General features: G+C 47.4%; 2 protein-coding genes across 4 annotated transcripts; one reads left to right on the top strand and one right to left on the bottom strand.

Moving 5' to 3' along the window:
• Positions 1-17,417: 17,417 nt before the first annotated feature.
• On the bottom strand, positions 17,418-41,756 carry LOC143815001 (uncharacterized). Its single transcript, XM_077293772.1, has 7 exons — positions 41,660-41,756; positions 26,015-26,161; positions 25,755-25,907; positions 23,084-23,222; positions 22,892-22,998; positions 22,498-22,549; positions 17,418-19,351 (listed from the first exon to the last, which is right to left on the bottom strand). Exons 2-7 carry the CDS (start codon positions 26,120-26,122, stop codon positions 18,645-18,647), a joined length of 1,266 nt encoding a protein of 421 aa, XP_077149887.1. The 5' UTR covers positions 26,123-26,161; positions 41,660-41,756; the 3' UTR covers positions 17,418-18,644.
• A 3,125-nt stretch (positions 41,757-44,881) lies between these two features.
• On the top strand, positions 44,882-210,511 carry LOC143817901 (apovitellenin-1-like). 3 transcript variants are annotated; one of them, XM_077299369.1, is made up of 5 exons: positions 44,882-44,955; positions 209,181-209,192; positions 209,231-209,310; positions 209,398-209,560; positions 209,762-210,511. In XM_077299369.1, the coding sequence occupies exons 1-5, from the start codon at positions 44,924-44,926 to the stop codon at positions 209,856-209,858; spliced, it is 384 nt and encodes a 127-aa protein (XP_077155484.1). In that variant the 5' UTR covers positions 44,882-44,923; the 3' UTR covers positions 209,859-210,511. The 3 variants fall into 3 exon arrangements, with proteins under 3 accessions (XP_077155484.1, XP_077155485.1, XP_077155483.1); XM_077299370.1 differs by having other exon boundaries at positions 44,883-44,995; XM_077299368.1 differs by lacking the exon at positions 44,882-44,955 and adding an exon at positions 67,754-67,942 and having other exon boundaries at positions 209,229-209,310.
• Positions 210,512-288,358: the final 77,847 nt, after the last annotated feature.

The following is a 288,358-nucleotide window of genomic DNA, read 5'->3' on the forward strand; positions in this document are numbered from 1 at the left end:
CACGTTTGAGGTTTTGCTGCACCCAGGAGAACCTGCTTTAAAAACTGCAGGATCTGGGTGATAAATACTGGCTTTTGTTATCACCTGTTGTGTTATAAAAGAATGACGGATACATTTAAATATTTGCAAAAAAAAAATACAAGTTTTAATTTTTATCTTTACGGTGTCTATATTCTGCGGTGTTATAGAAGACAGAATAAACAGGCTGTGCTTCACTGGAGAACAAAGTCAGCAGTCATTGGGGGCTTCACCAGGTCCGGCTACTGGGAGGAAATGAACTTTATTCTTCCCAGCACCATCCGGCCTTCAGTCATAGGGGTGAACCGCTGCTGCTTCAGTCACCTCTCAGTATACACTGAGTAGTGACCCTGGCACTGACTGACACGCAGCTTTTTGGGACCTTATCTACCTAAAAAAATACAATAAAATACTATTAGAACATCATGTCTACCCCAAATTGGTACATTAAAAGCATCAGCCCGCCGTGCAAAAAAAACAAAACCCTCACGCAACTCCATGGAAGGTAAAAATAAAAATGTTAAAAATGGCATCACAAATCAAAAATGTATGAAAAAAAATCTATAAAAGTTTGCTATGGCCGTAATCGCATTGACCTGGAGAATCAGGTTCACTGGCCATTTTTACCGTAATAACTGAATTGTGCTTATTCACTGCAGATTTAGGCCTTGTTCACACGATCCTTTTTTTGCTGCGGATTTTTCAGGTCCTGATTTTGAGAACCCGCAGTGCAAATCCGCGGTGGTTTTCCACTGCGTTTTTTTGTCCTGTTTCTACTGCGGATTCCACTGCGGGTTTCCAACTGCAGTTTCCTATTGGGGCAGGTGGAAACCCGCTGCGGAATCCGCAGAAAGAAGTGACATGCTACTTTTTTTTTTTCCGCAGAAAATCAGCGCGGATTTTCGAGCGGAAAAAAGAATCGTGGGCACAACGGATTTTGTTTTCCATAGGGTAACATTGTACTGTACCCTGCATGGAAAACGTCTGCGGATCCGCAGCAAAAACCGCAGCGTGTGAACATAGCCTAACACTGCGGGGATGAGAGTCATTTCAATTTTCACTTCAGGCAGTAGGAAGACTAGAATTGGCTCTAGCTGCTGTGATAACCAACTGGCGATCCCATAGCAGGAGGCCGGTGAAATCCAGTGCATGTGTGCATCGGCATTATCATTATTTACGATTGACAACAGCATTTCAATGCTTAATTAGTAGCAATCAGAGGAAGTCCTGCTAGCTGCAAAAAGGCAGATTACGGCTGCCGGTTATGGTGCAGGCTCAGCTCCTTAGCCCACTTCATAACATGCAGCTGCGAGGACGCTATCATATTTTTTGAGCACAACGAAGACACTTGGTTAGCACCCGAGCATGCTCAGATAACACCTTCTCCGAGCACGCTCACTCATCACTAGTTGGCACTTATTGTTATAGGGGAACTCAGGTTACTGTGACTATCAAAGGGGCACACAGACCATTATTACTTTCTAGGGGGCAAAATGTGGGCACTGTTTTCTAGGGCACTTGCACCCGGCATTACTATATTATAGAAGGGTGCTTTAAAATTTAGAAGGCACAGAGAACCACACAGCAGGTGCAGTAATAGGGGCACATATGGCAGCAGCGGCTCAGTATTGGGGTATCAGGTGCAGTAATAGGGACACATACGGCAGCAGCAGCTCAGTATTGGGGTATCAGGGGCAGTAATAGGGACACATATGGCAGCTGCGGCTCAGTATTGGGGTATCAGGTGCAGTAATAGGGACACATATGGCAGCAGCGGCTCAGTATTGGGGTATCAGGTGCAGTAATACGGACACATATGGCAGCAGCTCAGTATTGGGGTATCAGGGGCAGTAATAGGGACACATACGGCAGCAGCTGCTCAGTATTGGGGTATCAAGTGCAGTAATAGGGACACATAGGGCAGCAGTGGCTCAGTATTGGGGTATCAGGTGCAGTCCTGTTCCGCAGGACTGGCGCATAGCAAATGTGGTGCCAATATTCAAAAAGGGCTCTAAAAGTGAACCTGGAAATTATAGGCCAGTAAGTCTAACCTCTACTGTTGGTAAAATATTTGAAGGGTTTCTGAAGGATGTTATTCTGGATTATCTCAATGAGAATAACTGTTTAACTCCATACCAGCATGGGTTTATGAGAAATCGCTCCTGTCAAACCAATCTAATCAGTTTTTACGAAGAGGTAAGCTATAGGCTGGACCACGGCGAGTCATTGGACGTGGTATGTCTCGATTTTTCCAAAGCGTTTGATACCGTGCCGCACAAGAGGTTGGTACACAAAATGAGAATGCAGGGTCTGGGGGAAAATGTGTGTAAATGGGTTAGTAACTGGCTTAGTGATAGAAAGCAGAGGGTGGTTATAAATGGTATAGTCTCTAACTGGGTCGCTGTGACCAGTGGGGTACCGCAGGGGTCGGTATTGGGACCTGTTCTCTTCAACATATTCATTAATGATCTGGTAGAAGGTTTACACAGTAAAATATTGATATTTGCAGATGATACAAAACTATGTAAAGCAGTTAATACAAGAGAAGATAGTATTCTGCTACAGATGGATCTGGATAAGTTGGAAACTTGGCCTGAAAGGTGGCAGATGACGTTTAACAATGATAAATGTAAGGTTATACACATGGGAAGAAGGAATCAATATCACCATTACACACTGAACGGGAAACCGCTGGGTAAATCTGACAGGGAGAAGGACTTGGGGATCCTAGTTAATGATAAACTTACCTGGAGCAGCCAGTGCCAGGCTGCAGCTGCCAAGGCAAACAGGATCATGGGGTGCATTAAAAGAGGTCTGGATACACATGATGAGAGCATTATACTGCCTCTGTACAAATCCCTAGTTAGACCGCACATGGAGTACTGTGTCCAGTTTTGGGCACCGGTGCTCAGGAAGGATATAATGGAACTAGAGAGAGTACAAAGGAGGGCAACAAAGTTAATAAAGGGGATGGGAGAACTACAATACCCAGATAGATTAGCGAAATTAGGATTATTTAGTCTAGAAAAAAGACGACTGAGGGGCGATCTAATAACCATGTATAAGTATATAAGGGGACAATACAAATATCTCGCTGAGGATCTGTTTATACCAAGGAAGGTGACGGGCACAAGGGGGCATTCTTTGCGTCTGGAGGAGAGAAGGTTTTTCCACCAACATAGAAGAGGATTCTTTACTGTTAGGGCAGTGAGAATCTGGAATTGCTTGCCTGAGGAGGTGGTGATGGCGAACTCAGTCGAGGGGTTCAAGAGAGGCCCGGATGTCTTCCTGGAGCAGAACAATATTGTATCATACAATTATTAGGTTCTGTAGAATGACGTAGATCTGGGGATTTATTATGATGGAATATAGGCTGAACTGGATGGACAAATGTCTTTTTTCGGCCTTACTAGCTATGTTACTATGTTACTATGTAATAGGGACACATATGGCAGCAGCGGCTCAGTATTGGGGTATCAGGTGCAGTAATAGGGACACATACGGCAGCAGCGGCTCAATATTGAGGTATCAGGTATCATGATTAAGGGTGCTCAGTCACCGGAAACGCGTTGATCTTGGTTTTAATGTGCTGATGTTTTGTCCTCACACGCTATTTTGAAGTGAAATAAAGCTACGGATCTTTCACTGCATCGTTGAGCTGGATTCTTTTCCTTTTAAGTAATAGGGACACATACGGCAGCAGCGGCTCAGTATTGGGGTATCAGGGGCAGTAATAGGGACACATACGGCAGCAGCGGCTCAGTATTGGGGTATCAGGTGCAGTAATAGGGACACATACGGCAGCAGAGGCTCAGTATTGGGGTATCAGGGGCAGTAATAGGGACACATACGGCAGCAGTGGCTCAGTATTGGGGTATCAGGGGCAGTAATAGGGACACATACGGCAGCAGTGGCTCAGTATTGGGGTATCAGGTGCAGTAATAGGGACACATATGGCAGCAGAGGCTCAGTATTGGGGTATCAGGGGCAGTAATAGGGACACATACGGCAGCAGTGGCTCAGTATTGGGGTATCAGGTGCAGTAATAGGGACACATACGGCAGCAGAGGCTCAGTATTGGGGTATCAGGGGCAGTAATAGGGACACATACGGCAGCAGTGGCTCAGTATTGGGGTATCAGGTGCAGTAATAGGGACACATACGGCAGCAGCGGCTCAGTATTGGGGTATCAGGGGCAGTAATAGGGACACATACGGCAGCAGCGGCTCAGTATTGGGGTATCAGGTGCAGTAATAGGGACACATACGGCAGCAGCGGCTCAGTATTAGGCCGGCGTCACACTCGGCGTAAGACAATACGGTCCGTTTTTTACGGCTGTAATGCGGCCATAATACGGAGAAATGTTCCCAAAATATTGATCCGTAGTCAGGGTGTGTCAGCGTATTTTGCGCATGGCATCCTCCGTATGTAATCCGTATGGCATCCGTACTGCGAGATTTTCTCGCAGGCTTGCAAAACCGACATCTAATGGATTTATGTGCTCAAATGTTCGGTAAAACATATATACAGTATATATATATATATATATATATATATATATATATATATATATATATATATATATATATTTATGTCATTGAGACACATATATATATATTCTGTATTTAGATTTAATTCAGCGCGATATCTGTGAAAAGTCGGTAATTCAATTGCCGGCTTTTCATTTCTCCTTCCCAAACCCGACATGATATGAGACATGATTACATACAGTAAACCATCTCATATCCCCTTTTTTTTTGCATATTCCACACTACTAATGTCTGGTGGATGAACTCATATGAACTCGAGCGTGGGAACTTTTCCAAGGCTGCAGTTCATGAGTTCATACATCCTGACGAAGGCAATAGCGCCGAAACGCGCGTTGGGGTAGACGCTGTTTTTTGGAGCACTGGGCCACATACTTTATCTAGTAAGTTCAACTACTTGTTATGAAATATCTGAACCACTACTTTTGTGTACACCCAGCGCATTCTACTTGGCACTGACGGTTATAATACCGATTTTGATATATATCAGCACATTCTATATGCCCCCTCCTTTCTGCATACTTGCACGTTTTTTTACTTATATTCACTAGTATATTACTAAAAAATATTTTTGCTTCTTTTTAGTTATAATATTTTTTATTTATAACATTTTATGATATTGCACATTATTATTACACATTTTTTTGGGCAATTGTCTGTGTATGTCTTTTAAAGTATATTTCTATATATTTTTTTAGTCAGTGCTATGTAATCAATTATTTTTAACAGCGTCCTTTATGTTTGAAACCTGTAATTTTCTCTTTACCATGGCTTTTAAAATCTTACAATTATAATTAAATAAATTTGATTTTAGTGGATTTATGGTCGTTTTCTCTCTTTTTTTTGTCACTATTCTGCTGGTGCAGTCACTGTGTACATACATTACAATACTGATCCTGAATTACATCATGTATTATACCTCAGAGCTGGACTCACCATTCTGCTGGTGCAGTCACTGTGTACTGACATTACATTACTGATCCTGAGTTACCTCCTGTATTATACTCCAGAGCTGCACTCACTATTCTGCTGGTGCAGTCACTGTGTACATACATTACATTACTGATCCTGAGTTACATCCTGTATTATACCCCAGAGCTGCACTCACTATTCTGCTGGTGCAGTCACTGTGTACAAACATTACATTGCTGATCCCGAGTTACAGCCTGTATTATACTCCAGAGCTGCACTCACTATTCTGCTGGTGCAGTCACTGTGTACATACATTACATTACTGATCCTGATATACATCCTGTACTATACTCCAGAGCTGCACTCACTATTCTGCTGGTGCAGTCACTGTGTACTGATATTACATTACTGATCCTGAGTTACCTCCTGTATTATACTCCAGAGCTGCACTCACTATTCTGCTGGTGCAGTCACTGTGTACATACATTACATTACTGACCCTGAGTTACGTCCTGTATTATACTCCAGAGCTGCACTCACTATTCTGCTGGTGCAGTCACTGTGTACTGACATTACATTACTGATCCTGAGTTACCTCCTGTATTATACCCCACAGCTGCACGCACTATTCTGCTGGTGCAGTCACTGTGTACTGACATTACAATACTGATCCTGAGTTACATCATGTATTATACCCCAGAGCTGGACTCACTATTCTGCTGGTGCAGTCACTGTGTATATACATTACATTACTGATCCTGATATACATCCTGTATTATACTCTAGAGCTGCACTCACTATTCTGCTGGTGCAGTCACTGTGTACTGACATCACATTACTGATCCTGAGTTACATCCTGTATTATACTCCAGAGCTGCACTCACTATTCTGCTGGTGCAGTCACTGTGTACTGACATTACAATACTGATCCTGAGTTACATCCTGTATTATACCCCAGAGCTGCACTCACTATTCTGCTGGTGCAGTCACTGTGTACATACATTACAATACTGATCCTGAATTACATCATGTATTATACCTCAGAGCTGGACTCACTATTCTGCTGGTGCAGTCACTGTGTACTGACATTACATTACTGATCCTGAGTTACCTCCTGTATTATACTCAAGAGCTGCACTCACTATTCTGCTGGTGCAGTCACTGTGTACATACATTACATTACTGATCCTGAGTTACATCCTGTATTATACTCCAGAGCTGCACTCACTATTCTGCTGGTGCAGTCACTGTGTACATACATTACATTACTGATCCTGAGTTACATCCTGTATTATTCTCCAGAGCTGCACTCACTATTCTGCTGGTGCAGTCACTGTGTACATACATTACATTACTGATCCTGAGTTACATCCTGTATTATACCCCAGAGCTGCACTCACTATTCTGCTGGTGCAGTCACTGTGTACATACATTACATTACTGATCCTGAGTTACATCCTGTATTATACTCCAGAGCTGCACTCACTATTCTGCTGGTGCAGTCACTGTGTACATACATTACATTACTGATCCTGAGTTACATTCTGTATTATACTCCAGAGCTGCACTCACTATTCTGCTGGTGCAGTCACTGTGTACTGACATTACATTACTGATCCTGAGTTACCTCCTGTATTATACTCCAGAGCTGCACTCACTATTCTGCTGGTGCAGTCACTGTGTACATACATTACATTACTGACCCTGAGTTACCTCCTGTATTATACCCCAGAGCTGCACTCACTATTCTGTTGGTGCAGCCATTATGTACATATTGTCACATAATGACAAGGGTTTGTGGGTACCTACCCAATCTCTCTAAGGTCAGCTAGGCTTTTTCTGTCCCCAGGATGACTCCAAATGATGGAGAAGCTGAGGTCTTGCACCTTGCTATCCTGCAATCTTACTTTTATCTGTTCCCTCCCCCACTCAGGGAGGTGTGAGGCGTAAGCCTATAGGCAAACACTAACCAGGCAGACAGGGGTTAACAGTCTGGGATGAAAGAAAACTACAATTATATAAATACACTCACAAAACAACAGTGGCAAAGAGGTGAGTAATAGGGGGCACAAACCAACTGGGAGAGGATGAGGATACACACGCAAACCACCCACAAACTGAAATGTATTTTATTTGGATTTTATGTCACACCAACACAAAGTAGCAAGTATTTGTGAAGTGTAAAGGAAACACGGCAGGGTTTTCTAATTATTTTAAAAATATAAATTGTAGAAGCTCAGGTGTTGCAGCCATGTTTCTGAAAAGTCTTTTTTACCTGCTGTATGATTTTATAGCTTCAAAAATTCAGCTGGAAGATAAACCTTCTTCTGGAATCTTCATACGTGCCTCCTACAGTCGAGTTAAAACTATCTGAGGACATCAGGGTGAGTCCAAATTTAAACCTTATTTTATGTATATACAGAATTGCAGTATCACCTACATAATGTGTGTACAGCAGTCTATATACATTATAGGTGATACTAGATTGTGAGCCTTCATGGGCAGGGTCCGATCTCCTCCTGTACCAGTCATGACTATGTATGCCCCTTTTCACACACATATGCATATATACATTTATTTATATACCGTGTATACAGTACAGTTGTGCTTAAAAGTTTACATACCCCGGCAACAAAACTTTTCCTCCACTCATGGTTAGTGGTTGGGTGAAGCCATTTATTATCAGACTACTGTGTTTTCTCTATTTAAATCATAATGCCAACCCAAAACATCCAAATGACCCTGATCAAAAGTGCACAGACCCTGGTGATTTTGCCTGATAACATGCACAGAAGTTGACACAAATGGGTGTGAATAAAGGTACTAAAGCTACTAAAGGTAACATCCTCCCCTGTGACCTGTTTGAATCAGTGTGTGTACATAAGGCCGGTTTCACACGTCAGTGGCTCCGGTAAGTGTGGTGACAGTTTTCTCACGTACCGGAGACACTGACTCACGTAGACACATTAAAATCAATGTGTCTCTGCAGATGTCATTGATTTTTTGCGGACCGTGTGTCCGTGTGCAAAACACGGAGACATGTCAATGTTCGTGGGAGCACACGGATCACACAGACCCATTAAAGTCAATGGGTCCGTGTAAAACATGTACCGTACACGGATGCTGTCCGTGTGCAGTCCGTGTGCCGTGCAGGAGACAGCGCTACAGTAAGCGCTGTCCCCCCAGCGTGGTGCTGAAGCCGCCATTCATTTATTCTCTCCAGCAGCGTTCGCTGGAGAGAAGGAATGAAAAATCATTGTTTTTTTATTTTTTTGTGTTTAAAATAAAGATCCTTGTCACCCCCCCTCACCACCACCTGTGCGCCCGCCCGCTGGAAATAAAATACTCACCCGGCTCCCTCGATGCTTCCTCTCAGCGCCGCAGCTTCTTCCTCTATGAGCGGTCACGTGGTGCCGCTTATTACAGTGATGAATATGCGGCTCCACCTCCCATAGGGGTAGGAATTATCTGGACGTGTGGGACAGGCCTAAAACTGAGAGTGGGATTCAGACAGACTCTTGCATCTTTCATCCAGCCACAGATGTTTCTGGATTGTGATTCATGGGGAAAGCAAGTACCACTCCTCCTGTCCTGTATATACACACTGCACAGTACCACTCCTCCTGTCCTGTATATATACACTGCACAGTACCACTCCTCCTGTCCTGTATATACACACTGCACAGTACCAGTCCTGTATATACACACTGCACAGTACCAGTCCTCCTGTCCTGTATATATACACTGCACAGTACCACTCCTCCTGTCCTGTATGTACACACTGCACAGTACCACTCCTCCTGTCTTGTATATACACACTGCACAGTACCACTCCTCCTGTCCTGTATACACTGCACAGTACCGCTCCTCCTGTCCTGTATATACACACTGCACAGTACCACTCCTGTCCTGTATATACACACTGCACAGTACCGCTCCTCCTGTCCTGTATATACACACTGCACAGTACCGCTCCTCCTGTCCTGTATACACACACTGCACAGTACCACTCCTGTCCTGTATATACACACTGCACAGTACCACTCCTCCTGTCCTGTATATACACACTGCACAGTACCGCTCCTCCTGTCCTGTATATACACACTGCACAATACCACTCCTCCTGTCTTGTATATACACACTGCACAGTATCACTCCTCCTGTCTTGTATATACACACTGCACAGTACCACTCCTCCTGTCCTGTATATATACACTGCACAGTACCACTCCTCCTGTCCTGTATATACACACTGCACAGTACCACTCCTCCTGTCCTGTATATACACACTGCACAGTACCAGTCCTGTATATATACACTGCACAGTACCAGTCCTCCTGTCCTGTATATATACACTGCACAGTACCACTCCTCCTGTCCTGTATATACACACTGCACAGTACCACTCCTCCTGTCTTGTATATACACACTGCACAGTACCACTCCTCCTGTCCTGTATATACACACTGCACAGTACCACTCCTCCTGTCCTGTATATATACACACTGCACAGTACCACTCCTCCTGCCCTGTATATATACACTGCACAGTACCACTCCTCCTGTCCTGTATATATACACTGCACAGTACCACTCCTCCTGTCCTGTATATATACACTGCACAGTACCACTCCTCCTGTCCTGTATATACACACTGCACAGTACCACTCCTCCTGTCCTGTATATATACACTGCACAGTACCACTCCTCCTGTCCTGTATATACACACTGCACAGTACCATTCCTCCTGTCTTGTATATACACACTGCACAGTACCACTCCTCCTGCCCTGTATATATACACTGCACAGTACCACTCCTCCTGTCCTGTATATATACACTGCACAGTACCTCTCCTCCTGTCCTGTATATATACACTGCACAGTACCACTCCTCCTGTCCTGTATATATACACTGCACAGTACCACTCCTCCTGTCCTGTATATATACACTGCACAGTACCACTCCTCCTGTCCTGTATATACACACTGCACAGTACCACTCCTCCTGTCCTGTATATATACACTGTACAGTACCACTCCTCCTGTATATACACTGCACAGTACCCTCCACCTGTCCTGTATATACACACTGCACAGTACCACTCCTCCTGTCCTGTATATACACACTGCACAGTACCACTCCTCCTGTCCTGTATATACACACTGCACAGTACCGCTCCTCCTGTCCTGTATATACACACTGCACAGTACCTCTCCTCCTGTCCTGTATATATACACTGCACAGTACCACTCCTCCTGTATATACACTGCACAGTACCCTCCACCTGTCCTGTATATACACACTGCACAGTACCACTCCTCCTGTCCTGTATATACACACTGCACAGTACCACTCCTCCTGTCCTGTATATACACACTGCACAGTACCGCTCCTCCTGTCCTGTATATACACACTGCACAGTACCTCTCCTCCTGTCCTGTATATATACACTGCACAGTACCACTCCTCCTGTCCTGTGTATATACACTGTACAGTACCACTCCTCCTGTCCTGTATATATACACTGCACAGTACCTCTCCTCCTGTCCTGTATATATACACTGCACAGTACCACTCCTCCTGTCCTGTATATATACACTGCACAGTACCACTCCTCCTGTATATACACTGCACAGTACCCTCCACCTGTCCTGTATATACACACTGCACAGTACCACTCCTCCTGTCCTGTATATACACACTGCACAGTACCACTCCTCCTGTCCTGTGTATATACACTGCACAGTACCACTTCTCCTGTCCTGTATATACACACTGCACAGTACCTCTCCTCCTGTCCTGTATATATACACTGCACAGTACCACTCCTCCTGTCCAGTGTATATACACTGTACAGTACCACTCCTCCTGTCCTGTATATACACACTGCACAGTACCGCTCCTCCTGTCCTGTATATACACACTGCACAGTACCTCTCCTCCTGTCCTGTATATACACACTGCACAGTACCACTCCTCCTGTCTTGTATATGTACATTACACAGTACCACTCCTCCTGTCCTGTATATACTGTGGTATAGCAACCCCTGTGGCAGCTAGGGGGCGCTGTGTGTGCTCCTTGAGATATGCATTGAGGCATGTATATGGTGTGCAAGGACCTGTGGTGATGTCACGCTCACCTGACTAGCCATGTGACAGGTACCTGGGTGTGGTTACACCTATGTAAAGGAGGTGTGTGGAGCACATGGTGGAATGTGAGTGTTAGGGCTCATTTCCACTTGCGAGGAAAACGGACGAGTGCAATCCGATAAAAAATCGGATTGCACTCGGACCAATGTTATTCAATAGGTGTCTTTTCATTTGCGATTTTTTTCTCAGCCGAAATCGGACTGAGAAAAAAATCGCAGCATGCTGCGATTTGGGGCTCATTTCCACATGCGAGTCACACGTCCGTATCTCGCATGTGGAAACCAAGCTGTGGAGCCGGCACTCAGGAGCGGAGCTGTGCAGCTCCATGTGTTCCTATGCGGCCGCACGCTCCGCTCCTGAGTGCCGGCTCCACAGCTTGGTTTCCACATGCGAGATACGGACGTGTGACTCGCATGTGGAAATGAGCCCTTGCTGTGAGTCTCGGACGAGACTCGCCAATGCAATCAATGGGTGCGAGAAAAAAAACGGACGGAATACGGACCATCCGTATTCCGTCCGTTTTTTACGGATACATCACCATTCTGTGGCCTAGAACACTGTCCATGGTCCTGTAAATGACTGTAGAAAAATAGTTGCAGAGAAATAAAACGGATTGCATACGGATGTAAAACGGATGGTGCGATTAAAAATCGCATTGCACTCGCATTACACTTGCATGACAATCCCATACGCTACATCCCTTTTTTCGGTCCAGATTACGGACCAATTTGTCTCTCGCCAGTGGAAATGAGCCCTTAGTGGGTAAGTGTCCGTCAGGGTGGACACACTTCCGTGTGTCCTGGCAGGACACTGCAAAGTGGCCTGTGTGCTGGACGGTCCCAGGTGGGGACAGACGTCCTGGAAGCACACAGTGACCATTCCAGGCTGGAGAGCCTGCGTGCTGGACATAGCATGGACGGTTGGTGTTGGAGGCTCCGGCGAGTGGAGTCGTCCTGGAAGCACCTGGAGACCGTAGACCTGGGAGGTCTGTGTTGAGGACCTGGGACTCACCTGAAGTCAGTGTGAGTGAGAAACGTCTGATGGATACCTCTGTGGAGAAGAGGTATCCGGGAATCCTGTGCGGCACCAACAGGTAACGGGAAGGAACCGTGTGACACTGACCGGGGTCAGAGTGATAGACACTGTGTATGGGCACCTCGGAGGCCAAGGGGTGTCCAGGAACCCGTAAAGGTTGCCAACGGGTAACGGTCTGAAAACCGTGTATAATGCTGACCGGGGTAAGAGACGAAGTGTGGTAAAGATGAATATATGCAGACGGTGTTCAAACTGTTACCAAGTTCCTGTGGATGTGGTTTACATTATGTGAAATAAACCGAAAAGACTGTTTTTGATAGAAAACCGTGCCCGAGTGCTTTGATTCTGCTGCCAAGCGAGTGTTCCCCAAGACACGTAGTAGGCGCTATGCTACAATACACACTGCACAGTGCCACTCCTCCTGTCCTGTATATACACACTGCACAGTACCACTCCTCCTGTCTTGTATATATACACTGCACAGTACCACTCCTCCTGTCCTGTATATATACACCGCACAGTACCACTCCTCCTGTCCTGTATATATACACTGCACAGTACCACTCCTCCAGTCCTGTATATACACACTGCACAGTACCACTCCTCCTGTCCTGTATGTACACACTGCACAGTACCACTCCTCCTGTCCTGTATATATACACCGCACAGTACCACTCCTCCTGTCCTGTATATATACACTGCACAGTACCACTCCTCCAGTCCTGAATATACACATTGCACAGCACCACTCCTCCTGTCCTGTATATATACACTGCACAGTACCACTCCTCCTGTCCTGTATATATACACTGCACAGTACCACTCCTCCAGTCCTGTATATACACACTGCACAGTACCAATCCTCCTGTCCTGTATATACACACTGCACAGTACCACTCCTCCAGTCCTGTATATACACTGCACAGTACCAATCCTTCTGTCCTGTATATATACACCGCACAGTACCACTCCTCCAGTCCTGTATATATACACTGCTCAAAAAATAAAGGGAACACTAAAATCCCACATCCTAGATATCTCTGAATGAAATATTTCAGTTGCAAATTTTTATTAATTGCATAGTGGAATGTGTTCAGAACAATAAAACATAACAATTATAATTGTAAATCAAAATGAATATCCCATGGAGGTCTGGATTTGGAATGATGCTCACAATCAAAGTGGAAAATCAAATTACAGGCTGATCCAACTTCAGTGGAAATGCCTCATGACAAGGAAAAGATGCTCAGTATTGTGTGTGGCCTCCACATGCCTGTATGATCTCCCTACAACGCCTGGGCATGCTCCTGATGAGGCAGCAGATGGTCTCCTGAGGGAGACCCTCGCAGACCTGCACTAAAGCATCCGCCAACTCCTGGACAGTCTGTGGTGCAACGTGACGTTAGTGGAAGGAGCGAGACATGATGTCCCAGATGTGTTCAATCGGATTCAAGTCTGGGAAACGGGCGGGCCAGTCCATAGCTTCAATGCCTTCATCTTGCAGGAACTGCTGACACACTCCAGCCACATGAGGTCTGGCATTGTCCTGCATTAGGAGGAACCCAGGGCCAACCGCACCAGCATATGGTCTCACAAGGGGTCTGAGGATCTCATCTCGGTACCTAATGGCAGTCAGGCTACCTCTGGCGAGCACATGGAGGGTTGTGCAGCCCTCCAAAGAAATACCACCCCACACCATTACTGACCCACTGCCAAACCTGTCATGGTGAAGGATGTTTCAGGCAGCAGATTGCTCTCCACGGCGCCTCCATACTGTCACGTGCTCAGTGTGAAACTGCTTTCATCTGTGAAGAGCACATTGCACCAGTGGTGATTTTGCCAATTCTGGTGTTCTGTGGCAAATGCCAAGTGTCCAGCAGGGTGTTGGGCTGTGAGCACAGCCCCCATCTGTGGACGTCGGGCACTCAGACCATCCTCATTGAGTCAGTTTCTAACCATTTGTGCAGACACTTGCACATTTGTGGCCTGCTGGAGGTCATTTTGCAGGGCTCTGGCAGTGCTCCCCCTTGCACAAAGGCTGAGGTCGCGGTCCTGCTGCTGGGTTGTTGCCCTCCTACGGCCCCCTCCATGTCTCCTGCTGTACTGGCCTATCTCCTGGTAGTGCCTCCAGTCTCTGGACACTACGCTGACAGACACAGCAAACCTTCTTGCCACAGCTTGCATTGATGTGCCATCCTGGATGAGCTGCACTACCTGAGCCACTTGTGTGGGTTGTAGAGCCCGTCTCATGCTACCACGAGTGTGAAAGCACAACCAACATTCAAAAGTGACCAAAACATCAGCCAGAAAGCATTGGTACTGAGATGTGGTCTGAGGTCCCCACCTGCAGAACCACTCCTTTATTGAGGGGGTCTTGATAATTGCCAATAATTTCCATCTGTTGTCTATTCCATTTGCACAACAGCATGCGAAATTGATTGTCAATCAGTGTTGCTTCCTAAGTGGACAGTTTGATTTCACAGAAGTTTGATTTACTTGGAGTTAGATTCTGTTGTTTAAATGTTCTCTTTATTTTTTTGAGCAGTGTACATACTGCACAGTACCACTCCTCCTGTCCTGTATATATACACTGCACAGTACCACTCCTTCTGTCCTGTATATACACACTGCACAGTACTAATGATGAGCGAGTGTGCTCGTTACTTGAGTTTTCCGAGCATTCTTGGGTGTTCTCCGAGTATCTTGGGAGTGCTCATAGATTATGTTTGTGCATGATTTGCGATTTTAGATACCGTAACCTGAACACATGCAGGGTCTGCATATTTATTATGGAATTCCCCACATGTATTCAGGCTGTCTAGCAGCTGCAAATCATGCAGCTGCAGAGACACAAACATAATCTAAGAGCACGCCCAAGATACTCGGAGAACACCCAAGCATGCTCAGAAACCTCGAGTAACGAGCACACTCGCTCATCACTACACAGTACCACTTCTCGTGTCCTGTTGTCGGAAAGGCGACATTGGACTTTGGGAAGATCAATATTGGTTTATTATTTTCAGTATTCCTATGAGAAAATTAAACAATATATTGGAAAACCCATTTAAATCGATTATCCCAAGTATTTCCCTATCCCGAGAACTTTCCAATTGCTGGGACCCCCCATGATCCCGAGAGCCGGGTCTCTAAAGAGCCCTATGTAAAAGGAGCTTTGGTCGATCTTGCGCACTGCGGCGCCATTCACATGTGGCTCTTCAAATAACTCCTTTAAGAGGAATGTTGGGGGCATGACAAAGTATAGCAAAAATTCACTGATCGGGGGTGGGTAGTGTTATAGTGTGTGGGCCGATGGGGTTTGTGTGGCAGGGCTGCTCTTTTTTGTCCCAGTCTGACCCTGCTAGAATTGGTGTCTAACGGCGCCCTAAGCTTGCAGCTTAGCCATGGAGTCAGAATAAGGATTTTTATCTCTTCTTTATTGACCAAATGTTCTAGTTTTCTTTTATTTTTAAGTAAAAACATCTAATACATGATAAAAGGAAATACAAAATATACAGGTATTACAGATCTTGGAAACTTGTCAGTGACGCCACATAACGTACTGTACCTTACAGAGGACTTGCCATAAATATGGAATTCTCTTATGGGGAATCCTCTGTTTGCCTCCTGATTAACTCCTTCCCGATCCAGCAATTAGCCATTTTTAGCACTTTACTTTTTTTTTTCTCTTTTGTTCTTCCAAAAGCCATAACTTTTTTTTTTAATCTTTTTTCGTGTCCACATATCCAGTATGAGTGCTTGAAGTTTTTGCAGGACGAGTTGTATTTCTATACAAGGTAATGAATAATGGGATCCAAGCGGGGTGACATGGTGAAAAAAGAAAGATAAAAAAAATTTGTAATTGTTTTTTGGGTTTTGTTTATAAGGCATTCATTGTATGGTAAAAAAAAAATGACCTGAAGATATGATCTTTCAGGTCAGTTCGTTGATGGCAACACAAAGCTTCCAATGATTTTTATTATATAGCTGAAAAAAAAATTCTGCAGTTTACAAAAAAAAAAAAAATTCCTTTTTCCAAGGCATGTAAGATTTACGCTTCTTTATTGAGTGGCATCCTGGCGGGTTTATTGATACCAATTTTGGATACATACGACGTTATGTTAGCTTTTATTGTATTTTAGGGAGAACAAAAAACCCACAATACTAGTGTTTACAATATATTTTTACATTATTTTTCTGTAAGGGTTAATTTATTTCATAGATCAAAATTGTGTTTAAGGGGCGTTACATCATTTATTTTTTTTTAACCCCTGAACGACTAGGGGTATTTCAGTTTTTGAATTTCCGTTTTTTTGCTCCCCTTCTTCCCAGAGCCATAACTTTTTTTTTTTCGGTCATATGGCAATGTGATGGCTTGTTTTTTTGCAGGACGAGTTGCACTTTTGAACGACACCATTGGTTTTAGCATGTCGTGTACTGGAAAACGGGAAAGAAAATTCCAAGTGTGTTGAAATTGCAAAACAAGTGCAATTTCACAGTGTTTTTTTTTTTTAACCATGTTTACTAATTGATAAAACTAACCTGCCATTATGATTCTCCAGGTCATTACAAGTTCACAGACACCAAACATGTCTAGGTTCTTTTTTATTTAAGTGGTAAAAAAAATTCCCAAATTTGTTTAGAAAAAAAAATGGCGCCATTTTCCAAGACTTATAGCGTCTCCGTTTTTTGTGATTTTTTTTCTGCTGGGTGAGGGCTTTTTTTTTGTTTACTTTTTTGCATGCTTCAATAGTCTCCATGGGCTACACACCCCTGATCACCTGTGTGTAGCAGAAATGCTCATTTGCAATGAGCGCCGACCACTAAGTGGCACTCATTTGGCAATGACAACCATAGAGGTCTGCAGCAGACCTCTGGTTGTCATGCCCACCCATCTGTGACCCACGATCATATGACGGGGTCACTGATGGCCGGGATTAGTGACGCGCCTCCTGTGAGAGCAAGTTAAATGCCGCTGTCAGAGATTTACATTTAACTACTTAACAGCCGCGGGTGGATCGCGATTCCACCCGTGGCTGTTGCGGGCACATGTCAGCTGTATAGAGCAGCTGTCATGTGCCCGGAAAGATGCAGGCTAAATGCTGAAGCCTACACCAAACGGGGAGTCCGACAAAGTCATACCATTACGCCACATGTCGGAAAGGTGTCAAAGGGGAAAAAGTTGATTGATTTGAACTTTTTAATGTTTTATTTATCACCTTACTTTTTAGTCCCCTTGATCGTCTGATCGCTGTATATATTACAGTATATAGTGAAAATGGAGGTCTCCTATGAAGCCTGTGACTGACCTCTACAGGACTGTCAAGCCAGGAGCCTTAGCAACTCATCAGTAGCCCATGATTGAGTAGTGGTGCCGGTGGGAACTGGTGTGCATGCGAGCAACAAGCGCTCTGTTGTCAGAAATTGACGGCATCATCTAACTCCAAGCGTTGCGGTTTGAGTCAGATCCCGGCTGTGTAACCCACCTTTTTGTTTTCCTCTCCGTTCCAAAGTTATCCCACCCTACCCCTGGAAATAAAGATGCCAATTTTCCCTTCCGCCAACTGGGCATGGACCAATTTCGCTACATTATTATTATACACTGCACATGTGCAGTATATGATACAATATCAGGCAGTCCCATATGTGACGTAGCCTAATTTTAATAATAATTTGTACATTTGACCTTATCCTATGTTGCCTGGACTTTTTCACCAGTGCTCTTAGAACTGTCCATATATTTTTTTTTTTTTTAGAATTGCTACATATTGACTGACCAGAAGTTTGCCACCAAATCTGAATCAAAAACAACCTCACTACAAAATACACATCAAGCTATTATACTAGTAATGTTTCTACAGCTATAATATACTGTATTTTGAACCTCTCAGAAAAAACCTTTTACACAATTTTTTTCAGGTCCTACACTGGTGATCTTCACCTGCCACCGTTCCTACAAAACCACATTTGGTACTATATGAACATTAAATTGGTTTATCTTGCATTATGTGAGTCTTTCGATGTACAATAAGACCTGATTTCTGGCTAAAACTTTTCCCACATATTTTACACGAGTACGGCTTCTCCCCTGTGTGGACTCTCAGATGATCCACAAGACTCGATTTACGGTTAAAACATTTCTCGCATTCTGTACATGCAAACGGCTTCTCTCCCGTGTGAGTTGTCAGATGTTCCATGAGACTCGATTTGTGATTATAACACTTGCCGCATTCGGAACACGAGAATGGCCTCTCCCCTGTGTGAATTCTCTGATGGGCGATGAGATATCCTTTACTTTTAAAAGCTTTCCCACATTCCAGGCATGAAAATGGCTTTTCTCCAGTGTGCATTCTCTGATGTCCGACAAGCTGTGATTTCCTAAAAAAACATTTCCCGCATTCGGGGCACGCAACCGGCCTCTCTCCTGTGTGCTTTTTCCGATGCTCCACAAGACTTGATTTCTGCCTAAAACATTTCGAACATTCGGAGCATGCAAACGGCTTTTCTGTTCCATGAGTTTTCTCGTGCATGGTAAGATGAGATTTCTTTTTAAAATGTTTCCCGCATTCAGGGCATACAAAAATTTTAAGAATCCCTAATCCTTTTTTGCTAATCAGTGACCTATAATATTCTAATTCATAGAAGGGAGATAAGAAAAAATGTCCTTGGGTGCCTTTGATCCAGTCTTCATCTGAAAAAAAAAACAAATAGAGTTTTTGAGGGAAAAATATTGTGGTTTCTTTTTTTAAAAATATTTTCTAGGTAATAAACTCTTACCGTGAGCAACATATGAGAATACTGTCAGGTCCTGTCAGAATACAGTAAACGCAAATTTGCTCTGTCCCAAAACTACTAGTGCCACATATTTGAGATACAGTACTGTGCAGAAGTTTTAGGCAGTTGTGGAAAAATGCTGCAAAGTTAGAAGGTTTCAAACATAAAAGTGTTAATAGTTTATCTTTATTAATTACGGTAATACAATGACGTAATTAAGGCTATTTCACCTAGTCAGGGCAGAGAAGTACGTCTGCGCAGGAGCATGATGCCGGTGGAGACTGTGTGGATGACGTAGGTTCACGTCATCCACACAAAGCAAGAAGAAGGGAACCGGACCAAGACCAGTGACGCCCCTCGGGCCTGGACCGCCCCGCAAGTGAATATAATAAGTCTTTTTCTTGTCTTGCAGGTCGAGTTGGGGGAAGATATACAGCGTTATAGAATGGTCTATATCAGTCTTGAAAGATGGTGGCCATGTCTCATATCGGCCAAACCTGGGAAAGGTTCCCTTTAAGTGTGTAGACAAGTAAAGATTGCTTTGTTTTTTATGAATGTCCTTGTCTTGAAGTCTAATGAACCTAGCGAGGAGTGGAATGGGACCGTTCTGAAGGTGAAGACACCCACAGCAACGCTGCCAGCATACACACACATCCAGAACTCTAGTTTTTCTGTAACGTGCCAGTATGTTGAACACATGACGCGCCTACGGGCACCATTCCCGAACCCTGATTTCATATCATCCAGTCTGTCTGGGATCACATGAAAGGCGGAAGGATTTTCACAAGCGACAGAAGATTTGTTGTTAGTTGTCCAAGATGTTTGGAACAATCTCCTGGCCAAGTTCCTTCAAAAATGGTGTGCAAGTGAAAAGTGACTGAGAAGAGTTGATGGTTTAAACACATTAAATTTTGATGTGATTAATTTTAATTAGATTTCTCTTTTTTGTTTATTCACTTTGCTATTTGACCTATATAAACTATTAACAATTCTATTTTTGAAATCTTCTTACTTTGCAGCATTTTTTCATAAACCTGCCTAAAACTTTTTCATGGTAAAGGAGCTACTATATAAGTCAGACCTGACTCGTGGTCCACATCAAGTCCCTTGGTTGTTCCTGTCCAGCCTATGGACATGGAACGTCAAAGAGCTAGAGACGGTGGTGCACCGCTCATGAGCTGAGGGAGCCCGGTGCTAAATGGAATGATGATCCCCTGCCTGGCATATGGATTTCAACAATGGTGGAACAGGGAGCTGTGGGCTCACAGTGCCACCATTCAGACTGTGCACCTTAGCGTGGCAGGTGTAACAACGCCACTAGATTGTACCTTCTATGTGGAGCCTCAGCCAGAACACAGCAGAGATCGGAGAGTAATCAGTACTTGTGGAGGAGTCATACTGTACGTGGGGGCTTCTGCAGACCATCATAATATGTATGTGGTAGGGCTGAGGGTCATCGTACTGTGCAGGAGGTCTGTGAGGGCTATCACACTACATGGAGGACTCTGATGGCCATAATACTGTGAAGGGCATCATACTATGTTGGGGGCCTGTGTCCGGAAGATGGAGAACATCATACTGTGTAGGTGGCTGTTTGGCCATTAAACTGTGTTGGGATATCATAAGGTGTAGAGGACTGTGGGGTTGATCATACTGTGTGCAGAAGGGTTCTGGATACTACTGATGAAGAGCTGCAGCCAGTCTGACTATTGTGGTCCATACTTGGATGTGTGAAACCGGCCTAATACCGCTCCTTCAAATTTTTTCATTATCTTCAATACTTAACTCACTAGCTATGTCTCTGTAAATCCTTTGTCTTGTCACATACAGTTTGTATTCTACTTAAACTACCTTTATAAAATTACGTAATAGTCTCTTAACTACAAAAAGTGAATCTTGCCATGCTTCTTTTGGAGAATCTCATGGCTTTATTTGCTTTGGCAGAAGCTGTCTGACATTGATTGCTAATGTTAAACAGGAGGTCCGAAATACAACTTAATTTTCATCCTAAACCTTTATTTAATGCGATAATCAAATCTATTTTCTAATATACTTTGATTAAAAATTCCCTCACCTTCCCTAACTACAATATCAAACTGCATTTCTTATTTTTTAGCACTTCCTTTTTAATGACTCGAAAATCCCACTGGGATACTAAAACAAAGCGTTATCAGGGGGAAGTCAGTGCCGCAGGTATTGTCCCCTCCCTGAAACAAAGCATCATCAGTGACGCTCGTTTTATGGGCTGGATTACTCCCTGCTCTGTCACTGTGTGATATGCAAAATGACAGTGCACTCTCTCGCCAGTTCACATCAGTAGTAACTTTTCAGCAACTGAGCGTACTGTCAGTGTGTGTTGTAAAAATAGCTGGTGTGCAGAGACACAAGCGCCACCCCCACAAGTGATGTCACATGCAGGGTCTCTGAAAACCAGGTATTTATTTTACAACACACGCTGACAGTGGGTTCTGTTACCAACTTGTTGCTACTGATCTGAGCCGACGGAAGAGCGCACTGTCATTGTACACATCGCACAGAGACAGAGCAGAGACTAGCCCAGCCCCTAAAACAAGCTTCACTGATGATTCATGATAACAATTTGTTTGAGTATCTCAGCATGCACTGGGATTCTCAAACGAAGCGCAATCAAAAAGAGAGTTGCACAAAAAAGCAGTTAGAGAGTGTAGTTAGGGAAGGACAGAGAGAATTTTTAATTAAAGTATATTAGAAAATAGATTAAATTAAGGCATTAAATACAGAGACATTTAGGATGAAAATTAAGTTGTAGTTCTGTTCAACTGTTTAAGATTATTGTTATCCACATTTTATTAATTTAAATGCCTATTTTTTCTATACTTAAGAGTCCAGTGGGCGGTCCTGTTCAGCAAATTACCTAGATAAATGTCAATCACTGACTAAGATCATCCACTACTGGACTGAAAAGGCAGGGATTTACAGGTATAAAATGTTTTATTCATTGTTGTCCTGCGGAAGGTCCAATGTCTTCCAATCCTCAGCTTTATCACAAAAAGCATCAACATTAGATTTTTAAAAGGCTCTTACCTTTCAAAGCGATGAGCTTCTCAAGTCCACTCGTCGCTTCCCCATAACTTTTCTGCAAGGATCACACAAAAAAGAAATGAGAAAAAAAAAATGAGGAGCATGCCACTCATCAGACACTCCCGATTCATTAGCAGATGTGTGTCTTATAAAATATATCAGGAGCTTCTGACTCCAACATGGCCTCTCGACAAGGAAATCGTCGGTCTTGATGAATCGGGGGCCCACAGTCTCTTCGCAAAACTAAATAAACTTCATTGCTTTTCTCACAATAGTTTTTGATGTTCCTCTTAACTAACGTTTTACAAAACTTAATTCATGAGTCAATGGCTCTTTTCAGACGCGACAGTATTACGTTAACCTCAGAAGCAGCTGATTGACATTGTTCTCAACTTACCTGATCATCCACTTGGACAATTTGTATGTTTTCTGGAAAATCATTTGAAAATATAGGATAGGGACAGATCTCTGTGGGATCCTTCATAGCTGATCCATCTATAGGTTCTAAAACACAAACCCCCCAGAGTGATTGAATACATCAGTTATATAGGATGATCAGATGATTGATTATGATAAGTGATCTACAAACCTGTTCTCTCTTCTTTAATCAGGGATATGAGGGACTGCTGGTCATTCATGACATCCTTATACAGATCCTTGTGTCCTTCCACATACTCCCACTCCTCCATGGAGAAATATACCGTGACATCTTCACACCTTAAAGGAACCTAACACACACAATGATACCGTCATCCTCTGTCATAATACAACCCCAAGTCCCCAAAAGTCGGAATGCTGAGTAAATTGTAAAGAAAACAAGAATGCAATGGTTTGGAAATCCCTTACAGCCAGATCATTTGAACGTTGGCCATTTTTCCAATTTATCTGAAAAAAATTAGATAATTTAGAAATTGTTGACAGTAAAAAAAAACCTTCTCAAAGAAGTTAGGCCAGGACCATGCCCACCATTGCTCAGCATCCCCTCTTGTTTTTACAAAAGTCTGTAAACTTTTGAGTAGTGAGGAGACAATTTCTGGGTGAAAGGTCCACACTGCATCACTCAAACTCCCCCTCTGTAAAGTCATGCTGTTGTGATGGATGTAGTATCTACCACCAGAAGCATCAGAAATGCAGGCTTCAGAACTGTGCACTGATAACAAGCTGGATGGTCCCTCTCGTCGATAACAAGCTGGATGGTTCCTCTCGTCGATAACAAGCTGGATTTGTCCCTCTCCTCGATAACAAGCTGGATGGTCCCTCTGCTCGATAACAAGCTGGATTTGTCCCTCTCCTCGATAACAAGCTGGATTTGTCCCTTTCCTCGATAACAAGCTGGATGGTCCCTCTCCTCGATAACAAGCTGGATGGTCCCTTTCCTCCTGAGTCCACAGAACACGGCGTTTGTAGTTTCCATTAAGAATTTCACGCTTTGATTCATCCAATCACAGAACAATTTTAGATTTTTTCTCAGTCCATTATAAATTAACTTTAGCCCTGAGAAGATGGCAGCGTTTCTGGATTGTGTGGATATACGGCTTCTTTTTTGCATGATAGAGCTTTAACTTGCATTTGCGGATTGCCCGATGAACTGTGTTCAAAAACAATGATTTGGGAAGTATTTCTGACATCATACAGTGACTTGAACTACCAAATTATGCCTGTTTTTATTGCAGTACAGCCTGAGGGCTCCAATATTGACAGTTGGTTTTGTCCCTTGTGCACATGGATTTCTGCAGAATCTCTGAATCCATGATTATATTATGTGCTGTAGATAGTGAGATATTTAAAGTGTTTACAATTTTACGTTGAGGAACTAGTAACATGGGAAGAAAAGGTTCACCAGCATTATCAAAAAGCAAAAATCCCACTCAGGGAAGCACCCCTTTAAAAGGTAAAAGCAGTGATCCTTAATTCTGGATGGGTTGGGAACTATCAGTGGGCTCAGTGATACAAAGCAGAACCATAGATCTCAGGTCTCACAAGGCCTTTAGAAAGCATTTTCATGCGTGATTCAGCTGTAGGTTGTTCTGGGATACTATTCGTCTGTAAATGCTATTCGTGAATAAATTAAACACAATTAATATCTGGTGAGTGCAGTGGATTCCATTCTCTGAAATTGGATTATGTTAAACTTTTTTCTAAAATTGTTTTACAATTTTTAGATGCAGTCGTTCACAGATTGGTGACACCTGACCATATTTGCTTAAAAGACTCTGCCTCTCCAACAAGCACCTTTTATAGACAGTCGTGACTTACAGCAATTTCATTTTCTGATAAGGAAAGAGGTCTCAAAAACATAGGTTAACATGTGCAAATCCCTTTTAAACCATATATATTTTATTACATACACTTGAAATAGACTTCCGTCCAGTATATAACAAACAAAAAACAACACACTACAGAATAAACAAATACTGATGTTATACCAGGATATTACTAACTCGCCTTATTAGTACATCTGATACTGAGTCTCTACCTAAATCTGAATTCTACCTTGCAGGGGCATTATTCCACTTTGGTGCCAACCTTTGCTGCTAGGTACAGGTCAGATTTTGAGGCACCAAATAGGGTAATGTAGTATATTTTTTTATCTAATCAATTCTAATTCACACACTGTAGAGACTATCTGAATCCATTTGGGATTGTGTTTACTATTTTTGTATTCTATATACCTTAATTAGAGCATACCAGGAATTCCGGGGACAGCCCCTGAGGAGCGAGGGCGCCATTGTCAAATGTTTTAGAGTGTCAACCTCAGCTGATCGGTAAGACGGCGTATGAGGTGTCTTAATAGGGTGAGTTAGTAATTTCCTGGTGTAACATCAGTATTTGCTTATAGTGTGCTGTTTTTTTGTGTTATACGCTGGACGGGAGTCCATTTTAAGTGTATTTAATAAAATATATAAGGTTTTATAGGGGATTGCACATGTTAGTCATGTGACTTAAAAGAAAAATCGCTGGAGGGTAAATTTTTCTTTTTGTTGTCACTTACTTTTCCAGTCAGTTTTTAATCCAGTCCCATCTTTTTTGGAGATGTGCTGTTGCCATCAATTCCTAAATGAGTATATTTTTTATCAAATGAAGTGGAAAAATGTCCAACGTCAACCTTCTGCTTTGTGTCCTATGTTCAGTCGTGGATAAAATATGGCTATAAGAAATTTCCAAATCAATGCATTCTTGTTTACTTTACATTTTACACAGCATCCCATTTTTTTGGAATTAGGGTTGTGTGATGTCCCAGCGTTCCCGGCAGCCCTCACCTCTCTAGTCAGCAGCTCGTTGATCTTGTTGTTAAGTTCTAGAATCTTCTGCTCATGTATCAGAGATGGAAGCGGCGTCTCGGTGACGTCGATCTCAGTCTGGTTCCCTCCTTCTGACATGTTGGGAGACGACTTTTTCACTACTGTGTAGTCCTGTGTATGGCGAGATGCTGATCACTACATACATTCTAATAAATCCTCCACCTTTCACGTCATTGACCTCTGTTATTATTAATAGTGATGCCACGTGGATCTCTCACCTCTCCAGTTATCAAGTAGATTATCTCTAGGGTGAGGTCTAATATATCTGCCGCCGTGTGGTTTCTGTTCTTGTCCATCATTGGCGAGTCGTTGGTGGAAAAATGCATGGTCTTTCAAATAAAACTTAAGCTGTGCGTGTCCCGTACCTAAAAAAAAAAAACTGCTGAAAAACACGGAGGACTGAAAGTAAAATCAGATTTGAAAGAACATTTTCCATGAATGTTAGTGACACCACCCTAATAGTGAAGTGCAGCACCCCAGGTGACCAGATGCGGCAGTGATGTTGCTTTTCCTTCGGGGAGGGTAATGTCATGCTCCGAGGCAATGAAGTTCTCTTCACCAGGTAAGGCACACACATGCAACATATTCTGAATTCAGGCCAGGAGGGGGAGCTCAGGACTCTGGTTCAGGGGAGCTTCCCTGAGCTATATATATCCTGACCTGGAGGAGGAGCTAGGGAGTTGCTCAGAGACACTAAAGTGGAAGGACGTATGGAGCAGACGTGAGAGGCCTGGCAGCCACGAGGGAGCTGCAGCCTCCGAAAGGACAGATAACCTGAAAGGGTTGGATGTGGAGTAGCCGGAAGGGAAGGAGCAAAGGAGAGGAACAGGGTTCAGAGGGGAACTGTGACTGGGCACCCTCAGAGCCATAGCACAGAAGCCGGGTACCGGGAGCCCGAGGCCTTAGTGGAACTGTACGACACTTGGCAGAACCGGAGGGCATAGGATCAAACTGACATTGCCATTGCCACACCACACCTGAGACGCAGCAGCACCTGAGGAGCCCGGGGCATGATAGAGTCCCTGTAAAAAGGCTCAAGCTGCCCGTCATGCAGTTGGAGCGCCCCCACAGCCGCAGGGCCACAGCGTACTCCGTACCGGGTCTCTCTCTCTCTGCTGGCTCTGTCGATATCACGGTGGCTGGACCCCGGCCCGTGACCCTGCTAAGGGGCGTCCAGTAAAGAAATAACAGTTCGGTATGTGGTGCAAGGCGCAATCAATAACGAGGACACAGGGATGCAGTCTCTTTACCTCTTTACTGAAGGCTTCAGGATCCTCAATCCAGAGCACTGCTAACCGAGCTCGCTGAGACCGGCCGGTCCAATGGCACATCCAGAGTTCCCTTTGCAGGTAGAAATCGGTGCCTACCAACTAGTGCCTGTATGTTGCAGTCTTCCCCTGCTGAGCACCACGGGAAAGTCCCCACAACTGTTGTGTCTGTTTCTGATGTTCCCTCACAACTGATCCTGATGTTCTTCTTCGTCCCCCAGATGATTTGGCTAGGACACACCCGTATGACGAGTAGGCCTGGAGTTCTTCCGGGACCCTAGAGTCGCCCCTCTCCCACAGTTGCCCCCCATGTCTTCATAGGTGATATGTGTGAGACAGCCAACCTGTAATCAACTGTCCTGCCTCTGTTTGAAGTAATACTTGGAGTCAATTACTTCCTCGGCGTTCTGGCCACCGGCTACGCGCCTCAGTAGGAAGTTGCTCGATCTTTCAGCACTACTCCTACTGGCTTATCTACTTGTTGCTTTGATCTCGTTTCTCACTCTTCTCAATGCACCTCGCTTCTTGTCCTTTCTTGGGTACCGCCGCAAGGAAGTGCAGGCGCGGTCCCGTAACGTTCTCTCTTGTTCGCTAGGTCCCTGCCAGGATCCCACCTCTGGCAGATACCCCCCTGAGTCTCACCCGCAACACCCTCTGCCACAGGATGTTGCCTGTTCAATCCCCAGTCAGCTTCTCCCTAACTTTCTATCCAACTCTCAGTTTTACCAGATTGTGAGGAGTGGCCTAATGCATAGTGCCCTTTGCTCCCCCTGGAGGCCAGACTATGAAATGTATTGGTGTCTGTGATACCTGGTCAGGTGAACTCCTTCAGTGCCATCAGACGTACCATAGCCCCCCTTAGCGGCAGAGCATCAATACTGCAACGACCAGGACTCTGGGTCGCTGCACAGGTACCTGTCTTAGGACAGGGGGAAGAGAGGACTCTGCAGGAAGCTTCAGGCAGCAGGGACTTCACATACAGCAAGCGCTAGATGGAAAGGCTCTACTGGGACAAGGGAACCCTCCATTGCCTCTGAGTCGGCCGGACCACCATCACCCGTGCCTAGTACCCTGGACTGTGGCCTGCCAACTGCAGTAAACCAGGTAAAGACTTACAACTTGTCTCCTCCATTTATTCATCAGCACATACCATCATCTTGGCCACACACCATAGGACCTCTGGGGACCCCGCTTCACCTGTGGGAAGTGTAACACCTGTGCTGCCACAACATCCCCCAGGGGACCCCTTCAACGCAGCGTCAGTCCCATTACTGACCAAACACCACAGGTGGCGTCACGACAGACTCAAACATTTTCCCCTTTAAAGACCGTTCCTCTTTAACATTGAGCCCCAGGGCCACGGACCGAGTTGCAGCCACCGTGACATCCCCCCTTGCAGACCGGACCCAGTACCGAGTACCCCACTGCCCTGGCTGGGTGACTCAGAAGGATAAAAGATTACTCACAACATGAGTATGGAGGTGTCTTTTATACACTGAATAGCCACTTTATTAGTGACACCCATCTAGTAGCGTGTTGGCCCTCCTTTGGCTTTCAGAATCAGAGCAATTCATCATATCATAGATTCCATTAGGTGTTAAATTCACACAGCAGGAATATTACAGTTTCCCGCATTAAATAGAACAACTAACAAGGCCTGAACAGTTTGATCTAAATCATCGGGGAGATGCCCTATAGCCTAGGTAGATAAACCGAAGATCGAGATATACTGGTTCATCTCTGATGGGTGCTGAGAAGATTATAATGGAAAGTTAGTAGATTTCAATTGTCTGGTTTGTCCAATTTTCAGCTAATGAAATCATGATATATAGAAGTCGTTAGCGACACTGCAATACAGTGAATTTAGAGATACTCAACATCTCATATGAGTCTTAACCAAAATAACGTTCCATCTCTCCATAGAAAGTAAGTACAGGTCCTTCTCAAAAAATTAGCATATAGTGTTAAATTTCATTATTTACCATAATGTAATGATTACAATTAAACTTTCATATATTATAGATTCATTATCCACCAACTGAAATTTGTCAGGTCTTTTATTGTTTTAATACTGATGATTTTGGCCTACAACTCCTGATAACCCAAAAAACCTGTCTCAATAAATTAGCATATCAAGAAAAGGTTCTCTAAACGACCTATTACCCTAATCTTCTGAATCAACTAATTAACTCTAAACACATGCAAAAGACACCTGAGGCTTTTAAAAACTCCCTGCCTGGTTCATTACTCAAAACCCCCATCATGGGTAAGACTAGCGACCTGACAGATGTCAAGAAGGCCATCATTGACACCCTCAAGCAAGAGGGTAAGACCCAGAAAGAAATTTCTCAACAAATAGGCTGTTCCCAGAGTGCTGTATCAAGGCACCTCAATGGTAAGTCTGTTGGAAGGAAACAATGTGGCAGAAAACGCTGTACAACGAGAAGAGGTGACCGGACCCTGAGGAAGATTGTGGAGAAGGACCGATTCCAGACCTTGGGGAACCTGAGGAAGCAGTGGACTGAGTCTGGTGTGGAAACATCCAGAGCCACCGTGCACAGGCGTGTGCAGGAAATGGGCTACAGGTGCCGCATTCCCCAGGTAAAGCCACTTTTGAACCATAAACAGCGGCAGAAGCGCCTGACCTGGGCTACAGAGAAGCCGCACTGGACTGTTGCTAAGTGGTCCCAAGTACTTTTTTCTGATGAAAGCAAATTTTGCATGTCATTCGGAAATCAAGGTGCCAGAGTCTGGAGGAAGACTGGGGAGAAGGAAATGCCAAAATGCCTGAAGTCCAGTGTCAAGTACCCACAGTCAGTGATGGTGTGGGGTGCCATGTCAGCTGCTGGTGTTGGTCCACTGTGTTTCATCAAGGGCAGGGTCAAATGCTTTATGGAGATGAAGATTTCATTTTTCAGCACGACCTGGCACCTGCTCACAGTGCCAAAACCACTGGTAAATGGTTTACTGACCATGGTATTACTGTGCTCAATTGGCCTGCCAACTCTCCTGACCTGAACCCCATAGAGAATCTGTGGGATATTGTGAAGAGAAAGTTGAGAGACGCAAGACCCAACACTCTGGATGAGCTTAAGGCCGCTATTGAAGCATCCTGGGCCTCCATAACATCTCAGCAGTGTCACAGGCTGATTGCCTCCATGCCACGCCGCATTGAAGCAGTCATTTCTGCCAAAGGATTCCCGACCAAGTATTGAGTGCATAACTGAACATTATTATTTGATGGTTTTTTTGTTTGTTATTAAAAAACACTTTTATTTGATTGGACGGTTGAAATATGCTAATTTATTGAGACAGGTTTTTTGGGTTATCAGGAGTTGTAGGCCAAAATCATCAGTATTAAAACAATAAAAGACCTGACAAATTTCAGTTGGTGGATAATGAATCTATAATATATGAAAGTTTAATTGTAATCATTACATTATGGTAAATAATGAAATTTAACACTATATGCTAATTTTTTGAGAAGGACCTGTAGTTGTCTCCAATACTGAAGTGTCCACCAGGAGGCCCCTTTCCACCATTTACCTCCTGTCTATGAAATTCTAAATTAGAAGACAATTTCTACAGATTCCATATTTTACAAGACCGCGGCGCCAGTGGCGTAACTACAAAGTTATGGGCCCCGGTGCGAACTTCCAAATGGGGCCCCCCCCACCCCGGCACCCCACCACCACCACCATGGCACCACCCCCCCACCTTCCCCTAGATACGCCTCGGACTGTTGCAGGAATCTCCTGCACTGCAACATGGTGTTGGGTGCCAGCACAGCCCGCACAGTGGTATATCCAGCACAGCCCGCACAGTGGTATATCCAGCACAGCCCGCACAGGGATATATACAGCAGGGTCCGCACAGTGGTATATCCAGCACAGCCCGCACAGGGATATATACAGCACAGCCCGCACAGTGGTATATCCAGCACAGCCCGCACAGGGATATATACAGCACAGCCCGCACAGTGGTATATCCAGCACAGCCCGCACAGGGATATATACAGCACAGCCCGCACAGGGGTATATACAGCACAGCCCGCACAGGGGTATATACAGCACAGCCCGCACAGGGGTATATACAGCACAGCCCGCACAGGGGTATATACAGCACAGCCCGCACAGGAGTATATACAGCACAGCCCGCACAGGGGTATATACAGCACAGCCCGCACAGGAGTATATACAGCACAGCCCGCACAGGGGTATATACAGCACAGCCCGCACAGGGGTATATACAGCACAGCCCGCACAGGGGTATATACAGCACAGCCCGCACAGGGGTATATACAGCACAGCCCGCACAGGGGTATATACAGCACAGCCCGCACAGTGGTATAGACAGCACAGCCCGCACAGGGGTATATACAGCACAGCCCGCACAGGGGTATATACAGCAGAGCCCGCACAGGGATATATACAGCACAGCCTGTTATGGACCTGGTGGTTAGGAGCACCCGGAATGACCTGATGGTTAAGCTGAAGAACAGGACAAGCTCTGGGAAGTGGGAGCTCTGCTGACCGCAAACCCTAATCCTATCACATACACTAGAAATAGCCGTGGAGCGTACCTAACTCTGCCTAGGCGCCTCTTCACAGCCTAAGAGCTAACTACCCCTAAAGATAGGAAATAAAGCCTTACATTGCCTCAGAGAAATTCCCCAAAGGCAAAGGCAGCCCCCCACAAATATTGACTGTGAGTTAAGATGGAAGTCACAAACACAGACAGGAATGAAACAGGTTTCAGCAAAGGAGGCCAGACTTCACTAAACAGACAGAGGATAGAAAAGGTATCTTTGCGGTCAGCACAAAAATCTAAAAAATACCACGCAGAGTGTGCAAAAAGACCCCCCACCGACTCACGGTGCGGAGGTGCCACTCTGCATCCCAGAGCTTCCAGCTAGCAAGGCAATATCATGATAGCAAGCTGGACAAGAAAACAATGAACAACAAATTAACTAGCAGGGACTTAGCTTCTGCTGGAGTAGACAGGTCATCAGAAAGATCCAGGAGAGATCTGAACCAGTACTAAGACATTGACAGCTGGCATGAAGTAACGATCTGAGTGGAGTTAAATAGAGAAGCCAGCCTAGCCATAAACGAGGGCAGCTGAGGAAGGAGTCTCAGAACCAGCAGCTCCACTCACAGCCACCAGAGGGAGTCCACGGACAGAACTCGCCGAAGTACCATTCATGACCACAGGAGGGAGTTCGAGAACGGAATTCACAACAACAGCCCGCACAGGGGTATATACAGCACAGCCCGCACAGGGGTATATACAGCACAGCCCGCACAGGGATATATACAGCACAGCCCGCACAGGGATATATACAGCACAGCCCGCACAGGGATATATACAGCACAGCCCGCACAGGGGTATATAGAGCACAGCCCGCACAGTGGTATATACAGCAGAGCCCGCACAGTGGTATACACAGCACAGCCCGCACAGGGATATATACAGCACAGCCCGCACAGTGGTATATCCAGCACAGCCTGCACAGGGATATATACAGCACAGCCCGCACAGTGGTATATAGAGCACAGCCCGCATCTCATCTCCCCCCCCCCCCGATAATGGCCTCACAGTCCAGTTAAAAAGAAAAGCAGCAGGTGCGCGATGATATGACGTCATCGCGCACCCGCAGTATACTGTCAGAGGCAGAGCGGGGAATGATGGGAGAGGGAGCGTCAGGTGACGCTCTCTCCTCCATAATTGCATTGAACTGTACCGGTGTCATAGACGCCGGTATAGTTAAATGCGGCGGCGGCACTGGCGGGGGGAGGGGGAGGAACAGTGCAGCGGCCCACTACTGGCACCGGCTCTTCTGGCATTTGCCAGAAGTGCCCGATGGCCAGTACGGCCCTGCTCTGACCTGCCGGCCCCGGGCCCCTGACCTGCGGGGCCCGGTCGCAATGGCGACCGCTGCAACCGCGGTAGTTACGCCCCTGCGCAGCGCCCATCATCCATACATTGTAAATGCAGGGTACAGACATACTGCCAGTGTCAGACTGGGGTGCCAAGGGCCCACCAGTAACCAACTCCAGGGCCCCAGTTCTCAACTTTTTGCAAATGTAACATTATCCTCTATCACAAATTTATATTACAATGAACGGGGTAGATTGTTAAATGAATAAGATGCCGTCTTTGTCTGTATACAGTGACTCAAGTATATTGTGCCAAGTACTGCTCATATAAGAGGGTGGAGGCCTACTCTTGCACATTGACCCACCAGAGGATTCTCCTGTTCTCTGGTGGGCCAGTCCAAGCCTGCATACTGCTCACAATCCTGTTTAGCACCTGTGAGGCTATGTGCCCACGTTCAAGATTTTTTCACTTTTTTTAGCGTTTTTGCGGCGGTTTACCACAGCAAAAATGCTTAAAAAACACATTAAGCATCCCATTATTAGAATGCATTCCGAAGCATGCTCATTAATTTTGCAGAAAATCTGCGGATTTTATTGTATTGGGATGCTCTGGAAAAAAACAAAAAATCTGAGCAAAAAATGCGATTAAAAACGCGAAAAAACGCGTGCGGATTTCCTGCAAAAGGAGTCCGGTTTTATTCAGGAAAATTCTGCGAACAATCCTGACCGTGGGCACATAGCCTAAAAGATACTAGAGATTCTCAAGGAACTCTTTGTATAAGAATCACTGTAAACACCATTTTATATACCGAAGTCAGGTCAACCAAGACATGCAACCATACACACGGCTCTCCATTTTAGCTTTGCTTTCAAATATTTTTATTGATTTATATTATTACAAGGAAAGTAAGAACGTGGAAACAGGAGAAAAAATTACTCTCCATTTTAAAGGGAATCTGTCAGCAAGACTTTTACTAAGAAACCAAAGGAAGCGCAGGATAGGGTAACGTAAAACATCTTCAACTATGACTATTTCATCAGACTTCAGTGCTTCGTCGTAATGAAATTTATCTTTTACTCATAAAATAAAAACACATACTCACCTCCGGTGCAGACACCATTCCAGCGGTGTCGGTACTCTTTCTCTCAGGACTCAACAACGTGTGGTTGTTACGTCACATGACCCCTGCACCCAATCAGAGCTGGCATCACTGTCCACGCCTTCGGACATATAAGCAATCAATAGAGAGGGAGCGCTGCAGCTGTCCGCACATGTGCATTCAATTACTAGTGTTGAGCAAATGTGCTTGGATAAGGTATTATTCGAGCATGCTCGTGTGCTAGCCGAATGTCTTCGGTGTGCTCGAACAATAAGTTCAAGTCCCCGCGGCTGCATGTCTTGTGGCTGTTAGACAGCCCCAACACATGCATTGATTTCCTAACAAATTCGGTTAGCACAAGAGCATGCTCGGATAACACCTCATCACTATTAATTACTTTTATATCTGAAGGCGAGGACTATGAAGCCCACACTGATTGGACACAGGGCTCACGTGATGTAACAGCCTTACGTGAGCCCCGTGAGAGCGAGTGTCAACACCGCTGGAAAGGCACAAGCATAAGTGGTTACTATAAGCCTTTTTATTTTAACAGGGCCAAATATGGGGAATAAAAGGGGTTGTCCAAATAGTGGACAACTCCTTTAAATAGCAGGTTTCTGTGTCTAACTGCAGGAAACTGGGGCTGCACTCTGCCTGATGCCGTTAACCACTTAGATGCAGCTGTCATCTGCTGCTGTTGAATAGTGTAGTTGGGGTGTGCTCACACATGACAGCTTCCATTGACTCTCCGCATGAAATCCATATGAAATGTTTACTATATTAGTACGTTTTTCCTAGTATTAAAGAGGAATGCAATCTCCTAAAAAATTCCTTAACCCCTTCCCATCGCGGCCCTTTTTCGGTTTTGCGTTTTCGTTTTTCGCTCCCCTCCTTCCCAGAGCCATAACTTTTTTATTTTTCCGTCAATATGGTCGTGTGAGGGCTTATTTTTTGCGGGAGAAGTTGTACTTTTGAACGACACCATTGGTTTTACCATGTCTTGTACTAGAAAACGGGAAAAAAATTCCAAGTGCGGTAAAATTGCAAAAAAAGTGCAGTCCCACACTTGTTTTTTGTTTGGCTTTTTTGCTAGGTTCACTAAATGCTAAAACTGACCTGCCATTATGATTCTCCAGGTCATTACGAGTTCATATACACCAAATATGTCTAGGTTATTTTTTATCTAAGTGGTGAAAAAAAATTAAAAACTTTGCTAAAAAAAAAAATCACGCCATTTTCCAATACTCGTAGCGTCTCCATTTTTCGTGATCTGGGGTAGGGTGAGGGCTTATTTTTTGCGTGCCGAGCTGACGTTTTTAATGATACCATTTTTGTACAGATACGTTCTTTTGATCGCCCGTTATTTCATTTTAATGCAATGTCGCGGCGACCAAATAAACGTAATTCTGGCGTTTCAAATTTTTTTCTCACTGCACTGTTTAGCGATCAGGTTAATCCTTTTTTTTATTGATAGATCGGGCGATTCTGAACGCGGCGATACCAAATATGTGTAGATTTGATTTTTTTTTTTAATTGTTTTATTTTAGATGGAGCGAAAGGGGGGTGATTTAAACGTTTATATTTTTTTAATTTTTTTCATATTTTTTAAAACTTTTTTTTAAACTTTTGCCATGCTTCAATAGTCTCCATGGGAGGCTAGAAGCTGGCACAACTGGATCGGCTCAACTACATGGGAGCGATCATTAGATCACTCCTATGTAGTGTTGAGTGATACCTTCCGATACTTGAAAGTATCGGTATCGGATAGTATCGGCCGATACTCGAAAAATATCGGATATCGCCGATACCGATACCAATATAAGTCAATGGGACTCAAGTATCGGAAGGTATCCCTTGATGGTTCCCAGGGTCTGAAGGAGAGGAAACTCTCCTTCAGGCCCTGGGATCCATATTCATGTAAAAAATAAAGAATTAAAATAAATATGGATATACTCACCCTCTGACGTGCCCTGGTTCTAACCGCTGTTAGGCCGGTTTCACACATCAGTGATTCCGGTACGTGTGATGTCAGTTTCCTCACGTACAGGAGCCACTGACACACGTACTCCCATAAAAATCAATTTTTTGCGGACCGTGTCTCCGTGTTACAAACACGGAGACATGTCAGTGTTCGTGGGGGCGCACGGATTACACGGACCCAATAGAGTCAATGGGTCCGTGTAAAACACGGACCGCACACGGACGTTCTCTGTTTGCAGTCCGTGTGCGTGCAGGGGACAGCGCTACAGTAAGCGCTGTCCCCCCCACTGGTGCTGAATCCGCGATTCATATGTTCCCTGCAGCAGCGTTTGCTGCAGAGAAGATATGAATAATAGTGTTTAAAATAAAGATCTATGTGTCCGCCGCCCCCCCACCCCCTGTGCGCCCCCCGCGGTTAACAGCGGTTAGAACAAGGGCGCGTCAGAGGGTGAGTATATCCATATTTATTATTTTAATTCTTTATTTTTTACATTAATATGGATCCCGATACCAATTCCCGATACCACAAAAGTATCGGAACTCGTTATCGGAATTCCGATACTGCAAGTATCGGCCTATACCCGATACTTGCGGTATCGGAATGCTCAACACTACTCCTATGTAGCTGAATTGCAGGCTTGCTATGAGCGCAGACCACAGGGTGGCGCTCACAGCAAGCCGACATCAGTAACCATATAGGTCTCAAGGCCATCAATGGTTGCTATCCTGATGCATCGCTGACCCCCGATCATGTGACGCACATTTCCGGCCGCACGGCCGGAAGCGGTAGTGAAATGCCGCTGTCAGCATTTGACAGCGGCATTTAACTGGTAAATAGCGGCTGGTGGATCGCGATTCTACCTGCCGCTATTGCGCGCACATGTCAGCTGTTCAAAACAGCTGACATGTCGCGACTTTGATGTGGGCTCACCTCCGGAGCCCACATCAAAGGGGGAGACACGATATGCGCCGTACTAGTACGGGGCATGTCGTGAAGGGGTTAAAAGAACTGTTTAGGGGTCAACAGTGCACACACATAATGCAGTAATGCCTGGTAAGGTTCGTGAAAGGCGGGGGTATGCGCTCACCTGGTGGTGTTGTGTGTAGGCACAACCCCTGTAGGAACGTGTAAGTGCTGCTGCTGGCTGGAGAACAAATACATCGTACATATGAATAATAGTAGAGGAGGATGATATCACGTTGAACAGGCTGCACTGCAGGAAATGAGAAGCCTATTGTGTTCTTTATTATCCATATAATGTATCGCAGGTCTTCTTTAGAGATGGTGTGACTTGTGTCTATGGATTTAGATTCCTCTGGTGTTGAAGAGGTTAACAACCCTTTCTATGCTTGTCAGAAACTTGCAGCTCCATTTGAGCTGCTTCTGATTTGGTCATTACCTCTTCCTATAAAAACTGGTCAGACCTTCTTGTCCCAGACAAAGATTCATCTTCCTGTGCTGTGTGCTAAAGCTAGGTGGTTAGAGTAGAGTTCTTGAAGAAGTGTTCTGTAGTTTGCTGTATTGCATGTCTATCTCATTGACCCTGTTCCCATTTAGTTTATCCCTCCCTGTCTCTATCCTCATCCCTATTGTTGGTTAGTGCTTTTGTATGATAGAGCTTTTTTGTTATCCCTTTTGTCTTTGTGTAATTTTTACTTTACATTTTTGTCCCATGCCCATTGGGATGGGTAGGGAACAGATCAGGGTCTAACATTATCATAGTAAGGTCGGACACTCGGCCCCTCTACCTTCAAGAGTACTCCTGGGACAGGGATAGTTAGGGTCACAGTTCCAGGGACAGTTTGAGGCCCTCCTTCTTTACTGAAGACCATCACAGCGTGACACCATTTTGAGAACAAAAGGCTTCTCACCACAGCTCAGCCCATACAATCTGATATTGTCCTTCTCTACTGCTAAAAAAATTCCTTAAACATGTTGCTAGTGAGACAAACTCAAGAATGAAAAAATGTAAAAATAAGCAAAATAAAAATCTCTCACCGCAATGTGTAAATAAAGCTGTGACTTGTGGTGTATATTCTACCAAATTCCCAGAGATTGTCTCAAAAGCAATAGTAAGAGCTCCTCAGCCTGACTTTAACCTCCCAATGGCAGCTACAGAAATTTATTCATTCAGATGGTAATGTCACTCCCTCAGCTAACAGTGCAGTGTGGGGGGGAAATAACACACACAAAAAAGTACATCTAGAAAGTTATCCCACCGGCCTGCACTTCATGACTGCCCCACTCAGCTCTTTCTTTGCCTGATAAGTTGCAATTTTAAATGGCATGAATCTGAGGTCCATCTATTATTTGTTTGTTTGTTTGTTTTTTTAATGTATTTTTGAGGGGGATAGAATGTTCTAAAAATAATGAAATTTTGCAATATTTGGTGTTTTCTGTTTTGGCTTTACTGTACAGTAAGCTTTATTCCATGGGTCAATATTATCATGTCAAAAACAAATTTATAAAGCTTTAGGCTATGTGCACACGTCAGGATTTTATGCGGAAATTTCCTGAGCAAAACCGGACATTTTCCGCATAAAATCCGCATGCGTTTTACTCGCGCTTTTGTCGCTGTTTATTGTGCAGATTTTTTGTGTTTTTTTCCAGAGCTTCACAATTCAATAAACATAGTGGGAAATCGGCAAAAATCCGCAAAATTAATGAACATGCTGCGTATTTTCCCGCATGCTTTTTTTGCGGAAAAATCCACAACATGTGCACAAAAATTGCCGAGGCCGATCTCCAACACTCTGCTTGCTTATAAGAAATGAAGATACCCAAAGGTTGAAAACTGCCCCCCCCCCCTCCCAAATAAAAAATAAAGGCTCTTAAATGCTGTGTCCATGTTCCTCAACATTTCCAAGATCGCTACTTGCTCTTTGTGAATTAAAAAGATCCAGGGGCCCAGAAAACACATTATGTTCACACAGTTGCAAGGTCTGATGCAGTTTATCCGGGCTCTGTCTCACGATAAGCTGTGAAGCTACACGGAAGAATATATATATATATACACTCACTGGCCACTTTATTAGGTACACCATGCTAGTAACGGGTTGGACCCCTTTTGCCTTCAGAACTGCCTCAATTCTTCGTGGCATAGATTCAACAAGGTGCTGGAAGCATTCCTCAGAGATTTTGGTCCATATTGACATGATGGCATCACACAGTTGCCGCAGATTTGTCGGCTGCACATCCCTGATGCGAATCTCCCGTTCCACCACATCCCAAAGATTTCATGTTGTTTACGCCAAATTCTGACCCTACCATCCGAATGTCGCAGCAGAAATCGAGACTCATCAGACCAAGCAACGTTTTTCCAATCTTCTACTGTCCAATTTCGATGAGCTTGTGCAAATTGTAGCCTCAGTTTCCTGTTCTTAGCTGAAAGGAGTGGTACCCGGTGTGGTCTTCTGCTGCTGTAGCCCATCTGCCTCAAAGTTCGACGCACTGTGCGTTCAGAGATGCTCTTAGGCCTACCTTGGTTGTAACGGGTGGCGATTTGAGTCACTGTTGCCTTTCTATCAGCTCGAACCAGTCTGCCCATTCTCCTCTGACCTCTGGCATCAACAAGGCATTTCCGCCCACAGAACTGCCGCTCACTGGATTTTTTTTCTTTTTCGGACCATTCTCTGTAAACCCTAGAGATGGTTGTGCGTGAAAATCCCAGTAGATCAGCAGTTTCTGAAATACTCAGACCAGCCCTTCTGGCACCAACAACCATGCCACGTTCAAAGGCACTCAAATCACCTTTCTTCCCCATACTGATGCTCGGTTTGAACTGCAGGAGATTGTCTTGACCATGTCTACATGCCTAAATGCACTGAGTTGCCGCCATGTGATTGGCTGATTAGAAATTAAGTGTTAACAAGAAGTTGGACAGGTGTACCTAATAAAGTGGCCAGTGAGTGTATATATATATATATATATATAATAGACTTTAAGAAATAAGGTGTTGTTCAAGTAGTGGACCACCCCTTAAATTACATATTGTTGAATCAATTCAACATTAATCGAGTTTGTCCCAAATTTCACACACCAAAATTATGATATTTTAGTGATTACTTTTGCTGGATTCACCAATTTGCCTGATTGTAAAGGATGGGAAGGGGCATAAATAAAATAAATTGTACTCCCCCCTCTCATCGACCATCATTACCTTCAGTTAGGTTTTCTTTTCCAGCATTTATGCCACTGCCGGCACTAACTAGGCTACGTAACATCGTGTGAAGCATTGTCTAGACCTCTCTTGGTCATGATGTGCGTCTACCTACGACGTCACGAGGCCTAACCAGCACCAAAGATGAAGAGATGAGCAGACTGGAGGGAACGGTAAGTGCCGGCCCGGGAAAACACGCGAATTACGTTTTTTCCCTAAGTTTATAATCATCTGATAATACGTACGAGAAAAAGGGACCAATTATCTTCATCGGACTTTGATCAGAGTTTGGTCTGAGTGTAATCAGTTTTTCTCGTGCTCTGATGTCACGTATGATCAAAATAATTGGTCCATTTTTCTCGGAGTGTGGTCCTAGCGTCATCAATTCTTCTCATAAGTGAAGAAACAAGCAAAACAGTCTGGTTTCTGTCAGACTGTGAAAATTGGATGGCACTAGAGTGCGGTCCGATTTTTTTTTTCCCACAGAGCCGGAGACATGCCTAGTTGATTTTTATCCGACACTCAGATTAAAATAAGACAGGTCTTCACAATTTTTAAAAGACCGCTCGGTCCGTGAAAAATCATGTGAACGGCTCCATAGATTTCCATAGGTACAAGTGCCCTCCGTGAAAATCCATGTATATATAGCACTTGTACACGAAAATCGGACTCGGTTCACATTGAATAAATTTGGGGCCAATTCGTTTTCCTGGATGAATTTAAGAGAATCTGCTGAAGTTGAATTTGGGCAGATTCGCTCATCTTTACTAACAATAGGTGTAAAAATAAAATATTGGAAATTGCCCCGCAGAGCAGAGGTGTGCTTCTGTGAATGATCCTGTGTGCACATCGGCTATTATTATTATTATTTATATAGCACCATTAATTCCATGTTGCTGTACATGAGAAGGGGTTACATACAGAGTTATAGATATCATTTACAGTAAACAATGACAGACTGATACAGAGGGGAGAGGACATCGTCCCTATTCACCATATTGGACTCAAGTCGTCCAGAGAGAAATCACCTCAGTCATATCTTACACTGCTGAGGTAAAATGAAAGCTGCTCTCTCATTGGTTGCTTTGTTAAGCTGAAGGCTGAGCTCTCATTGGTTGCTTTGTTAAGCTGAAGGCTGAGTTCTGATTGGTCGCTATGGGCAACAAAGACAGTTTTACTATAAGTCGGTTCTGATAAATGAGGCCTGAGTGGAGAGTCCGGTACAAACCGCACGAGGGAACGCGGGGCTGTGACTGTGGCCCGGCCTGTGCTCTCCCACAGCACCACTGGCAGCAGCATCACCTCCCCCCTTCCCTCCCTCCATTACAGCAGCAGCTGCATTGTGCTCCTTCCCCCTCCGGCTGCAGCATTCAGTCCCTTCCCCACAGAGAGCAGCACGTTCCCCCTTCCCTCTCAGACCGGTGGGGGCACATGTGACGGTGGGAGCCGAGCTAAGCCCTCGGCCTCCATTCTTACCTGCCTTGTGGTCACTTGTGGCTTTCAGAGTCCTCCTTTCAGGACCTTGCGGATTGTGGTCATGTGACAGTGATGTCACGGCAGGTCCTTTAGCCCAGTCCTAACCCTATTACAAAGCTGGCATAGTCAATGCACTATCCATGTTGCCATGGAAACCCACCAAAAATCTGGTTCCCAGTCCGGCCCCGTGCTTGTCACCATGGTTGTCGTGCTTAATTGTGAATGAAAAAGAAAAAAATTACTCATAATTGGTATCACCGTGTTCGTAAAGCTGTGCGAAAGCCGTGTGTTTGCGCGGAGAAAATTCACTGCCTTTTACATTACGGGAGATTTCAAGAAATGTCATCGACACGTTACGAAATATATCCGCAGCGTCAGTCGAAAGGAGCTACGCGTATAACGTCCGTTTATGCTGAGGATGAAATGCAAGAAATACTTTGTCTAAAGACCCGTTCAGACGTCAGATTTTCTCGTACGAGTTCTCTCTGTGTTTTTCATGGATGGAGCTCGTACCCATTATAGTCTATGGGGTAGTTCACATGTCCGCCTACTTTTTGTGGTCACCACCGAAGCTCGGAAACTTTGACAATGCGAATTTATGGGTCCATGATATTAGACAGCACTCGGATGCCATCTGTGTACTGTCAGTTTTTCACCGACTGATAAGAAAAGATTTGAGAATCAGTTTTTTTTTCTTCTCATCCATAAAAAACTTAAACTCTGATGACATTCTGATCAAAAATTAAACTGTCAGCCCACCGGTTACGGCCCGATATCCATACCATAGAAAAGCCAAAAAAAGGTAGCAAACGTGCATATAAACTTGGAATCCATCCATTTGTGCAATGGCAAAGTTTCAACTCCACGGAGGCTTTGTCAAGCCTTCGATGCCTACAATGTATTCCCCAATAATGCTTCACCTCTATCAGTTCTGGTTTAATAAAGTAATATAAGACTTGTGCCATTATGTTCATGTTTTTATCCATTTATGTATAATTTCTATTACCTGGATGTTCACTTGTTTTCTCGATTCTCTCTCATTTAGGTTCCATATTAAAAATGACCAGGAGTAGCTACCTGGATTATCCTGAGCATATCACCATATTATGTTGCTTAGTTTCTCAGGTTTGTTTTAGACTGTGACATTCACCTCATTAAATAAATTATTTATTAAAGTATTTTTTTATCTCCGCTACTGCCAGGAAGTGTTACCTGAGTCACAGCCTTCTTATGTACATATTTCTGCTGTATCAATCTTTTTCTTGTTTAAATACATGTTTATTGATTATATGATGAATACTTTGTGTTATAATATCTGATGAAGGTCCGTATATGAACTGAAATGTTATTGATAAACCTTTTTTTGATTGCTCAGTGGTGGTTGGGCCTCAGCCTCCTCACCTCGGCCGTGTCTCTGAGCACTGACCTCCTTGTACTTCTGTGTCTTGGTCAGTGGTGGACGTGCTCAGTCTCCTCACGTAGTGACCTGGTCCAAGTTATGACTGTCCCTTTAAATACCCCTGGACCATGAGTAATCCTGTACACTATAGCTCACATTTTAGCTACCCCTTTTACTGTTATTAAGGGTATGTGCACACGTTGCTGATTTGCCTGTGGAATTTTCTGTGCAGATTCTTCCCTCTCTTGCCAGAAAACGCAGCGTTTTTGATTTTTTTTTCATGCAGATTTGTATGTGTTTAGAAAGCTAAATAAACATCTATTATTGAACAAAAAAATAAAAATTTGTGATGTCATTTCTGGTCCAACCTCCTCTTTAACATTCGTCCAACCACCCACACTCCATTACACATAGATAGATAGATAGATAGATAGATAGATAGATAGAAGGAATGAGATAGATAGATAGAAGGAATGAGATAGATAGATAGATGGAATGAGATAGATAGACAGATAGAAGGAATGAGATAGATAGATAGATAGATAGATAGATAGATAGATAGATAGATAGATAGATGGAATGAGATAGATAGATAGATAGACGGAATGAGATAGATAGATAGATAGATAGATAGATAGATAGATAGATAGAAGGAATGAGATAGATAGATAGATAGAAGGAATGAGATAGATAGATAGATAGATAGATAGATAGAAGGAATGAGATAGATAGATAGAAGGAATGAGATAGATAGACAGAATGAGATAGATAGATAGATAGATAGATAGATAGATAGAATGAGATAGATAGATAGAAGGAATGAGATAGATAGAAGGAATGAGATAGAAGGAATGAGAGAGATAGAAGGAATGAGATAGATAGATAGATAGATAGATAGATAGATAGATAGATAGATAGATAGATAGATAGAAGGAATGAGATACATAAATAGATAGATAAAGGAATTAGACATATATATATCTATAGCTACATCTATAGATAGATATAAATAGATATAGATAGATAGATAGATAGATAGATAGATAGATACATCCGGCTACCTGTCACTGTAGCAGGCATAGCGGGATGGGACTAGTAGTCCCATCGGACGATGCCTGCCTACATACAGACCCGCACACACACAGCCCCGCACACAGACACACACAGCCCCTCACACACCCATGCAGACACACACAGCCCCACACACAGACGCACACACAGCCCCGCAGATGCCCGCACAGCTCCGCATACCCCCGCACACAGATACACACAGCCCCGCACACACAAACACCCACACACACACAGTCTCTGCCCACACACTCTTCCCCCTCCTGATCTGCAGTGTTTCTCGCTCCCAACTCCGCAGCAAAAAAAGCAAAACCGCAGATCCTGCGGTTTTGCTGCAGATTTGACTGAATCAATGGAAGTCAATGGGTGCAGAAATGCTGTAGATCCGCAAAAAGAATTGACATGGTCCTTTTTTTAATCCGCTGCGGATTCCGTGCGGAATTTTCTGCACCATTAGCACAGCATTTTTTCCCCCCATTGATTTACATTGTACTATGAATCACTTGCGGATCTGCAGCGTTTCTGCGTGGAAAAAAGCGCTGCGGATCAGCTGGAAATCTGCAACGTGTGCACATAGCCTAAGACATGTGCTTTCATTTGATCCATATAGTTTTCCGGGTATTTTCTCAATTGTTTGTGTTCCAGCACCATCTGCTGGTGAAATATATAAAATGTAAAGGTTTGACATGAGAACTGAGGTTTCAAGAGGAGGGGCTGTTCTAGTTTCTGCCCCGTCTAGACCAGAGCTGGGAAAAGGAAAACCAGTCTGAGACAAGCTGTCTCTGGGAACAGAGCACATGTGGGGGCTCCCTCTCTCCAAGACCCTCTGGTAGGCCTGATAAGCTTAGAAATTACTCCAGGACTCCCAGGTCGGTGAAATCCTCTTGCAATGTAAAATCTTCTGCATAAAACTACAAAAGACTGAACCTCTCTATAACAACTTACAAGCATTACATCTAAAGGAGCAGGTTCTTAAAGCTCCGAAGCCTCAATTCCATGTCAGAATCTAAGGCTTCTTTCACACTAGCGTCGTACTCGGCCCGTCGCAGTGGGGGGCAGAGGGGGCCGTTGCCCCAGGCCCTGTCACATGAATGGGCCCATAGGGAGCCACGGCCACCACTTTTGTCATTTGTCCGCATCTGAGGTGTCAGGGAGAGAGCAGCAAAATACCGGCTCCCCTCTCTGACAGACTGTGCACAGTGGCAGCTCGCAGAGCCTCAGGCTGCCGTCACACTATCAGTATTTGGTCAGTATTTTACATCAGTATTTGTAGCCAAAACAAGGAGTGGGTGATAAATCCGGAAATGGAGCATATGTTTCTATTATACTTTCCCTCTATTTCTTCCACTCCTGGTTTTGGCTTACAAATACTGGTGTAAAATACTGACCAAATACTGCTAGTGTGACGGCAGCCTCAGTCTGTGCAATGTTATCTCGCCCAAGGAGCCTCTTCCTGACTGGGCCGGCAGAGCTGCAGTTAGTTTCTAGCTGTGCAGTGACGCTATCATTGGCTTAGGCACTCTGGGTCCTAGTGCCCGCCTTGCATTAAACTCTACGCTTCCTCGTCCTACCTCACTGCCTGCAAACTTCATCGGTAAGTGGGGATGGAATTGATTAGAGTCATTCCGTTTAGGCATGTCATGGTCACTGTGGGGTGAAAGGATGGGGTATTGCGAGAGCTGAAGTGGGGGAGGGGAACAGGTCACTGGGGGTGAATGAGAGAGGATGGGAGTTATTGTGGGGGCTGAAGTGGGGGAGGGACGACCGCATTGGGGGTGAATGAGAGAGGATGGGGTATTGTTGGGGCTGAAGTAGGGGAGGGGAACAGGGCACTGGGGGTGAATGTAAGAGGATGGGGGTTATTGTGGGGGCTAAAGTAGGGGAGAGGTGACAGGGCACTGGGGGTGAATAAGAGAGGATGGGGTATTGAGGGGGCTGAAGTGAAGGTGAGGACAGGGCATTGTGGGTTAATGCTGAGGGGTGAGGTTACAGCCGCCACTCTCTATTCACAGAGCTGTGACTGATACCGTGCTGACACAACCCCTATGACTGGAAGAGTGAGGTTGCCGGGAGGAATAAAGTTTATTTCCTCCCTGCAGAGGGCTTCTCAGTGCAGGTGCTGCATGCTGTCAGAACGCTATTAACTATTATACACTGTGTGCAGAATTATTAGGCAAGTTGTATTTTAGAGAATTATTTTTATTATTGATCAACAACTATGTTCTCAATCAACCCAAAAGACTCATAAATATCAAAGCTTAATATTTTTGGAAGTTGGAGTGAGGTTTTTTTTAGATTTGGCTATCTTAGGAGGATATCTGTGTGTGCAGGTAACTATTCCTGTGCAGAATTATTAGGCAGCTTAATAAAAACCAAATATATTCCCATCTCACTTAATTATTTTCACCAGGTAAACCAATATAACTGCACAAAATTTAGAAATAAACATTTCTGACATGCAAAATCAGAACCCCCCAAAAAATTAGTGGCCAATATAGCCCCCTTTCTTTATGATGACACTCAGCAGCCTCCATCCATAGATTTTGTCAGTTGCTTGATCTGTTTACGACCAACAACCAACATTGTGTGCAGCAGCCACCACTGTTATGATCTGGTGACCTTGGAGCCGCATGAGAGACTTTCTCAGGAGTAGGTGGTACCTGTACTGACCGCAAACCCTAATCTAACACCGCAACTAGAAGTAGCCGTGGGATGTACCTAACACGTCCTAGACATCTCGACACAGCCGGAGGACTAAATACCCCTATAGATGAAAATGGGAATTCTATCTTGCCTCAGAGCAGAACTCCAAAGGATAGGCAGCCCCCCACAAATATTGACTGTGAGTATAAGAGGAAAGACACACGCAGGCAGAAAAACAGGATTTAGCAAAAGAGGCACTTCTAGCTAAGTAGAAAAGGATAGGACAGAATTCTAAGCGGTGAGTATTAAAATCCTAAAAAACATCCACAGCAGATAATTCAAATATTCCACATCTAACTAAAGACATAGAAAGTATATCTGCATCTCCTGAGAATCCAGCATGACTTAAAAATCCAAACAAAGTCTAAGCTGGACAAAAACACAATGAATTGCACTGAATTACAAAGCACACTGCATGTGTGCACAGAGACAAAAAACCAGACACTTATCTTAGCTGAATTTGCAGCAGGGCATGAGGAGCCAGAGAGAGATGCAATCCCTCCAAGTACAATGGACAACTGGCACAGACTCATGGATCCTGCTCACCTAAATACCTAATAGAGCTGCAATCAGCAGAAACACCTGCCCGGATTACAACCCCAAGACAACTGCACTACCACCAACAACCACCGGAGGGAGCCCAAGAGCAGAATTCACAACAGTACCCCCCCTTGAAGAGGGGTCACCGAACCCTCACCAGAGCCCCCAGGCCGATCAGGACGAGCCAGATGAAAGGCACGGACCAAATCAGCAGCATGGACATCAGAGGCAAAAACCCAAGAATTATCCTACTGGCCATAACCCTTCCATTTGACAAGGTACTGAAGCCTCCGCCTCGAAAAGCGAGAATCCAAAATCTTCTCAACCACATACTCCAACTCCCCATCAACCAACACAGGAGCAGGAGGATCAACAGAGGGAACAACAGGCACCACATATTTCCGCAATAAAGATCTATGGAAAACATTATGGATGGCAAAAGAGGCCGGAAGGGCCAAACGAAAAGACACCGGATTGATAATCTCAGAAATCCTATAAGGACCAATAAACCGAGGCTTAAACTTAGGGGAAGAAACCTTCATAGGAACATGTCGGGAAGACAACCAGACTAAATCCCCAACCCGAAGCCGGGAACCAACACACCGACGACGGTTAGCAAAACGCTGAGCCTCCTCCTGAGACAACACCAAATTGTCCACCACATGAGCCCAAATCTGCTGCAACCTGCAACCACAGAATCCACACCAGGACAATCCGAAGGCTCAACCTGCCCCGAAGAAAAACGAGGATGAAAACCAAAATTACAAAAGAAGGGCGAAACCAAGGTAGCCGAACTAGCCCGATTATTAAGGGCAAACTCGGCCAATGGCAAGAAAGCCACCCAATCATCCTGATCAGCAGACACAAAGCATCTCAAATAAGTTTCCAAAGTCTGATTAGTTCGCTCGGTCTGGCCATTTGTCTGAGGATGAAATGCGGAAGAAAAAGACAAATCAATGCCCAGCCTAGCACAAAAGCCCCGCCAAAACCTAGAAACAAACTGGGAACCTCTGTCAGACACAATATTCTCCGGAATACCATGCAAACGAACCACATGCTGAAAAAACAACGGAACCAAATCAGAAGAGGAAGGCAATTTAGGCAAAGGCACCAAATGAACCATCTTAGAAAACCTGTCACAAACCACCCAGATAACCGACATCCTCTGGGAAACCGGAAGATCTGAAATAAAATCCATAGAAATATGCGTCCAGGGCCTCTCAGTGACCGGCAAAGGCAAAAGCAACCTACTAGCACGGGAACAACAAGGCTTGGCCCGCGCACAAGTCCCACAGGACTGCACAAAAGAACGCACATCACGCGACAAAGAAGGCCACCAAAAGGACCTACCAACCAAATCTCTGGTACCAAAAATACCAGGATGGCCAGCCAACACAGAACAATGAACCTCAGAAATCACTCTACTAGTCCATCTATCAGGAACAAACAGTTTCCCCACTGGACAGTGGTCAGGTTTGTCAGCCTGAAATTCCTGCAGAACCCGTCGCAAATCAGGGGAAATGGCAGAAAGGACCACCCCTTCTTTCAGAATGCCGACCGGCTCAAGTACCTCAGGAGAATCAGGCAAAAAACTCCTGGAGAGGGCATCAGCCTTAATATTCTTAGAACCCGGAAGATACGAAACCACGAAATCAAAACGGGAGAAAAACAGGGACCATCGAGCCTGTCTAGGATTCAGCCGTTTGGCAGATTCGAGGTAAATCAGATTTTTATGATCGGTCAATACCACAATACGGTGCTTGGCTCCCTCAAGCCAATGTCGCCATTCCTCAAACGCCCACTTCATAGCCAACAACTCCCGATTGCCGACATCATGATTGCGTTCAGCAGGCGAAAACTTATGGGAAAAGAAGGCACATTGTTTCATCAAGGAACCATCAGAATTCCTCTGAGACAAAACGGCCCCTGCCCCAATCTCAGAAGCGTCAACCTCAACCTGAAACGGAAGAGAAACATCTGGCTGACGCAACACCGGAGCAGAAGTAAATCGGCGTTTAAGCTCCTGAAAGGCAGAGACAGCCACAGAGGACCAATTCGTCACATCAGTGCCTTTCTTCGTCAAATCGGTCAGGGGTTTAACCACACTGGAGAAGTTAGCAATGAAACGGCGGTAAAAATTAGCAAAGCCCAAAAATTTCAGAAGGCTCTTCACGGATGTGGGCTGAATCCAATCATGAATGGCCTGAACCTTAACCGGATCCATCTCTATAGATGAGGGAGAAAAAATGAAGCCCAAAAAAGAAACCTTCTGCACTCCAAAGAGACATTTAGACCCCTTCACAAACAAAGCATTGTCACGAAGGATCTGAAATACCATCCTGACCTGTTTCACATGAGACTCCCAATCATCGGAAAAAATTAAGATGTCATCCAAATATACAATCATGAATTTATCAAGATAATTCCGGAAGATATCATGCATGAAGGACTGAAAAACAGATGGAGCATTAGAGAGCCCGAATGGCATCACAAGGTATTCAAAATGGCCTTCGGGCGTATTAAACGCAGTTTTCCATTCGTCACCCTGCTTAATACGAACAAGATTATATGCCCCCCGAAGGTCAATTTTAGTAAACCAACTAGCCGCCTTAATCCTGGCAAACCAATCGGAAAGCAAAGGTAAAGGGTATTGAAACTTGACCGTGATCTTATTCAAGAGGCGATAATCAATACAGGGTCTCAAGGAGCCATCCTTCTTAGCAACAAAAAAAAATCCCGCTCCCAACGGTGAAGAAGATGGCCGAATATGCCCTTTCTCCAAAGAGTCCTTAACATAACTCCGCATGGCGGTATGTTCCGGCACAGACAGGTTGAAAAGTCGGCCCTTAGGAAACTTACAGCCTGGAATCAAGGCAATAGCACAATCACAGTCCCTATGCGGTGGAAGGGAACTGGACTTGGGCTCATCGAATACATCCTGAAAATCAGACAAAAACTCTGGAACTTCAGAAGAGGAGGAAGAGGAGATTGACATCACAGGAACGTCATTATGAACCCCCTGACAACCCCAACTAGTCACAGACATAGACTTCCAATCCAACACAGGATTGTGTATCTGCAACCATGGAAACCCCAGCACAATAGCATCATGCAAATTATGCAACACCAGAAAACAACAATCTTCCTGATGGGCTGGCGCCATGCACATGGTCACCTGTGTCCAAAACTGGGGTTTATTTTTAGCCAAAGGTGTAGCATCAATGTCCCTTAAAGGAATAGGGTTCTGCAAAGACTGCAAGGGGAAACCACAACGCCTGGCAAATTCAAAGTCCATTAAGTTCAAAGCGGCGCCTGAGTCCACAAACGCCATGACAGAAAATTACGACAATGAGCAGATCAAGGTCACAGATAACAGAAATTTAGGTTGTACAGTTCCGATGGTAACTGAACTAGCGATTCTCTTTGTACGCTTTGGGCAGACTGAAATGACATGAGAAGCATTGCCACAATAAAAACACAACCTATTCTGACGTCTGAATCCTTGTTCCGTTCTAGACAGAATCCTATCACACTGCATAGGCCCAGGCATCTGCTCTGAGGACAACGCCACAGCGCGCAAGTTCTGCGCTCCCTCAAGCGCCGATCGATCTGAATGGCCAGAGACATAGAATCACTCAGACCAACAGGCGTGGGAAACCCCACCATAACATCTTTAACAGATTCAGAAAGACCCTTTCTGAAAATTGCCGCCAAAGCATCCTCATTCCATTTAGTCAGCACAGACCATTTTCTAAATTTCTGACAATACAATTCTGCCGCTTCTTGACCCTGAGACAGGGCCAACAAGGTCTTCTCCGCTTGATCCACAGAATTTGGTTCATCATATAATAATCCTAGAACCTGAAAAAAGGCATCTACATTAAGCAAGGCCGTATTCCCAGATTCCAGGGAAAATGCCCAATCCTGAGGGTTGCCACGCAGCAGGGAAATGACAATTTTAATCTGCTGAATGGGATCACCAGAGGAACGAGGTTTCAGAGCAAAAAACAGTTTACAGTTGTTTTTAAAACTCAAAAATTTGGACCTGTCCCCAAAAAACAAATCAGGAGTAGGAATCCTAGGCTCTAAAAGCCTAGTCTGAGCAATATAATCAGAAATACCCTGTACCCTAGCAGCAAGCTGGTCTACACGAGAAACTAATCCCTGAACATCCATGCTAGCACAAGACTCCTCAGTCACCCAGAGGAAAAGAGGGAAGAAAAGACAAAACAGGCTACAGAAAAAAAAAATGGCTCTTTCTTCCCTTCTTCTGAGATACATTTAACTCATTGTTGGCCAGTTGTACTGTTATGATCTGGTGACCTTGGAGCCGCATGAGAGACTTTCTCAGGAGTAGGTGGTACCTGTACTGACCGCAAACCCTAATCTAACACCGCAACTAGAAGTAGCCGTGGGATGTACCTAACAAGTCCTAGACATCTCGACACAGCCGGAGGACTAAATACCCCTATAGATGAAAATGGGAATTCTATCTTGCCTCAGAGCAGAACCCCAAAGGATAGGCAGCCCCCCACAAATATTGACTGTGAGTATAAGAGGAAAGACACACTCAGGCGGAAAAACAGCATTTAGCAAAAGAGGCACTTCTAGCTAAATAGAAAAGGATAGGACAGAATTCTAAGCGGTCAGTATTAAAATCCTAAAAAACATCCACAGCAGATAATACAAATATTCCACATCTAACTAAAGACATAGAAAGTATATCTGCATCTCCTGAGAATCCAGCATGACTTAAAAATCCAAACAAAGTCTAAGCTGGACAAAAACACAATAAATTGCACTGAATTGCCAAGCACACTGCATGTGTGCACAGAGACAAAAAACCAGACACTTATCTTAGCTGAATTTGCAGCAGGGCATGAGGAGCCAGAGAGAGATGCAATCCCTCCAAGTACAGTGGACAACTGGCACAGACTCATGGATCCTGCACACCTAAATACCTAATTGTTATGGTTCTCAATGGCAAGAGAACATAGCCCAGCAAAAATAAGTACTAGCTCTTGGAAGGATGGAAACTAAACTGACCATGAACTAAACCTGCCGCACAACTAACAGCAGCCGGGTAGCGTTGCCTACGTTTTTATCCCTAGACGCCCAGCGCCGGCCGGAGGACTAACTAATCCCGGCAGAGGAAAATATAGTCCTGGCTCACCTCTAGAGAAATTTCCCCGATAGGCAGACAGAGGCCCCCACATATATTGGCGGTGATTTTAGATGAAATGACAAACGTAGTATGAAAATAGGTTTAGCAAATTTGAGGTCCGCTTACTAGATAGCAGGAAGACAGAAAGGGCACTTTCCTGGTCAGCTGAAAACCCTATCAAAATACCATCCTGAAATTACTTTAAGACTCTAGTATTAACTCATAACATCAGAGTGGCAATTTCAGATCACAAGAGCTTTCCAGACACAGAAACGAAACTACAGCTGTGAACTGGAACAAAATGCAAAAACAAACAAGGACTAAAGTCCAACTTAGCTGGGAGTTGTCTAGCAGCAGGAACATGCACAGAAAGGCTTCTGATTACAATGTTGACCGGCATGGAAGTGACAGAGGAGCAAGGTAAAATAGCGACTCCCACATCCTGATGGAAACAGGTGAACAGAGGGGATGAAGCACACCAGTTCAATTCCACCAGTGGCCACCGGGGGAGCCCAAAATCCAATTTCACAACAGTACCCCCCCCTCAAGGAGGGGGCACCGAACCCTCACCAGAACCACCAGGGCGATCAGGATGAGCCCTATGAAAGGCACGGACCAGATCGGAGGCATGAACATCAGAGGCAGTCACCCAAGAATTATCCTCCTGACCGTATCCCTTCCATTTGACCAGATACTGGAGTTTCCGTCTGGAAACACGGGAGTCCAAGATTTTTTCCACAACGTACTCCAACTCGCCCTCAACCAACACCGGAGCGGGAGGCTCAACGGAAGGCACAACCGGTACCTCATACCTGCGCAACAATGACCGATGAAAAACATTATGAATAGAAAAAGATGCAGGGAGGTCCAAACGGAAGGACACAGGGTTAAGAATCTCCAATATCTTGTACGGGCCGATGAACCGAGGCTTAAACTTAGGAGAAGAAACCCTCATAGGGACAAAACGAGAAGACAACCACACCAAGTCCCCAACACAAAGCCGAGGACCAACCCGACGCCGGCGGTTGGCAAAAAGCTGAGTCTTCTCCTGGGACAACTTCAAATTGTCCACTACCTGCCCCCAAATCTGATGCAACCTCTCCACCACAGCATCCACTCCAGGACAATCCGAAGATTCCACCTGACCAGAAGAAAATCGAGGATGAAACCCCGAATTACAGAAAAAAGGAGACACCAAGGTGGCAGAGCTGGCCCGATTATTGAGGGCAAACTCCGCTAAAGGCAAAAAAGCAACCCAATCATCCTGATCTGCAGACACAAAACACCTCAAATATGTCTCCAAGGTCTGATTCGTCCGCTCGGTCTGGCCATTTGTCTGAGGATGGAAGGCAGACGAGAAAGACAAATCTATGCCCATCCTTAAGGATACCTGTAGGTTCAGAGTTACCAGGGGAGTCAGGCTCAAAACTCCTAGAAAGGGCATCCGCCTTAACATTCTTAGAACCCGGCAGGTAGGACACCACAAAATTAAACCGAGAGAAAAACAACGACCAGCGCGCCTGTCTAGGATTCAGGCGTCTGGCGGACTCAAGATAAATTAGATTTTTGTGGTCAGTCAATACCACCACCTGATGTCTAGCCCCCTCAAGCCAATGACGCCACTCCTCAAAAGCCCACTTCATGGCCAAAAGCTCCCGATTCCCAACATCATAATTCCGCTCGGCGGGCGAAAATTTACGCGAGAAAAAGGCACAAGGTCTCATCACGGAACAATCGGAACTTCTCTGCGACAAAACTGCCCCAGCTCCGATTTCAGAAGCGTCGACCTCAACCTGAAAAGGAAGAGCAACATCAGGCTGACGCAACACAGGGGCGGAAGAAAAGCGGCGCTTAAGCTCCCGAAAGGCCTCCACAGCAGCAGGGGACCAATCAGCAACATCAGCACCCTTCTTAGTCAAATCAGTCAATGGTTTAACAACATCAGAAAAACCAGCAATAAATCGACGATAAAAGTTAGCAAAGCCGAAAAATTTCTGAAGACTCTTAAGAGAAGAGGGTTGCGTCCAATCACAAATAGCCTGAACCTTGACAGGATCCATCTCGATGGTAGAGGGGGAAAAAATATATCCCAAAAAGGAAATCTTTTGAACCCCAAAAACGCACTTAGAACCCTTCACACACAAGGAATTAGACCGCAAAACCTGAAAAACCCTCCTGACCTGCTGGACATGAGAGTCCCAGTCATCCGAAAAAATCAAAATATCATCCAGATACACAATCATAAATTTATCCAAATAATCACGGAAAATGTCATGCATAAAGGACTGAAAGACTGAAGGGGCATTTGAAAGACCAAAAGGCATCACCAAATACTCAAAGTGGCCCTCGGGCGTATTAAATGCGGTCTTCCACTCATCCCCCTGCTTAATTCGCACCAAATTATACGCCCCACGGAGATCTATCTTAGAGAACCACTTGGCCCCCTTTATGCGAGCAAACAAATCAGTCAGCAGTGGCAACGGATATTGATATTTAACCGTGATTTTATTCAAAAGCCGATAATCAATACACGGTCTCAAAGAGCCATCTTTCTTAGCCACAAAGAAAAAACCGGCTCCTAAGGGAGATGACGAAGGACGAATATGTCCCTTTTCCAAGGACTCCTTTATATATTCTCGCATAGCAGCATGTTCAGGCACAGACAGATTAAATAAACGACCCTTAGGGTATTTACTACCCGGAATCAAATCTATGGCACAATCGCACTCCCGGTGCGGAGGTAATGAACCAAGCTTAGGTTCTTCAAAAACGTCACGATATTCAGTCAAGAATTCAGGAATCTCAGAGGGAATAGATGATGAAATGGAAACCACAGGTACGTCCCCATGCGTCCCCTTACATCCCCAGCTTAACACAGACATAGCTTTCCAGTCAAGGACTGGGTTATGAGATTGCAGCCATGGCAATCCAAGCACCAACACATCATGTAGGTTATACAGCACAAGAAAGCGAATAACCTCCCGATGATCCGGATTAATCCGCATAGTTACTTGTGTCCAGTATTGTGGTTTATTACTAGCCAATGGGGTGGAGTCAATCCCCTTCAGGGGTATAGGAGTTTCAAGAGGCTCCAAATCATACCCACAGCGTTTGGCAAAGGACCAATCCATAAGACTCAAAGCGGCGCCAGAGTCGACATAGGCATTCGCGGTAATAGATGATAAAGAACAAATCAGGGTCACAGAAAGAATAAACTTAGACTGTAAAATGCCAATTGAAACAGACTTATCAAGCTTCTTAGTACGCTTAGAGCATGCTGATATAACATGAGTTGAATCACCGCAATAGAAGCACAACCCATTTTTTCATCTTAAATTCTGCCGTTCACTTCTGGACAGAATTCTATCACATTGCATATTCTCTGGCGTCTTCTCAGTAGACACCGCCAAATGGTGCACAGATTTGCGCTCCCGCAGACGCCTATCGATCTGGATAGCCATTGTCATGGACTCATTCAGACCCGCAGGCACAGGGAACCCCACCATAACATCCTTAATGGCATCAGAGAGACCCTCTCTGAAATTCGCCGCCAGGGCGCACTCATTCCACTGAGTAAGCACAGCCCATTTACGGAATTTCTGGCAGTATATTTCAGCTTCGTCTTGCCCCTGAGATAGGGACATCAAGGCCTTTTCCGCCTGAAGCTCTAACTGAGGTTCCTCATAAAGCAACCCCAAGGCCAGAAAAAACGCATCCACATTGAGCAACGCAGGATCCCCTGGAGCCAATGCAAAAGCCCAATCCTGAGGGTCGCCCCGGAGCAAGGAAATCACAATCCTGACCTGCTGAGCAGGATCTCCAGCAGAGCGAGATTTCAGGGACAAAAACAACTTGCAATTATTTTTGAAATTTTGAAAGCAAGATCTATTCCCCGAGAAAAATTCAGGCAAAGGAATTCTAGGTTCAGATATAGGAACATGAACAACAAAATCTTGTAAATTTTGAACTTTCGTGGTGAGATTATTCAAACCTGCAGCTAAACTCTGAATATCCATTTTAAACAGGTGAACACAGAGCCATTCCAGGATTAGAAGGAGAGAGAGAGAGAGAAAGGCTGCAATATAGGCAGACTTGCAAGAGATTCAATTACAAGCACACTCAGAACTGAAGGGGAAAAAAAAAAAAAAAATCTTCAGCAGACTTCTCTTTTCTCTCCTTTCTCTGTCAATTAATTTAACCCTTTTCCGGCCGGTCAAACTGTTATGGTTCTCAATGGCAAGAGAACATAGCCCAGCAAAAATAAGTACTAGCTCTTGGAAGGATGGAAACTAAACTGACCATGAACTAAACCTGCCGCACAACTAACAGCAGCCGGGTAGCGTTGCCTACGTTTTTATCCCTAGACGCCCAGCGCCGGCCGGAGGACTAACTAATCCCGGCAGAGGAAAATATAGTCCTGGCTCACCTCTAGAGAAATTTCCCCGATAGGCAGACAGAGGCCCCCACATATATTGGCGGTGATTTTAGATGAAATGACAAACGTAGTATGAAAATAGGTTTAGCAAAATTGAGGTCCGCTTACTAGATAGCAGGAAGACAGAAAGGGCACTTTCCTGGTCAGCTGAAAACCCTATCAAAATACCATCCTGAAATTACTTTAAGACTCTAGTATTAACTCATAACATCAGAGTGGCAATTTCAGATCACAAGAGCTTTCCAGACACAGAAACGAAACTACAGCTGTGAACTGGAACAAAATGCAAAAACAAACAAGGACTAAAGTCCAACTTAGCTGGGAGTTGTCTAGCAGCAGGAACATGCACAGAAAGGCTTCTGATTACAATGTTGACCGGCATGGAAGTGACAGAGGAGCAAGGTAAAATAGCGACTCCCACATCCTGATGGAAACAGGTGAACAGAGGGGATGAAGCACACCAGTTCAATTCCACCAGTGGCCACCGGGGGAGCCCAAAATCCAATTTCACAACACCTAATAGAGCTGCAATCAGCAGAAACACCTGCCCGGATTACAACCCCAAGACAACTGCACTACCACCAACAACCACCGGAGGGAGCCCAAGAGCAGAATTCACAACACACCACAGCCTCCAGACACTGTTCCGAGAGGTGTACTGTTTTCCCTCCCTGTAGATCTCACATTTTATGAGGGACCACAGGTTCTCTATGGGGTTCAGATCAGGTGAACAAGGGGGCCATGTCATTATTTTTTCTTCTTTGAGACCTTTACTGGCCAGCCACGCTGTGGAGTAGTTGGAGGCATGTGATGGAGCATTGTCCTGCATGAAAATCATGTTTTTCTTGAACGATACCGACTTCTTCCTGTACCACTGCTTGAAGAAGTTATCTTCCAGAAACTGGCAGTAGGTCTGGGAGTTGAGCTTCACTCCATCCTCAACCCGAAAAGGTCCCACAAGTTCATCTTTGATGATACCAGCTCATACCAGTACCCCACCTCCACCTTGCTGGCGTCTGAGTCGGAGTGCAGCTCTCTGCCCTTTACTGATCCAGCCTCTGGCCCATCCATCTGGCCCATCAAGAGTCACTCTCATTTCATCAGTCCATAAAACCTTTGAAAAGTCAGTCTTAATTTATTTCTTGGCCCAGTCTTGATGTTTTATCTTATGTTTCTTGTTCAAAGGTGGTCGTTTTTCAGCCTTCCTTACCTTGACCATGTCCCCGAGTATCGCACACCTTGTGCTTTTTGTTACTCCAGTAACGTTGCAGCTCTGAAATATGGCACAACTGGTGGCAAATGGCATCTTGGCAGCTTCACGCTTGATTTTCCTCAATTCATGGGCAGTTATTTTGCGCCTTTTTTGCCCAACACGCTTCTTGCGACCCTGTTGGCTATTTGCCATGAAACACTTGATTGTTCGGTGATCACGCTTCAAAAATTTGGCAATTTCAAGACTGCTGCATCCCTCTGCAAGACATCTCACATTTTGGACTTCTCAGAGCCTGTCAAATCTCTCTTCTGACCCATTTTGCCAAAGGAAAGGAAGTTGCCTAATAATTAAGCACACCTTATATAGGGTTTTGATGTCATTAGACAACACCCCTCCTTATTACAGAGATGCACATCACCTGATTTACTTAATTGGTAGTTGGCTCTCAAGCCTGAACAGCTTGGAGTAGGACAACATGTATAAAAAGTATCATGTGATCAAAATACAACTTGCCTAATAATTCTGCACACAGTGTACTGTGTATTGGAGGAGCATTGGGGACATCATTCTAAATATAGGGGAACTCTTGGAGACATCATGCTGTGTATAAGGGAGCTGTGAGTCCATCGTACTGTGTATAAGGGAGCTGTGGGCCCATCATACTGTGTATAAGGCAGCTGTGGGCCCATCATACTGTGTATAGGGGAGCTGTGGGCCCATCATACTGTGTATAGGGGAGCTGTGGGATCATCATACTGTGTATAGGGGAGCTGTGGGCCCATCATACTGTGTATAGGGGAGCTGTGGGATCATCATACTGTGTATAGGGGAGCTGTGAGATCATACTGTGTATAGGGGAGCTGTGTGACAGTGAGGGTGACCAATGAGTGGAACAGGCTGCCACGAGAGGTGGCAAGTTCTCCTTCAATGGAAGTCTTCAAACAGAGGCTGGACAGACATCTATCTGGGATGGTTTAGTCATTGAATCCTGCTTTTAGCAGAGGGTTGGACACGATGATCCTGGAGGTCCCCCTACCAAGTCGAACATCATAGGATTTTATTATTCTACATGTGAACAGTACTGGAAATATGAGAAGTCAGATGTGTCTTTGTTGTAATCTCTGCAGATGAGTCCTGGCTGGAGAAGTCGACATGTTGATCTGGGTGAGATGGAAAGGATGGGAAAAGTGAACAACTCCACCAGAAAGAACGTCAGCTATATGTCACCATCTGTAACTGTGCTGTAATCTCTGTATTTACTGCAGGATTGGTATCTACCACTATATGGTCCCCATGTGGCGGTAATACCAGTGCTGGTCTTTGTATAGTGATTTAGTTTCAATAACAGTGCTGTCATCTCCTGAGGTTACCCTACACCCACTGTAGTTATAATCATGATTACCTGGTTAGGGGCCACAGGTAGACACAGACAGAAATGGCCCCTGTGCAAGAACAACATATGGGCCCTTTGCAGCCCAAGAGCTCCTAAAGATGCAACTTCTTTGGAGGTAGCAATGGTCGCCCTTACCTCTTGCGCCAATGTGCGGCCGTGCAGGTTGCACCAATGATATGTCCTCCTGTTAGGGGCCCACTCAGGAGTTTCACCCCCTCTGAGCTGAACCCCTAGCTACGCCTCTGTCACCTTGGCCGTGTCTGAGTAATGATCACCTTGTTCTTCTGTGTTTGGCTCAGTTGTGGTCTGGCTCAGCCTCCTCACCTCAGCCATGTCTCTGAGCACTGAACACCTTGTACTTCCATGTTTTGGTCAGTGGTGGTCGGGGTCAGCCTCCTCACCTTGGTCGTGTCTCTAAGCACTGAACACCTTGTACTTCCATGTTTTGGTCAGTGTTGGTCGGGCTCAGCCTCCTCACCTCGGCCGTGTTTTTCTGACCACTGAACACCTTGTACTTCTGTGTCTTGCTCAGTGGTGGTTGGGTTCAGCCTCCTCACCTCGGCCGTGTTTCTGAGCCCTGAACACCTTGTACTTCTGTGTCTTGCTCAGTGGTGGTTGGGTTCAGCCTCCTCACCTGGGCCATGTCTCTGAGCCCTGAACACCTTGTACTTCTGTGTCTTGCTCAGTAGTGGTCGGGCTTAGTCTCCTCACCTCGGCCATGTCTCTGAGCCCTGAACACCTTGTACTTCTGTGTCTTGCTCAGTGGTGGTTGGGTTCAGCCTCCTCACCTCGGCCGTGTTTCTGAGCCCTGAACACCTTGTACTTCTGTGTCTTGCTCAGTGGTGGTTGGGTTCAGCCTCCTCACCTCAGCCGTGTTTCTGAGCCCTGAACACCTTGTACTTCTGTGCTATTCAGAATATGAAGGCATTATTCAATCAATCAATCAATCAATTAACATTAATCAAATTTGTCCCAAATTTCACAAAAAAAGTTCTAATTCACCAGATTCTGATGTTTTCGTGATTAGTTTTGCTGGATTCACCAATTTGCTTAACTCTAAAGGATGGGAAGGGGCACAAATGAAATAAATTGTACTCCCCCCCCCCCATTGGCCGTCACTGCCTCCGGTCAGGTCTTCTCTTCCAGCATGTTCGCCACCACCGGCACTAACTAGGCTTTGTACCATCGTGTGAAACTTTGTGTAGAGCTCTCTCGATGTCATGATGTGCGTCTACTCACGACGTCACGAGGCCTAGTCAGCACCAAAGATGAAGAGATGAGCAGACTGGGGGGAACGGTAAGTGACGGCCTGAGAAAACGTGAGTATTATGTTTTTTCCCTAAGTTTATAATCATCTGATGTCACGTACGAGAAAAAGGGGCCAATTATTTTCATCAGACTTTGATCAGAGTGAGGTCCGAGCATCATCAGTTTGTCTCTCGTATGTCTTGTGCTCTGAGGTCACGTACCATATTATCATTTGCTGATATTCTACAGTCACTTTATGTTGGTATCATTTCTGCACCTTATGTCTACAGTATGTTATTAGCTTGTTAAAATTGAAGCCCTTTGTGTACATTGAACAAGATGACACTGATATTTAAAGCTGGGTAGCCCCTTTAAAAGTCAGTGTAGTTTAGATTCCTCTGAGGAAGACACAGACATGGAAACATTGAGATTAGGCAAAAAAATAACAGACAACATGGTATATCCACTGGACCAGGATCCTGTAAATTAATTTGCTCATCCCTATATACCAGTCATGTATTATCCTGTATTCTATATGTACCATATTTTTCGAACTATAAGGTGCACCGGACCATATGTCGCACCACAAATTTTGGGGAGGAAGATAGGAGATACATTCATATAATGAGAAAAAAAAGTTTAAAGCCTCACCGTGTTACTCGATATCAGGATCGTTCACAATATAGCGTTTCTGCTCCAAAGAGAACCCCTGACCCATGGTAACATATTAAGAAAACTTCCAAGTGTCGGCAACTAAATAAAATCTCCAATGCTTTATTTCAAAACATAGAATTAAAATTCATGGTGGTAGATGAGATAATAATCAGACGCGTTTCAGGCATGAACTGCCCTTGATCAATGATGCTACAGTTCTGTCTGGCAAGAGTCCTTTACTCAACCCTCATCTTCTTTCCACTTAGAGGAGCTATGTATGGCTGGTACTTATTTTCTCTGATGCCGACCCCTTGAACTCCAGCCCGGGGCACTCTACTTGTCTCACATAGTCAGTCCTGTCCTGGTCATTTACCTTTTGGAGAAATAAAACCCTAGGGCTCACTGCAAGGCTTTCTCTTCCAGTACTCATCTTCAGAAACTCACTGTCTCTCAGTCGCATGTACTCCAGATCTCACTATCTCTTCCTTCCGCTCTCCTCTCACTTAGGGACACCCAAGAATACGGCACTGCACACATTGGACCTTAGGTCATTTCTCTAAGCACTCAAAGCCCTATCTGAATTGATACCAGGAAAACTGTCATATTCCAACTACAACTTGGTTTCTCCTTCTCTGGACTAGTCCAAAAAATTAACTCTAGTTATCCCTACTGTCAAACTACACACATTATCCCCAGCATTAACACAAGTCACGATTCACATTATGCAGAACAATTCACATTAAACATTACAACAATTTACATGTTGTTCAAGTGGGAATGTGGGCAATATGTCCACCTCCTTACAGTCATAGAATCAAATACACCAGTTACATATTCTCCTGTATACCGTATGTACTATATAATACTATACTATAGAACTCCATCAATTAGTGTCCGTGAAATATATTTGCAAAGGAAGTGAATGGCAGACCATTCGGAATACTCCGAAAAAAACGAACATATGGTCACAAAAATGGGAGAAATAATTCAATTGAAATACCTTTTATTAATTGCAAAATGTGGTAAATGGTAGCACCATGACACAAGGGTGCCCGCACAATGAAAATTAAAAATATATTAGTTATAATATAAAATTAATAAAATAGCCAAGAGAGAGCCACCAGGTAAATTAATTTAAATAGTGACGATATAAACAGGTTATTATTAATGATGTAATCCTGATGGTGGAAAGTATTAATAGTATAGTATTACCAAATATCAATGCTAATCAGCTGCTATATGTATGTATGCAGGCAGTCTATATATTAGAATTAGATATAGTCAATTAGCTTACTGCAGCCCTGAATAAAATATGAGTATAGCAAAAACATATGCCAACAGGGATAGCGCTGATATAAAGCAATGGAGGAGAGAGCGTCACATGATACTCCCTCTCCCATCATCCCCCTCTGCCTCTGACGCAGCGGGTGCAATGTCGTCACTGCACACCACGCTGTTACGGACAGTGGAGCTGCTCAGGTGGGGAAAGGCGCTGCAGCTGGGAGCGAGGAGAGGTGAGTTTTGCATTACATTCTATGGGGGCTGGCTGCATTACATTTTATGGGGCCTAGCTGCATTACATTTTATGGGGGGCTGCGTTGCATTTTATGGGGGCTGGCTGCATTACATTCTATGGGGCTGCATTACATTATATGGGGGCTGGCTGCATTACATTTTATGGGGCTGCTTTGTACTCCTGTGTGGGGCTTCATTGTTCTATATGGAGTATTATGGTGTGTATTGTACTGTTTAGTGGACTACGGGGTGTGTATTATACTGTATAGAGGACTATGGGGTGTGTATTATACTGTATGGAGGACTGTGGGGCAGATTATACTATATGGAGGCTATGGAGAGTGTATTATACTATATGGAGGACTATGAGGAGTGCATTATACTATATGGAGCACTATTAGGTGTGTATTATACTATGTGGAGCACTATGGGGAGTGAATTATACTGTATGGAGGCCTATGGGGCACATTATACAATATGGAGACTATGGGGAGTGTATTATGCTATATGGAAGACTATGGGGAGTGCATTATACTGCATGGAGGCCTATGGGGCACATTATACTATATGGAGGCCTATGGGGAGTGCATTATACTGTATGGAGGCCTATGGGGAGTGCAGTATACTATATGGAGACTATGGGAAGTGTATTATACTATATGGAAGACTATGGGGGTGCATTATACTATATGGAGACTATGGGGAGTGTATTATACTGTATGGAGGACTATGAGGAGTGTATTATACTATGTGGAGGACTATGTGGTGCATTATAGGAAGAGAAGAGGGTCAGGGAGTCTCCACGCATGTAGCTTGAATCAGTAAACGCCTAATCGAGAGAAGCTACTGTATAATAATCGGCAATATGCTGTCTCTTGAAACATTCTAGTCCCATTTCCAATTGGCTGACAATTTAGGGATTTCATATTTGTGGAAGTGCTAGGTGTAATGTATATTCTCATACAGTAGACAAAACTAGCTACAAAACATTTTCTGTGCGTTCATAAAGGGGACCTTACATATTTTGTGTTTTTTGGTCTGGAGTAATTCAGCTATCCGAGACGTGGTGGGAACTAGCAAAAAAAGTCTGAGGAGAGAAGTTTATTGGATATTGCCTTTAGATGCAACATTTCCAAAGGGAATGCATTTTAAAAATGATTTGTTCTATATACATTGACAGCATTTACCATATTTTTCGGACTGTAAGACACACTTTTTTCCTCCAAAAATGTGGAGGAAAATGGGGGGGTGTCTTATAGTCCGGATGTACAGGTTCTGGCTATGGTGGGGAGGTGGGGGAGCGGTTTCGGCGGAGCAGGGGGGCTAACTCCTGTGCCCGCTGCTAAAGAGAAATAAATATTCACTGCATTCCATGCCATATTCATGTCTCTTAATGGCATCCTGGTATGATTGGCCCCATCCTCACAAGCAGAGCACAGGTGCCGGAATACTCACCGCTCTGCACGCTGGGACTGTGTGCGCACAAAGCAGTGAGTATTCATTGGTCTCTGGCGAGCACAGTGTCAGCCGGAGATTTCTTGCTGCTGCCGACAGTCACGTGTGCCGATACATAAGAGAAATGAATATTCACCCCAATTTCCACTTTATGTTCAGTCATTGTGGTTTTATGGCAAGAAATTGTCATAATAATCAATTCACTAATTCTCCACGTTATCTTCTGTTGGTTCCATGACTGTAGCAATCCGTATTACATAGCCCCAGAGGTCATTCTAAAGAAAGGCTATGGAAGATCTGTTGTCTGGTGGTCAATATGGATCATCCTGCATGAATTCCTTGTGGGATCTGTACCGTTTCAAGAAACTTTTTGAAAGGATTGCCTTCATAAATAGAATAATCCTATCATTGCTCTGATTGGTTACATTGTTTTAGTTATATGCTGTATTAATCTGAAACTGTCGCGCCGAACAGGACGCGATATGGCAGTGACCACTAGGTGGCGTGGATGTCGTATCGTACAGGCGTAGGAAGCTAGTAGGAATGCGGGATGCAGTGACAGACGGGAGGCAGAGCAAGGGTTAACAGAGGTAATAATTTAATTTAACAGCGTTACTCCATGCAGGGAGGTAAAGGGTTAGACACCATAAAGGGAAAAGGATGTCGGGAGACAAAGCGTTATACAGGGGAGACAAACAGTACATTAAGTCAGAGGATATTCTTGAGGTGAAGAACAACGGTTCAAAATAAAGGCAGTTCGTTAACATTTGTGTCAGGAAGTCCTTAGGCTACGTTCACATTTGCGTTGTTGGGCGCAGCGTCGTCGACGCATACCGACGCATGCGTCATGCGCCCCTATCTTTAACACGGGGGGCGCATGGACATGCGCCGGTAGGCGTTGTACTGCGTTTTACGACGCATGCGTCATATAGACGCACAAGACAGGGCGCAGGGGACGCTACTTGTAGCGTTTTCCCTGCGCCGATCTGTAGGATCTTATGATAACGCATGCGTCGCAAAACGCTGCGTTGTGTACATGCATTGTTGGTTGCGTCGCGTCGCCGACGCTGCGCCCAACAACGCAAATGTGAACGTAGCCTTAGACTGCAGCTCCTGCTGCGAACTCAGCAACACCGGCAACAGCTGGCGCGGTGTCCTTTCCAGGAAAACACTGGACCGATGGTCTGTCTTCTGGCGACAGTGGTCAGTCTCCGGTACCTTCCACTGCCCCTTGTCCATATACAGATGTGGCTATTAAAGGCACGGGCCACAGACTTGTACGATCCCAAAGTGGCTCCTAATATGACGTAGTACAGTCACAATGGTCAGAACAACTATAGTGTGTCCATTTCAGGGTGCAGCTGTCAGTCTTATATGTGGTCTCACTTGGGTACTCACGGTCACATCGTGTACAGCATCTGATATTCTTTGGCTGTCACTGGACACACCCTGCTCGTACCGCTCTCCCTGGTCCCTGCTGTTGGCGGCGGGTGACACTGGTCTGTTTAGCGCTGGTGCTCTCGGCCAGAGCACTACTCTCTGTGACTGCTGCAACCCCCAGACTCTGCTCTGCACGGCTTGGCTCTGTAAGTCTCTGCTCTGCATGGCTTGGCTCCGCAAGGCTCTGTTCTGCACGGCTCCCTCTGCTAGCAACGGGGGCTACTTCTAGATGACCCGTCGCCAAGTCAGTCCTCTCAGGCGGAGGATGCAGAGCGCGCCACTCACCACTCTGCGTGCTGCTTCCTGCGCTGCCCTCTGCACTTCTCAGTACCGGTGCCAGACTGACTCTTTTGGCGCGCTTTTCTCTTTTATCAGCAGTTGCGCACGCTTTCCCGACTCTCCTGGGTGAGCAGGAAGCTCTGTCTCTCCCCTCCTTCCCTCCTGCAGCAGGGGAAAGTCCGTCTCCCTCAGGCTCCCCACCGGGAACAAAGGATGCAGCCATTTCAGTTATGGACCCAGCATGCAGGTACCCGCGGTCTGGTCTATCTTCCTACACAGGGCGCGATGGCAGTGACCACTATTTGGCGCGGCCGCTCTGATAGATGGGTCTACGGAACGAGAACCTGCCGGGGAAGAGGGACGAACCTGCAAGCGTGCAGCGCTACCCGGTCGGAGGAGAGAGCGCCGATATCTGCGACCTGAACTGGGGAAGAGAGCGCGCCCAACTAGGACTCAGCCGCCGGAGACCTGCCGGGGTGTGCGACAGCCGAGGGGAAGATACAGAATAGGGGTAAGGAACTAGCCAGGAGTCGGGAACCAGCCGGGAGCGGAGATACCAGAGGATGAGGCGAAAAGCAACATCAAGAGCGAACAGAGGGTCAGAAGCCAGAGAGGACAGGGAGGTACTCAATCAGAAGACGGGAGGACAAGTCAATAAACCAAGCCGAGTCATGCATGTGGAAACCGAGCATAAACAAAGACGTAGGACGGGGCACAGCGAAAGCAGGGCAGACACGAAACAGGTCAGCTGCTCTAGCTGAGGGACCAGAACTATCACCGACACTGGACCCAGGCAGAGACAGCACTAAGTAGCTGCCCCAGAACCAAAGAGAGATGGATGAAATTAACCCAGACATAACCAGGACGGGAAGGAAGCAAACTCCATCCTGGATCATGACAGTACCCCCCTATCAATGGGAGGCCACTGGATCCCCAGGCTTCCCAGGATAACTAACTCAAAAAGGGGCTTCAAAGAACAGATCAACAGACATTCTCTCAGGGGCGGCGGGGGGTAGGAAGAAAGCCCAAGACTGTGGACCCTCCCGAAGCAAAGACATAACTATCCCCACTCTTTGACCCTCATCACCCGAGGATGGAGTGAAAACAATAGTTTACAACCCACTGCTAAATACCCCAAATTTCCCCTTTTTCCCAGAAAAGGTGTCAGGGAGTTTGACAGTGGGCTCATGGGAGGGCAAAGAAACTTCGGAAACACCAGCATTTTTACCGCCCGCCGAGGGAGATGGAGTCCTAATAGATTTGACTGTTTCAGCCAAATCTCTTTGGACCTGCTGGTAGGACGCCGCCAAGGCTCTCTGATTCACAGACAAATTTTGCATCATCTGCGTCAGATTGGTTACCTGATCTGACAAAGCGCGGAGCGAATTCATACTACAGCTGTGAGCAGATTTCCCAAAACAAATTTGAGGGGTTGGTGATAATGTCGCGCCGAACAGGATGCGATATGACAGTGACCACTAGGGGGCGTGAATGTGTCACACAGGGCGCGATATGGCAGTGACTACTAGGTGGTGTGGATGTCGTATCGCTCAGGTCGCAATGGCAGTGATCACTTTGTGGAGCAACGGTTCTGACAGATGGGTTTACGGAATGAGAACCTGCAGACGAACAGGGAATGATGCTGCAAGCGTGCAGCGCGACCTGGCCGGAGGAGAGAGTGCCGATGTTGGGACCTGAACCGGGGAAGAGAGCGCGCCCAACCAGGACCCAGCCGCCGGAGACCTGTGGGGGTGTGCGACAGCCGAGGGGAAGAGGGGTAAGTAACTAGCCAAGGGTCGGGAACCAGCCAGTATCGGAGATACCAGAATATGAGGAGAAAAGCAATGTCAAGACTGAGCAGGGGGTCAGAAGCCAGAGAGTACAGGGAGATATACAATCAGAAGACGGGAAGACAAGTCAATAAACCGAGCTGAGTCATGCATGTGGAAGCTAAGTATAAACAAAGACATAGAACAGGGGCACAGGGAAAGTGGGGTAGACACGAAACAGGGAGCAGACTGAGAGGGACAGGAGAATCACAAGGTTAAACCTAGGTCAGCTGCTCTAGCCGAGGGACCGGAACTATCACCGACCCAGGCAGAGCCAGCACAAAGTAGCCGCCCCAGAACCAAAGAGAGGTGGATGAAATTAACCCAGACATGACCAGGACAGGGAGGAAGCAACCCCCGTCCTGGATCATGACAGAAGCTTTGATTTACATTACAATCCAATAAACAGGTTTTATTTTTCTGTAATTTTCTATATCACGGGACATAATTTGGGGCTGTGATCCCGCACCTCCTCCCCATGCTCAGAACCTCATCACTAAGCTGCTTACAACTTATTCTGTACAAAAAATTGGGACAGGTAACATGTATAATAGTATTGATATTTACTTATTACATTTAGGACATATTCATCACGTCCATCAGGACCAGCTGTTTTTTATACCTATCCATTCTAGTTCTCCATACTGTTTTCTGTATATTTCTTTCATGTTGGATGTTTTGTCTTTAGTTTAGATTAAGATAAATGGTTCCGATATGGAGCATTCTGTCTATATCTGCATTACTTGACCTACTTTTTCCAGGAGGAGCAAATTTAGATCAAGGAACATCAATTCCTGAGTGACTTAGACTTTGACAACCTGCTAGGTCAAAAGTCAGAGTACATTCCTCAGTTTGTCTCAAATGTGGACACCAGCTACTTTTTCAGTAGGTAGAATAAGACGTTACAGAGACTAAGAAGCTGTTTGTCTTATCTTCCCTAATATGTGACAATCAGTTCCCATTAATATTAGTGATAAAATGGTGACCGGGACTGTGTGTTACACTGACAACATCCAATAATATGTCACTACTTCTGTTTTGTAGAACTTTATGCTCTTTACCACAAGACGCCTCAGTGGCCCCTGACATGCCAAAACAGGAGAAACCTCCCACAAAGTGAATCTATTTTGGAAACTACACCTCTTGAGGAATACATCTAGTAGTGTAGTAAGATTTTTTTACTCTATAGTGATTCATAAAATTGTATAACATTGTGCTGTACAATTGAAAAAATACTATTTTTTTCTACTACAATGTTGTTTTAGCCCCAATTTATAAATTTAAAAAAAGGGTTAATAAGAGAAAACAGAACAATTTGCTAAGCAATTTCTCCCCAGTAGGCCAATACTATTTTTGAGGTACATTGCAAAGCTTGGAAGGGAAGGAGCGCCATACTAGCCTCCCACCAGTCATCCATTTTATAAACTACACCCCTCATTTAATTCACCTAGGGTTACTGTGATCATATTGACACCACAGATGCTTCACAGAATGTTATACTATTGGGTGGTGAAGAAAAAAAATTCCATTTTTACCACTAAAATTTTGCAAAGTATCACTTTTTCTTTCCTATATGCTGGGTGTAATTGTTCTCCTGCCCTGCATACTGGGAGTAATTCTCAGGTAGTAGGGGATTCAGCAGATGCGATTAGATAAAATCATGGTTTATTCCAAAATTGTTAAAAACTTCTTCATCGGTGCATATTCCATAATAAGATTAGGCAAGAGGTCTACAAGACATAGGAGTTATTACATATTTCGAAGTTTTAAAATTCCTGATTCTTAGTCATCAGCGATCAACCCCAGATCTGCAGGTTAATAATGTTTTTTTTTACATGCGGGTTCACTTTAATGTCAAAGACCTATCCGTTTAGCAGAGTCCACTAGGTGTCTCTGTCGTGAAAAAGAAAAACACAACCACTAATATTACCGTATGGGCCATGCAAAAAAAATGTGTACAGGATAATAGTGGAAAAATTAAATAGCTACCCATTATAGGAGATATTGGCGGCTGTATACAGGACCTCATACACATTAGACTAATGCCGACCAAGATCACCAGAATCTAAAAGGTCTGCCTATGGTCTACTGTGTATGTGGGCACCGACGACTGATGGTAGAGAATGATGTCGATTTTGGATGTCTGATTTCAGACTACCGATCTCTGGGTGTTTGTCTGCAGTTTTTTCATAGATGAACGGTGGAGCACTGAGCAAGTGAGTCCGCTGAGCTGACTATTGGACAAACAATCATCCTTTGCATTGTTTGGCCAACAACCATCTAATGTGTATGGCCAGCTTAAGTTGTGCCCGTCTTGTGTTCAGGAACAGCTGGTGCTACACCACATGCTCCAACTACCGAAATTAATTTCATCATATAATTTGGGCTTAAACTTTGCTGGGAATTAGTTTCATAAACCCTAGCCTTCATGCAACACTACAGGTCCAGAAATTTCTCAGCAGAACAGGCGTGTTTTTCTATGAATCACCCTGGGTGTACATTGGCCTCCATTGTTACTCACACACTAGTGATGGGGTGATCGCAACCGATCTGAGACAAAGAGCTGGCTCCCTGTTGGGAATGATGGGCAAAAGTCTCTGACTGGCTCTCACTTGGAGTAAAATGGCAATGTTCACCGGCCTAAACCTCACTCACCCAAAAGAAACCCTGCCTACTTATCAATTTCATTGGCTGACTGTAAGTTGGCTGGGTATTTGCATCGGGTGATCGGGGGTTTCAGATGCATTAATTTCATCGGAATTGTGTGTCATTCTATGGTGAACACATGTTTAGTAGGGATCCATTTAAGATCCAAAAGTCCCAACTCCTGTGCGGGCAGGGTTTCTTCCATATGGGCATGTGTTTAGGCTCCCAAACATTATCATTTTACCCCTGGTGAGCGCCATTTAGAGTCTATAAGTGGCCCTCACTGGGGTGTCGGCTCGCATCAGTCACAAAAAGGAGCTGGAGGCTTTTGTACTGGATCATTCGTGAATGACCCATCACTAGAAGTGACAGACATGGCAGCTCAGAACAGGGGCGAGATTAGCGCTCCTGTCTTCCCTTTTACATTGTAAAGAACCCAACAGCTGTGTAAGAAGGACCAGTCAGATATAGTAGCTGTGACTGGCTCTGTTTTTCACAGATTTTCTTTGCACAGTGGTGGATGTGAGCACAACTGAGCAGGGAAGAGCCGAAGAGACCTCTCCATACCGGGCGATTGGCAGGCTCAGACTCAACAGTTGTGAAATGATGACGTATCCAAGTCTGAGGATGGATTTGTGTTTTTTTTTTATTTTATACTGTGATTTCAGGAACTCATACTAAAACTGCTTGACCCACCCTGTACTCCTAGGGATAAAGCTGAATTTATTTTGTGCCAGTTTTGTGAAGTGGCATGACATTGCTCATGGTCATTAGGAAATTACAAGGCAGAAGTCATGAGGCTCCTTGATGTTTTTGACCATCATGATCTTCCTTCCTTTTTTCTGATCACTCATATTTCCAAATATGATGCTACAAATGTTCCTAAACCACAAGTCTTAGATAATAGTCACTCCAATCATAAAATGTCGTTATAGCCCAGCCATATTTTTTAAGAAACTTAGGGTACCGTCACACAGTGCAATTTTCGTCGCTACGACGGCACGATCAGTGACGTCGCAGCGTCGTACGATTATCGCTCCAGCGTCGTAGACTGCGGTCACACGTTGCAATCACGGCGCTGGAGCGATGCCGAAGTCCCCGGGTAACCAGGGTAAACATCGGGTAACTAAGCGCAGGGCCGCGCTTAGTAACCCGATGTTTACCCTGGTTACCAGGGTAAACGTTAAAAAAACAAACAGTATATACTTACGTACATTCCGGTGTCTGTCCTCCGGCGTCTCAGCTTCTCTGCACTGTGTAAGCACAGCGGCCGGAAAGCACAGCGGTGACGTCAGACGTCACCGCTGTGCTCGCTTTCTGGCTGGCCGGCGCTCACAGTGCAGAGAAGCTGAGACGCCGGAGGACAGACACCGGAATGTAAGTATGTACTGTTTGTTTTTTTTTACTTTTACGCTGGTAACCACGGTAAACATCGGGTTACTAAGCGCGGCCCTGCGCTTAGTTACCCGATGTTTACCCTGGTTACAAGCGAACACATCGCTGGATCGCTGTCACACACAACGATAATAATAATAATAAATAATAATAATTTTATTTATATAGCGCCAACATATTCCGCAGCGCTTTACAACTTATAGAGGGGACTTATACAGACAACAGACATTACAGCATAACAGAAATCACAGTTCAAAACAGATACCAGGAGGAATGAGGGCCCTGCTGCTCGCAAGCTTACAATCTATGAGGAAAAGGGGAGACACAAGAGGTGGATGGTAACAATTGCTTTAGTTATTTGGACCAGCCATAGTGTAAGGCTCGGGTGTTCATGTAAAGCTGCATGAACCAGTTAACTGCCTAAGTATGTAACAGTACAGACACAGAGGCTATTAACTGCATAAAGTGTATGAGAACATGATGGAGGAACGTGATTATGTTGTTGTTTTTTATTAATAGGCCACACAGGGATAATTAGGTTAATGCGTTGAGGCGGTAGGCCAATCTGAACAAATGAGTTTTTAGTGCACGCTTAAAACTGTGGGGATTGGGGATTAATTGTATTAACCTAGGTAGTGCATTCCAAAGAATCGGCGCCGCACGTGTAAAGTCTTGGAGACGGGAGTGGGAGGTTCTGATTATTGAGGATGCTAACCTGAGGTCATTAGCAGAGCGGAGGGCACGGGTAGGTTGGTAGACTGAGACCAGAGAGGAGATGTAGGGTGGTGCTGAGCCATGGAGTGCTTTGTGGATGAGGGTAGTAGTTTTGTACTGGATTCTGGATTGGATGGGTAGCCAGTGTAATGACTGGCACAAGGTAGAGGCATCGGTGTAACGGTTGGCGAGGAATATGATCCTGGCAGCAGCATTCAGGACAGATTGGAGCGGGGAGAGTCTGGTAAAAGGTAGGCCAATTAGTAGAGAGTTACAATAGTCCAGACGAGAATGAATAAGTGAGACAGTAAGAGTTTTTGCAGAGTCGAAAGTAAGAAAAGGGCGAATTCTGGAAATGTTTTTGAGATGCAGATAAGAAGAGCGAGCCAGTGATCGGATGTGGGGGGTGAATGAAAGCTCGGAATCAAGGATGACTCCAAGGCAGCGGGCATGTTGCTTTGGAGTAATGGTGGAACCGCACACAGAGATGGCAATGTCGGGCAAAGGTAGGTTTGTAGAGGGAGAGAACACGAGGAGTTCAGTTTTTGACAGGTTCAGTTTCAGATAGAGGGAGGACATGATGTTAGAGACAGCGGTAAGACAATCACTGGTGTTTTCTAAAAAGGTCGGCGTGATAACAGGAGAAGAGGTATATAATTGGGTGTCGTCAGCATAGAGATGGTACTGGAAACCAAATCTACTGATTGTTTGTCCAATAGGGGCAGTATACAAAGAGAAGAGGAGGGGGCCTAGGACTGATCCTTGAGGAACCCCAACAGTAAGGGGAAGGTGAGAGGAGGAGGAACCAGCAAAACAAACAGTGAAGGATCGGCCAGAGAGATAGGAGGAGAACCAAGAGAGAACGGTGTCCTTGAGGCCGATGGAGCGGAGCATAGTGAGGAGGAGCTGATGATCCACAGTGTCGAATGCTGCGGAGAGATCCAAGAGAATTAGCATGGAATAGTGACCATTAGATTTAGCTGTTAGTAGGTCATTAGAGACTTTAGTGAGGGCAGTTTCAGTAGAGTGTAAAGAGCGGAAACCAGATTGAAGAGGGTCGAGAAGAGAATTATCTGAGAGATAGCGGGTAAGACGGGAGTGGACCAGGCGTTCCAGGAGTTTAGAGATGAAGGGAAGATTAGAGACAGGTCTATAATTAGCGGCACAATTTTGATCGAGGGAGGGCTTTTTAAGTAGTGGATGTATGATGGCATGCTTAAATGAGGAGGGAAAAATACCGGAAGTGAGGGAAAGGTTGAATATTTTTGTTAGGTGAGAGGTGACAGCCGGGGAAAGGGACTGGAGGAGATGCGACGGAATGGGGTCGCTGGTGCAAGTGGTCGGGCGAGAAGATGCAAGGAGCCTGCTTACTTCTTCTTCTGTAACTGGTTCAAAGTCAGAGAGTGAACTAGATGCAGTGGGGGAGGGAGGACAGTGCTTGGTATGAAGAGATTGGGAAATGATTTCCTGTCGAATGTGGTCAATTTTTTCTTTGAAGTAATTGGCCAGATCGTCAGCGTGGAGATCTGTGGTTGGGGCCTGCTCTCTTGGGTTGAGTAGGGACCGGAAAGTGTCAAAGAGACGTTTAGGGTTATTGGACAGCGAGGTGATGAGGGTGTTGAAATAGGTTTGTTTGGAGAGGTGAAGGGCAGAGTTGTATGTTTTTAACATGAACTTATAATGGATGAAATCTTCAGGCAGATTAGATTTTCTCCACAGACGTTCGGCGCACCTGGAGCACCGCTGCAGGAAACGTGTTTGCAGCGTGTGCCACGGTTGTCGCCGTCTGTGCCGAGTTGTTCTATGTATAGGAGGTGCAGCTTCTTCCAGGGCACTTTGCAGGGTTTCGTTGTAATGCTTCAGAGCAGAATCAGGACAAGAGATGGAGGAGATTGGGGCCAATGAAGACTGCAAGTTCTTCATAAGTTTCTGGGTGTTAATGGCCTGTATGTTTCTATAAGTGTGGAAAGTGGGGATGACCTGAGCGGGATGGCAGTTCTTGATAGAGAATGAAAGAAGGTTGTGGTCAGAGAGCGGGAGAGGGGAGTTTGTGAAATCATCCAGTGAGCAAAGCCGGGAGAAGACCAAATCAAGGGAGTTTCCATCATCATGTGTTGGAGAGTTAGTATGCTGCGAGAGGCCGAAAGAGGAGGTTAGAGATAAAAGGTGAGAAGCAGATGGGGAGAGGGGAGAAGCAATTGGGATATTGAAATCACCCATGATGAGGGTGGGGGTGTCATAAGAGAGAAAGTGTGGAAGCCAGGTGGCAAAATGATCCAGGAACTGGTGAGAGGGGCCGGGAGGATGATACACCACCGCCACTCGCATGGAGAAGGGGACGTAGAATCTGACAGCATGGACCTCAAAGGAAGGGAATACAAGTGAGGGTACTTGGGGGATAACTTGGAAGGTACATTTGGGTGAAAGGAGCAGACCAACGCCTCCACCTGCTCTGTTGTCTGATCTTGGGGTATGAGAAAAGTGTAGTCCACCAAATGAGAGAGCAGCAGCAGCGGTGGTGTCTGACTGCTGGATCCAGGTTTCAGTAAGAGCCAGGAGATTAAGAGAGTTAGAAAGGAAGAAGTCATGAATGAAGGAGAGTTTATTACACACAGAGCGAGAATTCCAAAGAGCACAATTGAAAGAGACAGAAGGCATGCATGGAATATTAATAAGGTTAGAGGGGTTTCTGGGTGTAGCAGTTGGGAGGTTTGACTGGCTATAACATGGGGGGCCGGGGTTCGGAGAGATGTCTCCAGCAACTAGGAGAAGGAGGATAGAAAGAGTGAGCAGATGGTTAAGTGATTTGTGAGAGCGTCTCTTGTGTTGGATGGTGGGACTGAATGGATCTGTACTGTTGAGCAATGTGAACAGAGCATGAGTGCTATACATAGGAGAGGCCAGGACAGAGGGGCCAATATGGATGGAGTGTAAAGAGTTGATGCAAGGGCGGTGATTGTGTGTGAAAGCAGCAGCCATGATATAGATTATACAAATACATATGGTGAGTATTTGCTGTGTGCCAACTGAATAGGGAATAGATTTTGATTGTCTTACCTGTCTCCTGCCCTGTCTAACTGCCATGTTATAACTGCTGAATACTTTGAAAAAAAATGTACACGAATAATAGTGCACGAATGCCCCCTGCATGAATGCTTCCCCAAGCTATATCTACATTTATAGGTGGCCAGCTCTTAGATCTCACTTTTTTTTTTTTTTTGGTCTTCCCCCCTCTCGTTACCAATCAATCTAACTCAATTGAGACAGCAGGGCACAATAAATGTAGTGATCAGATAAACAAATGTCCAGGTCTACATGGATCATAAACCCCTTTGAAAAACAGTTATGCGAACTCTTGGCATAAGGACAAGCAGAAGAGAATTAAATATCTAGAAACAAAAACAATTGCATAACAAGCTGGCTAACAAATATAGATATAAGCAGGAATCAATGCCGAAGGTAGAAGGACTCTGATACCATTCAAGCTTGCTTGCTGTCAGGGAATGGAGCAATAGACATGCAGGATATTTCAGTTCAAAGAATGAATGATATGTTACCATTCAAGCTTGCTTGCTGTCAGGGAATGGAGCAATAGACATGCAGGATATTTCAGTTCAAAGAATGAATGATATGTTAACGATCCAGCGATGTCAGCGGGTGATCAAGCGACGAAAGAAAGTTCCATACGATCTGCTACGACGTACGATTCTCAGCAGGGTCCCTGATCGCTGCTGCGTGTCAGACACTGCGATATCGTATGGATATCGCTAGAACGTCACGAATCGTACGGTCGTAGCGATCAAAGTGTGACTGTGTGACAGTACCCTTAGCACAGAATTTCAGACCCTTCTGTAGTCACTCTAAACTATACTCTGTACTGTTATACATTATATACAGTGGGTACAGAAAGTATTCAGACCCTCATTTTTTTTTTCACATTAATGCACACTCTGCACCCCATCTCGACTTAAAAAAAATGTAGAAATTTTGGTAAATATAATAAAAAAGAAAAACTGAAATATCACATGGTCCTAAGTATTCCGACCCTTTGCTCAGACACTCATATTTAAGTCACATGCTGTCCATTTCCTTGTGATCCTCCTTGAGATGGTTCTATTCCTTCATTGGAGTCCAGCTGTGTGTAATGAAACTGATAGGACTTGATTTGGAAAGGCGCACATCTGTCTATATAAGACCTCACAGTGCATGTCAGACCAAATGAGAATCATGAGGTCAAAGGAACTGACCAAGGAGCTCAGAGACAGAATTGTGGCAAGGCACATATCTGGCCAAGGTTACAACAGAATTTCTGTAGTACTGAAGGTTCCTAAGAGCACAGTGGCCTCATAATCCTTAAATGGAAGAAGTTTGGGACCACCAGAAGTCTTCCTAGATCTGGCCATCCAGCCAAACTGAGCAATCGTGGGAGAAGAGCCTTGGTGAGAGAGGTAAAGAAGAACCCCAAAATCACTGTGGCTGAGCTCCAGAGATACAGTAGGGAGATGGGAGAAAGTTCCACAAAGTCAACTATTGTTCAGGCTGCGACCGCAGACCAAGCGGCCTAGCCAATGCCTCCACGTCGCCTGACCAGGACGGCGTGGGGGAGCGTCCCAAAAAGGAACGCAATGTGGACTCACTGGACCACATAGAGTAACCTGGAGCTACCCAGACTAGGGAAGGGCAGCGAGCAGGGTCTGTGGCAGCTGAGCATGTGAACAAGATGTCGATATGCAGAACTAGACTACACCGCACAACTTCAGGTATGAAGAAACAAAGTTTACTTAAATGAAAGCTCAGAACATAACAAAACATAATGATGTCAGAATCCCGATACCACATGTCTAGGAAGGGTTCATGACTCAGACATCAGACGATGGCAGGAGTCATCACGGGTTGATGCAGTCCAGGGTCATCTGGCACGGGCTTACTAGAACGGCCTCTCAGACGTAGCACAGGCTCAGCAGGAGAACATCAGACACCGATCCCGGAAGGAAGTCGTCACAGGGTGGACCTCAGGAAACAGGCAGGACATCAGGACACAGGCAGGATATCGGACACTGGATAGACATCTGGGACACTGGCGTGGCAGCCCAGGTCATCGGTTGGGACACTGGCGTGGCAGCCCAGGACATCGGACACAGGAAGGACGTCAGGACAAAAGCAGGACATCGGGTCATAGGACACAGGACAGACATCTGGGACACTGGAGTGGCAGCCCAGGTAATCAGCTGGGACACTGGCGTGGCAGCCCAGGGCATCAGGACATTGGACACAGGCTGGGACTCGAATGGCACAGGACCAGGTAGCGGTGATCTTCAGGTTCCAAGCTACGGCCGTCAGGCTCTGGGCATCGGACCTAGGAAGGAACTCAAGCGTGATGGTGCAAGCACCGCCGTACTGGACCTGGACCAGATGGGGTTAGCAGGCTGAGCACAGAATAGTAAGAGCTCAGTAGGAACTCCTGACTCCATCTTTAAAAGTAGTACAGTCACTGGGTATGGGGTGTCAGACACAAAAGGGCTTCAGGAACATGACACAAAGGACACAGTTCAGGCAGGATCAGGTACTGGATATGCAGCCTCCAGGACAGGCGGATCTGGGTACTCTGCCCCCAGAACAGGCCAAAAACACAAACGGACTGGATATGCAGCCTCCAGGATAGGCGGATCTGGGTACTCTGCCCCCAGAACAGGCGGAAAAAACAAGATACAAATGGATCTGGGTATTCTGCCCCCAGAGTAGGTGGTATCTGGGTACTCTGCCCCCAGAACAGGCGGTAGACAGGTATCAGCTTTCCCAGAACAGACTGCAGATAGAACGGGAGCTGCATACCTAACTCATTAGGCAAGACACAGAAACACAATGCAATGCTCTGGCAACGCCCAACAAGAAAGAGGGAGTTTATATAGATGCTGCCCCTCAGCGACAGGCTGAGGAAGCAACACAGGTGCACACTCAAACCCTGATAAAAGCAGGGTAGGCGCACCCTAAGCACAAACAGAAACCATTACAGCACAGATAGCACAGGAACTGTGGCTTAGGGCACCTGGCAGCGACTGCTAGCCTGGAGACACGTGGAAAGTCATGCACCAGCTGCAGAGGACCTCGCAATCCGTGGCTAGCTTCCACAGCGGCAGCCAGAGACCGCACATGCGAGTGGTCATGCAGCAGAGCAAAGACATCACAGCACATATACAGCTATGCAGCGGTGGCAGGGAACTGAGCAGCATCCATACAGGTAGCAGACAACAGTATCCCTGCACATTAGGGGGAGAGGAGCAAGGGTTAAAGCAGAGACATGCAAAGTAACGCCGAAGAAACAAGGTATAAACCCAATGGCGTTACAACTATCACTGCAGCCCTCCACCAGTCAGGCCTTTATGGCAGAGTGGCCAGACGGAAGCCTCTCCTCAGTGCAAGACATATGAAAGCCGCATAGTTTGCTAAAAAGCACATGAAGGACTCCCAGACTATGAGAAATAAGATTCTCTGGTCTGATGAGATGAAGATAGATCTTTATGGTGATAATTCTAAGCAGTATGTGTGGAGAAAACCAGGCACTGCTCATCACCTGCCCAATACAATCCCAACAGTGAAACATGGTGGTGGCAGCATCATGCTATGGGATGTTACTCAGCTGCAGGGACACGATGACCGGTTGTCATTTAAGGAAACATGAATGCGGCCAAGTACAGGGATATGCTGGATGAAAACCTCTTCCAGAGTGCTCTGGACCTCAGACTTGGCCGAAGGTTCACCTTCCAACAAGACAATGATAAGCACACAGCTAAAATAACAAGCAGTGGCTTCAGAACAACTCTGTGACCATTCTTGACCGGCCCAGCCAGAGCCCTGACCTAAACCCAAATGAGCATCTCTGGAGAGACCTGAAAATGGCGTCCACCAACGTTCACCATTTAACCTGACGGAACTGGAGAGGATCTGCAGGGAAGAATGGCCGAGGATCCCCAAATCCAGATGTGAAAAACTTGTATCATTCCCGAGAAGACTCATGGCTGTACTAGCTCTAAAGGTGCTTCTCCTCAATACTGAGCAAAGGGGCTGAATAATTATGACCATGGGATATTACAGGTTTTCTTTTTTAATAAATTTGCAAAAATGTCTACATTTCTGGGGGGGGGGGGGGTTCAGTCAAGATGGGGTGCAGAGTGTACATTAAGGAGAAAAAAAATGACCTTTTTTTAAGTTACCAAATGGCTGCAATGAAACAGAGTGAATACTTTCCATACCCACTGTAAGTAACCATTCACTTATTATAAGCGACATACAGTACAGTGCCCATATAACAACTCCATACGTTGGTCAAGTAACACTTCTATACAGTTCATAAAATAACAACGCCATACACTGCAAGAATAATATACCGCCTTTTACATTACCAATTACCACCATACTGTGCACAAATTATGCTACCATACAGTTACTACAAAACTATTCAGTACATAAAGTCCTCTAATAACAGGACTATACAGTGTATAAATACTACTGTCATATAGCTACCACATAACTATAATAACAGGGCTAAACACTGCATAAATACTATCCTAAACATACATGTTAAACCCATGCCTAACACGCTGTGGGGACAGGTTTAAGACCCAACACTTTTGTGACAAACTTTGGGGTGGGGGGTACTGATATGGCTTTTGGGAAGAAGACTCAATGTTGTGATTATTAAGGAGAATCCAAATCTGGAAGTGACATGTTAGTCGGGGCTCCAACAGGTTAGTTGTCTATTGAAGGGAATCTGTCACTAGGTTTTTGTTTCCCCATCTGAGAGCAGTATGATGTAGAGGCCGAGACCCTGTTTCCAGTGATCTATCAGTTACTGGGCTGCTTGATGTAGTTTTGATAAAATCACTAGCAGTGCTCTGAATGCTGAGCTCTGAATAACCCCGCCCCCACGCCACCGATTGGCTCCTTTCTTTTTACACTGTGTACAGGTAAAAAGCTGCCAACCCATAGTCCTCTTCAGATAATCTCCTTCCGGGAAAACTGTGCTTTTATCACAACTACAGCAAGCAGCCCAGTAAGTGACACATTGCTGGAATCAGAGTCTCTGTCTTTTCGTCATGCTGCTTTCAGAATAGGTGGCAAAAACCTAGTGACAAATTCCCTTTAAACATTTCTTCTCTGTTAGATCGAAGTTGAGGAATGCTGTACGATTTCAGCTGTGAAGCTTGCAGATTTGTGAATACAGCTCTGAACTAATGTAATGTATTTGCAAAACTTTTTTTACCAAACAATTCTTACAACAATATGCCGGAAAACAGGAAACTTCCTATCTACACCCACAATAAGGAACAATGGTAACTTCCCAACAGCCGGCAGACCACAGCGATTGGGGAAGAGCAGCTCCTAGCCTATCATCACTAAACACAGATGTTAGAACGTTTTGTCCGTTACACCGGTGATGAATCATTGGGTGACGTTCGGTGTTTTCACGCGTACTTTTCATATACGTATTGTAGATGTTAATTTCTCTTTCATTAATGGGTGTCAATGACACATAAAGGTCCCGCAGTTCTGGGGATGACAATGTTGGGGCTTTCCATTTTTGAAGGACACATCCTTGGCTTATGACAATGTGGTGTGAGTGTTTTGGGGAATCTCATTAGACAACCCTTTCTCTTGACCTGTTAACAGTGGACTTGGGTGTAAGACCCCCGGAGTGGGGAATGGAGTATTAAAAAATGCCGGTTCAAATGAATAAATGCCCATAAAATACTATTCTCACTAAGTCCTTGAGGACTTTTCACCCTAACATGTGGGATCCAACAGATAATTTACCACTCGGACTATCGAAGGTGATTAATTAAGTGATTAATGATAATAACCCTGGTGGTCTAGAGTAGTGTAGATGTTATCGCTTGGTTTCCTACCATCCAGGAATAAACATCTGGTACAAACACACACGTGTTCACGTAACCGCTCCATGGTGGGTCATGTAGAACGTGGAGAGGTTCCTCAATGGACACTTTTATAAGTGCCATGTTTGGGTCAGCTCCTTGCTATTACATACAGCCCCTAAACGCGCAGGTTTCTGGCCATCAGTGGATGTTGAAGCACCATATAGTGTTGTGGGCTCATGTCTACTGAAAGGGAATCTGTCACCAGGTTTTTGCCACCTCATTAGAGAACAGCATAATGTAGATACATAGACCCTTGTTCCAGTGATGTGTCTTACTTAGCTGCTTGCTGTAGGTTTACTAAAATCACAGTTTTATCAGCAGGAGATTATCACTAGAGGACTAATAAACCTGCTGTCATGTAGTTCTCCCAATGCATAATTTCTGCCCCCACCACTGACTGGCAACTTTCTGCCTTTGCACAGTGTACACATAAAGTGGCCAATTAGTGATGTAGGCGAGGTTATACAGAGCTCAGCATTTAGAGGACTGCTAGGTCTGCAGCAGTTAAAACAGTGATGTTATTAAAACTCCAGTAAGCGAACCAGTAAATGACACATTGCTGGAATCAGGGTTTCTGCCCTATATCATGCTGCTCTCAGATGGCCTAGCAAAAATCTGATGACAGATTTCCTTTAAAAGGGGTATTCCGTTAGGAATAAATGATCACCTATCGACAGGTGTTAACTTCTATGTTGGTGGGCATCCAACAGTTTAGGACCCCCACTGATCACCAGAATGGGACACTTTTATCCCTTTTAGAAGGCAGCAGCATTATTCAATGGTTGAAATGGTTGAAGCAGCGGTCAATCACATGCAAAGTTGTTCCATTCTTATGGGGATAATAAAAGTGCCAATATCTGGCGATCAGTGAATGTCCTAGAGGGCAGATATACACAGATCTAGTGAATATCGCCTATCCAGAGGATACTACTGGAATACAGCGCAAGGTTAAAGGACTTTAACCATATATCTTTCAAAATTATCATCATATAACAGATATTCTGCACAAAGGGAATCTAAATTTTTGGGCCGTACAGTGTAAGACCAATCTTGTTGCTAACCATGTAGAGGAATGACATTCTTACACCCGAGAGAGCCCCTTCAACCATCAGGATGTACATGTAAGGTTTTGTTTGACCGAGTAAGGTTTGGAGACCCTGAAAACCAGTGACACGCGTGATGTGGTGACTATTATTATTATTATTTATTTATATAGCACCATTAATTCCATGGTGCTGTACATGAGAAAGGGGTTACATACAGAGGTATAGAAATAGTTTACAGTAAACAAGTTTACAGTGACAGATTGGTGCAGAGGGGAGAGAGGATGTACCATACACTATCTGTACTGCTCCCATGGAGGCCGGTGGCAGGAGCCAGTGATGTCGTGACTATTACCTACCCTATACTATCTGTACTGCTCCCTTGGAGGCCGGTGGCAGGAGCCGGTGATGTGGTGACTATTACCTACCATATACTATCTGTACTGCTCCCTTGGAGACTGGCAGCAGGAGCCGGTGATGTGACTATTACCTACCCTACACTATCTGTACTGCTCCCTTGGAGGCCGGTGGCAGGAGCCGGTGATGTGGTGACTATTACCTACCATATACTATCTGTACTGCTCCCTTGGAGATGAGCGGCAGCAGCCTGTGATGTGGTGACTATTACCTACCATATACTATCTGTACTGCTCCCTTGGAGGCCGGTGGCAGCAGCCTGTGATGTGGTGACTATTAGCTACCCTACACTATCTGTACTGCTCCCTTGGAGGCCGGTGGCAGCAGCCGGTGATGTGGTGACTATTATGTACCCTACACTATCTGTACTGCTCCCTTGGAGGCCGGTGGCAGGAGCCAGTGATGTGGTGATTATTACCTACCCTATACTATCTGTACTGCTCCCTTGGAGGCCGGTGGCAGCAGCCGGTGATGTGGTGACTATTAGCTACCCTACACTATCGGTACTGCTCCCTTGGAGGCCGGTGGCAGCAGCCGGTGATTTGGTGACTATTATGTACCATACACTATCTGTACTGCTCCCTTGGAGGCCGATGGCAGGAGCCGGTGATGTGGTGATTATTACCTACCCTATACTATCTGTACTGCTCCCTTGGAGGCCGGTGGCAGCAGCCGGTGATGTGGTGACTATTAGCTACCCTACACTATCGGTACTGCTCCCTTGGAGGCCGGTGGCAGCAGCCGGTGATGTGGTGACTATTATGTACCATACACTATCTGTACTGCTCCCTTGGAGGCCGGTGGCAGGAGCCATTGATTTGGTGACTATTACCTACCCTATACTATCTGTACTGCTCCCTTGGAGGCCGGTGGCAGCAGCCGGTGATGTGGTGCGGTGAAGATGACAAACAAGGTAGGAGAGGCCACTTTAGATAACAGGAAGTCCGTTAATGAGGTAGGTAAACCTTGAAAGACATAAGAGAAGACCGGCATCAGACTCGATGTAGTTCACAGATTATATTGATACAGTTTTCATATAGATGGTTATACATGACAGCCGTTTACATTTCTTCAAAATCATGATCTCACAATCATACATCTGCATATCACCAGAATCCTTCTTTAGTATTTCTAGAACACCGGCTCCGACAGCTACCTTTCCAGATGCACCCATGATGTGAGACTGACTTCCTTCACTAAAGCTTCACACTAGGTTGGCTCCTTACAATCCACCACTGTATCATGGCGACCTTGTCCAGCCAACAGCAGTCTCAGTACTACCAATAGCTCTGATTCAGTGTTGTTTCTAACTATGCTCACGTTTAGACCTCTCCCAACTTCTCACTAAGTTACGCCAATGTTAGGCTCACTAGGTGAGGTGGATCCTCAAAGCTCAAGGAACCGGGTGGGTACATGGGCCACGTTCGTCGGTGTGCGGCAGGGAGCTGAGTGGGAAACCTATAGTATATACGGGAGGCTGCTGACCGACAGGTCAGTCCCAAAAAGACAGGTAGCAGAGGTAGTGGAAGACCGCTGAAAAAAGAGAAAGAGGTAGCAAAGTTTGTGTAAGCTGCAAGTAGACAGGATATGTCCTGGAAGCTGCAGGGGGACACATAACAGAAGTCCTGGAAGATTGGGAACAATCTGGAAGACCTTAGACAGGTAGCAGAGGTCTTGGAGGTCATAGGCGGACAGGATACATCCTTGAAGCTGTAGGTGGAAACGTGTCAGATCCTGGAAGACCTCAAATGGGTAGCGGAGATCAATGAATCCACAGGCAGACAGGAGATATCCTGGAAGCTGCAGGTGGACACGTGATCAGGTTGGGTTCTGGAAGACCTCAGACAGGTAGAAGAAGTCATAAAAAGCAGTTATAAAAGTCGTAGGCAGAGGAGATGTTCTGGAAGCCGAAGGGGGACAAGCATCAGATACTGGTAGACCAAGAACAGGTAGCAGATAGAACTAGAAAGTCTTAATGGCAAGACACAAGTGTGTGTCTTGGAAGTACTTATTTAGGCCCAGGCAGACGAACACATGGGGTCACACCGATGTGGGGCACAATAGAGTTCAGCGGACCGGGATGAGGGCAGCAAAAACTGGATTCAGGACAGGTGCGTAACAACCAACCTCCAGGATAATGCTTCTATCTCTCTTTCTGGATTTGTGTCTTGTAGAATTTGGTTTCTGTCTGGCTGACACATTATACTCGGGGGGCTGCATTATTCTCGAGGGAGTGGGGGCTACATTATACATTGAGGTGCTGCATTATGCTTTATGAGGGCACTACATTGTACTCTATGAGGGGGCTGCATTATACTGTGTGTGGGGCTGTATTTTACTCTGGGGGCTGCATTATATTGTGTGTGTGGCTGCATTCTACTCTGCGTGCTGCATTATGCTCTATGAAGGCACTACATTATACTCTGAGGGGGCTGCAGTATGCTCTGAGGGAGGCTGCAGTAAAATCTGAGGGAGGCTACAATATACTCTATGAGGGAGGCTGCAGTATACTCCATGAGGGGGCTGTAGTGTACTCTGAAGGAGGCTGCAGTATACTCTATGAGGGGCGCTGCAGTTTACTTTATCAAGGACCATGGGCAGTGCATTATTCTATATTGGACTGCATTATTGTCACGCCTCCCGCATCCCCATCTGGCTCTTTACATACTTACCTGTCCCGGCGCGCCGCTGCTGCCGCTTCTGCTGGGTCTTCTTCCGGCTCCCGGCGTGCGTGTCCGGCTCTGCGCGCTCCCGGGCTGTCCGCGCGCCGCCTGGTCTCTTCTCTTCCTGCCTCCTCGCTGGATCCTGGTTCTCAGTGGCGGCGCGTGCGCACTTCACCTTCCTGCTCCAGCGGCGCACGTGCACTCCCATAGGCTGGTCTTTGCTCGCTCCGCTCCTCCCCTTCGAGATCCTGGTGGTTTCCTGACCCAGAAGTGCTGCGCTACTCGTCCTATATCAGGTAGCCTCTCCCCTACTCTTTGCCTGATTGTCTATTGTGCTTCACGCTAGCTTCAGGTCCCTTGCTTCCCTGAGCTTTCCTGTTTTCAGTCCTGTATTTTTGCCCTGTCTTGTTTCCAGTGCTTCCCTGTGCCGGTACCCTGCAGTAGCGCTTTCCGTGTGCCTTCCGTCCGTCCCAGTCTGCTCCTTGTTCTCCCGTTTCCCAGTCTCTCCTGAGTTTCCTTCCTTCGTCCTCCTCTGTTTTGTTACAGTCCCTCTTGTACCACCAGTCTCCGCTTCCTGCTCTTTTCCCTCTCCTGCCTTCGTGCTTCTCCTACGTCCTGTCCCCGCGTATCAGCATTCGCGGCAATAGTCTCCTTTGGGTCTGCCCCTGACGCTCCCTGCTTAGGGGGTGGTCTACCTGGTCAGCTCACCCTTGGGAGGTTCGTTGTCGCAGTTCTCCGGGTTCACCTTAGGAGTTCCACTAATCCTACAATTATACTGTATTGAAGACTACCTGTCCCCATGATTCTTCCTCAGCCGCTGTAAAGAAGCTCGGGAACAAGCGTCAAATAACTTCAATATTGTCGCTCACGCTCTTTTAGCCGCCTGAACTCAGCACATGTTAATTCAACAGAAATGTTTCTGTGTGATGGTGCAATATGTGAGCATTTGGGGCCCCAATTTAAACTTTTGCCCAGGGCCCCACTTTGTCTAAAACCAGCCCTGACTGTGACCATATAATATTTTTGTAGCGCCCCCTGTTATGACCCCAATGGCAGAGGGTCTCAGGAATCAATACCAAGTCTGCAAACACAAAAAAACAGCTCATAGGGCAGTGGTAACTGGGCTGACCATATATCTAATCCTAGCACCACAAATAGAAGTAGCTGGGGAACGTGCCTACGTTGGTTCTAGACGTCTCGTGCCAGCCGGAGAAATAACTAACCCTAGAAGGGAAAAGAAAGACCTTTCTTGCCTCCAGAGAAAAGACCCCAAAAGTTGGATACAAGCCCCCAACAAATAATAACGGTGAGGTAAGAGGAAAAGACAAACATAAGAATGAGCTAGGTATTTAGCAAAGAGAGGCCCACTAGCTAATAGCAGAATATAGTAAGATGACTTATATGGTCAGCAAAAACCCTATTAAAATATCCACGCTGGATATTCAAGAACCCCCGAACCGTCTAACGGCCGGGGGGAGAACACCAGCCCCCTAGAGCTTCCAGCAAGGTCAGAAATCACATTTAGTACAAGCTGGACAAAAATAGTAGCAAAGCAAGTAACTCAAAAAACAAAGAAGCAAGACTTAGCTTAATTTTGCAAGAGCCAGGACCAGCAGACAGGAGCAACAGAAGGATCTGATTACAACGATGCCAGGCACTGGACTAAGGATCCAGGAAGTTAATATAGCGACACCCCTGGACTAACGACCCAGGTGAGTGCCAAACAGAAAAAAGACAATCCCAGAGTCATACCACTAGTGACCACAAGAGGGAGCCAAAAAGTCTAATTCACAACAGTACCCCCCCCTTAAGGAGGGGTCACCGATCCCTCATCAAGACCACCAGGGCGATCAGGATGAGCAGCGTGAAAGGCACGAACTAAATCGGCCGCATGCACATCAGAGGCAACCACCCAGGAATTATCCTCCTGACCATAGCCCTTCCACTTGACCAGATACTGAAGCCTCCGCCTGGAGAGACGAGAATCCAAGATCTTCTCCACCACGTACTCCAACTCGCCCTCAACCAACACCGGAGCAGGAGGCTCAGCAGAAGGAACCACAGGTACAACGTACCGCCGCAACAAAGACCTATGGAACACTTTGTGAATGGCAAACGACACAGGAAGATCCAAGCGAAAGGACACAGGATTAAGGATTTCCAATATCTTGTAAGGACCGATGAAGCGAGGCTTAAATTTAGGAGAGGAGACCTTCATAGGAACAAATCGAGAAGACAGCCATACCAAATCCCCAACACGAAGTCGGGGACCCACACCGCGGCGGCGGTTGGCAAAACGCTGAGCCTTCTCTTGTGACAACTTCAAGTTGTCCACCACATGATTCCAGATCTGCTGCAACCTATCCACCACAGAATCTACCCCAGGACAGTCAGAAGGCTCCACATGTCCCGAGGAAAAACGAGGATGGAAACCAGAGTTGCAGAAAAATGGCGAAACCAATGTAGCGGAACTAGCCCGATTATTAAGGGCAAACTCAGCCAACGGCAAGAAGGTCACCCAATCATTCTGATCCACAGAAACAAAACACCTCAAATAAGCCTCCAGAGTCTGATTAGTTCGCTCCGTTTGTCCATTAGTCTGAGGATGAAAGGCAGACGAAAACGACAACTCAATGCCCATCCTAGCACAAAAGGATCGCCAGAACCTGGAAACAAACTGGGATCCTCTGTCAGACACAATATTCTCAGGAATGCCGTGTAAACGAACCACATTCTGAAAGAACACAGGAACCAGATCGGAAGAGGAAGGCAGCTTAGGCAAAGGTACCAAATGGACCATCTTAGAAAAGCGATCACATACCACCCAGATGACAGACATGCCCTGAGACACCGGGAGATCTGAAATGAAATCCATGGAAATGTGTGTCCAAGGCCTCTTCGGGACAGGCAAGGGCAAGAGCAACCCGCTGGCACGCGAACAGCAAGGCTTAGCTCGAGCACAAGTCCCACAGGACTGCACAAACGACCACACATCCCGTGACAAGGAAGGCCACCAAAAGGACCTAGCCACCAGATCTCTGGTGCCAAAAATTCCCGGATGCCCTGCCAACACCAAGGAATGAACCTCGGAAATGACTCTGCTGGTCCACTTATCAGGAACAAACAGTCTGTCAGGTGGACAAGAGTCAGGTCTACCAGCCTGAAATCTCTGCAACACACGTCGCAAATCCGGAGAAATGGCTGACAAGATAACTCCCTCTTTAAGAATACCAACTGGTTCTGCGACTCCCGGAGAGTCAGGCACAAAGCTCCTTGAAAGAGCATCAGCCTTCACATTCTTTGAACCTGGTAACTACGAGACCACAAAGTCAAAACGGGAGAAAAACAATGACCAGCGGGCCTGTCTAGGATTCAGGCGTTTAGCAGACTCGAGATACATCAGATTTTTGTGATCAGTCAAGACCACCACACGATGCTTAGCACCCTCGAGCCAATGACGCCACTCCTCAAATGCCCACTTCATGGCCAACAACTCCCGATTGCCAACATCATAATTCCGCTCAGCAGGCGAAAACTTCCTCAAGAAAAAGGCACAAGGTCTCATCACAGAGCAACCAGGGCCTCTCTGCGACAAAACGGCCCCTGCCCCAATCTCAGAAGCATCCACTTCAACCTGAAAGGGAAGTGAGACATCAGGCTGGCACAAAACAGGCGCCGAAGTAAACCGGCGCTTCAACTCCTGGAAAGCCTCCACGGCTGCAGGAGCCCAGTTAGCAACATCAGAACCTTTCTTGGTCATATCCGTCAAAGGTTTAGCAATGCTAGAAAAATTAGCAATAAAACGATGGTAGAAGTTAGCAAAACCCAAGAACTTCTGAAGACTCTTAACTGACGTGGGTTGAGTCCAATCATGAATAGCACGGACCTTGACTGGGTCCATCTCCACCGCAGAACGGGAAAAAATAAACCCCAAAAAGGGAACCTTCTGTACTCCAAAGAGACACTTTAAGCCCTTAACAAATAAAGCATTCTCACGCAAAACCTGAAACACCATCCTGACCTGCTCTACATGCGAGTCCCAGTCATCAGAAAAAAACAGAATATCATCCAGATAAACGATCATAAATTTATCCAGATACTTCCGGAAAATATCATGCATAAAGGACTGAAACACTGAAGGAGCATTAGAGAGCCCAAAAGGCATCACCAAGTACTCAAAATGACCTTCGGGCGTATTAAACGCGGTTTTCCATTCATCTCCTCGCTTAATGCGCACAAGGTTGTACGCACCACGAAGATCTATCTTGGTGAACCACTTGGCACCTTTAATTCGGGCAAACAAGTCTGACAACAGAGGCAAAGGATACTGAAATTTAACAGTGATTTTATTCAAAAGCCGATAGTCAATACAAGGTCTCAAAGATCCGTCCTTCTTGGCCACAAAAAAAAAATCCCGCACCAAGAGGGGAAGAGGAAGGATGGATATGCCCCTTCTCCAGAGATTCCCTGATATACGAACGCATTGCGGTATGCTCAGGTACAGACAGATTAAATAGTCTTCCCTTAGGAAATTTGCTACCTGGAATCAAATCTATGGCACAGTCACAGTTCCTATGAGGAGGCAGAACACTGGACCTGGACTCGCTGAACACATCCTGATAATCAGACAAATACTCAGGAACTTCCGAAGGAGTAGAGGAAGCAATAGACACCGGCGGGGAATCACCATGAATACCCTGACAGCCCCAACTTGACACAGACATTGCCTTCCAATCCAAGACTGGATTATGAGTCTGTAACCATGGCAAACCCAAAACGACCAAATCATGCATTTTATGCAGAACAAGAAAACGAATCACCTCCCGATGTTCAGGAGTCATGCACATGGTTACCTGTGTCCAAAACTGCGGTTTATTTTCCGCCAATGGCGTAGCATCAATACCCCTCAGAGGGATAGGATTAACCAACGGCTCAAGAACAAAACCACAGCGCTTGGCAAATGACAGATCCATAAGACTCAGGGCAGCACCTGAATCCACAAACGCCATAACAGGGTAAGAGGACAATGAGCAAATTAAAGTCACAGACAAAATAAATTTAGGTTGCAAATTACCAATGGCGACAGGACTAACAACCCTTGTTAGGCGTTTAGAGCATGCTGATATAACATGTGTAGAATCACCACAGTAAAAACACAACCCATTCTGACGTCTATGATTTTTCCGCTCATTTCTGGTCTGAATTCTAACACATTGCATCAAATCAGGTGTTTGTTTAGACAACACCACCAGAGGATTAGCGGTTTTGCGCTCCCGCAAACGCCGGTCAATTTGAATAGCCAGCGCCATGGAATCATTCAGACTTGTAGGAATGGAGAAACCCACCATCACATTCTTAATGGCTTCAGAAAGGCCATTTCTGAAGTTTGCGGCCAGAGCACACTCATTCCACTGAGTAAGCACGGACCATTTCCGAAATTTTTGGCAATACACTTCAGCTTCATCCTGGCCCTGAGAAATAGCCAGCAAGGCTTTTTCTGCCTGAACCTCAAGATTGGGTTCCTCGTAAAGCAATCCGAGCGCCAGAAAAAACGCATCAATATTTGCCAATGCCGGATCTCCTGGCGCTAGCGAGAAAGCCCAATCCTGAGGGTCGCCCCGTAAAAAAGAGATAACAATTTTAACTTGCTGAACTGAGTCTCCAGATGAACGGGGTCTCAGAGATAGAAACAATTTACAATTATCCCTGAAATTCCTAAACTTAAATCGGTCTCCAGAAAACAGTTCAGGAATAGGTATTTTAGGTTCAGACATAGGACTACTGGTAACAAAATCTTGTATGCTTTGCACACGAGCAGCAAGCTGGTCCACACTTGTGATCAAGGTCTGGACATTCATGTCTGCAGCAAGCTCAAGCCACTCAGAGGTAAAGGGGAGGAAGAGAGGGAAAAAAAAAAATTCAGAATTTCCTTTCTTATATCCCACTTCTGCAATGCATTAAACATTCAATGTTGGCCTGGCATACTGTTATGACCCCAATGGCAGAGGGTCTCAGGAATCAATACCAAGTCTGCAAACACAAAAAACCAGCTCATAGGGCAGTGGTAACTGGGCTGACCATATATCTAATCCTAGCACCCCAAATAGAAGTAGCCGGGGAACGTGCCTACGTTGGTTCTAGACGTCTCGCGCCAGCCGGAGAACTAACTAACCCTAGAAGGGAAAAGAAAGACCTTTCTTGCCTCCAGAGAAAAGACCCCAAAAGTTGGATACAAGCCCCCAACAAATAATAACGGTGAGGTAAGAGGAAAAGACAAACATAAGAATGAGCTAGGTATTTAGCAAAGAGAGGCCCACTAGCTAATAGCAGAATATAGTAAGATGACTTATATGGTCAGCAAAAACCCTATTAAAATATCCACGCTGGATATTCAAGAACCCCCGAACCGTCTAACGGCCGGGGGGAGAACACCAGCCCCCTAGAGCTTCCAGCAAGGTCAGAAATCACATTTAGTACAAGCTGGACAAAAATAGTAGCAAAGCAAGTAACTCAAAAGACAAAGAAGCAAGACTTAGCTTAATTTTGCAAGAGCCAGGACCAGCAGACAGGAGCAACAGAAGGATCTGATTACAACGATGCCAGGCACTGGACTAAGGATCCAGGAAGTTAAAATAGCGACACCCCTGGACTAACGACCCAGGTGAGTGCCAAACAGAAAAAAGACAATCCCAGAGTCATACCACTAGTGACCACAAGAGGGAGCCAAAAAGTCTAATTCACAACAGCCCCCACTGCCGCAGGGCCGAGGGGTACCCGGTACCGGGCCTCTGAGTCTCTGCTCTGGGGTTGTCACGGTGGCTAGACCCGGTCCGTGACCCTGCTGAGGGGCGCCCAATGAAAGGTGTGAATGGTGGTGGAAGTGCGGTGTAGTAAACAACGAGGACACCAGGTTGCAGTCTCTTTACCTCTTTACTGAAGGCTTCTGAGTCCTCAATCCGGAATACGGTTAACAGGGCTGCGCAAGTCCGGCCGGTCCGATGGCACCTCCAGAGTTCCCTTTGCAGGTGGAAATCTGTGCCTACCTTCCTGCGCTTGTGTTGTGGTCCTCCCCTGCTGTGCTTACGGGATAGTACCCCACAACTGTTGTGTCTGTTTCTCGTGTTCCCTCACAACTCGATTCTGATGTTCTCCTTCTACGTCCCCCTGATCTTACGGTTAGGACGCACCCGTATGACGGGAGGCTCGGAGCTCTTCTGGGACTCTTGCGTCGCCCCACTCCTGTTGTTACCCCCCTGTGTCTTCCTGGGTCTGGGTGAGACAGCCCGCCTGTAACTGACTGTCCTGCCATAGGTTTGAAGTTTGGCTTGGAGCTCTATACTTCCTCGGCGTTCCGGCCACCGGTTATGCGCCTCAATAGGATGTTGCCTCGTCTTACAGCACGACTCCTACTGGTATTCTCCTTGTTGCGTTGATCTCGTTTCTCACTCAGCACAATAAATCTCGCTTCTTATCCTTTCTTGGGGTACCGCCGCTATATCGTGCAGGTGCGGTCCCGTAACGTTCTCTCTGGTTGCTAGGCCTCTGTCAGGATCCCACCCCTGACAGGGACCCCTCTGAATCTTCCCCCCACAACACCCTCTGCCACAAGGTGTTGCCTGGTTCCAACCCAGTCAGCTTTCTCTCTAACTTCCTGCCTAACCCCCAGTTTTACCAGACTGTGAGGAGTGGCCTAATAAATAGAACCCTTAGCTCCCCTTGGAGGCCAGACTGTGAAATGTATTGGTGTCTGTGATACCTGGTCAGATGAACTCCTTCAGTGCCATCAGACGTACCATAGCCCCCCTTAGCGGCGGAGCCACAGTACTGCAACGACCAGGACTCTGGGGCGCTGCACTCCCCCCCCCCGGTTAAATCCAGTACTCCTGGACTGGGAAGAAAACAACAATACATGTCAGCAAAAAGACATACAATTTTGAAAATGCAAGTACAAGTAAACTTTTTAACAGAGCTTCCCTTTATGGGAGGTGAGGACACTTGAACGTTACAAACATGGTTAAATACTTTAAATAACATACTATAAATACTTTTCTTACCCAACCGGGTATTCTACTGAGTGCAAATTCTGAACAATAGTTTAACATTGCCTTTAAGGACGTACTCGCTAAATCCACTAAAGACCTTCTTATATCACATATAAGGCTAATTAACTTTTATGCATTCTCCTTCTTTATATCTGCAGGACCGCCTGTCCTAACTGCTCCAGACCTACTGCCTCTCCTTTCTATACAGGACCGCCCCTTTCCGCCCGGGCCTACTGTCCTTCCACTACTATACACAGTATAGAACATATCATTTTTCTTTCAGTTCGAGATCACTGAGCCATCTCTTCATGGCTCCTAAGAGGACTCACCACTAACCCCTACGGGTTCACTTCCTGTCCTCATTCTTCTATTAACATTATTAAACATTTCTTACAATCAACCAGTTAACTACATATAACTTTTACATATCAGCATTATCAGTACTTTCTTTCAAAACATCATCATTCTTTAAGTGCTTTTGATGAACATCCCCCTTAAGAGGGGACCAAGTCTCTATGAGGTAGTGCAACTTCTCAAGCTGCAAGTCTGTTTGCAGTAAGGACTCCAATGCTGGTTCTGCGACCAGTGTCTTCGCAAAGAGTCCTTTCGCTTATAAAACCAGTAGAGAGCACCTTTAAGAAGGTGCAAACTATTTACAAGATCAGTTTTTGAATCATTCACCGTCCATGATTCGGCAGTCCTTTGATAACTTGTGCAAAAAAAAAAGGTAGAAAACAGACAAAAACAATAGGGATCCCGGGTCAACAAAGGGATCCCTTTAAGAGTTAACCCTGGACGGGTTTTAGCAGCAAAACAATGAAAACAATTAACTATGTACAATCAATAAAGCATTTTTGCTTACTCTGAGGGTGGCTGCGCAGGGGGTGGTCTCTGATCCGCGGCCGATGCGGTGTCAGTACCAGTGGTTGATCTCTCAGGTGCCGTCAGATCACTCGGTGTCTGGATCTGAAGGCTAACCCTGCTTGCAAGTTCGGTAGTCGCCACAAGGCGGACGGTGGTGAGAGTAACAAGATCTGTCAAGACCGGATCAGTCATGGTCGGGGCAACAGGTGACACCCCTTCTGGCTCACAGCGTCGGACATTCCGAGCGCACCACCCTTGCGCACTCCGGTGGCGGGTGTAGATCACCTGATCCCCCTTCTGCAATGGGTCACCATATTGGTTACAGCAGGGAGTTTTCACGTCGTAACTAGTAACGAAGATGTCAGTCGGTAGTCCCGGTTCCTGTATGGAGCCCCAACCCCGCTTTGGGTGAAAGGCCAGCACAGTTCCTCGCTTTACCGCGTCTTTCCTGCCATGCGCAGGCTTTGGGCGTCGTACCGCTATTGGATCAGTCTGTTCGGTCTCTTCTCGGTTTTTCCAATGCAGGATCAGACATTGTTTATACTGTTCCCAAGTGAGCACAGCGAGGGTGAGGCCCTCCTCCCGGGCTCCATCCGGCCCGGTCCAGGTGGTGTCCCACCGGAGGACCACCCCATCCGGGCCCACGTCCATGGGTTCTCCCATCTTGGTCGGTAGTGGAGGTACCAGCTTCCCCATCGCGTCGGGGGTGAGGATCACCCATTCCACCGAGAGGAAACAGTTATTGCTGGGGCGAGGAGCGGTCACAGGAGCGGGATCGGTCAGGAGAGCCGGATCGGTCGGGGGAGCAGAATCGGCCGGGGGAGTAGGGGTGCCGTCCATACCTGCGCCTGATGTGATTCCACCGATGTCGATCTGTTCCGTTGACGAGGACACTGGAATCGGCTGCAGCCCGGACCGCGGCTCCTCCGGAGTGGCCTCTTGATGTGGCTCCGCCCTCCATGGTTCCGTGGCTGGGATAGGTAGGCCCAGCTCCTCCACTGGCGGCTCCAAGGAGTTCAGGTCCTTCACCGGCGGTGGACGCGAGTCCGCCTCAGATAGGTGTGGGTAAGCCGGGATCACTTCGCCGTTGCTCGGGCACTTGCTGCTCCTCGTCGCTGTCTGGCATTCAGCGGCAACGCATGCACCTGGCTCCGCCATTTCTCCGAGGTCGAGCTCCTTCTTCACCTCGTTCCTGCCGTTGCAAATCAGGGAGTGTTTCTCCTCTGCTGCTGGGCAAGTCGTCATCTCGCAGCAGAAGTCGGAGGGGGCGGTCGCTACTCCTGGCGCCGCTTTGATAGTCTCCTCCCATGGCACGCCCTCCTCCCTCTGCGCTCCCTGTGGCGCTGCAATGGCGGCGGGTTTTGGCGGGAACTTTTGGCGGCAAGTAGCAATACACAGTCTTTGCAATAAGTCACAGTCCAAGTATAATAAATCACAGTTCCAAGGCACACATGACCTGATTCTTCAGGCTTAAGTAGATCCTGTTCGTGACGCCAAGTTGTAGCGGAGTGGAGTTTGATTCTGAGTACTGCCTGTGGACCTTCGCAGCGCAGTGGTCGCTATTGACCTAACAGGGCCCGCTATGCTTGCTACCGCTGGTGTAGTGCACTGTCTTCTGGCTACACTTCTAGTGAGTCTGGGTAGCACTGGCAGGCTAGAGCTCTCAGGGCTGCTGCTACCAACAGTGGGAACGACAGATTCGCCGATAGCAGAGGGAGGACTTGCCGGTTCAACGGTTGGCATGGTATCTTCAGATCGGATCTGCTGACCTGGCTGAGGCTGCGGGGCCGGATGATCTGGTACCACCATTGTTTCTGGTGGGTCCGGCTGTTGGAACCGTTGGGTCAGCCAGTTAGAACAGGTACCACGATGGCCTGATTTATCTGAGTCCAGGACTGGGGAAAGTCACCAAGGACAGTGTGGATCATCTTCTCCTTTTCTTCAGGTGGGGAGATTCCTGGAGCCGTTTCCCTCTCTCTCAACTTATCAGGGCAGACCTTAAGGTGATCCCTGGATATCGCCGTTGAGGTCTCCCCTCCGTCCTTGCTGATGAGACAGACCTTCGTGTTGTCGAAATCAGATGGCAGGATGGTATACGGTTCCGCTTCCCATTGGTCATCGAGCTTGTGTAGTCTCCTCTTTCGTTTGAGTACTTGCTCACCAGGTGACAGGGGAATCGCAGGAGCGTGCTGGTTGTAGTCCCTTTCTTGTTTTTGCCTAGCCTGGGCGAGACTCCTCTCTACGCACTCCTGTACCTTGCAGTACCTTTGCTGCCTTTCTACATCCCAATCTGCATCCGGTGAGGTATCTTCGTGGACTAGGACCCCCATGTCCAGATCAACGGGTAAGTGGCTAGACCTTCCTTGCATCAGGTATGCTGGAGTGCAGTTGGTAGAATTTACTGGGATGTGATTGTATATATCCACCAAGTCAGGCAACTTTGTCGGCCACAGGTTCCGTTCCTCTACGGGCAAGGTCTTCAATAAGTCAATCACCACTTGGTTCATCTTTTCGCACATCCCATTGGTTTGAGGATGGTACGGTGTGGTTCTGATCTTCTTACACCCGTACAGTTGGCAGAACTCTTGGAACACTTCTGCTTCGAAGGCTGGTCCCTGATCGGTCAGTACCTTCTCCGGGTAGCCATGGGGCCTACAAAAGTACTGCTGGAAGGCCTTGGCGGCAGTCCTGGCCGTTAGATCCTTGACAGGTACAACCACCAAAAATCTGGAGTAGTGATCTACGATGGTAAGAGCGTAGATATAGCCTGACCGGCTAGGCGTCAGCTTCACATGATCCAGCGCGACCAGTTCAAGCGGCCGTTTGGTGATGATAGGCCGCAGGGGAGCCCGTTGGCTGTCACGGTCCTTCCGGCGTAGGCTACATGGACCGCACTCCCGACACCACTTCTCAATGGCTCTCTTCATGCCAATCCAATAGAACCTCCCTCGGAGCAGCCTCTCTAGCTTCCTCCATCCGAAGTGTCCAGCTCCATCGTGGTAGGCTCCCAGAACCATGGGCGCATCCCGCCTCGGTACCACTATCTGCCACACCAATTCATGAGTACGTGGGTCGATGCTCCTCCGGCACAGCTTGCCCTCATGGATAAACAGTTTGCTTCTCCCCCGCCACAGCTGTTGGGTCTCCTGTGGATCATCTGGGCCGGGATGCAACCCTGCCTGCGTCAAGAGCTCTTTCACCCGACGGACCGCGGGGTCACCATCCTGGGTTTCCGCCCACCCGTGGTGGGGCAGGGGGTTCAGCGTGGCACCCGGTTGGTTTTTGTGCCTGTTCCTCACATGATGGGAGTTCTGAGTGGCTTTAGGTCGATGGAATGCAGGTAGCTCCACCTCTTCAAGTGCCTCCGGGTCTTCCTCTGCTTCTGGCAAATTGGGCATTCGAGACAAGGCATCAGCATTTGCATTCTTGTGTCCTGCCCGGTACTTGATGGTGAAGTTGTAGTTGGACAGCCGGGCCATCCACCGCTGTTCCAAGGCCCCGAGCTTGGCGGTGTCCAGATGTGTTAACGGATTGTTATCCGTGAAGACAGTGAACTTCGCTGAGGCCAGGTAGTATTTGAACCTCTCTGTCACGGCCCAGACGATGGCAAGGAATTCCAGCTTAAAGGAACTGTAGTTGTCAGGGTTCCTTTCCGTGGGACGAAGTTTCCTGCTGGCGTAAGCGATTACCCTCTCCTCCCCTTCTGGACCTGGGACAGCACGGCTCCCAATCCTACATTGCTGGCATCCGTGTACAGCACAAACGATTGGTCGTATTCGGGGTAGGCCAGTACCTCTTCTCCCGTCAGTGCCGACTTCAAGCAAGTGAAGGACCCTTCCAGCCCCTCGTTCCAATCAAATGGGGTGTTCTTCCCCTTGGTCTTCTTTGATTGCCCCACCAATAGGTCTTGCAAGGGCGCGGCCTTCTTGGTGAAGTCCTTAATGAACCTCCGGTAATAGCCTACCAGCCCGAGGAATTGCCGGACTTCGTGGAGGTTGCTGGGCTTCGGCCAATCCTGGATCACCGTGACCTTGTCGGGGTCTGGGGCCACTCCTTCAGCGCTCACCACATGGCCCAGGTACTGCACTTTAGGTTTCAGCAGATGACATTTGGACGGTTTCACCTTTAAGCCAAAGTTGGACAGGGCTTCAAACACCTCAGCCAGGTGTTTCAAATGGTCTTCGTAGGTCTTAGAGAAGACAATGACATCATCCAAATACAGCAGCACAGTTTCAAAGTTCTTGTGCCCCAGACAGCACTCCATCATCCTCTGGAACGTCCCCGGGGCGTTGCACAATCCAAAGGGCATGTAGTTGAATTCGCAGAGACCCATCGGTGTCGTGAAGGCCGTCTTCTCTTTGTCCGCCTCCGCCACGGGAACCTGCCAGTACCCACTGGTGAGCTCTAAGGTAGAGAAGTAGTTAGCAGATTTTAAGGCAGCCAGAGACTCCTCTATCCTGGGCAGTGGGTATGCGTCTTTATGTGTAATGCGATTCAACTGTCTATAATCAACACACATCCTCATTGTACCATCCTTCTTTTTAACCAGGACTAATGAAGCTGCCCAGGGGCTACAACTGTCTCTCACCACCCCAGCCTCCTTCATTTCTCGCAACATGTCCTTGGCACACTGGTAATGGGCTGGGGGTACAGGGCGGTATCGCTCTTTTATGGGTCGGTGATCTCCCGTGGGGATGTGGTGTTGGATCCCTTTCACCCGCCCAAAATCTAAGGGGTGTTTGCTGAATACCTGCTCGTACTCGTGAACCACCCTGTAAGCCCCTTGTTTTTGATGGGATGGGGTAGAGTCAGTGCCCACATGCAATTCCCGACACCAATCTTTCGAGTGTCCTGCAGAACCGTTGTCCTCCGCCACATTTGACGGGACCAAGGGTTCAGGTGTCTGTATCACATTATTATTGACAGCGAACAGTTTGGCGAGCGTGGCATACTTGGTGAGGTGAACCTCTTCCTCCCCACAACTGAGGACACGTACGGGCACCCTCCCCTGGCGGACGTCAACCACCCCCCGAGCTGTCAGGATAGTAGGCCTATTATCCGAATACACGGGTTCTACCAAGGCCTGGTAGTCTTTACCCCTGAGGCCTATGGCTGCCCGACACCATATTAACATCTCGCTCCTGGGGGGTACCGCGATGGGGGTTGAATCACTCACAGTGACACGACCAATCTCACCACCAGTCAGCTCTACCTGCTGTCTCTGCATCAGAGCTCTGATTTCTTTTTGCAGGGCACGTTGTTCACTGTGGCCAGCGGTTTCTGCTACCTGTTGCAACAAAACAATAACTTGTGCAAGACAATTTTCTATAACATTAGTACCGATAGTCATCATGGGGTTACATTCTCGGCGGTCAATATCAACAATTACAATTCCTTGGGCTTTCAATTCCACCCGCCCCACTTTGATGGTGGCCTCTTTATACCCCACTTGTGGCAATGGCTGACCATTACTGGCTATGATGGTGAAATCGTCATCGGGGCCACGAGTAATATCGGTGTCCTCCCAATACCGTTTATAGAGTACGTAAGGCATAGTCGTCACCTGAGAACCGGTGTCCAGCAAAGCATTCAGGGGGATGCCGTCAACCACTACAGGAAGAACTGGTCGCCCTCCAACGTATTTGGCTCTCCAATGCTGTGGGCCTGACCGTCCTACTCCTGGGGGTTGGCCCTTTGCCCCAGGGGTTGCTCGTTTAAAGGACAGTACCGTGCAAGGTGGCCCACCTGATGACAGCGGCAGCAAATGGGTCGTCCATCCTGATGGAAGCGATCGTCGGCCCGGCCTCTGGTCGGCGGAGTCCTCCTCTGTCGCATCCAAGGAACATCCTCCGGTCGGGAGGCCAGCTGGATCTTCTCCTTGGGGGCCTCCTGTAGGGACTGCACCGTCCGGGCCAGGGCAGCAACGCTCTTGGTCAGCTCCTGCATCTGGAGGCGGAGTCCTGCAGGGGAGTCGTCTTCTAGGCTCTGGGCATCGGCCTCGGCGGCGAATGGAACATCTGACGCCACCTCCTGGTGGTATGTGAGAGCGGGATGCCTGGGAGGTGCTGCACGGCTAGGCTGTCACTCCTGCAACGCCTGGATAGCTTTATCCTTGAATTGCGCAAAAGTCAAGTCTGGATTTTGCATGGCCAGGAAGTGCAATTGGCTCCATTGGTGACTGCACAGGAGCCCCTCAATGAACCGCTCTTTCAGGAGTTTATTCTCATCCTGCATGCTGTCGGGGTCACTCTGCTTAATGGCCTGCATCGCCTCCTGGAGATTAAGGGCATAGTCCCGTAAGCTATCCTGCGGTCTCTGTTTACATCCATAGAAAGTCAATTTAATTTCTGTAGCTGTACGGGTATCGAAGGTAGCTTTAAGCTTTGCAAAAACCTGCTGTGCTGTTCCCTTATCCGCGGCGGGCCAGGACTTCATTTCTCTCTGAGCCGCTCCAAAGAGTTGGCCGGTTATCATATGAACCTTCTGAGGCTCTGTCAGGGGATAGAACTCGAGCAGGCTGCAGATCCCTTCTTTAAAGTCAGTGAAGGTATGCGACTCCCCGGAGTATCGTGGGAGCCAGGCCGCTCCGGGCAGGTACGGCATAGAGAAGGGCATTATGGCCTTTGTGGTAGCAGCAGTGTCCAACTGGCTGATGGGGGCAGCGGGCTCCGGGGCTGCCAGTGGTGGTATTAGGGCCGCGGCTTCACCCGCTGCGGGGACCGGAGCTGCCCCTGCGTCCACGGCTGCGGCCGCCACCTCCTCTCCTCCCGACTCGGACATGGCTGTCCCTTCCTCCCACTAACCTGCTGGAGGTCGGAGTTCCTCTTCTGGGATTGGCACCTTACCGCGCTTTCTCGTTCCGCGCTTCTTTTTGACCGGTTCCACCCACGAAGCTGAGGCTTCTCCCTCCGTGCGCGGCGATGGCGAATTGTGGCGGGAACTCTTGGCGCAATAACAATGCACAGTCTTTGCAATAAGTCACAGTCCAAGCACAATAAATCACAGTTCCAAGGCACACATGACCTGATTCTTCAGGCTTAAGTAGATCCTGTTCGTGACGCCAAGTTGTAGCGCCCCCACTGCCGCAGGGCCAAGGGGTACCCGGTACCGGGCCTCTGAGTCTCTGCTCTGGGGTTGTCACGGTGGCTAGACCCGGTCCGTGACCCTGCTGAGGGGCGCCCAATGAAAGGTGTGAATGGTGGTGGAAGTGCGGTGCAGTAAATAACGAGGACACCAGGTTGCAGTCTCTTTACCTCTTTACTGAAGGCTTCTGAGTCCTCAATCCGGAATACGGTTATTAGGGCTGCGCAAGTCTGGCCGGTCCGATGGCACCTCCAGAGTTCCCATTGCAGGTGGAAATCTGTGCCTACCTTCCTGCGCTTGTGTTGTGGTCCTCCCCTGCTGTTCTTACGGGATAGTACCCCACAACTGTTGTGTCTGTTTCTCGTGTTCCCTCACAACTCGATTCTGATGTTCTCCCTCTACGTCCCCCTGATCTTACGGTTAGGACGCACCCGTATGACGGGAGGCTCGGAGCTCTTCCGGGACTCTTGCGTCGCCCCACTCCTGTTGTTACCCCCCTGTGTCTTCCTGGGTCTGGGTGAGACAGCCCGCCTGTAACTGACTGTCCTGCCGTAGGTTTGAAGTTTGGCTTGGAGCTCTATACTTCCTCGGCGTTCCGGCCACCGGTTATGCGCCTCAATAGGATGTTGCCTCGTCTTACAGCACGACTCCTACTGGTATTCTCCCTGTTGCGTTGATCTCGTTTCTCACTCAGCACAATAAATCTCGCTTCTTATCCTTTCTTGGGGTACCGCCGCTATATCGTACAGGCGCGGTCCCGTAACGTTCTCTCTGGTTGCTAGGCCTCTGTCAGGATCCCACCCCTGACAGGGACCCCTCTGAATCTTCCCCCCACAACACCCTCTGCCACAAGGTGTTGCCTGGTTCCAACCCAGTCAGCTTTCTGATCTAACTTCCTATCCAACCCCCAGTTTTACCAGACTGTGAGGAGTGGCCTAATAAATAGAACCCTTAGCTCCCCCTGGAGGCCAGACTGTGAAATGTATTGGTGTCTGTGATACCTGGTCAGATGAACTCCTTCAGTGCCATCAGACGTACCATAGCCCCCCTTAGCGGCGGAGCCACAGTACTGCAACGACCAGGACTCTGGGGCGCTGCATCTTCATACATAGTCATCTAATACCAGAGCTTTACCGTGTCTAAGCGCTAAAGAGGAACTTGGGTGATGAATTACTGTGAAAACCCTTATCAGTGATGGGGAGGACAATGTTTAGGTGTTATCGATTTTATGGTTTGGTAATTTAATGTGAGAAGTTGAGAAAATGAATGCGTCAAGATCGGTTATATCCGCCCTTCCTCTAACAAAGCTCTGATGGCAAGAAGGTTTTTTTTTACCATACAGGTCTCTTCACTTACTTTTCAAGTGAGGGTCATCCTGTGACTACTCATTTAATACTGATTGGCTGCTATAGACATGTGATGTCCACTTCTGGGAATGAATAATAATAACAAGGAGTGGTTTAGGTCCAGTTTTGGGGGGGGGGGGGGGGGTATATACTTTTTTTTTCATTTTCAGGGACCCATGGTAGGTTTTAAAATAAAAAAGTAGTGGACAATTCCTTTAATTATTGTCATACACTATAATGGCCTAATATCAGTGCCGCCCTCCACTCAAGAAATAATATACTGTACCGTACCTGCGCAGTAGTGCCACACAATGTCAAACCGCCATACTGTGCTCAGTGACCAAATAACAGCTCAAAAAATAATCCAATAACAGTGCTATACAACCAATGGGAAAATTTATAGCCTTGGGTCTTCCCCTCGCAAGGCCAGTCCTGTATCTAATCATTGGTTAGTCCCCACTGAAGGTTGTGGGCCCCAATGAAAAATCTGTATCAGGGCCCCAACTATCAGATTAGTAGTAATGGTCTTTTCATGTGGGCCAAAGGAACCTTTTGGACCCTCCTAAGCGCCAGTTACCAGGTGCAACTGTAACCCTCGCACCTACTATAGCCATGGCCTTGGTTCTTCCATCCTTTCCTAAAAAATATGGGTATAAGGCAACCAATCTGTTGTATACACCTATCAAGAGCACCCGATGACTGGATGAGTATATAATATACCAAGTATACTAAAAAGACAAACAATACATCAGTTCTAGCTACTTGGAATTTTTATAAATAAAAACAAACATAAAAAATAGTAACAAAGTGCAAAGTCATAAAACACAACAACGTAGTATAGTAAAAGAGGAAATGGCAGCTCGATATACAGCATGTTATTTATCCAGTGTGACCATGGAGGAAGCAAATAAATCAATAGAAACTATTCTACTTGTGACAATGGTGTTTTGTTGGATTGGTGGGAGTCCAGGTCCCGAGTCCCCCCACCGATTGCTCATAGTCTAAGGATCTCCATACCGATAAACTCATTCTGGAGCTGAGCTCCTCTGCCTGCTGAGCTCTGCTGTTCTGCACAGTCTTTTGAGAGATGTCGGGATGTCGCCAATATAATATATGATACTTATAAGAACAAACCTTTTGAAATTTGAATTTTCCTTGAAAAGACCCGTATGACACTACTATCTTTTCTTCAAACGCTAATCTTCTTCACTCCTGTGTTGTCACACACAATCTGTACAGTTTCTTCAGTATTTTATGACTTTCTCTCCCTATATCTAGGGCTAAACTGTGATGTTCTGTCACTATCCAGATTCATCATAAGATGGCTGCTGCATTCCTGGCCTCGGCTTTTATACAGGCTTTGATAGTCTCTCTGCATTTGGAGCTCTGTATTAGGCAGGATTGGACCTATTCAACATTAAAATACAATTATAAAGTTATAAGTCAACTTTCCTTCCCGAGACTACCACCAACATTTTCACCAAAATAATAATAAAATTATATCATATTAAGTGTTAAATAATAATCCTCCAACCCCCCCAGACCTCCAGGGATATTAGACACTAACCCATAACAATCCTAGGCCACCATGGATGGTGCATATTCATATTAACTCCTTTATCTTAAGAAACTTTGCGCCTTAGACTCCAGCCCTGGTTTGGATTTTATTTTAAGTCATGTGGCAAGGCTCGTTAAAGGGTCGATATTGGCGGCTTCCAATAGGTCACACTAGAGCTCAAGTCCTCTTCCTTTCTGACGATACCATTTGCCCCAATAACGGTTAAGAGGATTATTTTGAAGCTTGATGGCAAAGTTATGCAAACTGGATTTTGACCTGTAAACAATGAACTGAGAGCGATTTATCTTCTAATCCACTTGTCACGTTTTGTTTGATCACTTTGACTGACAGAGAACAGGGAGAGACGACATTTATAATCAGCGGTAAGAAAAGAATGACCAGAATATAAATCATGACCTTCCCCCGCTATATGTACACGTCACAGCCCAAGTGTCAGTATCATTATCCTGTACCCCCAGTGTCAGTGTCATTATCCTGTACCCCGAGTGTCAGTGTCATTATCCTGTACCCCCAGTGTCAGTGTCATTATCCTGTACCCCAGTGTCAGTGTCATTATCCTGTACCCCCAGTGTCAGTGTCATTATCCTGTACCCCCAGTGTCAGTGTCATTATCCTGTACCCCCAGTGTCAGCGTCATTATCCTGTACCCCCAGTGTCAGTGTCATTATCCTGTACCCCCAGTGTCAGCGTCATTATCCTGTACCCCCAGTGTCAGCGTCATTATCCTGTACCCCAGTGTCAGTGTCATTATCCTGTACCCCCAGTGTCAGTGTCATTATCCTGTACCCCCAGTGTCAGCGTCATTATCCTGTACCCCCAGTGTCAGTGTCATTATCCTGTACCCCAGTGTCAGTGTCATTATCCTGTACCCCCAGTGTCAGTGTCATTATCCTGTACCCCCAGTGTCAGTGTCATTATCCTGTACCCCCAGTGTCAGCGTCATTATCCTGTACCCCCAGTGTCAGTGTCATTATCCTGTACCCCCAGTGTCAGTGTCATTATCCTGTACCCCCAGTGTCAGCGTCATTATCCTGTACCCCGAGTGTCAGTGTCATTATCCTGTACCCCGAGTGTCAGTGTCATTATCCTGTACCACGAGTGTCAGTGTCATTATCCTGTACCCCGAGTGTCAGTGTCATTATTCTGTACTCCGAGTGTCAGTGTCATTATCCTGTACCCCGAGTGTCAGTGTCATTATTCTGTACTCCGAGTGTCAGTGTCATCATCCTGCACCCCCAGTGTCAGTGTCATTATCCTGTACCCCGAGTGTCAGTGTCATTATCCTGTACCCCGAGTGTCAGTGTCATTATCCTGTACCCCTAGTGTCAGTGTCATTATCCTGTACCCCGAGTGTCAGTGTCATTATCCTGTACCCCCAGTGTCAGTGTCATTATCCTGTACCCCCAGTGTCAGTGTCATTATCCTGTACCCCGAGTCCGAGTGTCAGTGTCATTATCCTGCACCCCCAGTGTCAGTGTCATTATCCTGTACCCCGAGTGTCAGCGTCATTATCCTGTACCCCCAGTGTCAGTGTCATTATCCTGCACCCCCAGTGTCAGTGTCATTATCCTATACCCCCAGTGTCAGTGTCATTATCCTGTACCCCGAGTGTCAGTGTCATTATCCTGTACCCCGAGTTTCAGCGTCATTATCCTGTACCCTGAGTGTCAGTGTCATTATCCTGTACCCCGAGTGTCAGTATCATTATCCTGTACCCCCAGTGTCAGTGTCATTATCCTGTACCCCGAGTGTCAGTGTCATTTTCCTGTACCCCCAGTGTCAGTGTCATTATCCTGTACCCCCAGTGTCAGTGTCATTATCCTGTACCCCGAGTGTCAGTGTCATTTTCCTGTACCCCCAGTGTCAGTGTCATTATCCTGTACCCCCAGTGTCAGCGTCATTATCCTGTACCCCCAGTGTCAGTGTCATTATCCTGTACCCCGAGTGTCAGTGTCATTTTCCTGTACCCCCAGTGTCAGTGTCATTATCCTGTACCCCCAGTGTCAGTGTCATTATCCTGTACCCCCAGTGTCAGTGTTATTATCCTGTACCCCGAGTGTCATTATCCTGTACCCCGAGTGTCAGTGCCATTATCCTGTACCCGGAGTGTCAGTGTCATTATCCTGTACCCCCAGTGTCAGTGTCATTATCCTGTACCCCGAGTGTCAGTGTCATTATCCTGTACCCCAGTGTCAGTGTCATTATCCTGTACCCCGAGTGTCAGTGTCATTATCCTGTACCCCGAGTGTCAGTGCCATTATCCTGTACCCCCAGTGTCAGTGTCATTATCCTGTACCCCAGTGTCAGAGTCATTATCCTGTACCCCCAGTGTCAGTGTCATTATCCTGTACCCCGAGTGTCAGTGTTATTATCCTGTACCCCCAGTGTCAGTGTCATTATCCTGCACCCCGAGTGTCAGTGTTATTATCCTGTACCCCCAGTGTCAGTGTCATTATCCTGCACCCCGAGTGTCAGTGTCATTATCCTGTACCCCCAGTGTCAGTGTCATTATCCTGTACCCCCAGTGTCAGTGTCATTATCCTGTACCCCCAGTGTCAGTGTCATTATCCTGTACCCCCAGTGTCAGTGTCATTATCCTGTACCCCGAGTGTCAGTGTCATTATCCTGTACCCCGAGTGTCAGTGTCATTATCCTGTACCCCCAGTGTCAGTGTCATTATCCTGTACCCCGAGTGTCAGTGTTATTATCCTGTACCCCCAGTGTCAGTGTCATTATCCTGCACCCCGAGTGTCAGTGTCATTATCCTGTACCCCCAGTGTCAGTGTCATTATCCTGTACCCCGAGTGTCAGTGTCATTATCCTGTACCCCAGTGTCAGTGTCATTATCCTGTACCCCCAGTGTCAGTGTCATTATCCTGTACCCCCAGTGTGTGTCATTATCCTGTACCCCCAGTGTCAGTGTCATTATCCTGTACCCCCAGTGTCAGTGTCATTATCCTGTACCCCGAGTGTCAGTGTCATTATCCTGTACCCCCAGTGTCAGTGTCATTATCCTGTACCCCAGTGTCAGAGTCATTATCCTGTACCCCGAGTGTCAGTGTCATTATCCTGTACCCCGAGTGTCAGTGTCATTATCCTGTACCCCCAGTGTCAGTGTCATTATCCTGTACCCCCAGTGTCAGTGTCATTATCCTGTACCCCGAGTGTCAGTGTCATTATCCTGTACCCCCAGTGTCAGTGTCATTATCCTGTACCCCCAGTGTCAGCGTCATTATCCTGTACCCCCAGTGTCAGAGTCATTATCCTGTACCCCGAGTGTCAGTGTCATTATCCTGTACCCCCAGTGTCAGTGTCATTATCCTGTACCCCGAGTGTCAGTGTCATTATCCTGTACCCCCAGTGTCAGTGTCATTATCCTGTACCCCGAGTGTCAGTGTCATTATCCTGTACCCCGAGTGTCAGTGTCATTATCCTGTACCCCCAGTGTCAGTGTCATTATCCTGTACCCCCAGTGTCAGCGTCATTATCCTGTACCCCCAGTGTCAGTGTTATTATCCTGTACCCCCAGTGTCAGTGTCATTATCCTGTACCCCCAGTGTCAGTGTCATTATCCTGTACCCCGAGTGTCAGTGTCATTATCCTGTACCCCCAGTGTCAGTGTCATTATCCTGTACCCCCAGTGTCAGCGTCATTATCCTGTACCCCCAGTGTCAGCGTCATTATCCTGTACCCCGAGTGTCAGTGTTATTATCCTGTACCCCGAGTGTCAGTGTCATTATCCTGTACCCCCAGTGTCATTATCCTGTACCCCCAGTGTCAGTGTCATTATCCTGTACCCCCAGTGTCAGTGTCATTATCCTGTACCCCCAGTGTCAGTGTCATTATCCTGTACCCCGAGTGTCAGTGTCATTATCCTGTACCCCAGTGTCAGTGTCATTATCCTGTACCCCGAGTGTCAGTGCCATTATCCTGTACCCCCAGTGTCAGTGTCATTATCCTGTACCCCCAGTGTCAGTGTCATTATCCTGTACCCCCAGTGTCAGTGTCATTATCCTGTACCCCGAGTGTCAGTGTCATTATCCTGTACCCCGAGTGTCAGTGTCATTATCCTGTACCCCCACTGTCAGTGTCATTATCCTGTACCCCCAGTGTCAGCGTCATTATCCTGTACCCCCAGTGTCAGCGTCATTATCCTGTACCCCGAGTGTCAGTGTTATTATCCTGTACCCCCAGTGTCAGTGTCATTATCCTGTACCCCGAGTGTCAGTGTCATTATCCTGTACCCCCAGTGTCAGTGTCATTATCCTGTACCCCGAGTGTCAGTGTCACTATCCTGTACCCCCAGTGTCAGTGTCATTATCCTGTACCCCGAGTGTCAGTGTCATTATCCTGTACCCCGAGTGTCAGTGTCATTATCCTGTACCCCGAGTGTCAGTGTTATTATCCTGTACCCCGAGTGTCAGTGTCATTATCCTGTACCCCCAGTGTCAGTGTCATTATCCTGTACCCCCAGTGTCAGCGTCATTATCCTGTACCCCCAGTGTCAGCGTCATTATCCTGTACCCCGAGTGTCAGTGTTATTATCCTGTACCCCCAGTGTCAGTGTCATTATCCTGTACCCCCAGTGTCAGTGTCATTATCCTGTACCCCCAGTGTCAGTGTCATTATCCTGTACCCCGAGTGTCAGTGTCATTATCCTGTACCCCGAGTGTCAGTGTTATTATCCTGTACCCCCAGTGTCAGTGTCATTATCCTGTACCCCCAGTGTCATTATCCTGTACCCCCAGTGTCAGTGTCATTATCCTGTACCCCGAGTGTCAGTGTCATTATCCTGTACCCCGAGTGTCAGTGTCATTATCCTGTACCCCCAGTGTCAGCGTCATTATCCTGTACCCCCAGTGTCAGCGTCATTATCCTGTACCCCGAGTGTCAGTGTTATTATCCTGTACCCCCAGTGTCAGTGTCATTATCCTGTACCCCGAGTGTCAGTGTCATTATCCTGTACCCCCAGTGTCAGTGTCATTATCCTGTACCCCCAGTGTCAGTGTCATGATCCTGTACCCCCAGTGTCAGTGTCATTATCCTGTACCCCCAGTGTCAGTGTCATTATCCTGTACCCCCAGTGTCAGTGTCATTATCCTGTACCCCGAGTGTCAGTGTCATTATCCTGTACCCCAGTGTCAGTGTCATTATCCTGTACCCCGAGTGTCAGTGCCATTATCCTGTACCCCCAGTGTCAGTGTCATTATCCTGTACCCCCAGTGTCAGTGTCATTATCCTGTACCCCCAGTGTCAGTGTCATTATCCTGTACCCCGAGTGTCAGTGTCATTATCCTGTACCCCGAGTGTCAGTGTCATTATCCTGTACCCCCACTGTCAGTGTCATTATCCTGTACCCCAGTGTCAGTGTCATTATCCTGTACCCCGAGTGTCAGTGTCATTATCCTGTACCCCCACTGTCAGTGTCATTATCCTGTACCCCGAGTGTCAGTGTTATTATCCTGTACCCCCAGTGTCAGTGTCATTATCCTGTACCCCGAGTGTCAGTGTCATTATCCTGTACCCCCAGTGTCAGTGTCATTATCCTGTACCCCCAGTGTCAGTGTCATGATCCTGTACCCCCAGTGTCAGTGTCATTATCCTGTACCCCCAGTGTCAGTGTCATTATCCTGTACCCCCAGTGTCAGTGTCATTATCCTGTACCCCGAGTGTCAGTGTCATTATCCTGTACCCCAGTGTCAGTGTCATTATCCTGTACCCCGAGTGTCAGTGCCATTATCCTGTACCCCCAGTGTCAGTGTCATTATCCTGTACCCCCAGTGTCAGTGTCATTATCCTGTACCCCCAGTGTCAGTGTCATTATCCTGTACCCCGAGTGTCAGTGTCATTATCCTGTACCCCGAGTGTCAGTGTCATTATCCTGTACCCCCACTGTCAGTGTCATTATCCTGTACCCCAGTGTCAGTGTCATTATCCTGTACCCCGAGTGTCAGTGTCATTATCCTGTACCCCCACTGTCAGTGTCATTATCCTGTACCCCCAGTGTCAGTGTCATTATCCTGTACCCCCAGTGTCAGTGTCATTATCCTGTACCCCCAGTGTCAGTGTCATTATCCTGTACCCCCAGTGTCAGTGTCATTATCCTGTACCCCGAGTGTCAGTGTCATTATCCTGTACCCCGAGTGTCAGTGTCATTATCCTGTACCCCCAGTGTCAGTGTCATTATCCTGTACCCCCAGTGTCAGCGTCATTATCCTGTACCCCCAGTGTCAGCGTCATTATCCTGTACCCCGAGTGTCAGTGTTATTATCCTGTACCCCCAGTGTCAGCGTCATTATCCTGTACCCCGAGTGTCAGTGTTATTATCCTGTACCCCCAGTGTCAGTGTCATTATCCTGTACCCCCAGTGTCAGTGTCATTATCCTGTACCCCCAGTGTCAGTGTCATTATCCTGTACCCCGAGTGTCAGTGTCATTATCCTGTACCCCAGTGTCAGTGTCATTATCCTGTACCCCGAGTGTCAGTGCCATTATCCTGTACCCCCAGTGTCAGTGTCATTATCCTGTACCCCAGTGTCAGTGTCATTATCCTGTACCCCAGTGTCAGTGTCATTATCCTGTACCCCAGTGTCAGTGTCATTATTCTGCACCCCCAGTGTCAGTGTCATTATCCTGTACCCCCAGTGTCAGTGACATTATCCTGTACCCCGAGTGTCAGTGTCATTATCCTGTACCCCCAGTGTCAGTGTCATTATCCTGTACCCCCACTGTCAGTGTCATTATCCTGTACCCCCAGTGTCAGTGACATTATCCTGTACCCCCAGTGTCAGTGTCATTATCCTGTACCCCCAGTGTCAGTGTCATTATCCTGTACCCCGAGTGTCAGTGTCATTATCCTGTACCCCCAGTGTCAGTGTCATTATCCTGTACCCCGAGTGTCAGTGTCATTATCCTGTACCCCGAGTGTCAGTGTCATTATCCTGTACCCCGAGTGTCAGCGTCATTATCCTGTACCCCCAGTGTCAGTGTCATTATCCTGTACCCCGAGTGTCATTATCCTGTACCCCCAGTGTCAGTGCCATTATCCTGTACCCCCAGTGTCAGTGTCATTATCCTGTACCCCCAGTGTCAGTGTCATTATCCTGTACCCCGAGTGTCAGTGTCATTATCCTGTACCCCCAGTGTCAGTGACATTATCCTGTACCCCGAGTGTCAGCGTCATTATCCTGTACCCCGAGTGTCAGTGTCATTATCCTGTACCCCCAGTGTCAGTGTCATTATCCTGTACCCCGAGTGTCAGCGTCATTATCCTGTACCCCCAGTGTCAGTGTCATTATCCTGTACCCCCAGTGTCAGTGTCATTATCCTGTACCCCGAGTGTCAGTGTCATTATCCTGTACCCCCAGTGTCAGTGTCATTATCCTGTACCCCGAGTGTCAATGTCATTATCCTGTACCCCGAGTGTCAGTGTCATTATCCTGTACCCCTAGTGTCAGTGTCATTATCCTGTACCCCGAGTGTCAGTGTCATTATCCTGTACCCCCAGTGTCAGTGTCATTATCCTGTACCCCCAGTGTCAGTGTCATTATCCTGTACCCCGAGTGTCAGTGTCATTATCCTGTACCCCGAGTCCGAGTGTCAGTGTCATTATCCTGCACCCCCAGTGTCAGTGTCATTATCCTGTACCCCGAGTGTCAGCGTCATTATCCTGTACCCCCAGTGTCAGTGTCATTATCCTGTACCCCGAGTGTCAGTGTCATTATCCTGTACCCCGAGTGTCAGTGTCATTATCCTGTACCCCTAGTGTCAGTGTCATTATCCTGTACCCCGAGTGTCAGTGTCATTATCCTGTACCCCCAGTGTCAGTGTCATTATCCTGTACCCCCAGTGTCAGTGTCATTATCCTGTACCCCGAGTGTCAGTGTCATTATCCTGTACCCCGAGTGTCAGTGTCATTATCCTGTACCCCGAGTCCGAGTGTCAGTGTCATTATCCTGCACCCCCAGTGTCAGTGTCATTATCCTGTACCCCGAGTGTCAGCGTCATTATCCTGTACCCCCAGTGTCAGTGTCATTATCCTGTACCCCGAGTGTCAGCGTCATTATCCTGCACCCCCAGTGTCAGTGTCATTATCCTGTACCCCGAGTGTCAGTGTCATTATCCTGTACCCCGAGTTTCAGCGTCATTATCCTGTACCCCCAGTGTCAGTGTCATTATCCTGTACCTCCAGTGTCAGTGTCATTATCCTGTACCCCGAGTGTCAGTGTCATTATCCTGTACCCCCAGTGTCAGTGTCATTATCCTGTACCCCCAGTGTCAGCGTCATTATCCTGTACCCCGAGTGTCAGTGTCATTATCCTGTACCCCCAGTGTCAGTGTCATTATCCTGTACCCCGAGTATCAGTGTCATTATCCTGTACCCCGAGTGTCAGCGTCATTATCCTGCACCCCCAGTGTCAGTGTCATTATCCTGTACCCCGAGTGTCAGTGTCATTATCCTGTACCTCCAGTGTCAGTGTCATTATCCTGTACCCCGAGTGTCAGTGTCATTATCCTGTACCCCCAGTGTCAGTGTCATTATCCTGTACCCCCAGTGTCAGCGTCATTATCCTGTACCCCGAGTGTCAGTGTCATTATCCTGTACCCCCAGTGTCACTGTCATTATCCTGTACCCCCAGTGTCAGTGTCATTATCCTGTACCCCGAGTGTCAGCGTCATTATCCTGCACCCCCAGTGTCAGTGTCATTATCCTGTACCCCGAGTGTCAGTGTCATTATACTGTACCCCGAGTTTCAGCGTCATTATCCTGTACCCTGAGTGTCAGTGTCATTATCCTGTACCCCGACTGTCAGTGTCATTATCCTGTACCCCCAGTGTCAGTGTCATTATCCTGTACCCCGAGTGTCAGTGTCATTATCCTGTACCCCCAGTGTCAGTGTCATTATCCTGTACCCCCAGTGTCAGCGTCATTATCCTGTACCCCGAGTGTCAGTGTCATTATCCTGTACCCCCAGTGTCAGTGTCATTATCCTGTACCCCCAGTGTCAGCGTCATTATCCTGTACCCCCAGTGTCAGTGTCATTATCCTGTACCTCCAGTGTCAGTATCATTATCCTGTACCCCCAGTGTCAGTGTCATTATCCTGTACCCCCAGTGTCAGTGTCATTATCCTGTACCCCCAGTGTCAGTGTCATTATCCTGTACCCCCAGTGTCAGTGTCATTATCCTGTACCCCGAGTGTCATTATCCTGTACCCCGAGTGTCAGTGTCATTATCCTGTACCCCCAGTGTCAGTGTCATTATCCTGTACCCCCAGTGTCAGTGTCATTATCCTGTACCCCCAGTGTCAGTGTCATTATCCTGTACCCCCAGTGTCAGCGTCATTATCCTGTACCCCGAGTGTCAGTGTCATTATCCTGTACCCCCAGTGTCAGTGTCATTATCCTGTACCCCCAGTGTCAGTGTCATTATCCTGTACCCCCAGTGTCAGTGTTATTATCCTGTACCCCGAGTGTCAGTGTCATTATCCTGTACCCCCAGTGTCATTATCCTGTACCCCGAGTGTCAGTGCCATTATCCTGTACCCGGAGTGTCAGTGTCATTATCCTGTACCCCGAGTGTCAGTGTCATTATCCTGTACCCCGAGTGTCAGTGTCATTATCCTGTACCCCAGTGTCAGTGTCATTATCCTGTACCCCGAGTGTCAGTGTCATTATCCTGTACCCCGAGTGTCAGTGCCATTATCCTGTACCCCCAGTGTCAGTGCCATTATCCTGTACCCCCAGTGTCAGTGTCATTATCCTGTACCCCCAGTGTCAGTGTCATTATCCTGTACCCCCAGTGTCAGTGTCATTATCCTGTACCCCCAGTGTCAGTGTCATTATCCTGTACCCCCAGTGTCAGAGTCATTATCCTGTACCCCCAGTGTCAGTGTCATTATCCTGTACCCCCAGTGTCAGTGTCATTATCCTGTACCCCCAGTGTCAGTGTCATTATCCTGTACCCCGAGTGTCAGTGTCATTATCCTGTACCCCCAGTGTCAGTGTCATTATCCTGTACCCCGAGTGTCAGTGTTATTATCCTGTACCCCCAGTGTCAGTGTCATTATCCTGTACCCCCAGTGTCAGTGTCATTATCCTGTACCCCGAGTGTCAGTGTCATTATCCTGTACCCCAGTGTCAGTGTCATTATCCTGTACCCCCAGTGTCAGTGTCATTATCCTGTACCCCCAGTGTGTGTCATTATCCTGTACCCCCAGTGTCAGTGTCATTATCCTGTACCCCCAGTGTCAGTGTCATTATCCTGTACCCCCAGTGTAAGTGTCATTATCCTGTACCCCAGTGTCAGTGTCATTATCCTGCACCCCCAGTGTCAGTGTCATTATCCTGTACCCCCAGTGTCAGTGTCATTATCCTGTACCCCCAGTGTCAGTGTCATTATCCTGTACCCCGAGTGTCAGTGTCATTATCCTGTACCCCCAGTGTCAGTGTCATTATCCTGTACCCCAGTGTCAGAGTCATTATCCTGTACCCCGAGTGTCAGTGTCATTATCCTGTACCCCCAGTGTCAGTGTCATTATCCTGTACCCCGAGTGTCAGTGTCATTATCCTGTACCCCGAGTGTCAGTGTCATTATCCTGTACCCCCAGTGTCAGTGTCATTATCCTGTACCCCCAGTGTCAGCGTCATTATCCTGTACCCCCAGTGTCAGCGTCATTATCCTGTACCCCGAGTGTCAGTGTTATTATCCTGTACCCCCAGTGTCAGTGTCATTATCCTGTACCCCCAGTGTCAGTGTCATTATCCTGTACCCCGAGTGTCAGTGTCATTATCCTGTACCCCCAGTGTCAGTGTCATTATCCTGTACCCCCAGTGTCAGCGTCATTATCCTGTACCCCCAGTGTCAGCGTCATTATCCTGTACCCCCAGTGTCAGCGTCATTATCCTGTACCCCCAGTGTCAGTGTCATTATCCTGTACCCCCAGTGTCAGTGTCATTATCCTGTACCCCGAGTGTCAGTGTCATTATCCTGTACCCCAGTGTCATTATCCTGTACCCCCAGTGTCATTATCCTGTACCCCCAGTGTCAGTGTCATTATCCTGTACCCCCAGTGTCAGTGTCATTATCCTGTACCCCCAGTGTCAGTGTCATTATCCTGTACCCCGAGTGTCAGTGTTATTATCCTGTACCCCCAGTGTCAGTGTCATTATCCTGTACCCCCAGTGTCAGTGTCATTATCCTGTACCCCCAGTGTCAGTGTCATTATCCTGTACCCCGAGTGTCAGTGTCATTATCCTGTACCCCAGTGTCATTATCCTGTACCCCCAGTGTCATTATCCTGTACCCCCAGTGTCAGTGTCATTATCCTGTACCCCCAGTGTCAGTGTCATTATCCTGTACCCCGAGTGTCAGTGTCATTATCCTGTACCCCCAGTGTCAGTGTCATTATCCTGTACCCCCAGTGTGTGTCATTATCCTGTACCCCCAGTGTCAGTGTCATTATCCTGTACCCCCAGTGTCAGTGTCATTATCCTGTACCCCCAGTGTCAGTGTCATTATCCCGTACCCCCAGTGTCAGTGTCATTATCCTGTACCCCGAGTGTCAGTGTCATTATCCTGTACCCCCAGTGTCAGTGTCATTATCCTGTACCCCAGTGTCAGTGTCATTATCCTGTACCCCGAGTGTCAGTGTCATTATCCTGTACCCCGAGTGTCAGTGTCATTATCCTGTACCCCCAGTGTCAGTGTCATTATCCTGTACCCCGAGTGTCAGTGTCATTATCCTGTACCCCAGTGTCAGTGTCATTATCCTGTACCCCGAGTGTCAGTGTCATTATCCTGTACCCCCAGTGTCAGTGTCATTATCCTGTACCCCCAGTGTCAGTGTCATTATCCTGTACCCCCAGTGTCAGTGTCATTATCCTGTACCCCGAGTGTCAGTGTCATCCTGTACCCCCAGTGTCAGCGTCATTATCCTGTACCCCGAGTGTCAGTGTCATTATCCTGTACCCCGAGTGTCAGTGTCATTATCCTGTACCCCCAGTGTCAGTGTCATTATCCTGTACCCCAGTGTCAGTGTCATTATCCTGTACCCCCAGTGTCAGTGTCATTATCCTGTACCCCCAGTGTCAGTGCCATTATCCTGTACCCCCAGTGTCAGTGTCATTATCCTGCACCCCGAGTGTCAGTGTCATTATCCTGTACCCCCAGTGTCAGTGTCATTATCCTGTACCCCGAGTGTCAGTGTTATTATCCTGTACCCCCAGTGTCAGTGTCATTATCCTGTACCCCCAGTGTCAGTGTCATTATCCTGTACCCCCAGTGTCAGTGTTATTATCCTGTACCCCCAGTGTCAGTGTCATTATCCTGTACCCCCAGTGTCAGTGCCATTATCCTGTACCCCCAGTGTCAGTGTCATTATCCTGCACCCCGAGTGTCAGTGTCATTATCCTGTACCCCCAGTGTCAGTGTCATTATCCTGTACCCCGAGTGTCAGTGTTATTATCCTGTACCCCGAGTGTCAGTGTCATTATCCTGTACCCCAGTGTCAGTGTCATTATCCTGTACCCCCAGTGTCAGTGTCATTATCCTGTACCCCCAGTGTCAGTGTCATTATCCTGTACCCCGATTGTCAGTGTCATTATCCTGTACCCCCAGTGTCAGTGTCATTATCCTGTACCCCAGTGTCAGTGTCATTATCCTGTACCCCAGTGTCAGAGTCATTATCCTGTACCCCAGTGTCAGTGTCATTATCCTGTACCCCAGTGTCAGTGTCATTATCCTGTACCCCGAGTGTCAGTGTTATTATCCTGTACCCCCAGTGTCAGAGTCATTATCCTGTACCCCCAGTGTCAGTGTCATTATCCTGTACCCCGAGTGTCAGCGTCATTATCCTGTACCCCCAGTGTCAGGGTCATTATCCTGTACCCCCAGTGTCAGAGTCATTATCCTGTACCCCCAGTGTCAGTGTCATTATCCTGTACCCCGAGTGTCATTATCCTGTACCCCCAGTGTCAGTGTCATCATCCTGTACCCCGAGTGTCAGGGTCATTATCCTGTACCCCGAGTGTGTGTCATTATCCTGTACCCCCAGTGTCAGTGTCATCATCCTGTACCCCGAGTGTCAGGGTCATTATCCTGTACCCCAGTGTCAGTGTCATTATCCTGTACCCCCAGTGTCAGGCTCATTATCCTGTACCCCCAGTGTCAGAGTCATTATCCTGTACCCCGAGTGTCAGGGTCATTATCCTGTACCCCCAGTGTCAGGGTCATTATCCTGTACCCCCAGTGTCAGAGTCATTATCCTGTACCCCGAGTGTCAGGGTCATTATCCTGTACCCCAGTGTCAGTGTCATTATCCTGTACCCCCAGTGTCAGGCTCATTATCCTGTACCCCCAGTGTCAGAGTCATTATCCTGTACCCCCAGTGTCAGGGTCATTATCCTGTACCCCCAGTGTCAGAGTCATTATCCTGTACCCCGAGTGTCAGTGTCATTATCCTGTACCCCCAGTGTCAGTGTCATTATCCTGTACCCCGAGTGTCAGGGTCATTATCCTGCACCCCCAGTGTCAGTGTCATTATCCTGTACCCCGAGTGTCAGGGTCATTATCCTGCACCCCCAGTGTCAGTGTCATTATCCTGTACCCCCAGTGTCAGTGTCATTATCCTGTACCCCCAGTGTCAGTGTCATTATCCTGTACCCCGAGTGTCAGTGTCATTATCCTGTACCCCGAGTGTCATTATCCTGTACCCCAGTGTCAGTGTCATTATCCTGTACCCCCAGTGTCAGGGTCATTATCCTGTACCCCCAGTGTCAGTGTCATTATCCTGTACCCCCAGTGTCATTATCCTGTACCCCGAGTGTCATTATCCTGTACCCCGAGTGTCATTATCCTGTACCCCGAGTGTCAGTGTCATTATCCTGTACCCCGAGTGTCAGCGTCATTATCCTGTACCCCCAGTGTCAGGGTCATTATCCTGTACCCCCAGTGTCAGAGTCATTATCCTGTACCCCGAGTGTCATTATCCTGTATCCCAGTGTCAGCGTCATTATCCTGTACCCCCAGTGTCAGTGTCATTATCCTGTACCCCGAGTGTCAGTGTTATTATCCTGTACCCCGAGTGTCATTATCCTGTACCCCGAGTGTCAGTGTCATCATCCTGTACCCCCAGTGTCAGTGTCATCATCCTGTACCCCCAGTGTCAGTGTCATTATCCTGTACCCCCGGTGTCAGTGTCATTATCCTGTACCCCCAGTGTCAGTGTCATTATCCTGTACCCCCAGTGTCAGGGTCATTATCCTGTACCCCCAGTGTCAGTGTCATTATCCTGTACCCCCAGTGTCAGTGTCATTATCCTGTACCCCGAGTGTCAGTGTCATTATCCTGTACCCCCAGTGTCAGTGTCATTATCCTGTACCCCCAGTGTTAGTGTCATTATCCTGTACCCCCAGTGTCAGTGTCATTATCCTGTACCCCCAGTGTCAGTGTCATTATCCTGTACCCCCAGTGTCAGGGTCATTATCCTGTATCCCCAGTGTCAGTGTCATTATCCTGTACCCCCAGTGTCATTATCCTGTACCCCGAGTGTCATTATCCTGTACCCCGAGTGTCAGTGTCATTATCCTGTACCCCGAGTGTCAGTGTCATTATCCTGTACCCCGAGTGTCAGTGTCATTATCCTGTACCCCCAGTGTCAGTGTCATTATCCTGTACCCCGAGTGTCAGTGTCATTATCCTGTACCCCCAGTGTCAGGGTCATTATCCTGTACCCCCAGTGTCAGCGTCATTATCCTGTACCCCCAGTGTCAGTGTCATTATCCTGTACCCCGAGTGTCAGTGTCATTATCCTGTACCCCCAGTGTCAGCGTCATTATCCTGTACCCCCAGTGTCAGTGTCATTATCCTGTACCCCGAGTATCAGTGTCATTATCCTGTACCCCCAGTGTCAGTGTCTTTATCCTGTACCCCCAGTGTCAGTGTCATTATCCGGTACCCCAGTGTCAGTGTCATTATCCTGTACCCCCAGTGTCATTGTCATTATCCTGTACCCCCAGTGTCAGTGTCATTATCCTGTACCCCCAGTGTCAGTGTCATTATCCCGTACCCCGAGTGTCAGTGTCATTATCCTGTACCCCCAGTGTCAGTGTCATTATCCCGTACCCCGAGTGTCAGTGTCATCATCCTGTACCCCCAGTGTCAGTGTCATTATCCTGTACCCCGAGTGTCAGTGTCATTATCCTGTACCCCGAGTGTCAGTGTCATTATCCTGTACCCCCAGTGTCAGTGTCATCATCCTGTACCCCCAGTGTCAGTGTCATTATCCTGTACCCCGAGTGTCAGTGTCATTATCCTGTACCCCGAGTGTCAGCGTCATTATCCTGTACCCCCAGTGTCAGTGTCATTATCCTGTACCCCCAGTGTCAGTGTCATTATCCTGTACCCCCAGTGCCATTATCCTGTACCCCCAGTGCCATTATCCTGTAGCCCCAGTGTCAGTGTCATTATCCTGTACCCCCAGTGTCAGTGTCATTATCCTGTACCCGGAGTGTCAGTGTCATTATCCTGTACCCCCAGTGTCAGTGTCATTATCCTGTACCCCAGTGTCAGTGTCATTATCCTGTACCCCCAGTGTCAGTGTCATTATCCTGTACCCCCAGTGTCAGTGTCATTATCCTGTACCCCCAGTGTCAGTGTCATTATCCTGTACCCCGAGTGTCAGTGTCATTATCCTGTACCCCCAGTGTCAGTGTCATTATCCTGTACCCCGAGTGTCAGTGTTATTATCCTGTACCCCCAGTGTCAGTGTCATTATCCTGCACCCCGAGTGTCAGTGTCATTATCCTGTACCCCCAGTGTCAGTGTCATTATCCTGTACCCCGAGTGTCAGTGTCATTATCCTGTACCCCAGTGTCAGTGTCATTATCCTGTACCCCCAGTGTCAGTGTCATTATCCTGTACCCCCAGTGTGTGTCATTATCCTGTACCCCCAGTGTCAGTGTCATTATCCTGTACCCCCAGTGTCAGTGTCATTATCCTGTACCCCGAGTGTCAGTGTCATTATCCTGTACCCCCAGTGTCAGTGTCATTATCCTGTACCCCAGTGTCAGAGTCATTATCCTGTACCCCCAGTGTCAGTGTCATTATCCTGTACCCCGAGTGTCAGTGTCATTATCCTGTACCCCAGTGTCAGTGTCATTATCCTGTACCCCCAGTGTCAGTGTCATTATCCTGTACCCCGAGTGTCAGCGTCATTATCCTGTACCCCCAGTGTCAGCGTCATTATCCTGTACCCCCAGTGTCAGCGTCATTATCATGTACCCCGAGTGTCAGTGTTATTATCCTGTACCCCCAGTGTCAGTGTCATTATCCTGTACCCCGAGTGTCAGTGTCATTATCCTGTACCCCGAGTGTCAGTGTTATTATCCTGTACCCCCAGTGTCAGTGTCATTATCCTGTACCCCCAGTGTCAGTGTCATTATCCTGTACCCCAGTGTCAGTGTCATTATCCTGTACCCCGAGTGTCAGTGCCATTATCCTGTACCCCGAGTGTCAGCGTCATTATCCTGTACCCCCAGTGTCACTGTCATTATCCTGTACCCCCAGTGTCAGTGTCATTATCCTGTACCCCCAGTGTATGTGTCATTATCCTGTACCCCGAGTGTCAGTGTCATTATCCTGTACCCCCAGTGTCAGTGTCATTATCCTGTACCCCCAGTGTGTGTCATTATCCTGTACCCCCAGTGTCAGTGTCATTATCCTGTACCCCCAGTGTCAGCGTCATTATCCTGTACCCCGAGTGTCAGTGTTATTATCCTGTACCCCCAGTGTCAGTGTCATTATCCTGTACCCCCAGTGTCAGTGTCATTATCCTGTACCCCCAGTGTCAGTGTCATTATCCTGTACCCCAAATATCAGTGTCATTATCCTGTACCCCCAGTGTCAGTGTCATTATCCTGTACCCCCAGTGTCAGCGTCATTATCCTGTACCCCGAGTGTCAGTGTTATTATCCTGTACCCCCAGTGTCAGTGTCATTATCCTGTACCCCCAGTGTCAGTGTCATTATCCTGTACCCCCAGTGTCAGTGTCATTATCCTGTACCCCGAGTGTCAGTGTCATTATCCTGTACCCCAGTGTCAGTGTCATTATCCTGTACCCCCAGTGTCAGTGTCATTATCCTGTACCCCCAGTGTCAGTGTCATTATCCTGTACCCCAAATATCAGTGTCATTATCCTGTACCCCCAGTGTCAGTGTCATTATCCTGTACCCCCAGTGTCAGCGTCATTATCCTGTACCCCGAGTGTCAGTGTTATTATCCTGTACCCCCAGTGTCAGTGTCATTATCCTGTACCCCCAGTGTCAGTGTCATTATCCTGTACCCCCAGTGTCAGTGTCATTATCCTGTACCCCGAGTGTCAGTGTCATTATCCTGTACCCCAGTGTCAGTGTCATTATCCTGTACCCCCAGTGTCAGTGCCATTATCCTGTACCCCCAGTGTCAGTGTCATTATCCTGCACCCCGAGTGTCAGTGTCATTATCCTGTACCCCCAGTGTCAGTGTCATTATCCTGTACCCCCAGTGTCAGTGTCATTATCCTGTACCCCGATTGTCAGTGTCATTATCCTGTACCCCCAGTGTCAGTGTCATTATCCTGTACCCCAGTGTCAGAGTCATTATCCTGTACCCCCAGTGTCAGTGTCATTATCCTGTACCCCGAGTGTCAGTGTTATTATCCTGTACCCCCAGTGTCAGTGTCATTATCCTGTACCCCGAGTGTCAGTGTCATTATCCTGTACCCCCAGTGTCAGTGTCATTATCCTGTACCCCGAGTGTCAGTGTCATTATCCTGTACCCCCAGTGTCAGTGTCATTATCCTGTACCCCCAGTGTCAGTGTCATTATCCTGTACCCCCAGTGTCAGAGTCATTATCCTGTACCCCCAGTGTCAGTGTCATTATCCTATACCCCGAGTGTCAGCGTCATTATCCTGTACCCCCAGTGTCAGGGTCATTATCCTGTACCCCCAGTGTCAGAGTCATTATCCTGTACCCCGAGTGTCAGGGTCATTGTCCTGTACCCCCAGTGTCAGTGCCATTATCCTGTACCCCCAGTGTCAGTGTCATTATCCTGTACCCCGATTGTCAGTGTCATTATCCTGTACCCCCAGTGTCAGTGTCATTATCCTGTACCCCAGTGTCAGAGTCATTATCCTGTACCCCCAGTGTCAGTGTCATTATCCTGTACCCCCAGTGTAAGTGTCATTATCCTGTACCCCAGTGTCAGTGTCATTATCCTGTACCCCGAGTGTCAGTGTTATTATCCTGTACCCCCAGTGTCAGAGTCATTATCCTGTACCCCCAGTGTCAGTGTCATTATCCTGTACCCCGAGTGTCAGCGTCATTATCCTGTACCCCCAGTGTCAGGGTCATTATCCTGTACCCCCAGTGTCAGAGTCATTATCCTGTACCCCGAGTGTCAGGGTCATTGTCCTGTACCCCCAGTGTCAGGGTCATTATCCTGTACCCCAGTGTCAGTGTCATTATCCTGTACCCCCAGTGTCAGTGTCATTATCCTGTACCCCGAGTGTCAGCGTCATTATCCTGTACCCCCAGTGTCAGGGTCATTATCCTGTACCCCCAGTGTCAGAGTCATTATCCTGTACCCCGAGTGTCAGGGTCATTGTCCTGTACCCCCAGTGTCAGGGTCATTATCCTGTACCCCAGTGTCAGTGTCATTATCCTGTACCCCCAGTGTCAGGGTCATTATCCTGTACCCCCAGTGTCAGAGTCATTATCCTGTACCCCCAGTGTCAGTGTCATTATCCTGTACCCCGAGTGTCAGCGTCATTATCCTGTACCCCCAGTGTCAGGGTCATTATCCTGTACCCCCAGTGTCAGAGTCATTATCCTGTACCCCGAGTGTCAGTGTCATTATCCTGTACCCCGAGTGTCAGTGCCATTATCCTGTACCTCCAGTGTCAGTGTCATTATCCTGTACCCCCAGTGTCAGTGTCATTATCCTGTACCCCGAGTGTCAGTGTCATTATCCTGTACCCCCAGTGTCAGTGTCATTATCCTGTACCCCGAGTGTCAGTGTCATTATCCTGTACCCCCAGTGTCATTATCCTGTACCCCAGTGTCAGTGTCATTATCCTGTACCCCCATTGTCAGGGTCATTATCCTGTACCCCCAGTGTCAGTGTCATTATCCTGTACCCCCAGTGTCATTATCCTGTACCCCGAGTGTCATTATCCTGTACCCCGAGTGTCATTATCCTGTACCCCGAGTGTCAGGGTCATTATCCTGTACCCCCAGTGTCAGAGTCATTATCCTGTACCCCGAGTGTCATTATCCTGTACCCCAGTGTCAGTGTCATTATCCTGTACCCCAGTGTCAGTGTCATTATCCTGTACCCCGAGTGTCAGCGTCATTATCCTGTACCCCCAGTGTCAGGGTCATTATCCTGTACCCCCAGTGTCAGAGTCATTATCCTGTACCCCGAGTGTCATTATCCTGTACCCCGAGTGTCAGTGTCATCATCCTGTACCCCCAGTGTCAGTGTCATTATCCTGTACCCCCAGTGTCAGTGTCATTATCCTGTACCCCGAGTGTCAGCGTCATTATCCTGTACCCCCAGTGTCAGTGTCATTATCCTGCACCCCCAGTGTCAGTGTCATTATCCTGTACCCCCAGTGTCAGTGTCAATATCCTGTACCCCGAGTCCGAGTGTCAGTGTCATTATCCTGCACCCCCAGTGTCAGTGTCATTATCCTGTACCCCGAGTGTCAGCGTCATTATCCTGCACCCCCAGTGTCAGTGTCATTATCCTGTACCCCGAGTGTCAGTGTCATTATCCTGTACCCCGACTGTCAGTGTCATTATCCTGTACCCCCAGTGTCAGTATCATTATCCTGTACCCCCAGTGTCAGTGTCATTATCCTGTACCCCGAGTGTCAGTGTCATTATCCTGTACCCCGACTGTCAGTGTCATTATCCTGTACCCCCAGTGTCAGTATCATTATCCTGTACCCCCAGTGTCAGTGTCATTATCCTGTACCCCGAGTGTCAGTGTCATTATCCTGTACCCTGAGTGTCAGTGTCATTATCCTGTACCCCGACTGTCAGTGTCATTATCCTGTACCCCCAGTGTCAGTATCATTATCCTGTACCCCCAGTGTCAGTGTCATTATCCTGTACCCCGAGTGTCAGTGTCATTATCCTGTACCCCCAGTGTCAGTGTCATTATCCTGTACCCCCAGTGTCAGCGTCATTATCCTGTACCCCGAGTGTCAGTGTCATTATCCTGTACCCCCAGTGTCAGTGTCATTATCCTGTACCCCCAGTGTCAGTGTCATTATCCTGTACCCCCAGTGTCAGTGTTATTATCCTGTACCCCGAGTGTCATTATCCTGTACCCCGAGTGTCAGTGCCATTATCCTGTACCCGGAGTGTCAGTGTCATTATCCTGTACCCCCAGTGTCAGTGTCATTATCCTGTACCCCGAGTGTCAGTGTCATTATCCTGTACCCCAGTGTCAGTGTCATTATCCTGTACCCCGAGTGTCAGTGTCATTATCCTGTACCCCGAGTGTCAGTGCCATTATCCTGTACCCCCAGTGTCAGTGTCATTATCCTGTACCCCAGTGTCAGAGTCATTATCCTGTACCCCCAGTGTCAGTGTCATTATCCTGTACCCCGAGTGTCAGTGTTATTATCCTGTACCCCCAGTGTCAGTGTCATTATCCTGCACCCCGAGTGTCAGTGTCATTATCCTGTACCCCGAGTGTCAGTGCCATTATCCTGTACCCCCAGTGTCAGTGTCATTATCCTGTACCCCAGTGTCAGAGTCATTATCCTGTACCCCCAGTGTCAGTGTCATTATCCTGTACCCCGAGTGTCAGTGTTATTATCCTGTACCCCCAGTGTCAGTGTCATTATCCTGCACCCCCAGTGTCAGTGTCATTATCCTGTACCCCGAGTGTCAGTGTCATTATCCTGTACCCCAGTGTCAGTGTCATTATCCTGTACCCCCAGTGTCAGTGTCATTATCCTGTACCCCCAGTGTGTGTCATTATCCTGTACCCCCAGTGTCAGTGTCATTATCCTGTACCCCCAGTGTCAGTGTCATTATCCTGTACCCCAGTGTCAGAGTCATTATCCTGTACCCCAGTGTCAGTGTCATTATCCTGTACCCCCAGTGTCAGTGTCATTATCCTGTACCCCGAGTGTCAGTGTCATTATCCTGTACCCCCAGTGTCAGTGTCATTATCCTGTACCCCGAGTGTCAGTGTCATTATCCTGTACCCCGAGTATCAGTGTCATTATCCTGTACCCCAGTGTCAGTGTCATTATCCTGTACCCCCAGTGTCAGCGTCATTATCCTGTACCCCGAGTGTCAGTGTCATTATCCTGTACCCCCAGTGTCAGTGTCATTATCCTGTACCCCCAGTGTCAGCGTCATTATCCTGTACCCCGAGTGTCAGTGTCATTATCCTGTACCCCCAGTGTCAGTGTCATTATCCTGTACCCCGAGTGTCAGTATCATTATCCTGTACCCCGAGTGTCAGTGTCATTATCCTGTACCCCCAGTGTCAGTGTCATTATCCTGTACCCCGAGTGTCAGTGTCATTATCCTGTACCCCCAGTGTCAGTGTCATTATCCTGTACCCCGAGTGTCAGTGTCATTATCCTGTACCCCGAGTGTCAGTGTCATTATCCTGTACCCCCAGTGTCAGTGTCATTATCCTGTACCCCCAGTGTCAGCGTCATTATCCTGTACCCCGAGTGTCAGTGTCATTATCCTGTACCCCCAGTGTCAGCGTCATTATCCTGTACCCCCAGTGTCAGCGTCATTATCCTGTACCCCGAGTGTCAGTGTTATTATCCTGTACCCCCAGTGTCAGTGTCATTATCCTGTACCCCCAGTGTCAGTGTCATTATCCTGTACCCCGAGTGTCAGTGTCATTATCCTGTACCCCGAGTGTCAGTGTCATTATCCTGTACCCCCAGTGTCAGTGTCATTATCCTGTACCCCCAGTGTCAGTGTCATTATCCTGTACCCCGAGTGTCAGTGTTATTATCCTGTACCCCCAGTGTCAGTGTCATTATCCTGTACCCCCAGTGTCAGTGTCATTATCCTGTACCCCGAGTGTCAGTGTCATTATCCTGTACCCCAGTGTCAGTGTCATTATCCTGTACCCCGAGTGTCAGTGCCATTATCCTGTACCCCGAGTGTCAGTGTCATTATCCTGTACCCCGAGTGTCAGTGTCATTATCCTGTACCCCCACTGTCAGTGTCATTATCCTGTACCCCCAGTGTCAGCGTCATTATCCTGTACCCCCAGTGTCAGCGTCATTATCCTGTACCCCGAGTGTCAGTGTTATTATCCTGTACCCCCAGTGTCAGTGTCATTATCCTGTACCCCCAGTGTCAGTGTCATTATCCTGTACCCCGAGTGTCAGTGTCATTATCCTGTACCCCCAGTGTCAGTGTCATTATCCTGTACCCCCAGTGTCAGCGTCATTATCCTGTACCCCCAGTGTCAGCGTCATTATCCTGTACCCCGAGTGTCAGTGTTATTATCCTGTACCCCCAGTGTCAGCGTCATTATCCTGTACCCCGAGTGTCAGTGTTATTATCCTGTACCCCCAGTGTCAGTGTCATTATCCTGTACCCCCAGTGTCAGTGTCATTATCCTGTACCCCAGTGTCAGTGTCATTATCCTGTACCCCGAGTGTCAGTGTCATTATCCTGTACCCCCAGTGTCAGTGTCATTATCCTGTACCCCCAGTGTCAGTGACATTATCCTGTACCCCCAGTGTCAGTGACATTATCCTGTACCCCCAGTGTCAGTGTCATTATCCTGTACCCCGAGTGTCAGTGTCATTATCCTGTACCCCCAGTGTCAGTGTCATTATCCTGTACCCCCAGTGTCAGTGTCATTATCCTGTACCCCCAGTGTCAGTGTCATTATCCTGTACCCCCAGTGTCAGTGTCATTATCCTGTACCCCAGTGTCAGTGTCATTATCCTGTACCCCAGTGTCAGTGTCATTATCCTGTACCCCCAGTGTCAGTGTCATTATCCTGTACCCCAGTGTCAGTGTCATTATTCTGCACCCCCAGTGTCAGTGTCATTATTCTGCACCCCCAGTGTCAGTGTCATTATTCTGCACCCCCAGTGTCAGTGACATTATCCTGTACCCCGAGTGTCAGTGTCATTATCCTGTACCCCCAGTGTCAGTGACATTATCCTGTACCCCCAGTGTCAGTGACATTATCCTGTACCCCCAGTGTCAGTGTCATTATCCTGTACCCCGAGTGTCAGTGTCATTATCCTGTACCCCCAGTGTCAGTGTCATTATCCTGTACCCCGAGTGTCAGTGTCATTATCCTGTTCCCCGAGTGTCAGTGTCATTATCCTGTACCCCGAGTGTCAGTGTCATTATCCTGTACCCCCAGTGTCAGTGACATTATCCTGTACCCCCAGTGTCAGTGTCATTATCCTGTACCCCGAGTGTCAGTGTCATTATCCTGTACCCCCAGTGTCAGTGTCATTATCCTGTACCCCCAGTGTCAGCGTCATTATCCTGTACCCCGAGTGTCAGTGTCATTATCCTGTACCCCCAGTGTCAGTGTCATTATCCTGTACCCCCAGTGTCAGTGTCATTATCCTGTACCCCCAGTGTCAGTGTTATTATCCTGTACCCCGAGTGTCATTATCCTGTACCCCGAGTGTCAGTGCCATTATCCTGTACCCGGAGTGTCAGTGTCATTATCCTGTACCCCCAGTGTCAGTGTCATTATCCTGTACCCCGAGTGTCAGTGTCATTATCCTGTACCCCAGTGTCAGTGTCATTATCCTGTACCCCGAGTGTCAGTGTCATTATCCTGTACCCCGAGTGTCAGTGCCATTATCCTGTACCTCCAGTGTCAGTGTCATTATCCTGTACCCCCAGTGTCAGTGTCATTATCCTGTACCCCGAGTGTCAGTGTCATTATCCTGTACCCCCAGTGTCAGTGTCATTATCCTGTACCCCGAGTGTCAGTGTCATTATCCTGTACCCCCAGTGTCATTATCCTGTACCCCAGTGTCAGTGTCATTATCCTGTACCCCCATTGTCAGGGTCATTATCCTGTACCCCCAGTGTCAGTGTCATTATCCTGTACCCCCAGTGTCATTATCCTGTACCCCGAGTGTCATTATCCTGTACCCCGAGTGTCATTATCCTGTACCCCGAGTGTCAGGGTCATTATCCTGTACCCCCAGTGTCAGAGTCATTATCCTGTACCCCGAGTGTCATTATCCTGTACCCCAGTGTCAGTGTCATTATCCTGTACCCCAGTGTCAGTGTCATTATCCTGTACCCCGAGTGTCAGCGTCATTATCCTGTACCCCCAGTGTCAGGGTCATTATCCTGTACCCCCAGTGTCAGAGTCATTATCCTGTACCCCGAGTGTCATTATCCTGTACCCCGAGTGTCAGTGTCATCATCCTGTACCCCCAGTGTCAGTGTCATTATCCTGTACCCCCAGTGTCAGTGTCATTATCCTGTACCCCGAGTGTCAGCGTCATTATCCTGTACCCCCAGTGTCAGTGTCATTATCCTGCACCCCCAGTGTCAGTGTCATTATCCTGTACCCCCAGTGTCAGTGTCAATATCCTGTACCCCGAGTCCGAGTGTCAGTGTCATTATCCTGCACCCCCAGTGTCAGTGTCATTATCCTGTACCCCGAGTGTCAGCGTCATTATCCTGCACCCCCAGTGTCAGTGTCATTATCCTGTACCCCGAGTGTCAGTGTCATTATCCTGTACCCCGACTGTCAGTGTCATTATCCTGTACCCCCAGTGTCAGTATCATTATCCTGTACCCCCAGTGTCAGTGTCATTATCCTGTACCCCGAGTGTCAGTGTCATTATCCTGTACCCCGACTGTCAGTGTCATTATCCTGTACCCCCAGTGTCAGTATCATTATCCTGTACCCCCAGTGTCAGTGTCATTATCCTGTACCCCGAGTGTCAGTGTCATTATCCTGTACCCTGAGTGTCAGTGTCATTATCCTGTACCCCGACTGTCAGTGTCATTATCCTGTACCCCCAGTGTCAGTATCATTATCCTGTACCCCCAGTGTCAGTGTCATTATCCTGTACCCCGAGTGTCAGTGTCATTATCCTGTACCCCCAGTGTCAGTGTCATTATCCTGTACCCCCAGTGTCAGCGTCATTATCCTGTACCCCGAGTGTCAGTGTCATTATCCTGTACCCCCAGTGTCAGTGTCATTATCCTGTACCCCCAGTGTCAGTGTCATTATCCTGTACCCCCAGTGTCAGTGTTATTATCCTGTACCCCGAGTGTCATTATCCTGTACCCCGAGTGTCAGTGCCATTATCCTGTACCCGGAGTGTCAGTGTCATTATCCTGTACCCCCAGTGTCAGTGTCATTATCCTGTACCCCGAGTGTCAGTGTCATTATCCTGTACCCCAGTGTCAGTGTCATTATCCTGTACCCCGAGTGTCAGTGTCATTATCCTGTACCCCGAGTGTCAGTGCCATTATCCTGTACCCCCAGTGTCAGTGTCATTATCCTGTACCCCAGTGTCAGAGTCATTATCCTGTACCCCCAGTGTCAGTGTCATTATCCTGTACCCCGAGTGTCAGTGTTATTATCCTGTACCCCCAGTGTCAGTGTCATTATCCTGCACCCCGAGTGTCAGTGTCATTATCCTGTACCCCGAGTGTCAGTGCCATTATCCTGTACCCCCAGTGTCAGTGTCATTATCCTGTACCCCAGTGTCAGAGTCATTATCCTGTACCCCCAGTGTCAGTGTCATTATCCTGTACCCCGAGTGTCAGTGTTATTATCCTGTACCCCCAGTGTCAGTGTCATTATCCTGCACCCCCAGTGTCAGTGTCATTATCCTGTACCCCGAGTGTCAGTGTCATTATCCTGTACCCCAGTGTCAGTGTCATTATCCTGTACCCCCAGTGTCAGTGTCATTATCCTGTACCCCCAGTGTGTGTCATTATCCTGTACCCCCAGTGTCAGTGTCATTATCCTGTACCCCCAGTGTCAGTGTCATTATCCTGTACCCCAGTGTCAGAGTCATTATCCTGTACCCCAGTGTCAGTGTCATTATCCTGTACCCCCAGTGTCAGTGTCATTATCCTGTACCCCGAGTGTCAGTGTCATTATCCTGTACCCCCAGTGTCAGTGTCATTATCCTGTACCCCGAGTGTCAGTGTCATTATCCTGTACCCCGAGTATCAGTGTCATTATCCTGTACCCCAGTGTCAGTGTCATTATCCTGTACCCCCAGTGTCAGCGTCATTATCCTGTACCCCGAGTGTCAGTGTCATTATCCTGTACCCCCAGTGTCAGTGTCATTATCCTGTACCCCCAGTGTCAGCGTCATTATCCTGTACCCCGAGTGTCAGTGTCATTATCCTGTACCCCCAGTGTCAGTGTCATTATCCTGTACCCCGAGTGTCAGTATCATTATCCTGTACCCCGAGTGTCAGTGTCATTATCCTGTACCCCCAGTGTCAGTGTCATTATCCTGTACCCCGAGTGTCAGTGTCATTATCCTGTACCCCCAGTGTCAGTGTCATTATCCTGTACCCCGAGTGTCAGTGTCATTATCCTGTACCCCGAGTGTCAGTGTCATTATCCTGTACCCCCAGTGTCAGTGTCATTATCCTGTACCCCCAGTGTCAGCGTCATTATCCTGTACCCCGAGTGTCAGTGTCATTATCCTGTACCCCCAGTGTCAGCGTCATTATCCTGTACCCCCAGTGTCAGCGTCATTATCCTGTACCCCGAGTGTCAGTGTTATTATCCTGTACCCCCAGTGTCAGTGTCATTATCCTGTACCCCCAGTGTCAGTGTCATTATCCTGTACCCCGAGTGTCAGTGTCATTATCCTGTACCCCGAGTGTCAGTGTCATTATCCTGTACCCCCAGTGTCAGTGTCATTATCCTGTACCCCCAGTGTCAGTGTCATTATCCTGTACCCCGAGTGTCAGTGTTATTATCCTGTACCCCCAGTGTCAGTGTCATTATCCTGTACCCCCAGTGTCAGTGTCATTATCCTGTACCCCGAGTGTCAGTGTCATTATCCTGTACCCCAGTGTCAGTGTCATTATCCTGTACCCCGAGTGTCAGTGCCATTATCCTGTACCCCGAGTGTCAGTGTCATTATCCTGTACCCCGAGTGTCAGTGTCATTATCCTGTACCCCCACTGTCAGTGTCATTATCCTGTACCCCCAGTGTCAGCGTCATTATCCTGTACCCCCAGTGTCAGCGTCATTATCCTGTACCCCGAGTGTCAGTGTTATTATCCTGTACCCCCAGTGTCAGTGTCATTATCCTGTACCCCCAGTGTCAGTGTCATTATCCTGTACCCCGAGTGTCAGTGTCATTATCCTGTACCCCCAGTGTCAGTGTCATTATCCTGTACCCCCAGTGTCAGCGTCATTATCCTGTACCCCCAGTGTCAGCGTCATTATCCTGTACCCCGAGTGTCAGTGTTATTATCCTGTACCCCCAGTGTCAGCGTCATTATCCTGTACCCCGAGTGTCAGTGTTATTATCCTGTACCCCCAGTGTCAGTGTCATTATCCTGTACCCCCAGTGTCAGTGTCATTATCCTGTACCCCCAGTGTCAGTGTCATTATCCTGTACCCCGAGTGTCAGTGCCATTATCCTGTACCCCCAGTGTCAGTGTCATTATCCTGTACCCCAGTGTCAGTGTCATTATCCTGTACCCCGAGTGTCAGTGTCATTATCCTGTACCCCCAGTGTCAGTGTCATTATCCTGTACCCCCAGTGTCAGTGACATTATCCTGTACCCCCAGTGTCAGTGACATTATCCTGTACCCCCAGTGTCAGTGTCATTATCCTGTACCCCGAGTGTCAGTGTCATTATCCTGTACCCCCAGTGTCAGTGTCATTATCCTGTACCCCCAGTGTCAGTGTCATTATCCTGTACCCCCAGTGTCAGTGTCATTATCCTGTACCCCCAGTGTCAGTGTCATTATCCTGTACCCCAGTGTCAGTGTCATTATCCTGTACCCCAGTGTCAGTGTCATTATCCTGTACCCCCAGTGTCAGTGTCATTATCCTGTACCCCAGTGTCAGTGTCATTATTCTGCACCCCCAGTGTCAGTGTCATTATTCTGCACCCCCAGTGTCAGTGTCATTATTCTGCACCCCCAGTGTCAGTGACATTATCCTGTACCCCGAGTGTCAGTGTCATTATCCTGTACCCCCAGTGTCAGTGACATTATCCTGTACCCCCAGTGTCAGTGACATTATCCTGTACCCCCAGTGTCAGTGTCATTATCCTGTACCCCGAGTGTCAGTGTCATTATCCTGTACCCCCAGTGTCAGTGTCATTATCCTGTACCCCGAGTGTCAGTGTCATTATCCTGTTCCCCGAGTGTCAGTGTCATTATCCTGTACCCCGAGTGTCAGTGTCATTATCCTGTACCCCCAGTGTCAGTGACATTATCCTGTACCCCGAGTGTCAGTGTCATTATCCTGTACCCCCAGTGTCAGTGTCATTATCCTGTACCCCCAGTGTCAGCGTCATTATCCTGTACCCCGAGTGTCAGTGTCATTATCCTGTACCCCGAGTGTCATTATCCTGTACCCCGAGTGTCAGTGTTATTATCCTGTACCCCGAGTGTCATTATCCTGTACCCCGAGTGTCAGTGCCATTATCCTGTACCCGGAGTGTCAGTGTCATTATCCTGTACCCCCAGTGTCAGTGTCATTATCCTGTACCCCGAGTGTCAGTGTCATTATCCTGTACCCCAGTGTCAGTGTCATTATCCTGTACCCCGAGTGTCAGTGTCATTATCCTGTACCCCGAGTGTCAGTGCCATTATCCTGTACCCCCAGTGTCAGTGTCATTATCCTGTACCCCAGTGTCAGAGTCATTATCCTGTACCCCCAGTGTCAGTGTCATTATCCTGTACCCCGAGTGTCAGTGTTATTATCCTGTACCCCCAGTGTCAGTGTCATTATCCTGCACCCCGAGTGTCAGTGTCATTATCCTGTACCCCGAGTGTCAGTGCCATTATCCTGTACCCCCAGTGTCAGTGTCATTATCCTGTACCCCAGTGTCAGAGTCATTATCCTGTACCCCGAGTGTCAGTGTCATTATCCTGTACCCCAGTGTCAGTGTCATTATCCTGTACCCCGAGTGTCAGTGTCATTATCCTGTACCCCGAGTGTCAGTGCCATTATCCTGTACCCCCAGTGTCAGTGTCATTATCCTGTACCCCAGTGTCAGAGTCATTATCCTGTACCCCCAGTGTCAGTGTCATTATCCTGTACCCCGAGTGTCAGTGTTATTATCCTGTACCCCCAGTGTCAGTGTCATTATCCTGCACCCCGAGTGTCAGTGTCATTATCCTGTACCCCGAGTGTCAGTGCCATTATCCTGTACCCCCAGTGTCAGTGTCATTATCCTGTACCCCGAGTGTCAGTGTTATTATCCTGTACCCCCAGTGTCAGTGTCATTATCCTGCACCCCCAGTGTCAGTGTCATTATCCTGTACCCCGAGTGTCAGTGTCATTATCCTGTACCCCAGTGTCAGTGTCATTATCCTGTACCCCCAGTGTCAGTGTCATTATCCTGTACCCCCAGTGTGTGTCATTATCCTGTACCCCCAGTGTCAGTGTCATTATCCTGTACCCCCAGTGTCAGTGTCATTATCCTGTACCCCAGTGTCAGAGTCATTATCCTGTACCCCAGTGTCAGTGTCATTATCCTGTACCCCCAGTGTCAGTGTCATTATCCTGTACCCCGAGTGTCAGTGTCATTATCCTGTACCCCCAGTGTCAGTGTCATTATCCTGTACCCCGAGTGTCAGTGTCATTATCCTGTACCCCGAGTATCAGTGTCATTATCCTGTACCCCAGTGTCAGTGTCATTATCCTGTACCCCCAGTGTCAGCGTCATTATCCTGTACCCCGAGTGTCAGTGTCATTATCCTGTACCCCCAGTGTCAGTGTCATTATCCTGTACCCCCAGTGTCAGCGTCATTATCCTGTACCCCCAGTGTCAGAGTCATTATCCTGTACCCCGAGTGTCAGTGTCATTATCCTGTACCCCCAGTGTCAGTGTCATTATCCTGTACCCCGAGTGTCAGTATCATTATCCTGTACCCCGAGTGTCAGTGTCATTATCCTGTACCCCCAGTGTCAGTGTCATTATCCTGTACCCCGAGTGTCAGTGTCATTATCCTGTACCCCCAGTGTCAGTGTCATTATCCTGTACCCCGAGTGTCAGTGTCATTATCCTGTACCCCGAGTGTCAGTGTCATTATCCTGTACCCCCAGTGTCAGTGTCATTATCCTGTACCCCCAGTGTCAGCGTCATTATCCTGTACCCCGAGTGTCAGTGTCATTATCCTGTACCCCCAGTGTCAGCGTCATTATCCTGTACCCCCAGTGTCAGCGTCATTATCCTGTACCCCGAGTGTCAGTGTTATTATCCTGTACCCCCAGTGTCAGTGTCATTATCCTGTACCCCCAGTGTCAGTGTCATTATCCTGTACCCCGAGTGTCAGTGTCATTATCCTGTACCCCGAGTGTCAGTGTCATTATCCTGTACCCCCAGTGTCAGTGTCATTATCCTGTACCCCCAGTGTCAGTGTCATTATCCTGTACCCCGAGTGTCAGTGTTATTATCCTGTACCCCCAGTGTCAGTGTCATTATCCTGTACCCCCAGTGTCAGTGTCATTATCCTGTACCCCGAGTGTCAGTGTCATTATCCTGTACCCCAGTGTCAGTGTCATTATCCTGTACCCCGAGTGTCAGTGCCATTATCCTGTACCCCGAGTGTCAGTGTCATTATCCTGTACCCCGAGTGTCAGTGTCATTATCCTGTACCCCCACTGTCAGTGTCATTATCCTGTACCCCCAGTGTCAGCGTCATTATCCTGTACCCCCAGTGTCAGCGTCATTATCCTGTACCCCGAGTGTCAGTGTTATTATCCTGTACCCCCAGTGTCAGTGTCATTATCCTGTACCCCCAGTGTCAGTGTCATTATCCTGTACCCCGAGTGTCAGTGTCATTATCCTGTACCCCCAGTGTCAGTGTCATTATCCTGTACCCCCAGTGTCAGCGTCATTATCCTGTACCCCCAGTGTCAGCGTCATTATCCTGTACCCCGAGTGTCAGTGTTATTATCCTGTACCCCCAGTGTCAGCGTCATTATCCTGTACCCCGAGTGTCAGTGTTATTATCCTGTACCCCCAGTGTCAGTGTCATTATCCTGTACCCCCAGTGTCAGTGTCATTATCCTGTACCCCCAGTGTCAGTGTCATTATCCTGTACCCCGAGTGTCAGTGCCATTATCCTGTACCCCCAGTGTCAGTGTCATTATCCTGTACCCCAGTGTCAGTGTCATTATCCTGTACCCCGAGTGTCAGTGCCATTATCCTGTACCCCCAGTGTCAGTGTCATTATCCTGTACCCCAGTGTCAGTGTCATTATCCTGTACCCCCAGTGTCAGTGTCATTATCCTGTACCCCCAGTGTCAGTGACATTATCCTGTACCCCCAGTGTCAGTGACATTATCCTGTACCCCCAGTGTCAGTGTCATTATCCTGTACCCCGAGTGTCAGTGTCATTATCCTGTACCCCCAGTGTCAGTGTCATTATCCTGTACCCCCAGTGTCAGTGTCATTATCCTGTACCCCCAGTGTCAGTGTCATTATCCTGTACCCCCAGTGTCAGTGTCATTATCCTGTACCCCAGTGTCAGTGTCATTATCCTGTACCCCAGTGTCAGTGTCATTATCCTGTACCCCCAGTGTCAGTGTCATTATCCTGTACCCCAGTGTCAGTGTCATTATTCTGCACCCCCAGTGTCAGTGTCATTATTCTGCACCCCCAGTGTCAGTGTCATTATTCTGCACCCCCAGTGTCAGTGACATTATCCTGTACCCCGAGTGTCAGTGTCATTATCCTGTACCCCCAGTGTCAGTGACATTATCCTGTACCCCCAGTGTCAGTGACATTATCCTGTACCCCCAGTGTCAGTGTCATTATCCTGTACCCCGAGTGTCAGTGTCATTATCCTGTACCCCCAGTGTCAGTGTCATTATCCTGTACCCCCAGTGTCAGTGTCATTATCCTGTTCCCCGAGTGTCAGTGTCATTATCCTGTACCCCGAGTGTCAGCGTCATTATCCTGTACCCCCAGTGTCAGTGTCATTATCCTGTACCCCGAGTGTCATTATCCTGTACCCCCAGTGTCAGTGTCATTATCCTGTACCCCCAGTGTCAGTGTCATTATCCTGTACCCCGAGTGTCAGTGTCATTATCCTGTACCCCCAGTGTCAGTGACATTATCCTGTACCCCGAGTGTCAGCGTCATTATCCTGTACCCCGAGTGTCAGTGTCATTATCCTGTACCCCCAGTGTCAGTGTCATTATCCTGTACCCCCAGTGTCAGTGTCATTATCCTGTACCCCCAGTGTCAGTGTCATTATCCTGTACCCCCTGTGTCAGTGTCATTATCCTGTACCCCCAGTGTCAGTGTCATTATCCTGTACCCCGAGTGTCAATGTCATTATCCTGTACCCCGAGTGTCAGTGTCATTATCCTGTACCCCTAGTGTCAGTGTCATTATCCTGTACCCCGAGTCCGAGTGTCAGTGTCATTATCCTGTACCCGAGTCCGAGTGTCAGTGTCATTATCCTGCACCCCCAGTGTCAGTGTCATTATCCTGTACCCCGAGTCCGAGTGTCAGTGTCATTATCCTGCACCCCCAGTGTCAGTGTCATTATCCTGTACCCCGAGTGTCAGTGTCATTATCCTGTACCCCCAGTGTCAGTGTCATTATCCTGTACCCCGAGTGTCAGCGTCATTATCCTGCACCCCCAGTGTCAGTGTCATTATCCTGTACCCCGAGTGTCAGTGTCATTATCCTGTACCCCGAGTTTCAGCGTCATTATCCTGTACCCTGAGTGTCAGTGTCATTATCCTGTACCCCGACTGTCAGTGTCATTATCCTGTACCCCCAGTGTCAGTGTCATTATCCTGTACCCCGAGTGTCAGTGTCATTATCCTGTACCCCCAGTGTCAGTGACATTATCCTGTACCCCGAGTGTCAGCGTCATTATCCTGTACCCCGAGTGTCAGTGTCATTATCCTGTACCCCCAGTGTCAGTGTCATTATCCTGTACCCCCAGTGTCATTATCCTGTACCCCCTGTGTCAGTGTCATTATCCTGTACCCCCAGTGTCAGTGTCATTATCCTGTACCCCCAGTGTCAGTGTCATTATCCTGTACCCCCTGTGTCAGTGTCATTATCCTGTACCCCCAGTGTCAGTGTAATTATCCTGTACCCCCAGTGTCAGTGTCATTATCCTGTACCCCGAGTGTCAGCGTCATTATCCTGTACCCCGAGTGTCAGCGTCATTATCCTGTACCCCTAGTGTCAGTGTCATTATCCTGTACCCCGAGTGTCAGTGTCATTATCCTGTACCCCCAGTGTCAGTGTCATTATCCTGTACCCCCAGTGTCAGTGTCATTATCCTGTACCCCGAGTGTCAGTGTCATTATCCTGTACCCCGAGTCCGAGTGTCAGTGTCATTATCCTGCACCCCCAGTGTCAGTGTCATTATCCTGTACCCCGAGTGTCAGCGTCATTATCCTGTACCCCCAGTGTCAGTGTCATTATCCTGTACCTCCAGTGTCAGTATCATTATCCTGTACCCCCAGTGTCAGTGTCATTATCCTGTACCCCGAGTGTCAGTGTCATTATCCTGTACCCCCAGTGTCAGTGTCATTATCCTGTACCCCCAGTGTCAGCGTCATTATCCTGTACCCCGAGTGTCAGTGTCATTATCCTGTACCCCCAGTGTCAGTGTCATTATCCTGTACCCCCAGTGTCAGTATCATTATCCTGCACCCCCAGTGTCAGTGTCATTATCCTGTACCCCGAGTGTCAGTGTCATTATCCTGTACCCCCAGTGTCAGTGTCATTATCCTGTACCCCGAGTGTCAGCGTCATTATCCTGCACCCCCAGTGTCAGTGTCATTATCCTGTACCCCGAGTGTCAGTGTCATTATCCTGTACCCCGAGTTTCAGCGTCATTATCCTGTACCCTGAGTGTCAGTGTCATTATCCTGTACCCCCAGTGTCAGTGTCATTATCCTGTACCTCCAGTGTCAGTATCATTATCCTGTACCCCCAGTGTCAGTGTCATTATCCTGTACCCCGAGTGTCAGTGTCATTATCCTGTACCCCCAGTGTCATTATCCTGTACCCCCAGTGTCAGTGTCATTATCCTGTACCCCCAGTGTCAGTGTCATTATCCTGTACCCCCAGTGTCAGCGTCATTATCCTGTACCCCCAGTGTCAGTGTCATTATCCTGTACCCCGAGTGTCAGCGTCATTATCCTGTACCTCCAGTGTCAGTATCATTATCCTGTACCCCCAGTGTCAGTGTCATTATCCTGTACCCCGAGTGTCAGTGTCATTATCCTGTACCCCCAGTGTCAGCGTCATTATCCTGTACCCCGAGTGTTAGTGTCATTATCCTGTACCCCAGTGTCAGTGTCATTATCCTGTACCCCCAGTGTCAGTGTCATTATCCTGTACCCCCAGTGTCAGTGTCATTATCCTGTACCCCCAGTGTCAGTGCCATTATCCTGTACCCCCAGTGTCAGTGTCATTATCCTGTACCCCGAGTGTCAGCGTCATTATCCTGTACCTCCAGTGTCAGTATCATTATCCTGTACCCCGAGTGTCAGCGTCATTATCCTGTACCTCCAGTGTCAGTATCATTATCCTGTACCCCCAGTGTCAGCGTCATTATCCTGTACCCCGAGTGTCAGTGTCATCATCCTGTACCCCCAGTGTCAGTGTCATTATCCTGTACCCCCAGTGTCAGTGTCATTATCCTGTACCCCGAGTGTTAGTGTCATTATCCTGTACCCCAGTGTCAGTGTCATTATCCTGTACCCCCAGTGTCAGTGTCATTATCCTGTACCCCCAGTGTCAGTGTCATTATCCTGTACCCCGAGTGTCAGTGTCATTATCCTGTACCCCCAGTGTCAGTGTCATTATCCTGCACCCTCAGTGTCAGTGTCATTATCCTGTACCCCGAGTGTCAGTGTCATTATCCTGTACCCCGAGTGTCAGTGCCATTATCCTGTACCCCCAGTGTCAGTGTCATTATCCTGTACCCCAGTGTCAGAGTCATTATCCTGTACCCCCAGTGTCAGTGTCATTATCCTGTACCCCCAGTGTCAGTGTCATTATCCTGTACCCCCAGTGTCAGTGTCATTATCCTGTACCCCCAGTGTCAGTGTCATTATCCTGTACCCCCAGTGTGTGTCATTATCCTGTACCCCCAGTGTCAGTGTCATTATCCTGTACCCCCAGTGTCAGTGTCATTATCCTGTACCCCCAGTGTCAGTGTCATTATCCTGTACCCCGAGTGTCAGTGTCATTATCCTGTACCCCCAGTGTCAGTGTCATTATCCTGTACCCCAGTGTCAGAGTCATTATCCTGTACCCCCAGTGTCAGTGTCATTATCCTGTACCCCGAGTGTCAGTGTCATTATCCTGTACCCCCAGTGTCAGTGTCATTATCCTGTACCCCCAGTGTCAGCGTCATTATCCTGTACCCCCAGTGTCAGCGTCATTATCCTGTACCCCGAGTGTCAGTGTTATTATCCTGTACCCCCAGTGTCAGAGTCATTATCCTGTACCCCCAGTGTCAGTGTCATTATCCTGTACCCCCAGTGTCAGTATCATTATCCTGTACCCCCAGTGTCAGTGTCATTATCCTGTACCCCGAGTGTCAGTGTCATTATCCTGTACCCCGAGTGTCAGTGTCATTATCCTGTACCCCAGTGTCAGAGTCATTATCCTGTACCCCCAGTGTCAGCGTCATTATCCTGTACCCCGAGTGTCAGTGCCATTATCCTGTACCCCCAGTGTCAGTGTCATTATCCTGTACCCCAGTGTCAGAGTCATTATCCTGTACCCCCAGTGTCAGTGTCATTATCCTGTACCCCCAGTGTCAGTGTCATTATCCTGTACCCCCAGTGTCAGTGTCATTATCCTGTACCCCGAGTGTCAGTGTCATTATCCTGTACCCCAGTGTCAGTGTCATTATCCTGTACCCCCAGTGTCAGTGTCATTATCCTGTACCCCCAGTGTGTGTCATTATCCTGTACCCCCAGTGTCAGTGTCATTATCCTGTACCCCCAGTGTCAGTGTCATTATCCTGTACCCCCAGTGTAAGTGTCATTATCCTGTACCCCAGTGTCAGTGTCATTATCCTGCACCCCCAGTGTCAGTGTCATTATCCTGTACCCCCAGTGTCAGTGTCATTATCCTGTACCCCCAGTGTCAGTGTCATTATCCTGTACCCCTAGTGTCAGTGTCATTATCCTGTACCCCCAGTGTCAGTGTCATTATCCTGTACCCCAGTGTCAGAGTCATTATCCTGTACCCCGAGTGTCAGTGTCATTATCCTGTACCCCCAGTGTCAGTGTCATTATCCTGTACCCCCAGTGTCAGCGTCATTATCCTGTACCCCCAGTGTCAGCGTCATTATCCTGTACCCCGAGTGTCAGTGTTATTATCCTGTACCCCCAGTGTCAGTGTCATTATCCTGTACCCCCAGTGTCAGTGTCATTATCCTGTACCCCGAGTGTCAGTGTCATTATCCTGTACCCCCAGTGTCAGTGTCATTATCCTGTACCCCCAGTGTCAGCGTCATTATCCTGTACCCCCAGTGTCAGCGTCATTATCCTGTACCCCGAGTGTCAGTGTTATTATCCTGTACCCCGAGTGTTAGTGTCATTATCCTGTACCCCAGTGTCAGTGTCATTATCCTGTACCCCCAGTGTCAGTGTCATTATCCTGTACCCCCAGTGTCAGTGCCATTATCCTGTACCCGGAGTGTCAGTGTCATTATCCTGTACCCCGAGTGTCAGTGTCATTATCCTGTACCCCGAGTGTCAGTGCCATTATCCTGTACCCCCAGTGTCAGTGTCATTATCCTGTACCCCCAGTGTCAGTGTCATTATCCTGTACCCCCAGTGTCAGTGTCATTATCCTGTACCCCCAGTGTCAGTGTCATTATCCTGTACCCCCAGTGTCAGTGTCATTATCCTGTACCCCCAGTGTGTGTCATTATCCTGTACCCCCAGTGTCAGTGTCATTATCCTGTACCCCCAGTGTCAGTGTCATTATCCTGTACCCCCAGTGTCAGTGTCATTATCCTGTACCCCGAGTGTCAGTGTCATTATCCTGTACCCCCAGTGTCAGTGTCATTATCCTGTACCCCAGTGTCAGAGTCATTATCCTGTACCCCCAGTGTCAGTGTCATTATCCTGTACCCCGAGTGTCAGTGTCATTATCCTGTACCCCCAGTGTAAGAGTCATTATCCTGTACCCCCAGTGTCAGTGTCATTATCCTGTACCCCCAGTGTCAGTATCATTATCCTGTACCCCCAGTGTCAGTGTCATTATCCTGTACCCCCAGTGTCAGTATCATTATCCTGTACCCCCAGTGTCAGTGTCATTATCCTGTACCCCGAGTGTCAGTGTCATTATCCTGTACCACCAGTGTCAGTGTCATTATCCTGTACCCCCAGTGTCAGCGTCATTATCCTGTACCCCCAGTGTCAGCGTCATTATCCTGTACCCCGAGTGTCAGTGTTATTATCCTGTACCCCCAGTGTCAGTGTCATTATCCTGTACCCCCAGTGTCAGTGTCATTATCCTGTACCCCCAGTGTCAGTGTCATTATCCTGTACCCCGAGTGTCAGTGTCATTATCCTGTACCCCAGTGTCAGTGTCATTATCCTGTACCCCGAGTGTCAGTGCCATTATCCTGTACCCCCAGTGTCAGTGTCATTATCCTGTACCCCCAGTGTCAGTGTCATTATCCTGTACCCCGAGTGTCAGTGTCATTATCCTGTACCCCAGTGTCAGTGTCATTATCCTGTACCCCGAGTGTCAGTGTCATTATCCTGTACCCCCAGTGTCAGTGTCATTATCCTGTACCCCCAGTGTGTGTCATTATCCTGTACCCCCAGTGTCAGTGTCATTATCCTGTACCCCAGTGTCAGAGTCATTATCCTGTACCCCCAGTGTCAGTGTCATTATCCTGTACCCCGAGTGTCAGTGTCATTATCCTGTACCCCCAGTGTCAGTGTCATTATCCTGTACCCCCAGTGTCATTATCCTGTACCCCCAGTGTCAGCGTCATTATCCTGTACCCCCAGTGTCAGCGTCATTATCCTGTACCCCGAGTGTCAGTGTTATTATCCTGTACCCCCAGTGTCAGTGTCATTATCCTGTACCCCCAGTGTCAGTGTCATTATCCTGTACCCCCAGTGTCAGTGTCATTATCCTGTACCCCGAGTGTCAGTGTCATTATCCTGTACCCCCAGTGTCAGTGTCATTATCCTGTACCCCCAGTGTCAGTGTCATTATCCTGTACCCCAAATATCAGTGTCATTATCCTGTACCCCCAGTGTCAGTGTCATTATCCTGTACCCCCAGTGTCAGCGTCATTATCCTGTACCCCGAGTGTCAGTGTTATTATCCTGTACCCCCAGTGTCAGTGCCATTATCCTGTACCCCCAGTGTCAGTGTCATTATCCTGCACCCCGAGTGTCAGTGTCATTATCCTGTACCCCCAGTGTCAGTGTCATTATCCTGTACCCCGAGTGTCAGTGTCATTATCCTGTACCCCAGTGTCAGTGTCATTATCCTGTACCCCCAGTGTCAGTGTCATTATCCTGTACCCCCAGTGTCAGTGTCATTATCCTGTACCCCGATTGTCAGTGTCATTATCCTGTACCCCCAGTGTCAGTGTCATTATCCTGTACCCCAGTGTCAGAGTCATTATCCTGTACCCCCAGTGTCAGTGTCATTATCCTGTACCCCCAGTGTCAGTGTCATTATCCTGTACCCCGATTGTCAGTGTCATTATCCTGTACCCCCAGTGTCAGTGTCATTATCCTGTACCCCCAGTGTCAGTGTCATTATCCTGTACCCCGATAGTCAGTGTTATTATCCTGTACCCCCAGTGTCAGAGTCATTATCCTGTACCCCCAGTGTCAGTGTCATTATCCTGTACCCCGAGTGTCAGCGTCATTATCCTGTACCCCCAGTGTCAGGGTCATTATCCTGTACCCCCAGTGTCAGGGTCATTATCCTGTACCCCCAGTGTCAGAGTCATTATCCTGTACCCCAGTGTCAGTGTCATTATCCTGTACCCCCAGTGTCAGTGTCATTATCCTGTACCCCCAGTGTCAGTGTCATTATCCTGTACCCCGATTGTCAGTGTCATTATCCTGTACCCCCAGTGTCAGTGTCATTATCCTGTACCCCAGTGTCAGAGTCATTATCCTGTACCCCCAGTGTCAGTGTCATTATCCTGTACCCCCAGTGTCAGTGTCATTATCCTGTACCCCGATTGTCAGTGTCATTATCCTGTACCCCCAGTGTCAGTGTCATTATCCTGTACCCCCAGTGTCAGTGTCATTATCCTGTACCCCGAGTGTCAGTGTTATTATCCTGTACCCCCAGTGTCAGAGTCATTATCCTGTACCCCCAGTGTCAGTGTCATTATCCTGTACCCCGAGTGTCAGCGTCATTATCCTGTACCCCCAGTGTCAGGGTCATTATCCTGTACCCCCAGTGTCAGGGTCATTATCCTGTACCCCAGTGTCAGTGTCATTATCCTGTACCCCCAGTGTCAGGGTCATTATCCTGTACCCCCAGTGTCAGTGTCATTATCCTGTACCCCGAGTGTCAGCGTCATTATCCTGTACCCCCAGTGTCAGAGTCATTATCCTGTACCCCGAGTGTCAGTGTCATTATCCTGTACCCCGAGTGTCAGTGCCATTATCCTGTACCCCCAGTGTCAGTGTCATTATCCTGCACCCCGAGTGTCAGTGTCATTATCCTGTACCCCCAGTGTCAGCGTCATTATCCTGTACCCCCAGTGTCAGTGTCATTATCCTGTACCCCCAGTGTCAGTGCCATTATCCTGTACCCCCAGTGTCAGTGTCATTATCCTGCACCCCGAGTGTCAGTGTCATTATCCTGTACCCCCAGTGTCAGTGTCATTATCCTGTACCCCGAGTGTCAGTGTCATTATCCTGTACCCCAGTGTCAGTGTCATTATCCTGTACCCCCAGTGTCAGTGTCATTATCCTGTACCCCCAGTGTCAGTGTCATTATCCTGTACCCCGATTGTCAGTGTCATTATCCTGTACCCCCAGTGTCAGTGTCATTATCCTGTACCCCAGTGTCAGTGTCATTATCCTGTACCCCCAGTGTCAGTGTCATTATCCTGTACCCCCAGTGTCAGTGTCATTATCCTGTACCCCGATTGTCAGTGTCATTATCCTGTACCTCCAGTGTAAGTGTCATTATCCTGTACCCCAGTGTCAGTGTCATTATCCTGTACCCCGAGTGTCAGTGTTATTATCCTGTACCCCCAGTGTCAGAGTCATTATCCTGTACCCCCAGTGTCAGTGTCATTATCCTGTACCCCGAGTGTCAGCGTCATTATCCTGTACCCCCAGTGTCAGGGTCATTATCCTGTACCCCCAGTGTCAGGGTCATTATCCTGTACCCCCAGTGTCAGAGTCATTATCCTGTACCCCGAGTGTCAGGGTCATTATCCTGTACCCCAGTGTCAGTGTCATTATCCTGTACCCCCAGTGTCAGGGTCATTATCCTGTACCCCCAGTGTCAGTGTCATTATCCTGTACCCCGAGTGTCAGCGTCATTATCCTGCACCCCCAGTGTCAGTGTCATTATCCTGTACCCCGAGTGTCAGTGTCATTATCCTGTACCCCGAGTGTCATTATCCTGTACCCCAGTGTCAGTGTCATTATCCTGTACCCCCAGTGTCAGGGTCATTATCCTGTACCCCCAGTGTCAGTGTCATTATCCTGTACCCCCAGTGTCATTATCCTGTACCCCGAGTGTCATTATCCTGTACCCCGAGTGTCATTATCCTGTACCCCGAGTGTCAGTGTCATTATCCTGTACCCCGAGTGTCAGCGTCATTATCCTGTACCCCCAGTGTCAGGGTCATTATCCTGTACCCCCAGTGTCAGAGTCATTATCCTGTACCCCGAGTGTCATTATCCTGTACCCCAGTGTCAGTGTCATTATCCTGTACCCCAGTGTCAGTGTCATTATCCTGTACCCCGAGTGTCAGCGTCATTATCCTGTACCCCCAGTGTCAGGGTCATTATCCTGTACCCCCAGTGTCAGAGTCATTATCCTGTACCCCGAGTGTCATTATCCTGTACCCCAGTGTCAGCGTCATTATCCTGTACCCCCAGTGTCAGTGTCATTATCCTGTACCCCGAGTGTCAGTGTTATTATCCTGTACCCCGAGTGTCATTATCCTGTACCCCGAGTGTCAGTGTCATCATCCTGTACCCCCAGTGTCAGTGTCATCATCCTGTACCCCCAGTGTCAGTGTCATTATCCTGTACCCCCGGTGTCAGTGTCATTATCCTGTACCCCCAGTGTCAGTGTCATTATCCTGTACCCCCAGTGTCAGGGTCATTATCCTGTACCCCCAGTGTCAGTGTCATTATCCTGTACCCCCAGTGTCAGTGTCATTATCCTGTACCCCGAGTGTCAGTGTCATTATCCTGTACCCCCAGTGTCAGTGTCATTATCCTGTACCCCCAGTGTTAGTGTCATTATCCTGTACCCCCAGTGTCAGTGTCATTATCCTGTACCCCCAGTGTCAGTGTCATTATCCTGTACCCCCAGTGTCAGGGTCATTATCCTGTATCCCCAGTGTCAGTGTCATTATCCTGTACCCCCAGTGTTATTATCCTGTACCCCGAGTGTCATTATCCTGTACCCCGAGTGTCAGTGTCATTATCCTGTACCCCGAGTGTCAGTGTCATTATCCTGTACCCCGAGTGTCAGTGTCATTATCCTGTACCCCCAGTGTCAGCGTCATTATCCTGTACCCCCAGTGTCAGTGTCATTATCCTGTACCCCGAGTGTCAGTGTCATTATCCTGTACCCCCAGTGTCAGGGTCATTATCCTGTACCCCCAGTGTCAGCGTCATTATCCTGTACCCCCAGTGTCAGTGTCATTATCCTGTACCCCGAGTGTCAGTGTCATTATCCTGTACCCCCAGTGTCAGCGTCATTATCCTGTACCCCCAGTGTCAGTGTCATTATCCTGTACCCCGAGTGTCAGTGTCATTATCCTGTACCCCCAGTGTCAGTGTCATTATCCTGTACCCCCAGTGTCAGTGTCATTATCCTGTACCCCCAGTGTCAGTGTCATTATCCTGTACCCCCAGTGTCAGTGTCATTATCCTGTACCCCCAGTGTCAGTGTCATTATCCTGTACCCCGAGTATCAGTGTCATTATCCTGTACCCCCAGTGTCAGTGTCTTTATCCTGTACCCCCAGTGTCAGTGTCATTATCCGGTACCCCAGTGTCAGTGTCATTATCCTGTACCCCCAGTGTCAGTGTCATTATCCTGTACCCCCAGTGTCATTGTCATTATCCTGTACCCCCAGTGTCAGTGTCATTATCCTGTACCCCCAGTGTCAGTGTCATTATCCCGTACCCCGAGTGTCAGTGTCATTATCCTGTACCCCCAGTGTCAGTGTCATTATCCTGTACCCCGAGTGTCAGTGTCATCATCCTGTACCCCCAGTGTCAGTGTCATTATCCTGTACCCCGAGTGTCAGTGTCATTATCCTGTACCCCGAGTGTCAGTGTCATTATCCTGTACCCCCAGTGTCAGTGTCATCATCCTGTACCCCCAGTGTCAGTGTCATTATCCTGTACCCCGAGTGTCAGTGTCATTATCCTGTACCCCGAGTGTCAGTGTCATTATCCTGTACCCCCAGTGTCAGCGTCATTATCCTGTACCCCCAGTGTCAGTGTCATTATCCTGTACCCCCAGTGTCAGTGTCATTATCCTGTACCCCGAGTGTCAGTGTCATTATCCTGTACCCCCAGTGCCATTATCCTGTACCCCCAGTGCCATTATCCTGTACCCCCAGTGTCAGTGTCATTATCCTGTACCCCCAGTGTCAGTGTCTGTCACGATATGGTATGAAATATCATAAGTTAGTTTTCCTGCTAGCATGCGGGGGCTAAACCCCCCTTCTCTCTGGTTCTCTTTCTTTCCCTGTGTTTCTAGCTGTCTGTGTAGAAGAGCTTGCCTTGTGGGGGAGTTTTATTGACGAAAGGTATTTACGACGGGCATAGCTGCAAGAGAAATTTGTGTTAGCAGGAACTGTTAGAGAAACTTCTAGAATGCATGGGATTTCTTTGTTCTGTTTTTGGAAGATATTATGCAAACCGTTTAAGTTACGAACACCAAAATATATCGTCATAATCACACTCGGAGGATCTACGCATCACTCTAAATACGGGCGTCTAACTCCATCTGGTGAAGAAGTAGGGATTTCTCTGTAAATATGTATCCCAGACAGGGCATATTTGATCTCATCGGAATGCCCACGATACTATGAGATGAACGATGGGTATGGTGCGATTATTTTATGTTCTGTAGCGAAGATACGGGCATCAGATATATTTAATGCCCAGTTAGTGAAACCGAAGAGGTAGGAGGAGTTGGAAAACCAAGCCCTTTCTGTGAGGTCACAGACTGTAGGTTTTAAGTGCTGGCAGGCATCCAAGAGAGGAGAGTTGTGAGTTTTTACCTGAAGCGACCAGACTGCGAGTGCCCAATGCACTGGGATAGATGGAAAGCTCCTAGCCTGTTGCCTGCAATGCAATGATCTAAGAACATGTGAGTTATCTTTTCTTCCTTTAATCCTTTTATTTTTATAATTACCTTGTACATATTTGCAATTGTCTCATTTGTAACATCTTTGTAAAATATTTTATAAACACTGCCTAAAAATCATTTATGGGGTATATTATTTAATACTAGTTCGTTCTTCCTGCCCTAAACCGTACCCTGTCTCTGAAGGGAATTACGCTACTGTTTTTTTGGGGTTTGCTCCAGACCCGTTCAATTGGAGCTGGTGGCAGCGACCGTGTGCCAGCTTTTGGGGGTCCCTGTAGCGACTGCGGCTTGATAATTATTGTTCCTGCCTGAGTGGGAGTAGTTATCGCGTTACTGCAGTGCGCCCAATAGCCAGTACATAGCAGGCAGCCTTTCTGGCGACTAATTACCCCAGGTGCAGTACCTAATCTGACCTGAGAGTAAGGGGGGCGCCAGAGAGCTGCAGTGTTAAGTGGAACTGTAAGCGGGATAGACACAAATCCCTGCAGTTCATGGTATACTGAAGAGCAGTGGGATACCTAAAATAAGCCCCTGCTGTAAACTAAGAGGGCAATAGCCTCGTGTGTGTTTTTTTTTTCATCACATTGTGGCCGTGGAGGGATAACTCGGATAAGCCCCCCTGCACATGTGATCGCCGTCTGCTGGTCTAAAGTCACCCCAAGCCGTGACATATTGTAGGCAGCAGCTAAGGGATCTTGACAATTGGTGACAGTCACGGTGTGAATCGTGACATATTGGTGGCAAGGCGGTGGGATATTAGAGCATTAGTGATTTGGTTTGAGCAATCATTCCTCTCACTAAAAACTTGCAGAAAGTTCTTGCGAGAACTCTGCGCAAATAAGTTTGGAGAACGAACTCAGTGTTTATTAGTTGTGAGACAATTGTGTACTGGTAATTATCCCCTCCCTTTTTCTTCGTTTTTCTATCCTATCTTTTATTTGGCAACCATGGCAACGAAAGGAGAAGCCTGGTACAACCAGCAGAAGAAAGACACTCTTGCTGGGATATGCACGTATCATGGCCTGAACCCCCAGAGCATGACCAAGACTCAAATGGTCGCTGAACTGGTGCAATGGGAAGCCGCTCTAGACCACTCACAGAGCCCAGAGGCCGCAGATGCCAGCACCAGCGAACGTGGTGCTGCAGCAGAGGTCCAACCACTGAATACGGGCCCTACTGGCAACCAGGGAGGTGCAGACCTCCTCCTGCAGCTGGCTCTGCAACAATGCTCCGCAGATGACCTGGACCGACGTCTGCAGCTGATCCAGCAATACCAGGAGCGGGCCGAGGCCCGAGCCGAGCGAGAGGCCCAGCGAGCCGAGCGAGAGGCCCAAGCGCAGCGGGAGCACCAGCTGCAGATGGCCCGACTGCAAATGCAGGGGTCGTCCCAGTCCAGTCGTGAGCCCAGCAGCGCTCAGACACCAAAGCCCCGGCCCGACCACTTTCCTGTTATGGAAAAGGATGGGGACTTGGACACTTTTCTGCGGGCCTTTGAGAAAGCCTGCAGACAGTACCAGCTGCCTACCCAAGAATGGGCACGGTACCTGACACCAGGGCTGAGAGGAAAAGCTCTGGAGGCGTTTGCTGCCCTCCCTCAAGAACAAGATGGTGACTATGAGGCCATCAAGCAGGCTCTGATAGCCAAGTACCAGCTTACACCCGAGGTGTACCGTAAAAAGTTTCGGACCCTCCAACGTGGCCCACACGACAGTTACAGTGATGTGGTGCATAGACTGGGGACCCACTTTGACCAGTGGACCCAAGGACTGTCAGTGACCACCTTTACACAGCTGCGAGACCTGATGATCAAAGACCAGTTCTTCCGTCTTTGCCCAGCTGAAGTGCGACAGTTCGTGATGGACAGAGAACCCAACGATGTGACGAAAGCAGCGCAGATTGCCGATGCCTATGAGGCCAACCGTAGATCGGAAGTGCGAAAGCCAGTCACCACCAGCTGGAGAGGGGGTAAGCCTGCAGCCAACGCCAGTACCCCTGCCAGCCAACACACCAGAGGTCCTGTCCCCGTGGCCAACAGCACCAGACCTACCACCGAACTTCGCCAGTGTTACCACTGCAGGCAGACTGGACACCTCAGTCACCAATGTCAAGCCAAGCAGAAGAACCCCTCATCCCAGGCCCCAGGGCCTAATGCAGCCGTTCTTTTGGTGGGTGGTGTGGTTGGGAGGGGGTGTGACAACGTACAGCCCGTCACTGTGGGAGGTCGTGTTGCTACCGGCCTCAAGGACACCGGGGCTGAACGAACCCTCATCCGACCCGAACTGGCGGCCCCTGAAGAAATCATTCCGGGGAAAACCCTAACTGTCACTGGGATTGGGGGCATCAGCTGTCCCTTACCGATGGCCCGGGTTTTTATTGATTGGGGTGCCGGGAGCGGGGTGAAGGAAGTGGGGCTGTCTGATAATTTGCCCACTGATGTTTTGTTGGGGACTGATTTGGGGAGGTTGTTTGCATACTACGTCCCTGACACCCCTCCCCAATCTGCTAATAAGGGTAACGTTAACCCTGATGATGATGATGATGATGATGGGAAATCGCATGTGTTACCTGACCATGCTTTATCTTGTAGTGATGCATCTGCTAACCATTTTTTCCCTAGGATTGATGGTGAAAATGCTGTACCTGTGCCAACTGTATCTGATAATGATGTTTCTGTGAAAGTTGATGTGTCCATAGGTACAGGAGTGCTCAGCCACGTCGCTCTGCGGAGTGAGACGGCTGAGGAACCCCTAGCAGGGGCAAGTGTCGGTGCTACCGGAAATGGGGAAATACATGGGAACCGTGAGGAAGGTGATGCCATGCAATTGACCAGTGCCACCGAGGAAGGTAACTGGCCCATAAGTAGCAATGCTCCTGAGGTAATGGGGGTGGATGGGGAGGTAGAGCCCATAGCAGCGTCGGCTGTTGGGTCTGTAGAAATCCCCGGGGAGACAGCCTACGTAGCTGCTGTCACCCGCAGTCAGAGTGCCCGGAACGCAGATACCTGTCTGCCTTCCGGACCCTCCTCAGTCATCAGTGTGACTGAACCAGAGGTGGACCCAGTGCAGGTCCCAGAGGGCTCCCGTGGGCAAGGGACCCTGACGTCGCTTCTGGCTTCCCCTAGCCAGGAGTTTCAGGCCGCTCTGCACACAGATGCGAGCCTAGAGAGTTTGAGACAACTCGCCGGGACGTCATTCTCCGAGACTGATAAGGAGAAGGTGTTCTGGGAAGGAGGAAGGTTGTACCGGGAGACGGTACCCGGAGAATCACAAAAGGAGTGGTTGAGGGAAAGACAGCTGGTCGTTCCGCAGCAATTCCGGGGTGAGTTGTTGCGGATTGCCCATGAGATCCCACTAGCTGGACACTTGGGGATCAGCAAAACTAAGGCCCGGCTGTCTCAACACTTCTATTGGCCTAAGATGGGGACAGATGTGTCAAACTACTGCCGCTCCTGTGTCACCTGTCAAAGAGTGGGGAAGGCGGGGCCTGCTCTTAAGGCTCCCCTGATCCCTTTGCCAGTGATAGAGGAGCCTTTCCAGAGGATTGCGGTGGACATTGTGGGCCCGCTGGCCGTCACCAGCAGCTCTGGAAAGCAATATATTCTTACTGTGGTAGACTACGCTACCCGGTACCCAGAGGCAGTAGCTCTGTCGTCAACTAGGGCAGATAAGGTGGCGGATGCCCTGTTGGCCATCTTTTCACGTGTAGGATTTCCCAGGGAAATGCTTACTGATCGAGGGACCCAATTTATGTCTCACCTAATGGAGGCTCTCTGTAAGAAAATGCAGGTGAAGCACCTGGTATCGAGTGCGTATCACCCACAGACCAATGGCTTGTGTGAACGCTTCAATGGTACCCTCAAACAGATGCTACGCATGCTGGTTGAGACACAAGGGCGCGACTGGGAGCGGTACCTCCCACACCTGCTATTCGCTTACAGAGAGGTTCCGCAGGCCTCGACGGGGTTCTCCCCCTTCGAGCTCCTTTACGGCAGGAGAGTCCGGGGACCCCTTGGGTTGGTAAGAGAATCCTGGGAAGCGGAGCCGAACCCTTCTGAAGTGTCCATAGTGGAGTATGTCATGCGCTTCCGTGACAAGATGCAGACCTTGACGCAGTTGGTGCATGACAACATGACGCAGGCTCAGGCTGATCAGAAGCACTGGTACGACCAAAACGCCCGGGAGCGGACCTACCACGTGGGTCAAAAGGTTTGGGTGCTGGTTCCTGTACCAACAGATAAGCTTCAGGCAGCCTGGGAGGGCCCGTACGTCGTCCACCAACAGCTCAACCCGGTCACCTATGTGGTCACGCTTGACCACACTCGGGGTAGGCGAAAGGCCTTTCACGTCAACATGATGAAGGCTCATCACGAACGTGAACCTTTCGTCCTACCGGTCTGCAGCGCACCCGAAGACGGGGAGGAGGACACCCTCCTGGACATGCTGGCCCAAGCCAAGGCCCGTGGGTCCATTGAGGACGTGGAGGTAAGCGCCTCGCTAGATGAACCACAGCGGTTGCAGTTGCAAACCACCCTGGAACCCTTCCGGGTCGTGTTCTCCAACCGGCCTGGAAGGACTGAGTTAGCGGTCCACGAGGTGGACACCGGGAATCACGCCCCACTACGGCGAACACCCTATCGAATCTCTGACCAGGTGCAGCAGATTATGCGCCAGGAGATCGATGAGATGTTACAGCTGGGGGTGATTCGACGGTCAAAGAGCGCGTGGGCCTCACCTGTAGTTCTCGTGCCAAAGAAGGACCGGACCACCCGGTTCTGCGTGGACTACAGGGGGCTCAACGCCATTACAGCCTCTGACGCGCACCCAATGCCGCGCATCGAGGAGCTGCTTGAGAAGTTAGCTGGCGCAGAATACCTGACAATAATGGATCTGAGTCGCGGATACTGGCAGATTCCCCTGAGCCCCGAGGCGCAGGAGAAGTCCGCCTTTATCACACCCTTTGGACTGTACGAGTCCACGGTCATGCCCTTCGGCATGAAGAATGCCCCTGCCACTTTTCAGCGGATGGTCAATCTCCTGCTTCAGGGACTGGAGAAGTACGCCGTGGCGTACTTAGATGACATTGCCATCTTCAGTCCCTCCTGGGATGAACACCTGCAGCATCTCGAGGAGGTGCTCGGGCGAATTCACCAAGCAGGACTGACTATCAAGCCGGGAAAGTGCCAGATGGGCATGAGGGAGGTTCACTACCTGGGGCACCGGGTAGGTGGAAACACCCTGAAACCGGAGCCTGACAAAGTGGGCGTGATCGTGAACTGGCCCACTCCCAGGAACAAGAAACAGGTGATGTCCTTCCTGGGCACTGCAGGGTACTATAGGCGCTTCGTGCAGCACTATAGTAGCCTGGCAAAACCTTTGACGGACCTCACCAGGAAGAAGCTACCCCACATCGTCAACTGGACAGATGGCTGTGAGGGGGCCTTCCAGGCGTTGAAAACAGCACTGTGCAACGCCCCTGTGTTGAAAGCAGTCGACAGCAGTCGACCGTTCTTGGTACAGACCGACGCCAGCGAGTTTGGCCTTGGTGCTGTGCTCAGCCAGGTTGACTCGGAGGACCAAGAGCACCCCGTGTTGTACCTGAGCCGGAAACTTTTGCCGAGGGAAGTGGCCTACTCCACCATCGAGAAGGAGTGCCTGGCCATAGTCTGGGCTCTGCAGCGCTTGCAGCCCTACTTGTACGGTCGCACCTTCACGGTGGTGACCGACCACAACCCTCTGCGCTGGCTAAGCACCATGTGTGGAACCAATGGCAGGTTGCTACGCTGGAGCCTTGCCCTTCAGCAATTTGACTTCACCATTAAGCACAGAGCGGGCAAAGAGCATGGTAATGCAGATGGACTTTCCCGTCAGGGTGAACCCACGGACGTGCGCATGGAGGCATACCGAGAGGTCCTGCCGCCGTAGCGCACGCTAAAAGGGGGAGGTGTCACGATATGGTATGAAATATCATAAGTTAGTTTTCCTGCTAGCATGCGGGGGCTAAACCCCCCTTCTCTCTGGTTCTCTTTCTTTCCCTGTGTTTCTAGCTGTCTGTGTAGAAGAGCTTGCCTTGTGGGGGAGTTTTATTGACGAAAGGTATTTACGACGGGCATAGCTGCAAGAGAAATTTGTGTTAGCAGGAACTGTTAGAGAAACTTCTAGAATGCATGGGATTTCTTTGTTCTGTTTTTGGAAGATATTATGCAAACCGTTTAAGTTACGAACACCAAAATATATCGTCATAATCACACTCGGAGGATCTACGCATCACTCTAAATACGGGCGTCTAACTCCATCTGGTGAAGAAGTAGGGATTTCTCTGTAAATATGTATCCCAGACAGGGCATATTTGATCTCATCGGAATGCCCACGATACTATGAGATGAACGATGGGTATGGTGCGATTATTTTATGTTCTGTAGCGAAGATACGGGCATCAGATATATTTAATGCCCAGTTAGTGAAACCGAAGAGGTAGGAGGAGTTGGAAAACCAAGCCCTTTCTGTGAGGTCACAGACTGTAGGTTTTAAGTGCTGGCAGGCATCCAAGAGAGGAGAGTTGTGAGTTTTTACCTGAAGCGACCAGACTGCGAGTGCCCAATGCACTGGGATAGATGGAAAGCTCCTAGCCTGTTGCCTGCAATGCAATGATCTAAGAACATGTGAGTTATCTTTTCTTCCTTTAATCCTTTTATTTTTATAATTACCTTGTACATATTTGCAATTGTCTCATTTGTAACATCTTTGTAAAATATTTTATAAACACTGCCTAAAAATCATTTATGGGGTATATTATTTAATACTAGTTCGTTCTTCCTGCCCTAAACCGTACCCTGTCTCTGAAGGGAATTACGCTACTGTTTTTTTGGGGTTTGCTCCAGACCCGTTCAATTGGAGCTGGTGGCAGCGACCGTGTGCCAGCTTTTGGGGGTCCCTGTAGCGACTGCGGCTTGATAATTATTGTTCCTGCCTGAGTGGGAGTAGTTATCGCGTTACTGCAGTGCGCCCAATAGCCAGTACATAGCAGGCAGCCTTTCTGGCGACTAATTACCCCAGGTGCAGTACCTAATCTGACCTGAGAGTAAGGGGGGCGCCAGAGAGCTGCAGTGTTAAGTGGAACTGTAAGCGGGATAGACACAAATCCCTGCAGTTCATGGTATACTGAAGAGCAGTGGGATACCTAAAATAAGCCCCTGCTGTAAACTAAGAGGGCAATAGCCTCGTGTGTGTTTTTTTTTTCATCACATTGTGGCCGTGGAGGGATAACTCGGATAAGCCCCCCTGCACATGTGATCGCCGTCTGCTGGTCTAAAGTCACCCCAAGCCGTGACATATTGTAGGCAGCAGCTAAGGGATCTTGACAATTGGTGACAGTCACGGTGTGAATCGTGACAGTGTCATTATCCTGTACCCCGAGTGTCAGTGACATTATCCTGTACCCGGAGTGTCAGTGTCATTATCCTGTACCCCCAGTGTCAGTGTCATTATCCTGTACCCCAGTGTCAGTGTCATTATCCTGTACCCCCAGTGTCAGTGTCATTATCCTGTACCCCCAGTGTCAGTGTCATTATCCTGTACCCCCAGTGTCAGTGTCATTATCCTGTACCCCCAGTGTCAGTGTCATTATCCTGTACCCCCAGTGTCATTATCCTGTACCCCGAGTGTCAGTGTCATTATCCTGTACCCCCAGTGTCAGTGTCATTATCCTGTACCCCCAGTGTCATTATCCTGTACCCCCAGTGTCAGTGTCATTATCCTGTACCCCCAGTGTCAGTGTCATTATCCTGTACCCCAGTGTCAGTGTCATTATCCTGTACCCCCAGTGTCAGTGTCATTATCCTGTACCCCCAGTGTGTGTCATTATCCTGTACCCCCAGTGTCAGTGTCATTATCCTGTACCCCCAGTGTCAGTGTCATTATCCTGTACCCCCAGTGTCAGTGTCATTATCCTGTACCCCGAGTGTCAGTGTCATTATCCTGTACCCCCAGTGTCAGTGTCATTATCCTGTACCCCAGTGTCAGAGTCATTATCCTGTACCCCCAGTGTCAGTGTCATTATCCTGTACCCCGAGTGTCAGTGTCATTATCCTGTACCCCCAGTGTCAGTGTCATTATCCTGTACCCCGAGTGTCAGTGTCATTATCCTGTACCCCCAGTGTCAGTGTCATTATCCTGTACCCCCAGTGTCAGTGTCATTATCCTGTACCCCCAGTGTCAGCGTCATTATCCTGTACCCCCAGTGTCAGCGTCATTATCCTGTACCCCGAGTGTCAGTGTTATTATCCTGTACCCCCAGTGTCAGTGTCATTATCCTGTACCCCCAGTGTCAGTGTCATTATCCTGTACCCCCAGTGTCAGTGTCATTATCCTGTACCCCGAGTGTCAGTGTCATTATCCTGTACCCCGAGTGTCAGTGTTATTATCCTGTACCCCCAGTGTCAGTGTCATTATCCTGTACCCCCAGTGTCAGTGTCATTATCCTGTACCCCGAGTGTCAGTGCCATTATCCTGTACCCCGAGTGTCAGTGTCATTATCCTGTACCCCGAGTGTCAGTGTCATTATCCTGTACCCCCAGTGTCAGTGTCATTATCCTGTACCCCCAGTGTCAGTGTCATTATCCTGTACCCCGAGTGTCAGTGTCATTATCCTGTACCCCGAGTGTCAGTGTCATTATCCTGTACCCCCAGTGTCAGTGTCATTATCCTGTACCCCCAGTGTCAGTGTCATTATCCTGTACCCCGAGTGTCAGTGTCATTATCCTGTACCCCCAGTGTCAGTGTCATTATCCTGTACCCCCAGTGTCAGTGTCATTATCCTGTACCCCCAGTGTCAGTGTCATTATCCTGTACCCCGAGTGTCAGTGTCATTATCCTGTACCCCCAGTGTCAGTGTCATTATCCTGTACCCCCAGTGTCAGTGTCATTATCCTGTACCCCCAGTGTCAGTGTCATTATCCTGTACCCCGAGTGTCAGTGTCATTATCCTGTACCCCCAGTGTCAGTGTCATTATCCTGTACCCCGAGTGTCAGTGTCATTATCCTGTACCCCGAGTGTCAGTGTCATTATCCTGTACCCCCAGTGTCAGTGTCATTATCCTGTACCCCCAGTGTCAGTGTCATTATCCTGTACCCCCAGTGTCAGCGTCATTATCCTGTACCCCGAGTGTCAGTGTTATTATCCTGTACCCCCAGTGTCAGTGTCATTATCCTGTACCCCCAGTGTCAGTGTCATTATCCTGTACCCCGAGTGTCAGTGTCATTATCCTGTACCCCCAGTGTCAGTGTCATTATCCTGTACCCCCAGTGTCAGTGTCATTATCCTGTACCCCAAATATCAGTGTCATTATCCTGTACCCCCAGTGTCAGTGTCATTATCCTGTACCCCCAGTGTCAGCGTCATTATCCTGTACCCCGAGTGTCAGTGTTATTATCCTGTACCCCCAGTGTCAGTGTCATTATCCTGTACCCCCAGTGTCAGTGTCATTATCCTGTACCCCCAGTGTCAGTGTCATTATCCTGTACCCCGAGTGTCAGTGTCATTATCCTGTACCCCAGTGTCAGTGTCATTATCCTGTACCCCGAGTGTCAGTGCCATTATCCTGTACCCCCAGTGTCAGTGTCATTATCCTGTACCCCCAGTGTCAGTGCCATTATCCTGTACCCCCAGTGTCAGTGTCATTATCCTGCACCCCGAGTGTCAGTGTCATTATCCTGTACCCCCAGTGTCAGTGTCATTATCCTGTACCCCGAGTGTCAGTGTCATTATCCTGTACCCCAGTGTCAGTGTCATTATCCTGTACCCCCAGTGTCAGTGTCATTATCCTGTACCCCCAGTGTCAGTGTCATTATCCTGTACCCCCAGTGTCAGCGTCATTATCCTGTACCCCCAGTGTCAGCGTCATTATCCTGTACCCCGAGTGTCAGTGTTATTATCCTGTACCCCCAGTGTCAGTGTCATTATCCTGTACCCCCAGTGTCAGTGTCATTATCCTGTACCCCGAGTGTCAGTGTCATTATCCTGTACCCCCAGTGTCAGTGTCATTATCCTGTACCCCCAGTGTCAGCGTCATTATCCTGTACCCCCAGTGTCAGCGTCATTATCCTGTACCCCGAGTGTCAGTGTTATTATCCTGTACCCCCAGTGTCAGTGTCATTATCCTGTACCCCCAGTGTCAGTGTCATTATCCTGTACCCCCAGTGTCAGTGTCATTATCCTGTACCCCGAGTGTCAGTGTCATTATCCTGTACCCCGAGTGTCAGTGTTATTATCCTGTACCCCCAGTGTCAGTGTCATTATCCTGTACCCCCAGTGTCAGTGTCATTATCCTGTACCCCGAGTGTCAGTGCCATTATCCTGTACCCCGAGTGTCAGTGTCATTATCCTGTACCCCGAGTGTCAGTGTCATTATCCTGTACCCCCAGTGTCAGTGTCATTATCCTGTACCCCCAGTGTCAGTGTCATTATCCTGTACCCCGAGTGTCAGTGTCATTATCCTGTACCCCGAGTGTCAGTGTCATTATCCTGTACCCCCAGTGTCAGTGTCATTATCCTGTACCCCCAGTGTCAGTGTCATTATCCTGTACCCCGAGTGTCAGTGTCATTATCCTGTACCCCCAGTGTCAGTGTCATTATCCTGTACCCCCAGTGTCAGTGTCATTATCCTGTACCCCCAGTGTCAGTGTCATTATCCTGTACCCCGAGTGTCAGTGTCATTATCCTGTACCCCCAGTGTCAGTGTCATTATCCTGTACCCCCAGTGTCAGTGTCATTATCCTGTACCCCGAGTGTCAGTGTCATTATCCTGTACCCCGAGTGTCAGTGTCATTATCCTGTACCCCCAGTGTCAGTGTCATTATCCTGTACCCCCAGTGTCAGTGTCATTATCCTGTACCCCCAGTGTCAGCGTCATTATCCTGTACCCCGAGTGTCAGTGTTATTATCCTGTACCCCCAGTGTCAGTGTCATTATCCTGTACCCCCAGTGTCAGTGTCATTATCCTGTACCCCGAGTGTCAGTGTCATTATCCTGTACCCCCAGTGTCAGTGTCATTATCCTGTACCCCCAGTGTCAGTGTCATTATCCTGTACCCCAAATATCAGTGTCATTATCCTGTACCCCCAGTGTCAGTGTCATTATCCTGTACCCCCAGTGTCAGCGTCATTATCCTGTACCCCGAGTGTCAGTGTTATTATCCTGTACCCCCAGTGTCAGTGTCATTATCCTGTACCCCCAGTGTCAGTGTCATTATCCTGTACCCCCAGTGTCAGTGTCATTATCCTGTACCCCGAGTGTCAGTGTCATTATCCTGTACCCCAGTGTCAGTGTCATTATCCTGTACCCCGAGTGTCAGTGCCATTATCCTGTACCCCCAGTGTCAGTGTCATTATCCTGTACCCCCAGTGTCAGTGCCATTATCCTGTACCCCCAGTGTCAGTGTCATTATCCTGCACCCCGAGTGTCAGTGTCATTATCCTGTACCCCCAGTGTCAGTGTCATTATCCTGTACCCCGAGTGTCAGTGTCATTATCCTGTACCCCAGTGTCAGTGTCATTATCCTGTACCCCCAGTGTCAGTGTCATTATCCTGTACCCCCAGTGTAAGTGTCATTATCCTGTACCCCAGTGTCAGTGTCATTATCCTGTACCCCGAGTGTCAGTGTTATTATCCTGTACCCCCAGTGTCAGAGTCATTATCCTGTACCCCCAGTGTCAGTGTCATTATCCTGTACCCCGAGTGTCAGCGTCATTATCCTGTACCCCCAGTGTCAGGGTCATTATCCTGTACCCCCAGTGTCAGAGTCATTATCCTGTACCCCGAGTGTCAGCGTCATTATCCTGTACCCCCAGTGTCAGGGTCATTATCCTGTACCCCCAGTGTCAGAGTCATTATCCTGTACCCCGAGTGTCAGGGTCATTATCCTGTACCCCAGTGTCAGTGTCATTATCCTGTACCCCCAGTGTCAGGGTCATTATCCTGTACCCCCAGTGTCAGAGTCATTATCCTGTACCCCCAGTGTCAGTGTCATTATCCTGTACCCCGAGTGTCAGCGTCATTATCCTGTACCCCCAGTGTCAGGGTCATTATCCTGTACCCCCAGTGTCAGAGTCATTATCCTGTACCCCGAGTGTCAGTGTCATTATCCTGTACCCCGAGTGTCAGTGTCATTATCCTGTACCCCCAGTGTCAGTGTCATTATCCTGTACCCCGAGTGTCAGGGTCATTATCCTGTACCCCCAGTGTCAGTGTCATTATCCTGTACCCCCAGTGTCAGTGTCATTATCCTGTACCCCGAGTGTCAGTGTCATTATCCTGTACCCCTAGTGTCAGTGTCATTATCCTGTACCCCGAGTGTCAGTGTCATTATCCTGTACCCCCAGTGTCAGTGTCATTATCCTGTACCCCTAGTGTCAGTGTCATTATCCTGTACCCCCAGTGTCTGTGTCATTATCCTGTACCCCCAGTGTCAGTGTCATTATCCTGTACCCCCAGTGTCAGTGTCATTATCCTGTACCCCCAGTGTCATTATCCTGTACCCCGAGTGTCATTATCCTGTACCCCGAGTGTCATTATCCTGTACCCCGAGTGTCAGTGTCATTATCCTGTACCCCGAGTGTCAGCGTCATTATCCTGTACCCCCAGTGTCAGGGTCATTATCCTGTACCCCCAGTGTCAGAGTCATTATCCTGTACCCCAGTGTCAGTGTCATTATCCTGTACCCCAGTGTCAGTGTCATTATCCTGTACCCCGAGTGTCAGCGTCATTATCCTGTACCCCCAGTGTCAGGGTCATTATCCTGTACCCCCAGTGTCAGAGTCATTATCCTGTACCCCGAGTGTCATTATCCTGTACCCCGAGTGTCAGTGTCATTATCCTGTACCCCGAGTGTCAGTGTCATTATCCTGTACCCCCAGTGTCAGGGTCATTATCCTGTACCCCCAGTGTCAGAGTCATTATCCTGTACCCCAGTGTCAGTGTCATTATCCTGTACCCCAGTGTCAGTGTCATTATCCTGTACCCCGAGTGTCAGCGTCATTATCCTGTACCCCCAGTGTCAGGGTCATTATCCTGTACCCCCAGTGTCAGAGTCATTATCCTGTACCCCGAGTGTCATTATCCTGTACCCCAGTGTCAGCGTCATTATCCTGTACCCCAGTGTCAGCGTCATTATCCTGTACCCCCAGTGTCAGTGTCATTATCCTGTACCCCGAGTGTCAGTGTTATTATCCTGTACCCCCAGTGTCAGTGTCATTATCCTGTACCCCCAGTGTCAGTGTCATTATCCTGTACCCCGATTGTCAGTGTCATTATCCTGTACCCCCAGTGTCAGTGTCATTATCCTGTACCCCAGTGTCAGAGTCATTATCCTGTACCCCCAGTGTCAGTGTCATTATCCTGTACCCCGAGTGTCATTATCCTGTACCCCGAGTGTCAGTGTCATTATCCTGTACCCCCGGTGTCAGTGTCATTATCCTGTACCCCCAGTGTCAGTGTCATTATGCTGTACCCCCAGTGTCAGGGTCATTATCCTGTACCCCCAGTGTCAGTGTCATTATCCTGTACCCCCAGTGTCAGTGTCATTATCCTGTACCCCCAGTGTCAGCGTCATTATCCTGTACCCCGAGTGTCAGTGTTATTATCCTGTACCCCCAGTGTCAGTGTCATTATCCTGTACCCCCAGTGTCAGTGTCATTATCCTGTACCCCGATTGTCAGTGTCATTATCCTGTACCCCCAGTGTCAGTGTCATTATCCTGTACCCCAGTGTCAGAGTCATTATCCTGTACCCCCAGTGTCAGTGTCATTATCCTGTACCCCCAGTGTAAGTGTCATTATCCTGTACCCCAGTGTCAGTGTCATTATCCTGTACCCCGAGTGTCAGTGTTATTATCCTGTACCCCCAGTGTCAGAGTCATTATCCTGTACCCCCAGTGTCAGTGTCATTATCCTGTACCCCGAGTGTCAGCGTCATTATCCTGTACCCCCAGTGTCAGGGTCATTATCCTGTACCCCCAGTGTCAGAGTCATTATCCTGTACCCCGAGTGTCAGGGTCATTATCCTGTACCCCCAGTGTCAGGGTCATTATCCTGTACCCCCAGTGTCAGAGTCATTATCCTGTACCCCGAGTGTCAGGGTCATTATCCTGTACCCCAGTGTCAGTGTCATTATCCTGTACCCCCAGTGTCAGGGTCATTATCCTGTACCCCCAGTGTCAGAGTCATTATCCTGTACCCCCAGTGTCAGTGTCATTATCCTGTACCCCGAGTGTCAGCGTCATTATCCTGTACCCCCAGTGTCAGGGTCATTATCCTGTACCCCCAGTGTCAGAGTCATTATCCTGTACCCCGAGTGTCAGTGTCATTATCCTGTACCCCGAGTGTCAGTGCCATTATCCTGTACCTCCAGTGTCAGTGTCATTATCCTGTACCCCCAGTGTCAGTGTCATTATCCTGTACCCCGAGTGTCAGTGTCATTATCCTGTACCCCCAGTGTCAGTGTCATAATCCTGTACCCCGAGTGTCAGGGTCATTATCCTGTACCCCCAGTGTCAGTGTCATTATCCTGTACCCCCAGTGTCAGTGTCATTATCCTGTACCCCGAGTGTCAGTGTCATTATCCTGTACCCCCAGTGTCTGTGTCATTATCCTGTACCCCCAGTGTCAGTGTCATTATCCTGTACCCCCAGTGTCAGTGTCATTATCCTGTACCCCCAGTGTCATTATCCTGTACCCCGAGTGTCATTATCCTGTACCCCGAGTGTCATTATCCTGTACCCCGAGTGTCAGTGTCATTATCCTGTACCCCGAGTGTCAGCGTCATTATCCTGTACCCCCAGTGTCAGGGTCATTATCCTGTACCCCCAGTGTCAGAGTCATTATCCTGTACCCCGAGTGTCATTATCCTGTACCCCAGTGTCAGTGTCATTATCCTGTACCCCAGTGTCAGTGTCATTATCCTGTACCCCGAGTGTCAGCGTCATTATCCTGTACCCCCAGTGTCAGGGTCATTATCCTGTACCCCCAGTGTCAGAGTCATTATCCTGTACCCCGAGTGTCATTATCCTGTACCCCAGTGTCAGCGTCATTATCCTGTACCCCGAGTGTCATTATCCTGTACCCCGAGTGTCAGTGTCATCATCCTGTACCCCCAGTGTCAGTGTCATTATCCTGTACCCCCGGTGTCAGTGTCATTATCCTGTACCCCCAGTGTCAGTGTCATTATGCTGTACCCCCAGTGTCAGGGTCATTATCCTGTACCCCCAGTGTCAGTGTCATTATCCTGTACCCCCAGTGTCAGTGTCATTATCCTGTACCCCGAGTGTCAGTGTCATTATCCTGTACCCCCAGTGTCAGTGTCATTATCCTGTACCCCCAGTGTTAGTGTCATTATCCTGTACCCCCAGTGTCAGTGTCATTATCCTGTACCCCCAGTGTCAGTGTCATTATCCTGTACCCCCAGTGTCAGGGTCATTATCCTGTATCCCCAGTGTCAGTGTCATTATCCTGTACCCCCAGTGTCAGTGTCATTATCCTGTACCCCCAGTGTCAGTGTCATTATCCTGTACCCCCAGTGTCAGTGTCATTATCCTGTACCCCGAGTGTCAGTGTCATTATCCTGTACCCCCAGTGTCAGCGTCATTATCCTGTACCCCCAGTGTCAGTGTCATTATCCTGTACCCCGAGTGTCAGTGTCATTATCCTGTACCCCCAGTGTCAGGGTCATTATCCTGTACCCCCAGTGTCAGCGTCATTATCCTGTACCCCCAGTGTCAGTGTCATTATCCTGTACCCCGAGTGTCAGTGTCATCATCCTGTACCCCCAGTGTCAGTGTCATTATCCTGTACCCCCAGTGTCAGTGTCATTATCCTGTACCCCGAGTGTCAGTGTTATTATCCTGTACCCCCAGTGTCAGTGTCATCATCCTGTACCCCGAGTGTCAGTGTCATTATCCTGTACCCCCAGTGTCAGTGTCATTATCCTGTACCCCCAGTGTCAGTGTCATTATCCTGTACCCCGAGTGTCAGTGTTATTATCCTGTACCCCCAGTGTCAGTGTCATCATCCTGTACCCCCAGTGTCAGTGTCATTATCCTGTACCCCGAGTGTCAGTGTCATTATCCTGTACCCCCAGTGTCAGTGTCATTATCCTGTACCCCCAGTGTCAGTGTCATTATCCTGTACCCCCAGTGTCAGTGTCATTATCCTGTACCCCCAGTGTCAGTGTCATTATCCTGTACCCCGAGTATCAGTGTCATTATCCTGTACCCCCAGTGTCAGTGTCTTTATCCTGTACCCCCAGTGTCAGTGTCATTATCCGGTACCCCAGTGTCAGTGTCATTATCCTGTACCCCCAGTGTCAGTGTCATTATCCTGTACCCCCAGTGTCAGTGTCATTATCCTGTACCCCCAGTGTCAGTGTCATTATCCCGTACCCCGAGTGTCAGTGTCATTATCCTGTACCCCCAGTGTCAGTGTCATTATCCTGTACCCCGAGTGTCAGTGTCATTATCCTGTACCCCGAGTGTCAGTGTCATTATCCTGTACCCCCAGTGTCAGTGTCATTATCCTGTACCCCGAGTGTCAGTGTCATTATCCTGTACCCCGAGTGTCAGTGTCATTATCCTGTACCCCCAGTGTCAGCGTCATTATCCTGTACCCCCAGTGTCAGTGTCATTATCCTGTACCCCGAGTGTCAGTGTCATTATCCTGTACCCCCAGTGTCAGCGTCATTATCCTGTACCCCCAGTGTCAGTGTCATTATCCTGTACCCCAGTGTCAGTGCCATTATCCTGTACCCCCAGTGTCAGTGTCATCATCCTGTACCCCCAGTGTCAGTGTCGTTATCCTGTACCCCGAGTGTCAGTGTCATTATCCTGTACCCCGAGTGTCAGTGTCATTATCCTGTACCCCCAGTGCCATTATCCTGTACCCCCAGTGCCATTATCCTGTACCCCCAGTGTCAGTGTCATTATCCTGTACCCCCAGTGTCAGTGTCATTATCCTGTACCCCCAGTGTCAGTGTCATTATCCTGTACCCCCAGTATCAGTGTCATTATCCTGTACCCCCAGTGTCAGTGTCATTATCCTGTACCCCAGTGTCAGTGTCATTATCCTGTACCCCCAGTGTCAGTGTCATTATCCTGTACCCCCAGTGTCAGTGTCATTATCCTGTACCCCCAGTGTCAGTGTCATTATCCTGTACCCCCAGTATCAGTGTCATTATCCTGTACCCCCAGTGTCAGTGTCATTATCCTGTACCCCAGTGTCAGTGTCATTATCCTGTACCCCCAGTGTCAGTGTCATTATCCTGTACCCCCAGTGTCAGTGTCATTATCCTGTACCCCGAGTGTCAGTGTCATTATCCTGTACCCCCAGTGTCAGTGTCATTATCCTGTACCCCCAGTGTGTGTCATTATCCTGTACCCCCAGTGTCAGTGTCATTATCCTGTACCCCCAGTATCAGTGTCATTATCCTGTACCCCCAGTGTCAGTGTCATTATCCTGTACCCCAGTGTCAGTGTCATTATCCTGTACCCCCAGTGTCAGTGTCATTATCCTGTACCCCCAGTGTCAGTGTCATTATCCTGTACCCCCAGTGTCAGTGTCATTATCCTGTACCCCCAGTATCAGTGTCATTATCCTGTACCCCGAGTGTCAGTGACATTATCCTGTACCCAGAGTGTCAGTGTCATTATCCTGTACCCCCAGTGTCAGTGTCATTATCCTGTACCCCGAGTGTCAGTGTCATTATCCTGTACCCCGAGTGTCAGTGTCATTATCCTGTACCCCCAGTGTCAGTGTCATTATCCTGTACCCCGAGTGTCAGGGTCATTATCCTGTACCCCCAGTGTCAGTGTCATTATCCTGTACCCCCAGTGTCAGTGTCATTATCCTGTACCCCGAGTGTCAGTGTCATTATCCTGTACCCCGAGTGTCATTATCCTGTACCCGTGTCAGTGTCATTATCCTGTACCCCCAGTGTCAGGGTCATTATCCTGTACCCCCAGTGTCAGTGTCATTATCCTGTACCCCCAGTGTCATTATCCTGTACCCCGAGTGTCATTATCCTGTACCCCGAGTGTCATTATCCTGTACCCCGAGTGTCAGTGTCATTATCCTGTACCCCGAGTGTCAGCGTCATTATCCTGTACCCCCAGTGTCAGGGTCATTATCCTGTACCCCCAGTGTCAGAGTCATTATCCTGTACCCCAGTGTCAGTGTCATTATCCTGTACCCCAGTGTCAGTGTCATTATCCTGTACCCCGAGTGTCAGCGTCATTATCCTGTACCCCCAGTGTCAGGGTCATTATCCTGTACCCCCAGTGTCAGAGTCATTATCCTGTACCCCGAGTGTCATTATCCTGTACCCCAGTGTCAGCGTCATTATCCTGTACCCCCAGTGTCAGTGTCATTATCCTGTACCCCGAGTGTCAGTGTTATTATCCTGTACCCCGAGTGTCATTATCCTGTACCCCGAGTGTCAGTGTCATCATCCTGTACCCCCAGTGTCAGTGTCATCATCCTGTACCCCCGGTGTCAGTGTCATTATCCTGTACCCCCAGTGTCAGTGCCATTATCCTGTACCCCCAGTGTCAGCGTCATTATCCTGTACCCCCAGTGTCAGTGTCATTATCCTGTACCCCGAGTGTCAGTGTCATTATCCTGTACCCCAGTGTCAGTGTCATTATCCTGTACCCCCAGTGTCAGTGTCATTATCCTGTACCCCCAGTGTCAGTGTCATTATCCTGTACCCCCAGTGTCAGCGTCATTATCCTGTACCCCCAGTGTCAGTGTCATTATCCTGTACCCCCAGTGTCAGTGTCATTATCCTGTACCCCGAGTGTCAGTGTCATTATCCTGTACCCCCAGTGTCAGTGTCATTATCCTGTACCCCCAGTGTCAGTGTCATTATCCTGTACCCCCAGTGTCAGTGTCATTATCCTGTACCCCCAGTGTCAGGGTCATTATCCTGTATCCCCAGTGTCAGTGTCATTATCCTGTACCCCCAGTGTCATTATCCTGTACCCCGAGTGTCATTATCCTGTACCCCGAGTGTCAGTGTCATTATCCTGTACCCCCAGTGTCAGTGTCATTATCCTGTACCCCCAGTGTCAGTGTCATTATCCTGTACCCCGAGTGTCAGTGTCATTATCCTGTACCCCCAGTGTCAGTGTCATTATCCTGTACCCCCAGTGTCAGTGTCATTATCCTGTACCCCCAGTGTCAGCGTCATTATCCTGTACCCCCAGTGTCAGTGTCATTATCCTGTACCCCCAGTGTCAGCGTCATTATCCTGTACCCCCAGTGTCAGTGTCATTATCCTGTACCCCCAGTGTCAGTGTCATTATCCTGTACCCCCAGTGTCAGCGTCATTATCCTGTACCCCCAGTGTCAGTGTCATTATCCTGTACCCCCAGTGTCAGTGTCATTATCCTGTACCCCCAGTGTCAGTGTCATTATCCTGTACCCCCAGTGTCAGCGTCATTATCCTGTACCCCCAGTGTCAGTGTCATTATCCTGTACCCCCAGTGTCAGTGTCATTATCCTGTACCCCGAGTGTCAGTGTCATTATCCTGTACCCCCAGTGTCAGTGTCATTATCCTGTACCCCCAGTGTCAGTGTCATTATCCTGTACCCCCAGTGTTAGTGTCATTATCCTGTACCCCCAGTGTCAGTGTCATTATCCTGTACCCCCAGTGTCAGTGTCATTATCCTGTACCCCCAGTGTCAGGGTCATTATCCTGTATCCCCAGTGTCAGTGTCATTATCCTGTACCCCCAGTGTCATTATCCTGTACCCCGAGTGTCATTATCCTGTACCCCGAGTGTCAGTGTCATTATCCTGTACCCCCAGTGTCAGTGTCATTATCCTGTACCCCCAGTGTCAGTGTCATTATCCTGTACCCCGAGTGTCAGTGTCATTATCCTGTACCCCCAGTGTCAGTGTCATTATCCTGTACCCCCAGTGTCAGTGTCATTATCCTGTACCCCCAGTGTCAGTGTCATTATCCTGTACCCCGAGTGTCAGTGTCATTATCCTGTACCCCGAGTGTCAGTGTCATTATCCTGTACCCCGAGTGTCAGTGTCATTATCCTGTACCCCGAGTGTCAGTGTCATTATCCTGTACCCCCAGTGTCAGTGTCATTATCCTGTACCCCCAGTGTCAGTGTCATTATCCTGTACCCCGAGTGTCAGTGTCATTATCCTGTACCCCCAGTGTCAGTGTCATTATCCTGTACCCCCAGTGTCAGTGTCATTATCCTGTACCCCCAGTGTCAGCGTCATTATCCTGTACCCCCAGTGTCAGTGTCATTATCCTGTACCCCGAGTGTCAGTGTCATTATCCTGTACCCCCAGTGTCAGCGTCATTATCCTGTACCCCCAGTGTCAGTGTCATTATCCTGTACCCCGAGTGTCAGTGTCATTATCCTGTACCCCCAGTGTCAGTGTCATTATCCTGTACCCCCAGTGTCAGTGTCATTATCCTGTACCCCCAGTGTCAGTGTCATTATCCTGTACCCCCAGTGTCAGTGTCATTATCCTGTACCCCCAGTGTCAGTGTCATTATCCTGTACCCCGAGTATCAGTGTCTTTATCCTGTACCCCCAGTGTCAGTGTCATTATCCGGTACCCCAGTGTCATTGTCATTATCCTGTACCCCCAGTGTCAGTGTCATTATCCTGTACCCCCAGTGTCAGTGTCATCATCCCGTACCCCGAGTGTCAGTGTCATTATCCTGTACCCCGAGTGTCAGTGTCATTATCCTGTACCCCCAGTGTCAGTGTCATCATCCTGTACCCCCAGTGTCAGTGTCATTATCCTGTACCCCGAGTGTCAGTGTCATTATCCTGTACCCCGAGTGTCAGTGTCATTATCCTGTACCCCCAGTGTCAGCGTCATTATCCTGTACCCCCAGTGTCAGTGTCATTATCCTGTACCCCCAGTGTCAGTGTCATTATCCTGTACCCCCAGTGCCATTATCCTGTACCCCCAGTGCCATTATCCTGTACCCCCAGTGTCAGCGTCATTATCCTGTACCCCCAGTGTCAGTGCCATTATCCTGTACCCCCAGTGTCAGCGTCATTATCCTGTACCCCCAGTGTCAGTGTCATTATCCTGTACCCCGAGTGTCAGTGTCATTATCCTGTACCCCAGTGTCAGTGTCATTATCCTGTACCCCCAGTGTCAGTGTCATTATCCTGTACCCCCAGTGTCAGTGTCATTATCCTGTACCCCCAGTGTCAGCGTCATTATCCTGTACCCCCAGTGTCAGTGTCATTATCCTGTACCCCCAGTGTCAGTGTCATTATCCTGTACCCCGAGTGTCAGTGTCATTATCCTGTACCCCCAGTGTCAGTGTCATTATCCTGTACCCCCAGTGTCAGTGTCATTATCCTGTACCCCCAGTGTTAGTGTCATTATCCTGTACCCCCAGTGTCAGTGTCATTATCCTGTACCCCCAGTGTCAGTGTCATTATCCTGTACCCCCAGTGTCAGGGTCATTATCCTGTATCCCCAGTGTCAGTGTCATTATCCTGTACCCCCAGTGTCATTATCCTGTACCCCGAGTGTCATTATCCTGTACCCCGAGTGTCAGTGTCATTATCCTGTACCCCCAGTGTCAGTGTCATTATCCTGTACCCCGAGTGTCAGTGTCATTATCCTGTACCCCCAGTGTCAGTGTCATTATCCTGTACCCCCAGTGTCAGTGTCATTATCCTGTACCCCGAGTGTCAGTGTCATTATCCTGTACCCCGAGTGTCAGTGTCATTATCCTGTACCCCGAGTGTCAGTGTCATTATCCTGTACCCCCAGTGTCAGTGTCATTATCCTGTACCCCCAGTGTCAGTGTCATTATCCTGTACCCCGAGTGTCAGTGTCATTATCCTGTACCCCCAGTGTCAGTGTCATTATCCTGTACCCCCAGTGTCAGTGTCATTATCCTGTACCCCGAGTGTCAGTGTTATTATCCTGTACCCCCAGTGTCAGTGTCATTATCCTGCACCCCGAGTGTCAGTGTCATTATCCTGTACCCCGAGTGTCAGTGTCATTATCCTGTACCCCAGTGTCAGTGTCATTATCCTGTACCCCCAGTGTGTGTCATTATCCTGTACCCCCAGTGTCAGTGTCATTATCCTGTACCCCCAGTGTCAGTGTCATTATCCTGTACCCCCAGTGTCAGTGTCATTATCCTGTACCCCGAGTGTCAGTGTCATTATCCTGTACCCCAGTGTCAGTGTCATTATCCTGTACCCCCAGTGTGTGTCATTATCCTGTACCCCCAGTGTCAGTGTCATTATCCTGTACCCCCAGTGTCAGTGTCATTATCCTGTACCCCCAGTGTCAGTGTCATTATCCTGTACCCCCAGTGTCAGTGTCATTATCCTGTACCCCGAGTGTCAGTGTCATTATCCTGTACCCCCAGTGTCAGTGTCATTATCCTGTACCCCAGTGTCAGAGTCATTATCCTGTACCCCCAGTGTCAGTGTCATTATCCTGTACCCCGAGTGTCAGTGTCATTATCCTGTACCCCCAGTGTCAGTGTCATTATCCTGTACCCCCAGTGTTAGTGTCATTATCCTGTACCCCCAGTGTCAGTGTCATTATCCTGTACCCCAGTGTCAGTGTCATTATCCTGTACCCCGAGTGTCAGTGTCATTATCCTGTACCCCGAGTGTCAGTGTCATTATCCTGTACCCCCAGTGTCAGTGTCATTATCCTGTACCCCCAGTGTCAGCGTCATTATCCTGTACCCCCAGTGTCAGCGTCATTATCCTGTACCCCGAGTGTCAGTGTTATTATCCTGTACCCCCAGTGTCAGTGTCATTATCCTGTACCCCCAGTGTCAGTGTCATTATCCTGTACCCCAAGTGTCAGTGTCATTATCCTGTACCCCCAGTGTCAGTGTCATTATCCTGTACCCCCAGTGTCAGCGTCATTATCCTGTACCCCCAGTGTCAGCGTCATTATCCTGTACCCCGAGTGTCAGTGTTATTATCCTGTACCCCCAGTGTCAGTGTCATTATCCTGTACCCCCAGTGTCAGTGTCATTATCCTGTACCCCCAGTGTCAGTGTCATTATCCTGTACCCCCAGTGTCAGTGTCATTATCCTGTACCCCGAGTGTCAGGGTCATTATCCTGTACCCCCAGTGTCAGTGTCATTATCCTGTACCCCCAGTGTCAGTGTCATTATCCTGTACCCCGAGTGTCAGTGTCATTATCCTGTACCCCCAGTGTCATTATCCTGTACCCCAGTGTCAGTGTCATTATCCTGTACCCCCATTGTCAGGGTCATTATCCTGTACCCCCAGTGTCAGTGTCATTATCCTGTACCCCAGTGTCAGTGTCATTATCCTGTACCCCAGTGTCAGTGTCATTATCCTGTACCCCGAGTGTCAGCGTCATTATCCTGTACCCCCAGTGTCAGGGTCATTATCCTGTACCCCCAGTGTCAGAGTCATTATCCTGTACCCCGAGTGTCATTATCCTGTACCCCAGTGTCAGCGTCATTATCCTGTACCCCAGTGTCAGCGTCATTATCCTGTACCCCCAGTGTCAGTGTCATTATCCTGTACCCCGAGTGTCAGTGTTATTATCCTGTACCCCGAGTGTCATTATCCTGTACCCCGAGTGTCAGTGTCATCATCCTGTACCCCCAGTGTCAGTGTCATTATCCTGTACCCCCAGTGTCAGTGTCATTATCCTGTACCCCGAGTGTCAGCGTCATTATCCTGTACCCCCAGTGTCAGTGTCATTATCCTGCACCCCCAGTGTCAGTGTCATTATCCTGTACCCCGAGTCCGAGTGTCAGTGTCATTATCCTGCACCCCCAGTGTCAGTGTCATTATCCTGTACCCCGAGTGTCAGCGTCAATATCCTGTACCCCGAGTCCGAGTGTCAGTGTCATTATCCTGCACCCCCAGTGTCAGTGTCATTATCCTGTACCCCGAGTGTCAGCGTCATTATCCTGCACCCCCAGTGTCAGTGTCATTATCCTGCACCCCCAGTGTCAGTGTCAATATCCTGTACCCCGAGTCCGAGTGTCAGTGTCATTATCCTGCACCCCCAGTGTCAGTGTCATTATCCTGTACCCCGAGTGTCAGCGTCATTATCCTGCACCCCCAGTGTCAGTGTCATTATCCTGTACCCCGAGTGTCAGTGTCATTATCCTGTACCCCGAGTTTCAGCGTCATTATCCTGTACCCTGAGTGTCAGTGTCATTATCCTGTACCCCGACTGTCAGTGTCATTATCCTGTACCCCCAGTGTCAGTGTCATTATCCTGTACCCCGAGTGTCAGCGTCATTATCCTGCACCCCCAGTGTCAGTATCATTATCCTGTACCCCCAGTGTCAGTGTCATTATCCTGTACCCCGAGTGTCAGTGTCATTATCCTGTACCCCCAGTGTCAGTGTCATTATCCTGTACCCCCAGTGTCAGCGTCATTATCCTGTACCCCGAGTGTCAGTGTCATTATCCTGTACCCCGAGTGTCAGTGTCATTATCCTGTACCCCCAGTGTCAGTGTCATTATCCTGTACCCCCAGTGTCAGTGTCATTATCCTGTACCCCCAGTGTCAGTGTTATTATCCTGTACCCCGAGTGTCATTATCCTGTACCCCGAGTGTCAGTGCCATTATCCTGTACCCGGAGTGTCAGTGTCATTATCCTGTACCCCCAGTGTCAGTGTCATTATCCTGTACCCCGAGTGTCAGTGCCATTATCCTGTACCCCCAGTGTCAGTGTCATTATCCTGTACCCCAGTGTCAGAGTCATTATCCTGTACCCCCAGTGTCAGTGTCATTATCCTGTACCCCGAGTGTCAGTGTTATTATCCTGTACCCCCAGTGTCAGTGTCATTATCCTGCACCCCGAGTGTCAGTGTTATTATCCTGTACCCCCAGTGTCAGTGTCATTATCCTGTACCCCGAGTGTCAGTGTCATTATCCTGTACCCCGAGTGTCAGTGCCATTATCCTGTACCCCCAGTGTCAGTGTCATTATCCTGTACCCCAGTGTCAGAGTCATTATCCTGTACCCCGAGTGTCAGTGTCATTATCCTGTACCCCGAGTGTCAGTGCCATTATCCTGTACCCCCAGTGTCAGTGTCATTATCCTGTACCCCAGTGTCAGAGTCATTATCCTGTACCCCCAGTGTCAGTGTCATTATCCTGTACCCCGAGTGTCAGTGTTATTATCCTGTACCCCCAGTGTCAGTGTCATTATCCTGCACCCCGAGTGTCAGTGTCATTATCCTGTACCCCGAGTGTCAGTGCCATTATCCTGTACCCCCAGTGTCAGTGTCATTATCCTGCACCCCCAGTGTCAGTGTCATTATCCTGTACCCCGAGTGTCAGTGTCATTATCCTGTACCCCCAGTGTCAGTGTCATTATCCTGTACCCCCAGTGTCAGTGTCATTATCCTGTACCCCAGTGTCAGTGTCATTATCCTGTACCCCCAGTGTCAGTGTCATTATCCTGTACCCCCAGTGTGTGTCATTATCCTGTACCCCCAGTGTCAGTGTCATTATCCTGTACCCCCAGTGTCAGTGTCATTATCCTGTACCCCAGTGTCAGAGTCATTATCCTGTACCCCAGTGTCAGTGTCATTATCCTGTACCCCCAGTGTCAGTGTCATTATCCTGTACCCCGAGTGTCAGTGTCATTATCCTGTACCCCCAGTGTCAGTGTCATTATCCTGTACCCCGAGTGTCAGTGTCATTATCCTGTACCCCGAGTATCAGTGTCATTATCCTGTACCCCAGTGTCAGTGTCATTATCCTGTACCCCCAGTGTCAGCGTCATTATCCTGTACCCCGAGTGTCAGTGTCATTATCCTGTACCCCCAGTGTCAGTGTCATTATCCTGTACCCCCAGTGTCAGCGTCATTATCCTGTACCCCCAGTGTCAGAGTCATTATCCTGTACCCCGAGTGTCAGTGTCATTATCCTGTACCCCCAGTGTCAGTGTCATTATCCTGTACCCCGAGTGTCAGTATCATTATCCTGTACCCCGAGTGTCAGTGTCATTATCCTGTACCCCCAGTGTCAGTGTCATTATCCTGTACCCCGAGTGTCAGTGTCATTATCCTGTACCCCCAGTGTCAGCGTCATTATCCTGTACCCCCAGTGTCAGTGTCATTATCCTGTACCCCGAGTGTCAGTGTCATTATCCTGTACCCCGAGTGTCAGTGTCATTATCCTGTACCCCGAGTGTCAGTGTCATTATCCTGTACCCCCAGTGTCAGTGTCATTATCCTGTACCCCCAGTGTCAGCGTCATTATCCTGTACCCCCAGTGTCAGTGTCATTATCCTGTACCCCGAGTGTCAGTGTCATTATCCTGTACCCCCAGTGTCAGTGTCATTATCGTGTACCCCCAGTGTCAGTGTCATTATCCTGTACCCCGAGTGTCAGTGTCATTATCCTGTACCCCCAGTGTCAGTGTCATTATCCTGTACCCCCAGTGTCAGTGTCATTATCCTGTACCCCCAGTGTCAGCGTCATTATCCTGTACCCCGAGTGTCAGTGTTATTATCCTGTACCCCCAGTGTCAGTGTCATTATCCTGTACCCCCAGTGTCAGTGTCATTATCCTGTACCCCGAGTGTCAGTGCCATTATCCTGTACCCCGAGTGTCAGTGTCATTATCCTGTACCCCCACTGTCAGTGTCATTATCCTGTACCCCCAGTGTCAGCGTCATTATCCTGTACCCCCAGTGTCAGCGTCATTATCCTGTACCCCGAGTGTCAGTGTTATTATCCTGTACCCCCAGTGTCAGTGTCATTATCCTGTACCCCGAGTGTCAGTGTCATTATCCTGTACCCCGAGTGTCAGTGTCATTATCCTGTACCCCCAGTGTCAGTGTCATTATCCTGTACCCCCAGTGTCAGTGTCATTATCCTGTACCCCGAGTGTCAGTGTCATTATCCTGTACCCCCAGTGTCAGCGTCATTATCCTGTACCCCCAGTGTCAGCGTCATTATCCTGTACCCCGAGTGTCAGTGTTATTATCCTGTACCCCCAGTGTCAGTGTCATTATCCTGTACCCCCAGTGTCAGTGTCATTATCCTGTACCCCGAGTGTCAGTGTCATTATCCTGTACCCCGAGTGTCAGTGTCATTATCCTGTACCCCCAGTGTCAGTGTCATTATCCTGTACCCCCAGTGTCAGTGTCATTATCCTGTACCCCGAGTGTCAGTGTTATTATCCTGTACCCCCAGTGTCAGTGTCATTATCCTGTACCCCGAGTGTCAGTGTCATTATCCTGTACCCCAGTGTCAGTGTCATTATCCTGTACCCCGAGTGTCAGTGCCATTATCCTGTACCCCGAGTGTCAGTGTCATTATCCTGTACCCCGAGTGTCAGTGTCATTATCCTGTACCCCCACTGTCAGTGTCATTATCCTGTACCCCCAGTGTCAGCGTCATTATCCTGTACCCCCAGTGTCAGCGTCATTATCCTGTACCCCGAGTGTCAGTGTTATTATCCTGTACCCCCAGTGTCAGTGTCATTATCCTGTACCCCCAGTGTCAGTGTCATTATCCTGTACCCCGAGTGTCAGTGTCATTATCCTGTACCCCCAGTGTCAGCGTCATTATCCTGTACCCCCAGTGTCAGCGTCATTATCCTGTACCCCGAGTGTCAGTGTTATTATCCTGTACCCCCAGTGTCAGTGTCATTATCCTGTACCCCCAGTGTCAGTGTCATTATCCTGTACCCCGAGTGTCAGTGTCATTATCCTGTACCCCCAGTGTCAGTGTCATTATCCTGTACCCCCAGTGTCAGCGTCATTATCCTGTACCCCCAGTGTCAGCGTCATTATCCTGTACCCCGAGTGTCAGTGTTATTATCCTGTACCCCCAGTGTCAGCGTCATTATCCTGTACCCCCAGTGTCAGCGTCATTATCCTGTACCCCGAGTGTCAGTGTTATTATCCTGTACCCCCAGTGTCAGTGTCATTATCCTGTACCCCCAGTGTCAGTGTCATTATCCTGTACCCCCAGTGTCAGTGTCATTATCCTGTACCCCGAGTGTCAGTGTCATTATCCTGTACCCCCAGTGTCAGCGTCATTATCCTGTACCCCCAGTGTCAGCGTCATTATCCTGTACCCCCAGTGTCAGCGTCATTATCCTGTACCCCGAGTGTCAGTGTTATTATCCTGTACCCCCAGTGTCAGTGTCATTATCCTGTACCCCCAGTGTCAGTGTCATTATCCTGTACCCCCAGTGTCAGTGTCATTATCCTGTACCCCGAGTGTCAGTGTCATTATCCTGTACCCCCAGTGTCAGCGTCATTATCCTGTACCCCCAGTGTCAGCGTCATTATCCTGTACCCCCAGTGTCAGCGTCATTATCCTGTACCCCGAGTGTCAGTGCCATTATCCTGTACCCCGAGTGTCAGTGTCATTATCCTGTACCCCGAGTGTCAGTGTCATTATCCTGTACCCCCAGTGTCAGTGTCATTATCCTGTACCCCCAGTGTCAGTGTCATTATCCTGTACCCCGAGTGTCAGTGTCATTATCCTGTACCCCCAGTGTCAGCGTCATTATCCTGTACCCCCAGTGTCAGCGTCATTATCCTGTACCCCGAGTGTCAGTGTTATTATCCTGTACCCCCAGTGTCAGTGTCATTATCCTGTACCCCCAGTGTCAGTGTCATTATCCTGTACCCCGAGTGTCAGTGTCATTATCCTGTACCCCGAGTGTCAGTGTCATTATCCTGTACCCCCAGTGTCAGTGTCATTATCCTGTACCCCCAGTGTCAGTGTCATTATCCTGTACCCCGAGTGTCAGTGTTATTATCCTGTACCCCCAGTGTCAGTGTCATTATCCTGTACCCCCAGTGTCAGTGTCATTATCCTGTACCCCGAGTGTCAGTGTCATTATCCTGTACCCCAGTGTCAGTGTCATTATCCTGTACCCCGAGTGTCAGTGCCATTATCCTGTACCCCGAGTGTCAGTGTCATTATCCTGTACCCCGAGTGTCAGTGTCATTATCCTGTACCCCCACTGTCAGTGTCATTATCCTGTACCCCCAGTGTCAGCGTCATTATCCTGTACCCCCAGTGTCAGTGACATTATCCTGTACCCCGAGTGTCAGTGTTATTATCCTGTACCCCCAGTGTCAGTGTCATTATCCTGTACCCCCAGTGTCAGTGTCATTATCCTGTACCCCCAGTGTCAGTGTCATTATCCTGTACCCCGAGTGTCAGTGTCATTATCCTGTACCCCGAGTGTCAGTGTCATTATCCTGTACCCCGAGTGTCAGTGCCATTATCCTGTACCCCCAGTGTCAGTGTCATTATCCTGTACCCCAGTGTCAGTGTCATTATCCTGTACCCCCAGTGTCAGTGACATTATCCTGTACCCCCAGTGTCAGTGTCATTATCCTGTACCCCGAGTGTCAGTGTCATTATCCTGTACCCCCAGTGTCAGTGTCATTATCCTGTACCCCCAGTGTCAGTGTCATTATCCTGTACCCCCAGTGTCAGTGTCATTATCCTGTACCCCAGTGTCAGTGTCATTATCCTGTACCCCAGTGTCAGTGTCATTATTCTGCACCCCCAGTGTCAGTGTCATTATTCTGCACCCCCAGTGTCAGTGTCATTATTCTGCAACCCCAGTGTCAGTGACATTATCCTGTACCCCGAGTGTCAGTGTCATTATCCTGTACCCCCAGTGTCAGTGACATTATCCTGTACCCCCAGTGTCAGTGACATTATCCTGTACCCCCAGTGTCAGTGTCATTATCCTGTACCCCGAGTGTCAGTGTCATTATCATGTACCCCCAGTGTCAGTGTCATTATCCTGTACCCCGAGTGTCAGTGTCATTATCCTGTACCCCGAGTGTCAGTGTCATTATCCTGTACCCCGAGTGTCAGCGTCATTATCCTGTACCCCCAGTGTCAGTGTCATTATCCTGTACCCCGAGTGTCATTATCCTGTACCCCCAGTGTCAGTGCCATTATCCTGTACCCCCAGTGTCAGTGTCATTATCCTGTACCCCGAGTGTCAGTGTCATTATCCTGTACCCCCAGTGTCAGTGTCATTATCCTGTACCCCCAGTGTCAGTGTCATTATCCTGTACCCCCAGTGTCAGTGTCATTATCCTGTACCCCGAGTGTCAGTGTCATTATCCTGTACCCCCAGTGTCAGTGTCATTATCCTGTACCCCGAGTGTCAGCGTCATTATCCTGCACCCCCAGTGTCAGTGTCATTATCCTGTACCCCCAGTGTCAGTGTCATTATCCTGTACCCCCTGTGTCAGTGTCATTATCCTGTACCCCCAGTGTCAGTGTCATTATCCTGTACCCCGAGTGTCAGTGTCATTATCCTGTACCCCCAGTGTCAGTGTCATTATCCTGTACCCCGAGTGTCAGCGTCATTATCCTGCACCCCCAGTGTCAGTGTCATTATCCTGTACCCCGAGTGTCAGTGTCATTATCCTGTACCCCGAGTTTCAGCGTCATTATCCTGTACCCTGAGTGTCAGTGTCATTATCCTGTACCCCGACTGTCAGTGTCATTATCCTGTACCCCCAGTGTCAGTGTCATTATCCTGTACCCCGAGTGTCAGTGTCATTATCCTGTACCCCCAGTGTCAGTGTCATTATCCTGTACCCCCAGTGTCATTATCCTGTACCCCGAGTGTCAGTGTCATCATCCTGTACCCCCAGTGTCAGTGTCATTATCCTGTACCCCCAGTGTCAGTGTCATTATCCTGTACCCCGAGTGTCAGTGTCATTATCCTGTACCCCGAGTGTCAGCGTCATTATCCTGCACCCCCAGTGTCAGTGTCATTATCCTGTACCCCGAGTGTCAGTGTCATTATCCTGTACCCCCAGTGTCAGTGTCATTATCCTGTACCCCGAGTTTCAGCGTCATTATCCTGTACCCTGAGTGTCAGTGTCATTATCCTGTACCCCCAGTGTCAGTGTCATTATCCTGTACCTCCAGTGTCAGTATCATTATCCTGTACCCCCAGTGTCAGTGTCATTATCCTGTACCCCGAGTGTCAATGTCATTATCCTGTACCCCCAGTGTCATTATCCTGTACCCCCAGTGTCAGTGTCATTATCCTGTACCCCCAGTGTCAGCGTCATTATCCTGTACCCCGAGTGTCAGTGTCATTATCCTGTACCCCCAGTGTCAGTGTCATTATCCTGTACCCCCAGTGTCAGCGTCATTATCCTGTACCCCCAGTGTCAGTGTCATTATCCTGTACCCCGAGTGTCAGCGTCATTATCCTGTACCTCCAGTGTCAGTATCATTATCCTGTACCCCCAGTGTCAGTGTCATTATCCTGTACCCCGAGTGTCAGTGTCATTATCCTGTACCCCCAGTGTCAGTGTCATTATCCTGTACCCCCCAGTGTCAGTGTCATTATCCTGTACCCCGAGTGTCAGTGTCATTATCCTGTACCCCAAGTGTCAGTGTCATTATCCTGTACCCCCAGTGTCAGTGTCATCATCCTGTACCCCGAGTGTCAGTGCCATTATCCTGTACCCGGAGTGTCAGTGTCATTATCCTGTACCCCGAGTGTCAGTGTCATTATCCTGTACCCCCAGTGTCAGTGTCATTATCCTGTACCCCCAGTGTCAGTGTCATTATCCTGTACCCCGAGTGTCAGTGTCATTATCCTGTACCCCCAGTGTCAGTGTCATTATCCTGTACCCCCAGTGTCAGTGTCATCATCCTGTACCCCCAGTGTCAGTGTCATTATCCTGTACCCCCAGTGTCAGTGTCATTATCCTGTACCCCGAGTGTCAGTGTCATTATCCTGTACCCCGAGTGTCAGCGTCATTATCCTGCACCCCCAGTGTCAGTGTCATTATCCTGTACCCCGAGTGTCAGTGTCATTATCCTGTACCCCCAGTGTCAGTGTCATTATCCTGTACCCCGAGTTTCAGCGTCATTATCCTGTACCCTGAGTGTCAGTGTCATTATCCTGTACCCCCAGTGTCAGTGTCATTATCCTGTACCTCCAGTGTCAGTATCATTATCCTGTACCCCCAGTGTCAGTGTCATTATCCTGTACCCCCAGTGTCAGCGTCATTATCCTGTACCCCGAGTGTCAGTGTCATTATCCTGTACCCCCAGTGTCAGTGTCATTATCCTGTACCCCCAGTGTCAGCGTCATTATCCTGTACCCCCAGTGTCAGTGTCATTATCCTGTACCCCGAGTGTCAGCGTCATTATCCTGTACCTCCAGTGTCAGTATCATTATCCTGTACCCCCAGTGTCAGTGTCATTATCCTGTACCCCGAGTGTCAGTGTCATTATCCTGTACCCCCAGTGTCAGTGTCATTATCCTGTACCCCCCAGTGTCAGTGTCATTATCCTGTACCCCGAGTGTCAGTGTCATTATCCTGTACCCCAAGTGTCAGTGTCATTATCCTGTACCCCCAGTGTCAGTGTCATCATCCTGTACCCCGAGTGTCAGTGCCATTATCCTGTACCCGGAGTGTCAGTGTCATTATCCTGTACCCCGAGTGTCAGTGTCATTATCCTGTACCCCCAGTGTCAGTGTCATTATCCTGTACCCCCAGTGTCAGTGTCATTATCCTGTACCCCGAGTGTCAGTGTCATTATCCTGTACCCCAAGTGTCAGTGTCATTATCCTGTACCCCCAGTGTCAGTGTCATCATCCTGTACCCCGAGTGTCAGTGCCATTATCCTGTACCCGGAGTGTCAGTGTCATTATCCTGTACCCCGAGTGTCAGTGTCATTATCCTGTACCCCCAGTGTCAGTGTCATTATCCTGTACCCCCAGTGTCAGTGCCATTATCCTGTACCCCCAGTGTCAGTGTCATTATCCTGTACCCCCAGTGTCAGTGTCATTATCCTGTACCCCCAGTGTCAGCGTCATCATCCTGTACCCCAAGTGTCAGTGTCATTATCCTGTACCCCGAGTGTCAGTGTCATCATCCTGTACCCCGAGTGTCATTATCCTGTACCCCGAGTGTCATTATCCTGTACCCCGAGTGTCAGTGCCATTATCCTGTACCCGGAGTGTCAGTGTCATTATCCTGTACCCCGAGTGTCAGTGTCATTATCCTGTACCCCAGTGTCAGTGTCATTATCCTGTACCCCGAGTGTCAGTGTCATTATCCTGTACCCCGAGTGTCAGTGTCATTATCCTGTACCCCCAGTGTCAGTGTCATTATCCTGTACCCCCAGTGTCAGTGTCATTATCCTGTACCCCCAGTGTCAGTGTCATTATCCTGTACCCCCAGTGTCAGCGTCATTATCCTGTACCCCGAGTGTCAGTGTCATTATCCTGTACCCCCAGTGTCAGTGTCATTATCCTGTACCCCCAGTGTCAGTGTCATTATTCTGTACCCCCAGTGTCAGTGTCATTATCCTGTACCCCCAGTGTCAGTGTCATTATCCTGTACCCCGAGTGTCAGTGTCATTATCCTGTACCCCAGTGTCAGTGCCATTATCCTGTACCCCCAGTGTCAGTGTCATTATCCTGTACCCCCAGTGTCAGTGTCATTATCCTGTACCCCGAGTGTCAGTGTCATTATCCTGTACCCCGAGTGTCAGTGTCATTATCCTGTACCCCCAGTGTCAGTGTCATTATCCTGTACCCCCAGTGTCAGTGTCATTATCCTGTACCCCCAGTGTCAGTGTCATTATCCTGTACCCCCAGTGTCAGCGTCATTATCCTGTACCCCGAGTGTCAGTGTCATTATCCTGTACCCCAGTGTCAGTGTCATTATCCTGTACCCCCAGTGTCAGTGTCATTATCCTGTACCCCGAGTGTCAGTGTCATTATCCTGTACCCCAGTGTCAGTGCCATTATCCTGTACCCCCAGTGTCAGTGTCATTATCCTGTACCCCCAGTGTCAGTGTCATTATCCTGTACCCCGAGTGTCAGTGTCATTATCCTGTACCCCAGTGTCAGTGTCATTATCCTGTACCCCGAGTGTCAGTGTCATTATCCTGTACCCCCAGTGTCAGTGTCATTATCCTGTACCCCGAGTGTCAGTGTCATTATCCTGTACCCCCAGTGTCAGTGTCATTATCCTGTACCCCCAGTGTGTGTCATTATCCTGTACCCCCAGTGTCAGTGTCATTATCCTGTACCCCAGTGTCAGAGTCATTATCCTGTACCCCCAGTGTCAGTGTCATTATCCTGTACCCCGAGTGTCAGTGTCATTATCCTGTACCCCCAGTGTCAGTGTCATTATCCTGTACCCCCAGTGTCAGTGTCATTATCCTGTACCCCGAGTGTCAGCGTCATTATCCTGTACCCCCAGTGTCAGCGTCATTATCCTGTACCCCGAGTGTCAGTGTTATTATCCTGTACCCCCAGTGTCAGTGTCATTATCCTGTACCCCCAGTGTCAGTGTCATTATCCTGTACCCCGAGTGTCAGTGTCATTATCCTGTACCCCCAGTGTCAGTGTCATTATCCTGTACCCCCAGTGTCAGTGTCATTATCCTGTACCCCAAATATCAGTGTCATTATCCTGTACCCCCAGTGTCAGTGTCATTATCCTGTACCCCCAGTGTCAGCGTCATTATCCTGTACCCCGAGTGTCAGTGTTATTATCCTGTACCCCCAGTGTCAGTGTCATTATCCTGTACCCCCAGTGTCAGTGTCATTATCCTGTACCCCCAGTGTCAGTGTCATTATCCTGTACCCCGAGTGTCAGTGTCATTATCCTGTACCCCCAGTGTCAGTGTCATTATCCTGTACCCCGAGTGTCAGTGCCATTATCCTGTACCCCCAGTGTCAGTGTCATTATCCTGCACCCCGAGTGTCAGTGTCATTATCCTGTACCCCCAGTGTCAGCGTCATTATCCTGTACCCCCAGTGTCAGTGTCATTATCCTGTACCCCCAGTGTCAGTGCCATTATCCTGTACCCCCAGTGTCAGTGTCATTATCCTGCACCCCGAGTGTCAGTGTCATTATCCTGTACCCCCAGTGTCAGTGTCATTATCCTGTACCCCGAGTGTCAGTGTCATTATCCTGTACCCCAGTGTCAGTGTCATTATCCTGTACCCCCAGTGTCAGTGTCATTATCCTGTACCCCCAGTGTCAGTGTCATTATCCTGTACCCCGATTGTCAGTGTCATTATCCTGTACCCCCAGTGTCAGTGTCATTATCCTGTACCCCAGTGTCAGAGTCATTATCCTGTACCCCCAGTGTCAGTGTCATTATCCTGTACCCCCAGTGTCAGAGTCATTATCCTGTACCCCCAGTGTCAGTGTCATTATCCTGTACCCCGAGTGTCAGCGTCATTATCCTGTACCCCCAGTGTCAGGGTCATTATCCTGTACCCCCAGTGTCAGGGTCATTATCCTGTACCCCCAGTGTCAGAGTCATTATCCTGTACCCCGAGTGTCAGGGTCATTATCCTGTACCCCAGTGTCAGTGTCATTATCCTGTACCCCCAGTGTCAGGGTCATTATCCTGTACCCCCAGTGTCAGTGTCATTATCCTGTACCCCGAGTGTCAGCGTCATTATCCTGTACCCCCAGTGTCAGGGTCATTATCCTGTACCCCCAGTGTCAGAGTCATTATCCTGTACCCCGAGTGTCAGTGTCATTATCCTGTACCCCGAGTGTCAGTGCCATTATCCTGTACCTCCAGTGTCAGTGTCATTATCCTGTACCCCCAGTGTCAGTGTCATTATCCTGTACCCCGAGTGTCAGTGTCATTATCCTGTACCCCCAGTGTCAGTGTCATTATCCTGTACCCCGAGTGTCAGGGTCATTATCCTGTACCCCCAGTGTCAGTGTCATTATCCTGTACCCCCAGTGTCAGTGTCATTATCCTGTACCCCGAGTGTCAGTGTCATTATCCTGTACCCCGAGTGTCATTATCCTGTACCCCAGTGTCAGTGTCATTATCCTGTACCCCCAGTGTCAGGGTCATTATCCTGTACCCCCAGTGTCAGTGTCATTATCCTGTACCCCCAGTGTCATTATCCTGTACCCCGAGTGTCATTATCCTGTACCCCGAGTGTCATTATCCTGTACCCCGAGTGTCAGTGTCATTATCCTGTACCCCGAGTGTCAGCGTCATTATCCTGTACCCCCAGTGTCAGGGTCATTATCCTGTACCCCCAGTGTCAGAGTCATTATCCTGTACCCCGAGTGTCATTATCCTGTACCCCAGTGTCAGTGTCATTATCCTGTACCCCAGTGTCAGTGTCATTATCCTGTACCCCGAGTGTCAGCGTCATTATCCTGTACCCCGAGTGTCAGTGTCATTATCCTGTACCCCCAGTGTCATTATCCTGTACCCCCAGTGTCAGCGTCATTATCCTGTACCCCCAGTGTCAGGGTCATTATCCTGTACCCCCAGTGTCAGAGTCATTATCCTGTACCCCGAGTGTCATTATCCTGTACCCCAGTGTCAGCGTCATTATCCTGTACCCCAGTGTCAGCGTCATTATCCTGTACCCCCAGTGTCAGTGTCATTATCCTGTACCCCGAGTGTCAGTGTTATTATCCTGTACCCCGAGTGTCATTATCCTGTACCCCGAGTGTCAGTGTCATCATCCTGTACCCCCAGTGTCAGTGTCATCATCCTGTACCCCCAGTGTCAGTGTCATTATCCTGTACCCCCGGTGTCAGTGTCATTATCCTGTACCCCCAGTGTCAGTGTCATTATCCTGTACCCCCAGTGTCAGTGTCATTATCCTGTACCCCCGGTGTCAGTGTCATTATCCTGTACCCCCAGTGTCAGTGTCATTATCCTGTACCCCCAGTGTCAGGGTCATTATCCTGTACCCCCAGTGTCAGTGTCATTATCCTGTACCCCCAGTGTCAGTGTCATTATCCTGTACCCCGAGTGTCAGTGTCATTATCCTGTACCCCCAGTGTCAGTGTCATTATCCTGTACCCCCAGTGTTAGTGTCATTATCCTGTACCCCCAGTGTCAGTGTCATTATCCTGTACCCCCAGTGTCAGTGTCATTATCCTGTACCCCCAGTGTCAGTGTCATTATCCTGTACCCCCAGTGTTATTATCCTGTACCCCGAGTGTCATTATCCTGTACCCCGAGTGTCAGTGTCATTATCCTGTACCCCGAGTGTCAGTGTCATTATCCTGTACCCCGAGTGTCAGTGTCATTATCCTGTACCCCCAGTGTCAGCGTCATTATCCTGTACCCCCAGTGTCAGTGTCATTATCCTGTACCCCGAGTGTCAGTGTCATTATCCTGTACCCCCAGTGTCAGGGTCATTATCCTGTACCCCCAGTGTCAGCGTCATTATCCTGTACCCCCAGTGTCAGTGTCATTATCCTGTACCCCGAGTGTCAGTGTCATTATCCTGTACCCCCAGTGTCAGCGTCATTATCCTGTACCCCCAGTGTCAGTGTCATTATCCTGTACCCCGAGTGTCAGTGTCATTATCCTGTACCCCCAGTGTCAGTGTCATTATCCTGTACCCCCAGTGTCAGTGTCATTATCCTGTACCCCGAGTATCAGTGTCATTATCCTGTACCCCCAGTGTCAGTGTCTTTATCCTGTACCCCCAGTGTCAGTGTCATTATCCGGTACCCCAGTGTCAGTGTCATTATCCTGTACCCCCAGTGTCAGTGTCATTATCCTGTACCCCGAGTGTCAGTGTCATTATCCTGTACCCCCAGTGTCAGGGTCATTATCCTGTACCCCCAGTGTCATTGTCATTATCCTGTACCCCCAGTGTCAGTGTCATTATCCTGTACCCCCAGTGTCAGCGTCATTATCCTGTACCCCGAGTGTTAGTGTCATTATCCTGTACCCCAGTGTCAGTGTCATTATCCTGTACCCCCAGTGTCAGTGTCATTATCCTGTACCCCCAGTGTCAGTGTCATTATCCTGTACCCCCAGTGTCAGCGTCATCATCCTGTACCCCAAGTGTCAGTGTCATTATCCTGTACCCCGAGTGTCAGTGTCATCATCCTGTACCCCGAGTGTCATTATCCTGTACCCCGAGTGTCATTATCCTGTACCCCGAGTGTCAGTGCCATTATCCTGTACCCGGAGTGTCAGTGTCATTATCCTGTACCCCGAGTGTCAGTGTCATTATCCTGTACCCCAGTGTCAGTGTCATTATCCTGTACCCCGAGTGTCAGTGTCATTATCCTGTACCCCGAGTGTCAGTGTCATTATCCTGTACCCCCAGTGTCAGTGTCATTATCCTGTACCCCCAGTGTCAGTGTCATTATCCTGTACCCCCAGTGTCAGTGTCATTATCCTGTACCCCCAGTGTCAGCGTCATTATCCTGTACCCCGAGTGTCAGTGTCATTATCCTGTACCCCCAGTGTCAGTGTCATTATCCTGTACCCCCAGTGTCAGTGTCATTATTCTGTACCCCCAGTGTCAGTGTCATTATCCTGTACCCCCAGTGTCAGTGTCATTATCCTGTACCCCGAGTGTCAGTGTCATTATCCTGTACCCCAGTGTCAGTGTCATTATCCTGTACCCCCACTGTCAGTGTCATTATCCTGTACCCCGAGTGTCAGTGCCATTATCCTGTACCCCCAGTGTCAGTGTCATTATCCTGTACCCCCAGTGTCAGTGTCATTATCCTGTACCCCCAGTGTCAGTGTCATTATCCTGTACCCCGAGTGTCAGTGTCATTATCCTGTACCCCCAGTGTCAGCGTCATTATCCTGTACCCCAAGTGTCAGTGTCATTATCCTGTACCCCCAGTGTCAGTGTCATTATCCTGTACCCCCAGTGTCAGTGTCATTATCCTGTACCCCCAGTGTCAGTGTCATTATCCTGTACCCCGAGTGTCAGTGTCATTATCCTGTACCCCCAGTGTCAGCGTCATTATCCTGTACCCCCAGTGTCAGTGTCATTATCCTGTACCCCCAGTGTGTGTCATTATCCTGTACCCCCAGTGTCAGTGTCATTATCCTGTACCCCAGTGTCAGAGTCATTATCCTGTACCCCCAGTGTCAGTGTCATTATCCTGTACCCCGAGTGTCAGTGTCATTATCCTGTACCCCCAGTGTCAGTGTCATTATCCTGTACCCCCAGTGTCATTATCCTGTACCCCCAGTGTCAGCGTCATTATCCTGTACCCCGAGTGTCAGTGTTATTATCCTGTACCCCCAGTGTCAGTGTCATTATCCTGTACCCCCAGTGTCAGTGTCATTATCCTGTACCCCGAGTGTCAGTGTCATTATCCTGTACCCCCAGTGTCAGTGTCATTATCCTGTACCCCCAGTGTCAGTGTCATTATCCTGTACCCCAAATATCAGTGTCATTATCCTGTACCCCCAGTGTCAGTGTCATTATCCTGTACCCCCAGTGTCAGCGTCATTATCCTGTACCCCGAGTGTCAGTGTTATTATCCTGTACCCCCAGTGTCAGTGTCATTATCCTGTACCCCCAGTGTCAGTGTCATTATCCTGTACCCCAGTGTCAGCGTCATTATCCTGTACCCCCAGTGTCAGTGTCATTATCCTGTACCCCCAGTGTCAGTGTCATTATCCTGTACCCCGAGTGTCAGTGTCATTATCCTGTACCCCCAGTGTCAGCGTCATTAACCTGTACCCCGAGTGTCAGTGTCATTATCCTGTACCCCGAGTGTCAGTGCCATTATCCTGTACCCCCAGTGTCAGTGTCATTATCCTGCACCCCGAGTGTCAGTGTCATTATCCTGTACCCCCAGTGTCAGCGTCATTATCCTGTACCCCCAGTGTCAGTGTCATTATCCTGTACCCCCAGTGTCAGTGCCATTATCCTGTACCCCCAGTGTCAGTGTCATTATCCTGCACCCCGAGTGTCAGTGTCATTATCCTGTACCCCCAGTGTCAGTGTCATTATCCTGTACCCCGAGTGTCAGTGTCATTATCCTGTACCCCAGTGTCAGTGTCATTATCCTGTACCCCCAGTGTCAGTGTCATTATCCTGTACCCCCAGTGTCAGTGTCATTATCCTGTACCCCGATTGTCAGTGTCATTATCCTGTACCCCCAGTGTCAGTGTCATTATCCTGTACCCCAGTGTCAGAGTCATTATCCTGTACCCCCAGTGTCAGTGTCATTATCCTGTACCCCCAGTGTCAGTGTCATTATCCTGTACCCCGATTGTCAGTGTCATTATCCTGTACCTCCAGTGTAAGTGTCATTATCCTGTACCCCAGTGTCAGTGTCATTATCCTGTACCCCGAGTGTCAGTGTCATTATCCTGTACCTCCAGTGTAAGTGTCATTATCCTGTACCCCAGTGTCAGTGTCATTATCCTGTACCCCCAGTGTCAGTGTCATTATCCTGTACCCCGAGTGTCAGTGTTATTATCCTGTACCCCCAGTGTCATTATCCTGTACCCCCAGTGTCAGTGTCATTATCCTGTACCCCCAGTGTCAGTGTCATTATCCTGTACCCCGAGTGTCAGCGTCATTATCCTGTACCCCCAGTGTCAGGGTCATTATCCTGTACCCCCAGTGTCAGAGTCATTATCCTGTACCCCGAGTGTCAGTGTCATTATCCTGTACCCCGAGTGTCAGTGCCATTATCCTGTACCTCCAGTGTCAGTGTCATTATCCTGTACCCCCAGTGTCAGTGTCATTATCCTGTACCCCGAGTGTCAGTGTCATTATCCTGTACCCCCAGTGTCAGTGTCATTATCCTGTACCCCGAGTGTCAGGGTCATTATCCTGTACCCCCAGTGTCAGTGTCATTATCCTGTACCCCCAGTGTCAGTGTCATTATCCTGTACCCCGAGTGTCAGTGTCATTATCCTGTACCCCGAGTGTCATTATCCTGTACCCCAGTGTCAGTGTCATTATCCTGTACCCCCAGTGTCAGGGTCATTATCCTGTACCCCCAGTGTCAGTGTCATTATCCTGTACCCCCAGTGTCATTATCCTGTACCCCGAGTGTCATTATCCTGTACCCCGAGTGTCATTATCCTGTACCCCGAGTGTCAGTGTCATTATCCTGTACCCCGAGTGTCAGCGTCATTATCCTGTACCCCCAGTGTCAGGGTCATTATCCTGTACCCCCAGTGTCAGAGTCATTATCCTGTACCCCGAGTGTCATTATCCTGTACCCCAGTGTCAGTGTCATTATCCTGTACCCCAGTGTCAGTGTCATTATCCTGTACCCCGAGTGTCAGCGTCATTATCCTGTACCCCCAGTGTCAGGGTCATTATCCTGTACCCCCAGTGTCAGAGTCATTATCCTGTACCCCGAGTGTCATTATCCTGTACCCCAGTGTCAGCGTCATTATCCTGTACCCCAGTGTCAGCGTCATTATCCTGTACCCCCAGTGTCAGTGTCATTATCCTGTACCCCGAGTGTCAGTGTTATTATCCTGTACCCCGAGTGTCATTATCCTGTACCCCGAGTGTCAGTGTCATCATCCTGTACCCCCAGTGTCAGTGTCATCATCCTGTACCCCCAGTGTCAGTGTCATTATCCTGTACCCCCGGTGTCAGTGTCATTATCCTGTACCCCCAGTGTCAGGGTCATTATCCTGTACCCCCAGTGTCAGTGTCATTATCCTGTACCCCCAGTGTCAGTGTCATTATCCTGTACCCCGAGTGTCAGTGTCATTATCCTGTACCCCCAGTGTCAGTGTCATTATCCTGTACCCCCAGTGTTAGTGTCATTATCCTGTACCCCCAGTGTCAGTGTCATTATCCTGTACCCCCAGTGTCAGTGTCATTATCCTGTACCCCGAGTGTCAGTGTCATTATCCTGTACCCCCAGTGTCAGTGTCATTATCCTGTACCCCCAGTGTTAGTGTCATTATCCTGTACCCCCAGTGTCAGTGTCATTATCCTGTACCCCCAGTGTCAGTGTCATTATCCTGTACCCCCAGTGTCAGTGTCATTATCCTGTACCCCCGGTGTCAGTGTCATTATCCTGTACCCCCAGTGTCAGTGTCATTATCCTGTACCCCGTGTGTCAGTGTCATTATCCTGTACCCCGAGTGTCAGTGTCATTATCCTGTACCCCCAGTGTCAGCGTCATTATCCTGTACCCCCAGTGTCAGTGTCATTATCCTGTACCCCGAGTGTCAGTGTCATTATCCTGTACCCCCAGTGTCAGGGTCATTATCCTGTACCCCCAGTGTCAGCGTCATTATCCTGTACCCCCAGTGTCAGTGTCATTATCCTGTACCCCGAGTGTCAGCGTCATTATCCTGTACCCCCAGTGTCAGCGTCATTATCCTGTACCCCCAGTGTCAGTGTCATTATCCTGTACCCCGAGTGTCAGTGTCATTATCCTGTACCCCCAGTGTCAGTGTCATTATCCTGTACCCCCAGTGTCAGTGTCATTATCCTGTACCCCCAGTGTCAGTGTCATTATCCTGTACCCCCAGTGTCAGTGTCATTATCCTGTACCCCGAGTATCAGTGTCATTATCCTGTACCCCCAGTGTCAGTGTCTTTATCCTGTACCCCCAGTGTCAGTGTCATTATCCTGTACCCCCAGTGTCAGTGTCATTATCCTGTACCCCTAGTGTCAGTGTCATTATCCTGTACCCCGAGTGTCAGTGTCATTATCCTGTACCCCCAGTGTCATTGTCATTATCCTGTACCCCCAATGTCAGTGTCATTATCCTGTACCCCCAGTGTCAGTGTCATTATCCTGTACCCCCAGTGTCAGAGTCATTATCCTGTACCCCCAGTGTCAGTGTCATTATCCTGTACCCCGAGTGTCAGTGTCATTATCCTGTACCCCCAGTGTCAGAGTCATTATCCTGTACCCCCAATGTCAGTGTCATTATCCTGTACCCCCAGTGTCAGTGTCATTATCCCGTACCCCCAGTGTCAGAGTCATTATCCTGTACCCCCAGTGTCAGTGTCATTATCCTGTACCCCGAGTGTCAGTGTCATTATCCTGTACCCCCAGTGTCAGAGTCATTATCCTGTACCCCCAATGTCAGTGTCATTATCCTGTACCCCCAGTGTCAGTGTCATTATCCTGTACCCCCAGTGTCAGAGTCATTATCCTGTACCCCCAGTGTCAGTGTCATTATCCCGTACCCCGAGTGTCAGTGTCATTATCCTGTACCCCCAGTGTCAGTGTCATTATCCCGTACCCCGAGTGTCAGTGTCATTATCCTGTACCCCGAGTGTCAGTGTCATTATCCTGTACCCCCAGTGTCAGCGTCATTATCCTGTACCCCCAGTGTCAGTGTCATTATCCTGTACCCCCAGTGTCAGTGTCATTATCCTGTACCCCGAGTGTCAGTGTCATTATCCTGTACCCCCAGTGCCATTATCCTGTACCCCCAGTGCCATTATCCTGTACCCCCAGTGTCAGTGTCATTATCCTGTACCCCCAGTGTCAGTGTCATTATCCTGTACCCCGAGTGTCAGTGACATTATCCTGTACCCGGAGTGTCAGTGTCATTATCCTGTACCCCAGTGTCAGTGTCATTATCCTGTACCCCAGTGTCAGTGTCATTATCCTGTACCCCCAGTGTCAGTGTCATTATCCTGTACCCCCAGTGTCAGTGTCATTATCCTGTACCCCCAGTGTCAGTGTCATTATCCTGTACCCCGAGTGTCAGTGTCATTATCCTGTACCCCCAGTGTCAGTGTCATTATCCTGTACCCCGAGTGTCAGTGTTATTATCCTGTACCCCAGTGTCAGTGTCATTATCCTGTACCCCCAGTGTCAGTGTCATTATCCTGTACCCCCAGTGTGTGTCATTATCCTGTACCCCCAGTGTCAGTGTCATTATCCTGTACCCCCAGTGTCAGTGTCATTATCCTGTACCCCCAGTGTCAGTGTCATTATCCTGTACCCCCAGTGTCAGTGTCATTATCCTGTACCCCCAGTGTGTGTCATTATCCTGTACCCCCAGTGTCAGTGTCATTATCCTGTACCCCCAGTGTCAGTGTCATTATCCTGTACCCCCAGTGTCAGTGTCATTATCCTGTACCCCGAGTGTCAGTGTCATTATCCTGTACCCCCAGTGTCAGTGTCATTATCCTGTACCCCAGTGTCAGAGTCATTATCCTGTACCCCCAGTGTCAGTGTCATTATCCTGTACCCCGAGTGTCAGTGTCATTATCCTGTACCCCGAGTGTCAGTGTCATTATCCTGTACCCCCAGTGTCAGTGTCATTATCCTGTACCCCCAGTGTCAGCGTCATTATCCTGTACCCCCAGTGTCAGCGTCATTATCCTGTACCCCGAGTGTCAGTGTTATTATCCTGTACCCCCAGTGTCAGTGTCATTATCCTGTACCCCCAGTGTCAGTGTCATTATCCTGTACCCCGAGTGTCAGTGTCATTATCCTGTACCCCCAGTGTCAGTGTCATTATCCTGTACCCCCAGTGTCAGCGTCATTATCCTGTACCCCCAGTGTCAGCGTCATTATCCTGTACCCCGAGTGTCAGTGTTATTATCCTGTACCCCCAGTGTCAGTGTCATTATCCTGTACCCCCAGTGTCAGTGTCATTATCCTGTACCCCCAGTGTCAGTGTCATTATCCTGTACCCCGAGTGTCAGTGTCATTATCCTGTACCCCGAGTGTCAGTGTTATTATCCTGTACCCCCAGTGTCAGTGTCATTATCCTGTACCCCCAGTGTCAGTGTCATTATCCTGTACCCCGAGTGTCAGTGCCATTATCCTGTACCCCGAGTGTCAGTGTCATTATCCTGTACCCCGAGTGTCAGCGTCATTATCCTGTACCCCCAGTGTCAGTGTCATTATCCTGTACCCCCAGTGTCAGTGTCATTATCCTGTACCCCCAGTGACAGTGTCATTATCCTGTACCCCGAGTGTCAGTGTCATTATCCTGTACCCCCAGTGTCAGTGTCATTATCCTGTACCCCCAGTGTCAGTGTCATTATCCTGTACCCCCAGTGTCAGTGTCATTATCCTGTACCCCCAGTGTCAGTGTCATTATCCTGTACCCCGAATGTCAGTGTCATTATCCTGTACCCGAGTGTCAGTGTCATTATCCTGTACCCCGAGTGTCAGCGTCATTATCCTGTACCCCCAGTGTCAGTGTCATTATCCTGTACCCCCAGTGTCAGTGTCATTATCCTGTACCCCCAGTGACAGTGTCATTATCCTGTACCCCGAGTGTCAGTGTCATTATCCTGTACCCCCAGTGTCAGTGTCATTATCCTGTACCCCCAGTGTCAGTGTCATTATCCTGTACCCCCAGTGTCAGTGTCATTATCCTGTACCCCGAGTGTCAGTGTCATTATCCTGTACCCCGAGTGTCAGTGTCATTATCCTGTACCCCCAGTGTCAGTGTCATTATCCTGTACCCCCAGTGTCAGTGTCATTATCCTGTACCCCCAGTGTCAGTGTCATTATCCTGTACCCCGAGTGTCAGTGTCATTATCCTGTACCCCCAGTGTCAGTGTCATTATCCTGTACCCCCAGTGTCAGTGTCATTATCCTGTACCCCCAGTGTCAGTGTCATTATCTTGTACCCCGAGTGTCAGTGTCATTATCCTGTACCCCCAGTGTCAGTGTCATTATCCTGTACCCCCAGTGTCAGTGTCATTATCCTGTACCCCCAGTGTCAGTGTCATTATCCTGTACCCCAGTGTCAGTGTCATTATCCTGTACCCCGAGTGTCAGTGTCATTATCCTGTACCCCCAGTGTCAGTGTCATTATCCTGTACCCCCAGTGTCAGTGTCATTATCCTGTACCCCGAGTGTCAGTGTCATTATCCTGTACCCCGAGTGTCAGTGCCATTATCCTGTACCCCGAGTGTCAGTGCCATTATCCTGTACCCCCAGTGTCAGTGTCATTATCCTGTACCCCCAGTGTCAGTGCCATTATCCTGTACCCCCAGTGTCAGTGTCATTATCCTGTACCCCCAGTGTCAGTGTCATTATCCTGCACCCCGAGTGTCAGTGTCATTATCCTGTACCCCAGTGTCAGTGTCATTATCCTGTACCCCAGTGTCAGTGTCATTATCCTGTACCCCGAGAGTCAGTGTCATTATCCTGTACCCCAAGTGTCAGTGTCATTATCCTGTACCCCCAGTGTCAGCGTCATTATCCTGTACCCCGAGTGTCAGTGTCATTATCCTGTACCCCCAGTGTCAGTGTCATTATCCTGTACCCCCAGTGTCAGTGTCATTATCCTGTACCCCCAGTGTCAGTGTCATTATCCTGTACCCCAGTGTCAGTGTCATTATCCTGTACCCCCAGTGTCAGTGTCATTATCCTGTACCCCCAGTGTCAGTGTCATTATCTTGTACCCCGAGTGTCAGTGTCATTATCCTGTACCCCCAGTGTCAGTGTCATTATCCTGTACCCCCAGTGTCAGTGTCATTATCCTGTACCCCCAGTGTCAGTGTCATTATCCTGTACCCCAGTGTCAGTGTCATTATCCTGCACCCCGAGTGTCAGTGTCATTATCCTGTACCCCAGTGTCAGTGTCATTATCCTGTACCCCCAGTGTCAGTGTCATTATCCTGTACCCCCAGTGTCAGTGTCATTATCCTGTACCCCCAGTGTAAGTGTCATTATCCTGTACCCCAGTGTCAGTGTCATTATCCTGTACCCCGAGTGTCAGTGTTATTATCCTGTACCCCCAGTGTCAGAGTCATTATCCTGTACCCCCAGTGTCAGCGTCATTATCCTGTACCCCGAGTGTCAGCGTCATTATCCTGTACCCCCAGTGTCAGGGTCATTATCCTGTACCCCCAGTGTCAGAGTCATTATCCTGTACCCCGAGTGTCAGCGTCATTATCCTGTACCCCCAGTGTCAGGGTCATTATCCTGTACCCCCAGTGTCAGAGTCATTATCCTGTACCCCGAGTGTCAGGGTCATTATCCTGTACCCCAGTGTCAGTGTCATTATCCTGTACCCCCAGTGTCAGGGTCATTATCCTGTACCCCCAGTGTCAGAGTCATTATCCTGTACCCCCAGTGACAGTGTCATTATCCTGTACCCCGAGTGTCAGTGTCATTATCCTGTACCCCCAGTGTCAGTGTCATTATCCTGTACCCCCAGTGTCAGTGTCATTATCCTGTACCCCCAGTGTCAGTGTCATTATCCTGTACCCCCAGTGTCAGTGTCATTATCCTGTACCCCCAGTGTCAGTGTCATTATCCTGTACCCCCAGTGTCAGTGTCATTATCCTGTACCCCGAGTGTCAGTGTCATTATCCTGTACCCCCAGTGTCAGTGTCATTATCCTGTACCCCCAGTGTCAGTGTCATTATCCTGTACCCCCAGTGTCAGTGTCATTATCCTGTACCCCGAGTGTCAGTGTCATTATCCTGTACCCCCAGTGTCAGTGTCATTATCCTGTACCCCGAGTGTCAGTGTCATTATCCTGTACCCCGAGTGTCAGTGTCATTATCCTGTACCCCCAGTGTCAGTGTCATTATCCTGTACCCCGAGTGTCAGTGTCATTATCCTGTACCCCAGTGTCAGTGTCATTATCCTGTACCCCCAGTGTCAGTGTCATTATCCTGTACCCCCAGTGTAAGTGTCATTATCCTGTACCCCAGTGTCAGTGTCATTATCCTGTACCCCGAGTGTCAGTGTTATTATCCTGTACCCCCAGTGTCAGAGTCATTATCCTGTACCCCCAGTGTCAGCGTCATTATCCTGTACCCCGAGTGTCAGCGTCATTATCCTGTACCCCCAGTGTCAGGGTCATTATCCTGTACCCCGAGTGTCAGCGTCATTATCCTGTACCCCCAGTGTCAGGGTCATTATCCTGTACCCCCAGTGTCAGGGTCATTATCCTGTACCCCGAGTGTCAGGGTCATTATCCTGTACCCCAGTGTCAGTGTCATTATCCTGTACCCCCAGTGTCAGGGTCATTATCCTGTACCCCCAGTGTCAGAGTCATTATCCTGTACCCCCAGTGTCAGTGTCATTATCCTGTACCCCGAGTGTCAGCGTCATTATCCTGTACCCCCAGTGTCAGGGTCATTATCCTGTACCCCCAGTGTCAGAGTCATTATCCTGTACCCCGAGTGTCAGTGTCATTATCCTGTACCCCGAGTGTCAGTGTCATTATCCTGTACCCCCAGTGTCAGTGTCATTATCCTGTACCCCGAGTGTCAGGGTCATTATCCTGTACCCCCAGTGTCAGTGTCATTATCCTGTACCCCCAGTGTCAGTGTCATTATCCTGTACCCCCAGTGTCAGTGTCATTATCCTGTACCCCCAGTGTCAGTGTCATTATCCTGTACCCCCAGTGTCAGTGTCATTATCCTGTACCCCGAGTGTCAGGGTCATTATCCTGTACCCCCAGTGTCAGTGTCATTATCCTGTACCCCCAGTGTCAGTGTCATTATCCTGTACCCCGAGTGTCAGTGTCATTATCCTGTACCCCCAGTGTCAGTGTCATTATCCTGTACCCCCAGTGTCAGTGTCATTATCCTGTACCCCCAGTGTCAGTGTCATTATCCTGTACCCCGAGTGTCAGGGTCATTATCCTGTACCCCCAGTGTCAGTGTCATTATCCTGTACCCCCAGTGTCAGTGTCATTATCCTGTACCCCGAGTGTCAGTGTCATTATCCTGTACCCCCAGTGTCAGTGTCATTATCCTGTACCCCTAGTGTCAGTGTCATTATCCTGTACCCCCAGTGTCTGTGTCATTATCCTGTACCCCCAGTGTCAGTGTCATTATCCTGTACCCCCAGTGTCAGTGTCATTATCCTGTACCCCCAGTGTCATTATCCTGTACCCCGAGTGTCATTATCCTGTACCCCGAGTGTCATTATCCTGTACCCCGAGTGTCAGTGTCATTATCCTGTACCCCGAGTGTCAGCGTCATTATCCTGTACCCCCAGTGTCAGGGTCATTATCCTGTACCCCCAGTGTCAGAGTCATTATCCTGTACCCCAGTGTCAGTGTCATTATCCTGTACCCCAGTGTCAGTGTCATTATCCTGTACCCCGAGTGTCAGCGTCATTATCCTGTACCCCCAGTGTCAGGGTCATTATCCTGTACCCCCAGTGTCAGAGTCATTATCCTGTACCCCGAGTGTCATTATCCTGTACCCCAGTGTCAGCGTCATTATCCTGTACCCCAGTGTCAGCGTCATTATCCTGTACCCCCAGTGTCAGTGTCATTATCCTGTACCCCGAGTGTCAGTGTTATTATCCTGTACCCCGAGTGTCATTATCCTGTACCCCGAGTGTCAGTGTCATTATCCTGTACCCCCAGTGTCAGTGTCATTATCCTGTACCCCCGGTGTCAGTGTCATTATCCTGTACCCCCAGTGTCAGTGTCATTATGCTGTACCCCCAGTGTCAGGGTCATTATCCTGTACCCCCAGTGTCAGTGTCATTATCCTGTACCCCCAGTGTCAGTGTCATTATCCTGTACCCCCAGTGTCAGCGTCATTATCCTGTACCCCGAGTGTCAGTGTTATTATCCTGTACCCCCAGTGTCAGTGTCATTATCCTGTACCCCCAGTGTCAGTGTCATTATCCTGTACCCCGATTGTCAGTGTCATTATCCTGTACCCCCAGTGTCAGTGTCATTATCCTGTACCCCAGTGTCAGAGTCATTATCCTGTACCCCCAGTGTCAGTGTCATTATCCTGTACCCCCAGTGTAAGTGTCATTATCCTGTACCCCAGTGTCAGTGTCATTATCCTGTACCCCGAGTGTCAGTGTTATTATCCTGTACCCCCAGTGTCAGAGTCATTATCCTGTACCCCCAGTGTCAGTGTCATTATCCTGTACCCCGAGTGTCAGCGTCATTATCCTGTACCCCCAGTGTCAGGGTCATTATCCTGTACCCCCAGTGTCAGAGTCATTATCCTGTACCCCGAGTGTCAGGGTCATTATCCTGTACCCCCAGTGTCAGGGTCATTATCCTGTACCCCCAGTGTCAGAGTCATTATCCTGTACCCCGAGTGTCAGGGTCATTATCCTGTACCCCAGTGTCAGTGTCATTATCCTGTACCCCCAGTGTCAGGGTCATTATCCTGTACCCCCAGTGTCAGAGTCATTATCCTGTACCCCCAGTGTCAGTGTCATTATCCTGTACCCCGAGTGTCAGCGTCATTATCCTGTACCCCCAGTGTCAGGGTCATTATCCTGTACCCCCAGTGTCAGAGTCATTATCCTGTACCCCGAGTGTCAGTGTCATTATCCTGTACCCCGAGTGTCAGTGCCATTATCCTGTACCTCCAGTGTCAGTGTCATTATCCTGTACCCCCAGTGTCAGTGTCATTATCCTGTACCCCGAGTGTCAGTGTCATTATCCTGTACCCCCAGTGTCAGTGTCATTATCCTGTACCCCGAGTGTCAGGGTCATTATCCTGTACCCCCAGTGTCAGTGTCATTATCCTGTACCCCCAGTGTCAGTGTCATTATCCTGTACCCCGAGTGTCAGTGTCATTATCCTGTACCCCCAGTGTCTGTGTCATTATCCTGTACCCCCAGTGTCAGTGTCATTATCCTGTACCCCCAGTGTCAGTGTCATTATCCTGTACCCCCAGTGTCATTATCCTGTACCCCGAGTGTCATTATCCTGTACCCCGAGTGTCATTATCCTGTACCCCGAGTGTCAGTGTCATTATCCTGTACCCCGAGTGTCAGCGTCATTATCCTGTACCCCCAGTGTCAGGGTCATTATCCTGTACCCCCAGTGTCAGAGTCATTATCCTGTACCCCGAGTGTCATTATCCTGTACCCCAGTGTCAGTGTCATTATCCTGTACCCCAGTGTCAGTGTCATTATCCTGTACCCCGAGTGTCAGCGTCATTATCCTGTACCCCCAGTGTCAGGGTCATTATCCTGTACCCCCAGTGTCAGAGTCATTATCCTGTACCCCGAGTGTCATTATCCTGTACCCCCAGTGTCAGTGTCATTATCCTGTACCCCGAGTGTCAGTGTCATCATCCTGTACCCCCAGTGTCAGTGTCATTATCCTGTACCCCCGGTGTCAGTGTCATTATCCTGTACCCCCAGTGTCAGTGTCATTATGCTGTACCCCCAGTGTCAGGGTCATTATCCTGTACCCCCAGTGTCAGTGTCATTATCCTGTACCCCCAGTGTCAGTGTCATTATCCTGTACCCCGAGTGTCAGTGTCATTATCCTGTACCCCCAGTGTCAGTGTCATTATCCTGTACCCCCAGTGTTAGTGTCATTATCCTGTACCCCCAGTGTCAGTGTCATTATCCTGTACCCCCAGTGTCAGTGTCATTATCCTGTACCCCCAGTGTCAGGGTCATTATCGTGTATCCCCAGTGTCAGTGTCATTATCCTGTACCCCCAGTGTCATTATCCTGTACCCCGAGTGTCATTATCCTGTACCCCGAGTGTCAGTGTCATTATCCTGTACCCCGAGTGTCAGTGTCATTATCCTGTACCCCGAGTGTCAGTGTCATTATCCTGTACCCCCAGTGTCAGTGTCATTATCCTGTACCCCCAGTGTCAGTGTCATTATCCTGTACCCCCAGTGTCAGGGTCATTATCCTGTATCCCCAGTGTCAGTGTCATTATCCTGTACCCCCAGTGTCATTATCCTGTACCCCGAGTGTCATTATCCTGTACCCCCAGTGTCAGTGTCATTATCCTGTACCCCGAGTGTCAGTGTCATTATCCTGTACCCCCAGTGTCAGGGTCATTATCCTGTACCCCCAGTGTCAGCGTCATTATCCTGTACCCCCAGTGTCAGTGTCATTATCCTGTACCCCGAGTGTCAGTGTCATTATCCTGTACCCCCAGTGTCAGCGTCATTATCCTGTACCCCCAGTGTCAGTGTCATTATCCTGTACCCCCAGTGTCAGTGTCATTATCCTGTACCCCGAGTGTCAGTGTTATTATCCTGTACCCCCAGTGTCATTATCCTGTACCCCGAGTGTCAGTGTCATCATCCTGTACCCCCAGTGTCAGTGTCATTATCCTGTACCCCCAGTGTCAGTGTCATTATCCTGTACCCCGAGTGTCAGTGTTATTATCCTGTACCCCCAGTGTCAGTGTCATCATCCTGTACCCCCAGTGTCAGTGTCATTATCCTGTACCCCGAGTGTCAGTGTCATTATCCTGTACCCCCAGTGTCAGTGTCATTATCCTGTACCCCCAGTGTCAGTGTCATTATCCTGTACCCCCAGTGTCAGTGTCATTATCCTGTACCCCCAGTGTCAGTGTCATTATCCTGTACCCCGAGTATCAGTGTCATTATCCTGTACCCCCAGTGTCAGTGTCTTTATCCTGTACCCCCAGTGTCAGTGTCATTATCCGGTACCCCAGTGTCAGTGTCATTATCCTGTACCCCCAGTGTCAGTGTCATTATCCTGTACCCCCAGTGTCAGTGTCATTATCCTGTACCCCCAGTGTCAGTGTCATTATCCTGTACCCCGAGTGTCAGTGTCATTATCCTGTACCCCGAGTGTCAGTGTCATTATCCTGTACCCCCAGTGTCAGTGTCATTATCCTGTACCCCCAGTGTCAGTGTCATTATCCTGTACCCCCAGTGTCAGTGTCATTATCCTGTACCCCGAGTGTCAGTGTCATTATCCTGTACCCCGAGTGTCAGTGTCATTATCCTGTACCCCCAGTGTCAGCGTCATTATCCTGTACCCCCAGTGTCAGTGTCATTATCCTGTACCCCGAGTGTCAGTGTCATTATCCTGTACCCCAGTGTCAGTGTCATTATCCTGTACCCCGAGTGTCAGTGTCATTATCCTGTACCCCCAGTGTCAGCGTCATTATCCTGTACCCCCAGTGTCAGTGTCATTATCCTGTACCCCGAGTGTCAGCGTCATTATCCTGTACTCCCAGTGTCAGTGTCATTATCCTGTACCCCAGTGTCAGTGCCATTATCCTGTACCCCCAGTGTCAGTGTCATCATCCTGTACCCCCAGTGTCAGTGTCGTTATCCTGTACCCCGAGTGTCAGTGTCATTATCCTGTACCCCGAGTGTCAGTGTCATTATCCTGTACCCCCAGTGCCATTATCCTGTACCCCCAGTGTCAGTGTCATTATCGTGTACCCCCAGTGTCAGTGTCATTATCCTGTACCCCCAGTGTCAGTGTCATTATCCTGTACCCCCAGTATCAGTGTCATTATCCTGTACCCCCAGTGTCAGTGTCATTATCCTGTACCCCCAGTGTCAGTGTCATTATCCTGTACCCCCAGTGTCAGTGTCATTATCCTGTACCCCCAGTATCAGTGTCATTATCCTGTACCCCCAGTGTCAGTGTCATTATCCTGTACCCCAGTGTCAGTGTCATTATCCTGTACCCCCAGTGTCAGTGTCATTATCCTGTACCCCCAGTGTCAGTGTCATTATCCTGTACCCCGAGTGTCAGTGTCATTATCCTGTACCCCCAGTGTCAGTGTCATTATCCTGTACCCCCAGTGTGTGTCATTATCCTGTACCCCCAGTGTCAGTGTCATTATCCTGTACCCCCAGTGTCAGTGTCATTATCCTGTACCCCCAGTGTCAGTGTCATTATCCTGTACCCCGAGTGTCAGTGACATTATCCTGTACCCGGAGTGTCAGTGTCATTATCCTGTACCCCCAGTGTCAGTGTCATTATCCTGTACCCCGAGTGTCAGTGTCATTATCCTGTACCCCGAGTGTCAGTGTCATTATCCTGTACCCCGAGTGTCAGGGTCATTATCCTGTACCCCCAGTGTCAGTGTCATTATCCTGTACCCCCAGTGTCAGTGTCATTATCCTGTACCCCGAGTGTCAGGGTCATTATCCTGTACCCCCAGTGTCAGTGTCATTATCCTGTACCCCCAGTGTCAGTGTCATTATCCTGTACCCCGAGTGTCAGGGTCATTATCCTGTACCCCCAGTGTCAGTGTCATTATCCTGTACCCCCAGTGTCAGTGTCATTATCCTGTACCCCGAGTGTCAGTGTCATTATCCTGTACCCCGAGTGTCATTATCCTGTACCCCGAGTGTCAGTGTCATTATCCTGTACCCCCAGTGTCAGGGTCATTATCCTGTACCCCCAGTGTCAGTGTCATTATCCTGTACCCCCAGTGTCATTATCCTGTACCCCGAGTGTCATTATCCTGTACCCCGAGTGTCATTATCCTGTACCCCGAGTGTCAGGGTCATTATCCTGTACCCCCAGTGTCAGTGTCATTATCCTGTACCCCCAGTGTCAGTGTCATTATCCTGTACCCCGAGTGTCAGTGTCATTATCCTGTACCCCGAGTGTCATTATCCTGTACCCCAGTGTCAGTGTCATTATCCTGTACCCCCAGTGTCAGGGTCATTATCCTGTACCCCCAGTGTCAGTGTCATTATCCTGTACCCCCAGTGTCATTATCCTGTACCCCGAGTGTCATTATCCTGTACCCCGAGTGTCATTATCCTGTACCCCGAGTGTCATTATCCTGTACCCCCAGTGTCAGCGTCATTATCCTGTACCCCGAGTGTCAGCGTCATTATCCTGTACCCCCAGTGTCAGGGTCATTATCCTGTACCCCCAGTGTCAGAGTCATTATCCTGTACCCCAGTGTCAGTGTCATTATCCTGTACCCCAGTGTCAGTGTCATTATCCTGTACCCCGAGTGTCAGCGTCATTATCCTGTACCCCCAGTGTCAGGGTCATTATCCTGTACCCCCAGTGTCAGAGTCATTATCCTGTACCCCGAGTGTCATTATCCTGTACCCCAGTGTCAGCGTCATTATCCTGTACCCCAGTGTCAGCGTCATTATCCTGTACCCCCAGTGTCAGTGTCATTATCCTGTACCCCGAGTGTCAGTGTTATTATCCTGTACCCCGAGTGTCATTATCCTGTACCCCGAGTGTCAGTGTCATCATCCTGTACCCCCAGTGTCACTGTCATCATCCTGTACCCCCAGTGTCAGTGTCATTATCCTGTACCCCCGGTGTCAGTGTCATTATCCTGTACCCCCAGTGTCAGTGCCATTATCCTGTACCCCCAGTGTCAGCGTCATTATCCTGTACCCCCAGTGTCAGTGTCATTATCCTGTACCCCGAGTGTCAGTGTCATTATCCTGTACCCCAGTGTCAGTGTCATTATCCTGTACCCCCAGTGTCAGTGTCATTATCCTGTACCCCCAGTGTCAGTGTCATTATCCTGTACCCCAAGTGTCAGTGTCATTATCCTGTATCCCCAGTGTCAGTGTCATTATCCTGTACCCCCAGTGTCAGTGTCATTATCCTATACCCCCAGTGTCAGTGTCATTATCCTGTACCCCCAGTGTCATTATCCTGTACCCCCAGTGTCAGTGTCATTATCCTGTACCCCCAGTGTCAGTGTCATTATCCTGTACCCCCAGTGTTAGTGTCATTATCCTGTACCCCCAGTGTCAGTGTCATTATCCTGTACCCCCAGTGTCAGTGTCATTATCCTGTACCCCCAGTGTCAGGGTCATTATCCTGTATCCCCAGTGTCAGTGTCATTATCCTGTACCCCCAGTGTCATTATCCTGTACCCCGAGTGTCATTATCCTGTACCCCGAGTGTCAGTGTCATTATCCTGTACCCCGAGTGTCAGTGTTATTATCCTGTACCCCGAGTGTCATTATCCTGTACCCCGAGTGTCAGTGTCATTATCCTGTACCCCCGGTGTCAGTGTCATTATCCTGTACCCCCAGTGTCAGTGTCATTATCCTGTACCCCCGGTGTCAGTGTCATTATCCTGTACCCCCAGTGTCAGTGTCATTATGCTGTACCCCCAGTGTCAGGGTCATTATCCTGTACCCCCAGTGTCAGTGTCATTATCCTGTACCCCCAGTGTCAGTGTCATTATCCTGTACCCCCAGTGTCAGCGTCATTATCCTGTACCCCGAGTGTCAGTGTTATTATCCTGTACCCCCAGTGTCAGTGTCATTATCCTGTACCCCCAGTGTCAGTGTCATTATCCTGTACCCCGATTGTCAGTGTCATTATCCTGTACCCCCAGTGTCAGTGTCATTATCCTGTACCCCAGTGTCAGAGTCATTTTCCTGTACCCCCAGTGTCAGTGTCATTATCCTGTACCCCCAGTGTAAGTGTCATTATCCTGTACCCCAGTGTCAGTGTCATTATCCTGTACCCCGAGTGTCAGTGTTATTATCCTGTACCCCCAGTGTCAGAGTCATTATCCTGTACCCCCAGTGTCAGTGTCATTATCCTGTACCCCGAGTGTCAGCGTCATTATCCTGTACCCCCAGTGTCAGGGTCATTATCCTGTACCCCCAGTGTCAGAGTCATTATCCTGTACCCCGAGTGTCAGGGTCATTATCCTGTACCCCCAGTGTCAGGGTCATTATCCTGTACCCCCAGTGTCAGAGTCATTATCCTGTACCCCGAGTGTCAGGGTCATTATCCTGTACCCCAGTGTCAGTGTCATTATCCTGTACCCCCAGTGTCAGGGTCATTATCCTGTACCCCCAGTGTCAGAGTCATTATCCTGTACCCCCAGTGTCAGTGTCATTATCCTGTACCCCGAGTGTCAGCGTCATTATCCTGTACCCCCAGTGTCAGGGTCATTATCCTGTACCCCCAGTGTCAGAGTCATTATCCTGTACCCCGAGTGTCAGTGTCATTATCCTGTACCCCGAGTGTCAGTGCCATTATCCTGTACCTCCAGTGTCAGTGTCATTATCCTGTACCCCCAGTGTCAGTGTCATTATCCTGTACCCCGAGTGTCAGGGTCATTATCCTGTACCCCCAGTGTCAGTGTCATTATCCTGTACCCCCAGTGTCAGTGTCATTATCCTGTACCCCGAGTGTCAGTGTCATTATCCTGTACCCCGAGTGTCAGCGTCATTATCCTGTACCCCCAGTGTCAGGGTCATTATCCTGTACCCCCAGTGTCAGAGTCATTATCCTGTACCCCGAGTGTCATTATCCTGTACCCCAGTGTCAGTGTCATTATCCTGTACCCCAGTGTCAGTGTCATTATCCTGTACCCCGAGTGTCAGCGTCATTATCCTGTACCCCCAGTGTCAGGGTCATTATCCTGTACCCCCAGTGTCAGAGTCATTATCCTGTACCCCGAGTGTCATTATCCTGTACCCCAGTGTCAGCGTCATTATCCTGTACCCCAGTGTCAGCGTCATTATCCTGTACCCCGAGTGTCAGTGTTATTATCCTGTACCCCGAGTGTCATTATCCTGTACCCCGAGTGTCAGTGTCATCATCCTGTACCCCCAGTGTCAGTGTCATTATGCTGTACCCCCAGTGTCAGGGTCATTATCCTGTACCCCCAGTGTCAGTGTCATTATCCTGTACCCCCAGTGTCAGTGTCATTATCCTGTACCCCGAGTGTCAGTGTCATTATCCTGTACCCCCAGTGTCAGCGTCATTATCCTGTACCCCCAGTGTCAGTGTCATTATCCTGTACCCCGAGTGTCAGTGTCATTATCCTGTACCCCCAGTGTCAGTGTCATTATCCTGTACCCCGAGTGTCAGTGTTATTATCCTGTGCCCCCAGTGTCAGTGTCATCATCCTGTACCCCGAGTGTCAGTGTCATTATCCTGTACCCCGAGTGTCAGTGTTATTATCCTGTACCCCCAGTGTCAGTGTCATCATCCTGTACCCCCAGTGTCAGTGTCATTATCCTGTACCCCGAGTGTCAGTGTCATTATCCTGTACCCCCAGTGTCAGTGTCATTATCCTGTACCCCCAGTGTCAGTGTCATTATCCTGTACCCCCAGTGTCAGTGTCATTATCCTGTACCCCGAGTATCAGTGTCATTATCCTGTACCCCCAGTGTCAGTGTCTTTATCCTGTACCCCCAGTGTCAGTGTCATTATCCGGTACCCCAGTGTCAGTGTCATTATCCTGTACCCCCAGTGTCAGTGTCATTATCCTGTACCCCCAGTGTCAGTGTCATTATCCTGTACCCCCAGTGTCAGTGTCATTATCCCGTACCCCGAGTGTCAGTGTCATTATCCTGTACCCCCAGTGTCAGTGTCATTATCCCGTACCCCGAGTGTCAGTGTCATCATCCTGTACCCCCAGTGTCAGTGTCATTATCCTGTACCCCGAGTGTCAGTGTCATTATCCTGTACCCCGAGTGTCAGTGTCATTATCCTGTACCCCCAGTGTCAGTGTCATCATCCTGTACCCCCAGTGTCAGTGTCATTATCCTGTACCCCGAGTGTCAGTGTCATTATCCTGTACCCCGAGTGTCAGTGTCATTATCCTGTACCCCCAGTGTCAGCGTCATTATCCTGTACCCCCAGTGTCAGTGTCATTATCCTGTACCCCGAGTGTCAGTGTCATTATCCTGTACCCCCAGTGTCAGCGTCATTATCCTGTACCCCCAGTGTCAGTGTCATTATCCTGTACCCCAGTGTCAGTGTCATCATCCTGTACCCCCAGTGTCAGTGTCGTTATCCTGTACCCCGAGTGTCAGTGTCATTATCCTGTACCCCGAGTGTCAGTGTCATTATCCTGTACCCCCAGTGCCATTATCCTGTACCCCCAGTGCCATTATCCTGTACCCCCAGTGTCAGTGTCATTATCCTGTACCCCCAGTGTCAGTGTCATTATCCTGTACCCCCAGTGTCAGTGTCATTATCCTGTACCCCCAGTATCAGTGTCATTATCCTGTACCCCCAGTGTCAGTGTCATTATCCTGTACCCCAGTGTCAGTGTCATTATCCTGTACCCCCAGTGTCAGTGTCATTATCCTGTACCCCCAGTGTCAGTGTCATTATCCTGTACCCCCAGTGTCAGTGTCATTATCCTGTACCCCCAGTGTCAGTGTCATTATCCTGTACCCCGAGTGTCAGTGTCATTATCCTGTACCCCCAGTGTCAGCGTCATTATCCTGTACCCCCAGTGTCAGTGTCATTATCCTGTACCCCCAGTGTCAGTGTCATTATCCTGTACCCCGAGTGTCAGCGTCATTATCCTGTACCCCCAGTGTCAGTGTCATTATCCTGTACCCCGAGTGTCAGTGTCATTATCCTGTACCCCCAGTGTCAGTGTCATTATCCTGTACCCCCAGTGTGTGTCATTATCCTGTACCCCCAGTGTCAGTGTCATTATCCCGTACCCCCAGTGTCAGTGTCATTATCCTGTACCCCCAGTGTCAGTGTCATTATCCTGTACCCCAAGTGTCAGTGTCATTATCCTGTACCCCCAGTGTCAGTGTCATTATCCCGTACCCCCAGTGTCAGTGTCATTATCCTGTACCCCGAGTGTCAGTGTCATTATCCTGTACCCCGAGTGTCAGTGTCATTATCCTGTACCCCCAGTGCCATTATCCTGTACCCCCAGTGCCATTATCCTGTACCCCCAGTGTCAGTGTCATTATCCTGTACCCCCAGTGTCAGTGTCATTATCCTGTACCCCCAGTGTCAGTGTCATTATCCTGTACCCCCAGTATCAGTGTCATTATCCTGTACCCCCAGTGTCAGTGTCATTATCCTGTACCCCCAGTGTCAGTGTCATTATCCTGTACCCCCAGTGTCAGTGTCATTATCCTGTACCCCCAGTGTCAGTGTCATTATCCTGTACCCCAAGTGTCAGTGTCATTATCCTGTACCCCCAGTGTCAGTGTCATTATCCCGTACCCCCAGTGTCAGTGTCATTATCCTGTACCCCGAGTGTCAGTGTCATTATCCTGTACCCCGAGTGTCAGTGTCATTATCCTGTACCCCCAGTGCCATTATCCTGTACCCCCAGTGCCATTATCCTGTACCCCCAGTGTCAGTGTCATTATCCTGTACCCCCAGTGTCAGTGTCATTATCCTGTACCCCCAGTGTCAGTGTCATTATCCTGTACCCCCAGTATCAGTGTCATTATCCTGTACCCCCAGTGTCAGTGTCATTATCCTGTACCCCCAGTGTCAGTGTCATTATCCTGTACCCCCAGTGTCAGTGTCATTATCCTGTACCCCCAGTGTCAGTGTCATTATCCTGTACCCCCAGTGTCAGTGTCATTATCCTGTACCCCGAGTGTCAGTGTCATTATCCTGTACCCCCAGTGTCAGTGTCATTATCCTGTACCCCGAGTGTCAGTGTCATTATCCTGTACCCCCAGTGTCAGTGTCATTATCCTGTACCCCGAGTGTCAGTGTCATTATCCTGTACCCCCAGTGTCAGTGTCATTATCCTGTACCCCCAGTGTCAGTGTCATTATCCTGTACCCCCAGTGTCAGTGTCATTATCCTGTACCCCCAGTGTCAGTGTCATTATCCTGTACCCCCAGTGTCAGTGTCATTATCCCGTACCCCCAGTGTCAGTGTCATTATCCTGTACCCCAGTGTCAGTGTCATTATCCTGTACCCCGAGTGTCAGTGACATTATCCTGTACCCCAGTGTCAGTGTCATTATCCTGTACCCCCAGTGTCAGTGTCATTATCCTGTACCCCCAGTGTCAGTGTCATTATCCTGTACCCCGAGTGTCAGTGTCATTATCCTGTACCCCCAGTGTCAGTGTCATTATCCTGTACCCCGAGTGTCAGCATCATTATCCTGTACCCCCAGTGTCAGTGTCATTATCCTGTACCCCCAGTGTCAGTGTCATTATCCTGTACCCCAGTGTCAGTGTCATTATCCTGTACCCCGAGTGTCAGTGACATTATCCTGTACCCGGAGTGTCAGTGTCATTATCCTGTACCCCCAGTGTCAGTGTCATTATCCTGTACCCCGAGTGTCAGTGTCATTATCCTGTACCCCCAGTGTCAGTGTCATTATCCTGTACCCCGAGTGTCAGTGTCATTATCTCGCTCCCCAGGTATCAGTATATCAAGTCCATTTTACTATTTTGTGTTCATGTTTTGAGGTAAATTTTAAAAGTGAAGAGAAATGTGATTTTGAGTCTTTAGTTTTCTCGTCTCCCGCCGTTGATTTCATGACCTCAATATTCTTCGTATTCTTACAGCGCCAGCCTCAGATATATATATATATATATATATATATATATATATATATATATATATATATCGGTTTTTGGGATCCGGTCATGCGTCTGGTTATCGCAGCCACCTGTTTCCTGCTCCTTCTCTCCACTGGTAGGTGAATATTCATTCCAAACTCAACATAACAAGACCATAACAAACCATTGACTTTTTTTATGCTTTTACTGGAACCCATAATAGAAGTTGAAGGAAAAGCCGTTTCCAAGAGACATGTGCGTCGGGACTGGTTGATCATTCCGGACACTGTGGCCTTCTATGTCTATGAGGCTGTGAATAAGGTTTCTCCAGAAGCCGGGAAGAGCCTTATGGATTTGTTCGAAAAACCCCTTGTCCAAGACACACGGTAAAAAATATACGTAGGATTTTTCTCCATAAACATGATTTATATGTTCAGTCTGCTCCTTATCTCGAAGGATGCCCGTCATGTGCGGACGCCCTAATCCGGGTGACCGGTTTAAAAAAAAGATGAAAGTTAAAAAAGAAGAAATGGTAAAAAAATAATAAAAAACCTAATATATTAATATTAAATAATTGTCTTTCGCAGGGGCTACTTAATAAAAAAGACATCTGAGCTCACCGTGAAAGCAGAGGAACTTTATCAGAACATATCAGATTTCCTGAACAAGAAAAGTAAAGAGTGAAGTTGTGCAAGTCCTCCCCCGAACTCGTGGCCCACCAGCAGGCTGTGGAAATGTTCCCTTTGACTCTATCTGGTTAATTACTAAATTAGTTGTCCCCTAAGGAGATGGAAAGTGTGCGATCACTTGTTTACACCACCGATCCCAAGAACAGAGGATCCCAAGTTCCCTGTGTGAATTGAGCTGTAGTGAGCATGTGCGACCACCACTCTTCTAGGCAGTGTCTACAGCAGTGGTCGCACATGCTCACTGCTGTTCCATCCACACAGGACACTTTGGAGCCCCTAAGTTTATGATCGGGGGGGGGGGGGGGGTCCAGCATTATTGATCCCTCATTCTTCATACCGCTGTCACCGTGGAAATATTGTTTACGGGGCAACCTCTTTAAATCCTTTTCAGTATACCTTTCTGATGTGCGGAATGGATGTGTAGGAGCAGGGTGACTTTTACCAGGTTGAAGTGTTACTGTTAGTGGTAAATACAATACAGTGAGATCAATAACCTTCAATCATTAAAATTACCAAGTAAAAATGGAAGATTGTGAATTTATTTTTAGATAGTGGTCCAGAGCTAAATGTATCATAGCGGAGAGACTTATGTGCAAACTACACATTTTTTGTTAGATTCTGCATGGAATAAAAGGCGTAAAGCTTGAAGTGTGTGTATTGTGTATGTATTGATGTACAGTGTAGGGCAACTGAATTCTGGGGGTCTCCCTGGGCAATCCAGGTCTGTACCGGCCTTGGGAGGGAGTGAATAAACCTGTCCATGACCACCCGCTCGACTATCTAGCCTGGAGTGGAGGATTCTGGCTGCAACCACTTCTGTACCAGATGCCGTAGGTCAAACATCTGAGAGCAAGTGGGTTTGTCACCACATCTTGGTTTTTAGTTTGTCATATTCCCGGGCATCTTGGAAGGCCAAGTCATAATAAACCTTCTGGGGTTCACCAGTCAAATAGGGGGCCATCACCTCCACCCACTGCTCTGGTGGCAGCTTCTCCCGCTCTGCTACCCACTCCAACACAGGCAAAAACGCCTCTACATTATCACCCGATGTCATTTTTTGCATCGCTAGGCTTACTGCCTTACGGACGTCTGTGTCATCATCTGGACTTGTCGAATGGGCTTCAGGTCTCCCACGAGCTGCCTCTGCAAGCAACTCACTCTGCTGCTGCTGTTGTCTGAACTGGTCCTGTTGGTATTGCTGCTGCAGTTGGAGCTGCTGCTGCATCTGCTGGATAAGCAACTTACTCATCTCCTGATGTGCCAGCTGTTGTGCTGTACTCCATTTTGCCTGACGTCGTCTGCTGGCTTTTGCAATGACAATGAAGTAGATGTGCTGGATTATCCCCACAGTCCCCAGACCTCAACACAATCAAACACTCATGGGGAGAGGTGAAGAAACAGCTGTATACAGACCCAAGTGAGGCGACCAGTAGGCACCAACTGTGTGAGAAGAGACCTGGGATCAGATTTCGGTCGAGACATGCTTGAATCTGATCTAGAGATACCCAGATGGATTCAGGCCATGTTGAAAGCCAAAGGTGAATTTACAAAATGCTGACAAAATAATAAAAATTTTAATGAAATTTTTTCGACCAAAACAGTAACAATGCAGCGACATGACAAGAATCTGCATAACTAATCAGATGCTAAATAGTTGCAAGGTAAATTTATGATGATTGTCTACAAAATGATGGTAATCTCACGTTAAAAGCAGTAGCGGATGTTGAGATATGGAGCATGAAAGCCAAAAGTTCAAAATATTGTTACCATTTTGCTTATCAGTGTATTCTGTAGTGTGTGTGTGTGTACAGTGATGTCTGTAGTGTGTGTATACAGTATGTCTGTAGTGTGTACAGTGTATGTCTGTAGCACGTGTACAGTGTATGTCTGTAGTGGGTGTTGTGTATTCTGTACTGTGTGTGTACAGTGATGTCTGTAGTGTGTGTACAGTATATGTCTGTAGTGTGTGTGCGCGGTGTACGTCTGTAGTGTGTTTGTACAGTGATGTGAGTAACTGTTGCTCCTGTCTTCCTTATAAAGGGTTACACTATAATCAGCCGGCATGTCGGCGTATGCGGTGTGCACCCCCATCGGATGTGGCCATCACATGAGCGGCATCTCTGGGAGAGCACACATCAGGGAAAAACTCTCGATGACGTCACGAACGTGAGCACTCGCAAGTGGGAGGCCTGATGGGATGGAACAGTGTGAGAGGTTACACAGCACATGCGTGAGCTGGCCACCATTTTTACTTGCCGGCTGATTATAGTGCTTACAGTTGCTTATGCCCCTGTTGAGAAAGTCAACACGAAACGCGCGCCGAGGCCGGCTCCTGGGAACTTGTGGTTAGTGCAATGCACCACACTAATGGATGTTATTCTATGAGATACAGCCATGCATATGCAGGTTAATTCTCATTTCTATTCAGACTCTTATAACCCTTGCTTATTATTATTAGCATTCAGAGTAATGATGATTTACTCCAGCACAGGCGCTTTACTATGGTGCGGCATTGTTCCGTTCTTCTGAGTGATGCATTCAGCTCTCCTATGCATACATTTGTATCCTACAATTCTTGACATCAGATACTTCTGCTGATTCATCCCATATCCAGATTTACATGCCTAAGGTGTCGAGATTACTTCTTGTATCTACCTCTTTTTAATGTTTTTTTGTACTAATCATATAACATATTACCAATACAATCATGTTCATTTCTTTACATTGATGAAGATTGTACAATGTGATGCCAGTTCACGTGAGCCGCCTTGTCCATGCTGTCATACTGCAACTTATATTAGAACTTTGCAAAAAGAGGTTTTAAGAATACAGACTTGTATGACGCTTCTGTGCCACATTGGGAAGTGACTAATTATATCCCGTCACCCGCCCCAGGGAAATTAGAAGAGCGAAGCCCCATTTACCCAACATCCGGAACCATTCTTACTATGATATTGCAATTTCTCACCATCGCCTGCTGAGGTAAAACCCCTTCACCATTATTCATTCTCGGGATATCTCTAACTTTTTTGTTCTGTGTCTTGATCTTAATAAGAGGGTATAGGTTTGCTAAAAATGATACTACATTACCTTACACTTCCCTGGTATTACAAGTCCTGAATATAAATGTAACACACCAACCCTGATACATAAAGAAAACTCTTGAACACTAAAATTTTGGTTTAAAAAATGCCATTAAAGAGATATGCAAATTGCCTCTTCTGAGAAAAAGAGGACTTTACTCTATAGCGCCACCTATTGGAAGTAGCGATCCTACAAGTCACAATCAACCCTTTAACGAGTCGTGCAATATGACTTAGGATTAAAGCCAAATCAGTATCTCAATTCGCATGCTAAGGGGTTTCCCTAAAGGCAATCCAGGGGGCCCAAGTATTGAAGGTTTTTTCAAAATTATTAGATGACTGATTTATCAGTTGCTCCATTCTATAAATGTTATTGAGTTCAGCCACAAATTCCGCACGAGAAGGAGATTTTTCTTGTTTCCAAAAGCGTGGAATTAGATTCCTAACTGCGGTGAGAAAATGTCTAAGAATGCCTCTTTTGAATCTAGATATCGATAAGTCACATAAGGACAGCAATGCTAGACTCGCTGAAGGTTGGATCTGTGTAATAGACAGCTTGTTATGAAGTTCAAAAATAGCCAACCACAGATCCTTTATGGGGGGGCAGTCCCACCAAATATGCATGTAAGAGCCTATTTCCTTTAAGCATCTCCAACAGGTGTCAGGTGTCGTGGGGAACACCGCATGTACCATGGATGGGCATCTATACCATCTAGCCAGGATCTTGTAGCTCCTCTCCTGTGATACCGCGCACAATGACGATCTAGACGAGAAGAGAAGGATTTTTTCCCTGTCCTCAGAAGATAAGGGTCTCCTCAGATCACCCTCCCATCTCGAGAAAAACATTGGCCAACCCTGCGTCGAAGCTCCCCCCTCTTTGAAGATTTTATATAGCAGTGAGACAGTGTGGTCTGGGGGGTTTGTTGATATGCAGAGTACCTCAAAGGGAGTTAGCGGCCTACTGATATTAGTTTGTTTAATAGTCTTGTGGATATAACTTTTCAGCTGCTCATAGAAAAACCAGTCAACAGAGTGCGTTTCTTCCTCTGGGAATAATTCCCGAAGGGACTTCATCCGATTATCCTTCAAATAATCATGGACGATGGGTTTGGAATCTTTTCTTTTATTTAAATACATCTCTTTATGTAGCCCTGCCGGGAAAGTGGGATTATCATAAATCGGAGTCAAGGGGCCCGGGACAGCCGCAATCTGGAGGTCTTTGTTTCTGTTTTTAATAAGGAGTAATATGTTTCTTGTGAGAAAGGGTATATAAACATCCAGTCCCGTCCCCCTGCCTCCAGACCAGAGAACAACCTGAGAATCACAACCATTAAGATCGTTTTCCAGGTTTACCCATTATTTACTTGTTTTACTGTGATAAAGATCCAGGATGCATGATCCTATTGATGCATAACTATAGATCGCAAAATCCGGGAGGCCCAGGCCACCCATCAGTTTGGATCTACTTAATAATGAGTAGGAGATGCGTGCCCGGTTATGGGACCAAACGAAGCGAGTGATTATTTGTTTGAGGCGAGAGAAGAAGGAGGCTGGTAAGAATAGAGGAATTGTTTGAAAAAATATAAGAGGCGAGGCAGAAGATCCATTTTAACTGCGTTAATCCTGCCTAACCACGACAATTGGAGCTTGTGCCATTTCTCTAAATCCGATATTGCTTTTTGAAGGGTTGGCGCAAAGTTAGTCTCAAACAATTTAGACGTTCTACTTGTAATTTTGATACCCAGGTAGGTGAGAAAGTCAAAACGCCATTTAAATGGGAAGGTCGTTCTCAATTTATCTACCTAGGGGAGTAGAAGTGAAATATTCAGGATTTCGGATTTAAGGGAGTTCATTTTAAAATTACTTAAAAGGCCGAATTTGTTTAGTTCCGTGATAATGTTTGGTAAGCTCGTAGAGGGGGATGTGATATATAGGAGGATGTCATCCGCGAAAAGTGCTAGTTTATGTTCTTCAGACCGTAATTTTATACCCTTAATTGAGGGGTTATTTCTCAGGGCCACAGCCAGATGCTCCATTGTTAGGACATATAAAAGGGGGGAAAGCGGGCACCCCTGCCTCGTACCATTTCTGATCGGAAACAAATCCGATAATACACCGTTTACCTTGACCTGTGCACTGGGGGAGGAATACAAGGCGGAGATCCTGCTCAACATATTTTCTTTTAAGCCAATTTCCTCTAGGGTCTGAAATATGAACTCCCAATGCACCCGGTCAAAAGCTTTTTCAGCATCGATTGACATGATACATAGGGGATCCCCCCCCACCCGCCTTATCAAGTAGGGATATAGTACGAATTGTGTTGTCTCTTGCTTCTCGTCCTGGCACAAAGCCCACCTGATCTTGGTTTATTAATTTTGGCAACAAGGGTCGTAACCTATTGGCCAACATCTTCGCATATATTTTAATATCTAAATTTATCAAAGAGATCGGGCGATAATTATCGCATGTAGAGGGGTCTTTACCGGGCTTGGGTAGAACTGTTATGTGAGCGGTGAGTGCCTGAGAAGGAAAGGGCTCTCCAAGAGAGATAGAGTTACAAGCCTTCAGAAATATTGGACTGAGTAATGTGTTAAACGACTTGTAGAAGCCTGCTGAAAACCCGTCAGGACCCGGGCTCTTTCCTTGTTTCAAGTCTCTAAGGCCGGCGTCACACTTGGCGTAAGACAATACGCCACGTATTATACGTCCGTACTACGGCCGTAATACGGAGAAATGTTCCCAAAATATTGATCCGTAGTCAGGGTGTTTCAGCGTATTTTGCGCATGGCATCCTCCGTATGTAATCCGTATGGCATCCGTACTGCGAGATTTTCGCGCAGGCTTGCAAAACCGACATCTAATGGATTTATGTGCTCAAATGTTCGGGAAAACATATATACAGTATATATATATATATATATATATGTCATTGAGACACATATATATATATTCTGTATTTAGATTTCATTCAGCGCGATATCTGTGAAAAGCCGGTAATTAAATTGCCGGCTTTTCATTTCTCCTGCACAAACCCGACAGGATATGAGACATGATTACATACAGTAAACCATCTCATATCCCCTTTTTTTTTGCAGATTCCACACTACTAATGTTAGTAGTGTGTATGTGCAAAATTTCAGCGCTGTAGCTGCTGAAATAAAGGGTTAAATGGTGGAAAAAATTGGCGTGGGCTCCCGCGCAATTTTCTCCGCCAGAATGGTAAAGCCAGTGACTGAGGGCAGATATTAATAGCCAGGAGAGGGTCCATGGTTATTGGCCCCCCCGTGGCTACAAACATCTGCCCCCAGCCACCCCAGAAAAGGCACATCTGGAAGATGCGCCTATTCTGGCACTTGGCCACTTTCTTCCCACTCCCTGTAGCGGTGGGATATGGGGTAATGAAGGGTTAATGCCACCTTGCTATTGTAAGGTGACATTAAGCCAGATTAATAATGGAGAGGCGTCAATTATGACACCTATCCATTATTAATCCAATTGTATGAAAGGGTTAAAAAACACACACACACGATTTAAAAGTATTTTAATGAAATAAACACAGCGGTTGTTGTAATAATTTATTGCTCTCTCAATCCATTTCCAGGCCCTCGCTTGGCAAAATAATAAATGCACAAGATACATACCTTCTGATGTCAGATCACGTCCAACGAGGTAATCCATCTGAAGGGGTTAACTAATATTACAGGCACGAGCTGCGATAAACCACTCGCTCGTGTCTGTAATCCCCGGGTGCTGAAAGGAAAGCTGGATCTGTACTTACATTGAGTCGCGGTGAGGCGCCCCCTGGTGGATGTTCTCATGAACTGCAGCCTGGGAACTTTTTCCCACGCTCCAGGTCATATGAGGACATCCACCAGGGGGCGCATCACCGCGACTGAAGGAAATGTAGGTCAATGACCTACATTTCATTCATTCGCCGGGGGATTACAGACACGAGCGAGTGGTTTATCGCAGCTCGTGCCTGTAATATTAGTTAACCCCTTCAGATGGATTACATCGTGGGACGTGATCGGACATCAGAAGGTATGTATCTTGTGCGTTTATTATTTTGCCAAGCGACGGCCTGGAAATGGATTGAGAGAACAATAAATTATTACAACAACCGGTGTTTATTTCATTAAAATACTTTGTAATCATGTGTGTGTGTGTTTTTTAACCCTTTCAGACAATTGGATTAATAATGGATAGGTGACATAATTGACGCCTCTCCATTATTAATCTGGCTTAATGTCACCTTACAATAGCAAGGTGGCATTAACCCTTCATTACCCCATATCCCACAGCTACAGGGGAGTGGGAAGAGAGTGGCCAAGTGCCAGAATAGGCGCATCTTCCAGATGTGCCTTTTCTGGGGTGGCTAGGGGCAGATGTTTTTAGCCACGGGGGGGGGGCCAATAACCATGGACCCACTCCTGGCTATTAATATCTGCCGTCAGTCACTGGCTTTACCATTCTGGCGGAGAAAATTGCGCGGGAGCCCACACCAATTTTTTCCACCATTTAACCCTTTATTTCAGCAGCTACAGCGCTGAAATTTTGCACATACACACTACTAACATTAGTAGTGTGGAATCTGCAAAAAAAAAGGGGATATGAGATGGTTTACTATATGTAAACCATGTCTCATATCCTGTCGGGTTTGTGCAGGAGAAATGAAAAGCCGGCAATTGAATTACCGGCTTTTCACTAACACCGCTGCGTATTTCTCGCAAGTCACACTGCTGGTCCGTGTGGAATCCGTATTTTTCTCGCCCCCATAGACTTTCATTGGCGATTTTTTTGCACAATACCCTGACAAACGCAGCATGCTGCGATTTTGTACGGCCGTAGAAAGCCGTATATTACGGATCCGTAATATACGGCTGATAGGAGCAGCCCCATTGAGAATAATTGTGCCGTATGTTATGCGAGTTTTACGGACGTAGTTTCTGTGCTCTTACGTCCGTAAAACTCGCATGTGTGACCCCGGCCTAATGGTTTCAGAAACTTCCTCCACTGAGAATTCCCTTTCAAGATCAAGCAAATCACCGTCAGGCAATATGGGTAATTTGTGTTCCTGTAGGTATGATTTAATTTTGCTACGTAACGAATGTAGTGGAGCGTCTTTATAATGTCCTGCTATATTATATAGAGATTTATAGTATTCACTAAAGTTGGAAAGAATATCTCTAGTATGAAACACTTGTGTCCCCTGTTTGTTCCTAATAAAAGGGATGTAGGTATTGGGGTTACGTTGATTAAGGGCTCTGGCCAAGAGCCTACCACTTTTATTGCCGAGCTGGTAGAATCGGCTCTTGAGTCTCTCTCTGAGACACCTGGATTTTTGGTCTATAATGGTTAGCAACTTTTGTCTGGCTGAAGAGAGCTGAGCGAATGTGTTAGCCTCAAGGTTTCGTTTGTTTGTTTTCCAATTGGTGAATTTGCTCTGTTAGGCTGACTATTTCTGGCGCTCTTTCCCTTTTCAAGCGAGCACCGTGAGAGATGAGGACGCCTCTTATTACACTTTTTAAAGCCTCCCATTTCACAGTAGGGGACGTGGTGTCCCTCTCGTGGTCAGCCATGAATTCTGTGATTGTTTGTTCAATCCTAGTTTTACATATGTGATCCTGGAGCAAGTTTTCGTTCAAACGCCAGGAGAAACATGGTCTCGCGGCAGAATGAAGCGAGATTGTTAGGTAAATAGGAGCGTGGTCTGACCAGAGAATCGACCCCACGTCAGCCCTCACCTACATATCAAGCAGCTTGTGTGAAATAAAAAAATAGTCTATTCTGCTGTAAGAATTGTGTATTTTTGAGAAGAAGCTATAGTCCCTAGCTGACGGGTTGAGGACCCTCCAGACATCTATCAGTCTCATGCTGTGCAGTTGGGATCTTATTTTATTAATGGAAGATGCAGGATATGAAGACTTACCCGAGGAGACATCCGCCGCAGGATTCCATAACTTTTTTTTTTATTCTTCCATTGACGAGTTCGCACCGGTATTCACTGATTTTTGATCTGTGAGACATTAATATAAATGTCATTAATATTAGATGAAAAAAAAAGGGCAGGATGAGTCCAGCTGATAAAAAAGCTTGTCTTTATTCCAAATTCGTATAAAATATTGACATGGCACCCATATGTGCAGCTACACGTTTCGAACATGAGCCGTGTTCTTTGTCAAATGGCCGTCCACCAACGTTCACCATCCAACCTGACGGAACTGGAGAGGATCTGCAAGGAAGAATGGCAGAGGATCCCCAAATCCAGGGGTGAAAAACTTGTTGCATCATTCCCAGGGAGACTCCTGGCTGTACTAGCTCCAAAGGGGCTTCTATTCAATACTGAGCAAAGGGGCTGAAGACTTATGACCATGTGAGATTTCAGTTTTTTTTTTTAATAAATTCGCAAAAAGTTCTACATTTCTGTGTTTTTTCAGTCTAGATGGGGTGCAGAGTGTACATTAATGAGAAAAAAAAATAACTTTCGATTTACCAAATGTCTGCAATGAAGCAAAGAGTGAAAAATGTAAAGGGGTCTGAATACTTTCCGTACCCACTGTATATTGGAAAATGGTATCAGGATAGTGTCAAGACGAGCACTTACCCTTGGTAATTTTTTGAGCCTCTGTTTTTATAATTACAACAAAAATTCGAAACCAGGTCACTGGTTATCTACCATAGGGTATCACCAATGCGGACAATTTCCATGTTCACATTCACACAAAACGCTTACTTTTTCTTGTTCTAATATCACTAAAATTTTCAAGATTAAAGAATTTCTCAATTCCAATTCTAATTATGTAGTTTACGTGACAGAATGTAATCTCAACTATATACGGTAGGTTCTACTACCAGAAAATGAATGAATAGATTACGTGAACATCTCTATGAGAACTAGTGTGGCAGTAATCAGGCCTGGGTGAATTTGAACTCAGCTTCCCAAAGATGTGATAAACCACAGCTAATTTATGTTATAAGTAGGAATGGGGGCGGGGGCAATCACTTTTTCACACAGGGCCCTGTAGGTTTGGATTTCTTTTTCACTTAATAATAAAGACCTTCATTTAAAAACTGCATTTTGTTTACTTGTGATATCTTTGTCTAATATTTAATTTTTTTGGGTGATCTGAAAAATTTAAGTGTGACAAACTTGCAAAAGAATAGGAAGTCAGGAAGGGGGCAAACACTTTTCACACAACTGTATATAGGAGGCTATGTGGGGGCTAATACTGTATATGGGAGGCTGTGTGGGGCTCATATTTTATATTGAAAGATATGAGTGGCTCATGCTGTATATAGGTGGTTATGTGGGTCTCGTGCTGTATATGGGATGCTGTGAGGGCCACATGCTGTATATAGGAGGCTATAATGGGGCTCATACTGTATATGGGAGGCTATGTGGGGCTCATATTGTATATATAGGAGGCTATGAGGGATTCAAGTTGTATATAAGGGGCTACGTGGGGTTCATGCTGTATATAGAAGGCTATGTGGGTCTCGTGCTGTATATAGAAGGCTATGCGGGAAAAATGCTGTATATAGGAAGCTATAAGGGGTCTCATATCATATATAGCAAGCTATGTGGGGCTCATTTTGTATATAAATGGCTATGTGGGACTTATGCTGTATGTAACAGGCTGTGTGGGGCTCATGTTGAAAATGTGAAGCTGTGTGTGGGATCATGCTGTATATAAGAGGCTAAGTGGGGCTTATACTATATATAGGAGGCTGCGTGGGGTTCATGCTGTGAATAGGAGACTATGTGGTGTTCATATTGTATATCAGGGCTATGTAGGGCTCTTGATGTACAAGAGGCTATGTGGGCCACATACTGTATATAGGAGGCTATGTGGGGCTTCATGCTGTGCATAACAGACTATGTGGGGCTCATGCTGTATATGAGAGGCTGTGTGAGGCTCATGCTGAAAATTTGAAGCTGTGTAGGGGATCATGCTGTATATAGGAGACTATGTAGGGCTTATGCTGTATACAGAATTCTGTGTGGGGCTCATACTGTGTATAGTAGACTATATGGGGCACATACTGTATATATCATACTATGTGTAGCATTTAACTGCATATAGGAGCTATGTGGGGGTCATATTGTATATCAGCGGCTATGTGGGGCTCTTGATGTACAGGAGGCTATATGGGCCACATTGTTCTGTCCTCACTAAATGAGACAGGCCCACGTAGATATACAGTCAGCTAAACCGCTATACTGGGGTCCAATAAGGAGACTGTGGTTGAGTCTGTGCTTTATTAAACGTAGTGGTATATTGATGCGGTGAAACTGTGAACAATGATATACATGGAATCAGTACATGGTATAGAACAAATACATATGTAGCGCCCCCACTGCCGCAGGGCCGAGGGGTACCCGGTACCGGGCCTCTGAGTCTCTGCTCTGGGATTGTCACGGTGGCTAGACCCGGTCCGTGACCCTGCTGAGGGGCGTACAATAAAGGTGGAGGTACGGATGATGGTAGTGTGGTGGTGTGGTGCCGGTCGCAGTAAATAACGAGGACACCAGGTTGCAGTCTCTTTACCTCTTTACTGATGGCTTCAGGATCCTCAGTCCGGAATACGGTTAACCGGGCTGCGCAAGTCCGGCCGGTCCGATGGCACCTCCAGAGTTCCCTTTGCAGGTGGAAATCTGTGCCTACCTTCTAGCGCTTGTGTGTTGTGGTCCTCCCCTGCTGTGCTTACGGGATAGTCCCCACAACTGTTGTGTCTGTTTCTCGTGTTCCCTCACAACTCGATTCTGATGTTCTTCTTCGTCCCCCAGATGCTCTGGTTAGGACGCACCCGTATGACGGGAGGCTCGGAGCTCTTCTGGGACTCTAGCGTCGCCCCTCTCCTGTTGTTACCCCCCTTGTGTCTTCTTAGGTGATTTAGGTGAGACAGCCCGCCTATAACTGACTGTCCTGCCGTAGGTTTGAAGTTTGGCCTGGAGCTCTATACTTCCTTGGCGTTCCGGCCACCGGTTGCGCGCCTCAGTAGGATGTTGCCTCGTATTACGGCACGACTCCTACTGGTATTCTCCTTGTTGCGTTGATCTCGTTTCTCACTCAGCACAATAAACCTTGCTTCTTGTCCTTTCTTAGGGTACCGCCGCTATCTGGTGCAGGCACGGTCCCGTAACGTTCTCTCTGTTCCCTAGGCCTCTGTCAGGATCCCACCCCTGACAGGGACCCCCCTGAGTCTCTCCCTGCAACACCCTCTGCCACTGGATGTTGCCTGTTCGATTTCCAGTCAGCTTTCTCACTAACTTCCTATCCAACCCCCAGTTTTACCAGACTGTGAGGAGTGGCCTAGTACATAGTGCCCTTAGCTCCCCCTGGAGGCCAGACTGTGAAGAGAATTGGTGTCTGTGATACCTGGTCCGGTGAACTCCTTCAGTGCCATCAGACGTACCATAGCCCCCCTTAGCGGCGGAGCAACAGTACTGCAACGACCAGGACTCTGGGGCGCTGCACATACTACACATGATAAACGTTATGCATGACATTTAGAAGGCTAGTAACTGAACTAGGAGTACAACTGGTTAGGATAGGCTAATATAGAGCAGGAATTATCTAGAGAAAAACATAAAGACATACCGGCAATGCAATCGCAAGGAGGATGAAGTGCAAGCGTCTTCCTTGAGAGGCAAACTGAAGAAAGTGAAAGGAAACTGGAGGGAAATGTGGGCTGAGCTACCATAATGCATTGCAAGGGAGGAGAATCAGACATAAAAAATACATAACAGAAAAATAGAACTGTCAACATAACTCTGACCGCTAGAGGGAGCCAAAGCACACAGATAAATAAAGGTATGAATATATTAATACTGAGAAACTGCAATTATGCAACCAAATAATCGGGGGTAGCAAATTAGATGGCGGAGACAGAACACTCCCCGTCTGACATCAACGGATGTCTCTACTCCTTTCTTCCGAAGGCAACAATAGGACCAGTTCAGATACCGGTCTGGAAAATGTCTTAGGTTCATTCCCTTTGGTCATCCTTAGCTCAACTTTGCGGACATTGCCATCCTTGCTCGGGAACGTTGCGGTAACTAGACCAAGTGGCCACTGGTTAAGGTGAATTTGACAGTCTTTCACAAGAACAAGGTCACCTATGTTCAGATTAGGTTTAGTAGATTGCCACTTCGTACGTGGCTGCAGGGTAGACAAATATTGTTTGCGCCACCTGTCCCAGAAAGTATTTGCAAGACTTTGTACCTGTCTCCATTGGCGCTTGTAGAGGTCCTTAGCGTCGAATCCTCCTGGAGGGGCACTGGACAGTCCCGTTTTCTGGGTAAGTAGAGTAGCTGGAGTCAATAACAAGGGCTCCTCAGGGTCGTTAGGAACTGGAACCAAGGGTCTTGCGTTGATTATAGCTGGAGCTTCTGCCATGAAGGTGATTAGGCTTTCGTGGGTAAGCCTCGCTGCTCCTTCTTGAAGAAGAGTGGAGTCAAGAATTCTCTGTACTAGACCAATCATTCGTTCCCAAGATCCTCCCATATGTGAAGAGTGAGGTGGGTTGAATGACCATGTGCAACTTTGGTCACTGAGGAACCTCTCAAGAGTCTTATAGTCTAGATTTGAAGGTATTCCTAATTCCTTTGCTGCACCAACGAAGTTGGTACCTCTGTCTGAGCGTATGTGCTTGATAGGACCACGGATGGCAATAAAGCGTCTTAAGGCATTGATCAAGCTTGACGTGTCGAGGGACTCGATGACATCTATGTGGACGGCTCTGATTGACATGCAAGTGAACATGACTGCCCAACGTTTACTATTGGCTTGGCCGCCTCTCGTACGACGTGTAACAACTGACCAAGGCCCAAACACATCGAGACCAACGCTGGTAAAGGGAGGGTCTGAGGTGAGTCTATCTGCTGGTAGGTCAGCCATCTTTTGAGTTTGAGTCGAACCACGAAGCTTACGGAAGGTAATACAATTGTAGATGACACTACTGATGAGTCTCTTTGCACCAATGATCCACACGCCAGCAGATCTGATGGCTCCTTCTGTAAATAGTCTTCCTTGGTGCTTTACCTGATTGTGGTAATGTTGTACGATTAGGTAGGCAACATGACATTTTCCGGGAAGTATAAGAGGGAATTTCTCCACAAACTCCATCTCAGCTTCTTTGAGTCGGCCTCCTACTCTCAGCAGGCCGCTGTTGTCGATGAATGGGTCGAGTTTTCTCAATACGCTGCTCACTGGTATTGGAGCTTTGTTAATGAGACATTGGATTTCTGCAAAGTAGGTTTCTCTTTGAACAGTGAGGATGATGTGATTTCTAGAGAACTCTAAGTCGGAGGTAACATAGGTATTTTTACAAAGATGCCAACCTTTACATTTTTCTGTGCCACAAGTTCTGGTGGTCCTGAATGAGCGAGCTATATGAGTCAGGCAGGTAATGGCTCGAGTAAGTGACTTCCAACTTGAGAATCTGTCTAACCTGCAAGATCCAAGCTGGATAACAGAGGTCATTGTATGAAGTGTAGACACCTGAGGGCGGATTTCAGCATCTGAGTCCTCTCCTACTAGTTCAAAGGTGTCTGGAAAACATTCCTCATTGTACAATAGTTTTGGTCCCGAGAGCCACGTTGTGCTTCCTAGTCGACTTGCGTCAACTGCTCTAGTTGCATGATCTGCGGGATTCTGGTCCGTGGGTATGTAATGCCACTGCTTTGGATGAACTGATCTCCTGATTCGTAGCACTCTGTTATTAACATAAACATAGAATCGCCTGGTTTCGTTGTGGATATATCCCAGGACTACTTTGCTGTCTGAGTAGAACTTGGTCTGTGTCAGGTCGATATCCATTTCGGATGTGATGAACTCCGCTAACTCAACAGCTAGGACTGCGGCACAAAGCTCTAACCTGGGTATAGTGTGCTCTGGTTGTGGTGCGGGTTTGGCCTTTCCCATAATGAAACCAATGTGGCACTGACATTTGGAGTCTACAGTTTTGAGGTAGGCAACAGTGGCAATTGCTTTGACGGAAGCATCTGCAAATACGTACAGTCTTTGGCTCTGTATCTCGGTAGATGGCACAGGGGCGTATGGTCTTGGCACATTCAGGTTGGAGAGTGCCACTAACGAGTTCTTCAACTCTTCCCACTGGATCCTCTTATCAGGTGGCAGAGGTGCATCCCAGTCAGATGTTTCCCTAGTTAAGTCTCTTAGTAGGGCCTTGCCTTGTATAGTAACAGAAGCTGCGAAAACCAAGGGATCGTACAGACTGTTGATGGTAGACAGGACGCCTCTACGTGTGAAAGGCCTTTCTTCCTGGTTGACCTGAAAGGTGAAAGTGTCTGACTGTAGATTCCAGAGAAGCCCAAGGCTGCGTTGCATTGGTGCGGGTCTGACCCCAGGTCCAGGTCTCTGAGACCATTACATAGGTCCTGAGAAGGGAACGCTTCCATGAGTTCTTGGCTGTTTGAGACTATTTTATGAAGCCTAAGGTTCGAGCAGCAAGCATGTCCTGGGCTCTCCTGAGAAGACTGATGGCAGTCTCATTTGAAGGCATGGCTTTCAGACAGTCGTCGACATAAAAGTCCTTTTCTATGAATTGTCTGACATCTGCTCCGTATTCTGCTTCTCCTTCCTGAGCCGACCTTTTGAGTCCATAAATGGCGACTGCAGGGGAAGGACTGTTGCCAAAGATGTGCACTCTCATGCGATACTCTGTGACTTCTTTAGTGGGATCATTGTCTCTGTACCAGAAGAATCTTAGGAAGTTCCTGTCTCTCTCTCACAAGGAAACAATGGAACATTTGCTGGATGTCAGCGATGAAGGCAATGGAATCCTTACAGAAGCGCATAAGTACTCCCAGCAGTTTGTTATTGAGGTCTGGTCCTGTCAGTAGAACGTCATTCAGGGAGACATCATTGAATTTGGCACTGGAATCGAACACGACTCTGATCTGGCCTGGTTTTTTAGGGTGGTATACTCCGAACATGGGTAGGAACCAGCATTCTTCAGAGTCTTTGAGAGTGGGAGCTAGTTCTGCGTGACAGTTTTCGAAAATCTTTGACATGAAGGAGAAAAAGTGATCTTTCATCTCTGGTTTCTTTTGCAGATTACGCTTGAGAGAGGAGAAACGTTGTAATGCCTGATTTCTGTTGTTCGGTAGACGTGGTCTGTGGGTTTTGAAGGGAAGAGGTGCGACCCAGCTGTTGGTCTCATCTTTAACGAGTCCCTTGTCCATTACCTCTAAGAACAACTTGTCCTCTACCGACATTGCCACTTGGTTGTCCTGCTTAGTTCTCTGGAAGACTGTGCACCCTAACTGATCCTCATAGCTTCCTGACACTATACTGCTGTCGTGAGTAAAGTCTATTAAATGATTGGGCAGTTGGATGCTGTGTGGCAGTTCCCTGACATGGAACTCATTGTTGCAAGGTTGAAACAGAGATGGTCGTCCTTTCTCCAATGTATTTGTCAGCATGCTTGTCACGGAAGATGGGGCGTGCATGCGTCCCAAGCATACGTTGCCAATTATGACCCATCCTAGGTCTAGCCTTTGGGCATAGGGAGCATTGTGGAGTCCATTGATATGATGTCTCACTTTATGAACCTGCAGGATATCTCTCCCCAACAGCAGAATTATCTGGGCCTGATGGTCGAGTTCCGGTATAAGGTGTGCTATTCGTTTTAAGTGAGCGTGATGGATTGCCACATCTGGCGTAGGGATGTCAGATCTGTTGTCTGGGATCTGGTTACATTCGATGATCGTAGGTAGCGGTAGGCAGAATTGTCCGTCTAATGACTCGATTTGGTAGTCAGTGGCTTTCCTGCCTGCTGTTGTCACAGTACCTGCACACGTCTTTAATGAGTAGGGAGTGCTTGGCTCTTTGATGTTGAATAGGTCAAAGAACGTTGATCTAGCCAAGGATCGATTACTTTGATCATCAAAGATAGCATACAGTCTTACAGCTTGGTCTCTATGGCCCTTCGGGTATACTCTGACGAGGCATATTTTTGAACAGGACCTACTGTCTATTGTCCCTTTGCAGACCTCGGTACATTGTGAAGTGATCTCTGGCGTAGCTGAATCAGTGCTCCTTTCCTCCCCGCCATGCTCACTGTCAGCTGGCGTGTCTTGTGCACTCCATGGAGCTGGGCCAGGGTGTAGAGCAGTGTTATGATCTGTGGTGCCACATTCTGTGCATTTTACACTGACCTTGCAATCCTTGGCGAGATGCGTTGTGGACGAGCAGCACTTGTAGCAGATACCATTCTCTTTCAGGAAGCTTCTGCGGTCTGGCATAGATTTTCCTCTGAAGGCTCTGCATTTCAGGAGAGGATGAGGCTTCTGATGAAGTGGGCACTGCTTGTCAGGGTCCTGCACCTATGTCTCTGATTGGGAGCAGCCAGCAGACCTGTAATTAGAACCTGAAGAAGAAACATAAGTCTTGTGTACTGCCACGGATGTTCTGCGTGGATTTGCAGGTGGTGATGGTGTGGCATATGGCATTGCAAAGTCAAAGCTGGGATCGTTTCTAATTCTCGCTTGTTGGTGTATGAAGTCTACAAAAACGGAGAAGGGAGGGAATGGAACACCGTGTTTGTATTTGTATGTGGAACCATGTGTGAGCCACCTCTCCTGTAGATTGTAGGGCAACTTCTGGACTATAGGGTTAACACCTCTGGCTGTGTCGAGAAATGCAAGTCCCTGTAGGTCGTCCTCGTATTTGGCAACTTGGACTTCCTTTAGTAGGTCGCTTAGCTCTCTAAGTTTCTGGAGACCTTTGTTAGATATTTTAGGAAAGTCATCGATACTTTTGAACAAGGCTCTTTCTATTACTTCTGCTGAGCCGTAACACTCATCCAGCCTCTTCCAGATCTCTTTGAGGCCGGCCTCAGGGCGGTTTATATTAATGTCTCTGATTCTTACTGCGTGTTTGACTGACTCTTCTCCCAGGTATTTGACTAACAGGTCTATTGCAGCGCCCCAGAGTCCTGGTCGTTGCAGTAATGTCGCTCTGCCACTAAGGGGAGTGATGTTACGTCTGACTGCACTAAAGGAGTTCACCTGACCAGGTAACACTCACACTACACTTCACACTCTGGCCACCAGGGGGAGTGGTTCTATTTAGTAGGCCACTCCTCACACTCTGGTAAAACTGGGGGTTGGACAGGAAGAGAGGGAGAAGTTACTGGGAAGAGCTAGAGAGAGGACCTGTCAGGGATGGGATCCTGGCAGATTCTTAAGAACAGCGCAAACCAGTGAGTAACGGGAATACAGCAAAGAGGCAATAGGACCAGAAGGAGTCGTGCAGTAAGATCGAGGCAACATCCTTCTGAGGCGCAAACAGTCGGTGGCCGGAACGCCGAGAAAGTAAGAGACTTTAAGTATACTTCAAACCACGGCAGGACAGCCAATTATAGGTTGGCTGTCTCACTCAAACACCTAAGCAGACAACGGAGGCAGCTGTGGGAGAGGGGCGATTCTAGAGTCCCGGAAGAACTCCAGGCCTACCCCGTCATACGGGTGCGTCCTAGCCATAGTATCTGGGGGACGGAGAGAACGAAGATCAGAGACAGACACAGCAGTTGTGAGGACTATCCCGGGGTGCTCAGCAGGGAAGGACTACAACACATAGGCGCTAGAAGGTAGACACTGATTCCCACCTGAAAAGGGAACTCCTGATGTGCCTTTGGACCGGCCGGCCTCAGACAGCCCTGTTAACAGTGCTCCGGATTGAGCACCTTGAAGCCTTCAGTAAAGAGGTAAAGAGACTGCAAACTGGTGTCCTTGTTATTTACTGTGACCTGCACCGCACCACGACAACACTACCATCCTCTACCTTTATTGTACGCCCCTCAGCAGGGTCACGGGCCGGGTCTAGCCACCGTGACAACCCCAGAGCAGAGACTCAGAGGCCCGGTACCGGGTACCCCTCGGCCCTGCGGCAGTGGGGCGCTACAAACTTGGCGTCACGAACAGGATCTACTTAAGCCTGAAGAATCAGGTCATGTGTGCCTTGGAACTGTGATTTATTGTGCTTGGACTGTGACTTATCGCAAAGACTGTGTGTTGCCAATTGCCGCCGAGAGCTCCCGCCACAATTCGCCATTGCCGTGCACGGAGGGAGGAGCCTTAGCTTCGTGGGCGGAACCGGCCAAAAGAAGCGCGGAACGAGAAAGCGCGGTAAAGTACCAATCCCGGAAGAGGAACTCCGACCTCCAGCAGGTTAGTGGGAGGTAGGGACAGCCATGTCCGAGTCGGGAGGAGAGGAGGTGGCGGTCGCAGCCGTGGACGCAGGGACACCTCCGGTCCCCGCAGCGGGCGAAGCCGCGGCCCTAATACCACCACCGGTTGCCGCAGAACCCGCTGCCCCCCCTCAGCCAATCGGACGCTGCCGCTACCACAAAAGCCATAATGCCCTTCTCTATGCCGTACCTGCCCGGAGCGGCTTGGCTCCCACGATACTCCAGGGAGTCGCATACATTCACTGACTTTAAAGAAGGGATCTGCAGCTTGCTCGAGTTCTATCCCCTGACAGAGCCTCAGAAGGTTCATATGATAATCGGCCAACTCTTTGGAGCGGCTCTGAGAGAAGTGAAGTCCTGGCCCGCCGCGGATAAGGGAACGGCACAGCAGGTTTTTGCAAAGCTTAAAGCCACCTTCGATACCCGTACTGCTACAGAAATTAAATTGACTTTCTATGGATGTAAACAGAGACCGCAGGATAGCTTACGGGACTATGCCCTTAATCTCCAGGAGGCGATGCGGGCCATTAAGCAGAGTGACCCCGGCAGCATGCAAGATGAGGATAAACTTCTGAAAGAGCGGTTCATTGAGGGGCTCCTGTGCAGTCACCAAAGGGGCCAATTACACTTCCTGGCCATGCAGAATCCAGACTTGACTTTTGCGCAATTCAAGGATAAAGCTATCCAGGCGCTGCAGGAGCGACAACCCAGCCGCGCAATACCACCCAGGCGTTCCGCTCTCACATACCACCAGGAGGTGGCGTCGGATGCTCCAGTTGCCGCCGAGGCCGACGCCCAGAGCCTAGAGGACGACTCCCCTGCAGGACTCCGCCTCCAGATGCAGGAGCTGACCAAGAGCGTTGCTGCCCTAGCCCGAACGGTGCAGTCCCTACAGGAGGCCCCCAAGGAAAAGATCCAGCTGGCCTCCAGACCAGAAGATGTCCCCTGGATGCGACAGAGGAGGACTCCACCGACCAGAGGCCGGGACAGCGATCGCTTCCATCAGGACGGACGACCCATCTGTCACCGCTGTCACCAGGTGGGCCACCTTGCAAGGTACTGTCCTTTAAACGAGCAACCCCTGGGGCAAAGGGCCAACCCCCAGGAGTAGGACGATCAGGCCCACAGCATTGGAGAGCCAAATACGTTGGAGGGCGACCAGTTCTTCCTGTTGTGATCGACGGTATCCCCCTGAACGCTCTGCTGGACACCGGTTCTCAGGTGACGACTATGCCTTATGTGCTCTATAAACGGTATTGGGAGGATACCGATATTACTCGTGGCCCCGATGACGATTTCACCATTATAGCCAGTAATGGTCAACCGTTGCCACAAGTGGGGTATAAAGAGGTCACCATCAAGGTGGGGCAGGTGGAATTGAAAGCCCAAGGGATTGTGATTGTTGATATTGATCGCCGAGAATGTAATCCCATGATGACTATTGGTACCAATGTTATAGAAAATTGTCTTGCAGAAGTTATTGTTTTGTTGCAACAGGTAGCAGAAACCGCTGGCCACAGTGAACAACGTGCCCTGCAAAAAGAAATCAGAGCTCTGATGCGGAGACAGCAGGTAGAGCTGACTGGTGGTGAGATTGGTCGTGTCACTGTGAGTGTTTCGTACCCCATCGCGATACCCCCCAGGAGTGAAATGTTAATATGGTGTCGGGCAGCCATAAGCCTCAGGGGAAAGGACTACCAGGCCTTGGTAGAACCCGTATATTCAGACAATAGGCCTACTATTCTGACAGCCCGGGGGGTGGTCGACGTCCGCCAGGGGAGGGTGCCCGTACGTGTTCTCAATTGTGGGGAGGAAGAGGTTCACCTCACCAAGTATGCCACGCTCGCCAAACTGTTCGCTGTCAATAATAGTGTGATACAGACACCTGAACCCTTGGTCCCGTCAGACGTGGCGGAGGACAACAGTTCTGCAGGGCACTCGAAAGATTGGTGTCGAGAATTGCATGTGGGCACTGACTCCACCCCATCCCATCAGAAACAGGGGGCCTACAGGGTGGTTCACGAGTACGAGCGGGTATTTAGCAAACACCCCTTAGATTTTGGACAAGTGAAAGGGATCCAACATCACATCCCCACGGAGATCACCGGCCCATAAAAGAGAGATACCGCCCTGTACCCCCAGCTCATTACCAGTGTGCCAAGGACATGTTGCGAGAAATGAAGGATGCTGGGGTGGTGAGAGACAGTTGTAGCCCCTGGGCAGCTCCATTAGTCCTTGTTAAAAAGAAAGATGGCACCATGAGGATGTGCGTTGATTACAGGCAGTTGAATCGCATTACACATAAGGATGCATACCCACTGCCCAGGATAGAGGAGTCTCTGGCTGCTTTAAAATCCGCTAACTATTTCTCTACCTTAGATCTCACCAGTGCGTACTGGCAGGTTCCCGTGGCAGAGGCGGACAAAGAGAAGACGGCCTTCACGACGCCGATGGGGCTCTGCGAATTCAACTACATGCCCTTCGGATTGTGCAATGCCCCAGGGACGTTCCAGAGGATGATGGAGTGCTGTCTGGGGCACAAGAACTTTGAAACCGTACTGCTGTATCTGGATGATGTCATTGTCTTCTCTAAGACCTATGAAGACCATCTGAAGCACCTGGCTGAGGTGTTTGAAGCCCTGTCCAACTTTAGCTTAAAGGTGAAACCGTCCAAATGTCATCTGCTGAAACTCAAAGTACAGTACCTGGGCCATGTGGTGAGCGCTGAAGGAGTGGCCCCAGACCCCGACAAGGTCACGGCGATCCAAGACTGGCCGAAGCCCAGCAACCTCCACGAAGTCCGGCAGTTCCTCGGGCTGGTCGGCTACTACCGAAGGTTCATCAAAGACTTCACCAAGAAGGCTGCACCCTTGCAAGACCTGTTGGTGGGCCAATCAAAGAAGGCCAAGGGGAAGAACGCCCCATTTGACTGGAACGAGGGGCTGGAAGGATCCTTCGCTTGTTTGAAGTCGGAACTGACGGGAGAAGAGGTACTGGCCTACCCTGAATACGACCAACCATTTGTGCTGTACACGGATGCCAGCGATGTGGGATTGGGAGCCGTGCTGTCCCAGGTCCAGAAAGGCAAAGAGAGGGTGATCGCTTACGCCAGCAGGAAGCTCCGTCCCACGGAAAGGAACCCTGACAACTATAGTTCCTTTAAACTGGAGTTCCTTGCCATCGTCTGGGCAGTGACAGAGAGGTTCAAACACTACCTGGCCTCAGTGAAATTCACCGTCTTCACGGATAACAATCCGCTAACGCATCTGGATACCGCCAAGCTCGGGGCCTTGGAACAGCGGTGGATGGCCCGGCTGTCCAACTACAACTTCACCATCAAGTACCGGGCAGGACACAAGAATGCAAATGCCGATGCCTTGTCTCGAATGCCTAATTTGCCAGAAGCAGGGGAAGACCCGGAGGCACTTGAAGAGGTGGAGCTGCCTGCATTCCAGCGCCCTAAAGCCACTCAGAACTCCCATCATGTGAGGAACAGGCACAAGAACCCACCGGATGCCACGCTGAATCCCCTGCCCCATCACAGGTGGGCGGAAAATCAGGATGGTGACCCCGCGGTCCGTCGGGTGCAAGAGCTCTTGACGCAGGCAGGGTTGCATCCCGGCCCAGATGATCCACAGGAAACCCAACAGCTGTGGAAGGGGAGAAGCAAACTGTTTATCCATGATGGCAAGCTGTGCCGGAGGAGCATCGACCCACGTACTCATGAATTGGTGTGGCAGATAGTGGTGCCAAGGCGAGATGCGCCCATGGTTCTGGGAGCCTACCACGATGGAGCTGGACACTTCAGATGGAGGAAGCTAGAGAAGCTACTCCGAGGGAGGTTCTATTGGATTGGCATGAAGAGAGCCATTGAGAAGTGGTGTCGGGAGTGCGGTCCATGTAGCCTACGCAGGAAGGACCGTGGCAGCCAACGGGCTCCCCTGCGGCCTATCATCACCAAACGGCCGCTCGAACTGGTCGCGCTGGATCATGTGAAGCTGACACCTAGCCAGTCAGACTATATCTACGCTCTTACCATCGTAGACCACTACTCCAGATTTTTGGTGGTTGTACCTGTCAAGGATCTAACGGCCAGGACTGCTGCCAAGGCCTTCCAGCAGTACTTTTGTAGGCCCCACGGCTACCCGGAGAAGGTACTGACCGATCAGGGACCAGCATTTGAAGCAGAAGTGTTCCAAGAGTTCTGCCAACTGTACGGGTGTAAGAAGATCAGAACTACTTCATACCATCCTCAAACCAATGGGATATGCGAAAAGATGAACCAAGTGGTGATCGACTTATTGAAGACCTTGCCCGTAGAGGAACGGAACCTGTGGCCGACAAAGTTGCCTGACTTGGTGGATATATACAATCACATCCCAGTAAATTCCACCAACTGTACTCCAGCATACCTGATGCGAGGAAGGTCTAGCCAGTTACCCGTTGATCTGGACATGGGGGTCCTAGTCCCCGAGGATACCTCGCCAGATGCAGATTGGGACGCAGAAAGGCAGCGAAGGTACCGCACGGTACAGGAGTGCGTGGAAAGAAGTCTCGCCCAGGCTAGGCAAAAACAAGAAAGGGACTATAATCAGCACGCTCCTGCGATTCCCCTGGCACCTGGTGAGCAAGTACTCAAACGAAAGAGGAGACTACACAAGCTCGATGACCAATGGGAAGCGGAACCGTATACCATCCTGCCATCCGATTTCGACAACACGAAGGTCTGTCTCATCAGCAAGGACGGAGGGGAGACCTCGACAGCGATATCCAGGGATCACCTTAAGGTCTGCCCCGACAAGTTGAGAGAGAGGGACCCGGCCCCAGGAATCTCCCCGCCTGTGGAAAAGGAGAAGATGATCCACACCGTCCTTGGAGACTTTCCCCAGTCCTGGACTCAGATAAATCAGGCCATCGTGGTACCTGTTCTAACATTCCACCAGCCGGACCCACCAGAAACAATGGTGGTACCAGATCATCCGGCCCCGCAACCTCAACGAGCCCTATCTGAAGATGCCGTGCCGACCATTGAACTGGCAAATCCTCCCTCTGCTATCGGCGAGCCTGCCGTATCCACTGTTGCTGGCAGCAGCAGCCCTGAGAGCTCCAGCCTGCCAGTGCTACCCAGATTCACTAGGAGTGTAGCTAGAAGGCAGTACACTACACCAGGGGTAGCAAGTATAGTGGGCCCTGTTAGGCCGGAAGCAACCCCTGTGCTGCGAAGGTCCACCACGCAGGACTCAGAATCAAACTCCCCTCCGCTACAAAACTTAGAGGTATTAATGAGGGCTGTTATTTAGTTGAAAATGTTTGTGTGCATATCTTCTGTTACAGGTTTTAAAAATGGACAACGGGGTAATGGACAGTGAATTGCTCCAAAAACTTCTAAAAAGGGGACCCCTTTGTTTACCCGGGGTCCCCGCTGTTTCAACCACTGAACTGAGAGTCATGTGCATGACCTAACTTTCGCAACGTTCAAGAAGTCCTCACCTCCCATAAAGGGAAGCACTGTTATATTTGACTGTTTATGATATTTCAAATTGTTGTGTGTTTCCTGTTAACATGTATTGTTGTTCTTGTTTTTCCCAGTCCGGGAGTACTGGATTTAACCGGGGGGGAGTGCAGCGCCCCAGAGTCCTGGTCGTTGTAGTAATGTCGCTCTGCCACTAAGGGGAGTGATGTTATGTCTGACTGCACTAAAGGAGTTCACCTGACCAGGTAACACTCACACTACACTTCACACTCCGGCCACCAGGGGGAGTGGTTCTATTTAGTAGGCCACTCCTCACACTCTGGTAAAACTGGGGGTTGGACAGGAAGACAGGGAGAAGTTACTGGGAAGAGCTAGAGAGAGGACCTGTCAGGGATGGGATCCTGGCAGATTCTTAAGAACAGCGCAAACCAGTGAGTAATGGGAATACAGCAAAGAGGCAATAGGACCAGAAGGAGTCGTGCTGTAAGATCGAGGCAACATCCTTCTGAGGCGCAAACAGTCGGTGGCCGGAACGCCGAGAAAGTAAGAGACTTTAAGCATACTTCAAACCATGGCAGGACAGCCAATTATAGGTTGGCTGTCTCACTCAAACACCTAAGCAGACAACGGAGGCAGCTGTGGGAGAGGGGCGACTCTAGAGTCCCGGAAGAACTCCAGGCCTACCCCGTCATACGGGTGCGTCCTAGCCATAGTATCTGGGGGACGGAGAGAACGAAGATCAGAGACAGACACAGCAGTTGTGAGGACTATCCCGGGGTGCTCAGCAGGGAAGGACTACAACACATAGGCGCTAGAAGGTAGACACTGATTCCCACCTGAAAAGGGAACTCCTGATGTGCCTTTGGACCGGCCGGCCTCAGACAGCCCTGTTAACAGTGCTCCGGATTGAGCACCTTGAAGCCTTCAGTAAAGAGGTAAAGAGACTGCAAACTGGTGTCCTTGTTATTTACTGTGACCTGCACCGCACCACGACAACACTACCATCCTCTACCTTTATTGTACGCCCCTCAGCAGGGTCACGGGCCGGGTCTAGCCACCGTGACAACCCCAGAGCAGAGACTCAGAGGCCCGGTACCGGGTACCCCTCGGCCCTGCGGCAGTGGGGCGCTACACTATCTCTTCCCTGTGTTGTAGCCCCAAGTCTCTAATGACATTTTGGAAGGAAGCTTTCCAAGCTCTGTCAGTGAATTTCATGAGTCCCTTGGCAACCAGTTCACGTCGTGTGAAGAACTTGGCAAATTCTGTCGTGAAGCGGTTGTCAGCAGAGTATACTGGTGATGGGTCGCCCTGATAGTGATGTGAGGTGCGTTCATACCTGTTAGTGTCCTCAGGGTGGCGCCAGCCGGTGTCGTATTGCTTCGGTCTGACGTACGGAGTGTCAGTAGGGTGATCCACGTTGGTTACCTGGTGAGGGGCAAGGTAGTCATTAGCAGAGTTGTTTTGTCTCACGTTTTCGAGTTTGTTTCTGTCCTGGAGCTGAGCCTCGTGATGACTCTCGCTCACTTCGCTGGAGACGTCGTATTCTTGTTTTGGTACTGGTTCAGGGTTATAGTTTGGATCAGGAAGTTTATTAACATACTGAGATGTGCGTTGTGGTGAGTCTTGCAGTGGAAATTCCAGACTCGACATACTGCTCTGGCTATGCAGCTTGGGGTTTTGTACGGCTTCTAGCGATTCCGCTTCAGCGAGGGCTGCGGCAGCTTCCCTTTTTGCTGCTAGGCTTTCTAAGGCGGCATCCACACGTGCCTTTTCTAACTGTGACCTTCTCTCTTGATCGGCTCTCTCGTCATCTATGCGTGCTTTTTCTAATTTAAGTTGCATCTCTTGGTCAGCAAAGCTCGCTCGTATTTTGGCGGCTTCAGCATTTGCGCAGGCAATGGCGACCGCGCTGCTGATGGATGTTGTCTTTGAGGAGACGGAAGTAACGGATCTTGTTCTATGCGATTTGTGAGACATGGTGTCTTGGGAAAGTGCTTGGCTGTGCAGAGATTGCTGTAGCTGTATTTAGTCTCTGAGTAGCCGGTGACTTGAATCCCACTAGTTGGATGGCTGCCGTTTCAATGAAAATTTGAAGCTAATACATATACCAACTGATACCGCGCTTGGGAAAAACAGGGGGGGGGGAACGAGAGCTGCCCCTAAATGTGAAAATATAGCCAGACTATGAATATGTGCAACAAAGAATGAAACTATCCACTGTATTTTATAACAAGTCAAATAGACAACTACTCATACTGTCAAGCTGCTTGCTCTCTCACAAAAAATGCATGCACACCGGTATGTATATGCACTTCCACAGGAGTAACCCAAAATGTCCGTTTACTAATAGGTTAATGACATTTGTGTGCTAGAATGACTATAGGAGACAATAGTTCTTACCATATGGAGGTGTAGTTGTGGGATGATGGCTATAGTACCGGGCTTTCGCCTCGCTGCTCGTAGTGGATACCGGAAATGGTGTGCGGCGCCTCGCCGCTGCACGCGGCAGGTGTATAGGTAGGATACCTGTGGGTGGCACCTTGAGAGTGGGTGCACGGCTGCTGGTGCCGCCTGGATGGATGGCAGGTATAATTGTCCAGTGCAGAGCCAGGGAACGTCCCGGCCGAAGACGTCCCTGGTTGTACTGAAGGGAAAAAAATGGCCGCCGCTGACAAGCAGCGTGTGACGTCACTGACCAACGGAGCCTCACTAGGACCAAAAAAGCTGACCGACGCGTTTCGAAGGGAAAGCGCCCTTCTTCATCAGGGTTACAGCCCTATCCAGGAGCTCCGCTTATTTATATATGTGCCTCCACTGCGCCTGCCCCCTACATCTCTCAATCCCACCCCAAAGAGACTTGATCTATAATGCACCGGGGTACCCGCCTATTGCCACACCATTTAATACGGTATCCTATAGTCCCAAGATTGCCAAACTATAATATCAAGCTATAAAATACCCTGCACAATAATTATATTATTTTATAGCTTGATATTATAGTTTGGCAATCTTGGGACTATAGGATACCGTATTAAATGGTGTGGCAATAGGCGGGTACCCCGGTGCATTATAGATCAAGTCTCTTTGGGGTGGGATTGAGAGATGTAGGGGGCAGGCGCAGTTGAGGCACATATATAAATAAGCGGAGCTCCTGGATAGGGCTGTAACCCTGATGAAGAAGGGCGCTTTCCCTTCGAAACGCGTCGGTCAGCTTTTTTGGTCCTAGTGAGGCTCCGTTGGTCAGTGACGTCACACGCTGCTTGTCAGCGGCGGCCATTTTTTTCCCTTCAGTACAACCAGGGACGTCTTCGGCCGGGACGTTCCCTGGCTCTGCACTGGACAATTATACCTGCCATCCATCCAGGCGGCACCAGCAGCCGTGCACCCACTCTCAAGGTGCCACCCACAGGTATCCTACCTATACACCTGCCGCGTGCAGCGGCGAGGCGCCGCACACCATTTCCGGTATCCACTACGAGCAGCGAGGCGAAAGCCCGGTACTATAGCCATCATCCCACAACTACACCTCCATATGGTAAGAACTATTGTCTCCTATAGTCATTCTAGCACACAAATGTCATTAACCTATTAGTAAACGGACATTTTGGGTTACTCCTGTGGAAGTGCATATACATACCGGTGTGCATGCATTTTTTGTGAGAGAGCAAGCAGCTTGACAGTATGAGTAGTTGTCTATTTGACTTGTTATAAAATACAGTGGATAGTTTCATTCTTTGTTGCACATATTCATAGTCTGGCTATATTTTCACATTTAGGGGCAGCTCTCGTTCCCCCCCCCCCTGTTTTTCCCAAGCGCGGTATCAGTTGGTATATGTATTAGTTTTCTTACAGAAGGGGCGCAATTTCTGTGGATACCAGCAGCTGGGAGATTCCTTGGTCCATTTCCATTTGTTCAGCGGACACGAGTGGCGAGCGCCAGTGATATTTGTTTGAAAATTTGAAGCTGTGTAGGGGATCATGCTGTATATAGGAGTCTATGTAGGGCTTATGCTGTATACAGAATTCTGTGTGGGGCTCATACTGTGTATAGTAGACTATATGGGGCACATACTGTATATATCATACTATGTGTAGCATTTAACTGCATATAGGAGCTATGTGGGGGTCATATTGTATATCAGCGGCTATGTGGGGCTCTTGATGTACAGGAGGCTATATGGGCCACATTGTTCTGTCCTCACTAAATGAGACAGGCCCACGTAGATATACAGTCAGCTAAACCGCTATACTGGGGTCCAATAAGGAGACTGTGGTTGAGTCTGTGCTTTATTAAACGTAGTGGTATATTGATGCGGTGAAACTGTGAACAATGATATACATGGAATCAGTACATGGTATAGAACAAATACATACTACACATGATAAACGTTATGCATGACATTTAGAAGGCTAGTAACTGAACTAGGAGTACAACTGGTTAGGATAGGCTAATATAGAGCAGGAATTATCTAGAGAAAAACATAAAGACATACCGGCATGGCAATCGCAAGGGGGATGAAGTGCAAGCGTCTTCCTTGAGAGGCAAACTGAAGAAAGTGAAAGGAAACTGGAGGGAAATGTGGGCTGAGCTACCATAATGCATTGCAAGGGAGGAGAATCAGACATAAAAAATACATAACAGAAAAATAGAACTGTCAACATAACTCTGACCGCTAGAGGGAGCCAAAGCACACAGATAAATAAAGGTATGAATATATGAATACTGAGAAACTGCAATTATGCAACCAAATAATCGGGGGTAGCAAATTAGATGGCGGAGACAGAACACTCCCCGTCTGACATCAACGGATGTCTCTACTCCTTTCTTCCGAAGGCAACAATAGGACCAGTTCAGATACCGGTCTGGAAAATGTCTTAGGTTCATTCCCTTTGGTCATCCTTAGCTCAACTTTGCGGACGTTGCCGTCCTTGCTCGGGAACGTTGCGGTAACTAGACCAAGTGGCCACTGGTTAAGGTGAATTTGACAGTCTTTCACAAGAACAAGGTCACACAGAGGCAGAGGTGCGAAAGCACACAGATAAATAAAGGTATGAATATATCAATACTGAATACTGAGAAACTGCAATTATGCAACCAAATAATCGGGGGTAGCAAATTAGATGAGGGAGACAGAACACACATACTGTATATAGGAGGCTATGTGGGGCTCATGCTGTATATGAGAGGCTATGTGGTGGCTCATGCTGAAAATTTGAAGCTTTGTAGGGGATCATTCTGTATATAGGAGACTATGTAGGGCTCGTATTGTATATAGGAGACTATGTAGGGGCTCATACTATATATAAGATGATATGTGTAGGTTCATACTGTATATAGGAAGCTATGTGGGGCTCTTGGTGAATATAGGAGGCTATTTGGGAAACATTCTGTATATAGGAGTCTATGTGAAGCTCACATGGTATATGGAGGGCTATGTGAGGCTGATATGGTATATAGGAGGCTGTGTGGGGCTCATGCTGTATATAAGAGGCAATATGTGGCTCATGCTGAAAATGTGAGGCTGTGTAGGGGATCATGATGTATAAAAGAGGCTATGTCGGCATCATTCTGTACGTAAGAGGCTGTGTGGGCGTATACTGTATATAGGAGACTATATGAAGCACATGTTGTATATTGAAGGCTATGTGGGGTTAATGCTGTATATGGGTGGTGTGAAGACGCAGCATTTTTTCTTAAATATGCCAGACGTAAATTCAATTGACACTAGAGACCAGTGAATCTTTGGATATCCATTACTGATGTTTTGGTAAATTCTCACTCTGATTTCTATTTGTTTCATAATTTGGAATTTTTTTTTAGAATATTCCTTTTTTTTTCCTGGCAGTAGAAATAGTAGAAAGCTCACAAAGTTATTTGGAAACATTTTGGATATAGCAATAATTTGGGAGCGCCTTCCGTAAGAAAACTATCTGACAACTGTGACGACCTCGAGGTCCGGGAGGGGACACGTTTTTGGAATTGTCCTGATGTTATACTTGGGAATAACAACTGTGGAAATAATCTGTCTGCTGAGAACGGGAACACCTCGTATTGACCTGAAGGACGGGGCTGCACACTGACTTTAATCGCATTTCCATATTGCGAGCTACGCTTGTAAAGGTGGTCACATTTTTTGAGGGGTGAACATTTTTTCCTTAAACTAGGGCTTTAAAAACTTTTATTAATATACTATTACAAAATTGAAATTAAAGTGTTAATACCAAGATAATGAGTTCTCCTATCAATAGGATAGGGGCTAACATTCATCGTCGAGGGTCTAACCGGTAGGACTTTCAGTAATTCTAAATATGGGACTTAGGAATCCGGAAGCTGCGATATGCACTGCCCCATCTTGATTACAGAGGAGGTGGACCCTCATTTATTGTCTATGAGACTGGTTGAGAAAATGGACAGAGCTCCTCTATTTCTGGCACGTTCATTGACAGTGAACGGAGCATGTGCAACTCCCCTCCATTCAGGACTGGGCTTGAACCCCCAGTAATCGGTAAGTTACATAAACGGCCAAATAAAATTTAAGCATACCCTCCCTTAAATAATATTGAAGCCTGGTTTAATACACAACAAGTCCAGGACTTTCTGGTATCATTAAAGGAAATGGTTGGAAATATCACTAGTAGCTGATACTGGTCAGGGGTCACCAATGCAGCCAGTAGAAACCAGTGGGGACCGACTATGGATGTGCCCACAACATCTTTGCAATAGAATCCACACATGATTTGGTTCTGATGTTGCCACTGTAGATTTTACTGGTGATTTCCTCCTACCGGTAATCCAAAGCGATTCAGTTCCGTGTCGAAAAATTCTAACCTTGGAGAAGGCTCTGTGAGGCTGTCTGTAGGTAAGGGGAACTATTGCGTTCTATTTTGTTAAAACCAGTGAAATTTAGAAAAATAATTTTTATCAACTGGACAACCCCTATAAGTCTACGGTATATTGTGCTGTATTGTATAGGAGCTCTGCAGGAAAAGAGTTTAGAAAATTACATTCTTGGCCTTTGCAACCCAAAAATGGGATGCACTTTTTTTTTTATATCTTGGTAAAATAAGTCACAAGTGACAAATCTCGTGCATATATTTTTGTCCTGTGACTCAAGACTTTTCACCCATTTATCTTTAACCTAAGTTCCTCTTTTAGTTAAACATTAGCTAATAGTCAACTTTTAGGGCCAATTTTGTTTTTGCTACTTTCCATTTGGTCAGCAATATTTATTTTAGCTTTACCTTTAGTTAGTGTTTGAGGATATTTTTCAGATGTGTAGATGTCCGGGTGAAAGGCATTAGTCCATGGTAGGATTGACCATTGCTCTGAGTGTAGTGGTTTGTGCCAGATGTGTTACTGCCTGCTCAGCATGTTTCCATCATGGTCAATAATGCATGATTGCCTACTGATGGTGCTGGTGCTTTTGCTATTAAGTCTCATTTATATGTTCATGAAACACAGTTTGCGTACTGACCATGATACATGAAGTGGACACTGGTCTTCTGACCCTAACTTGACAGCCTCCTATACATCTACGAGTCTGTCAAGTTCGGGTCAAGAGACTGGCGGTCACTTAAAGTATCATGGTCCATATACAGATGTATGAAAAAGGCTTGTCCTGGTGCTGGGCCTGTTATTATTATTATTCAATGGCCTTCAGGTCGGTTTCGAGCCATGGTAACTTGATGGATGAACACTCTGTAGGAAGATAGATCTTGTGTAAGCCTAGATAGGTCCACCAGGGTCTTCTCCGCTGTTATATTGATAGCATCAAGCCATCAAGTTGCTGGTCTACCTCTTTGTTTTGTTCCTTCTATTCTTCTGACCATGATGTCCTTCTCCAGTGATCGCTCTCTTCGTATGATGTGTCCATAGTAGGCTACTCATAGCTTGGTGATCTTTGCTTCAATTGACATGTCTGGTTTGACTTGTTCCAAAACTGATTTCTTTGTTCTTCTTGCCATCCATGGTATTGATAGCATCCTTCTCCAGCACTACATATCGAAGGTGTCAATTCTTCTGTCTTGTTTCTTTATCGTCCAGGTTTCGCATCTGTATGTTACCTGTTGTGGATTCTGTTTGTGGGCTCCCTCTGGTGGTTACTGCTGGTACTGGGTGACTTTGGTGGGTTGCGGCCTTTGGTTTCCACCTGTCCATCAGAGGCTGGGTGTTTCCTATTTTACCTGGCCTTTCTGTCATTCCCTTGCCGGCTATCAATGTATTCAGATGTGCTCTGTTTGGTTCCTGCCTACCTGCTCCCAGATCTTTCAGGATAAGCTAAGTGCTGATTTTCAGTTGTTTGGTTTTTTGTCCAGCTTGCTTATTATGTCTCTATGCTAGCTGGTAGCTCTAGTGGACTGAGGTTCTCCCCATGTGCCATGAGTTGGCACATGGGTTCTTGTAATCTCAGGATGGTTTTTTGATTAGGGTTTTTTGCTGACCGCTCAGTCCCCTTTTGTATCGTTCTGCTTTCTAGTTTTCAGCGGGCCTCAATTTGCTAAATCTATATATATCATCTCTATGTGTGTGCCTTCCTCTCATTTCACCGTCAATACATGTGAGGGGGCAACTATATCTTTTGGGGTTCATTCCTCTGGAGGCAAGTGAGGTCTTTATTTTCTCTGCAGTACTAGTTAGCTCTTAGGCTGGTGCGTGGCATCTAGAACCAACGTAGGCACGCTCCCTGGCTATCTCTAGTTGCGTTTGTCAGGCGTAGGGCAGCGGTCAGCCCAGGTTCCATCACCCTAGAGCTCGTCCGTTATTTATTTGTACTTTGCTTGTCCTGTGCTATCCCTAGCCATTGGGGATTCATGACAGTATAGCCGGCCCACAAAGTGTTAATTGTTTGGGCTGAAGCAGGAGAAAAAGAAGTGTTTAAGGGAAATTTTTTATTTTTTTTTCCTTCAGAGTTTTGCTGCCTAGCCCTTAATTGCTGTCTAGCTGCTTCTTACCTCCTCTTAACCCTTGAATGGCTCTGATCTTAGCTGTTTAACATGGATGTCCAGAGTTTGGCTTCCAGCCTGAGTAATCTCGCGGCAAAAGTTCAAAACATACAGGATTTTGTTGTTCACACTCCCATGTCTGAACCTAGAATTCCTATTCCAGAGTTCTTTTCTGAAGATAGATCTACCTTCCTGAATTTCAGGAACAATTGTAAATTGTTTCTTTCTTTAAAATCTCACTCCTCTGGAGACCCTGCTCAACAGGTCAAGATTGTAATATCTTTCCTGCGGGGCGACCCTCAGAATTGGGCATTTGCATTGGCACCAGGGGATCCTGCATTGCTCAGTGTGGATGCGTTTTTTCTGGCATTGGGATTGCTCTATGAGGAACCTAACCTGGAGATTCAGGCTGAAAAGGCTTTATTAGCCCTCTCTCAGGGGCATGATGAAGCGGAAATATATTGTCAAAAATTTCGGAAATGGTCGGTGCTTACTCAGTGGAATGAGTGCGCCCTGGCTGCAAACTTCAGAAATGGTCTTTCTGAGGCCATTAAGGATATTATGGTGGGGTTCCCTACGCCTACAGGTCTGAATGAGTCTATGGCTATGGCCATTCAGATTGATCGGCGTTTACGGGAGCGCAAACCCGTGCACCAGTTGGCGGTGTCTTCTGAACAGGCACCTGAGACTATGCAATGTGATAGAATTCAGTCCAGAAGTGAACGGCAAAATTATAGGCGGAAAAATGGATTGTGTTTTTATTGTGGTGATTCAGCTCATGTTATATCAGTATGCTCTAAACGCACAAAAAGGGTTGATAAATCTTTTGCCATTGGTACTCTGCAGCCTAAGTTCATTTTGTCTGTGACTCTGATTTTTTCACTGTCTTCCATTTCCGTCGATGCCTATGTGGATTCGGGCGCTGCCCTGAGTCTTATGGATTGGTCATTTGCTAAACGCTGCGGTTTTAGTCTGGAGCCTCTGGAAGTTCCTATTCCTCTGAAGGGAATTGACTCTACACCATTGGCTATGAATAAACCGCAGTACTGGACACAAGTGACCATGCGCATGACTCCCGTTCATCAGGAGGTGATTCGCTTCCTTGTACTGTATAATTTACATGATGTACTAGTGCTTGGTCTGCCATGGTTACAAACTCATAATCCTGTCCTGGACTGGAAAACAATGTCTGTGTTAAGCTGGGGATGTCAGGGGGTTCATGATGATGCACCTCCGATTTCAATCGCTTCATCTACTCCTTCTGAGATCCCTGCGTTTTTGTCTGACTATAGGGATGTTTTTGAGGAGCCTAAGCTCAATTCGCTCCCTCCTCATAGAGAGTGTGACTGTGCTATAGAATTAATTCCTGGCAGTAAGTTCCCTAAGGGTCGTTTATTTAATCTGTCACTACCAGAGCATACTGCTATGCGGAATTATATTAAGGAGTCCTTGGAAAAGGGACATATTCGTCCATCTTCGTCCCCTCTGGGAGCAGGTTTTTTTTTCGTGGCAAAAAAAGATGGTTCCCTGAGGCCTTGTATAGATTATCGCCTTCTAAATAAGATTACAGTCAAATATCAGTATCCATTGCCATTATTAACTGACTTGTTTGCTCGCATTAAGGGGGCTAGGTGGTTCACTAAGATAGATCTTCGCGGTGCGTATAATCTGGTGCGGATAAAACAAGGTGATGAGTGGAAAACCGCATTTAATACGCCTGAGGGCCATTTTGAGTATTTGGTAATGCCTTTTGGACTCTCCAATGCTCCGTCAGTCTTTCAGTCCTTTATGCACAATATTTTCCGTGAATATCTGGATAAGTTTATGATTGTGTATTTGGATGATATTTTGGTGTTTTCTGATGACTGGGAGTCTCATGTTCTACAGGTCAGGAAGGTGTTTCAGGTTCTGCGGGCCAATTCTCTGTTTGTGAAGGGCTCAAAGTGTCTCTTCGGAGTCCAGAAGATTTCTTTTTTGGGGTACATTTTTTCTCCTTCTACTATTGAGATGGATCCCGTTAAGGTTCAGGCAATTTGTGACTGGACACAACCTACATCTGTTAAGAGCCTACAGAAGTTCTTGGGGTTTGCTAATTTTTATCGTCGGTTCATTGCAAATTTCTCCAGTGTTGTTAAACCTTTGACTGATTTGACTAAAAAGGGTGCTGATGTTGCTAATTGGTCTCCTGCGGCTGTGGGGGCCTTTCAGGAACTTAAGCGCCGGTTTTCTTCTGCTCCTGTGTTGTGTCAACCAGATGTTTCACTTCCTTTTCAGGTTGAGGTTGATGCTTCCGAGATTGGAGCGGGGGCGGTTTTGTCACAGAGAAGTTCTGATGGCTCGGTGATGAAGCCATGTGCATTCTTCTCTAGAAAATTCTCGCCCGCCGAGCGCAATTATGATGTGGGTAATCGGGAGCTTTTGGCCATGAAGTGGGCATTTGAGGAGTGGCGTCATTGGCTTGAGGGTGCTAAACATCGTGTGGTGGTCTTGACTGATCACAAGAATCTCATTTACCTTGAGTCTGCCAGGCGTTTGAATCCTTGGTGGCCAGGTCTTTTTGGTGGCCTTCCTTGTCTAGGGATGTGCGTACCTTTGTGCAGTCTTGTGAAGTGTGTGCTCGAGCTAAGCCTTGCTGTTCTCGGGCCAGTGGGTTGTTGTTATCCTTGCCCATCCCGAAGAGGCCTTGGACGCACATTTCCATGGATTTTATTTCTGATCTCCCGGTTTCACAGAAAATGTCCGTTATCTGGGTTGTGTGTGACCGCTTTTCTAAGATGGTTCATTTGGTGCCCTTGCCTAAGTTGCCTTCCTCCTCTGAGTTGGTCCCTTTATTTTTTCAGAACGTGGTTCGTTTGCATGGGATTCCGGAGAATATCGTTTCGGACAGGGGATCCCAGTTTGTGTCTAGATTTTGGCGGACGTTTTGTGCCAAGATGAGCATTGATTTGTCTTTCTCGTCTGCATTCCATCCTCAGACGAATGGCCAGACGGAGCGAACTAATCAGACCTTGGAAACTTATTTGAGGTGTTTTGTTTCTGCTGACCAAGATGACTGGGTTGCTTTTTTGCCACTGGCCGAATTTGCTCTTAATAATCGGGCTAGTTCTGCCACGTTGGTCTCTCCTTTTTTTTGTAATTCGGGGTTTCATCCTCGTTTTTCCTCTGGTCAGGTGGAGTCTTCGGATTGTCCTGGAGTGGACATGGTGGTGGACAGGCTACATCAGATTTGGAATCAGGTGGTGGACAATTTGAAGTTATCTCAGGAGAAGACTCAGCAGTTTGCTAATCGCCGTCGCCGCGTGGGTCCCCGACTTCTTGTTGGGGATTTGGTGTGGTTGTCTTCTCGTTTTGTCCCTATGAAGGTCTCTTCTCCTAAGTTCAAGCCTCGGTTCATCGGTCCTTATAGGATCTCGGAGATTCTTAACCCTGTATCTTTTCGTTTGGATCTCCCAGCATCGTTTGCTATTCATAATGTGTTCCATCGGTCGTTGTTGCGGAGGTATGAGGTGCCCGTTGTTCCTTCGGTTGAGCCTCCTGCTCCGGAGCTGGTGGAGGGAGAATTGGAATATGTTGTTGAGAAGATCTTGGATTCTCGTGTTTCCAGACGCAAACTCCAGTATTTGGTTAAGTGGAAGGGTTATGGTCAGGAGGATAATTCCTGGGTGGTCGCCTCCGATGTTCATGCGACTGATTTGGTCCGCGCCTTCCATAGAGCTCACCCTGATCGCCCTGGGGGTTCTCGTGAGGGTTCGGTGACCCCTCCTCAAGGGGGGGGTACTGTTGTGGATTCTGTTTGTGGGCTCCCTCTGGTGGTTACTGCTGGTACTGGGTGACTTTGGTGGGTTGCGGCCTTTGGTTTCCACCTGTCCATCAGAGGCTGGGTGTTTCCTATTTTACCTGGCCTTTCTGTCATTCCCTTGCCGGCTATCAATGTATTCAGATGTGCTCTGTTTGGTTCCTGCCTACCTGCTCCCAGATCTTTCAGGATAAGCTAAGTGCTGATTTTCAGTTGTTTGGTTTTTTGTCCAGCTTGCTTATTATGTCTCTATGCTAGCTGGTAGCTCTAGTGGACTGAGGTTCTCCCCATGTGCCATGAGTTGGCACATGGGTTCTTGTAATCTCAGGATGGTTTTTTGATTAGGGTTTTTTGCTGACCGCTCAGTCCCCTTTTGTATCGTTCTGCTTTCTAGTTTTCAGCGGGCCTCAATTTGCTAAATCTATATATATCATCTCTATGTGTGTGCCTTCCTCTCATTTCACCGTCAATACATGTGAGGGGGCAACTATATCTTTTGGGGTTCATTCCTCTGGAGGCAAGTGAGGTCTTTATTTTCTCTGCAGTACTAGTTAGCTCTTAGGCTGGTGCGTGGCGTCTAGAACCAACGTAGGCACGCTCCCTGGCTATCTCTAGTTGCGTTTGTCAGGCGTAGGGCAGCGGTCAGCCCAGGTTCCATCACCCTAGAGCTCGTCCGTTATTTATTTGTACTTTGCTTGTCCTGTGCTATCCCTAGCCATTGGGGATTCATGACAGTTACCACAGAAAAGACCAAACTATGTATGAGTTGTTTCTTCGTCACCTGTTAAATGTTCCTGATGGTCCTCTGAGGTTCACAGGAGCTTGGAGCTGTTACATCTTGCTCCACTTGTACAGACTGGAGAAATGAGCCACTTTCTTCTTCGGTAGAGGGAGAAAATAAAGCCTCAATTGGCTTTTATAGCAGAGGGCAAAAAAAATCTAAAAGTCTTCTGTATCTTTTTGTTTTCTTGGGTGCTTTGTAGCAAATGATCATGGACAACAATAGACAACTGGTCCAGTGAGAATCCGTTGTCCCATGTAACAGGGTATTCGCACTTGGGATATCAAGAGAACATGCCATAAATATCCCATAAATGCAGAAATAAAGAGGTGGCTCCAAATACGTTCATTTTTATGGGAACCCCGAGTGTGCTTGGGACATGCAATTATTAAACATTGATGGCATGTTGATGCCATAAATGTCTGGAGGCATAACCATTTTATTCTTTCCCAACCAGAATGTTTGTAAGAAATGCAAGAGAACGAGTCGTCATCTGTTTCTTTTTCTTATTACTTCTGTCTTTCCAACTTGGTCCTTTGAGAGCAAGGTGGTTGCTTAGAAAGCTACTGGTCCAAGATAAGATAAAGAGTTGCATGGCCTCATTAACTCAGGTGAAGGCCTCCTTGGGAGGCTTCCAGAAACATCGGAGCAGGTGACAGAGATCACAGTTTACCACTCCTCTTCTCACACTGTTAACGATTCGAAGTGTGGGACTTCATAAATCCAACTAATGCAGCCTTGGAACAAAGCATTGGATTGTAACCCAACCCTTGTAGTCTACTATCTCTAACTGAAATACCAACGAGATCAACAGTCTCGGGACAGCTGGGCCAAAACTTCAAAGAGCTACTTATCTTAATAAGGGCACACGCAGATGTGTGAAAGACAAACACAATAAGTTCTCACGAAAGCTGCTGCATAAAAGTAAAATAGTTTAGTGCAAAAATATATAAAAAATACACAATGGTTTGTCAATAAAAATGGAAGGTAACAAACCTGTTAGTGGATGACCACAGGGACCCTGACATGAGTTTTTCCTCATAATCTGTATTTCGGGACTGGCGCACTAAGATTTCTGGCCCCTAAATGCTGCCTTTCTATATAGTTTATGATTTCTCCTTTTATGACATTTTATATATTTTTATTTTATTTATATTCATGCTGAACTTTTTTAGCAGTACCTTTAAAGTTGCTATTAAAGGGGTTGTCTCAGCACGAACACCTGTCTAAAAACAATCTACATTAAAATGTACCTTTAAATTAGAATTCCTTTCAATTCTCAAGAATAGAAAATTCATTTTATAGCTTACTCCTTAACGCCTAGGTTACCGGCCACCTCTGCAGTCTATTAGAGGTAGGCAATTACCTAAGCAACGAACATGCTCTTCCAAGCTGTTTGATATACAGCTTACAAGCACAGCTCTGACGCTAGCGTGATGACCACATGCAGCTAGTTTCAGAACCCCTGAGCCGCTCCGTTACTGCAGAGGCAAAGCTGTCTCTGCCAGCAGCGTGGCAGAGCAGGTGTCAGTCTGAACTGTCAATCATCAGGATCGCACCGCCCCCAAGGAAGTAGGAAGCTGGGAGGCTGAGTAACCATGCATTCCTCAAGAAGGTTAGACAACCCCTTTAAGAATACATTATCTACCATTTCCCGTTAGAAGTTCTGCTGTGTATGGACTTAGTTTTTAAGTAAACCTTGATCTCGTGCCATGCGCTGAATGTATGGTAATACTCCGCGGATGTTTTGGGATCAGGTGTTATTCATGTGTCGGGGTAATGATGCCAGACGAGGAGGAGATGGTATAATTATAATTAACAGCTATTATGTATAACTTATAATGTACAATGTATAATTTCCCAGTGTGAAAGGGATTCATCAAGAAAATAACTGTATAGGATGTTTAGGGATTAGACTACAGAGGTGAGGGTAAACTTATTTCTTCTGATGAAGCCCTCTTTAGACTGTTTGAGACATCTGGAAGAATGATTATCCAGAGAAGGAAAGTTGAGCGCTACCTTGCGTCATTACAGGGCTGGAACTAAGTCAGGATAGGCTCTATGACTGCAAGGAAGTTGGAAGGGGTTAATGAAAAATGCGGGAAAGTTACAGGACTGCCTCAGGAGGTTGGGTGTGGGGTGGATAGGGTTTCTAAAGGGGTCAATAGGCTTGTCAATTATCTAAACTTAAGTGAGTGCACCTTGAACATGGCAGGCTTGGAGGAGCAATTACGGGCATGGATCGCACATGAGGGCCTAGGATGGATGCAAAGCCTTCTGCCCGGGAAACGGGTTGTAGATAGTGCAGAGTAAGATAGCTTTCCCCCCATACGGGAGGCAGCGTGAGACATCATGCATGTCTGAGTCCCAGCCCCCTTATCTCCACATCGGAGGCCGCATGCGCAGGCTGATGACATCAGGAGGCACTATACAGGACTTAAGGTACCTTCACACTGACCAACTTTCCAACGATAACGATAGCAATCCGTGACGTTGCAGCATCCTGGATAGCGATATCGTTGTGTTTGACACGCAGCAGCGATCTGGATCCTGCTGTGATATCGTTGGTCGGAGCTAGAAGTCCAGAACTTTATTTGGTCGTCAGATCGGCGTGTATCGTTGTGTTTGACAGCAAAAGCAACGATGCCAGCAATGTTTTACAATGGTAACCAGGGTAAATATCGAGTTACTAAGCGCAGGGCCGCGCTTAGTGACCCGATATTTACCCTGGTTACCATTGTAAAAAAAAAAACACTACATACTCACCCTCTGATGTCTGTCACGTCCCCCGGCGTCCGCGCTGCTGCTCAGAGCTTACTGCACTGAATGTGTCAGTGCCGGCCATAAAGCAAACACAGCGGTGACGTCACCGCTGTGCTTTAGGGCCGGCGCTTACACAGTGCAGGGAAGCGGATGCCGGGGGACGCGACAGACACCGAAATGTAAGTATGTACTGTTTGTTTTTTTTTGCATTTACGCTGGTAACCAGGGTAAACATCGGGTTACTAAGCGTGGCCCTGCGCTTAGTAACCCGATGTTTACCCTGGTTACCCGGGGACTTCGGCATCATTGGTCGCTGGAGAGCTGTCTGTGTGACAGCTCTCCAGCGACCACACAACGACGAAACAGCGACGCTGCAGCGATCGGCATTGTTGTCTATATCGCTGCAGCGTCTCTTAATGTGACGGTACCTTTAGGGCTCTGCGTGGGACACATCAGTCGCACAGGTCAGAAAATTGTCCGCTGTCAGTGCCACATGACTGGAAACAGACACCTTCATCATACAGAGACTGCAGGACTGGGCACTAAGGAGTGCAGAAGGTATAGAATACAGCAGCATATGGCCCGTTAAAGAGACAGTGCTTAGGAAGGTCTTACAGCGGGAGAGACAGATTAGGGCTGACCAAGAAAGAATATAGGGATACAGAGCCAATACGGGTGAAGAGCAGACAGCTGCGGTGCGGCTCAGATACAGCTGCTATGGATGGAAGTCAACCAGCATTATTGGGTTTGGACAACAGTATGCCGGACCATCCCCTAGGAAGGTTTTTACTGTCAGACGAACATAGGAGTTACACCATAATCAATGGTGGGGTTAAAATGGTCGATAGATGGGGCGTTGGACTTGGGACAGGTGATTGAGGGGGTAGCCACACTCACAACCTCATGGATGTATGTCAAGGAGCGCTTTCATCTTCTGAATGGACACAGAAGGAAGGCTAGGATGGCAAGTGTCAGGCACGGTCATCGCAGGTCGGGGAAAACCAGTGGGTTGGGAGAAGGTCATCATCCAAAGCTTACGGCAGGTCATCTTCTGAGTCTGTCTCTTCAGCCTCCTCGCAAGTAAGGATCAGGCAGCACATGGTCTTCCTTCATCGTGGTCGAGACCATTCAACTTAAGCTGCAAGTAGGAGTTGTTCATGTTAGGTAAGTGGGGTTCCCATTCAGATTTCCGAACAAGCACAACTTGCAGTGTCCACCAGAGCAACACCAAGGATACAGATCGGGATTTGTCCAGAGGGTGAGTGTCCCGTGCTGCAGGCATGGTCCACACCACTTTCTACACACAATGCAGGGATTTAGTTTCTGTACTTAAAAATGTCCTAAATGGTTTGGAAAGCGAACGTGGGTTTACTATCTCACCTTTACTACCAGGTTGGGGAGACCTTTTCCCAGTCTGCTGGTATTTCTGTATCACAAGGTTTGTTTTTTTTGTGGCCTAGCTCTTATGGGTACTCACCTGTGTGTAGAAACAAGGAATAAGATCAGACTCCTATCCCTTCAGAAAGAGGGGATAGGAAGTCAAGGCAGAGTGGCAGGTCCTTTTAGCCATCTACCCTTTAATAACCTGAGAATATCACCGTTAGGGCTTGTTCCAAAAAAAGAGAAGGGTAAATTCTGCCTCATTAACTAATTGTCTTTCCCACCGGGAGCATCCGTCAATGGCGATATATATGAAAGGATGAGTCCTATATACAGTACGTCCTTTTATAGAGCGATTTTTCTGGTGCGAAAGTCTAGCAGAGGCGCCTTGTTTGCCAAATCGGATATAGAGGTGGCTTTCAGATTATTGCCAATACACGATGACTGTTTCCACAAATTGGGATGTTATCTTGAGGTTGATTATTTCCTTGTTATGTTTGCCGATGGGGAGCTCAACCTCGTGTTATTATTTCAAACGTAGTTTCTTTTTGGAATGGATCTTCAGATTCGAAAAGGCATCCCTTCGACAACACGTTACCTTGATGACTTCCTGTTTGTAGGTCCAGCTGATTCGGCAGTGTGTCTCTACTTGTTGCATACGTTTAATGGTTTTATGTCAGAAGTGGGTGTTCCATTATCAGCGGAAAAGACGGAGGGTCCATGCACACGTTTGACTTTTCTGGGCATTGAAATTGACATGGAAAGTTTGGATTTCAGATTGTGAGCATTGGCCATCAATCACTTAGTGTGCTTTACCGCCCAGTGTAATAACGCCATCTCGTTTCGGCGACGAACCTTATTTCTAACTGAAGACTTTATCATTTCCATAAACGTCCATAACCATCTATAATGTTATTTCCATTTTTTGGTAATTTTTATCTGTAAGAAGGTTCTCCTTTGGCCATGAGTCAGCAGCAGTGGATTTTAAGGCATTTTTAGGTGTTGTGTCCTCACGCTACCCTTCCAGGTGAGCGCTACCATCACCCTTGTTTACTTTGCTCCTTACGGTATGGCCCTATTTTGTGCACTTCTGTCCCGTTCAGATATCCATGAAGAAGATACCCTTGCTTGGCAAATTCATTGGAGCTTGCACCAAACATGAAATGGAAACAGCTGCCCTCCATGTATCATCCCATGTTGGCGTGATTGATGATATCTCATATAGTAATTTAGGAAAAGTCCCTTTCAAGCATTAACGAATCAAGTTGGGACATGGTTAATATACAACTATGCTAGGAACTGTATCCAACAACAAACAATGGGCAGTTTGACCCATAAATTAATCAAGAGTCTTAAGTATGAAAGCCGCGCTCTGTGTGATTGACCGGACGTTACCGAAGACAATGTGGCTTCTGTAGCTTCTTATCAATGTGCGGGTTCATTGCTCTCCTAACAAAATACGTGATACTGACAGTTCACAGCTCAAGGAGTGTTTCAGGTTATGCAAATAAAAAATTTTCCGCTTTAATTTTCTCCTTTCAGAACCATAACATTTTTTTTTCTTTCTGTCCCCAGTCAAAAAAGGGACTATTTTGGGATTATTTTTTGTGATAGTTGTGGCTTTGAATGATATAATTTTCTTTAGTATATAATATACTGAGAAACAGAAAAAAAAATCCAAGTAATCCAAATCCAAATCCAAAATCCAAATCCAATTTTGGGGGGAGTTTGTTACTATGATGTTCACTTTGTGGCAAAAATACTACTTTGCTCTATGGTAACAGGAAGGAGAACCAGGAGCCAGAAATACAAATGTATATAAGAAAATCTTTATTATTACAAAACATATAAAATCAGGACATAAGTAATCGTAACAAGTATTCCACAACACTACATAAAAGGGGGAGGAAAACAAACCCTTGACCCCAACACCCCAACGCTATAAGGAATAATAATGTAAACAGTTGTAGGCAATATCCACCATATAGCAGATGCTACAGGGAATAATCCTAAACAAATATATAAGCAGTAAACACCTTATAGCGAAAAATAGTGATGGCATGGGAAGCTAAGAAAAGAGTGGCTGCTGTGTCAATATACAGCAGGAAGTCTGAGGCAAGTGCACTAATTGATTATAGTAAATGTCCCAAGACACAGCAGCAACAAAGTGCAAAAAACGCTTACCCATGCAGAGGGGAGAAGAGGCGAAGGGGTCCCGCCGGTGGATAGACCCTGACGCACGTTTCGCACCGCTCACACGCTGCTTCCTCAAGGGGATATGGTATCTAGTAGAGCAGGACCTGCCTATAACCCCCCTGACCTGGGTCACATGTCCAGCAGCCACTAATCATAGTGGCGCTGTCGGCGCATGCGCACTGCGACAAGAGAGCTCCGCACAAGGACCTGGCGCCAGGCCGAGCACGCAGGCCAGGAAAAAACTTCCGGACCTGCGCACAGGGCACCTGAGACGCCCTTCCATATGCGGCAGCCACCCGCACACAGGGCAATGCGCACGGCCACACGGGGGCGCACTCTGCAATGAAGCGATGGCAAGTATGGAACCAAGAATAGAATCAGCACTCAAACCCACATAAAGAAAAAGCCCACTAAGGACTATAACTATAGATTAATCTGTATGTCTTGTTGTGAATTTGGATTCTGGGCTCCCCCGGTGGCCGCTTGTGGAATTGGACTTGTCATCCTCTTTCCTGTTTCACCTGGTTCCATCAGTAGTGGGTGTCGCTATTTAAGCTCATTTCTCTGGTGGTTTCTTGCCGGTCAACAATGTTATCTGATGCCTCTCAGTGCTTGTTCCTGCTTCTGACAACTACTAGATAAGTTGGACTTTTGTCCATGTTTCATTTTGCCTATTTGTTCCAGTTCACAGCTGAAGTTTTGTTACTGTGTCTGGAAAGCTCTCGTTGATCAGGGATTGCTACTCTGGCGTTATGAGTTAATGCCAGAGTTTAAGGTAATCTCTGGATGGTGTTTTGTTAGTGTTTTTCTGCTGACCATGAAAGTATACTATCTGTCTTCTGCTATCTAGTAAGCGGACCTCAAATTTGCTAAGACTATTTTCCTGCTGCGTTTGTTGTTTCATCTGAACTCACCGTCATTATATGTGGGGGGCTACTGTCTTCTTTGGAATATTTCTCTAGAGGTGAGCCAGGTCTTATATTTCCCTCTGCTAGCTATTTAGGTCTTAGGCCAGAGCTGGGCATCTAGCGATAAATAGGAAATGCTACCTGGCTATTTCTAGTTGCGCGGCAGGCTTAGTTCATGGTCAGTATAGTTCCATCTTCCGAGAGCTTGTCCCTCTATAGGCTTGCTATGATCTCTGCCTGCAGAGATCATGACAGTTTGACCGGCCAATAAAGTGTTAAAGACCCAGGTTGAGAAAGGAGAGTTATAAGAAGTCTGCTGGAATTTTTTTTTTTTTTTTTTTTTTTTCCAGTTTGCCTTGCTGCAGTCTTTTTTCTCTCTCTCCTCCTAATCTCTGTATGGCTCTGTGTGCACCTGACAATAATGGATCTTCAGAGTGTAACTGCGGGTTTGAATAATCTCATCACGAAAGTACAAAATTTACAAGATTTTGTGGTACATGCTCCAGTATCTGAGCCGAGAATTCCTTTGCCGGAGTTCTTCACAGGGAATAGAGCTAGCTTCCAGAATTTCCGAAATAATTGTAAGCTTTATTTGTCCCTGAAGTCTCGTTCAGCTGGAGACCCTGCTCAGCAGGTTAGGATTGTGATTTCCTTGCTCAGGGGTGACCCTCAAGATTGGGCCTTCTCATTGCCAGCAGGGGATCCTGCGTTGCGCGATGTGGATGCGTTTTTTCTGGCCTTGGGCTTGCTTTATGAGGAACCTCATTTGGAACTTCAGGCAGAAAAAACTTTGATGGCACTATCTCAGGGGCAAGACGAAGCTGAGGTTTACTGCCAAAAATTCCGTAAATGGTCTGTGCTTACTCAGTGGAATGAGTGCGCCTTGGCGGCAACTTTCAGAGAAGGTCTCTCTGATGCCGTTAAGGATGTTATGGTGGGGTTCCCTGTGCCTGCAGGTCTGAATGAGTCCATGACAATGGCTATTCAGATTGATAGGCGTCTGCGGGAGCGCAAACCGGTGCACCATCTGGCGGTGTCTATGGAAAAGACGCCAGAAAGTATGCAGTGTGATAGAATTCTGTCCAGGAGCGAGCGACAGAATTTTAGACGGAAGAATGGATTGTGCTTCTATTGTGGGGATTCTACTCATGTTATATCAGCATGCTCTAGGCGTACAAAGAAGCTTGATAAGTCTGTTTCCATTGGCACCATTCAGTCTAAGTTTATTTTGTCTGTAACCCTGATTTGCTCTTTGTCATCCATTGCCACGGACGCCTATGTTGACTCTGGCGCCGCTCTGAGTCTTATGGATTGGTCCTTTGCCAATCGTTGTGGTTTTGATTTAGAGCCTTTGGAGACTCTTATTCCTCTGAAGGGGATTGACTCCACCCCATTGGCTAATAATAAACCACAATACTGGACACAAGTAACCATGCGTATCAATCCGGATCACCAGGAGATTATTCGTTTCCTGGTGCTGTATAATTTACATGACGATTTGGTACTGGGATTGCCATGGTTGCAGTCTCACAATCCAGTCTTGGACTGGAGAGCAATGTCTGTGTTGAGCTGGGGATGTAAGGGTATTCATGGGGACTTACCTTTGGTTTCTATTTCGTCGTCCATTCCCTCTGAAGTCCCTGAGTTCCTCTCTGATTATCAAGACGTCTTTGACGAACCCAAGCTTGGGTCGTTACCTCCGCACCGTGAGTGCGATTGTGCCATAGATTTGATACCGGGTTGCAAATATCCAAAGGGTCGTTTGTTTAATCTGTCTGTGCCGGAACATGCTGCTATGCGGGAATATATAAAGGAGTCTTTGGAAAAGGGACATATTCGTCCATCTTCTTCTCCCCTGGGAGCTGGGTTTTTCTTTGTCTCAAAAAAGGACGGCTCTTTGAGACCATGTATTGATTATCGGCTTCTGAATAAGATCACTGTTAAGTACCAATACCCATTGCCATTGCTTACTGATTTGTTTGCTCGTATAGAGGGTGCTAAGTGGTTCTCTAAAATTGATCTTCGTGGGGCGTATAATTTGGTGCGGATCAGGCAGGGGGATGAGTGGAAGACCGCATTTAATACGCCCGAGGGCCACTTTGAGTATTTGGTCATGCCTTTTGGTCTTTCTAATGCCCCTTCAGTTTTCCAGTCTTTTATGCATGATATTTTCCGCGATTTTCTGGATAAATTTATGATAATATATCTGGATGATATTCTGATTTTTTCTGATGACTGGGACTCTCATGTCCAGCAGGTCAGGAGAGTTTTTCAGGTTCTGCGGTCTAATTCTTTATGTGTGAAGGGGTCTAAGTGCGTTTTTGGGGTCCAGAAAATTTCCTTTTTGGGGTATATTTTTTCTCCCTCTTCCATTGAGATGGATCCCGTCAAGGTGCAAGCTATTTGTGACTGGACTCAGCCCTCCTCTCTTAAGGGTCTTCAGAGATTTTTGGGCTTTGCCAACTTTTACCGCCGATTTATTGCTGGTTTTTCGGATGTCGTTAAACCACTGACTGATTTGACCAGACATGGCGCTGATGTTGCTAATTGGTCCCCTCATGCTGTAGAGGCCTTTCAGGAGCTTAAGCACCGTTTTGCCTCTGCCCCTGTGTTACGTCAGCCTGATGTGAATCTGCCTTTTCAGGTTGAGGTTGACGCTTCGGAGATCGGAGCTGGGGCAGTGTTGTCGCAGAAAGGTTCCGACTGCTCTGTCATTAGGCCTTGTGCCTTCTTTTCTCGCAAATTTTCGCCCGCAGAGCGGAATTATGATGTTGGGAATAGGGAGCTTTTGGCCATGAAGTGGGCGTTTGAGGAGTGGCGCCATTGGCTAGAGGGGGCTAAGCATCAGGTGGTGGTATTGACTGACCACAAAAATTTGATTTATCTTGAGACTGCCAGGCGCCTGAATCCTAGACAGGCGCGCTGGTCTTTATTTTTTTCTCGCTTTAATTTTGTGGTGTCATACCTACCGGGTTCTAAGAATGTTAAGGCAGATGCCCTTTCTAGGAGTTTTGACCCGGACTCTCCTGGTAATGCTGAACCCACAGGTATCCTTAGGGAGGGAGTAATTTTGTCGGCCGTTTCTCCTGATCTGCGGCGGTCCTTGCAAGAGTTTCAGGCGGATAGACCGGATCGTTGTCCGCCTGATAGATTGTTTGTTCCGGATGATTGGACCAGTAGAGTCATCTCTGAGGTACATTCTTCTGCATTGGCAGGTCATCCCGGAATTTTTGGTACCAGGGATTTGGTGGCAAGATCCTTCTGGTGGCCTTCCCTGTCACGAGATGTGCGAGTCTTTGTGCAGTCATGTGACATTTGTGCTCGGGCCAAGTCTTGTAGTTCTCGGGCTAGCGGACTGCTGTTGCCCTTGCCTATTCCTAAGAGGCCTTGGACACACATCTCGATGGATTTTATTTCAGATCTGCCTGTTTCCCAGAAGATGTCTGTCATCTGGGTGGTCTGTGACCGTTTCTCTAAAATGGTCCATTTGGTTCCTCTGCCCAAGTTGCCTTCTTCTTCTGAGTTGGTTCCTCTGTTTTTTCAGAATGTTGTCCGATTGCACGGTATTCCTGAGAATATTGTTTCTGACAGAGGTACCCAATTTGTGTCTAGATTTTGGCGGGCATTCTGTGCTAGGATGGGCATAGATTTGTCTTTTTCATCTGCTTTTCACCCTCAGACTAATGGCCAGACCGAGCGGACTAATCAGACCCTGGAGACATATCTGAGGTGTTTTGTCTCTGCTGACCAGGATGATTGGGTTGCTTTTTTGCCATTGGCAGAGTTCGCCCTCAATAATCGGGCCAGCTCTTCCACCTTGGTGTCCCCGTTTTTCTGTAATTCGGGGTTTCACCCTCGATTTTCCTCCGGTCAGGTGGAATCCTCGGATTGTCCTGGAGTGGATGCGGTGGTGGAGAGATTGCATCACATCTGGGGGCAGGTTATGGACAATTTGAAGTTGTCCCAGGAGAAGACTCAGCGTTTTGCCAACCGTCATCGTCGTGTTGGTTCTCGGCTTTGTGTTGGAGATTTGGTGTGGTTGTCTTCTCGTTTTGTCCCTATGAGGGTCTCTTCTCCTAAGTTTAAACCTCGGTTCATCGGCCCTTATAGAATATTGGAGATTCTTAATCCTGTTTCTTTCCGTTTGGACCTCCCTGCGTCCTTTTCTATTCATAACGTTTTTCATCGGTCGTTATTGCGCAGGTATGAGGTACCTGTTGTACCTTCAGTTGAGCCTCCTGCTCCGGTGTTGGTTGAGGGTGAGTTGGAGTACGTTGTGGAGAAAATTTTGGACTCTCGTGTTTCCAGACGGAGACTCCAGTATCTGGTCAACTGGAAGGGTTACGGCCAGGAGGATAATTCTTGGGTCAATGCATCTGATGTTCATGCTTCTGATCTTGTTCGTGCCTTCCATAGGGCTCATCCTGGTCGCCCTGGTGGATCTGGTGAGGGTTCGGTGCCCCCTCCTTGAGGGGGGGGTACTGTTGTGAATTTGGATTCTGGGCTCCCCCGGTGGCCGCTTGTGGAATTGGACTTGTCATCCTCTTTCCTGTTTCACCTGGTTCCATCAGTAGTGGGTGTCGCTATTTAAGCTCATTTCTCTGGTGGTTTCTTGCCGGTCAACAATGTTATCTGATGCCTCTCAGTGCTTGTTCCTGCTTCTGACAACTACTAGATAAGTTGGACTTTTGTCCATGTTTCATTTTGCCTATTTGTTCCAGTTCACAGCTGAAGTTTTGTTACTGTGTCTGGAAAGCTCTCGTTGATCAGGGATTGCTACTCTGGCGTTATGAGTTAATGCCAGAGTTTAAGGTAATCTCTGGATGGTGTTTTGTTAGTGTTTTTCTGCTGACCATGAAAGTATACTATCTGTCTTCTGCTATCTAGTAAGCGGACCTCAAATTTGCTAAGACTATTTTCCTGCTGCGTTTGTTGTTTCATCTGAACTCACCGTCATTATATGTGGGGGGCTACTGTCTTCTTTGGAATATTTCTCTAGAGGTGAGCCAGGTCTTATATTTCCCTCTGCTAGCTATTTAGGTCTTAGGCCAGAGCTGGGCATCTAGCAATAAATAGGAAATGCTACCTGGCTATTTCTAGTTGCGCGGCAGGCTTAGTTCATGGTCAGTATAGTTCCATCTTCCGAGAGCTTGTCCCTCTATAGGCTTGCTATGATCTCTGCCTGCAGAGATCATGACAATGTCTACAATAACCCTGTGCACATAATAACAACAGCGACTCATAATGTAATCAGTCTTGGCATAAGCAAATAATGGCACAGATTTGACACAAAAGATAATGCAGGTATCTTCATAAATGGGGCAGATGTTTGATGATCAGAGCGCTTCAGGGGTCCGCAAGTGCAGCAGATACAGCGACTCCCAGAAAGTGGATGGCGTGAAACAGGGGGAGGAGGACCAAGGCAGAGCCCACAGAGAAATGATTACTAATAATAAAAAGAAAAAATCACAAATAAAAAACAATTAAAAACACCAATACAAAACCACCGGAGGGAAGGTGGTAAAAACCAAGGATGGGACATCCCACTGAGAGAAACAGAAATAAAATAAAATAAACTAGACTAGAGGTAGGGAGCGAAACTAAGGGACTCATTAAGACCTTTGGGGGTCATAGTGTCAAGCATAACGATCCACTTAGTTTCGATCTGGGCTAATCGCTTTTTATTGTCCCCACCCCTAATACCCAAATGAAGCACATCAATCCCCCTCACCTTAAGCAATTTCTCATTGCAATGATGGTAGGACCTAAAGTGGCAGGGGATTGTTTTGAGATCCACCCCCGGGGACACCGTCCTGGCCGCGCCAATGTCCCGCACATGTTCCCTAACGCGAACTCTAAGTTCGCGAGTGGTGAGGCCAAAGTATATCCTGGGGCACGGACAAGTGGCGTAATATATCACATTAGTAGTCCCACAGGATATACGCTCTTTGATCTGAAATATTTTTACGCCATCACTAGAGGAAAAGTCAGAACAGCGCAGGACATTGGCGCAGGCAAGACAGTGCCCACATGGGGTGCATCCCACACGAGGGCCACCTGTGCCGAAAAAGTTCCTTTCCGGAGCTGGAATGTAGTAATGTAGTAATAACATATTACTGAGGTTAGTGCCTCTTCTGGGGGTCATGAGGGGAGAGGCGCCCAGGGTAGCACACAGGGAAGGCTCAGCCTGAAGAACAGGCCAATGTTTTTTCAAAATGGACCGCATACTTTCCCATTCATGATTGTAGGTGGAGATGAATCTAATATATCCATCTCCACCCACAGTACGGCGTCGGACCCTAGAGTGCAAAAGATCACTTTGTTGTGTACAACGTGCCCGGTCGTATCCGGCCTTTATCGATCTGCGGCTATATCCACGAGCCGCGAATCTGTCCTTCAGATCGAGGGCCTGTGACTCAAATCTGGCCTCAGTGGAGCAAATCCGCCGCACCCTGAGGAACGCTCCGACCAGGACAGCCCTAATGGTGGCCGGATAGTGAGCAGAAGATGCATGTAATAAAGAGTTAACAGCGGTCGGCTTCCTGTACACATCCGTCTGGATGCGCCGGTCGGAATCGACCTCCAGACGAATGTCCAAGAAGTCGACCGCAGCCTCACTACAATGATGTGTGAGTCATATATTGAGCGAATTTTCATTGAGACACATCATAAAGTCCCCGAGATGGCAGGCAGACCCCCCTCCCACAAAAACAGGATGTCATCAATATAGCGGTACCAGCACAGCACATGGGCAGCAAGCGGTGGGCCCCCGTCACCAAAAATCTCCCTCTCCCAGGCGCCAAGGAAGAGGTTGGCGTACGAGGGCGCACACGCCGCGCCCATGGCTGTGCCGCGCTTCTTTAGGTAAAAATTGTCTTTAAAGACAAAGAAATTGTGGGTGAGGATGTACCCCACCAGCTCGTGGATCAGCTCACACAGAGGGCCGTCCAGGTCGGAGGCCCCCAGGAAGCGACGGACAGCTGCCAACCCCTGAGAGTGATCTATGCACGTATATAGGCTCTCGACATCAGCCGTAACAAATATAGTGCCCTGGTCCACAAGGATGCCATCGACCCTAGACAGGACGTCCGTTGTGTCTTTAACAAAGGACGGTAAGGTCTCCACCAGTGGTTTGAGATAGTAATCAATAAATCGACACACTGGGTCACATATGCCGTCAATACCTGACACGATAGGACGTCCCGGAGGATCGAGGGCATCCCTATGGACCTTGGGCAACAAATAGAAAGTTGGGACCCTTGGTGACTTCACCAGCAACCCATCAAATACCTGCTTGGTGATAACGTTATCATCGAGGGCCCCAACTAGGACACTTTGTAGTTCCTGTAGAAAGGGAGCCGTGGGGTTGGAGGACAGCTTGAGGTAAGTACTTGGATCTTTAAGCTGCCGAAAAGCTTCCCGCTCATACTTAACACACGGCCAGATCACCACGTTCCCCCCCTTGTCCGCTTGTTTAAAGACAACGTCTTTCATGGACTTAAGTTGTTGTATAGCTTGGCGATGCTTAAAGGTCATATTATCATATGTCCGCCGTGCTGACAACTTTTTAAAATCCTCACCAACCAATTTGGTGAAGACTTCTATTGCTGGTGATAGGGACGGGGGGGGGGGAAACTTGGTCGATCTGGGGCGAGTGGAAGGGGGAAATTTACTTACATCTGATATCTGTTGTTCCTCAAGCAAATCCTCCAAGTCACGAAGGGTCTCCCTCTCTAGTTCACTCATCCCCACAGTACAGTCTCTGCTGGTATGGAGTTTCTTTAAGATGAGTTTACGAGAAAATAAATGTAGATCCTTTAACGCTGCAAAATAATCGAAAGAATTAGTAGGAGAAAAAGTGAGACCCCTGCTGAGGACATACACCTGATCCTCTGAAAGAGTATGGGTAGAAAGATTGAGCACTTGTAAATGACCCTGTGTACCAACCTGGGCGGCCCTCCCTCCAGACGTCTGAGTTTTATTGTATTGTCTTGTGGCCATTCTTCTATCACTGGATCCCAAGGGAACAGGGCTGCTAGATTGGGAGGTAGTACTGGTATCCTCATCACAGGTGGATTTATTAGATCGAGTAGAGGTGGACCTAGATCTGGAATGGAAACCGTTTCTCGACCTATTTGCTCTATGGTTTAGAACAGTTATGTTCACACGTTACGTTTCTCAGAAAAATTTCAGTTGCATTTCACAGCACCAGCAAAACCAATGAGATTTCAGAAATCTCATGCACACATCTTGTGGGTTTTTTTTCCCTGACTGTTTTGTTATAAGAGCTTTGTTTTTGAAAAATGCAGCGTGTCACTTGTTTCAGAGTTTTTTTTCAGAGTTTTTCACCTTTCCATAGCAAAGTGCAAAAAACGCTGCAAAAACTAACCAAAATATGCAGGTATCCAGTTTTGCTGCATTGTTAAAGGGCTATTACCAAGTTCCATCTTATCGTAAAACACTATTAACACTCATTATACTGCATGTGAACTGTGCATTCGCTGGCCTCCTGAGTCTCCTCTGGTACCCATTCAGCTATCCTTCTTTTGTAACAAAACCAAGAAAAGCAAAAATGCCAAAGCAAAATATATAACCAAATTTTATTAGTTAAAATTGAAAAAATAAATGTCACGGGGTTACCGCGATGGAGCGGAGCCAGAGGACCGCAGCTACTGGTTGCTCCTACACCGGCGCTGAGAAGAAGCACTTCTCCGGCTTATTAAATGTGTTTATTTCTTCTAGCGGAACAGGGGTTAAATGGCCACGTTGGAAATCCCTGCCCTCAGCTGTGCTCGGTTAGCCACTCCTTTTCCCTATATAATCTGGGCTCTGTTACTAATCCTCGTCAGAGTTAGCTTTTTGCTGCATGACTAAAGGAGGGAGAGAAGTTGGTATGAGAAGGAATTCTGGAGGAGTTTGAAGCCGCTGCTGTATGGTTTGTACACTTGGTAATTCCTTATCCGTTCCTATTTTGGCTTCTTCCCCTTCCTGCACACCCTGGTGGATTCCTCTATAATATGAGAGTGAATATTTTGTGTGTAGAGTTTTCAGTTGCCCCTTGTCTTTGTCTCCCTGTTTGTCAGGTTGGTGTACTGCACTGCACACTAGCGCCCCCTTCTCCCTGGGTGGGGAAAGAGAACAGACGGAGGGCTAATTTAGAAGATAAGGCAAGGGGGGCGGCCCTGGCGTCTTCACCATCTGAAGTATCCCGGGGAACAGGGTGAGCTAAGGCGCCTCCTAGTGTTAGGGCCAGAAAAGGAGCCCCTGGTCCCGGGTCTCCTGAAAGCTGTGTCGTGACAATAACATGTAGTTGACACAAGAAATGGAAAATATAATGGGTAAATCAGACATTAAAAAGACACAAGGGTGAAAGAAAAAAATTTGGATCAGGTAGTAATGTCAGGAAATAAACACCAATAAAATAAACAGACTGATAACCGTTGAATGGTGCAATAACGCTATGTAAAAGAAGTCAAAGATGGATACCTTGAAATGCCATAAGGAAAGTCAGGAGGGTAAGTAGGCATGGCTATACAGGTACAGGAGATCGCCCAACGAGAGACCCTAGAGATAAAGCCAACTAGTCTTTTCCAAACACTTCATCACATGTTCATCTGCATCCCCTTATTTACATCCCGCTGTCAGTGATTGACAGCAGCGTTTACATGGTTAAACAGCAGCAACTAGAGGAAACTCTGGTTGCTGCTGTTACAATCATTTGCCAGGCACGGTGTTTACTCAGCTCCTGACCCCGCTCCACACTTGGGTCCTATATCAAGAAGACATTAATGACCAAGGTCAGCAAGATTAAATGGTGCGTAAAGATCCTTGATTGCGTCACAACCATTTGCACACAGCGCTGCCTCTTCCTTGCGTTTCCATGGCTTTTTTCATCACACTGTGTCAAAATAACATTTCCACTTTGGAATGACATTCCCATAGAATATCTGAAGTGTAACTTGACCGACCTAGAAATCCGCAGCATGTCAATTTATGCGGCAAATTCTAGAGTGCAATACAAAGGCTGAAATGTGACTTACTGTACGCTAAAAAGTATCCTCTGTGCTGAAACGACAGTGGACATTCCCTGTAACATACCCTTAGGCTGGGGCCATACTGTGACTTCGGCTGTGAAATGCGTCGCTAGGTGTCTCTGCTACATCGCATTACAGTAAATGATCGCAAAACAGTAGGACTGACTAACAAAAAAAGGTATAGAACAACTCACAAAAAGAAAAACCCTTATGTAAAATCTAACCTTTATTAGGTATGAATCAAAAAGGACCCATTAAAATTAGTGAAATGAGTAAGGCACAAACACAGCGAATGTATGTAAGGTCTAACAGAGATTATAGTGTCAGAAAGCTGCTCTATCCCTATTGACTGTCCCTGATAAGCACCTTCCCGGCTGCGGAGGTTGACAACCTAGAAAAGATATCGAGAAATCCGAATGCTGACCTTGTTGGCCCTAAATAGAGGACAAAAGGAAAATGACGATGGTTAGGCTGTTGTACATCTCAACTGCACGGTAAAGATTTACCATGAACATGTACATCAGAAACAGATAATATCTTGCAGGACCGGACTGGCAATTCTGGCAAATGCTAGCAAGTGAAATTAGCAAAGCCGAGTACAATTAGTCGGAATGTGGCCGGAGGTGTGAGAATCCCATACTTGGGGTCACATGATGGCCGCTCCCAATGCCGGCAATGGAGAATCCTGACAGTGTGCGCTATGAGGATTCAGAAATCTGAAGTTACAGTCCATCCCTGGTAATTTGTATTGTCACATAATGGGCCATAACCACACAAGAGTTAGAGGATTCCTGGAGACTGAGATACTAAATACAAATCTCAAATTTTAACCCGCAATGAAACGGCAGAACTGAGTCCCATTGGACTCCTCAGGTTCATGGGTAACGATTAATGGCATAAGTTCTGAATAGTGATGAGCGAGTATACTCGTTGCTCGGGTTTTCCAGAGCACACTCAGGTGGTCATCGAGTATTTGTTAGTGCTCGGAGATTTAGTTTTCTTCGCCTCAGCTGCATGATTTACAGCTACTAGCCAGCTTGATTACATGTGGGGATTCCCTAGCAACCAGGCAACCCCCATATGTACTCAGGCTGGCTAGCACATGTAAATCTTGCAGCTGTGTCAACAAAAACAAAATCTCCAAGCACTTACAAATACTCGGAGACCACCCGAGCGTGCTGAGGAAAACCAGAGAAACGAGTACAGGTCCTTCTCAAAAAATTAGCATATAGTGTAAAATTTCATTATTTACCATAATGTAATGATTACAATTAAACTTTCATATATTATAGATTCATTATCCACCAACTGAAATTTGTCAGGTCTTTTATTGTTTTAATACTGATGATTTTGGCATACAACTCCTGATAACCCAAAAAACCTGTCTCAATAAATTAGCATATTTCACCCGTCCAATCAAATAAAAGTGTTTTTTAATAACAAACAAAAAAACCATCAAATAATAATGTTCAGTTATGCACTCAATACTTGGTCGGGAATCCTTTGGCAGAAATGACTGCTTCAATGCGGCGTGGCATGGAGGCAATCAGCCTGTGACACTGCTGAGATGTTATGGAGGCCCAGGATGCTTCAATAGCGGCCTTAAGCTCATCCAGAGTGTTGGGTCTTGCGTCTCTCAACTTTCTCTTCACAATATCCCACAGATTCTCTATGGGGTTCAGGTCAGGAGAGTTGGCAGGCCAATTGAGCACAGTAATACCATGGTCAGTAAACCATTTACCAGTGGTTTTGGCACTGTGAGCAGGTGCCAGGTCATGCTGAAAAATGAAATCTTCATCTCCATAAAGCATTTCAGCCGATGGAAGCATGAAGTGCTCCAAAATCTCCTGATAGCTAGCTGCATTGACCCTGCCCTTGATGAAACACAGTGGACCAACACCAGCAGCTGACATGGCACCCCACACCATCACTGACTGTGGGTACTTGACACTGGACTTCAGGCATTTTGGCATTTCCTTCTCCCCAGTCTTCCTCCAGACTCTGGCACCTTGATTTCCGAATGACATGCAAAATTTAGCAACAGTCCAGTGCTGCTTCTCTGTAGCCCAGGTCAGGCGCTTCTGCCGCTGTTTATGGTTCAAAAGTGGCTTTACCTGGGGAATGCGGCACCTGTAGCCCATTTCCTGAACACGCCTGTGCACGGTGGCTCTGGATGTTTCCACACCAGACTCAGTCCACTGCTTCCTCAGGTTCCCCAAGGTCTGGAATCGGTCCTTCTCCACAATCTTCCTCAGGGTCCGGTCACCTCTTCTCGTTGTACAGCGTATTCTGCCACATTGTTTCCTTCCAACAGACTTACCATTGAGGTGCCTTGATACAGCACTCTGGGAACAGCCTATTTGTTGAGAAATTTCTTTCTGGGTCTTACCCTCTTGCTTGAGGGTGTCAATGATGGCCTTCTTGACATCTGTCAGGTCGCTAGTCTTACCCATGATGGGGGTTTTGAGTAATGAACCAGGCAGGGAGTTTTTAAAAGCCTCAGGTATCTTTAGCATGTGTTTAGAGTTAATTAGTTGATTCAGAAGATTAGGGTAATAGGTCGTTTAGAGAACCTTTTCTTGATATGCTAATTTATTGAGACAGGTTTTTTGGGTTATTAGGAGTTGTATGCCAAAATCATCAGTATTAAAACAATAAAAGACCTGACAAATTTCAGTTGGTGGATAATGAATTTATAATATATGAAAGTTTAATTGTAATCATTACATTATGGTAAATAATGAAATTTTACACTATATGCTAATTTTTTGAGAAGGACCTGTATATTCGCTCATCACTAATGATAATATATGGATGGTCCCATACAGGAGCGGTATGAGTAAGACTGTGAATCACTTCTGTGCATGCCATTTGGCAACAAGTAATGATATGATCTCATATATGGTGATTAGAAACTAGTATGTATAGCAAACAGACATAGCCATATTACTCATCTTTAGATGATAATGCTTCCCATGGGTTTGTTATCTCAATAACGAGGCGTTTTGCCTCTAAGACATGGTTCATCAGGAGACCTGCAGGTGATATAGTAATATGGGACCGATATACTGCAGATGGTTTTTCTTCTCAACTCACCACACTGTGCAGTGATCCAGGAAAAGTGACCCAGGAAAGTTCAAAGTAACATAGTTTTAATGTTCAAAAACTCACAAACAAAGCAAACGGTATCCTCCGGATCGCAGCCGGGAAACAAGACAGTCCGTAAGTGCATCCGGTTGCCGAGGGTGACTGCAACACCGTATCACACTGCGGGGTGCCAGAAGTTCGCTCCACTTGGCTCTGTGTTCCCTCACACAGGCTGAGCTTTTGCAGAGCCATCTGCTCTGCACTTTGCAAACTCCACACTGATACACCCAACTCCGTGCTGCAGGGTTTTTACAAGAAACCTATGACTGTCGGCCACATAGAAGACCTGGCCAGGGAGGAAATGTAGCGCCCCACTAACTTCCTGTAGTCCGTTTCAAAAATAGAAGCCCATGGCGGGTTTTCTTATATCTGCCTTGGGCAAATAACTTGCCTTGACAAACACCTGCTTTTATTTTGCATTGCAATCACAGCTATGCCTGTGACTGCAATACACTCCCGCGGCTATAGAGACAGTATATGATCCAGTACATGATTCATAAATGTAGATAGCCATGTCTGTTTTAATATTTGCTAGACTTGTGGATTTTCCCTATGGACAACGATAGGTAGCTAAAATTCTCACAGTGAACTTTACTTTTTTAGCCAGACACTTGTGTAGATGATCTGTGCCACGTGGCAGTCACTACCAATCAGAAGTAGTAGCGTTCATGAGAGCAGGACCCCAGGAATCTTGTTTTAAGACTGGAGAATCTCCTGCCAAATAATCCTCTTCTCACCACCTTCCTTCTCAAATATGCTGCTATGACCCAGGATTATTTGCGGCAAGATCGGACCAGTTTTGTGCAGATTATTTGCAAATTTGCTGCAGACAATGTCCGCATGATATCCACAGTGCGTAAACCTACCCTAAGGCCACGAGCATACATTGAATAATTGTTCAGTTTTTTAACCCAGTATTTGTAAGCCAAAACCAAGAGTGGATCAAACAGAAAAAAGAATTATAATAGAAAAACATCACCAATTCTGTATTTTTCACGCACTAATGGTTTTGGCTTACAAATAAAGAATTTAAAAAACTCACCAAATTTTCAACATGTGAACATGGCCTTAGGGTGACTGCACACATTTCTTCTTTGATTTTGTGCACAAATTTTTATGGGTAAAATCCGCAGTGTAATAAAGGACCATCTAAGTAGATAAAAATCCAATTAAAATTTTGGTCTGGTAATACAGGCCAGATTTTAAAAGGAACCTGTCATGAGAAAAAATGATAATTAACTGAAGCCATTTTTCGCAATTTCACTGCATTTGAAATTTGTTTCCATTTTTTTTAAGTACGTTGTACGGTAACATGAATGGCGTCATTGAAAACGGCAACTCGTTCCTCAAAAATGAAAATTGCCTAAGAAGGGAAGGGAACGTTTCTAAACAATTTTTATGAGCGTTAAACTGTGTGCAATCTGGGTCTGTTAATAAAGGGGAAACAAAGAGAAAATTCCTCTAGAAATATATTTCAGTGTCTTCCCCTCCTCCCCAGGAGGTATCTTGCAGCCTCTGCTTTTTATTGAATCTGTACTCTTCTCTTTGTGTATCGTCCTTTCTACTGAGCTGTGCACCTCGGGGGTGGGAAGATGGGATGGGTTTGAGTGATTGGTTGGAATTTCCCACCAATCTGCTTGTAGTTATAAGGGCACTAAAATATGAAAAAAAATTATTAAAAGTTTTACTCTTTAATCCCTTCTGTACATTTGACTTACTTGTATGTGAAAAGCAGTTTCCCTGCCTTTGCTGCGGGCTCACACGCTGAGCCCAAATCTTTCTCCGCACATGACGATCGCAGCTTCAAGTCCCCTAAGGGGACTGCTAAATACAGTAAAAATGTAAAAAATAAATAAATAAATATATAAAACAAAAAGGTCAAATTACTTCCCTTAAAAATAAAATGATTATAAAAAAAATTAAAAACACACATATTTGATATCGCTGCTTTCAGAAATGTCTGCCATATCAAAATTTTAAGTAAATTAATCCTATCGGTAAACAACATAATGAGAAAAAAAATCAAAACATCAAGATTATGTTTTTTTGGCCTCACTCAGCCCCAGATACCGAAAAATGAAAGCGTCACGGGTCTTGAAAAATAGCAACAAAAGCAAAAATTTTTTTTTTTTTTACAAATTTTTCTTTTACTACCTAAATACTAAGAAACATATACATGTTTGGTAGCTGCGTACTCGTATTGACCTGGATAATTATACTGTGAGGTCAGTTTTACTGTATAGTGAACATGGTAAAGAACAAAAATAAAAACTATTGTGTAATTGCCCTATTTTTTTGCAATTTCAACGCACCTGGATTTTTTTTCCCCATTTTTCAGTACATTATATGGTAAAACGAGTGATGTCATTCAAAAGTACAACTCGTCCCACGAAAAACAAGCCCTGATATGGGGATGTGAACGGAAAAATAAAAAAAGTTTTGGTTCCTGGAAGAAAGAGAGGAAAAAATGAAACTAAAAAAAAAACAAACAAAGTCAAGCGAGGTGAAGAAGCATCTGGGAGTCAATGATTTTATTTTTCATTGGCACGCACAGGATGACTAAATTGGGGACTGCATCACACATTAGGACTGAACGAAACAGTGGTTTTAAAGGGAAATAGATGCCTTGCTCTGAGGCCCTCCAGTATCTGATGTGAACAGTCTGGCGAAACCTTCTAATCTAAAGATCTTGTTTAAAAAAAATTAGACGTGAGCACACATCCAGTGTTTTTATCTATAGTCACCAAATGTGCTAGGGTTTTTGGGGGGCTAAATACTTATTAAGTGAAAGTATAACAGTTCCTGGAAACCTGTCAGTGACATTACATTCTGTACTTTTAAGACCCATTACTTGCCAAAAGTATGTATTTTTTTCCCTAGTGTAAATGTCGCTGTTCTGCTACATTTGGAGTTATTTTCCTCCTGTTCCTTCAGATCTCTGTTCCCGAGATATACAATATTCTCCCTGTGCTTCCGAGAAGAGCACAAATTTAACAACAAGGTTTGAACTGACCCCCTGTTTTATGAACCTTAAAGAGTAATTTTAAAAGGTATAAAAAAAAAACAAAAAAAAAAAATATACTGACTGCGCTGGCCCTTCCACTGCTCACCGCCAGCCGTCTCATCCTTGCCACATCTTTTGATCCCTGCCACTTGACCCGGAATCCCTGGCCTCTCTCACTCACCCAGGACTTACATCTTTTATGAGGCCTGAGATGATTCTACGCATGTGTGCTGAAGGTCACAGCGTGCGTCGTGACGTCATTATACCATGATCTTTTGTGCACTTGCGGAAAACCCTAACCCATGTCTCATGAAAGCTGGAAGTCCTGACTGAGTGTAAGAGACCCAGGGACTCCAGCACAAGCATCGGGAATCAGAAGACGTGGTGAGTACGGGACAGGTGAAGGTGAATACAAAGGAGGCCAGAGTACAGAGAATGCGGCTAGTATGGAATGGGTAATGGGGAGAAAAGGGTCAGGGATCAGAAGACGCGGCGGGTATTGAATGGGTAAGAGTGAGAAGCAGGGAGCTGGAGATCAGAAGACGTGGTGAGGATGGGTGAAGGTGAGAAGCAGGGGGCCAGAGATCAGAAGATGCGGTGAGGATGGGTGAAGGTGAGAAGCAAGGGCCGGGGATCCGAAGATGCAGCGAGTACAAGACAGGTGAAGGTGAGAAGCAGTGGGCAGGATATCAGAAGATGCGATGAGTACAGGTTGAGTGAAGGTGAGAAGCAGGGGCCAGGGATCAGAAGACACGGCGAATATGAGACAGATGAATGTGAGAAGCAGTGGGCAGGAGATCAGAAGACGTGGCGAATACGGGACGAGTGACGGTGAGAAGCAGTGGGCAGGAGATCAGAAGACGTGGCGAATATGGGATGGGTGAAGGTGAAAAACTCTACTCATCTCATCTCTACAAGTAACAGGTCCTCATAAAAAAGTCCACCTTTTATCATCATCTCATTTTTAGATCCAAGATCACGTGATACTTTTCATAATATATTGAAACACGGCGCCTATTTTTTATACCAAGCTCCAAATCCCCGACATTATGATTGTTTTATAGGGATTTATTTTATGTACTCTATAGACTTTTTTTCTTTTGCTTCCGCTGTGCTGTGTGGTGTCTAACAGAAATAAGCCGTCCGGTCACAAGACTGATAGCAGATAAAGCATAAGATCAGTGTGTGGAAAGTTACTAAATCTTGTGACTGATCCAGCTTTAAATCCGCTCAACAACAATGTCTTCTTTGTACACAATTTTCATATCTCAAAGAGCGGAGCAAAATTAATCTTGTTAAATGATCGAGTGATCAAGACGTGCAGAACTGAGCAAAAGTTTTATGCTTAAAATAAATGCTGCAAAGTACGAAGCTTCCAAAACTAGAAGTGTTAATAGTTTCATCACGATAAATGTAATCTAATAGTAAGGAATAGTGTCCACTGTTTCCTGCGTGGAGTTTTTTTTCACATTGGAACTTGGAATTGCATTTTTCGAAGTTACGCATCATATCCCAGAGGTGGGGAATATCATCAACATCAAGTCATAAATAGCATTTATTCTAGACCCAGGCCTGGAGGTGACATCAGGGGATTAGAGATGAGTAACAAAGGACCAACATTTCAGATGTTGGGCACTTGTTGGGGGTAAGTTGAATTGAAGCCTTGTCCCAGTTTCTGCTTCCCCAGGGACTGGATACACTACACAAAATGTAAGTGTTAGGTTTCAGATTTATTGCCTTTAATCCTAACTAGTGATGAGCGAACATGCTCGGAGAAGGTGTCATCTAAGCATACTCGGGTACTAACTGACTGTTTCCGGCATGCTCAAAAAATATGTGCAAGCCCCGGCTCTTTTTTCAACCCTTCTTTCCAGACCATAACTCTTTTATTTTTCTGCCCACATAGACATATGACGGCTTTTTGCACTTTTGAATTACACCGTTAATTTTACCACATAGGAAAACAGGAAAAAAGTTTTCAGTTTTGATCTACCCTTGTGATTACTTATGTTTTGCGGGGCAAGACAACGTTTTTATTGATGCTATTTTGGGATAGATGTGATGCTTTAATCTCTTGCTGCAGCATTTTGTTGTAGAATCGTGGCCAACAAAAAAATGTAATTTTATTGTTCTTGAATTTTTTCCATTTATGGTGTTTACAAATGGGGTTAATTTTCATATTTTAATAAATCGGACTTTTCTGAACACAGAAATACCACATACGTTTACTTAAAAAAAAAAAAAGTTATGTATTTATTTTTCATAGGGGGACTAGGGGGTGATATGAACTTATGTTTTTTTTTATATTTTTTTAGAACTTTTTTTTAAAATTTTCACTGTTCTTAGGGGCCTTGAAGCTGTGATCGTCTGATCGCTTGTGCCATGTTATTACTATTTATTATTATAGCGTAATTTACGGTATTCTATGGCGCTTTACATGTGAATACAGTGATGCCATAACAATGAAATGTGTTTGCAGCTTTCTACTGTATGTCGTTTTTTTTTTGTACTGATTAAAGGGAACCTGTCACCTGAATTTGGCGGGACCAGTTTTCAGTCATATGGGCGGGGTTTTCGGGTGTTTGATTCACCCTTTCCTTACCCGCTGGCTGCATGCTGGCTGCAATATTGGATTGAAGTTCATTCTCTATCCTCCGTAGTACACGTCTGCACAAGGCAACATTGCCTTACGCAGGCGTGTACTACGGAGGACAGAGAATGAATTTCAATCCAATATTGCAGCCAGCGGGTAAGGAAAGGGTGAATCAAACACCCGAAAACCCCGCCCCTATGACTGAAAACTGGTCCCGCCAAATTCAGGTGACAGATTCCCATTAAGCATCGGGACAGTTTTTGTCATACTAAAGTACGTTTAGGAAGATAATCATCAACATTAACAGAAATAAACTCGTGAAATAGATAACTCTGTTTGTAATGACTCTATAGAATACACTGCTCAAAAAAATAAAGGGGACACTTAAAAAACAGAATCTAACTCCAAGTTAATCAAACTTCTGTGAAATCAAACTGTCCACTTAGGAAGCACACTGATTGACAAACAATTTCACATGCTGTTGTGCAAATGGAATAGACACTGGGACACTGGCATGGCAGCCCAGGTCGTCGGCTACATCAGGACATCAGAACATCTGGGACACACTGGCGTGGCAGCCCAGGTCATCGGCTGGGACTCGGATGGCACAGGACCAGGTAGCGGTGGTCATCAGGTTTCTAACTATGGCCGTCAGGCTCTGGGCATCGGACCTAGGAAGGAACTCAAGCGTGATGGTGCAAGCACCGCCGGACTGGAACTGGGCCAGACCGGGTTAGCACCGCATGGAAGACTGTTGTGAATTTGGATTCTGGGCTCCCCCGGTGGCTACTGGTGGAATTGAACTTGTGACATCATCTTCCCTGTTCACCTGTTCTGATTAGATCTGGGTGTCGCTATATAACCTGGCTTCTTTGTTAGATGCTTGCCGGTCAACAATGTTATCAGAAGCCTCTCTGTGCTTGTTCCTGCTCCCAGACATCTACTAGATAAGTTGGACATTCGTCCATGTTTTGTTTTTGTATTTTGGTTCCAGTTCACAGCTGCAGTTTCGTTACTGTGTCTGGAAAGCTCTTGTTGATCAGGAATTGCCACTCTGGTATTATGAGTTAATGCCAGAGTCCTAAAGTAATTTCTGGATGTGTTTTGTTAGGGTTTTCTACTGACCATGAAAGTATGCTTTCTGTCTTCTGCTATCTAGAAAGCGGACCTCAAATTTGCTAAAACTATTTTCCTGCTGCGTTTGTTGTTTCATCTCATATCACCGCCAATATATGTGGGGGGCTTCTGTCTCCTTTCTGGGCATTTCTCTAGAGGTGAGTCAGGTCTTATATTTCCCTCTGCTAGCATTATTTAGTTCTCCGGCCGGCGCTGGGCATATAGGGATAAAAAGTAGGACATGCTACCTGGCTACTTCTAGATGATGCGGTAGGTTTAGTTCATGGTCAGTACAGTTACATCTTCCAAGAGCTTGTTCCTATTGAGGCTTATGCTAGTTCTCTGGCCATGGAGATCATGACAGTTTGACCGGCCCACTAAAGGGTTAAAATCCTTGGCTGAGAAAGGAGAGAAATAAGAAGTCTGCTGAAAATTTTTTTTTTTTTTTTTTTTTTTTTTCTCTAGTAGTTAGTGTGCTCTTAATTGGATCACTTGCCAGTCTGTCTATGCTGCAGTCTTTCTTTTTTTTCTCTCTCCTTCTAATCTTTGAATGGCTCTATGTTCACCTGTCTATAATGGATCTACAGAGTGTAACTGCAGGTTTGAATAATCTCGCCACGAAAGTACAAAGTTTGCAAGATTTTGTTGTTCATGCTCCGGTATCAGAGCCGAGAATTCCTTTGCCGGAATTCTTCTCAGGGAATAGATCTAGCTTTCAGAATTTTAGAAATAATTGTAAGTTATTTTTGTCCCTGAAATCTCGTTCTGCTGGAGACCCTGCACAGCAGGTTGGGATTGTGATTTCCTTGCTCCGCGGCGACCCTCAAGATTGGGCTTTTGCATTGGCACCAGGGGATCCTGCGTTGCGCAATGTGGATGCGTTTTTTCTGGCCTTGGGCTTGCTGTATGAGGAACCTCATTTGGAGCTTCAGGCAGAAAAAACTTTGATGTCCCTATCGCAGGGGCAAGATGAAGCTGAAATTTACTGCCAAAAATTCCGTAAATGGTCTGTGCTTACTCAGTGGAATGAGTGTGCCTTGGCGGCTACTTTCAGAGAGGGTCTTTCTGATGCCATTAAGGATGTTATGGTGGGGTTCCCTGTGCCTGCAAGTCTGAATGAGTCCATGACAATGGCCATTCAGATCGATAGGCGTCTGCGGGAGCGCAAACCAGTGCACCATCTGGCGGTGTCCACTGAGAAGACGCCAGAAAACATGCAGTGTGATAGAATTCTGTCCAGAAGCGAGCGGCAGAATTTTAGACGGAAAAATGGGTTGTGTTTCTATTGTGGGGATTCTACTCATGTTATATCAGCATGCTTTAAGCGTACTAAAAAGCTTGATAAATCCGTTCCCATTGGCACTTTACAGTCTAAATTTATTTTGTCTGTGACCCTGATTTGCTCTTTGTCATCTATTACTACGGACGCCTATATCGACTCTGGCGCCGCTTTGAGTCTTATGGATTGGTCCTTTGCCAATCGTTGTGGGTATGATTTAGAGCCTTTGGAGACTCTTATTCCTCTGAAGGGGATTGACTCCACCCCATTGGCTAATAATAAACCACAATACTGGACACAAGTGACTATGTGTATTAATCCGGATCACCAGGAGACTATCCGTTTTCTGGTGCTGTATAATCTACATGATGATTTGGTGCTGGGATTGCCATGGCTGCAGTCTCACAACCCAGTCCTTGACTGGAGAGCTATGTCTGTGTTGAGCTGGGGATGTAAGGGGACTCATGGGGACGTACCTTTGGTGTCCATTTCATCATCTATTCCCTCTGAAATCCCTGAGTTCCTGTCTGATTATCGTGACGTCTTTGAAGAACCCAAGCTGGGTTCACTACCTCCGCACCGTGAGTGCGATTGTGCTATAGATTTAATTCCGGGTAGTAAATACCCAAAGGGTCGTTTATTTAATCTGTCTGTGCCTGAACATACTGCTATGCGAGAATATATAAAGGAGTCCTTGGAAAAGGGACATATTCGTCCATCGTCATCTCCCTTAGGAGCCGGTTTTTTCTTTGTGTCAAAAAAAGACGGCTCTTTGAGACCATGTATTGATTATCGGCTTTTGAATAAAATCACGGTTAAATATCAATACCCATTGCCGTTGCTGACTGATTTGTTTGCTCGCATAAAGGGGGCCAAGTGGTTCTCTAAGATTGATCTCCGTGGGGCGTATAATTTGGTGCGGATCAGGCAGGGGGATGAGTGGAAAACCGCATTTAATACGCCCGAGGGCCACTTTGAGTATTTGGTGATGCCTTTTGGTCTTTCTAATGCCCCTTCAGTCTTCCAGTCCTTTATGCATGATATTTTCCGCGATTTTTTGGATAAATTTATGATAGTGTATCTGGATGATATTCTGATTTTTTCGGATGATTGGGACTCTCATGTCCGGCAAGTTAAGAGGGTTTTTCAGGTTTTGCGGTCTAATTCTCTGTGTGTCAAGGGTTCTAAGTGCGTTTTTGGGGTTCAGAGAATTTCCTTTTTGGGATATATTTTTTCTCCCTCTTCCATTGAGATGGATCCTGTCAAGGTTCAAGCTATTTGTGATTGGACGCAGCCCTCTTCTCTTAAAAGTCTTCAGAAATTTTTGGGCTTTGCCAACTTTTATCGTCGATTTATTTCTGGTTTTTCGGATGTCGTTAAGCCATTGACCGATTTGACTAGACAGGGTGCTGATGTTGCTAATTGGTCCCCTGATGCTGTGGAGGCCTTTCAGGAGCTTAAGCGCCGTTTTTCTTCTGCCCCTGTGTTGCGTCAGCCTGATGTGACTCTTCCTTTTCAGGTTGAGGTCGACGCTTCTGAGATCGGGGCTGGGGCAGTGTTGTCGCAGAAAAGTTCTGACTGCGCCGTGATGAGGCCTTGTGCCTTCTTTTCTCGTAAATTTTCGCCCGCTGAGCGGAATTATGATGTTGGGAATCGGGAGCTTTTGGCCATGAAGTGGGCGTTTGAGGAGTGGCGCCATTGGCTCGAGGGGGCCAGACATCAGGTGGTGGTATTGACTGACCACAAAAATTTGATCTATCTTGAGACCGCCAGGCGCCTGAATCCTAGACAGGCGCGCTGGTCATTATTTTTCTCTCGGTTTAATTTTGTGGTATCGTACCTACCGGGTTCTAAGAATGTTAAGGCGGATGCCCTTTCTAGGAGTTTTGAGCCTGATTCACCCGGCAACTCTGACCCCACAGGTATTCTTAAGGAGGGAGTTATCTTGTCAGCCGTTTCTCCAGACCTGCGGCGGGCCTTGCAGGAGTTTCAGGCGGATAGACCGGATCGTTGTCCGCCTGATAGGTTGTTTGTTCCTGATGATTGGACCAGTAGAGTCATCTCTGAGGTACATTCTTCGGCATTGGCAGGTCATCCTGGAATTTTTGGTACCAGGGATTTGGTGGCAAGATCCTTCTGGTGGCCTTCCCTGTCACGAGATGTGCGAGGCTTTGTGCAGTCTTGTGACGTTTGTGCTCGGGCCAAGCCTTGTTGTTCTCGGGCTAGTGGATTATTGTTGCCCTTGCCTATTCCTAAGAGGCCTTGGACACACATCTCGATGGATTTTATTTCAGATCTGCCTGTTTCTCAGAAGATGTCTGTCATCTGGGTGGTGTGTGACCGTTTTTCTAAGATGGTCCATTTGGTTCCCCTGCCCAAATTGCCTTCTTCTTCCGAGTTGGTGCCCCTGTTTTTTCAAAATGTTGTTCGTTTGCATGGTATTCCTGAGAATATCGTTTCTGACAGAGGAACCCAATTTGTGTCTAGATTTTGGCGGGCATTCTGTGCTAGGATGGGCATAGATTTGTCTTTTTCGTCTGCTTTTCACCCTCAGACTAATGGCCAGACCGAGCGGACTAATCAGACCCTGGAGACATATCTGAGGTGTTTTGTGTCTGCTGACCAGGATGATTGGGTTGCTTTTTTGCCATTGGCGGAGTTCGCCCTCAATAATCGGGCCAGCTCTGCCACTTTGGTGTCCCCGTTTTTCTGTAATTCGGGGTTCCACCCTCGATTTTCCTCCGGTCAGATGGAATCCTCGGATTGTCCTGGAGTGGATGCGGTGGTGGAGAGATTGCATCATATCTGGGGGCAGGTGATGGACAATTTAAAGTTGTCCCAGGAGAAGACTCAGCTTTTTGCCAACCGTCACCGTCGTGTTGGTCCTCGGCTTTGTGTTGGAGATTTGGTGTGGTTGTCTTCTCGTTTTGTCCCTATGAGGGTCTCATCTCCTAAGTTTAAGCCTCGGTTCATCGGTCCGTATAAAATATTGGAGATTCTTAACCCTGTTTCCTTCCGTTTGGACCTCCCTGCATCCTTTTCTATTCATAACGTTTTTCATCGGTCGTTATTGCGCAGGTATGAGGCACCGGTTGTGCCTTCCGTTGAGCCTCCTGCTCCGGTGTTGGTTGAGGGTGAGTTGGAGTACGTTGTGGAAAAAATCCTGGACTCCCGTGTTTCCAGACGGAGACTCCAGTATCTGGTCAAGTGGAAGGGATACGGCCAGGAGGATAATTCTTGGGTCACTGCATCTGATGTTCATGCCTCTGATCTGGTTCGTGCCTTTCATAGGGCCCATCCTGATCGCCCTGGTGGTTCTGGTGAGGGTTCGGTGCCCCCTCCTTGAGGGGGGGGTACTGTTGTGAATTTGGATTCTGGGCTCCCCCGGTGGCTACTGGTGGAATTGAACTTGTGACATCATCTTCCCTGTTCACCTGTTCTGATTAGATCTGGGTGTCGCTATATAACCTGGCTTCTTTGTTAGATGCTTGCCGGTCAACAATGTTATCAGAAGCCTCTCTGTGCTTGTTCCTGCTCCCAGACATCTACTAGATAAGTTGGACATTCGTCCATGTTTTGTTTTTGTATTTTGGTTCCAGTTCACAGCTGCAGTTTCGTTACTGTGTCTGGAAAGCTCTTGTTGATCAGGAATTGCCACTCTGGTATTATGAGTTAATGCCAGAGTCCTAAAGTAATTTCTGGATGTGTTTTGTTAGGGTTTTCTACTGACCATGAAAGTATGCTTTCTGTCTTCTGCTATCTAGAAAGCGGACCTCAAATTTGCTAAAACTATTTTCCTGCTGCGTTTGTTGTTTCATCTCATATCACCGCCAATATATGTGGGGGGCTTCTGTCTCCTTTCTGGGCATTTCTCTAGAGGTGAGTCAGGTCTTATATTTCCCTCTGCTAGCATTATTTAGTTCTCCGGCCGGCGCTGGGCATATAGGGATAAAAAGTAGGACATGCTACCTGGCTACTTCTAGATGATGCGGTAGGTTTAGTTCATGGTCAGTACAGTTACATCTTCCAAGAGCTTGTTCCTATTGAGGCTTATGCTAGTTCTCTGGCCATGGAGATCATGACAGAAGACTGAGCACAGCATAGTAAGAGCTCAGCAAGAACACCGCACTCCATCTTTAAAAGATAAGCCCCAGGAGTACAGTCACTGGGTACGAGGTGTCAGACACAAAAGGACTTCAGGAACATAACACAGGGGACACAGTTCAGACAGGGTCAGGTACTGGATATGCAGCCTCCAGGATAGGCAAATCTGGGTATTCTGCCCCCAGAACAGACGGAAAAACAAGACACAAACAGATCTGGGTACTCTGTCCCCAGAACATTTGAAAAATGAGACACAAACGGATCTGGGTATTCTGCCTTCAGAGCATGCGGGATTTGGCTACTCTGCTCCAAGAACAGGCAGAAGACAGGTATCAGGTCTCCCAGAACAGACTGCAGACAGAACAGGAGCTGGGTACCTCACACACAAGGAAAGACTCAGAAACACAATGCAATACTCTGGCAATGCCCAACAGGGAAAAGAGAGTTTATATAGGAGCTGCCCCTTAGCAATAGGCTGAGGAAGCAACACAGGTGCACACACAAACCCTAGTAAAAGCAGGGTAGGTGTGGTCCCGCGCACCCTAAGCACAAACAGAAACCATTACAGCACAGTCAGCAGAAGAACTGTGGCTTAGGGCACCTGGCAGAGACTGCTAGCCTGAACACACGTGGAAAGTCATACACCAGCTGCAGAGGACCTCGCAACCCGCAGATAGCTTCCACAGCGGCAGCCACGCACCGCACATGCGGGAGGTCATGCAGCATGGCAAAGACATCACAGCACATGTACAGCTACGCAGCGGCACAGGGAACTGAGCCACATCCATACAGGTAACAGACTACAGTATCCCTGCACATTAGGGGGAGAGGAGCAAGGATTAAAGCAGAGACATGCAGAGTAACGCCGAAGAAACAAGGTATAAACCCACCGGCGTTACACCCACAAATATTGACCCCACTTGCCACTGCTACAGGGCAAATGGGAAAAAACAGTCAAAGTGCCAGAATTGGCGCATTTAATAGATGTGCCTTTTCTGGGAGGCTGCAGGCTGTTTTTAGGCTGGGGGGAAATATCCATGGCCCCTTACCAGCCTGAGAATACCAGCCCCCAGCTGTCTGCTTTAGCAAGGCTGGTTGTCAAAAATGGGGGTTTCCCACGCCATTTAAAAAAAATATTTATTTAAATAATTTGAAAAAAAAGGCGTAGGGACCCCTCTCTTCTTGACAACTAGCCTTGCTGAAGCTGACAGCTGAGGGTTACAGTTCCCAGCTGTGAGTTTTGCCTGACTGGTTATAGAAAATAGGGGGGAACCCACGCCAATTTTTTTTATTTATTTATGGCACAGGTGAGTGAAGAATACTCCCATCAGCCACTCCTGCTGTGAATGTCATTAGTCATCCATGTGCACGCGTGCAGGACACTTTGCGGCCCGTGGTGACACTAAAAAACGGACATGTCAGCGTTCTGTGGAAGCACACAGACATGTGCACATTCACTTGAATGGGTCTACCTGTGTAAGTGTCTCCGGTACATGTGAATACTATCACCACTTGTCCCGGAGACACTGACTTGTAAAAGAGGCCTCAAGCAGCACGCCTGCTGTCATGGGGTTATATATAGGTACCTTCACACTCAGCAACTTTACAACGAGAAAGACAACGATCCGTGACGTTGCAGCATCCTGGTTAGCGATCTCGTTGTGTTTGACACGCAGCAGCGATCAGGATCCCGCTGTGATATCACTGGTCGGAGCTAGAAGTCCAGAACTTTATTTGGTCGTCAGGTCGGCGTGTATCGTCATGTTTGACAGCAAAAGCAACGATGCCAGCAATGTTTTACATGGAGCTAACGACCTGTGAGAACGATAAGTACGTCACCGTTACGTCACAGGATCGCTCCTGCATCGTTCTGGAGCTGCTGTGTTTGACGTCTCTACAGCGACCTAAACAGCGACGCTGCAGCGATCGGCTCGTTGTCTATATCGCTGCAGCGTCGCTAAGTGTGATGGTACCTTTAGACTCACATCTTTCCTTCACTCCTTACATCCAATCACATGCTTGCTCTGTCTCCTGCACCTAAAAAACATCTCCAGAATCAGACCTAATCTTATTTTTAAAACTTGCAAAAACTCTTACTCCTGGTCTGATTCTCGTCTGGACTATTGCAACACTCATCTAATTGGTTTCACTCGTACTAAAACTCTCTCCTCTCCAACCTGTCCTGAATGCGGCAGCCAGGGTCGTATTTCAGTTCAGCTACTACACCGATGCCTATACCCTGTGCCAGCCATTGCGCTGGTTAACCAACCATTGCAGAGTCAAATATAAACATTTATTTTTTTCTATTTTGCCACTTTCTGTGCACTGGTGCTTTTGGGACCTCCGTGGCTACAGCTTCATGCTGCTGTAATTAACTGATTGACTGACCAGATTACCCAGTGGGTCCATCTTGTTTTCGCAATTGCATCAAAACTCTACCCCAGTCACTTCAATTTGCCTTCTCCCTATTAGGACTTTGCAGATGTCATCTCCACACAGAGACGCTACCTCCTTATTGGTATACATTCATATGTATGTGTTGCATAGTACAGACCCGGGCAAATAAGCAGCCCACAGGCCACACCAGCACTGGCTGCTCCAGTCCAGCACACGGACTGAGACAACTGAAGGGCTGAAATGGTGGCCCAAGGACCGCGCCATGCCCTCCCCTGCCTGGGATCCATCTGCCACCTGCTGTCACTGCTATCTGCACTCTGAAGATGGAGACAGCGGTGAATACATTGGTGGAGGAGGAGGGAGCTGGCTCCATCTTCCACCAATCAGTGCGTGAAACAGCAGATGCAATTACGTAATTTCATTGCGATTGCGATACTGCTGAGAATCAGTGCACAGAAGAAGAGCGCCGCGAGAATGGGAGCAAGATGATTATGTGCTGTGAGGCTATGTGAAGACTAATACTGCATAAAGGAGGCTATGTGGGGCTCATACTGTAAATAGGGGCCCATGTGAGGGCTCTTAGTGTATATAGGGCCTGTGTGTGGGCTCATACTGTATATTGTGGGCTGTGTGTGGGCTCATACTGTATATTGTGGGCTGTGTGTGGGCTCATACTGTATATAGGAAGCTGTGTGGGGGCTCATGCTGTGTATAGGGAGATGTGAGGGTTCATACTATATATAGGATGGTATGTGGGGGTTCACAATGTGTATAGGGGGCTGTGTGTGGGCTCATACTGTATATAGGAGGCTGTGTGGACTCATACTGTATATAAAGGGTTGTGTGTGGACTCATACTGTATATGGGGGGCTGTATATGTGTGCTAATATGGTATATAAGGAGATGTCAGCATACTTACTCCATACTGTATATAGGAGCCTCCGGCCTGTGGATGGAAGCTTTGGGACTGCTGCTGCTGAAATGCGTAGCTGTAAGCAGCCTGGCAGGATTGCATGACATCCAGCTGGAGTTGAGGCGTAAGGTTTTCCGACACGTTCCGCTCAAAGGCTGAAAAAAAATGTTGCGCCGGTCTCTCAAGATCGGCTTCCAGGCAGTCAAGGCGTTTGCTGACATCCTGTAAAAGTCTGTTCACATGGGTGAATCCACTCTTCAGTCTATCACCAAGCACCCTAATCCCATCCTGGAAGACCAAGCTTAACTGCATAAACTCGGGCATGCCTATCCTCTCCCAGGTCCTCTGCCGCTGACGAGAAGACCCAGCAGAGGAAGAGGGCTGGGAGAGGGGAAAACCAGATGGACCGGCTGCCTCTTCCCCAGCCTGGGAAGCCTGCCAGGTTGCTCCATCGCTGGTGGATGATTGGGACTGCGTCTGTTCGGTGGGTGGTCGATGAGGGTCCACTTCAAAAGAGGATGATCCAGGTTGGGTTGTGGTGCACCAGGTTCTGTATGGAAAAGAAAGGAAACACATTAGTAAAAAAATACATGTTGTGTTGTGCTGCTCCAGGTTCTGTGTGTAAAAGAAAATCATACATTTTAAAAACAACATAAAAAAAAGATATATATATATATTTACTTACATTCGCGTAGCAAGTGCAGGCCTCAGGAAAGCAAGGTTCTTGTATTTGTATTTTCTTAACCTTGGTGCTGCACCACTTTTAGCCCGATTTTTCTCTCTCATGTCCTTGTTGAATCGGTCCTTCATAGAATGTCACTGGATTTTGATTTTCTTCACTGTGAAAGGAAAAAAAAAAAGGAAAAAATTAATTTAAAAAAAAAAATACATTAATATTTTCACTGCCGCGTCAGACCACATTGCAATACTTACCAAAATCATTTCTGGCACGTAGCGTGGCACGGTCCCAATCAGCCTGCAGCGATGTTACCACTTCTTCCCAGAGTCGTCGAATCACCACATTGTTGGAGTGCTGACGGTCACGGGTGTCCCACAACGGTACTCATTCTTGGACAAGGTTGATGAGTTTCTCATTGTCAGTATCTTGATTGGCTTCTTCCCGATGTGGAACCTATAGATAAAATAGAACAAAAATAAATTTTAAGTAAAACTGAAAACACATTCTATTATGTGGGGTCCCCCTATATTTAATAACTAGCAGAGGCAAGGCAGACAGCTGCAGGCTGATATTAATAGCCGCGGAAGGGGCCATGGATATTTCCCCCCCCCCCCCGGCTACAAACATCAGCTCACAGCTGCCCCAGAAATGGCACATCTCTAAGATACGCCAATTCCGGCACTTAGCCTCGCTCTTCCCACTTGCCCTGTAGCGGTGGCAAGTGGGGGAATAGTTTGGGGTTAATGTCACCTTTGTATTGTAAAAGGTGACATCAAGCCCGGCTTAGTAATGGACAGGCATCTATAAGACACCTATCCATTACTAATCCTACAGTTGTTACAGGGTAAATTAAGACACAGTCAGACAAGTCTTTTAATGAAATAAAACACGGCACACACAGTTTTGCCATCTTTATTGTTCTGCTAATTCCTCGAATCCCTCGATCTCCTGCAAAAAAAACAAAAACTAATTAACCAACACAAATACTCCCTGTTCCGACGCAGTCCTTAATAACGAGTGTCCCATGACGAATCCAGCTCTGCTACATCTGGATGCCTGACATCCAGATGTAGTAGAGCTTGTAGATGACCACTGGAGATAACTGGCTATTTTGATAGCCAGTAGAGGCTAAATATACAGCTGCAGGCTGATATACTTAGCCTGGGAAGATCCATGGGTATTAACCCCTTCCCACGCTATAAACATCGGCCCCCAGTCGCTGGCTTTCCCTCTCTGGCGCAGAAAACTGCCCACCCCATTTTTTTTTTTTTTAATGTAAACATATTGCATTTTAAGCCAGGGTTATACTTGTGAGAAACTCGCACAAGTCTCTCGTATCAATACCCGGCACTGCCACCGCCACTCAGACTGGAGCGTTCAGCTGCATAGAAATACATGCAGCCGCACACTCTGGTCCCGAGTGCCGGTGGCAGTGCCGGGTATTGATACGAGAGACTTGTGCGAGTAGATTGATAGATCCATAGATAGATAACACTGCTCAACGCAATTTTTCTGGCAAAAGGTTTTAAAACATATTTTAAGTCAATTTTGGCTGCTGATTACGAATATGGACTCCGTTTTTGGCTATCACATCAGGATTTCGAGATATTTTTCATTTTTTATGAAAATTACCCCTAATGTTTTATGATAAAAACACATGATTTTCAGTACTACGTTTTGTATATTTTTAATCAAGGAATAACAAAGATTACAAAGTCTATGTACAGCAAATCAAATATACTTACAGAATTAAACTACAAAATATAAAAACACATATATATGGCGCACAGATGAATGACACATGGCAGTTATTATTGGAACTTTCTTTTCTTTTCTGATCTCTGACGTTCAGCTTCTGGGTTGTCTCTCATCAAGCTCCAGCAATAGTCAGCCATCATATGTGAGTCCCACCGGCCTTGATACCATCCTTTCATTGTTTTCATGTCCTGATAAAAACGCTCCCCTTGTTCCTCACTCACATCCACAAGGTTCTCTGGAAAAAAGTCCACATGGCTGTGTAAATAGTGAATCTTCATACTCATTCTACATCCGAGATTTCGCAGACTCATTAGTAGCTCTTCCACAATCTCTTCATAGTTGTCTGCTTTCTTATTCCCTAGAAAATTCTGCAGCACATTACAAAATGCATTCCAAGCTCTTTCTTCTGTCTCAGTCATTGATGTGATAACATTTGGGTCTCTCATAAGTGTTCTTATTTGAGGTCCACCAGATATTCCAGCCTTTTTCTTCTCTTCACTAAGACCAGTGAACATATATAGTTAAAGCATTCTCCACTGTGATTGAGAGCTTGGACGAACTGCTTCATCAATCCAAGTTTTATGTGTAAGGGAGGAAAGACAACGTCCTTCCTATCCACTAGAGGATCATGGATGACATTCTTATCGCCAGATACCAAACTCTGTCACTGAGGCCATTCAGTTTTTACCCAATGCTCTGCTGTAGCTCTACTGTCCCAGTAGCACAGAAAACAAGGGTGTTATCATAACAAATGGGAATTATGCATGTTCAAAGAAAACAAAGATATTCTCACATTTATTGGGAGACTAAATGAAAACTAAATTTACCTTAGTGAACCGTATAAACCGGCACTTTTCATACACTACTTATATTTATCATGGAATTCATGAAAATGGGCTGTATACCTGTAGCGCAAAAACGTGATGTGATAGAGAAATTATAAGATCAGATTTGAATTCAGCACCCTCAAATTAGTCTAAAACTGTTCTTAAAGTCCATGCCAGAAATTTTCTTTTTTGTAGACCAGTGTAATAGATAGAGAATAGATCGATAGATAGATCTATCTATCTATCTATCTATCTATCTATCATTTATCTATCTATCTATATCTATTATTTATCTATTATCTATCTATTACCTATCTATCCATCTATTATCTATTATCTATCTATAGATCTATCATCTATCTATCTCATATCTATCTCATATCTATCTATTATCTATCTATCTATCTATCTATCATCTATCTATTATCTATCTATCTCATATCTATCTATTATCTATCTATTATATATCATCTATCTATTATCTATCTATCTATTATCTATCTATTATCTATCTATCTCATATCTATCTATTATCTATCTATTATATATCATCTATCTATTATCTATCTATCTATTATCTATCTATCTCATATCTATCTATTATCTATCTATTATATATCATCTATCTATTATCTATCTATCTATCTATCATCTATCTATTATCTATCTATCTCATATCTATCTATTATCTATCTATTATATATCATCTATCTATTATCTATCTATCTATTATCTATCTATCTATCTATCTATCTATCATCTATTATCTATCTAACTATTATCTATCTATTATCTATCATCTATATATTATCTATCTATTATCTATCTATCTATCTATCTATCTATCTATCTATCTATCATCTATTATCTATCTATTATCTATCTATTTTCTATCTATTATCTATCATCTATCTATCATCTATCTATTATCTATTATCTATCTATCTATTATCTATCTATTTATCTATCTATTATCTATCTATCATCTATCATCTATCTATTATCTATCTATCTATCTATCTATCATCTAACTATTATCTATCTATTATCTATCTATTTTCTATCTATTATCTATCATCTATCTATCATCTATCTATTATCTA

The sequence above is a fragment of the Ranitomeya variabilis genome, chromosome 3 (genome assembly GCF_051348905.1).
Source record: "Ranitomeya variabilis isolate aRanVar5 chromosome 3, aRanVar5.hap1, whole genome shotgun sequence".
NCBI classification, from domain to species: Eukaryota; Metazoa; Chordata; class Amphibia; order Anura; family Dendrobatidae; genus Ranitomeya; species Ranitomeya variabilis.

Excerpts from the sequence above, each read along its gene's own strand:
- LOC143817901 (XM_077299368.1), top strand. The coding sequence starts at position 67,802 with ATGATGCTGCAAGCGTGCAGCGCGACCTGGCCGGAGGAGAGAGTGCCG. Across the intron at positions 209,311-209,397 it reads CCTGCTCCTTCTCTCCACTG|AAGTTGAAGGAAAAGCCGTT; the intron begins GTAGGTGAATAT and ends AACCCATAATAG. Across the intron at positions 209,561-209,761 it reads CCCCTTGTCCAAGACACACG|GGGCTACTTAATAAAAAAGA; the intron begins GTAAAAAATATA and ends TGTCTTTCGCAG.
- LOC143815001 (XM_077293772.1), bottom strand. The coding sequence starts at position 26,122 with ATGCATTTTTCCACCAACGACTCGCCAATGATGGACAAGAACAGAAAC. Across the intron at positions 22,550-22,891 it reads TTGTCCAAGTGGATGATCAG|AAAAGTTATGGGGAAGCGAC; the intron begins GTAAGTTGAGAA and ends TGATCCTTGCAG. Across the intron at positions 19,352-22,497 it reads GAAGCTCATCGCTTTGAAAG|ATGAAGACTGGATCAAAGGC; the intron begins GTAAGAGCCTTT and ends TTTTTTTTTCAG.